The sequence below is a fragment of the Sciurus carolinensis genome, chromosome 1 (genome assembly GCF_902686445.1).
Source record: "Sciurus carolinensis chromosome 1, mSciCar1.2, whole genome shotgun sequence".
Lineage (NCBI taxonomy): Eukaryota > Metazoa > Chordata > Mammalia > Rodentia > Sciuridae > Sciurus > Sciurus carolinensis.
In genome coordinates, this window is record NC_062213.1 from 163,898,166 (window position 1) to 164,155,990 (window position 257,825).

General features: G+C 39.7%; 3 protein-coding genes and 1 long non-coding RNA gene across 12 annotated transcripts in view; 2 read left to right on the forward strand and 2 right to left on the reverse strand.

Moving 5' to 3' along the window:
• Positions 1-23,196: 23,196 nt before the first annotated feature.
• On the reverse strand, positions 23,197-29,655 carry LOC124993261 (uncharacterized). Its single transcript, XR_007110280.1, has 3 exons — positions 28,145-29,655; positions 25,549-25,716; positions 23,197-23,589 (listed from the first exon to the last, which is right to left on the reverse strand). It is a non-coding gene; the product is annotated as an uncharacterized LOC124993261 (long non-coding RNA).
• On the forward strand, positions 28,230-123,971 carry Fyb2 (FYN binding protein 2). 5 transcript variants are annotated; one of them, XM_047564961.1, is made up of 20 exons: positions 28,230-28,615; positions 56,176-56,923; positions 59,832-59,999; positions 61,903-61,936; positions 82,375-82,475; positions 88,088-88,122; positions 90,573-90,604; positions 91,861-91,948; positions 95,205-95,364; positions 103,098-103,212; positions 103,301-103,341; positions 105,114-105,174; positions 106,205-106,303; positions 107,884-107,912; positions 109,698-109,758; positions 114,748-114,846; positions 117,536-117,629; positions 120,655-120,811; positions 120,917-120,950; positions 121,265-123,971. In XM_047564961.1, the coding sequence occupies exons 1-20, from the start codon at positions 28,607-28,609 to the stop codon at positions 121,284-121,286; spliced, it is 2,187 nt and encodes a 728-aa protein (XP_047420917.1). In that variant the 5' UTR covers positions 28,230-28,606; the 3' UTR covers positions 121,287-123,971. The 5 variants fall into 5 exon arrangements, 4 of the variants coding, with proteins under 4 accessions (XP_047420917.1, XP_047420910.1, XP_047420921.1 ...); XM_047564954.1 differs by having other exon boundaries at positions 28,231-28,615; positions 105,111-105,174; XM_047564965.1 differs by having other exon boundaries at positions 28,232-28,615; positions 105,111-105,174; positions 114,748-114,834.
• Positions 123,972-126,383: 2,412 nt separating this feature from the next.
• Positions 126,384-183,069, reverse strand: Prkaa2 (protein kinase AMP-activated catalytic subunit alpha 2). 5 transcript variants are annotated; one of them, XM_047551152.1, is made up of 10 exons: positions 182,840-182,966; positions 181,641-181,796; positions 158,535-158,676; positions 146,682-146,775; positions 145,990-146,134; positions 144,760-144,847; positions 142,722-142,946; positions 136,604-137,108; positions 134,697-134,823; positions 126,384-133,978 (listed from the first exon to the last, which is right to left on the reverse strand). In XM_047551152.1, the coding sequence occupies exons 4-10, from the start codon at positions 146,739-146,741 to the stop codon at positions 133,740-133,742; spliced, it is 1,389 nt and encodes a 462-aa protein (XP_047407108.1). In that variant the 5' UTR covers positions 146,742-146,775; positions 158,535-158,676; positions 181,641-181,796; positions 182,840-182,966; the 3' UTR covers positions 126,384-133,739. The 5 variants fall into 5 exon arrangements, with proteins under 5 accessions (XP_047407108.1, XP_047407115.1, XP_047407101.1 ...); XM_047551159.1 differs by lacking the exon at positions 182,840-182,966 and adding an exon at positions 182,637-182,833; XM_047551145.1 differs by lacking the exon at positions 181,641-181,796 and having other exon boundaries at positions 182,840-183,069.
• A 50,619-nt stretch (positions 183,070-233,688) lies between these two features.
• Plpp3 (phospholipid phosphatase 3) overlaps positions 233,689-257,825 on the forward strand; it is an 80,385-nt gene continuing 56,248 nt past the window's right edge. Inside the window, exon 1 of the mRNA XM_047551854.1 lies at positions 233,689-234,327. Within this exon, the coding sequence (XP_047407810.1) occupies positions 234,189-234,327 (139 nt within the window). The 5' untranslated portion in view covers positions 233,689-234,188. The remainder of the gene's footprint in view (positions 234,328-257,825) is intronic.

Genomic DNA, 257,825 nt, shown 5'->3' on the forward strand with positions numbered 1-257,825 from the left:
TGATGCCTAACTTGTATGTCTAAGAAATGTGTATCTGATTTACACAAGGAGATTTTAGAAAGGCAACCAGGGGTCATGGCTTCCCTTTCCTCAGAGATCCAGGTAATGCTTGATAGAAGTGAATATTGTCTCCGAGTCCTGGAAGAGCCTTGAGCCTCTGCCCTGTATGTCTCCTCCTCCTACCTCTCTTGACTCATGGGTCCTCGTGATCTCAGGTCTTCTCTATTTAGAACCATTTGGGAAACTGCTTTCTCCCTTTTCCACAAGTCAGCCACCACTGGCGTTCTGTATGTTTTGGAGATAATGGTGGCTCATGATGGGTGTTATATTTGGACACCCTTGGACCAGCTTGGGGTGGCACATCTAGACCCTAGCTCTTCCTACCAATGCCCTCTTCCTGTCCCACTCAAGGTCAAAGTTCCTGACACAGAACCCCAGAGGCCCCTGGGAGTGGGACTCAGTTACCGGGTTACTTCCTTAGTAATCATGGGGCACAGAATTCCTCTACCACAGTGTTTTCAACTGAGGGTGACAGGGCCCCTCAATCAATGTCATGATTGTCACAACTTGGAGGTATGCTACTGGCATCTGGTGGGTAAAGTCCAGAGGTACTGCTAAATTTCCCAGAGCACATACGATAATCCCACCACAAAGAACTCTCTGACCCTAGGTTGGGAAAGCTGCGCCAGCAAGAGTCTGGTCTGCCTCCACCACCTCTGGATTCCTGGTGAATGGATCTTCTTTTTACATACGGGCTACTAGGGTCTTCCTTCTCAAGCCAGCTCCTTCTTGAAAATTCTCGGGTGATTTTACTCCTGACCCAGGACCTCGGTGGCATTCAGGGCTCCTACTTAACCTCCAGTCTTGTCTACTGTCCCCCAACATAGTGACTTCAATTCTCCTATTCCTCTGTGAGGGTTCCCCTGCCCCTTGGTTCTTGCTGCCTTCATCCACATCAAGGGCCCATCTCTCTGTCTGCAACTCTTCTGACTCCTTCTCCAAACCTCCCTCTCCGTCTCTGCTGGATTCGTCTTCATGAAAGCTGGTTCTGACAGCGCTCCCCTGCTCAGAGGTTTCGGGGCTGCCCACTGTATAAAAGTCAAAGTCCAAATTCCTTCACAAATAGATCCCCAGTCGACTTTGCAACCTTGTCTCTACAACTCTCAATTGTCCCAACAGTATGGTTGAGTTTCCTCTTACCTTCCTCACACTTTGTCACTGTGGTCACTTGAATCACACTGAACCTTCTACCCACATGAACCACATCCATCACCTCCTACCTTTCTGCCAAGTGGCTTCTCAAAATCAGTTCCATCACGATCCCTGGCAGAGGGCTGCAGGGGCAAAGAATCTCCTTGTTATCTAAATCTCATAAACATACTGCCAGCACTTTTAATTTTTGCTTCACATTGTTTTTCTAGGGGACTGGGGTGTATTCAGAGAATGAGCCTTTCTTGAGGGTGAGTTCTGTGTTTAATTCTTCTTTATAATCACTCAGGTCACTTAAGAAATATTAGTTGATTGAATAAATAAGCAAATGATTCAATTAAAAGAAGATTATTATTCCCTAATACTTTCAGGTATATTCTTTCATTTAATCCCCTAAATCATCTTCTGAAATAGGGATCCTTATCCTCAAGGCAATGAGAGTCTGAAATACAGTGACTGAAGAAAAAAAGGGAACAAGAGATATAGAGCTGCAGATATGTAGTACCTGTCACTTTATAGGTCTGTTGAATCCTCACACCAATCTTGCAAGACCAATAATACTAATGTAGTTTTGAAGATGAGGATATTGAGATTCAGAATGGTTCAGCAGTTTGCTTACAGTCACACAGTTGGTAAGTCTCAGAGACATGGATTGATAATATTTCCCCAAACTTGAGATGTTTTTTTAGTCTGGTTGTGCAACTATTAAGTAAGCACCATATTAGGACTAAGCTTGGGTCTTCTAGCACCATGTCCTCTTCTCTGTTATGTCTTAGTAGAGAATGAAAATAATTTCCAAGGGACAAAGAAAGCAAAATAAAGTGGAAAGATAATCACAGAATGAAATCAAAAGAAAGTTAAGTCAAATGGGATTGTTCCCTGCCTTCATGAGTGTGTATGTGTGTGTGTGTGTCTGTTTGTGTTTGTATTCGTGCACATGGGGTGTGCTGGGATGGCGATGGGGCACCCATCTGCTTTCAGCCAAAATGTAGTAAGATGAATGGGAGATGACAAAAAATTGTTAGGTTTGCATATGTGGATTTCACCTTAATTGTAGCATTCTGCTATCAAAGATAGATAGTTATGAAATACCACGCAGAAGAGACAGCAAGATGGCAATTCATTCTGAAAACGCATTGCCTGTCTCCAGGAAGCGCTTTTCACTATCTAAATCAGCCTGTGAGTTATGGTCTCAGAATAGAACATGTCCTGTGTTGGTCCAGACTGCCACCGCAAGGTGACATCCAGGTCTGTGCTCTCTGAAAAGCTCTCAGAAGCTCCACACTGTATTCCCTGTGCTGGGCCCATGGCTTGCACGACCCAGATGGAGATCTAAATTCTACAAATCTAATGCAAAAGGAGGCAATTTTCTGGGTGCAGTGTGCAAGCCTATAATCCCAGTGACTTGGGAGGCTCAGGAGGGAGGACTGAAACTTCCAGGCCAGCCTTAGAGACTTAGCAATATCCTGCCTCAGAATAAAAATTAAAAAAAAAAAAAAAAAAGATGCAGTTCCCCAGAGTGAAAAGAACACAGCTTTAGGTAAGGAAACATTACTAACCAGTCTCCTCACCTTAGCTTCTTCATCTGTAAAATGGATAAAATAACACATAGGAAACAGGTAAGATCATACACTAATTGAGGAACCCTGTTCGCAGCTGGGCACAGCCATGTCTGCTTTACTGAAACAGTTCTCCCTCTTCGCTCTATCTCCTTTTCTTCATTGGTATGCATGCAAGTACTGAGAAAGAGAAGTGGTAGGAAGGACAAAGAGTCAATCCTCCAGAGGAGGATGAAATGGGAACTCCACACCCAGGCACCTTCCACCCTGGAGGACAGATACTATCAGCAGGAGCTGAGAGAGCGATTTCAGCTTTGTGCTGGGAACAAAGTGACAGAAGGCCCCTTCTCCAATCTCTGCCCGGGTTCCAGTTACTATCATGGCACCTCCAAGGTTTAGAACTTTGGGAGCAACCCAAAGGAGAAATTTCAACTTGGACATGGAATCTCATAACGGCCATAGCAGACATAGTGTTTCTCCCAGCAGCTTACAGCTGGCAATAGCACCAGGACTGAGCATCTCATTTTGTGGGTTTGCTTGAGTGGTGTGTGTATATGTGCTTGACTGGGTGAAGACATTCTCCTCCCTCACTGAAGAAGCCTGCAAGATATCCAGTACAGTACCCAGCAAGCCTGCACACAGTAAGTGGCTATCTGTTGCCCACTGCCGTCCTCACCCTCCTCTCCCACCCTTGGTGAGATTACCTGTCTATTATGTCTGTTTTCCTCCTGATTGCCTCATCAGTCCCTGGCTGCAGCCGGCAGACATTAGTAGCGGGTTTTCCACTGGAAGTGAAGTGGGGCTGGGTTGAGTAATTGGTCTCAATCAGAGGCTTTACACGGATGGGCTGATGTGTGCCTCCTGCCCCCCACTTCACATGGAGATTTTGATTTGCATGTAAGGGGGTGGGATGAGAGGGATGCAGTGTCTAGCTCATTAGAGTAGAAATTAAAGGCCTATTCTCAAAGAAGGCATTCTGCATTGTAAGCTGCTCTGGCCAGATTTGGGTGGTCCTTTGGGAAATCCATCCTGGCATTGGGCTGCAATAAATGCAAAGTTGGTTTTGAACCAGAGCAAATTCTCCAAGTTTCCTCCCAGGGTACCCGTCTCTTCTCCAATGCTTTCACTCACAGCCTGGTTTGGGGTAGGCCCCTCCTCTGCTCCCACAGAGCCTAACCACACCTCCCTCTCTGAAGGACCACTGAAGTGGTGGTTTGCGTCACTTATCGCACTTGTGATTTCTGTGACCTCCCAGAAGGTAGGGCTGCATCTGACCCAGAGTGTCTGTATGTGGAACCAGCAAATAAACTCACCCTTCACAGCAGACCAGCTTCATTTGCTCCTCATGCAGGCGACAGGAGTATGGTACGTGCAGAAATACTAAAAGTCACACATAAAACCGACCGGAAACGGGTGGGCTTTGGGCGATCACTATGTGCAGGCAATTCTAAACAGGGTCCCCGGTCATATCACCCTCTCCCTCTGTTGCCTCCCAGCACCAAGCTGAGTTATTGGTTACTATTTCTCCCATATGCTGTGAGTATCTTGGAGGCAAGGTCATGATTTAAATGATCTTTGTATTTCCACTGCTGGTACATCATAGGTGCGCCATGTTTAACTCAGTTATAGGAAGATTTGAGCTTTTAAGTCTGACATACCTAGATTGCAATCCCAATACCTACATTATCCAGCTGTGCAACTCTGGGCAAATTATTTCTTGGATATTCCTTATTCGTTGCTTCTGTATAACAGTTTGATAGTCATTAGGTTTTAAATGTATGTAAATGAGATACACACACACAGTATACATGTACATAATCAATGTTTGTTGAATTGACCTGAATGAACATATATTTCCAGGCAAAATCATGATGGATGCTCTTTCTCTTTGTAATCTTCTCACTTCCTGCTCTTTCTGTTGCAGCCCTTTCTTCAGAAACACCTTCCTGTGGCCCTTCAGGTGGAACGCGATCTCAGCCACTGCTCAGGATGCCATCTGAGTGGTCAGTAATGGTGTGAGAGTTCCCGAGAAACTGACCTAGTAGACCACTGTGTGTCTGCCATTTTTACACGTGTTTTAGGCATCTCTGTGTTGTCATGCATATTTACAGTTTAAATAAAGTTCCTTAAAGATATGGGAGGCTTTAGGCCTCAAACCACTACTGAACCAATGTACTGGTAAGTTAGGGCATAAGTTGCGGGAGGCCTGACAGAGCCGAGTTCATTCACCATTATGTCACATTCTATGATGCAATTCACATGGCAATCAGCTACTGCGTGCATTCCGACAAGGGCCAGGGTTAGACACTGGTGGGCACTAAACACTCAGTGATGAGTGTCCTGCCCATCACAGGGCACCATGCCTGGGATAGAGTGTGCTGCAGGGAGAGCTGCAGAGGGTCAAGCTGGGAGCATCCAGGAACCACCACATACATGTGACTTGGGCTTTGAAGGAAGCAGGGGGAAGGGTACAGGAGATTGGATTATGCAGATGTGGTTTTTTTAAGACAGAGGAAGAAAGAGCAAGCATTCAAGAGGAAGCAGAATTAGCAAAGTCACAGAGAAACAAAGGAGCCAGGCCAGGGTGGGAATCGACCATCCACCTGGTGGGTAGAAACAGACCATACAATGAGGAAGCAGAGGCAGAAGGACTAGCAAAGGTCACATCAAAGGGCTTAGGACTTGGTGGGTTTGTTCTTTCATTTTTGCTCAGACTAAGATGGACTCCATTCCCCAGGACCCAGAGGTGCTGCTAAATGAGCTGAACTCGCGGAGTCCCACCATCAGACTGCTCTTTGCACTCTGGAGGCCACGAGGATTGGCCGGGGAGGGACTGTGACTGGTAGCAGAGAAACCAGCTTAGAGACTGGCTGCCAGGGACCAGAATGTCATGCACTTACCACACCAGAAGAAATCCTCAAGGACAACAGGGATTGGAGGGAACTCAGATGCTCTGAAGTCTGGATTCTTATGTCAACCTGCTCCCGAAGCACATGCTGTGATCGTGAGATAGTCACTTGACTTCTCTGGTCTTTGGTGTCCATAGCTAAGGGCTGGCTCATCTCTACTCTCTCCTCCAGTGTGAAGTCTTATACTTCTATAATCCTGATTTAGGAAATCCCTCTTAGAACTGCAAAACTGGGAAACAAATACATATACATAGTGTGTACGCGCACACACACACACACACACACACACACTTCCAAGCCATTCAAGTCTCTTTTGATACTTTTATTCAAGATTTGCCTTCCCATGAGACACTCATGCTGTCAGTCTGTAATTAGACTTTCTCCTGCTCAGAAAGCCAGACTGTGTGGCGCGAGAGACGGAGCCGGATTAGCCCACTGTAAACAAATTTGGTCAGTCCCCTTCTCGCCAGTCTCGGTTCCAGTTGAGTGGATTTCAGCAGCTCCTGGGTGAATGTTAATGCCTCCTATGCACACAGTTGCAAGACAAACAATAACCGTGCGTGCCTCCCGTTCCTGACGATGTCCTGGGTTTCACTCTTCCAGCATCTTTGAGGTACAGCGTGGGGTGCGGGGGGAGGGTGTTGTGGCAGGGAGGCTGTGCAAAGAAACTGGAAGGAGCTGAAGGCAGCAGGTAGGATACCTGGGTTTCAAGGTAAATTCATCCACTCATTTTCTTTATAACCTTGCAAAAGTCACTTCAGCTGTCTGAGCCTTGGGTGTCTGTAAAATGATACCAAGAGTACCCACCTCACAGGCATGCTGGAAGGAGTTAATTGAGGTAATGTACATAAGACCCTGTGGGAAAGCCAGTGGATAAGGGTCCTGCAAAAGGGGCCACAGGCTCAGCCCTCTATCGCAAAGGACCAGGGAGACAGGGCAGGTTCAAAAGCCCTGTCCACATGAGCGTCCTAGAAAACAGAAGCAGTACAGAGAGACGCCCATGAACCGCCCTCTGATGAAAGTTGCCCTAAAATTCGATGCAGTGTACGAAGGCAGGAAGGAAAGCACCGACGTTATTGAGCACGTGAGCTCCTCCTGCAGTTCTGTGGTGGCTTCAGGTGGGAATTCTTATCCTCAGTCCCAAAATGAGGAAACTGAGCCCAAAGGAGAGGAAAGGGAGAGAGGTTTCCAGGCCAAGTTAGTATGACTTCAAAGTCTGACAATGGCCCCTGACTTTGGATTAGAGAAGATTAATATCGGATTTAGATGGGGACAAATATGTAGTAGGTTATAAAGAAAGCAGATGATACGTTCAGGGAGCACACTAATCTTTTCAGGAAGGCATCATGGAGATCGAAGCTCTGTCACAAACCAAACAACATCATGTACTCCCCACAATGTCCCTGGCACCCAGATCACTGCCTGGGACAGAGCAGACACTCAATAAATATGTGTCAAATGAATGAATGAAATGTACCCGGCTCATAATCACCCCTGTTGCTTTCCTGGCTGATCACAAGTAGTAAGAAAAAAGAAAACCCTTCACATACCATTGTCCAAGGAATTTGCACACATTTGTTGTCGGAATTATTTCCATTTATTCTGCTGTGTAACAAAATCCTGCCAAGTTTTGTGGCTGGGAACAACATTGACTTATTATTTCTCAGGATTCTGGGGAAGGTTATTTATGGGGCTGCACTCAGCTGAGAGCTTGTCTGGAGCCAGGACGTGCAGCAGGACTCCCCCATTCCAGGGTGTCTCTCCACAAGGCCTCTCCTTGTTCAGTCATCTGGCCTTTGTTTCTTTTCAGCACAACAGTTGACTCCCCAAAGGGAATTCTTCTGTTTACATCACACTTACTAAAACCCCAACCAGTGGCCAAAGCAAGTTGCATGCCTCAGCAGGATCAGCGTAGAAAAGGACCACAGAAGGGCATGAATATCAAAAAATATGTTCACTGATGCCAGTTGGCCACATCAAACTTCATGAACAACAGGTAATAATGAATTAATATATGCAAAGCACTTAGAAAGGTGCCTAGCACTTGGTTGGTACTATTCAAGTCCCAACTTAAGAATAAGTAATAGCTAATTTTTAGTAATAACTAAATATTGCATATTAGCACAATTATCAAAATTATTATTAAGTTCCTTACTGTAACTGCTTTTATTTTATTAAATGTAAAACAAGAAGCCCAGTCTCAGGAATTTTTAAAAATTTTTAATTGTATTTGTTCTAATTAGTTGTACATGACTTAAGTTTTGGACAGCCCTTAAACCCTGTGCACGTTACCCCTTTATCTTATCAAAACTATGTCATTGTGTTTAAGTAGCTGATTTAGCAGCAAAATATGAAGGTGATTCATCTTTCTCCTTGTTTTAGTCAACTTCTGCATTGCTGTGACTAACAGACCTGACAAAAACAATGTAGAGGAGGAAAAGTTTATTTTGGCCCACAGTTTCAGAGGTCTCAGTCCATGGATGGCTAACTCCTAGCTCTGGGACCACAGTGAGGCAGCACATCATGGCAGATAGGTGTGGTAGAAGAAATTGGCTCAGGACATGGCACCAGGAAACAGAGCTCCACTCACTAGGGACAAAATAATACTCCAAAGGCACACCCCCAGAGACCTATCTCCCCCAACCACACCCCACCTGCCTACGATTAACACTTTGTTAATCCATATCAGTGGATTAAGCCATTGGTTAGATTAGACCTCTCATAATCTCATCATTTCACCTCTGAACATTCCTCCATTGTCTCACACATGAGATTCTGGTAGACACTTCACATCTAAACCATAACATTCCTCTTCCTCTACGCATTTCTTTTTACTGAGTTGCCCTGAACCTGGTATGTGTACTTTGGGCTCATTTCTGGAAATGACACTGGATCCTAAAGGAGGTTTCCCTCATTTCTGAAGAAACTTTTTGTTCAACAAGCATTTTTCTAAGCTCCTCCTGGTCATCTCTTTCCCCTTCCCAGAGGTGCATTTGGAGATGAACATAGGATCCAGTTCTAGAAGATGAAATTCAGAGGGAGATCTGCTGGGTAATTTCTGAAGAAGACTATCCATTTTGATAATAAGAAAGAATTGCTGAAGGAGAATTCTCCTCTCCCTTCATGCTTTGGGACATAATTGTGTGAGGGCATGATACTTGGAGATGCTCTTTTATGCCTCTGTTATCATCCTCAAGAGAATATGCCCAGGTAGCTCTCTATTCCCAGAGGAAGACACTTTAGAAAGAACAGACCAGCAAACCTGCACACCTTCAGCCAGAAATGGTGTTATTTGATCAAATATAGACTCATCAGCTGATTCTTCAGCTGTCATAGCTTAAAGCTGAACTACTCGACTGACCACAGATCTGTGGGGAAGAATGTGGCTTAAACCCCTGAGCTTTGGGGTAGTTAATGCAGCATCATTGTGACAATAGCTAGCCAAGACAGCATCTTATTCCGTGGTCAGCTGTCCCCAGAGCTGCAGAATGTGAGTTCTCAGCCCAAGACCACCCTGATATGAAGAGGAACATAGTAAGAACCTCTTCAAGGAGATGCCTTAGACTTTGGAAACTGATGAAAACACCAAGCCTGTGGTCTACTTCTCTTCTGGCTTCTGAAGGCAGGAGACTTGGTGGAGTACCCACATGGTGGTCCAAGCTTAGAGAAGGACCATGGAGAAGTATGGTGATATGCAAGTACTAGATGGAATCTATCCTCGCTGCTGAAAGTGAACAAAAATCTACGGATTACTTATAACATATGGGAAAGTAGATTTAGTGGAAGGCAGTACCTGGAAAATAAACAAAACTATGTCTGGTCGGTACCCTCCAGTTTGATCTGTTCAATACATGTGCGGCCCACTGTATCCTCTCTGCCTGAAAACATTCAGGGCCACCTTTGAAGAGGATATTTCCTTGTGCACTCTCACCTGGAGCATATACAAAACGTTGGGCCCCGGTCTCTAGATGGTTCCCTTTCTGCTTGTATTTTACTTCTTCACTTTGTGCCAATAAATTATTTATATATCTGGCTCTTGCCAGAGAAATCTTTCCAGTGGTATTTGTATACTAATTTAAACCTGCTTCTCTCCAAGCTTATAGAAACATTCAAGGATTGTTAGTCAAGTGTAATTAACACTATTATTGCTAAAATTAAAATTGTTCATGGCAGCAGCAGCAATGAACATTTTCTGAACACTTTCTACATGCCCATCCCTGTGGAAGTGTTCTGCATGCAATTTATCCAATCCCCCTAGCAACTGAAGAGGTAGATATTATTGTCCCATAAATAATAGAGCAACATCTGTTTGGCACTACCTCTTAATCGGGCATTGAAGCAAGCTCTTTTGGCCTTAAAACTTCTACAACAACTGCATTGGCTGGAACAATTATTTTCCCATTTATCAGGTGAGAAAACTGAGGATCCAGGAGGTATGAGGACTTTCCTATAGCACAAATGAGACAGATCTGGATTTGAACTCTGGTCTGTCCCCTTATGAGTTCATGTTCATTCTGCTTCACAGGTGACTCTCAGAAACAGAAACAACACTGTCACCCCTGCCACTATGAGCTTTTGGCTGAACACAGACTGGTCTGACCATCCTTTCTAGAAGTCGTCCTCAGAACCAAAAAGTTGGGTTTCTATCGTTGGGTACAATCCCACGTCAATGAAATCTGGTGACTTCAGGGCAAAACAAGCACAACAGGAAAAGGAAAATTTCATGATGTCTAGCTAATGTCCACCTGTGGCTCCCTTTCCCAGCTTCTGCCACAGAAACAAGCTGTCACCAGTCCCAGGGCAGAAGAGTCCCCATCCTGGGAACTTGACTGGGAAGCAGCCAGTGGGTGTTTACAAGAGAAACAAACACACATATTATTCTTTCCCTAAACTTTATAGTTTGTATACTCTGAGTTTTGCATTCACTGAAAAATGAATATCACTCTACTCAAATCATTCACATACTAGAGATGGAGTATATACCAGGTACCTGGGCAGTTTCAAATTCAATATTTCATTTAAATCTCACAAGCCCTGCAAAACAGCGATTATTATTTCATTTTAAGAAAAAGGGGTTGAGGTTCTAAGTAATGGAATGATATATTCACTGTCATCCACAAGGCCATGGATATTGTAGAGATTTTTAATGCCGATTATCTAGGTCAGAGCTCATGCTCAGTACATAGCACCGGAAGTCCCCCCAGACATCCACACAGAAACCCGACCTCTGCTGAATGCTGCTGCTCTGCTGGGTTGAGTCTCTGTGACCCACAGTGGGATGTGGAAGCAGATGACTTGTCTGTCTTTTTAGTTTGCAGGATTTCTGATCAAGAAAAGAGCTTTATCTGAGGAGCTGTACTCTAGGAGCCTCATGGACAGCTTGACCTGATTTCATGACCAGATCCTGGACCTTGAGTCTGAACCTGACACCATAATGGGCTGAGGCTTTGGGGGTTACTGGGAACCAGTGAGTATTTCTGGCATGTGGTCTAAACATTAACTTGTGGCTAGAGGGCAGACTAGCAGGGTGCTTTTAAAACATGATCCCCAAACTCAATGATGCTCCTCCCCATAACATCTCATCTCCTGGAGTCTGGGGTTCTGGCACTTCTTAGCCAATAACACATGGCAGAAGTGACACTGTGACAATTTCCAAGTTCAGGCCATACTAAACTGACCTTCTACTTTGTCTTTTGAGACACTTGGTCTTCAAACCCAGACACCAAACTATGAGGAGGCTTAAGACACACTGTGGAGAGACCATGCGAAAAGGAACTGAGAAGCAGCTTTGCCAGCCTTTGGAGGAAGCCATCTTGGAACAGGGTCCCCAAGGGAGCCCCCCGCAAGCCAATGCTGCCCAGAGCAAGGATAAGATGACACCACTGAGCCCCAACCAGACTGCAGCTTTATGAGCAAAATAAATGGTAGACTTACTTTAAAAACCACTGTGTTCTGGGAAGGTTAGTTACACCACAACATATAATCAAAAGACAGGCCAGCCTAACAGCTGCAGAGCCAAGACCAGATGACAAGGCCATCATACCGACAATCATTCTGAGGTTTTTACAGCAATCACTTAAACAGATGAAGAAACTGAGGCTCAGAAAAGATAATTGACTTACTCCAAACCCCATGCCTAGCAAATGGACCAGCGTGGATTTGAGTTCAATCTGATCCAGCTCCGCCCTCTAAACCACAGGGCAGTCACTAGACAGAATTCTAGTGAGTGCCTGCATGAACCTAAGTACAAAGCAAACACATTGGCTCATGTTGTTCTTAAACAGAATGATATGCATGTGGAAATAAACACATGCAGGTATAAATTCTAGACGCCATTCCAGGGACTAGGGCAGTACTGAATCATTGGGGTGACCTGCTGGCTGAGCCACTGGAGGCTTACCACTTGACTTCCATGAGCCTGAGTTTCCATAGATGAGGACAAAACTACCTGCTTCATAGAATTATTATAAGGAATCTGCTGAAAATTGTTATGTAAATGACTTAACAGAGGACCTAGCCCATATTAGATATTCTGTAAATTGAGAGTCCTTCTTATTCTGGGTTTAGGTTCAGAAAAGTTTTCTTTGCCCATTCCTCCTGACCTCAATAGAGAAAGTTCGACAGGGTCACAGTGGAATAGATACATCCCATCTTGGAGCATCATTTATTTTTTTCTTTCCCCCCAAAGATCTAGCCTTTTTTGCCTCGTCTCCTCCAACCCCTCTGGACAAGAATGAAGCTCAAACACAGTCGCTAAGCTTTGCTCACAAATTCCCCCTTCACGACTGACTGAGCCCTGACACCGGAAAGAAACATTCCGTTGAATCATGTAAATCCCCACTCATCTCCAAATTGGGTGCTGGAGTGCCTCGGGAAAGTGATTTTACAACCTCACTGACTTCAGCCAAGGTAGGCTCCAATTGCTCTTGCAAGATAATTCAGCCTGCGCCTGGCAGGAAAACCCAGCCGGGGCTGCCTCCCTCCTGACTAGAGAAATGGCCCCTTGGGCTGCAGGGAAACAGTCTCTTCCCCTGGAAAGAAGTCTTAAGCCATCTGCCTCCTGTAGTCCTCCCTAGACAGCGGCGCAGGTAGAGACCGGTGCAGCGTCACTGGAACAAAGGACCTCAGATATGAGAGGAAGGGCTGTCGGGAGAGGTAGTGGCTGCAATATGAGGTCAGGGTTGCCCGGCTCCCCCTCCCAGCCTCTGGATTTCAAAGGCAGGGTTATGCTATGATGGACTGGGCCATCCTCACGACTTCACGCAAGAAAACGCTCTCTCGCCTGCTGCGCCCCTGGGGAGAGCTGTTATCTGTTCTTGTACCACTGCCTTTTTAAAAAATTTATTTCCAAATCTGGGTCTTGCAATAGATTATCCAACCCACAGCCAACTGAGCTGTGTAATGCATGAAGCCTCAGCCTCTGTGTGGCCAGCACAGCCCTGTGTACCTAAGATGCTGTGGCCGCCCGGTCACGGATGGCTCAATTCCCCACGTTGCCCTGACAGATTACGCACGGTTGCTAGGTGGCAGAATTAGAACTCTAGTTCTGCCGTTAGTGACCATTGCTGAGTGGTCTGGGGAAGGCTCTCTGATGTTGGTCACACCAGAGGAGCACACTCCCATACCAGGAGAGTGATGACCTTTGCTCAGCTGAAATCCGCTCAGGGCCTCCATCCATAGCTCACCTCTGCCTTGTCCTGAGTCAATTTGTTGCTGGCCAGAGCCCCACTCTGTCCTCACCAGCAAATTACTCATGTTTATTCTGGGCCAGGTACAGTGTTACATCATTAACATAACCTTTCCTCGTTGCCCAGCATGCTTTGTGGCCCCCAGCTCACTCTTTGGTGTGCTTGGAGACCCATGGCCTCACTAAATCAAAATTCCTACCATTTAAGCCCAAGCCACATTTCCCCTGCTGTTTGAGTCCTGCTGTCAGATCAGCAGACAATTTTTAAAGAGAACTGAGCCATGCTAGAGACTCCCAGGAAAGTCCAACAGACCAGAATCAGCATATGCTCATAAATCATCTACAGTATCTTCCTGAAGAGCCAAGAATGACTTGGTTTTCCTTGTCCAGTGGTGGAGTCCAGACAGGGCAGCCTCTATGGCTTAGCCTTTCTCCTCTGAAGGAAAATGTCCTTCCCACCCTGCAGGCCCCTGAAACACCATGTTCAGCATATGACTCCACCCATCCTGATCACCCCTCAATCACACTAGGGGAACATACCCGTCAAAGGTCAGTTATGATGTGGGCAAACATAGAAAGTTCTGCCCAAAGAGGGGCAAGCTGGTCAGATTCTCACTCCAAGGAATCTGAACTAAAAAATACAAGGAGACTCCGGTTATTAGTAACAGAGTGAGACTGACTAGAGGCTCAGAGGAAGGTGGTGAGGTAGAACAGAGACCTTGAATAAATTGATGTGCACAAACACAATTATGGCCATGTGGGAACCTGAGTAACCAGAGCTCTGAGGAAGACCAGAGGCATTTTAGGAAGCAAATTGTTGGCAGAAACAGAGGCCAAGAGAAGCCAATACTGAGCTGCAGCTCTGCTGTGCTAATGGCAGGCAAGTGGAGTTCATGTTTCTGAGGTTCCCTGGAGGCAGGCGCCTTGTGGGAGGCCCAGCTGCAGATGGTTCCTGTTCCTGGTTTCTCAGGATCCCCCCTTCTCCCTTATCAGCACGGACGTCTTCACAGCCACCCCTCTGCTCCCGATGCTGTCTGTATAAGTCTCTTCACTACAACAAAGAGAATTCTGCGGACCTCCAGCCTCCAAATAGTTGTATTTATACAGGGTAATTGGTTTATTTGTATTTTATAGACTCTGAACTGAATAGATACTTTATCTGCAGGTATCTAGAAAACAAGGGGCTACATTTGTGTCCTGTCAATAATCAAGTGGAAACGTTACGGTGTGAGGCAGCTTCCTTAGTTTGATCTTCTGTACCAGTTTAGGCCATTGTGGCCATAATTTTTAAATTCTGCTTTTAGCTTTTGTGATTTCAAATTTGATATGTTATTTTAAGTTCCTTTCTAAAACAAGATAATATATAAGTACAGAGGTGACGTGAAAGTCTGGGTCCTAGTGGAAAACAAAATTCACTCCATGTAGCCCAAAAGGAGATATTTTAATGGCAGGAACTCTCAGGGAACTATGAGCAGGGTTGAGAAATTGACAAGGACAAGACACCCAGCAAGCAACAAGAGCAGGAAGCAGTTACCACCTGGGAAGTCACAGGAACCAGGTGAGGAGGGGGTATTCCTAGAGCCCAGGGGTCCTGGGCCAGGAGGAGGGTGCTGCCAGGGTACAGGCATGGCCTGAGCTCCCAAAGTAGGAAGATGCCTGGGAAGAGGAACCCTGACTTCCTTCTCACCTGACCTAGGGGCCTCCTGCTGGAGCTTCCCAGCCTGAACCAGGCAGCCCAGTCCAAATGGGTCGGCCTCCTAGGCACAGAAACCGCTGAGAAAAGTAAAGGGTGGGGTGGAGAGCAGATTGGGAATAAGCAGTAGTGATGAGCACGAGGTCTCAGGTTTGAACATGGTCACAAGGAGGGAAAGGAGACCTTATCAAAGAGGAAAGCTAATATTTATTGAACACCTGTGATAAGCTGGGCACTCAGGTATATCGTCTCCTTTCATCTTTATGTTCATTCTGTGAGAGAGGTAGTGTAGAAACTGAAGATCAGAGAGGGTGAGTCATTTGCCCACTTAACTGCCTCACGGAGGCCTGATGCAGGCTGTTTGTCTGGAGCCAACGACCACACTTATCCCATTACGCCGTGCTACTGCTTAGCCACAGAGTGCTTCATGCGAGTGAGGGGAAAGGGCAGGGGGGGTCTTTGAAGACAATTTCATTTATTAAAGTAGGGGTTCCTCTAAGCTCCATCACAGTGCATTCCTATAGAGTTGGAAATAATACAACTATACTTCCTAAAATAATCCTATAATGCTCATTATTCAATTGTTTGGACAAGATTATTCTGACTCCCTTGTGCTGTGGGAAAAATAAGGATTTATATACACTATAATCTCACACAGACCCTCCAGTCACTTTCCCAAGCCCATCAGATTCCACTGCCTTCAGGGAAAATGTCTCATGCCCACCAGAGCCAGAATTCAACTCCTCTGATTTGGATTTTAAAGACAGATTTACACAGGATAACAATTTTTTTTTTTAATTTCCCTCCAATTTTCCATTGTCTGAGTCATAGCCGTGGAATAAATTGAATCTTTTTCTAACATAGAATATATTACTCTTGAAATAGTAGGAAATGTTGATAATTGCCTTTTATTGGACTCACAAATAATTTATAAGTTGGTCCGGTTTAAAAAAAAAAAAAGTATCATAGTATTTTATTTCTTTGGTTTCTTCCTTGAGGCTAGAAGCAGCCTCTAAAAATAGCTGCCTGGGCAGAGATGGGCCTAGTGCTCCCCCTGGTGGCCATAATGCAGGGTTGCAGCTCGGTAAATGGATCTCAAACTGCAGACCCAGCATTTGAATAATTCTTTCTCCCCTAAGTACACAGAGAAATTTGATTTATTCTTCCCAGTCATGTCTGCATTACAGAGCACTTCTCCTTGTAAAGTCCATCTGCTTTGAGGGTAAGTAAATGATCAATCCCCCATATACATTATCATGCAAAGAACATTTCCGTAAGGTAGTAGAAGCTTCCATGGTTCTAACAAATGTCAGGGAGGCTGAGTTTCTTCTTTCCTTGAGGAGATACTAAAGAAAGAAACACAATTGGACTTTAGGTGATACTAAAGAAATGAATACAACTTATTGAGGGGGTCGATTAAATGTGAATGCTTGGGAGGGGTGTCTTCGGGAAAGGGAGGAAGGAGAAAGAAAGAGATGAAGCTGTGGAGTAAGGTGCTTAGCTTAGAATCCTGGATCCATGTACAACCTGCAGTAGGCAGGATCCTGGGATGACCCTCCACAGGGCACTGGAGAGATGCTGTCACTCCCTCCAGGGCACAAAGAAGACCATATTTCCCAAACTTTCTTGCAGCCGGGTTGGAGTCACGTGATTGAGTTCCAGCCAATGAGCATGAGTGATAGAGCATCTCCAGGTTTCAACCCTCCAGCACCGCTAGTGATGTTTCACACACTGTCTGACTCCGCTTCCAGACCAGTGGAGATGAAATATCCAAAGACGTCAGGATCACATGAGGAAAGTGAGTTAAATCCATTAGTCATCACTTAAAGGACACTCGTGCAGGACAGTCACCTGATTTTCATCAAACTAAACACACTTGCTTACGTGTGCTGAAGCTCTGCGATCTGAGGGTTTTTTGCTAGAGCAGTGATCAAGATCAGTGACTCTATTAAATCAAGTCATTTCATCTCTCTGAGACACGGTTTCCTCACCTAAAACTAGAGTTAATGTAGAAAAATTCAGTGATACAAAGTATGTGATAATATTCAGAACACACTCAGGGTTCCATAAGTACTGGTTATAAAGCTATTGTGCACTGGGTACAGTGGCACATGCCTGTAATCCCAGCAGTTCCTGAGGCTGAGGCAGGAGGATCGCAAGTTCAAGGCCAGCTTCAGCAAAAGTGAGACACTAAGCAACGCAGTGAGACCCTGTCTCTAAATAAAATACAAAATAGGGCTGGGGATGTGTTTCAGTGGTTGAGTGCCCCTGAGTTCAATCCCGGGTACCCTCCCCCCAAAAAAGGACTGGAGATGTAGCCCAGCTGTTAAACACCCCTGGGTTCAATCCCCAGTACCAATAAATAAATAAATAAAAATAAAGCTAGTATTCCTCACTTAAATAAAACGTTCACTCTGGGAAGTTTGTTCTGTTGTAATCACCAAGATCTAACTCAAGCTGGCAAGGCAAAGGGAATTTTACTGGCTCCCAAAGCTAGAAACTCCAAGTGTAGCTTAAGCATTAGGGCTGGTTTAATTCCTCCAGCAACTCAAGGATCATCTTTCTTCTGCCTGGTAAGCTTCATTCTAAGGTCTCCCTGATGGCCATCGACAGTTCCTGCTGCAGCTGCAAGTGTTGTTCCAAGTCAGGATTTTGGGGATGGTGAGTTTTGCATTTTTGCTTTTTGTGTTGTTTTTGTAGTACTGGGGGTAGAACCCAGGACTTCTTGCATGCAAGGCAGACACTCTACCACGGATCTATGTCCCCAGGCCCCTAAGTCAGTTTTGAGAGCAAGAGGAAACCCCCTCCCAGGATTCTAAGAAGAATCCCTGATTTCTCTGATTGGATTGGCTTAGGTCACAAAATCAACCCTGAACCAATCATTTTTTGAGAAGTTTAGTATATCCTGATGACCTGTCAATCATCTGGAGCTAGGGAGTGGGATCAGTTTTTCTTGAATCACATAGGATCGTGGAAGAAGAATAAGAGCACACATTTTAAAGAGGAAAAAGTGGGGTGGGCGGAAGGGTGTGGGGCAAAAGAAAGGGGGAATAGATAGGCTACTAAAAATGTGCAATGATTGATATGTTTATTTCCCTTAAAGCAAGAAACAAAATGTAGGGTTACATGGTAAATGTTATTTCATGATCACTGAAAATAACCTTTCAGAAATCTGTTCACTAACTAGATATTATGGTTTTCAACTTTTTAACCTTTGACCAGGAGTTTCCTAAAATATCCTCAGGTACTGACTTCTTGAAATATGCTCGGATATTTGCTTCTTGTCTCTCTTGATAGTGCACAGATTTTTAAAAAAAATCTCATAAGAATAAATTACTTTCTCGCTCTTCTGCTTTCCTTTCTTCTCTTTATTTCTCTGTACCTCCTTTGATTTTTGAGCAAGTGTTTTAGAAAGTATAAGGTGCTATACAAATAGGTGAGGTTGGTCTGTTCTTGCTAAGATAAATCAAATGATACTTAATCATAAAAGAATAAGGCTGATTTTTAAACAGACTACTTAGATGTTCGAATGAGTGCTGCTCTTCTGAGCAGTCACCTAGAGAGGTGATCTTCATATTCCAATGAATCTTTGAGTCACAGTTCAGATCATATTAATTATACCTCAATTTATACTCAGAAAGACTGTAGTTTCTTGATAGACCACACTGTGCATCTGATTTGATTTCCAGTCCCCTGTAAGGTTTTCATAAAAAATGAATCTATCCTCTAAAGCAAAGATTTGTCTTTTTAAATAACATAACTGAGGATGGGAAGGCAGTTCTCCACAGAGAATTACAAAAATATTTTGGATCCTGGCATTAGAATAAATGTTTAAGTGTGCACACAGGGGCAGATGCATATTCAATTTATTTCATAGAAGGGGAGAGAGAACAAGGAAAGAGAGGAGGACAGGAAGTGGCAGGCTGTTGGGCTTTCCCTCCACCTCCAAGATCTCTGAAGAGCCCTTTCACCACTCAGGAGTAAAATCCCCCAGCCTCCAGGCTAACCTTGAACCCCTCCTGTACCATCCAGAGCCCCTACGCAGCCTTCTCTTGCCTCCCTTGTGACTGCTTTCCTGATGCACCCGCCTCGCACTCCTGCCAGACTAAAGCTCCCTGTGTGCCTAGGAGGAGTTACCGCATTTCTCCCATCCTCTGGGAGCCTCAGGAGAAGCATATTCCAGAGCTCACTTTCTCCTCTTGCAGGCCTGGCTTCCTCTGAGTGATCCCAGCTCCTGCCCTGCCTCAACACTGCTTCCAGCTCCTGGGCCCTCAGCACTGCCTCCCCTCTGTGTCCCTCCAGCCTTAGGGGCTCCCAGCTGTTGCTAACCTCTGGGTTTCCTCACAGTTCTCCTGGAGTGACCAATTCTGTGTACTGAGTTCCCCCTGTTTCCAATATTCAGTGCACTTTCCCTAATTGGACCCTGATAGGTAGATCAGCTCATCTCTCTATTCAGCAGTACTGAGAAATGTGGTTTAATGATAAAACGAATGAATGCGTGAATGACGACCCTGTTGGCTTAGCACAAGTGATTTTTATTCCACTTTCCACGACACTTTTGTGGCTCTTCTGAAAATAGCTTTCTTGAACTCTGTCCACTTGTCCTAGATGGATGTGCCTGCCCCAACTGCCTTATTCAAGTTTACTCATGCATAGGTCCTACTTGGTATCTGCATCTCTGACAGATGGTGAAGACATTGACTATAGAGTGAGATCCAGATGGAAACCCATGCAGAATCTAACGCTCTCAGGCTATTGGCTGGGCCCTTGGGACAAAGGTGAAGAATACATTTTTCTTCCACTTTTCAGATCTGATATGTGACGTGAGCCAGAATGAGGCCATTTTACAGTTATTCTCAGAGCCCAGTACAATTTGCAGATGAAGAGAAGATTCATACTTATGGCCAAAGTGGAAGATTTGAGTATTAGGCTGGCTGCTAAAATGCTCCCATGCGTGTGAGGCCGGCACCGAGTGGCACGGCCTCCTCAGTGTTGCCCGGTACATCATTACATTCCCACGGTCTGGAGACCAGAGGAAGAGATACAAGGCCTTTGGAAAGGATCTGGGAGTGGCCAGAGGTAGACGCTCCTGCTACACTGAAGGGGATGATGGGGCCCACTTTCCCGCCCTTCCTGTCCCACACATTCTCAAATCCATTGGTCCTTCTGGAACACACTGTAAATAAGGCTGACCATGTACTGAGAAGCAGCTTAGCCCTAAAATGAGAAAAGGAAGATAATACCTCTCCTGAGAGGTAACATATAAGGTTACATATTTACAAGCACTCATTGTAGCCTTAGCACTGAACTGGGGACAGAAGACAAGAACAATTAAGAAGTGATTTCTGTTCTTGAAGGCCCTGTTTCCCAACTGGGGGAGACAGACACAAGGACAAAAGGGTAAAGGCAGATTGAAGTGTTGGTCAGGGGCCTGAACTGGAGCCCAGATACTCCATGTGTGGCCAGCATGTAGCAATTAAGAACAGGTGCCCTTGGGAGCCTGGCCAGGGCTAATCTGGGCCTGACGCTGCTCAGCTTGGTCACTGGTCTGCCTCTCACCTCCCTGAGTCTCAGCTTTCTCATCTGTAAAAGGGGATTTAGTGCCTACCTCACACTTGTTTTGAACATAAAATGAGAAAAAGAGATTATGCCCCAAAAGTTCTTCAGATGTCATCTGTTACAAGGCAAGCACGAGAACATCGGTGTGGTCACTAAGGCCACCATCAGGGGGGGAAACTCCTCCAACAGTTTTGTAAGGATGTCCAAGGTTTCTACTTGGGAACCTGGATGAGCTTGATGCCACTTAGGGCAGGGGATCAGGTCATGGGTCCTGTCATGGCCTTGTTGAGTCTGACTGTCTGTGGAACACCCAAGTGAGAAATCCAGTGGGTGGCTGGATACAAGGGTCACCGTGAGTCCACAACACCCAGAAGAATGCCCAGCTCAACAGACTGAGGTGTTCAATAAATATTTGCTGAATGAATGGGTCTGGGACTCAGGAAAGACCTGGACTTCTTGACTACCTTCTGCAAAGCGTGGGCCTTGCTATTTTATTCCCTGTTATTTCCCTCACAATAATCGAGGGTCTGAGTACTGCCACAATGGTTCATCTGTGTCTTTAATGCCTGATTCCCTTACTACATTGCAGGTTCCATGAAGGGGACACTGGGTTTTTTGTTCCCCTCTGTGTGTGTTGGCCTAACTCAGCCCACAGTGGAAATTAGGGAAATATTTGTGGAATGAATGAAGGGCTAGGGACAGGGACGTGGGTGTGAAGAGGACGTAGGCAGGAGCCAAGAGAGAGGAGGAGCGATAGTGAGCGTGTGGCCCCGCCCAGCAGGAGCCTCCAGGTTCAAAGTGACTTGTCTGTGACACTCTTCTCCAAACTTCCCAGCTGTCTCCTCCTCCACATGCTGTATCCCCAAAATCTGACCCTAGTCAGATCTTTTCTCTGAGCCGCTATTCCCTCATCTGTAAAATGGGGATTTATTATGTGCCCTGCTTCCTCTATTAGGTGGCTGTGGGCATCCAATGAGGTAATTCAATTCAACAAACATTTATATAGGTGATTAAATGCCACAGTGATAAATGCCTTTGAATAAATATGCTGACCTCCCTGCCCAGTTCCACCTGGCTCATGTGCATGCAGACCGTGCCACTGTGGCTTGAAGCAGCATCCTCTGTTCTGAGAGACACTAGGAAACAAGATCTCATTGCCACCTCCCTTCCCCAGGAACCCTTCATTTCGGTGACAAAAGACTTTCCTCTTGCAGTCTGAACCAGGACCAGACAGTCTGTCCCATCCCACCTCCATATTCAGGGTAGGAGGACTGAGATCTGACACATGGGCCATGGCGGAGGGACCTGGCCACACCCCACCTCCCCACAAGCTGTTGCACCGAGTCTTGGCAGTGTGGAGTCTGAGCTGATGGCCATGCTGATAGCATAGCTAGTGAGCAGGGAAAATGGACACGAACCCAGGAAGGCTGCTCGCCTCCTAGGGCTGCTTTCAGGATGATGAAGGGTCAGAAACAGAGACTCCTGAAAGCAGAAGCTGTGCCTTTATCACCTTTGTGGAATACAGGACGTTGTTAGGACTGAGATTAGCTCTATGAAGCCTCTCGTCCCTCTCTGGGCAGAGAGGGCTCTGCCTCTATGGAAAGAGAAGAGAGGGAAATTCTCACTATTGCCTCAAATGCCAGCTGCTCCGTATGAGTCTTTACATAACTTCTATCATTTCACAAGCGCAACCATCTGGGAGTGGAGGGTGTAAAATGGGAGCCCCATTTTACAGATCTGAGGGTCAGTCACAAGTCACTAGGTCAAAGACACAGCTAGTAAGTGGTTGACTGAGATTGGTTGAAAGTCAAATGCACAGTATGTCCATGGCACTTTTACAGTGTTGCTAGCAAAGCACAACTTGTGTGGTTTCATCTGCTCACAAACACTTCTCCAGAGCAAGGATCTTCTCCGATCCATCTCCCTGCCTGTACCAGGCAGGTCTGAAGACTGCTGAGCCCCAGTCCCCAGCACATCCTAACCAAGTAGACAGGGTGGTGGGGCCCTCACCGGCCAGAGAGATCTGGTGTTAATGTCCCACCCTGCTTCGGTGTTCACTGTACTCTGTCTTCTGTCATCAGGGTGTCACTGTGTCTTACCTGTTCCCCAGACTTCGCTGATCCTGGCTCCATCAACTAAGCACCTGCCTCTGTTCTTGATTTTCTCTGTGTTTTCTGTAGGCTTTTAACCCTAGTCTGTTTGTCTGCTGCTCTGAGACCGTTGCTGGGTACTGCAGGTTCTCTCTCTGATGTTGAAATCTATCCCTGAGATGCTGCCAATGAGTCTTCTCTAATTAGCTATCACCCTCCCTCCCTTAGAGTCACAGCGATGTCATCCCTGTGCTCTTCTGCGAAGGCAGTCACCTGCCGCTAGACCCCTCCCTATGGCTAACAGCACTTGACTAGACCTCAGTCAAACAGATCTGATGTTGAAGCTTTGTTCTGCTTCTTACATGCTGTGTGGCCTGGGGAAAAATCTTAATGCTTTACACCTCAGTTTCTTCATCTATAAAATGAGGGTAATAATATATGCCTCTAAAGAGTACTGAGTGGGATGATACATGCAATGACCAGAGAGTGCCTACTGTTATTCCCAACAGCACAGATCAGGCTGTTACAAATTGCAACCTAACCTTCAATTCATTCCCCAAGGACTTGGTTAAACCCACATCACGATAAGTTTCCTTATCTCCTAACCCAACTGTGAATATTGTCTTTGCTTTCCTACTATCCCACCATTATGTTTTACGATGTCTCAATAATACACTGTAAGAAAGTTGTATTAATCAGAATAAGATAGGATATGCCACAGTAACAAATGGCCCCCAAATTCTTGGTAACTTAATACAACAAAAATTTATTTATATCACAATCTTATGACTATTGACTAGTTTTCTTAGAAGTAGGGACTCAGCGATTGAGGTCCCTTCAATCTTGTGATTTTGCTATCTTAAGCACATGACTTCTGAGGTTGCTGCAAAAAGAGAAAAGAGAAAGTGAACAATCAACCAGTCTCACAAGTCATATTTGTTATCTCTTACCACATCCCATTGACCAGGATGTAGTTACGTGCTTAAGTATAACTGCAAGAAAGGTCAGAAATATAGCCTTTTTCCATACCCAAGAAAGGAATTCAAAATGGGATTTGGTGAACACAAATGTTTCCTCTGCCCTCTTCCCTCCCATAATTAAAAACAATGACAACAACAACAAAAAAAACCCATAGCCCCAGACTCATAGCCTGTGGAACTGATCATTCCTTGGTACTATAGCCGTGCTAACCTCAGAGGACATTGCTTCCCCTTTATTTAAGAGTCCATCCCAAATGTGAGCCAAAGCTGCCTTCTCTTTCACTATGGCAGAGTTAAGATGAATTGTCTAAGTACAGCAGATTTTACCAACACAGTTACAGGGTGACACATGGGGAATAAACAAAGTATACTACAGCTTGCTAATTAACATTTTGAAAAAATGGAGTTTATCAATCTTCAGCTTGGGTCTTCCATATCTCTGCCCTGCTGCCACAGTTCAGAAACCATCTGACCCTGCCATCCAGGAATGCCTGCACACATGTCCTATACCCACAAGACATGCACATGGCACCCAAGGGGGAGCAGCTAGAGAGAAGGGGTGTGCACATGAGTGTAGGACAGCAGATGTGCCTCCCACCTCCTCACAGCAAAAAGCCATGCTAACTAACTCCACAGAGCTTTCTAATACACAAATTAGAAATCAGCTACCTAAATTAGGTAAGTCACATGACCAATTGCTGTGAATTGAAGTTTGTGTCCCCTCCAAAATTCATATTGAAACTTAATCCCTAATGCAACAGTATTAAAAGTTGGAATGTTTTGGAGGGGAATCAGCCATGAGGGATGGGATTAGTGCCTCACAACAGAACTGGAGGGAGCTAGCGGGGCCTTTGCCCTTCTGCCCTCGACCATGTGAGGAGGGCTACAGCTTTTATCCCCTCCAGAGGATCATCTTGGAAGCACAGACTGGACCCTCATCAGATACCTGCTGGGATCTCCATCTCAGCCCCCATAATGTAAGCAATAAATATATGCTGTTCATAAGTTCCCTGGTGTAAGGCATTTTATTATAGCAGCACAAATGGACTAAGGCACCAGTTGACCTGTGTACATTGTTTAAAGACCTACCATGCCCATATCCTAGCCTTCTGAGCCTTCAAGCATTATGACCACATGATATGATTATGCCTTGAAATCTAGATTCAAGTAAATGAGTCACCCAAAGAGAGGCAGGGATTCCCTGCCTGAATTTTCTAAGGATCCACTTTTCTGGCTGATAGAACATGTGAGTAGTTGATACTGGTAATGATACTGGCTTCCAGGCAAGCCCCATCTTCTTGCCACAGGGGAATGATCTTCCTTTAATCTCAACAAGACAAGCATATCAGAAAACATCTTAATAATTCATCTGAGTAATGCATACATAATGTAACTGGCATTAGTGGAGGAAGAAGATTTCCTCACAAGAACCTAAGGGGTCACTGCATCCCTAGCTCGAAGTGGGACAGCTGGCACAAAGTAGGAGCTGAGATTCTTGTTAAAAGACCATTAAAAGAGAAGCAACTTGCAACTTGCCTTGGTCATGTTTGCTTATCATCTTTCAAAAAAAAAGCTCTTACTAAATTATTATATGCTATTATGATATTTTCTGAGATAAATGACTGATATATGAGCTTCTTTTAAGATGAAAGATAAACCAGGTGGATTATAAAGTTTTCCCAAACTGGTAAAAAGGAAATTTTGTGAACATGTAGACTTCCAAAATAATCCTAGGCATTTTATCCTTAAATATATTACCATTAAATAATCATATACCTTGAAGCAATGCACCCTGCATTTCCACACTGATCATCCATCCCTCCTCCCTGCCCACCTGCCCTGTCCCCTCTATGATTGTTAACCTCATTGTCCTCTTGCTCAAGTCCTTTGGGGAATGGAGTGGAGGGAAGAGAGATGGATTTGAGCAGGCCAGAGTTCAAATGAAGAATCACACTGTGCTCTCTACATCAGCAGGGTATTTGACTTGTCCTTCCAACTGGGGTTTGCATCTCTTATCTCACGACAATGTCCTGGGGAGTAGAAGAAAATATGTGCTAACCGTGTAGCTTGTTATACAATAGACTCCCAGTGAATTTAACTTTCTCTCCTCTTTCCTTCTCTCCTTTCTGAAGGTAACCAGGATATAAATTATACATAAATAAATTACATACTATGCTGGAAATCCTCAGACATGATTAATGTAACCAATAATAATTTTAATATTAATAGTCAGTTACTCCAGCAGCCGCACCCTAACTGTGACAATCCATCTATACGCTCCAGTTTCATCATCATACAACAGATGGTTCCCAAAGTTTGCCCTAGAAAGAGGTGAAAGCATGTGATTTCCCATTTTCAGCTTTTTTCTGACGCTTCTTTTTTTCATTACAGTATTCTGCTACAAACCATTACTTAGGGTATAAAGTGAACATAAGAATTTGCCAAGTAATGAAAGACTGAGACATGATAGGAAACACTGAAAAGCTTCACACAGTTATCTAAGATGGAAAGCGATGTTTGGAAACATCAAGAATGTGCTAGAAATACGATTTTCACTCTCAGTGCCCCAAAGGATGGATGGGACCTTTCTGGAGATTATGACGTATCATTCCCACTCCCAGAAGGAACAAATTGAAGCCAAGGGGCTTAAAAGACCAGAAATAACCAGAAAATCTGAACCCAACTTCAGCCTAAGTATCTGCTGGGCTTTCTTGCAGACTACTTTCAAAATTGAATTTGGGGGAAAAAAATTGCTTGAGAGAACCCTTCAAGATCACTGATTCTGTAAGTTTATTGGTCGGTATTTCTTGAAGATTTAAATAGAAGTAAACAGCATGGCTGGGAGTGGGGGCTCTGGAAAAGGGCTGCCTGGGTGGGAGTTCTGCTCCTCTACCCGCAGAAGAACCGGGCTGCCCCACAGGGGGGGTCAGCTTGCATGGGCCTCAGTCTTCTGGACTGGACAATGAGGGTCATGACAGGGACTAACTGAGGGATATCTGCAAGGTTTAGGGCACGGCTTCTGACAGGCAACAGACAGGTGTCCATCAGCCACTCCTTGTCCGTGATTGAGTGGAGCTCGTGGGAACAGTCACCTGCTCTGTAGCTAGCAACAGATCACCAAGGCACCTGGTACATAGTAGAACCTCCTCCTTGATTGTAATGACACTGTCATCCCTAAGGTGTAATGGGATCTGGTTAATTTCAGGTCATTTTCAAATTTCACATCCAAAATTCCCCCTGTAATGCCTGTGCCCATTCCGTATGTTGTGCTGCCACTCGCCCGTGTAAGCTTGTGGGGGTTCTCTCCCAAGCTGCTGGCAGGAACCTGCTACTCACAGGATGGGGGCTCATAAGCAAAGTGGGATCCTTGCAGGGAAATGAAACACTGCCACTTCATTTTTGCATTCGAGTGTAGCACGTGCACTTTGACACTGACACAGCCTCCAGTGACTGAGGGGACAGAGTAAAGAGGAGAGGAACTGGCCTTGTGAGTGCCCACGCAGGGCTGTGCCCCACACCAGGAGGGCTTTACACGGCCACCGGTCCTACACCAACCCTGTCGGCCTTCCTATGTAGTTTTGATGAAGATGAAGAGCACACATCTCAGAGGGGCTTTTTGGCTTTCTCAGGGTCCACAGCAAGCGGGGAAACTGAATTCAGCACACAGAAGATGATAGGAAAGCTAATGAGGGGAGGGGTGTTCCAAGTCACCGATCTTCAGCCTGCTGGTAAAGCAATCCTCACTCCTAACAGCTACCAGTGACTAGCGCCTGCTATGTCCCAGGCCTACTACTGTAACCTGCCTCAACCAAACCAAAGCGCTCACCTCCCAGCCCGCCCAGGTCCAGGGAGATGAGAGCCCCACTGTCCTCATCCCCACCGCCATGGCAGGCTGGCCTGGAGCCACTAGGGGGAGCCCTGGTATTAAGAGCAAGAGGCATGTGTCCACCCAACTCCCCCTGCGCAGGGGCCCCCAAGAGCCTCCCCCGAGCCCGCCAGACTCACAAAGGTGCAGAACAAAGACACAGGGAAAGCCAAGTGCTGAGGAGAGGTTACAGAGGGCCTGTGGCCACACTCCACCCAGCCTTGAGGAATGGTACCCACTCTGCCTGCCAGCAGTCCACAGGGCAGTGTTGGTCAAACTGAGTCCTAACACTACAGTAGAGAGGTGGGCTGTTTAATCAGATCGCTTATGGTGGCTCAAACCTCCATCCTTAACTCAGCACCTGTGTGACTGAGGCCAGGTTATAGTCTCTCAGCCTTAGAGACCTACCCAGTTAAAATGGGAATAATAGCACTTCCCAGGGCTACTCTAAGAGTTAGAGTCTATTCAAATACCTAGGTCATACCGGCCCAAACCAGGTGCTAGTACAGTATCTCCCTTTCTAGCCTCCAGTAGACACCCCTGTGGGCTGAGCCGCACTTGCCCCGAGACAGTGATTTATGAAATGTACTAACCCCCAGCAGGGGTGGAGTTGGACCAGGCCGTTCCTAATGGCAATCACAGCGTCCAGCCCCAGCATTCTGCACTAACCGGAGGGGCAGGGCATGTTCCATTCCTCACCACCTCCTGAACACAGAGCAAAATGACATCCTGGAGAGGGAGTGACACGGATCAGCCTGGGAGCAGGGAGGAGCTGCTGCTGAACCGTCTGGGGTCTCTGGGTCTGTGCACAAAGGGGGCCCTGCAGGCGCCCTGCCAAGCTCCCAGGATGGAGGCGGGCCCATGCCCAGCCCCAGGCGAGGGAGGAGCCACGACCCAGGTGGAGCAGGTGGAGAGCCTGGGCTCAGGTGTGTCCCAGGCAGAGGCGGGAAGTGATTGCTCCCTGGCCGGGGGAGGCAGAGGAGAGCCTGCGGTGGTCTCCAGATCCTGCTCCGCGAGGCGGGTTTGTCTCCCAGACTCTGCCTCGGAGGAAAGCCATGGAAGAGGTAAGATCACTGGTCTGGAGCTTGTCTTTTGTGTCCTTTCTTGCCAGGTCTAGTTCCTCCCGGTGGAGACAGCCCTGAGGACAGGCTGCCGGTGCGTCCCGCCTCCTGGACGCGAATGTCAGGCCTGGGCTGGTGCAGAGCACACTGGCCTTGCTCGGGGGCAGCTGGAATGCGGAGCACCTTGCTGTGTCCCGTGCCCTTCAGAGCAGAGGGTCTGCGAGGCGCCAAGGAGGAGAGCACCGAGGGTCCCAGCTCTAACCACACACTGGGCTCCACGCCCGCTTCCCCAGCCTCAGGTCAGGTGCCTGCACTTCTCCGTGTTTACCTGGCCTCCTGGGCTGCCTGGCCTCTGCGGTGATTAGCAGGCTTCCTGGTCCGAGGGTAGAGCCTGGAGCTGGCAAGAGGTGGCCGCGGGGCGCTCACTTGTGGTTTTAGACTGGGCTTCGCTCCTCATGAACCGTGTGGCCTGGGGCCAGAGTGCTACCTGGCTTCCTCGCTGGTCAAATAGCGTTACACTGGAGTAAGGCTTGGTGAGACCATTGGCGGTGCTGATAAAATAGAGGGTCCGTGACGTCACCGCGGGAGGCCCTTCCCTGTTGGCATACTTGGAGATTTCTCCGCTCCACTGACCACATCTTCCTCTTTTCTTCTCCCATTCTCTGCCCTCCTCTATTTCTCTCTTTAATGAGTCCGTTTCTTTTGGAGAGTGTCTTCTGTTTTCATATCTCCTTATTATGCATTTGAAAGCAAATCATTTTCTCCTGTGAGTCATGCAGCTTCCACCCAGGTGTCTGGTTTTAAGTCAGCACAGAGGACCTATCAGCTGTCGCTGGTCAGGACAAGCTCGCTATGTCCCAGGGCGTTGTGCAGTTCAGTACAGTCAGCTGAGTTTGGGAACTGGTGAGGCAGGGCGCTCTGAGACCGCTGCCATCTCCCTCTGAATTTTCTCCAGCGTCCCACCCAGACCACGCTGTGGAGCAACTCTGGGAAGATCCTCCTTGGTGGAGAAGTGCCAGCTGAATAGATTTCGTGTGGGTGTAAGGAATGAAGCTGGACTGTACTTTGCCCTCTATGATGGACAGCATCGGCACCAGCATCCGCTACCCAGTTTAGTCTAGATTACGACACAGGCAGATGTCATTTGTACTATTTTTTTTACAGGCGAGGAAACTGAAGGTCAGACCATTATCAGTCCCTCAGTGTCACCCAGCTGGTAAGAACAGAGCTGGGACCTGAGCTTCAGTTTGTCAATAAAAGCTACTGAGTGCCAGGCATTGCTCACAGAGATTACAAAAGAACAGGGAGAATACTAGGCGATTTAGAGAAAGACAGACCAAAGGGCATTTTTGTTAACTACTAACATTCTTGTGGGATAAGTAAACACGATTACACAACTTTTACTGCTCAGAAAGAAGAGAAAAAGGATTGAAAGAAAAATGGGTAGTTTTTAATCTGAAAAAGAGAATTTTTTTGTAATTTTTAGAAAAAAAATTTAAAATTTCCTTATTCAATATGTTTTCTTTTTTTTTTAACACGTTTTGTGTGGCCAGGTCTTTCTTAGGTGCTATGAATGCAAGGAACAAAACAGTCAAAAATTCTTGCCTTCATAAAACAAAGTCTAGCAGAAAAGAAATAAACTGTGATTAAATATGTGTATATGTGTGTGTATGTGTGTGTGTGTGTGTATGTATACGCATGTGTGTTCGTGTGTGAGAAATGGCCATAAGTGCAATGTGGATACACAAACCAGGGAAGTCCTTAAGAAGGCTGAAGCCACAAAAGAGGCTGTCATTTTAAGTGGGACAGTTTCAAGAACTGTAATGGTGTTATTTATGTAAGGTGGCATTTGAGCAGAAAATTGAAAGGAGGTTAGGGAGTTGGTTCTGTGATTATCTTAGGGAAGAAAATTCTTCAGAGCGATAATAGCAGATGCAAAGGCCCTGAGGCAGAAACTTAGTTGGTATGAACAAGGAACAACAAAATGGTCAGACTGGCTGGTGCAGAGGAAGCTGGGCAGAGAATGGTAAAAAGTAAGAGAGTCCAATCCTGTGGAACTTTGGAGGCCACTGTAGAAATTTCAGGTTTTCTTGAGTGAGATGGTGAACCATCTGAGCATTGTGAGCAAATCGATGACGTGATCCAACTTACAATTTGTATGAATCCTCTATCTGGCTGTGGTTCTGAAGCTAGAAGGTTCAGGGGGGCAAGAGCGGAAGCTGCTGACCAGGTAAGAGGGTGCTGCACTTGGCCAACCAAGCGGGGATGGAGCTGCCCACCAGTCTCAGCAGTGAAGGCAGCCGGGGAGGTCGCACGCGTCCTGGTCATACGGTCACTCCCTGACCTCTGATCATTGAGCTCGTGATTTTTCACTTGTCTCATGGTACAAAAGCCATATGCTTTCAGGAAAAAAAAAAAAAAAAAAAAAAAAAAAAAAAAGCTCTACTTTGAGTTTTGATCCTTTCCTGAGCTAGCCATCTGTGGTGCCCACTCTGTTAGGAGGCCGGGCACTGCAGTGAGCCGCAGCTCCCCGGCCGCCTTTTGATCACAGGGGACACACCGGTGCCCTGCAGCCTGCTGTGTTGCTGAGCGGGGAGGCTCAGCAGTTTAGACGTACCGAGTACATTTTCTGCCCACTCTGTAGTCAACCGGCCATCATAAGTTAAGGAGCAGCTGTTTATCAAAGGGGTGGACAGGATTTACGGATGGACTGGAGAGAGGGGAAGGAAGTGAGGAACTGTGGATGACTCCAAGGTGCGCAGCCTGAGCATCTGGAAGAACAGGTCCGCCGGTGTTTATTGAGATAATGTAATACCGAGCAGCTTTGGGAGGAGATCAGGGCTCCGTTCTAGACAGTCTGCTTGAGGGGCCAAGTAAGCTGCCTTTTGAGATTTAGAGTTCAAGGCGGGAGAGTGACCACGATAAGGCATCTGCATTAGGAAACTGTTGGGTGCTTAGGGAATGTCACTGTGTGACTTTAAAATGCAGCCTCATGCTCTCTGATCTTCTTGTCATCAAGAGAAGAGACCTGAGCCCCTTCCCCTTGAGTCTGTGCAAGACTGAGGCTGCTTGGACCCATAGAGTCTGGTACCCGTGGCACCTTGGTAGTTAGGGGTGTGACAGAGAGGCCGCGCTGCCTCCACCTCCTACGAGAACATGTAATCTTGTAGCCCCGGACCCGGGGGGCAGCAGTCTGTACCCCAGGGTTTCCATGCTGGAGACACCTCATGTGGACACTAGGGGACAGTTCCTGCTAAGTCACACCTTCCAGGTCTTCCCACAAGGCTGAGCACGGGCCCTCCAGCCTACTCGCCAGCAAGATACCACCAAATAACTTCCATCAAGACCCACAGGCCAGAGAGATCACCCCGCTGAGCCTTGCCCAAATTCCTAACCACACAATGGTGAGGCTCAGAAAAAAAAAAAAAAATTTTTTTAATGTTTTTGACCTTTCAATTTTCAGGTAGTTTTTTGGTTTTCTTTTTTTTGTTTGTTTGTTTTGCATAAATAGATGTCAGAACATTTAGATCACCTTTCAATCTCTTTTGTTATTAAAAAATCATCCTCACCAGGCATGCTGGCCCATGCCTGTAATCCCAGCAGCTCAGGAGGCTGAGGCAGGAGGATCATGAGTTCAAAACCAACCTCAGCCAAAGTAATGTGCTAAGCAACTCAGTGAGACCCTGTCTCTAGATAAAATACAAAATAGAGCTGGGGATGTGGCTCAGTGGTCAAGTGCCCCTGAATTCAATCCCGGGTACCCCCCACCAAAAAAGAAAAAAAGAAAAAAAAGTTATTCTCTTCCAGAAGTATGAGGCTTAAGAGAATTCTGTATGAATATGTTTAATTATATAGTTTAGACCCCCAAAGAGACTGATAGGTTTTTCTAAATTGGACATGAAGGTGCAGCCCAATGGCTGCCCTCAGCCAGGTAAGTTTTTACTTAATCACAGTCTTGGCAAGAGAGAATCATAGCCTTTTTGAGGTGGCAGAGCTGGTCAGTCAGGGAGTTTACAATGGCTCTTGGATCCTTGATCAATGAGCTTTGGAGTCATAACTGAACACATTGAAGTTTACCTCTGCCTCTTATTAGTCAAGCAGTCTAAGCAAGTCATAAGGTCGGAAGCTGCTCAGGAACCAGCCTGCTCACCACTCCCGTGGAGCGCGAGCTCCAAGCCCAGAGGCAGAGAGCAGGTACTGCACCTCCTGCCGGGGCCCCTCCAGAGACGCTCCTGGTCACCTTGAGAGTAAACTGAGTCTGAAGATCGGGTCGCGAGGCCTGCCTCGCTCACCCCGCCATAGATCTCCAGCAGGCGTCTTCTGAGGCTCAGGCCTTGCCTTGGATTTCTGAGACGCGCCTTTCTTGGATGCCATCTGGTTGTTCTGCTGTTTAATGAGGAATGTCAAGAAAACAGAAAATGTCAGCATTATCAAAAAACAGGAAGATGAAGACCGCCACGGTGCTCATGGGCACACTAAGAATGGGTGCCCGACCCAGGGTGGGGACCCCGAGAAGAACCGGCAGAATGAGCTGAATGTCATTCACTCAGGGAAACGGGGAAGACTCGGGAAGGAGGCAGGTCGGGGGAGGGGCGGCACAGACCCGGCCGCAGCTGCGCTGTCGGTGGCGTGGGTGAGGTGACGTCCTGCAGGCCGGTGTTATGGGAGCAGAGAGTTTCAGAACAGAGTAGAATCCTCAGATGCGCAGAGGGGCCAGACGTTAAAAGGCCCTCGATGCTCTCTGTGCTAGATCCTGAAAGCACTCTGCAACGGGAGGTTGAACTGAATGTCCCCTGTGGTCACGATGCTCTGACATCCTGGGACCACTCCCGGGGTCCTATATGACTTGATCTTGACAGAACCCAGGTCCGAATGCCTGTGAAATACCACTTAGGTTTCACAAGCAGTTTGAGAGATTTTTTTTTTCTTGAAGAATTCCTATTTTCCTTAATAATTCCTTATTTTTAAGGAATAAGTCCTAAGACAGGGGAACAGCTACAAAAGTAGCTCTGCCACCTGAGAAGGATCCACACGGCCAAGGAGGGTGGAGGGCAGGGCGCTGGGGAATAGGATCAGATCACCAGGTGTGAGGCTTCTCGTGTGTTCTGGAGAACCTCAGAGAAGGGAAAGAGATGATCACCCGTAAGTCACAGTCCCCAGGGCGGGCTGCACGGGAAAGGCCTCCTGGATGGTGTGCTTGTTCCCTGGCGGTGAGGCATGCAGCAGCCTGTGCCACCGCAGGGCTGAGTCCCTGCCAGCCCCGCTTGCCCCTCCCCCTGTCACCAGCTGCTGGCCCTTTACTGCTTCCACTTTGAGTCAAGTCTTCCCTTCTTCGAACTATTCACTCTGGGATAAATGATTCCAACAGGCAAATCTGGTCCCTTCAGCTACTGCTGAACCCTTCAGCTGCTCCCGTTGCCTGCGTGGTGGAGCCCAGGCCCTCCAGCCAGGCGGACCAGGCCACAGTGCCCTGGCCCCAGCTCCATAGCCTCCAACCTGGTCCCTGGGCTGTCTTCGCATGTACACCCCTCCGTCCACCAGGCTGATCATCACTTCATTGTGACTCAGCTGAGGCCCGCTGCCCTGAGCTGCCTTTGCCAACCCCGTGGCTGCAACAGATCTTTCTTCATCTCGTAAGACCCCAGGCCCTTTGAACAGACCCAAGTCTGGATGATGAGATCCCAGAAAACAAGAGGTATGTCTTGCTCAAAAAGACAGCAAAGCCTGGTGCTTAGAAGCCTGGCGCCTGAGGCACCCTGACTGGCAAACGTGTCTGGCTTTATCATAAACTAGCTGTTCAGTTTTCAGCATCTTACATCACTTCCTATGTCCCAGATGCCTCATTTGTAAAGGGGAGATAATGATACCCACCTCTTAGCACTCAGCTGAGGTTTCAACACGTTAACACGCAGAGAGCTTAGAGCAACTCATTGACCTCAAATGGCCCTTAACCCTACAGGAAAAATAACAGTAGGTAATAATAATAGGCAAACTGTTATAATTTGAATTGTATCTCTCCCATCTCCTCCCAAGCTCCTTTGTTGAAACCTGAACCCCATTATGTCAGAATGTGATCTTATTCAGAGATATTACACCTTCTTTGGAAGATCTTTGTAGAAGTCATTGATTAAATGAGCAGGTCTTTAAAGTGTTTTTTTTTTTTTTTAATGAAACAAGTGTAAGTCATATTTTATTGTAAGAAAGCAAAGTTAAAAATTCAGGAAACTTTTATTGGAGTCCCTTTTGTGGGTTAGGTGCTATTACAATTTTGTTTTGTACAGTTCAGCCAAATCTATGCACTTTATTTTTCCCATACATTTTTTATTCTTTTTTAAAAAATTTTTACAGACTGCATTTAGATTCATTGTACAAAAATGGGGTACAACTTTTCATTTCTATGGTTGTGCACGATGTAGATTCACACCATTTGTGTAATCGCATATGTACATAGGGTAATTATGTCTGTCACTACAGTAACATAGCCACATCAATGTTTACAGCAGCTCAATTCACAATAATTAGATTATGGAACCAACCTAGATGCCCTTCAACAGATGAACTCTGGTATATATATGCAATGGAATACTATTCAGCCATAAAGAAGAATAATATTATAGCATTTGCAGATAAATGGATGAATTGGAGAATATCACGCTAAGTGAAATAAGCCAATCCCAAAAAAACCAAAGGCTGAATGTTTTCCCTGATAAGTGGATGATGATACATAATGGGGGTGGGGATGAGGGTGTTGGGTAGGAGAGAACTTTGGATTATGTAGAGGGAAATGAGAGGGAGGAGGGGGCAGGGTATGAAAGATAGAGTGGGTTTTAATCCAACATGACTGATGTCCTCATGAAAAGGGAGAACTTAAACAGGGTATGCTCAGAGGCAAGTGGGTGTGGACAAGAGGACAGTACACAGCCAAGAGTCAGGCCTGCAAGAGCTCCTTCTTCCCAACCTCAGGCAGAACCCACCCTGCCCACACTTGAGTTTGCGTTTCCAGCCTCCAGAACTCTAAGATGATAAATTTCTCATTTAAGCCACAGGCTATGGTACTTTGCTATGGTAGCCCTAGCAAACTAATACACAGAGCTTATCAGCAAATTAATTAAGAAAATTCATGTAAATATATGGGGCGGCGCCCTTCCCCCTCCAGCCTGGGAGGTGCTTTTTATCATGTTGCTGTTTCAACCTCTTCAAAATCCACAGCTGTTCCTAGCTCTCCAGGCAAGTCATCTGAGCAGCCGTGGAGTCGCTAGGCATGGGATGTGCACAGAAAGGATCATGGGTGGCGGCCAGGGCTCCTCCCTGAACACACCCCCACACGTTTGTTCTTCATACCTGTAAAATCTAAAGCTGCTTCAGAGATAGCAAGCAATTTTCTGTCAATACTGGAAAGAGTTAAGGTTTTATTACTCTTCACCATAATTATTGCTGTTATCATCTTCCCCATTTTGAGGATGGGGCAGGGTTCAAACTCAAATATGCTTAACTCTAAAACCACTGGTCTGGTCCCTTTTTATCACGAGCATAGAGAATGGTATCCGGGAAAGAGGTTTGAAAAAAAATTAAGCCAAAAGATCTAAATCCCAGTCGGATCTACCACCCACTTGCTAGTTGGCCTTGAATAGTTCATTTACCTTCTCTGAACTCCAGTTTTCCTTTCTCCGTGTGCATTTGATAATGCTTACTTGTCTATGAAGATAACATAGGAAAATATATTTGAAATGATCAAATCCATCACTAATACTCATAGTTGATGATATAATCAAAATTCCCCAATCTAAAATCTGTAGCAGAGCTGACATTAAAATTCAAATCACTTTCCTAGCCCTCTACACCCTTTTGTGAATAAGCCAGTGGCGTATTGCAAAATCAGTGTGTGATCTCATGCAAGAAAAGGGAAAAAAAAAAAGTTGGGAAGGTTTTTAACAATTTGAATGCTGAAATATTTAGCACTTGAACTTTTACAGAATAAACATGGAGGTACCTACCACTTTTCACTCCCTTAACAAAAAACGTCATTCAAAAGTCTGCTGTGCTTTTATTTGTTCCAACAGTGTGTGGTCCAAGGAAAGAAGGTTGTACTGGAGGTCTTGGGACCGCCATCTAATTTAGTCTCCCCACTTATCCTGTGTGCTTTGATCTTGTCCTCCCTGCCTTGACCCCTCTCTAAACCTCCCCTTTCTTTCTCCTCCACTCAGTTCCCTTCCCTTTTCTACCCCCTCTTCTACCTCCAGGTCATCTTTTTTTTTTTTTTTTTTTTTTAACTTCTGTATATGAAAGAAAACACATGATATTTGTCTTTCTGGCTGATTTTGCCTAAAGTCCTCCAGTTCCATCCATGTTCCTATAAATGTCATGATTTTATTCTTCTTTATGGCCAAGTAATACTCCATTTTGTATGGAGTTTTATATTTTCTTTATCCATTCATCACCTAGGACAGACACCTAGGATGATATCCATCCAAGGACTTCACAGTATACTGAGATTGAAACATAGATATTCATAATATAGCAAATTCAGAAATAGAGAAACATACAGGATATTAAGGATCACAGGAAGAGGTTTATATCCCGAACAGGGAGGAGAGATAGAGTTGAGATAGTCATAGAAGACTTCAAGCTAAAATCTAAACCCAGAGCAGAAAGAGCCCAGGGATATGCAGACTTTAACTTAGACTCAGTAAAAACTTGGAATCAGGTTGAACCGGCTGGGTACGAGTCCCTCCTTTGCCACATACAATTGGAAAAATTACATCTCTCTGCTTCAATCACTTCATCTGCAAAATGGAAAATAGTAATGGAAGTTGTCTCATGGTTTGTTTGAAGGTTAAGCGAGTTTGGATACTAAGTTCTTAGCATACCACCCAGCAGGTAACTGGCAGTCAATACTTGCTGTTATGATAAAAAGTCCACATTTCCTAAATTTTCTGAACTGTGGCATGACAGAATTTGTAGACACAAAGTATCTCAAAGGGACATGTGGCCACCGCTTACTTGACTCTCTAAAAACAGGAAAGGAAAATGTGTCAGAAGAGCATAAACTGGAATCATAAAATCTGGGTCCCCATCCTACTGGCACGACCAGGAGCAATTGCTTAATACTTTTAAGGTTAAGTTTCCTCATCTATAAAATAGAGTTGGTAATATATCATCTGCTTCTTTCAGGATGGTTATAAAAATCAAATGACATATCATCTGTGGGGAAATACTTTATGAATTATAAAGGAGATTATGACCACGTGTAACTAATGTGACACTGGATAATACCTGGGGCAGGAAGGTGTGGGGATGGAGCTCGACTCACTCCCACACTTTGCTTTAAATCACAGGGTATCTGTCCAGGTTGTCATTTGGTGGAGAGCTGATTGATGCTTCGGGACTCATCAAGACGTGTTTTTAAGTTACTAAGCCCCAGTGTCTGTGAATTCCCAGGTGGAATCCTCAGGGCCTGAGGTTCCACTGAGGAAATCTACGTGCTTGAAATATTACCGTGCCATCCAACCCCAGGTCGAGAAGCAATGTAAAGGAGGAAGCCTAATATGAAAGTGTCTGCTAGTCCCCAAACCTCAGAACAGCCCTTTCAAATAAATGGAAAACTGCAATGCAGAGTCTTTTCCACCAAATGACTAGATGAGATTTTATCCAAAGCAACTATGACATGGAAAGCTGCGTGTCCATCCTCGGGGTTTGTCTTGCTTGGGCAAACAGATGCTCAGTTGACTGTGAATGGCGAGGTCGATCCTGCCTTGGGAAAAACTATCTCTCCATCTTCCTTCCTCTCCCCGGCTTCATCCCACTCAAGTTCACCCCGCTTGACCTGTTTTCAGTGTCCCTTCCACTTCTGGCTGATGTCTCCATCTGCCCGCTCCCAGCTTGGGAGCCATCCCTCTGTAGAGAGCCTCCCAAACTGCCACCTTCCAGCCAGGGCCTGGGATGGCTACGCCCCCAGACCTCCCCTTGGCTCTCCTGGCAGATCTCAGCTTCTCCTAGCATTAGACTGAGGTTGTTCAATCAGCCCTGGCCCCTGGGCTGTGGGCGGCAGCGAAGCTCCAGCAGCTGCAGGGAGGTGGGACTCTGCTCCTCCCGCCGCCCCCAGGACAGTGAGGCACGTGCTGACACGGCAACATCACAGAGGGTGAGTGAGTCCCTGAGTGGGTGTGAGAAGCAGCTCCCCTCAGACTCCTGTGGGCCACGTGGCCCATGGGGGCGAGGGAGGCTTTTGGGTTAAGCCACTGAGATTTGGGGGCTGCTGGGTGACCACGACAAAACCTGGCCCATCCTGACCACCGTGCACCCTGGAGTACTGGGGGTCGTTTGTCTGTTGGATAGTATGCTATTCGTGTCCTATTGCTGCTGTGACAAATGACCGTAAACATAGTGGCTTCCAGCACCATGAATTCACCCTCTAACTGTCCGGAGGTCAGAAATCTACAGTGGCTCTGCAGAGCTGCGTTCCTGTTGGAGGCCCTGCAGAGAGTCTGTTCCCTTATCTTTGGCACTTCACAGGCCACCTGCTCTCTCTGCTCCATGGCTCCCTCCTCCAAAGCTGTCCATGGAGCATCTTCTGTGCTCTGTGGAGTCCATCCTTACATCTTCTCAGACCAGGGCCTCCCAGCCTCTCTCTTACAAGGACCCCTGTAATTATGTTGAGCCCACCTGGATAACCATTTACCAGGTCGAGCAAACGGACAGAAGCTCTTCATGGGTTCCAAGGGGGCACATGGGCAGCACCGGGACTGGGAGAGCATTGCTCAGCCCACCACAGACCAGTGCACCCTGCACACACTGCACCCAAAAGCTGTCTTCATAGCGTGCATGACACTGTTGAAAAATGCATAAATGTCTGTTTAACTTCTCCGTATTGTTGTGCTCTGTTGTTGATTCTATTAGGAAAAAGTGGTATTTATTTCTTATTCCCTATTCTCTCCCCTGGTGGCTTAAGCGGTTAAGTAACAAGAATGATAATAGCTGCAGTAACAGCAAATAAGATTTTGGGGGCTCGCACTGTGCCCCTTCTGTGCGTGATGTAACTTCCCACTCCTGTTCTCAGCCCTGGTGATTTAAATACCTTCCAAGGCCACATGGCTGCCAAGTAATGGAGCCAGGATTGGAACCCAAAACTGTATGACCCCAGAGAGCTTTTATTTAACAGACAAGGTGCCATGAACCCATGAAATAAAACAGTTAAAAGCTTCCTTACATGGCTCAAGATTTAATAAGGAAGATTTATAACAATAATATTATAATGCAGTATGACAATTGTTATGTGAACAATGAAATTATACTCAAGTGACTCGAGAGGCAGAGCAGAAAAATATTTTAACTTGACTAGGGTAAGTTAGCACAGGCTTTCCTAGGGCAGGTAATTTCTGACTCAGGTTTTAAAAGATGAAAAGCATTTACCAGGCAGGAGGGTGGGAACAGGAGGGGATCCTAGGCATAGGAAACAGCATGTGCAAAGGGTCTGAGGCAGAAACTGCCCTGAGGAGCCATAAGCTATTCTTTATGACTGGATCACAGAACATGGGACAAAGGAACAGTGGCAAGACAGAAAGGTGGCGACTTCTCCACCTCTGCTGAGGCCCATGTTCTACACACAGCCCTGGACAAGTTACTCTGGTGAAGAGAGTGAGGGGCAGATGGAAGGGTATGGCAGACACTGAATTGGCAACACCTTTCTCCTTCTCCTCTTCCTCAAGTTGCATATGAGTCTGTGTGTATGTGGTTAAAGAACTGCTTTCAAATTTGAGATGTACCTTCACAGAATTGTTACAATGAGTCCTGCTTTAAGCCATTTCCCCTGTTTTTTCCTCCATGTTTCCACAAGGTTGATTTATCCATTCATGAATCCCTTAGGTATTCTTTGAATACCTACAAGGTGGTGGGTGCTGTGCCAGACGCTGACATTTTGAGTCAATTACATGCTCTCTTTGCTAAGCCAGTCCTAAGGGACAACTGCTCTTCCTCTCTGGGACATTCTCTTGCCTCAGACTCACATCATTGATTCATAGTTAAGGATCATGTCTTGAATCTGCTTTGCACTTTATTCTGTTCAAAGTACCTTCATATTTCACTTTATTTGATACTCACAAGAACTTTGTAAGGGAAACAGGACAAAATATAATGATTTGCATTATAAATATTATCAGAAAAAGAGAAAGAGATTTTATCTCCCCAACCTGTCAAGTGTTTTAACTACCTTCCTCAGGCCATGGGAAATTCCATGAGAAATTATTATTAAAGAGTTGCAGAAGATCATGGCTGGTCGATTTCCTGTATGCATGTTCATTTGATCAACATGAATGTATGAACTGTTTACCCTGTGACCAGTACTCAGATGGACTCTGGGGATGGGGAGCTCACTACAAACTTTGAAAATCTGAAGGCATCTCATCTTACAGATGGATACATTGAGTGAGCAACTGTGTGACTTTTCTAAGATGGCAGAGTGACATAACAGGTATCCAAGCCGTGGATGGTTTGATTCCAATATTAGTTCTATTTTTAATTTGGCCTCAGTGGGTAAAATACTTGTGCATTCTTGCTGAAGACCCAAGGTTCAAACACCTGAGAGTCAGAAACTAGATCACTCCGACTCTGGTCTTTTTTCTCTCGAAGCTAAACAACTAATAGCCTGTGACTTTTCTTTGTGCCAGCATCATCTGGCGTTCTAGTCTTATTATTTCCTTTTGTCCATTAACACCAAGAAAAACCTCAGCTAACCCTCTATGGAGCAGCCTGCCTCATTCCGCCCTCTGATTATTCCAGTTGTTCCCTCAAGCTGTTCCCCGAGCCAAGTGACAAAGCCTGACCCTGTGCCCACAGGGTGAATTCCAGGCCGACTCCATCTGGTAGCCTTTGTCAGTTATTTTCCTCGTTAGGGTCCCCCTGGTATTTCAGGTTCCAAAAGTGAAGAGGAACCTCCAAGAGGGCGTGGAAAATGGGCACGTGGATCGAGCCACAGCAGAGCAGAACGGGTCTCATTGTCGTCTTGAATGGGTGTTGTTAGCCAGCCTGGGCACAGGGCAGGACACGGAGAGCGGGCAGGGGGACACGGTAACTTCATGGGATGATCTCACAGAATGGGGAGAACAGGGGTGCAGCCCGGAGTGAACACAAGAAGAAAACCAGTGGGTTCTTCATGCCAGAAGAGAGGGGAGTCACAGCTGAAGTCTTCCTATTACCGGAAACTAAGATGCCACCAATCAGAACCAATAAGCAGTTTTCCTGTCTGAAGCCATCGGGTCAATGAACCCCACACTTATTTGCTGAGCTGGTGCCTTGGCCACAGGGGATCATTTCCTCACTGTCAGTGTCACCATGACAATCATATCAGCATTATGGCCATTGCCCTCCTCCTCATCCCTCTCCTTATCAAACCCCAACTACCTTCATGGTCATGGTGGGCCACCTATGAGCCAGGCACCAGGCCAGCGTTACTGTCCATGGCCATCATAAGCTGAGAACAGTTGCATCCCATTTCACTCATCAGGACTGAGACCTGAAACGGCTTTGTCCAGGAGACAGTGCCAGAATCCATAGAGGTAGGATGCCAACCTAGGACTGTTCAACCCCAGAGCCCGTGTTCTCAGCCCTATTTCTGCTCTTACAGTAGCTGTCAGCCTCAGAAGGGAAAACTGGAAGAAAATAACAGTAAAATAGATAACGTAATTGAAGGAGCTACGGGGGGATTTCAGGAGTGGAGGGGACTCCCCACCTCCCGCTGCAGACCTGATGGAAGGCTCCTCAGGCAGGTGCCCCTGAGCTGAGGCAAGCAGGACAAATGCTTTTCAGATAATAAACAGAACATTCTGGGCAGAGGATAAAATGTGTGTGGAGGCATGGAGGCATTGATTCCCCCAACAAATATTTATGGAATGTCTTCTCTGCTCTGGGCACTATGTTAAAAAGCCCAAGGGTGAATGAAAGAGAATAGTAAATCCAGGAGAGTGGATGGACTAGAAGAAGAAAGACTGGAGGTTTCCAGAAAAATAAGTATGTTGAGGAGAAAATGAGAGGCACATAAATCATTAAGGACATGCAGGTCAAATATCTCTACTCAGAAATCAGAAATGGGGGCTGGGGATATGGTTCAGTTGGTAGAGTGCTTGCCTAGCAAGCACAAGGCCCTGGGTTCAATTCCCAGCACCAAAAACAAAAAAAAGAAAACAGAAATGCCTTGAGATCTGAAATGTTCTTGAATCCACAACTTTTTGAGCACCAACATAATGTTCAAAATGTTTTGCATGTTAGAACATTTTAGATTTTGGATTTTCGGATTTGAGATGTTCCACTGATAAATTCTATGCAAATATTTTAAAATCTGAAGGACTCTGACATCTGATCTCAAGCATTTTGGGTAAGGGATACTCTACCTGTACTTCTGTTATGTTTTATTATTTGTGATGCATCCTTCTACAGAGCGGCACTGAACTAGTCACTGAATGAATGACTACATGGACAGTCTCTCTTAACCTTTAGAGCAAACTACTTACCTAAAAGTTCCAAGAGGACAGAAAACATTTGTTCAGCACTATCACCAAGTTTCTCCACAGGGGACACAGAGTTGCACAACCCCAAGGAACCCTGTTCACATGGCAGTCTACACAAATGATCCCTGTGATCACCGGGTGACCAGTGCTCCTGGGGGTGGACAACTTGGTATCTTGGGTGCACATTAGATGTACAGAGTCATATCTGTTGAAGGCAGGAAGGACGGTTACACAGAGAATTCTGTCTTCCACCCTCTACTTCTCCAAGGAACAATCACCAAATCACTGCTGAAAATCAGCACCGCCATTCTGTAGGTAGGGAGGAAATGTAAAGTGCCTGCTCAACCCAGGTCTGGTTGGGTAAAGAGCCAAGGTAGAGCCCAGGTCCCTCTTCAACACAGCACACACTTTCTTTTCAAAGCCATCAGTGCATGGATTTCTCCAAGGATGCTTCCTTCCCTGGAAGGTGCAGGAGTGGTGTGGGCTCCACACAGCTGGCAACCTCCCAAGGTGAGGGAAATTGGGAGCTGTTGTCTGGTGTCTTCGTCAGGATTCAGGATTGGTGCATAACTAATTGCTGCCATAAACCTCTCTTAGAAGGGCTCTGGCTTTGCTAGTTCTTTTTGTTGATGATGTTGTTGTTATTGTTAGATATATATGACAGCAGGGAGTATTTTGACATATTATACATACATGGGGTGCAATCCATTACAATTTTGACCCCATTCTTGTGATTGTACATGATGTGCAATTACCTGGTCATGTATTCATATATGAGCATAGGAAAGTTATGTCCAGTTCATTCTACTGTCTCTGGTATTCCCATCCCCCTCCCTTCCCTTCATTCTCCTTTGTCTAATCCAATGAACTTCTGCACTTTTCCTCCTTGCCCTCTCTTGTTATGGGTTAGCATCCATATGTCAGAGAGGACATTTGACCTTTGGTTTTTTGGGGTTGACTTATTTCACTTAGTATGATATTCTCCCATTATTGAGAATACAAGTAACAATAAATATTGGTGAGGATGTGGGAGAAAGTGTTCAGTAATCCATTGCTTGTGAGACTGCAACTTGGGGCAACCATTCTGGAAAGCAGTATGGAGACTCCTTAGAAAACTTGGAATGGAACCACCATTTGACCCAGTTATCCCACTCCTCAGCTTATATCCAAAGGACTTAAAATCAGCATACTACAGTGACATGACCACATCAATGTTTATAGAAGCTCAATGCACAATGGCCAAGCTATAGAACCAAACTAGGTGCCCTTCAACAGATGAATGGATAGAGAAATTGTGGTGTGATACACAAAGGAATATTACTCAGCCATAGAGAAGAATGAAATTATTATGGCATTTGCTGGTAAATGGATGGAACTGGAGAATATCATGCTAGTTCTTTGAGTAAAGAAGATCCCCAGGTTCAATGAGAGAATTAGCAGAATATATACTTAGCATAAAGACTGTTGAGCATCAATTCTTATTGCTGGAAGAAATTTTGAAAGGATCTTTCAAACACCTTCCGGTTGAATTTCTTGATTGCTTCTGCCTTGGTTGTTCGCACTGCTTGGGGGTTTCTCTACAGACTCATGACTTATGTGAGAGGATTCAGAGGTTCCAAAATATGGTCGTAGTCACCATCCCTTGGGACAGTCTGAATCATGAAAATGCACATTTGTGCTGCCGAGTTTGTTTTTGTTTCAATGTCTTACACAATTGGGGTGCAGCCCAACCCCATTGCCCACCTCCCCACCCCTCTCCTGTCAGCCCCACTGCAAGCTCTGAAATCCCCACCGGCCAGGATCTCTCAGGTATTTTAAGGTTCACCTCTTCAACCTATGACGGCCCTCGCTTTGACAGTCACTCTTCTTCACATCTTGTTTTCTCTGCAAAGGTCCCCTGGCTTCTCAAGCCCAGTGAGGTTTCCTCTGTGCTGCCCTGTCACAGCAGTGACACCGGGGTGCTTCCCTGTCTGTGTAAGTGGTCTTTTCACAAGAGCAAACCCCAGGAGGGCAAGGTGCGTGTCTGTCTTATTCATGTATGTCACCCACAGCGGGCACTCCACAAATAAGTGAGGAATGGATCTGGAAAAAGGAGAGAGAACCCCTGTCATGAAGGAAAAGGCGCGTGCGCTGGGCAGTCGCTTCAGCACATCACAGGCTTTGGCCTGCGTCCTTGCTGGGTTTGGATCTCGTCTCCAGCACTCATTTGTTTGTGACCTAAGCAAACTTCAGGAAATTCAGATCCTTGGTTTTTGTCTTCATCATTGGGGGCAAGCTGAGAAGCCAGTTGTAAGGATGACAGTAATTGACAACATACACTTGTGGCTATGCATAGTACTTGGAAATGCAATGAATAAGTGTCATGTGATAAGAATTCAGTGTACCTTTCTTTTATCAAGAACTGCTCCTAATTTCCCCTCATTTCCCACATCCATAAATACATACAAAGGCTTTTTGGTCAGTTCAGTTTAACTCAAAATGACATGCATTGTCTAGCTCTGTGTACCCAGGTACAATGACAGAAGTGAAGTTAAAAAAAAAATCCCAATCCAGTCCATATTCCTGAGGACTCACCATGTGAGCAGGGGGTGAGTAAAGCAGACACATACATATGTCACTAAAATAAAATTAGATAACTGGAAAGAGGGCTAAACAGAGGCTGCTATAAGAGCATGGTGTAATTGCACTTAGGTCTCCCAGGAGCCTTCTGGAAAAGATTGATAAGTCTCATAATACAAACAAGTTTAGCTCAGCAAATAAATATGGAAAGGGTATTCCAGGCAGAGTGAACAGCATGAGCAAATGTACAGAGGCAGGTTTGATTTTCCAGATGGGCTGAGTTAGAGGCAGGAAGTGGTAGGAAATGAAGCTGGAGATGTAGGAAGGATGAGATCAGAGAGAGCCTTACGTGTCTAGCTGAGGAATGTATCATTTATCAGGTTCACAGGGGACCACTGAAGAGTTTTAAATGAATGTAGCGTGATTGGTACTGCAATTCACATGCACCGTTGACCTGAAATTCCTAGGTAGTTTTCTGAGAACGCCATTTAAGAGTCTTCTCTAGACCATTACTCTAGAAATCTATCCGTTCATTGCATTCAGTATTGCTTTGGTAAATATATAAATATTTAGCACTTGGAATCCACCACCATACTTGAACCTGTGGACTCTTATCAAGATGAGTATGCTTTTCGACTTGCCCTGAGGAGTTCATGGGAGATGGGGAGGATGAGGCAGAAAAGTGAGTAATTGTAGTAAGATGGGAAAAGTGACAAAAGGTCTAAGACCACAAGAGATTTGCAGATGCAAAGCTGTAAGATATTTCCAGATCTATTCTGGGTCAGATGTTGAGCTGGCAACACAGTAAGCGCTCAAGGTGAGTCATGAAATGAGGACTCCGCAGAGATTCTGTTTCAATGGGGCAAGTTCAGGAGTCCCTGGGATACCCCAGCACACAAACCAAGGTTGAAAACCATCACCAAAAGAGGCCTGTGCAAGGGGTTAAATTTTGAAGGAGACCATGATAAAGGTTTTATGGAGACATTTGAACTGGGCCTAGAGGGATGAGTAAAATTTGGATAGTTGACAACTACCCAAATAGTTGGTGAGAGGATCATTTGTGTTAGTGCCAAAGTACTGCGAGGACCTTTGGATGAAAATTTTAACGGCTCTATGAAAGATGGTGGATGGATCTGCGTGAAGAGAAGAGCACAGGCAGATAGAGACAGAGACTGGTGAAGTGATATGATGTTAACTCCGCCAAGAGCATATCTGCTTTTCCTTATTGCCCTGCAAAGGCAATAAAGATTCTTGATGACTTCCTTGAGTGAAGTGTTCGAAGGCCCTAACTGCAACTGGCTTCTGGGAAGAATAAAAACTCTCTTCTTCCTATCCCTTTTGCGCTGCACTCTTGCTGTTCTGACCTGGTCCCCTGGGAACACAATGGCCCTTCCTGCCTCCAGGCCTTTGCCTGAACCATTCCTTTAGCCCCATATGTCCAATGAAACCCCACGCATCATCCAATTCTACTTCCCCTGGGAAGGATTCTCTGGAAGAGCTTTGCCAAACTAATTCTTGATTTCACAATGTATCTGTGGACTCCATATGCAGTACTATGGTTAGGTCATTGTTACATACTACCCTCACTAAATGGAGAGCAAATGTTTTGAATTGTTCTGTTTAGATTGCTCAGCTCTCAGCAGAAGACATAGTGATGGAAAGACATAGTTCCCAAATTGAATAAGATGAAATTTGATGGGAGAGACAGACCAGTGAATGGTTATGATAAGCTAGAGTGTGGTAAACACCAAGGCAGATCAGCAGCCCTAGGCCTGGATCTTGACCCACACAAGGACCTGAGGCACGGGTCCAGACCTGGAGGAGACCAGGAGGTTGGGGGAATCAGTACCTTGAATGAGATTGAATGGTATTCCAGAAAACCATTATAGGGATAATCAATGGAACCTAATCTGATTGTATAGGGGAATGTAGACAGAAAAAGTGTTGAAGCACAGGAGGCCAAAGAATTACTGGCATTGTGTCACCAAAATAGGTAATGGGTAAGATAGAGTCCAAGGGTAGGATATCTAAATTGATACGTTGAAGATGATCAATGTATTAGTAATGAAAAAGTCTTAGACATGTCTCCAGAAATCAGTGACTGAGGTGGCGTGGAAGGCAAGATCACCAGAGTGACACCAGGAGGTTAGAAGGATTAGCTACATGGATTGGAATTTGCTTATTACCTTGGGAGTTGTCAAGGAGGGCGAGGAGTGAGCCAGGTGCAAACATTCCTCAATAAATGAAGGGAATGAATGACCAGTGATATTTAAAAGACCTCAACAGGGAACTGTGGGCTTAGTTTGGCATCCTCTTCGTGGGAGATGGTATTTCTGAAGAAGAAGGAATGGTCTGGAAGCAGCAGTGAGGAGCTAGCAAAATACTACCCACCACCTGGCCCAGGAGGGGAGGAGCAAAGAAGGACAAAGACACATTCACAAGAGCATCAGAGAAGCAAGACTTCAGGGGGGCACCAGTTCAAGTTAGAGCAAGAAGGAGGAGAACACGTGCATAGAAGTGATTGAAGATGTAAGGAATTTTGCTGACCCCTGATCAAGTGGCAGAGAGCAAGTCAACAGAGACCAAGTGAGAGGCATAGATCTCAGGGAAAGGACTGGGGAGGGAAGAATGGGTAGTGGGGTTCAGTTAAGGATGTTACAGCGGTCTGAGGGGGACCAGCTGCCCTGGACTTCTGACCATGACCCAGGCTCACTGGAATGCAAGGCACGATGGCCCGATGTGTTGGGGAGGTGGGTCATGGATGCACTCTGCCTGCCATTTAGGACTGGGAGTGCAGGCAGCTTGACCAATCATGACAGGGTGTCATGGCGAGGGACAGCAGAGAACAGTTTTTACAAGTTGGAATATGATAAGCACCAAGACAGAGGAAAGCAGCCCCAGACCTTGGTCTTGTCCCAGACCAGTGCCCTGAGGCATATGACGCATGCAGAACTCGGTGAACTGCCTTCGAAGTCCTCAGTGGGTAGTGTCCTGGCTGGAGAAGGAGGGATTTTACTGGTAGCACTGGGAGCTCTGGATGCCACTTTTAGCACTTATCAGGTCCGGATTCCTGCCTGAGGGTCAGCAGGAACAAGCATTGGTCCTCATACCTTGTGATAGAAGCTTTTAACCTTCCCATCTGTGTCTCTGAGCAGGGCAGGTGAGAGGAAATCAAACAGTGCTCTGTGCTCGGCCATTCCTACCCCCGCCCCTGCCTAGGGGGCTTAAGAATTAATCACCAGCACCAGGAAGACAACTCGTAGTCCCTGGAGTGGCAAAGATTGCATTGAAGCCCTTTTGTTCGTGAAGGGTGACTCAGATGCTATTTTTAAAACGTCTGTTTCTTTCCATCCCAGGTAGGATTTGACAGGTATTACTGCCTCTCTTCCTGGGTGCATAATTTCTTGGCTTCTGCTGCCCTCTCTTTGCCTTGGATCTTGAGTTAGCATATTCCTCAGGGCAAAAGCATTTGCTCAGGGGAGAGGAGGGTTGAGACATGTGATAAAGCCACACCATCAATGTTGCTTATGTTTTTTCCCTGTAGCGGACAATTTGCAGAAATTCAAAACCTAGTTAACCTTTTTTAAAATAAAATATGCATGGAAGTCATATCCTCTCCTTTTGGAGCTTCTTATACACTTGTTTTTTGACGGCTTTCACATGCTGAGTCACTTCTGAATTATCTAGCACCTGTGGTTCTTTTCCACATCACCTTGCAGCGTGGAGTGATGTGTGCCATTGTATGTGTGAGTCCGAGAGCTGTGACACAGACAGAGGTTACCTCTTGGCACCGCGGGAGGTGCTCAGGAGAGCACGGAGCAGCAATCTGTACCATGCTTTATAAACCGCAGATAGGGACCTGTGTTTTGTAAGCAGAATTTTTCTCATTTGCAAATTTATTTTAAGAGGGCATAACACTGAATTGTGTTTTATCATTTGGTTTTGTGTTTTCATACCACCTTTTAAATTACATTGAATCAGAACTATCTTGCAAATTCAAGATGACAGTCACAGAAGCCATGTAATTTATTACACATTTTCAAACCTATGTCAATTATATCAGAAACAGTGTTTTTTCCCATGTCAGTATAAGTAACAAAAGAGTCTGAGAGAGTATTTTAAAAGCAAATGCAGATTGGTTTCCTGGGATTTTAATTTGTTTGTTTTGATCAGGTGATTATTATTTAATTTCTAAAGTAAACGTGACATTCAAAATTGGTTATGAAATTTCTAGGTGATAGCAAAAGAATTATAAATTAGTGCTAATTTTATAAGTAAGGTATATTAGCAGGACAGCTAAAAGGAGCTATGGAATCAAACAGACTTGAATTCCAGTTCCTGTACCACTTTCTATATAAACTGGGGTATGAGCTAACCTCTCTTTACCACCACGCTTACATGTAAAATGGGACAGTGATGCTGCCTGCTTTATAGGGTCGTTGCAGAGATTACCTAAGATAACATGTCAGGCAGTAGCACACGAACTATGATCCAGCAACTCAGAAGGCTGAGGCAGGAGAATGAAAGTTAGAGGCCAGCCTCAGCAACTAAGCAAGACCCTGTCTCAAAACAAAAAGGAAAAAGGGGAGATACAGCTCAGTGGTTAAGTGTCTCCAGTTCCCAATACAAAACACACACACACACACACACACACACACACACACACACACACGAGTTGATGATGAGAATAGAATAGAATAGAAAAGAATAGAAAAGAAAAAAATACAGTTATCAAGTGTCTGAAACTAGAAAGGGGGATTTCTTCTCACAAAGCTGATATTATAGGCTTCCTCTTATATGATCTAAAAAACAAAATCAGCCAAAAAAAAAAAAAAAGATGTCTAAATCTAGGAAGGCAAATTCTTGGGTTGAAGGAGTCCTGAACTCTGAAGAGCCTGAACTCTGAAGCCATATTGCACAAGCTCAAATCCCAGCCCTGACCCTTCCTAATATGACCAAGGGGAAGTCACCTGGGCTCACAGTACCTCAGTATCCTTGTGTGTGAGCTGGGAATACACTGGGTTTAAATGAGCTAATGTATATGAAGTGCTTAGAGCTGTGCCTGTTATATTATTGTCATTATTATTCCTTACAGTCCTGTAAAACAAAAACTAGCTGGGAGAAGATAGTTTTGTTGAGTTTTGTTCCCCTGGTTTGACTAAGTACATTCATCTAACTGTGACAATATTACAGCTAGAATACTGTGGGGCAAACTGGTAACCATTTCCCACTGGTCTCCTCAGGCTTCTGAAAGAGCAGTTTCTATGTTCCTCCTTCCATATCAAAGAGATAAGCCCCTTCTGTTTTGAGGACACCACTGTCTTTTATCTTAGATTGTTTCCACAATATTTCTGTATTGTTTTGGCCTGTGTTTCCAGATAAGGTATCCGAGGCTTGCGGGGTCCAGATCAGAAGTGCCCAGGCTGTTTTCCAGGGTATTTTCCAGGTCGTCTTCTGACATTGTTGTGTTCCAATACTTTACTTCAGTGGACATTCCAGGCTGCCTTCACAAAGATGATAGAAGAAAACTTAAAATTCTGAGCAGTTTTAGTTCATGTGTTCATACAAACTTGCTAACTTTTCTGAACATTTATTCACTCACCCATTTATTTACCAAAGACTCTGTGAGCCACCAGGCTAGTGCTGGTGATACCAAGGTACCATTTGTATCTTCCATGGATTCTCAAAAACTTGTAAATCAAGGATTCACTCATTCACCAGGTTTTTAGAGCACCCACTGTGGATCAAATAAACTTCCAGGTACTAGTGCAACAGCAGTGACCAAATATTGAAATACTGACAAATCTGTTGTCAGATTGAACAGAAAAGGATTTGTTACAGATTATTTTGGAAATTGCCAGGAGGCTTGGGGAAGAGCTAAGGGAAAAGTCTACTGTCCACAGGAATCGTTCCAATGGGAGCCCATGGGTGCTGCTGTCCATTGCACAATATAGCAACTTCTGCCTTGGCCACTCCCCAGGAACATACTCTTATACTCATCTCCTCACCTCCTGTGGACACCTCTGCTTGGAAGAATTCCAGCCAAGAGTGCCTGGGCAATGCAACTCTGAGATTTACAGTCTCTGCACTGGGGGAAGGTTCACTGTCCACAGCAAGGGTAAGGTAGGCAGGGTAGTTGCTGTTTTACATGGTGTGGTCATGAAAGATGTGTCAGAAATTGCTTAGCTGCTCAGGAGTAATCACACTGGTACTTTGCCTTCCTCATTGAAGATTCGAGTCATGACCTTTAGAAGAGCTGGCCTCCACTTCCTCCAGTCTCTCCCTCTGGACACTGGGACTCCACTAAAGTGGAATTGCTTTCTTCCCTTATCATTTCACAATGCTCAGCCTTGTTCACGCTGTCCTCTCTGGGTTTCTTTCCCACCATTCTTTGCTTGGCTGATTATTTTAGCTTCTCCAGGAAAACTTCTTTGCACCCCTAGGTCACATCAGATTTTGTGCCACATATTAATAATTTCCTGTGTTATATTAGAACAATCTGCTTGTGTCTGTCTCCCTCACTCCCAAGAGCTGCAAAAGGTCAGGGATGCCTTCTTCATCTCTGTACCCCCAATGCCGGGCATAAAGTAAGCCACCAATATGCATTTGGAGATGACACGAGTTGAATTTTGAAAAAGAAAGAATTGCGAGTTTAATACATTGGGAGGAAGGTGGGCATTTCAGGCTGAGAAAACAGCACATTCAAAGGTACAGAGTCATGAATTAGCAAAACAGGCTTGGAAAAATATGCACACTTTATTGAGAAAGAAAAGTCCACTGGGAAGGGACCAAAATGGCATCAGAAAATTAAGAGGGCTGGGATTAGGATGGGTCTTGGGTGTTAAGCAAAAGTGTTTGAGCTGATTTGGAAGCTTTGGGAAGCCAAAATTGAAGGATTTTAAACATATAAGGGACTTAAGTGATCAGATTTGTGTTTTTAAACAGATTTGTCTAACGGCTGAGTAAATGGAGGATTAGAAGGGCTCAGAGTAGAAGCAGAGAGATCATAAAGAAGTCATTCCAAGAAATAAGTGAGACAGACCTGAAGGCAGTGGAAATAGCATGAAGAAGGGGCAGGCTCTTGGGTTGCTTAGGGCTAAAGATCAGTAGGATTGGGCTGCCTATGCAGCTCAGTGGTAGAGCACTTGCCTAGCATGCACGAGGCCCTGAGTTTGATCCCCAGGATCTCACCCCACCACACACACATAACACATATGTGTATACATACACACATTGTGTGTATGTGTATATACATGTATATCTATATATACATACAGATAAATATTCCTACTGGTGTGTGTGTGTGTGTGTGTGTAGTGGGGGATTTGGGGACTGATTTGCTGTGGGAACAGAAAAATGGAGACTAGTTTAACAGAAGACCCCTCAACCACCTCTCAGAAACTCTCCTCATGCCTTCAACCCTGAGCTCCCACCTATGGGTGATGAATGACAAATGACAAAATGTATCACATCTCTTCCCAGCTACAAAAAGGAGAAGAAAATCTAGATGTTAGGGCTGGAAGGGGGTTTGGAGGGGACCCAGGCCAACCCCTAATGTGGTGCATGAGTGAGAAAAGGAATGATTTCTCCACTCCACCTCTAAAAATCAGTAGCCATCATCCTGTCCAGTCTCCATTGCATCTTCTATTTAATTCTCCACTTAGCACTCGTCTCTAACGTTTTCTTGTGTGTTTGCTTATTTTCTATCTCTCCCTGACATTAGGATGTCATATCTAAGGGCAGAGTCCTTGACTATATCAAACAGTGTTCTGTCTGTAGAGTGGACACTTAATGAAAATTGGTTGAAAAAGGAACGAGTCAGGTACAATCAGGTCTTCCCATCACCCAAAACTGTTATCTCTGCACAGGACCTTGGTTTGGAGGTTATCAAATCTGTAATTCTATTTCCTACTAGGACTTTGCTCAATCAGTCCCACAGAGATTAAAATCTACCAAGCAATAACATTGTCGTTCACACAGCTTCAGATAGGAAGAGCTAAACATAAGCATTATTATATGACTTTAAAAATATTAGTCACTGACCTACACACACTTGTTAGGAGGGCTGATATAAAAAATAAATGTTGTGGGGACACAGATACATTTTTGGAATAATTTTACACTGTTGGGAATGTAAAATGGCACAGTTGCTATGGAAAACAGTGTGGAGGTTTCTCAAAAAATTAAAAATAGAATCACCATGTGATGGAGCAATTCTACTCCTGGGAACATACCCAAAAGAACTGAAAACAGGATCTCAGAGAAATATCTCTTTACCTAGGTTACAGCAGGAGCATCCACAATTGCTAAAGCAGATATCTGTTTCATGGTTCTTGTTCAACAAGTTGTCCAATGATGGATGAAGGATAAATGGAATGTTTATCTATGTATGTGTGTGTACATTTATACATATAATCATTCAACCTAAGAAGCAGGGAAATTCTAATACATGCAGCAACATGGTTAAACTTTGAAGTTATAGTGCTAAGTGAAATAAACCAGACACAAAACATCAAATGCTGGATGATTACATTCATAGGAGATAACTAGAATATGCAAATCCAGTGGGAGAGAAAGTAGAGTAGGAAGGTGAAATGAAGAGCTCTTGTTTAATGGGTGTAGAGTTTTAGTTTTGCAAGATTAAAAGAATTCTGGAGATTGCTTGCACAACACTGAGAATCTACTTAACACTGCTGAACCAGATACTTCAAAAAGGTTAACACGGTGTATATTATGTCATGTGCATTTTGCCACAATTTAAAAAATATTTGCCACTGAGGTGTGTACAATCTATTTTCTTATTTATCCTTACAAGAACTCTGAACTGTTATTAGAAACAGAAGTCCCATTTTACAGTGTGGAGAATAAGGCTCAGAGACGTGAAATGATTTGCCCAAGGCACATAACAGTAAAGGGCTAGGCTGAGCTTCACTGAGGTCTCCTGACTTCATGCCCAGTAAAGGCTTCTGCCACGTCCGGGGACAGGAAGAACAGCTGGATTAACCTGTCTGCTGGTTAAGTGTAAGAAATCAACTCTTGGCAATTTGTGGAGAGAGCTGTAAAAGTGTCCAGGGGATGTGGGTATGTGGGAAAGCGGGAGGGGGAAGGGGAGGAGGCGGGGAGGGGAAGGAGGAAGTGGGGGGAGGGAGAGAGAGCGAGGACTCAGCATGCAAATGCAAGCCAGCTCCCAGACACCTGCTTTAGGCCTCTTGTTCATGTTCTCTCCCTTCCTAAATCTTCAGAGGGCAGGTGTGAGTCAACTATAAACAGCGAGAAAAGGTCACCCAACATTCCCGCAGCTGGCAAGCCGGGAAGTCCCTGCCTTGGAGATGGTCTGTGTACATGAAATTAGAAACCCTCAACGTGATCTGGAGAGAGTAGTGGCTCTTACTTTTTGAAAAGATTCCATTAGATGTCCTTCTACCTCCTGTGAAGGCAAAAGATGATGAGATGCACTTACACAAATAAACGAGATCTAGTGGAAGAAACAGGGAGCCAAGTCCAAACCTCCCTGGCTGGATACCTGCCAGTCACTGTTCCTGGCCCTTCCTCCAGCCCCAGGCTCCCGATGACATCACCACCACCACTTGCAGATGCTGAATCTGAGCCCAGTTTAGAGGGAAGAGTAGCTCTCCCAAGGGGAGCCAAAACCACTAGAGGATCATTGAGCTTTTATTTGTCATGGGCCTACTATGTGTCTGGCAGTGACGGACACTTTACATATGGGAGCCCTGGTCCTTCTACCACTTGACCACTTTTATGATATAACTGCACTTAGAGGGAAAATCAAATTTCCCAAAGCACTTGCCTGGAGTTTGAACATAGGCCTGTCATTTCACAACTTGCTCTTTTCTCCACTCCACAGTGTCAAGTGTAGCAGCCAAGACGTAAAGAGCTTTGGAAGTACCAAAGAGTCTGAGAAGCTGCTAGCTCTACCTGCTCCTCCCCTGAGGAAATCTTGATGGAGAGGTGGATGTGGAAGGGCAAGGAAGAGTTGTCCAGTAGATAGCAGACAGTGGGTTTCAGGAACACGTGAGCAAAGCCAGGGTGGGGAGAGCACATCTAGGGAAATTATCAACAGCCCCCTTTGGTGTAAGGGTAGTTGTGTTTTGCTGTGGTTGAACATCATAATTCCACTATCTTCTAAGCTGTGAAGAACATTATGCAGAACCTTACCATATGAAGCAGTTTATAACATATAGGCAGTGGGAAGCTATCAGAAGTTTGTATCAAGGGGCTTATTGGTTAGCATCTGCAAGTATTTTTTATATGCTGTGAAGAAATTAAACATAGCTGAAGTGATTCAAAGAGGAGAGAATCATTTTCATTCCATCTCAGATAGCCAGTAGCATCACTGACTGACATTAGCCAACAAGTCAGCAATTGGATTACATCTGCCATTACAGCTCCTTAACATGTACAGTGGGGTCAGCTAATCATGCTGGTTTCCTTGTCCCTGGGATAGTGAGATTTTTTTTTTTTTTTTTTTTTTTTTTTATGCTTTAGGAAGGAGTGAGAAACTTCAAGGAACTTCGAGCCAAATTTCAAAAGTTTGATGCTCCAACGCTTCCAGGACCTATTAAATTCCCAGCAGGTGTTTCTCAAAAGGGTGACTTGGTATGCACAAGGCCAATTCAGATCCTGGCCAAGGAGAAACCCCTGTCTTCTAACCATAGTCAGCTCCCACCACATTCCTGCAGTGGTGAGTTCCGGCCTCATAAAACCCAGAAAACCAACGTGGCCCAGAGGAGTGAAACTCAGAAGAGTTCAAGTTCCCCAGGACCTCCAGCAAAGTCTCATGTGTGTTCTGCAGGAAAATTCCAGAAGGCCTCTCTGCTGTTAGATGTGACTGGGTCAAACACCGAGAACACCACCAAGGAGAGAGTGATGACATCCAGCAGCTTCAGAGACAAGCTCAGGAACTGGGAGAAGGTTTCCTCTCAGAAAAATGAGACCTCATCAGCCCTTCTCCTTGCTGATTGTGAAGGGAAGGCCTTCCATTTGGAAGGGCAAAAAGGCATGGGGCTTGTCCAAGAGAAGCCCAGGAAAAAGCTGGAAACCAAGGGAGCCCAGACCCTACCTTCTCAGAGGCACTTGATGGCCCAAAGAAAATCACTCACCACCTCCAAAGATTCCTCTTCTCTACTTTCTCCAGGTGGCTGGAAGAGCCAGGAAATTCCTGGTCCTGAGAGGAACCTGGCAGGCAGTACCTGCCAGGCTGTTTATGAGTGTGAGCTTGCCAACCAGGCCCCAGGTAAGAAGTGGACTGGGGAAGGGTCATTATTTTCTAATTAAAGCCTATCAATTTGGAGTGCTCATAGATGTGACCCAGGAAATGCGGCCTGAGGATTGTGGGCCTGTCTCTGAAGTTAGAGTCTCAAATTTGGGTCAAGTGCTTATTCTCCTGGAATTCATTGTAATGTAGTTTGGGCATCCTGGATATAATTCCTAGACCTAGTTCTTACACAATCGCAGGAAATCTACAAACTTCTTAGAGTCTAGTCTGCTTGCCTACAAATCAGAGCTGTCACCAGACTTTGTTGGTAAATGTCACAACCATCTTGGGCAAAACAATAGGAGTGAAACTCTCTTCTTTTTTCCCTCTCCTTTCCATTGAATCCATCAGCCAGTGCTGGATTCTACCACAAAGGTAAGTTCAGAACCTGTCAATTTCCATATATCTCTGCTCTTGCCACACCATCATCTGTCACCTGAACCATTGTAGCAGTTCCACTGGTCTCCCTGCTTCTACATTTTTTTATTGTGTTCCCCTCCAGAATGACCCTGCAAAGCATAAATCAGATCACATCATTCTTCTGCCCAAAGACGACTCCAACCATTAACAGGAATTCATGCAACTTAGTCTTTGCCCTCTCCTCTCATGCCACACTGCCTTGCTAATCCTTATACCATGCTGCTTCCATCCCAGGTCTTTGCCCTTGTCATTCCCTCTGCCTGGAACACTTTTCTGCCAGGTCTTTGATGTCTTACTCCCTCCCCTCATCAAAGTCTCTATTCTGAGTGGTCCTTTTTGGTCACTCTGTCTAAAATGGCTACACCAGTTCTATTACCCTTTGTCTTTTTATATTTCTTTGATGTTCTTCATATCATTTATCCTTAAACCTGGTATCTTGTTATGTGCTTCCCTCAATAAGATATAAATTATAAGAGGGTAAAGACTGTCTTACCGGGCTGGGGAGATAGCTCAGTTAGTAGAGTGCTTACCTTGCAGGCATGAGGCCCTGGGTTTGATCCCCAGTACCGCAAAAAAAAAAACAAAAAAAAAAACAAAAAACTGTCTTACCACCATATCCCCAAAAGAATATGGTCAGATGAGCAAGTCTTCAAAAAGTATTGATTAGGGGCTGGGGAGATAGCTCAGTCGGTAGAGCGCTTGCCTTGTAAGGCCCTGGGTTCGATCCCCAGCACCCAAAAAAAAAAAAAAAAAAAGTATTGATTAAACGATTGATTGTATGGATGGATCAACCAACGGAGGAATCTCCTGCTTACAAACCCCACACGGTTTCTCTTTGTATTTAGAATAGATCCCAAACTGCTGGCACAGTCTCATGGCTCTGTTCTCTGGTACTTGCTGTCTGTCTGACTTTTCTCCTACCTCTCTCCCCCTAGCTCACTATCCCATAGTCAACATGCCAGAAATGCCTCTGGAATTCTCTTGCTGGTTACTTGTTTGTCATTAGTCTCCTCTTAGTAGAATGAACAATTCCTAAATATAGGACTACATTTGCTCTTGGGTTCAGTTCTATCCCCAGCTGTCAGAACAATGCCTGAAGTACAGTAAATAAACAGTTATTGAGGAAGGGATAGGGAAAAGAGGAAGATAAATAGAAATAAAGATGGATAGGAGAAAGCAAAGACTAGAACCTACTGGATGGAATGATTGAGAGAATTAAACGAGATAACTCATGCTTAGCGCAGTGACTGGTAAGAAATAGGAGACCAATTATAGTTTATTTTCACCAGGTCTTCTCCCTAATTTGATCAAGGATGAAATTTCTGACACTGTGACTTGTAGTTAAAGACTAAGAAGAATCTAGACCAGGAATTTGGCCCTGAGATTCTGGGAATAAGACCTCCTATGGTAGGGCAATAAAAAGATTTTCTGTCCCCTCTCAACTTACAGAGTATAGGGAAGTACAAGAAAAACTAGTCCACTTCTTTAGTTTTATTGTGAATGGCTATATAGTCGACTACTATATTAGGTAAACCAAAAATCAAAGCACTTGGGTTATATAAGAATGTGTGTTATTTTCACAAGGGTCAGATAGGATTTTCATATTTAATAATGGAATTTCTGTTGGAATTGGACTTATGAGTACAGAAGGACAAATATGTAAAACTGGGAAAAATCCTAGGACATAAAACTCAAAAGTGCCAAGCTCCACAAAGTCAGTTTTGAAGCCAGTCCTAAGCTATCAGTTCTGGAGATCGGAGATGAATTCTTACTCCTCTTTATAGTTCCTGCCATGTTATTTGCAGACCATATGTTTGAGGAATCCTTTCAGTGAATAGCCATGGTTTGTCCTTGCTTGGTGTCAGGAGATCAATATGACATAATTCCAGCCCGTAGGAGCCATGATTAATGGGAAGTTAGACCAGCTTCTCTGAGAAGCCATGACACTGAGGTAGAGGCATTAATAATGTGCTATAGGGTTACAAATCAGGGAGTGGTTAATTTTTTTCTTGATTTCTACAGAAGTCAAGAAAAGCCTTCTAGAAGAGCTGTAATTTGGCAACAGAACTTTAGAAGAATGGATCAAAGTTTGCAAGAGAGGGAACAGAACCCAGAACTAGAAATGGCATGAACAAGGTCTTGGAGATAGGGCAGTCTTTTAAAATCAAGCCTGCAGAACTGGGAAGACACAGTGTGAGTGAGAGACACTGGGACTGAAGGCTGGGGTAGTAGGATGACACCAGGTGAGGAGGAGAGACTAGGAGACAGAGCTGGGGCCAGGTGGTGCTGAAATGGCAGCAGATGGAATGAACAGGTCACGCTGAGGAAGTTTTCAGGGCAGCGGGTGGGTGACATGCGTGGTTTGAGTTTAGATTGGGATTCTCTGGCTGCTGCATGGAGGGTAGATTGAAGGGGAGTTTCACCTGACAAGCCATGAAATAGAAATAATAATTTATTTGTTTTCCAGTCTCAGAAAAACAGCCAGATATCAGGCATCATCAGTTTCCCAAAACAAGACCACTGCCTTCCATTGAATCCCTGGGTCCTCCTCCCCCAAAACCATCAAAGCCTCCCAGTGTGAACCTCCAGGTCTTCCAGAGGCAGCCAGCTTCTATTGCCAAGACCCCAAATGAAGGTAAGGAAAAGCACAGGGCCCCACACACAGCCAGCTGGAGGTCATGACTCTGCCTGTATTCCCAATGTCACCTCCCTCTCCAATGCCACCACTTTTCCTCCACATAGCTCCACATCCATCACTGCTTATTCCCAAGGACAGGCTGTGGCAGTTTGCCCATGAAGTGACAGACCTACAGGAATTGGTCCCTTATCGCTCCTGGGCCAGCCTGCCCCCCCTGAGAGCTTTACATTTGATCACTGGGAATCTGTCCAAGAGGAGGAAAAAAAAAAAAAGGAAAGTCGCCGAGCAGGGAGGCAGGGAGGGTTTGGGTTTGTTGCAAAACCCGTGTTGCCAACACAACCCGTGCAGGAAAAGAAAAGGAAGTGAAGACAGAGAGAGAGCAAGTGTGAACTTGACCTGAGACTCTTAAGCGGTCCCCCTACCCCGCCTGGGTGCCTGTGATCTGCCTGTACTAACTAATTACAGCCTCCCCAACCCATCCAGGAAGTGAGCCATCCTTAGAAGTCATTCGTCTGTGCCATTTTGTGTCTTGCTCTGCTTTTTAAAGGAATGCCGCCATGCCTCACCCAGAACTGATCTGTAGACATTTGAAATGCCTTTGCTTACATTCACTCTAATGAAACATAAGGGGAACATACACTTTGGGGCAATAGGTAGTGCTGTGCTAACATTTGTTTTACTGTGGCCAGCAGCAGCAGCAGATGGTACTTTGAGAGAGCTAATGCAGTCTTTGATTGCTCATTTGACTGCTTTGGGCAGCCTCGTGGTTGAATTTCTCTAATTCAGTGGTTCTCAAACTTGAGCATGCATCAGAATCACCTAGAGGATTTGTTAAACTCAGGTTGCAGGATCCCCTTCCCGTGTTTCTGATTCAGTTGGTCTGGGATGGAAGCTGAGACTTTGTCTTTTTGACAATTAAGGACAATGCTGATGTTGCTGGCCTAGGGCCCACACTTGGAGAATAAGTGCTACAAGTCACCTTAAGTCTTATCCTAAAAGAAAATGCTATAGAGAGATAGAGGTTCTTATTTTTGGTGGGGGAGGGGCAGTACTGGGGATTGAACTCAGGACGCTCTACCACTGAGCCACATCCCCAATTCTATTTTATATTTTATTTAGAAACAGTATCTCACTGAATTGCTTAGCACCCTGGTTTTGCTGAGGCTGGCTTTGAACTCATGATCCTCCTGCCTTAACCTCCCGAGTCACTAGGATTGCAGGCATGCACCACCAAGCCTGACTGAGATAGAGGTCTTACAAGTAATAAGTAATATGACCACCTCCACATCAAGAAAGGCTAAGTGTGATTCAGGTCTCAAGTCATCTCTCTGAAAGGGAAGATGGTCATCAACATGGAACAAAGCATTAAGTCCTTTGTAATAAAAGAGGGCTTGTATATCCCAGTTCCTTAACCCACTAGTACTCACCAAGTCTCATTTTGCTTATCTGTAAAATGGGGATGATTATATCTCCAATCTCAGAATTATTGTGGGACTTATATGGTGATGCCTAGAAAGAACTTAAATAGTGCTTGGCACCCCAGTAAGTAAACCTTCTGTGTTATTCCAACCATGCATTGAGCAGCAAGGCCAGGCCCTATGAGGGGAGCAAGAGATGGAGATAAATCCCACAGAGTTTCCAATCCTCAAATAGGTCAAAGTCTAACACAAGAGGCTGTACCCACAAATAAACACTGCAAAGTAAGAGTGAGTGTGGTGTGTAGAGACAGGTAGCTGCCCCAGGTACCATGGTGGGAGGGGGGTGTTTGGGAACACAGGTGAACTGACACTCCATATCTGGTCTCTGGGATTGGGTCATGTCATGAGCATCATTTACTCTAACCAGGCTGCTGCCAATACCTTTTTTTTTTTTTTTTTAACTTTGCCTCTTGTTCTTGCAGTGACCATAAAAGAGGGCTGCCCACCTCCGGAGAGGTGAGTACCTGCTCCTTAATTGTGTAGGAACGTAGCCCATCAACCAGTCTACTTAGCTTGCCTAACAGCAGGCAAGAAGCACGAATCAAGGGTCTGTCGTCCTCAGAAGAGTTGCAGGAAGAGCAGATTGATAAGCAACAACCTGCAACTTTTGTTTTAAAAGAAAGATTAAATAAACTGCATTTAACTACTGTGCTGACATTAAGTTGCAGAGATGGTCTTCTGAAGTACTTTTTTTATTGTACAGATGGGTTCAGTAAATTGAGACATCAGCTTCGATAGTCATAAATCCATTTAGAGGTTAAAGAAGACTCTGGGCATCTGTGATGTTAGGATCTGTAATGGTGTAAAGGATGTGCTATTTCTGTGTGCTGCTTCAAAGAATTTTGCTGTGGAAGTGTCAGTTCATTAATCCACCCAACCAAATCATGAGCCCTTGGAAGTGACACACATTGAGCTGGCTACTTTTTACAGATTTCCTCATTTAGTTGTCTCCAGAGTCTTTGCAAAGTTGCTGCTGCTGTCCTGGTTTTATAATTCAAGACACTAGGGTCCAGGAAGTTTGTCACTTGCTGAGGCAAGATTCCAGCTCAGATATGCCCAGATTATTTTAACTATAAACCTTGCCTCCCTCACAAAGATGTTCTTATTTGCAAGAAGTTTAGTCTTAGAAAGAGAAGCCAGCTCAAAAACAAATAATCATATTACAGTTTCATTCATCAAATGTTTATAATAAAGTGTATTATGTTTGTAATAGAGAGTACAAGATTCAGAGTTTGTACCAGTAAGGGGTCTCTACTTGGGAGTATCAGGGAGGGTCAGGGAAGTCTAAAGATGTATCAGCTATTTATTGCCACATTAATACTATTTGATAAATGCAAGCTTTGAATAGCATAGGATGTGAGTCTGTGGGGTACAGGTGATCTGGACTGGGGTTTGCTGGACTTGCTATATGCATGCAATCATCTGTGGACCACCAGGCAGCTTTGCTGATTCTGTCTGGGACTGCTCACTAGTCTGGGAATCAGCATGCAGTTGACTGATGCAGGATTGCTTCAGGTCAGGGATGACTGGGCACCTTGACTTGGCACTACCTGTCTCTTATTCTCCAGCAAACCAGCCCAGGAATACGCTCTCCTGGCAGTGGCAACAGGCAATCAAGACAATCCAATCGACTAGGTTCTCATATATTTTAAATCCTTTGCTGTGTTACATTTGTAGTGTTCTATTGCTCAAAGCAACTCAGGTGGCCAAGTTCAAGGTCAGAGTGCAAAGGCACTGAAGGATTACATGGTAAATGACAGGGATCTAGAGAGTATGAAGAATAGGGGCATGTTCCATCAATAAAGAGGAAGCACCTGACATGAGTACTGAGGATAAGCAATGGAAGGGTGCTCCAGAGGCAGAGGCAGGCAGTATGAAGTCACCTGTCTTATTTGTGGGTCTAAAAGGAGTTAAGTAGGGTTAGATTGTAGAAAGCATAGAAGAGGAATTGTGGTGTAGACAGGAGTCGCATCATGGAGAAGCCTGTACACCAAGGGATGATAAGATGCTCTCGTTCAACAAGCACTAGGCACAGTTCATGTGCTCCAGGGATTCCTCGTTGAGTTGCCCATTTGAAAGAGTTAAGTGCCCCCAGCACAGGGCAAGTCCACGGAGCTGTGTATGTAAAAGGGAGAAAGTAGTGCCCAAGGCTCAGGCAATGGAGCACACCGTTCACCCCCACACGGGCCCCACTGGGACCACTGAGGAGACAGTGCACCTCTGTGAGTCCGGGTGGGCCTGGGTTGTCTTGTGACTGTGATGCTGTGACAATGACAGCATGTGTGGGCTGCAACTGTGTTGTTTATGCATTTTCCTCACATTTTGGCACTGAGGTATGATGCCACTGGTCCTGTAACCACAGAAACAGCAACCCTATCAACTTGAGGGACAAACTTGCTGTAACGTGCCTTTTGGGAGACAGAACTCAGTCCCCAACATGGTGCTATCTTTCCTAAGGTTTTACATAGGGCAGTTTTGACCATTCTGTCCTTTGACTTTGACTTTAGAACACAACTCACATCTGACATGAGGTTGCGTTGTATATTAATCATGGTACAAGCCGTAATACTGTAATAAAGAGAGACCAGAGTTCTGAGGGGCGGCTTCATGGAAGAGGAAGTAATTCGAGCTGTATCCCATACGAGGACTAGGAACTAGATAGGTTTACTCATTTGTCCCTTTTCAAGATACAGCAAGGTGAGTCCAGGCAGGCTATTGTTCCTGAAGATAACCACATTCCTGATTCATGGGTTGGTGGATGGAAGGATGGATGGATGGATGGACAGACCAACAGACCAATACGCAGTCAGGATGAACATAGAACATGGTTGAAATTAGGGATGTAAATAAATAGAAAGTATTCTAATATGAAAAAATGAGAGAGAAAGTTGGATCATGTAATCGGTCCTCCATATCTGTGGGTTCCGAATCCATGGATTCAACCAACCTCAAATGGAAATGTTTTGAAAAATATTGTGTCTGTACTGAACATGCAAAGATTTTTTTTCCTGTCATTATTCTATAAACAATATAATATAGTAACTCTTCATATAACATTTACATTGTATTAAGAAATCTCTAGAGATGATTTAAAAATACTGGAGATCTATATAGGTTATACATAAATTCTAAGCTATTTTATTATGAGTGACTCTGCAGATTTTGGTATCCATGAGAGGTCCTGGAAGTAATTCCCCAGACTTCAAGGAGCAACTATATGTTAAGTGCTATGCTAAGGATTTTGGACTTTGTCTGGTCAATGTTAGTTTGAATACACAAATGCCATGACGCCCAATAGCCTTAGATACAATTTCCATGGAAACTGGTACTTGTTTGGGAAGAACCTCTCCAATGTTCAGGAGATGCCCATATCAAATTTAGAAAATAGATTTAAAAATAGAATACATATTATCATTACTATTAAGGAATCTGGCATTATCTCATATAGCTGGGGCACACGGTATAAAATTAATGAAAGCCTGGGTTTTGAATCTAAGCACTACCTTTAACACCTGTAGCCTTGAGCATGCTTTAACCTCTGCAGACCTCAGTTTCTACTTCTGTCAGAGAACAATGTTTATAGGACCTAATTCATATCATTGTGATGAGGGTTAAATGAAATAATAGCTGGGCATGGTGACACACCCCTATAATTCCAGGAACTCAGGAGGCTGAAGCAGGAGGATCAAGAGTTCAAAGCCAACCTAAACAAAGGCAAGGTGCTAAGCAACTCAGTGATTCCCTGTCTCTAAGTAAAATACAAAATAGAGCTGGGGATGTGGCTCAGTGATTGAGTGCCCCTGAGTTCAATCCCCAGTACCCAAAGTTAAAAAAAATGAATAATAACTCTAAGTATTTATTGCAGTGGCTGGCATCTAGAGAGTGTCTTACTTGTCTCTTATATAAATTCCCACCAAGGATAACAATCCAGGCTTAGAACCCTAGTCTACAAAAATTCATTGATGAGAAACATGGTACCTGGAAAGTTCAGCATTTCTCTTTGTCGGGGCATATTTTATTTATTCAACACATATTTTTGAACATATACTATATACCAAGTACTTTTGTCTATAAATAAAGCAGTAAACAAAGTAGACAAACTATTCTACATGTATCTGTGCACATTATTATTTTTTGTTGTTAGTTGTTAATCCAAAGTCCTTCAAGTTGAGCTGGAGAAAAAATTGACCTCTATACCCCAAACTCCTAACCATCTCCAAGATCTATCAGTAGCACAACAGACATTGCATTTACCTCTTATTTACAGCAGAGTTCTTAAAGCATCTAAGGCCTGCATTCTTCTCCAAGTTAACTCTCATTGTTTGCAATCATGGTTCATTACAGAGAAGTCTCTGTGTTCTAGCTCTATTTCTATACACGCATGTTTTAGCCACCTCATTAATAACTCAGTGACTCTCCAGTAGCCATCTTTCACTTCTGGGCTTCCTCCTCTTTTGCATTAAATCTGAGAAGCAGCATTGTATCATAGGACAAGTACAGATCTGGAGTCAGATTAAATAGGTTCATACCCATCCTCCACACCATAGATGAGTCATTGCAGCAGTTCAGAGCTTTGGTATACACATCTGTGAAATGGTCATACAGTAATAGTATTTCCTTCATAGTGCTGTCATGAAGATCAGTGAGATAAATTGTATAAAGCATGGAGTATCTGGACGACAATCAGTAAGTTTTAGTTTTTTTCAACCCTTGGCTTCTCCTTCATTTGTTGTCTCTGAAATATTAATATCTCATTAGCTCCCTACAGAAGTGGCTATTTAGAAATTATTCTTTGTCATCACTCTCACATAAACCAAGCAGTTTGGCATCCCTCTTGTGAATAAGCAGCTACAGTTCATGTAAACAAAGCAGGTTGGTCCCAGGACAGCAGTCAGCACTGGGTCTCTGTCAGGACTTAACAGAGTTGGCTGATATTTTATTCATTAGCTATAAATTTGACTTCTCTCCCATTAAGTGGAAGAAGGTAGTCCTGACTCAGGAAATCTGACTTGGGAAAGGAGAGGCTTTCGGGAGCAGAAAAGATGCAGATACACAGTATCTCAGACAAGGGTCTGCAGGTGCATTCTGGGAGTCTACCACTTTCTCACTTGAACTTCTTAATCTTGTATCTTAGTTTTGATGAAAGAGTTTTAAACCTAGTATCAGCCTATTTTGAGTCATCTGCATGGGCTAGTTCATTCCTAGTACTTTGGAACGTACTTTTGTATCTGTGTTTTTTGGCAAGTCTAACCATTCAGAGTAGAAACACAAAAGCCTTGGGGCCGGAAGGTCATGTGACTATGTCTAGGACTCGGTGACACAAAGGAAGTGACTGATCCTGTGGAAGCGGGGGACAGGTGCCTTACCTCAGGCATTCAAGTGGAATAATGATAACAGCAGTTACAACAGCACTGTGCCCAAATAAATGCATTTTCAGTGCTTTTTAAAATAGTGGTAAATGCTACAGAGAAAATTTTTGAGAGTATTAGCATAATAACTGGGGATTGGGATTAACTCAAGTACATTTAGTTTGATCAAAAAAGGCCTCTATGAGGTGGTGACATTTGGCTTGAGTGATTAGAATGATTGATCATTTGAATGATTAGAACCCAGCCCTGTCATAGGAAGTTCCAGAACATTCCAGGAGAGGGAATAGCTGATGCAGTCTCAAAGGAGAACCACCCTCAGCATGCTTAAAGAGCCAAAAGGATGAGATCATAGTCAAAGCCCAGTGAGTTAGGGGTGGAGGTGGAGAATCTTATGAGTCATGGGGCAAAACTGGGGTTTGCTCTAAATGCATTGGGAAGCCATTGGGGAATTTTAAACCAAAGAGTGATGTGAGCTGACATTCATTTTTTTAAAGATCACTCTGGATACTATATAAGTAATAAATTTAGAAGGGAAACAGGTAGAAACCAGAAGACAACCAGGAAGCCACTGCAACCACAATAACAAAACCACTCTATTGTGCTTTACATATAGAATTCCACTGATAACAATCCTAAGAATTAGATGATATCATGTTTCACAGATGAGGAAACTAAATCACAGAGAGTTTAAGTAACTTGACACATAATGGGTGGTAGAAATGAGACAAAAGAAATTAATGGATTTGAGATCTATTTTGGAGGAAAACCACTGGTTTAGTGCTGGAGTGGGAGATGTGAGAAAAGGGAGGAATCTAGACCAGCTACTAGGTTACCTGCTGTTCCCCTCATCATGGATGGCAACACGGTGAAGTGCTTGACCCACAGTCCATGCTCAGGACAGGACAGGACAGGACAGGAGTGACTCTTCTGGGAGTTGCTGAGGATTGTTCTCTTCTTTATAACAACACCCAGAGCAAACCAGTGTGCCTTTGTGCGTGTCCACCAGTGTCTGATGGCTGGTTTTTAAGTTGTTTACGGTGTTCTTTCCTGAACGGCTGCACTGCAGGTAATTGAGATGGCACAGACCTGACCCGAGTGACCAACAACAAAGGAGGCTCCTTACACTGATATTTGGGGGGCATAAGTGGCCTAGAAATCCAGTCGCTCAATTGAATAGCTCTGAGAGAATGAAAAATTTTTTTGAAAACTCTACCCTATGGAGTTTGAGACACAGAATATTCAGGTGGCTTCAGTTTAAGCCACTTCAATAACTTCTTATCTTTATTTTATTATATAATATTTTATTTATTTGTTATATTTTGTACAGTACTGGGGATCAAATTCAGGACCTCACACATGCCAGGCAAATGCTCTACCACTGAGCCACACCCCAGTCCATCTTCTCACCCCACCTTTAATTAGACTTCATGGGTCACAAAAGGGCCACCATTTGGCATGCCTTTCTAAGACAGAAGTAGCAAGCAGAGTGGGTTTACTAACAGTATTTCTTTTTCGTGTTTCCAAAATTCTTCCTTTCCAAAAATTCACCTGTAGCTTCTATTTATTGAACACTTTTCATAGACAGAGCCGTGTGTCTACTCTCATTTTAAAACTTCCAACCACGGCCACCCCATGAAGGAAGTGGTTCCTGGGTCCTCTGACCTCAGAGAATCAGGTGGAGTAATCCAGGTTGGGGCCCTGGATCTCCTGAGCTACCAGGGTTTGACCTGGTCAGCCAGCCTCTCAACCAGCCCAGGCAGCTTGCCTGAGGATTCACCTGGGCTCTTCTCCCATAAAGAGGACCAGTTAATAGACTTGGCACCCACTCTTCAGATTCACCTGGATATTCTCCAGGCAGGTGTTCTTGAATGCACCTGCCTTAGGATTTTGTTTTCTATCTGCGCAGAGATCTGAGTAAATGGGACTGACTGGGATAGAGACAAAATATGAAAGGGTTTGGAGCTAAGTCTTACCTTTTCTCTTTAGTGGCATTCAGATGACAATTGGAAAATGTCATGAGTGAGGGAAAAAATCAGATCCCAGTTGCAGACTTGGAGTCTATTTTTGCACATAGGTATATTCAGTAAGGTTGACTGAAAGTTAAGCTAATACTTAAGAATGTGCACCTGCTGGTCATTGCTCATTCCATTTATGTCTGTTATTCTGATTTTATCCCTCCGATCACCTTAGGGCAATATTGATATACCCATTTCACAGGTGAGGTATATCATCAAGTCAAGGTTCTTGACTTGCCCTAAAGTATAATATACCCGAAACTTATTCAGAATATGAACTGGGGACTTTATTAAAGATTTTCAGCAGCACTTTCCAGTCTCGGTCAGAATTTTTCACCATGCAGAGGTTTAGGAGACATGTTAGAATGCAATCTCCATGAAAGAAGGGATCATCTGTGTTCTTCATTTGTTGCTCTAGGGCCCAGCCATAGTGACTGTGCAAACAATAATTATTTAATAAGTGGGATAACAACTGTACAGAATGATGGAGAGAGGGATGGATGGATGCATGACAATATCACCTTCCAATAACTTTTATGTCAATACAGACCCTATTATCTGTTTGTTTTGTAGCTATTTGCATATCTGGTATCATACCCTTCTGATATTAAAGCTCAATGATACGATAATCCAAGCTCTTCATTTTCCCTTGTTTATCATGCAAGGGCTTCCACCATGTGAAAATAGGGACTCGTTAAACTCTCTTTGCTCAAATCCTTAGAGTCCAACTTCAAGTGACATCACCAAGAAGCTTATCATTATTTTAGCTTTCATGGAAGACACTCTCTTCTCTTCCCTCCTTTTCTGTGGACTCCTTATTCTTCAAATTAAATATGTATTTAATTAAATGATACATCAAGCACTCAGTGTCCATTTTGAAGTTTAGAACAAAATTCAAAAAATCCCAAACTCTTTACCAAGACCAAGAAGTTCCTCTCTATGTTCTGGTCACCAATTATTCTCCAAATGCCCCTCCTAGCCACCTCAATTCACTGGAATCAACCCACTGCCTAGTGTTTTTTCCTTCTGAAACAAAGAAACTAGTTCAGATCAAGCAGAAATACTTGCTTCTTAAAAAATAAAAGAAATACTTTCTCCTGTGTGTCGTGATCTCTAAGATCATCACTTGGTGACTTCTCATTCTGCAGTTATCATCTATTTAACTATAAAGCCCCAACCACAGGACAGTCACTGTTCTAGATGCTGGCAATGCAACAAGAAACAGAACAAAGGTCTGCCCTTAGGGAGTACATATTTGAGTTGGGAAGAAAGACAAATAAGTAAATAATGATATAGGTAAGGCAGTATTATATGCTTAAACATTAGCTTCCCGACTTATAGCTCATGTTCCCTCAATCAAGATACTGTCAGGGGCTGGGGATATAACTCAGTTGGTTGAGTGCTTGCCTTGCAAGCACGAGGCCCTGGGTTCAATCCCCAGCACCGCAAGAAAAAAAAAAAAAAAGATACTGTCGATTCTGTGTATAATCCAGTCTTGTTTCCCTATTACTTATTAAGACTTGAAATGACAGTATTTATTCAACCTATATGTTTTCTGTGTTATTCCAAACCATAAGAGTCCTGAGTCCAAGGATCTTGTCTGTTACTCACTTTTATATTCTAGAACAATCCTGGCAAAGAGGAGCTCCATAAAAAAACCGAGTGTTGTAGCACCATCTACCTATCACCTAGGGGTCTCCAGTTGAGCAGCTGGGATCCCAAAGGATTCCAAATCTGAGCATTGACATGATGTACAAAAAGTTTTTAATTTCAGAACATTTCTGATTTTAAATGATCAGGTTGAGGATGCTTAACCAGTAAAGTCTATGCAGATATTCTAAAATCTGAAAAATTCCAAAATCTGCAACACATCCGGTACCAAGGATTTTGAATAAGGGATGCTCAATCTGTATTTCTGTAAGCATCAGAGGAGGATCCAAACAAGAAAACCTTTTATTAATTAGAAATCTACAGAATGCCAAGTACTGTATTGGCTACGGGGACTCAGCAGTTCATGAGGCTCACAAAAATTAGCATAAGATCCCAGAACTACACAGATAAACTAGTTTTAAAAGTAGTGAAATAATTTTGACACTATGACAGTGACTGAAAGGGGCAAAAGGCAGAGTATTATGGTATATAGAAATTGCTGGGGAGGAGGGCTATTTGGAAAGGGTAGCTGCAGAGGGGTTTGCATTAACAGGGATCAAGGGGAGGCCCGATGGCTGAGAAGGAGCTGGCTGTTCGGGAAGCAGGACCAGCACTTGCCAAGTCCTCGTGAGAGGAGAGAGCACAGCATCCTTGCAAAGCAGAAAGAAGCCCTGTGTGGCTAGTGACCAGTGGGGGGGTGGGGATAATGGCAGAGCAGCGCCTGGGGAGGCACACGGGGCTGCGATCTTGAAGCTGAGGAGTCTGTTCTATTATTATTGGAAACCATAGGAGGCCTCCAGAGAGTCTTAGGCAGAATTGCAACAGGTCTAAATTACATTTTTTAGATCCTGCTAGCTGCTGTGCAGAGAATAGGTTATGGAAGGGCCAGAGAGAATGGCACTTAATCAGTATTTTTTAAAAAATAAAAGTTTTAAAGAAAAAATAGAGGAGTTTGTTAAGAGGATGCTGGTGATAAGGATATTGCAAGCAGAGTCACATGTACAAAAGCTTAGAAGCAGGAAACAGCCTGTCATTGAGGAATGACAGGTCATCTGACTGGTTGGAATTTGTAGATATGTATGGGGGACAAGGCAGCCTGTATTAGTTGGTCAACAGATGCTGGCTGAATAGTAGAGTCCCCCAGGATGGTACTCGGCTTGAGGTTCTGTCACATTCAGTCTGTTTTTGTTATTTCCCATTTTTCTGGGTGTATCTCATCTTTTTGTTTATACATTATTTATAAGCAGGGGAGGGTCTAATATGTCTTTCTCATCAGCTGCATAATTTGTTTGTTTAATTGAATTACAGCAATACTTGAAAATTACAAGATGCCAGGTGCATGTTGTAAATGGATAAGAGCATAGATTTGGGGGGTCAGTTAGCCTTGGACTCACGTTTTGAGCTCCACATAATACCTGGATGATGTTTGGAAAAATGTTTAGGATCACATGGGAAATGGTGAAATCAAACCCTACCTTTCAGGATCGTTGTGAGAATGGAGATAAATATCTGTAACCCTGCCAAATGGAATCACAACACTGTACACACTTGATGAACAGCAGCCATTTGTGGTGGATTTGGGACAACAGGGTTGGTGTCTATCAAGGTCTCCAGATGGGCGATTGGGACACAGGCTCCTGGTTAAAGCCTGCCACCAGCTCAGAGAGAGACCTTGATTCCATCTCCATAAGACAAACAGGGTGAGATGTTATGACACACCTGAAAGCAGACACTCTGAAATTTCAAAAGCAGATTTTAAAAGTTTGATCTGAGTGATCAAAATGAGGGCTGGGTCACTTTGTTTCACGCTGCTGAAGTTGCCTTTGGTTGGTTAAGAATCTGCTTCAGCATTGCCTAGAGAGAAAAAAAGGGCTTTTCAAAAGCTTTCCCCAAATTCCCAGTGGTTCTACTGGCCCAGTCTTAACCTCAAATTACAGATTAACTAACTCCCCATCACATTGTTCCCAAACAAATGATTAATATATAGAAGAATTGATCTGTGAAACAGTTGGATCAGCCTCAAAAAGTTTTGAAAAAACATCATCCAAAATCTATTTATAAATTCCTTGACCTTCAGCATCATCTGGTGCTTAGTTATTTCCATTCTCCAGCCTTCTCTTCTTCTAGAGTAGCTTGTGGGACATAGAAAAGACCAATGCACAAGGAACCAGGACATCTGTTTTCCAAAATCTCCTCTGCTACATAGCCATGCTATATTGGACAAGTTAATGAATATCTCCAAGACTGTTTCTTCATCTGTGAAATGGCGTGTAGTGCTACTGAGAGGATTAAATTAGATAACATATACGAAACTAATATGAATATAGTTTGTTCAAAAATTAAGTAAGAGGGCTGGGGATTTGGTTCAGTGGTAAAAGCACTTGCCTAGCATATGTGAGACCCTGAGTTCAATCCCCAGCACTGCCAAAAAATTAAAAAGAGTAAGAGTCAGGCATGGTGGTGCATGCCTGTAATCCCAGAGGCTTCAGAGGCTGAGACAGGAGGACCTCGAGTTCAAAGCCAGCCTCAGCAATTTGGTGAGGTCCTAAGCAACTCAGCAAGACTCTGTCTCTAAATAAAATATTAAAAAGGGCAGAGGATGTGACTCAGTGGTTCAATCCCTGTACAAAAAAAAAAAAAGCAAGTAAGATCCAGGGTGCGGTAGCATACACCTCTAGTCCCAGCTAGTCAGGAAGCTGAGAGAGGAAAATGGCTTGAATCCAGGAGTTTGAGGCCAGTCTGGGTAGCATAGTGAGACCCCATCTTAAAGAAAAGAAGTGACTGAATTGAATGAGTAACCTCAGAGCTTCTCTACTCTCACATCTGTAGACATACCATTCTCTCATTATGGTTTTGGATAATAGTTTGGTCTATCATCTGGGGTCCTCTTTGCTATGTGCCTTAATGACATTATTTTTTGATGACTTCCATTACAGTGTGAGCTACTCATGCTATGTTTGACTTCAACACCCTGTGTGAGGTGCTACACAAGCTAGATTGTGACCCCAGATTCTGGAGTCAAAGTCTTAAATCTATTCTCTGCTGTGCCATGTGCCTCTCTGTGAAATTCAGTTATGCCCCTGTCCCATCGACTGCACTTGGGAAAAATACTATCTACATCAGAGCATCAAGGAAACTGATATACAACATTGGAACAATGCCTAGCATATAGTAAGTGCTCAGCAGTTATTAGCTATTATTATTGTTTACACGTCCTCCTTATAAATGAGATCAATGGTCTGACAACATAACTTCAGAGTTAATCCCATAAATCTTGAACTATAGGCCAGAGGAGAGAGCATATTTTGTGAGGTTACCCAAGCACTTTAATAACATTTACTTGGTCATTGTAGTTTGGTGGTCCTTTGTGGAAAGAATTGGGTTGTAAATACATGAGTAAAAGAAAACAAATCCCTGGTGCCTGGGCCTAAGGGATACTAGAGATGTCAGTATTGGTTGTTTGTTACTGTAGAGGTCATAGTAGAATTAACAAGGTCATGTCACAGGCTGTGGTAAGCTATGTGTGTGTAGATGCGTGTGTGTGTGTGTGTGTGTGTGTGTGTGTGTGTGTGTGTAGTACATATATAAAGATGTACTGTTATGGGGCACAACTTAATAACGGACCCATCACCACTGAGAAGTCCAAATTCAAGAGTCTTTATTAAGCAGGCGGCTCACTGTCTCATACAATGCCCCCAAAAATGGCTATTGGGAGAACAGCCCTGACCACAGGTTTGTAGGAGTTCTTATACCAAAAATCACATTAATCAAAGTGTCCGTTGCTATGATTCAAAATTACACGTTAACATCATGAGATCATCGACAGAGGGGGAAATGGGTCAAAATGACCCTTACCTAGGTACAAACTAAAGAATAGTTACTAACATCCACACAATCACTGTTCACATGGTACATTGTTTAGGAGCAATAGGAATCAAAAGAGAGCAATTCTTTACTACATAGGAGTTGCCATTGTATATTATTAAACATGTCACACCAAGTAACTGATGATGGGCACAGAGGTGGGGTGTTCCCATGGGAGAAGCTTATTTCCTACATAACATGGAGTCTCAGAGCAAAATGGAGTCTGTTTAGTCACTTCCCTTAGAGTCTGGCCTATAACATTCTCATGGAGTCAGATCTGTCAGCCCATCACAGTACATATGTGTGTGTGCATGCACACTCCATAAAAATGGGAGGATGGAAACAGGAGGGCTGGAGGGGTAGAGGTTGAAGCACAAGCGAAAGTGTGTAGGAGCAGAAGTGGAAAGAGTGCAAATAGTGGACACTGCACTAAGCGCAGCACACCTTACCTAAGCTCAGCCTCACACGGGAGGAAGAGATTTGGGCCAAACTGCCTGTCCCAGGTCACAGCCAGGCAGAGCTGAGATCAGCCGAATCTGTGTTTCTGAATCCTGTGTCCCTCTCTGGGCTGCTCTGCTGTGTCCGTTGTTCTGATTTGCAGAAGACAGATATCCTAATAAATTATGGAAGAAAAACTTACCTTAAAAATATCTCATATCTTTGTGAACTTGGCATGGATGCATGTTGAGATCCATTTTGGATAGCACAGATGTCATTTTTTAAAATTCTAATCGCTGATCATTTAATTCAAGAGAAGGATTTCTTAAGGTGAAGGAAGGGCTTTGGGGAGAGTCGTCTTGTAGGAAGTATTTATTGGAAATAGGAATTTGTTCAGTTGTAGGCTTGGGGTAATTGAGACATCAAATGGCTCATATTCTTTGTCATCAGGACCTAGAAAATGTGCCCAAGTGCAACTGCTAGCCAAGTTATTCCTATTCTTCCAATTTCCAAAATGCATAGCCTATTTAAAGCAAAAGCGGAAGAAACTAAATTTTCAACCTAGGCTTACTCTTTTAATAAAGTAAACATAAAAGTATGCTAGAAGGTCTTGCCCTTCAAGTCTCAATCTTTCTACTACTTAACACAAGATCTTCTTTATGTTTCCCAGAACTTTCTTGCAGTGAGTTTTTTACTCTCCATCTTGCACAGTGGCACAGGAGAAAACAAGAAAGAAAATAGGCGTGTTAGGCTTTTTCCATGTGGTAACTCAGCTATTCCCACACTAAAACCTCACAGTGACCCTATAAAGAAATTAAAGTTCTAAGAACTTAAATAACTGCTTGAACCACACAGCTAGTGAATGATGCATATAGTGAATCTAAGTATAGTATCTTACATATAGCAACACCTCAAGAAAAAGTAGCTATTATGAGGATTAATAATTTCACTGAGCAAGTAAACAGATTTTTAAATGAGCTGCGTAATCCAGTTCTCCAGAGAGTACAGAGGTTGACAGATTATTCCCCAAAAGACAATAGAGATTCTACGGAGGCATCTCAGGGCTGTGGTCCAAAGGTAGATGTGGCAACTGGAACCAACCGTGAGAGGAGATCATTTGTCCATGCGGCAACCAGAGAGATTCCCACTTGTTCAAACATCTATTTTTAAAACAGGATTTCAAAAAATCTAGTCAAAATGAGGACATTTCTGATTTTGTAAATTATCTTTAACAGTTGAGGTGTTGCTGTTTCTTTTTATTTGTTCTTTTTAGTTATATATGGACAACAGGATCTATTTTGTTATATTTATGCAAATGTGAAGTACATCTTATTTTAATTAGGATCCCAGTCTCGTAGATGTTGAGATTCACTGTGGTGTATTCATACATGAATATAGGAAATTTATGTCTGATTCATTCTACTGTCTTTCCTATTCCCTTCCCCCCTCCCTTCCCTTCATTCCCGTTGTCTCACCCAGTGAATTTCTCTTCTTCCCTCCCCACCTTTGGTTATGGGTTAGCATCCACATATCAGAGAGAATATTTGACCTTTGGCTTTGGGGATTGGTTTATTTCTGTTGAGGTTCTTGTCAAAGAGAAGGTTGAAGATATCATTAAGAAACACTGCTGGGCTTGGTGGTGCATGCCTGTAATCCCAGCAGCTCAGGAGACTGAGGAAAGAGGATCGCAAGTTCAAAGCCAGTCTCAGCAAAAATGAGGTGCTAAGCAACTTTAGTGAGACCCTGTCTCTAAATAAAATACAAAACAGGGCTGGGGATGTGGCTCAGTGGTCGAGTGCCCCTGAGGTCAATCCTTGGTAACCAACCCCCACCAAAAAAAGAAACACTGCAGTTCTATTATGTCATATGTAAATTATCAGAAGCTTCCGATAAAGAAGTATTAAAAGGTAGAAAATTGATGCTATATCAGTAATGAAGGCAGCTTACAAAATATAAATCTCAAAGCTTATCTTTCAAAAATACAATAATTTCCCCAATATAATATTACTAGCGCCCTTGGGGAATGCCTAAGTGCAGAGAGCAAGTATTTCATTCAATATGTACAATATGCCTTTAAAGTAAATTTTATTATTACTATTTTGTAGATAGGAGATGGAAGATAAAGGTATTTATCCAGTACTTTATAATGAGGAAGTGGAAGTGAGCTAGGATTCAAATTCTTATCTGTCTGAATCCACACTCCAGGTCTGGCTATCACCCTGGGCCGCCTCCCAATCAGGCCTATGGTCCTGGAGACAGACATTTGTCATAAATGTGGAAATAAAGAAATTGAAGCATAGATAAATTTAAATCATAGAGTTATTTCTTCCTTGCAATTCAAGTTCTTTATATTGATCCACACTGTATAAATTCAAGGTGGATCTCAGGTCTAGCTTTAATGCACTGGAAAAAAGATAAAAGACATTCTCAGGCAGCAAAGAAGGAGGCACAATATCCTCTTTGCCTTCTAGCGTTAATCCTAGACTGCCTCTCTCCAAAGATAATTGATCTCAAAGATGCTTTTTTTTTTTTTTTAAGAAAAGCACTTGATTGAAATTCTTTATCATCCTGTGAAGTCAGATATTTATTCATTTCTGACAAAAGTACAAGAAATTGATTACACATCTTCTTTCAATTTTTCCACAAATTGTTTCTTATTAATAAAGTTAATTTACCATAGACCCGATGAGATTGTTAGGGCAGTAGAGCATGAGATATAAGGTGTAGGCTATAATTTAAGGAAGTTTCTCTCAATTACTTCATGTGGAGAGAAAGGGAGAGAAATATGAAGGGAGAAGTTGCTGAAGCGTTAGAGTTTGTAGTGTTTCTTTTTCAACAAAGTGAACTATCCCTACATCTTTAAAAATATTACAAAGAATATGCAAAAAAGAATAGGAAGCATAAAAAGATCCAAATGGTCCAAAAAAGGAGGGAAAAATCATTGAGTAGAATGTGCTTATGATGTAATACTAAAGATGGGAAACAAAGGGAAAAAGAGAACGCCAACCTTTTCTGTAATACCAACTGTTACGAATAGAAATATAAATGGGAAAAACATCAGGAAGAATACCTAGCTGCAAAGACCTCCGTCTGTGAAGGGGTAGGGTGGATGGTCATGGTTCTGCTCCAGGCTACCCAACCTGGTGTGATGCAGCTCGAGGAGTTTCCACATTTATAGGTGCCTCCTGAAGTCTCTTGGTTTCACTCATTGTGCCCTTTGTCTCCTTTCCCACAGCCGACTCCTATCATGATTTTAGGAGTGTATCCATTTTGCACATTCTTATACTTGAACTACAAACTCATATATCGGTTAAAGTGTTTTAAATTGTTATTGGCATCTGACTTCATCCTTCTGTCACTTGTTTTTTAACAAAGCTGTTTTCCCTAGTCTGTGTTGATGTATGTAAGTCTAGTTTATTCATTAGAGTTGATATGTTTCATCAAATGAGCATACCATCATTTCTTTATGGCTTCCTTTACTAAGGGACACTAAGGCTGTTTTAAATTTTCACCATTTCAAACAAAGCTGCAGTAACCATCCCCCAAGGCTTCTAGGTGAATACAAGCAACTTTCTCAAGGCTGCTTACCTAGAAGTAGAATTTTTTTTTTTTTTTTTTTTTTTTTTTTGGTGGGGGAAGAGGGGCTACTGGGGATTGAACTCAATGGCACTTGGCCCCTGAGCTACACCCTCAGCCCTATTTTGTATTTTATTTAGAGACAAGTTCTCACTGAATTGCTTAGCGCCTCACTTTTGCCGAGGCCGGCTTTGTGATCCTCCTGCCTGAGCCTCCCAAGTTGCTGGAATTACAAGTGTGCACCACCACGCCTGGCTACAGGTAGAATTTCTAACTAATAAATAAATAACTCTGGTGTTACTGGATACTGAAAAATTATCCTCCAAAATGGGTTTGCCAAGTCTCATTCTCAGAGCACAATAAAAAATTACCTGTTTTTCTATTTTCTTGCCAAAAGAGGTATTATTGTCGAACTGGGATTTTTGCTAATCTGTTGGGTATGAACTAAATTCTCATTGTCTTGCTTTCCATTTCCCTGTTTACCTCGAGACCAAGAGTCTTTTAAGACTCTTCAACTTTACTGTTCTGTAATGCCTGTCACAGACGTTTGCCCAGGGTTCCCTTTCCTACTGCTGAGGTTCCTGACAGAGTTTTTGTAGGTATTAGCTGTTCCTTTGTTACACGTCACCATTAGTATGACATTTGGAGGTTAATCTAAGTGAAGAAAGTTTAACTCTGATAAATGCTTTTTTCACACCTATTAAAATAATCTGGTTTTTCCCCTCATTAAAACAAAGTAATTATAGTGATACATCTGATGTTGAGCCACCCTTGAAATTTTACTTGTTCTTGAATTATTTTTAACACTAATTAATTCATTTTTCTAGGGTTTTATTTAATGAATTTGGGCTAAAATCTCTTCAGTGAAATTGGGCTATCTTTTTCTTTTATTAGAAGATCATCTTGTGGTTTTCACATCAAAATTATACAGTTCTCTTAAAATCAGTAGTTTTCCCTCTTTTTCTGTTCTCTGAAACTTCATTAAAACTTGCCCAAAAGACTATTTGGTAGAGATCAAGAAGAAAGGCACTGGAGGGTGTGGTGGGTAGAAAGTGGAGTGGTTTTTTGTTTCTTCCTCAGTCAGCAAGGTAATCGTATGTTTCTATACAAATTTGCCAGTTTTCTCTAAATTTTCTAATTTATTGGCAAAAAAATAACATTTTCTCAGATTTTTGAGAATGTAAAACTATTTCTAATTTTGTCTCTGTTCTTTTCTCTGTGTGTGTGTGTGTGTGTTTACACTCATGTTTACTGGTTTCTTTTTTCTTGATAAGTTCTGTCAAAGTATCATTTAATATTAATAAACCTATTTCAGTGGGGATTTTTTGGTGGTATTTAGTTTCAATCTTCATTTCTTTATCTGGAATCTCTGGGGTTTAGGCCAATGCTTTTTAGCAGCATTAACTGGATTGTTAAAATATACACTTTATTTTATGGGAGTAAATTAACCTCGGTGCTTTAATTATAATTCTTGATCTCTTTTGGACTTTTGCTATTATAATTTATACAGTTCCTCTACTTGTATTTTGCCTTCTTTCTCCTCCTCCTTTTTTTATATGTTTTTTCATTGATAGTCCCCTTCTACTAGTTCAGAGTTAAATATTATATTTCTTTTCTTTTCTTTTTAGTACATATGGTTAAATTTTGACATCTACAATTAACTAAGTCTAATGTTATTCAAAATTTCTAGCCTGCTCCTCAATAATACAAAGACCTGAGAACAATTCCTAATATCACTCTCCCACTACCTTCCATATTATGTAATATTGTAATTCTCTAAAACTTCTCCAAATTAGTAATTCTCAGTGAATATTTATTCAGATTTCCTGATAGCCTTATTAATTTCTTAGTTCACCCTGTTCCTTATATCACACTTCATTACTAGTCCAATTTCTTCATAGCAAAGTGTGCTGTTTTGGTGTATTTCAGCAAGGTCTGTGAACACTAAATGCATGTACTTGCATTCTAAGGACATCTTTATTTCTCCCTCACCCTTGAGTGATAATTTAGCTGGAATGGAAGTTTATATCAACAGCTTTCTTCCTCAGCGTTTCAAGGTACTCTCCACCTTCCCCACCAACTACTACACTAATGAGATACACATTGCCAGTCTGATTTCTGTCCTTAGTTGACTGTCTTTTCTCTCATGTAGCTTTTACACTTTTATTTGACTTATGCTTACTTATTACAAACTGTGTGTGTGAATTTACTGTTATTTCTCATTATTGAGACTGATGGGACAAAAAGATTCATGTCTCTTTCAATTTTTGAAAAGTCTTGACTATTGTCATTTGAATAGTGGCTCCTTTTTATTAGTTCTTTTTCTTCTTCCCTTCCAGAATACCCAGTCTACTTATGCAGCACCTTCTCAGTTCATCCTGTCTCTTAATTTTTCCCTTATTACTTTCTATATTTTAATCTCTCTACTATACTTGGGGGATTTTCTCAGATCTAACTGATTTGCCAGTTTCCTTTTCTGCTGTACCTAATAGGTTTTTCAGCTTCTACATTAAATTTTTTTCTATTAAGAATTATAATTATGGGCTGGGTTTGTGGCTCAGTGGTAGAGCACTTGCCTAGCATGTGTGAGGCACTGGGTTCAATTCTCAGCACCACATATAAATAAATAAATAAAATAAAGGTCTATCAACATCTAAAATTTTTTTTAAAAAGAACGGTAATTATGATTTCTATAACTCCTTTCTCCTATTCCTCAATCGACCTAATAGCTTTTATTAATTTCTTTGAACACTTAAAACACACTTATTCTAAATTCCTTTTCATATTGTTTGATCCCCCCACTAGCTGCATCTCCTGTGCATGCTATGGTAGCCCATCTCCTTGTGGGGTTTTGTTCTGAGCTATAAGTTCTTTTTTTTTTTAATTTGTTGTTTTTAGATATACATGAGAGTAAGGTTATTTTGACATATTATACATACATGGGGTGCAACCCATTACAATTTTGATCCCATTCAACCCATTAAAATTTTGATCCCTTTCTTGTGGTCGAATGATATAAAGTTACACTGGTCATGTATTCATGTATGAACATAGGAAAGGTACGTCTGAATCATTAACTGTCTCTCCTATTCCCATCCCCCATTCCTTCCCTCCCTTCCCCTTTGTCTAATCCAATGAACTACACTTCCCCTCCCTACCCTCCTTGTTATGGGTTAGCATCCACTTATCAGACAGAACATTTGACCTTTGGTTTTTGGGGACCGGCTTAAGTCGGGACTGTTTCCTTTGCAGTCGTATGTTCCAGAGGTTCTGGACACATCTTTACAGGAATAGTTCAGATTTTCCTGTATGAGGAAGTTCACAATTTGGGCTTTGTGTCTCTGAAATGTACAGGTTGGATGAGTTTAGATCCCACATTGATGCTGGGTTTTGAGTTTTCGATTTCTCATGACTGGGAAATCAAACTCTTTCAACTCCTCTGACCATAGACAACAAAATTTCCTGCTCATTGTCTGGGAGAGGGTACGGTTTCTTTCTAGAACTTGCTTTACAGATAGGGCAGCATTTTGTGACTCTGGACTTTATGCTGATCGCTCAATGACAGCTTCCTATTCAGATGAAGCCTGAAGCTCAGACTTGCCTCTGACTCAAACATTAAATCCCCAACTGCCTAATCATTAAGTCCTCTCTTTATCTGGTCTCAATTTCTCTTGGAACCCCTTGACTACCATACTCCCTTGCATCTTTTACTGTGGATTTTCTCGCCATGTCTGGCCCTGGGAATTTTACTTTATTGATTTCTACGTGAGCTGTGTAATCTCTGTGCAGTACCTTGCACTGTTATATTTCATCTAGAACTCCTGTGCATTTAAAGGAGGGATGTGTGCCTTCCATGTCTGCTTAGGTCACCATATTGGCCAGACACACATTACTTTCTAATGAGGAAAAAATACAATGAGTTTTAAACTGTGTTTAAAGAAATGTTTTGTTTTAAGCAACCTTTTTTCTCTGTGCTTCTCAGTGCTGAATTTGAAGAACCACATAATTATGAGGCAACAATTTCATATCGGAGACACTCTGGCAACTCCATTAACCTGTGCACTGCAAAAGAAATTGCTGATTGTAAGTCCGCTAAGCCAATTAATATTGTAGCCCTGCGCGGAATAAAAATGTGTCAAAAATGGTATTTTTCCCTCTGGCAAACTGTAAGTTAAAAAATTCACAACCATTCTGCTCTACCATCTCATTTCTTTTTATTTTTTGCCATGTCTGATCTCTTAAAAATACAAATAAGTCCAGTTGGGCATCAGTGCTATTTATGACTCCTATTATTGCCTCTTTCTACTGCTTTTCCTTTCTTTTATTTTCTTTTCCAATCAAATTAGCTGCTTTGCTTTTTGTAGATATGTGGGAGGAAAACAGTCAAAATATATTAATTCATTTTTCTTCCTTCTCCTTCTATAGAAACCTCATCTTTCTTCTTGTGGTATCTTCCTTGAAGTCCCCTGGGTACTCAAGTATATGGAGACAGAGATAACAGACCATGAGAATTAGGCTCCTATGTTAAGTCCAAATAGGAGAAGGAAATTCATATAATGGATCTGACCACTGCTTCAAAGCTAAGTCTTCCTACCTCTGCTATTGACAACAATACTCAGACTTTTACCCTCTTAGGTAAAAACGAAAGAAACAGAAACTCATATAACATTTCTACAAATCTTAATGTCTCTGATATGCCTGAACAATCTACTAGTTGTCTGCAAAATCATAAATATTAGTGCCAGAATAAACACGAGTGATTGCCAAACCTGTACTATGGAGCATAGTTCTGTATCAGGTCCTATGTATATGTCTGAGTGTAGAGTGGTTTTATCACCCAAACAGAGACAGAAGATCAGAGGTTGAGCTGTACAAGATCAGACAAGTTAAATTTTGTAGAGCAACAGTGGGAAAATCCCTCAAAATCCCACAATCTTTCCACAGTCTTTTGCTGTTTCTCATTCACAGAAGTGTGGCTTCCCTGGAAGGAAGGTTAAAGAGAGATCATCTGGTCTCATCCATTTATCATACAGAGCAAGATGCTACAGGGAAGAAAGTCATTTTCTTGGGAATACATACTTCGGAAGTTCATGAGGAAGAATCCTCATTCTTGAAAATTTTCCTTCCTTCACCAAACTATCACAACTCACTCAACATAAATCATTTGAATAGCTCTGTAACTCTTGAAAATGGATTGTGTAATTTTAAAAGTCCCCCACCCCCCCGCATTGTTCTTAAGTCCAGGTGATTTCACCAGAAAATGCTAACAAATGTTTAAAGAATTAATATTAATTCTATACCATCTCTTCCAGAAAAATGGAAGAGCAAACATTTCATTTATTTTATAAAACTAGTATTATCCTGATACCAAAATCAGACAAAAACTATAAAAATAAGAAAATTTCATTTTAATATTCTTTATGAGTTGCATAAAAATCCTTAACAAAATATTAGTAAATAGAATTTAGCAAAATTTAGAAGGAATTGCATACCATGATCAAAAGCACTTTATTTCAAAATTGCAAAATGGATTCAATATTGAGAAGTCAATTAAGAAAATCTACCATATTGAAAGACTGAAGGATAAAAAAACATATAATCTATGCAATAAAAAGGATGAAATAATTCTACAAAAATTCTTGAAAAATTGAAAGGGGAATTTCTTCACCTTGATGGAGGGGAATTTCTTCAACTTGATAAAGGACATTTACAAAAAAAAAAAAAAAAACAAAACAAAAAACAAAAAACAAAACCCTATAGCTAAGCAGGATGCTTAACCACAAATACTAAAGGCTTTACTCCAAAATTGGGAGCAAGGCAAAAATGTCCTCTCTCACCACTCCTATTTAACACAGTGCTGAGAGTTCCAGCCAGTAAAATAAGGCAAAGTAAGGAAATAAAATGCACCCAGATCAAAAGTGAAGAAATAAAAATTGCCTTTCTTTGGAGTGAACTGATTGTCTAGGTAGAAATTCCTAAGGAATTTACAACCTCCCTCTCCTAAAAATCCCTCCTAGAACTAATAATTGAGTTCAGCAAGGTTGTAGGATACAATTTTATTTTATATCTTAGCAGTAAACACGTGGACACTAAAATTGAAAAATGCAATACCTTTTACAATCACTCAGAAAAAGATACCTAGACTGAAATCTAACACAGCATGTATAAGACTTAAATGCTGAAAACTATAAAATTTGGATTAAATAAATCAAAGAAAGTGTAAATGAATGAAGAGATATACCATGCTTTTGGATTAGAAGACTCAATACAGTAAAAGTGACAGTGAAATTCTCAACTCTTCCCTAGAGATATACAGATTTAAGGCAATTGCAATAAAAATCCCAGCAAGATGTTTTGTAGATGTAGACAAGATTATTCTCGAATGCATATGGGAAAGCAAAGGAACTAAAACAGTTAAAAACAGTTTTAAAAAAGAAAGATTAGGAAATATCAGTCTACCCAGTTTTAAGACTTATAGCAACAGTAATCAAGACTGTGGCCCTGGCAGAGAGACACATAGAAACCAATGGACCAGAAGTAAAAACTCAGAAATACAACTATACAAATATGCCAAAATTGATTGTTTTCTTTATAAAGATGTTAAAACAATTTAATAGAGGAAAGATAGCCTTTGAACAAATAGTGTTGGATTCATATTCATGGATTAAAAGAAAACAAAATAAACCCAAACTCTTGAGCTAATTTCACATCTTATTAAAAAAGTTAAATTAAAATGGGTCTTTCTTGCTTGCCTTGTCCATCAAAGGTAGGAAGCTAAATGATGTCTGTAAGCTCGGACGGCTCGGCGAGCTCAATGGCGGGACCAAATGTAAGCTGGGGGGGGGTGGGGGAGATCTCGGCAGGCACAGTTAGCAGCCAAATAAAATGGGACAGAAAGTGGCCAAAGCAAGCTTTATTGGAATTTGGCTCTCGGGTGTAATTCCCAAACCCCCGGGGGGTATAGGGACCCAGAGAAAATTGCACGTGGCCCTGGCTGCCCAGGGTTTTTATAGACTAGGATGGGAGGGGGTCCTGTTGAGTGACAGGTGGTTGTGAAGGGTCAGTGGAACTTTCCATCCATCTTGCTGCGAACTTTCTGGTCACCTTTGGTGGGCTGGTCTTTGTTCCAGCCGCTCAGCTTTGCCCCCTACAGTCGCCTAATTTCTGACCTAACAATATCCTTACATAGGAGGGAGAGGATGCAGCGGTTGATTTTTGTTGTCACCTCTGAGCTCAGCTCTGCATGAGGCCTTTGTGAGGTCTTGGTCATTCTTTCGGAACTCAGCCTTGGGTATACAGGAGTCAGGTTGTTCTGGAAGCTCTGCAGAATTGTCCTCAGAACTGTCTGCAGAATTGTTACCTGGGCCAGTGCTTTCTGGACTGTGCTTCTGGGACCCCAGGGACTCCTTCAAATGGTGAAGTTCTGTTTATGTTCCTGAGTAATATTCCATTTAAATAAGCAAATCCATGACTAGAAGAAAGTTTGAAAGTCATTTCCCAATTGAGTGACATGGGACAAGTTATTTTACTTCCCTGTATGTTACCTCATCAGTCAAGGAGTATTAGCAGTGATTAGCATGAGAGTTAAATGAAATAGTGCATTTAAATACTTAGCCTGCTAGCTATATACATACAAATGTTAACTGCTTTTTATTATTGTTTTTGTAATATTAGCAAGAGTCATCTCATCTCCTGGTCTAACAGGTGAAGGGACCTTCCAAGGTCACACAGGGAGTACATAGAGAATTAGTGGAGGATCTCCCAGACTTGACCATGTCATGACACTAGCAGATGAAGGGTAGCTGAGGACCCTCTTTGGGTCTTTGTCCTTCCTTTGCCAGTCAAGGCAAAGCTATTCCATGGAGAGGAAGTTCTATAACTCAGTGTAAAAAATAAGCCCAGACCAGGCTGCAGGTCACATCCTCTTATTCCTTCCTGACCCCTTGGGATGCAGCCTTTCCCTACCTTGGAGTAGGTTTGGATTGCAAAGCTACCATCAGAGAATCCACACTTTCTTAAAATATTACCATGATGAGTACATTTTTAAGGGAATGTGTATTATCTCTGTTTACTAGACACAGCAATTAAGGTGTCTCTGAGCCTTGATTTCACATTTTCTAAAGCAAAATAAATAATAAATATTATCTACCCCTCCAGGTGGTTAGGGAAAGCAAATGAAATAATAATTTGATATTTGAAAAGAAGAGACAGGTAAATAAATTGAAGGCGATTATCAATTTTTTAAATTGGAAAACAAATCCATACTAGGAATGGGGCAATGTACCATAAGAAGATTTTTTTTTTCTTTTTTTTCCTTTATTTTATGTATGTATGTATGTATGTATTTATTTATTTATTTATTTGGTACTAGGAATTGAACCAGGAGCATTTTACCACTGAGCCACATCCCAGTCTATTTGTTTGTTTGTTTGTTTATTTATTTATTTTTGAGACAGGTCCTTGCTAAGTTGCTGAGGCTGGCTTTGAACTTGCAATCTTCCTGCCTCAGTCTCCCAAGCTGCTGGGATTACAGTCATGCACCCCTACGCCCATCAAGGAGATATTTTTTAAAGTATTAATAGTTTATAATTTTAAATCAAGGAGCAGCAGAATAGAATGTTTTCATTTTAAAATCAGTGAAAATTAAAGTATACCCAAGGCAAAGTACCTATTACTCATCATCCTTGCAGAATTTTAGGTCTGTATGTCAACAATCATGTGCTGATGATCCCTAAGAAAAACTTGGGATTCCATTAATTTTATTATGCATTGTGTATTTGCAATAATAAAAGCTTAGGAATTCAGCTTGATTGGTTAGTGTTCTATACAAAAGCTTCAGGATTCTAGAAGCAAGAAAGAAACAAAACAGGAGTCCTACTCATTACATACATATATTCATTAACAGCAGAGAGAGAACTTTCATAAATAATTTCTGAGCAAAGCAAAACTAAAAGAAACCTCAAATAAGCAATTTTATGAAAAAACATGTCACTTTTTATAGAACCCCTGGTGTTCTGCTAAGTATATGACATATCTAATATCGTCTTTAATTTCTCCATGAATTTAGTACCAGTTGCTCATTTTCACAAATGAACAAGGTGAGGCTCAAAGAAATGAAGTAATTTGTCTAAAATCCCCCAGGTAGGAAGTGGCAGGACTGGATCTGAACACAAATTCTTGCTATTACTTATATTTGTTAATTATTAATTGTCATTTAAAGAAATCCACAGAAGTATCAGAAAAAACAAAATAATATTTAAGCCTTAGTTGGCGGGCTCCTCTTCAAGCTGTGTTTCAGGAAACACCACACTTTGGGGCATGACATGAGTTCATTTTGTCCAAGTGGGATTTTGGGCCCTTTTTTCTTTCAAGTTTGCCTTCTAAGTACTACCACTGAACTTCAGTGCTTTCTCTTAGGCTTGGAGGGTATATCTATTCAGTAAACCAGGAAACTTAAAATGGTATTGTATGCGTTCATCGACTATACATTCCATCTTGGAAATTCCCACCGATATTAAAACCTTGAACAGTGACCCTAGAATTTCCCAAACTGCCTAGACAGAGCCTCACGCAGATGGATGCTCTGAGGGTTGACAAAACTGAACTTTGCAGCCTTGCGTCGTTGCTTTGATCCTGAGTACTGTAAGAAATGGGCGGGCAAATTGACCTGAAATAACTTTTTATGTTTATTTTAGCAACTTATGAAGTTGGCATTGAAGAACTCCAAAAGGTATTGTTTCTCCTCTCTTTACCACTATGACAACTAAGAGAAACTAGTCTACAGGGTCAATCCAGAACACTTTCTTTGGTGAGAGGGGGAAAGTCTCAGTTTTTTACTTTCCCCTCTTCGCCCGGCTTTTCCAGAATCCAGTGGCGAAGGGAAGAGTCCCTTGGCATGGTACCTTTCTTTATCTTGTACTTTTGAGAAACTGACCAGACCTCAGGGCATGCTCTAGGGCTCCTGCTAGGCGTGGCAACAGGTGCCACCTTGGAAGTGATACAGCATTTGATTAAGGCCCAAGCAGGAGCAGAGTTCCTGGCTTTGTGATCTTGAATCTCCATGGCCTCACCCATAAAAAGGGGATGATCAAGCAAGCACCCACATCTGGGATCCTTGTGAGGATGAACATAAACACAGGGAAAGAGTTTGTTAGTAAGTCCCTGGAACAGAGCATTCACCTCTGTGAGCCTCAGTTGTGTCCTCTGTAAAATGGAGTCATCTCCCTGGGGACAGGAAGCATATGCCTTCTTACTGTATCTGTAGTATTAGATGCTCCATAAAGAAGGAGAACTATACTTATCTCACTGAATGGGTGAGTGAACCAAGTCAAAATGTGTAAGCACTTAGCACAGTGCCTGGCTCACGGTAGGTGCTTACATAGTCTTTTCATGGTGTTAACCTAGTCTTTTCATGGCGCTAGTTAATGCCCTACCCTTTTCTCACTGTGTTCATTTAGTCTACATCCTTTATCTCTCTGCCTTGGTTCTCTCATGCTTTCAGATGAGAATTGTTCATTTGAGGGCACACTTTGTAACTAGAAAAATCCAAATGACTAACATTCTTATGAGTAAGAATAAAAACAGTCTATAAAAGTGCTTTCCCTGAGTTGGGCACAGTAGTGCATGCCTGTATTCCTGGTGACCCAGGAGGCTGAGGCAGGAGGATCGCAGGTTCAAGGTCAGCCTAGGCCCTGTGTCAAAATAAAAAGGGCTGGGATGTAGCTCAGTGATAGAACACCCCTGGGTTCAGTACCCAGTACTGGGAAAATTAATAAATAAAAGCTTCAACTACCTGGTAACATCAACATATGATAAACCACCCTGCATAAGAGAACCTGCAAATGACCGAGTCTCATACCTTTCAAATAAAAAGCCATGAAAGCATATTCAGTTTTAAAATCTTTTAACCCTCAGATATGTTTTATATTCATCTCTATTTTTAAGCTTGATGAATGGATTCTGATTTCACCCTTTTTTGTTTATTTTGTTTTTTCATTTTTTGATCCCAGTGCTGGGAATGGAACCCAGAGCTTCACACAGGCCAGGCAAGCTCTCTGCCATTGAGCCATGTCCCCAGCACCTGGTTTACTCCATTCTGAGTGCCTTGGAGTAGTCTTGACTGTAGGGCCAGTGGACACAGCCCATGCTCTTGGGACAAGCTCTGAGGCCCTTGTAGAAAAGCTCGTTGCCTTAGCACCAAACCACTGCAACTCTGCTTTTTAGAATTGCTTTCTTTCTGACAATTACCATTTCCATCTGCTGTCAATGCCTTTGTGTCTTTCATCTGGCCAGCATGTACCAAGGCCCTGTAGTGAGCCAGGCACTCCTGCATACATGGTAGCACTTAAGCCTCAGCTACCCTGTGAGCTGGGATTAGTGCTTTCATGCTATAGATGGGAACACAGAGGCTTGAGAAGTTAAGGGACCTGTAAACAATGTAGCAGAGGTAGAAAACAATTTCCATCTAACTGGTCCTTCTGCCAGTGCTAGAATCATATGTAAAATCAGAACCAGCAGACTCTGCACAAATGCCTGCCGGGCTCTCCTCAGAGGAACACATGTGAGCTAGTACACAGGATTTCCTGGTGGACATTTCAGATACTTTTTTTCAGGTTTCTTCCAGGTTCTTGGATAGATTTCAAGTAATTTATAATATCAGCTATGTGATCACTGAATAAATGAGGGACTGCATTGTTATTAGTGGTACATAATTTTAATGGAGGCAAATCTAGATCATGGGAGAGCTGAGTTTGGAGCAGAGAGTCAGGGAGCAGTCCCAGCCTTACTTGCATATCTGCCTATACCAGCTGTGCCCAGCGAAACACGCACTGCTCAAATACCACAAATGCCTATTTCCTCTCATGATTCAGAAGTTCTTTATTCCACAACTGCATCCCTAAAAAGGTATACAGAGAACATTTTAATTTTCCAAGTCAAACCCTGCATCCCCAGGCATGCTCTGTAACTTCAGAATGCCTTCTGATTGATCACCAGCCCCGCAGGCAGTATTTCATGGAACTTTCCATGATAAACTTTGTGGCGATTGACTTCCTTGGCTCTGTACTGAGCTCTGTGTCTCCCCCACCCTTGGATCCAACCTCCTAATGATCTTTAGCTGTACAACAGAGCCTGATTTGGGTGGATTTATGGAAAATGATTATTTTTCCTCTTTACTTTCAGCCTTGGAAGAGTTTTCTCCATCAAGAACTTAGGTGAGTTTTATCTTCAAAAGGAAAGCATTAGCCACTGACCCTCTCATGACTAAACTAGTTTTCCTCTCTGGGCAGCTGTGTCCAGGGCCTGACCCACCTCAGTTTCCCCTTGAAGGTGCCTGGTTACAGCACCTTCTCTCTCCTTCCAGCCCTTGTTGTGCTCACTCAGCAAACTCTAGTTGACAGGGCCAAGAGGAGGACTTGTAGGCAGCGCATAGACAGGCACGTGGCCATGCAGCACAGAAGGACAGGTGTCAGGGCAGTAGAACTGTGACTGCCTGGGAGATTCAGGAAAGGCTTCTCAGGTAAGATGTTGTAGACAAATCAAGGAGGGTCTTTTTCTCATTTTGTTATTGGTGCCTTATAGCTGTACATGTTGATGGGATTCGTCATCATATATTTGTACATGCATACAATATGAGAACACAGTTGGGCCAACATCACTCCCTTTCCTCCTCCCCCTGGACCTCCCACTCCTTGGTCCATTTCCTCTATTGATTTTTAGGAGATCCACCCCCCACCTTTCTTTTCTTTTTCCTCTCTAGCTCCCACATATAAGAGAAAACATATGACCCTTGACCTCCTGAATTTGACTTATTTTGTCAAATATGATGGTCTCTAGTTCCATCCATTTTCCTGCAAATGCTATAATTTCATTTTTATTTATGGCTGATAAAACTCCATTGTGTATATATACCGCATTATCTTTAGCCATTCATCCACTGATGGACACCTAGGCTGGTTCCAGAGTTTGGCTCTTGTGGATAGTGCTGCTGCAAACATGGGCATGCCTGTATCACTGACGTAAGATGCCTTTACTCGAGAAGGGCCTTGTGTGTGTCAGCAGTATGAGATGCAAATGGCATGTCTGAAAAAATAACTGGCTAATGCAAAAGGCGAACTGCTCAAATGGGGTGGTGGGTCTGAGCAGTTACAAGCATCTAAACTTAAGCACAGATGGGGGAAGGAGCAGAGAGGTGGGGTTGGAAAGAAATGTCAGAGCCAGGCCTGGTTTTTATCCAATATGCCATGGGGAGTTCAAAGAATTTAAGCAGGAATTGACATTCCAGTATTGATTGCAGCAGGTAGGAACTTAGGGGAGCTAGCTCTAGAGTTGATCTGATCCTGGTCCCTCATTAAAAAAATAATGATAATAATAATCTGTTTAAGTTCATTTTTCTCATTGAGTTTAGGATCAAGCTGTCATCTGACTCTCCAATCTTCAATTTTCCTTGTTGTCTGTCTTCACATTTCAGCCCTAAACATGAAGATCCAGATAGAAGAACGAAGGAATCAGAGCCTCATATGATGGAAAAGGATCCACATGCAAACAATCCTTCTAAGGTATCTGCATCCTAGGGTTCTTGGCCCAATGGCATAGTTCAGACGTTTAGCAGGATCTGTTCAAGGGTGTGTCAATTTAGAGACAAAGACAAGCAGCTCTTCAGGGTTACAGAATCAGAAGATTCAGTGGGTTTGGGGAATCTTGGCAATGAAGGAATGTGTGAAGACAGAGCTTAGCCCTCAACTTCCCACTTCCGATTCAGGAAGGAGGTCTTAGGAGCAGGGCTGGAACAAGAGTGGGACCAGCAAGGCACCCAAGGCACAAAATGTATGCTCAGTCTCAGGAGTCATCTCTCTCAGTCCATTTTCTGATGCTATAACAAAATATCAGAGACCAAGTAATTTATAAAGAGTAGAAGTTTACTTGGCTCATGGTTCTGGTACCAGAAGTACAAAAGTAAGATGCTGGCATCCAGTGAGGACCTTGTACTGAAGCCTCACATGGCAGAGGGCATCGCATGGGAGACAGAGCAAGCAAACCAGAGAGCTGCTTTGGTGATAAAAACCACTCCTTTTAGCCCATGAATGGACCCAGTTCCTTCCCAAGGCCCCCCTTCCAAATACCATTAACACACAAAGGTGGGGATAAGTTTCTAGTACATGAAATTTGGAAGAAACATTCCAACCCTGCTCTTCTACCATCCTGGAATAAGGACTTCCTTAAATTCTGTGCCCTACGTACCCCCCCCTACTTAGAGGGGTGTCTTTGTTTCTGAGTTCAGTCATCTCACCTGTAAAAGGCAGGTTTGGAGTCCTTACCCAACTCCCATCTTGACTTCCATCCTGATTCTACCTTGATTTGTGATGAAAAAAAAAAAAAAAAAAAAGAAAAGAAAAGAAAAGAAATAATGTGCTTGTAAGCACTTTGTAAGACAGAAAATAGCATAGAAACGAAATGTGTTGTTTCTTTTATTAATATCAAAATCTGTAGCTGTGCACATCTACCTCTGGTTGACATTTACCCCTTCAAAGTAACTGATGTGGAGGGGAGGCCTACACAACAGAGACCACGAGGGCGACTACCCAGGCTCGCAATGTTCAGACGCCCATCTTTTAATATCAGATGCCCCAGCACCACCTGCAGGGCTGGGAGAAATCAAACAGCATGCTGGCCCTGTGAGTCCAAACTTATGTAGGTGCAGAAGCCACGCTGGGCCAGGCTGAGTGTTTAGAGAATAGCGCCAAGAGGCATAATTCATAGAAGGGAGCCAGGTGGATTCCAGGGACTCAGGAGATTGAGACAGGGAGGTGGCAAGTTTGAGGTCAGCCTTAGCAACTTAGATCCTCAGCAACTTAGCGAGTCACTGTCTCAAAATAAAAAATGAAAAGGACTGGGGATGTAGCTTAGGGTTAAAGTGCCCCTGGGTTCAGTCCCCTGTCCCCAAATAATAATAATAAAATAATTCAAAGGATGGAATAAATCACCGATTAGAAAAATACTGGGTCCAGAGTCAGGGGAGCAGCATTGGGTGTCAAGGCCAGAGGGAAGGGTCAAGGCCATACGTGAGTGTTGAGGTTGGAGATCAGGAAAGGGTTGATCAGGAGCATATGAGAAAAGCAGTTAGAAACTTAAGGATATTTTCTATGAAAAAGCAGGAGTGTGTGCTTTTTCAGTGCCAGCTATATGAAAAGATTCAGGCTAGGGTCAGGCTACCACTTAAGGATCACTTCCCTCTTTTTTTTGGGGGGGGGAAGGGGTTAAGTTTTTAAATTGTTAAAAGTTATTGTTTTGTTAGACATGTGTTAGGTGAACAAAGTGGGTGATCTAGCTGGGCAGTGCCCTTTGGGGTCAAATATAAATGATCAGACTGTAGATACATAACCCACTGTGATTTAAAGTGCCTCCTGGGAACATTCCCACAGAAAGCCCTAAGAAACTGGTGCACTGCTCTTCAAGGGACTGGGTGGAAGGACCGCGGTCACTGTGTCTGTGTAAAAGATGGACCCCATAACTTTCCTATTAGAATGACAAAAAGAAAAAGAATGCCCTTCCTTTTTTTCTCTTCACCATTTGCCCATGATCCCAACAAAATTCAGGATAATTCATGCTTCCTATTTAATGATTTAGCTTTCTTCCAGAACTTTCAAATGTGTAGTCATAGCCAACCCCCCTACCCACTTTCCTGCCGTGGGAAGGATACCAGCTCCTCTTCAACCTCCACCTCGCAACAGAGAACACTGACATGGGTGGTGTTCTCGCTGCGGTGTTCCTTCCAGCCAGTCTATCTGGATCTTTCTGAAATAGAATCTGATCGGGTTTCCTCCCATAGCTAAGAAAGCAAGCCCCAGCTTTTGTCTTCCACGGAGGCCCCTCAACTCTCGCAGGCGGGCCTTCTGGCTCAGCCCCATTCTCCCACCTTTCCGCCTGTCTCTGGCCTCCTCCTGTCTCCTCCCCTCTCTTTCAGCCCTTCCCCTCTGCAGCTTCCGGACTACCTTAAAGATACTAGCCCTTGTCCACGCACCCCACCTTTACCTCCTCCACCATCTCCCACCTACGTTTTAAAAATGCAGTGTAATAAATCCTGCTCTTGGACATCTTCCCCGGCCCCATCTCCCAGCCTCGAGAACCAGCCTCCCTGTCCTGTTTCCCAGTCAAGAGCAGTTCTGTCAACGCTCCTCACGTCACGCCCGAGTTGGTGGGGTTGTGTCCACACTCGCATGCAGGCCCGACTGCGCCCTGCATCCTTTGCTTCCAGAGCCTCACGTGTGGTCTCACCTTCAGGAAGTGCCTGTCAAACTCTGCAGGAAAGAAGTGCAGAGAGGTTGAGAAAGATGAAGGGTGGGTGGAGAGACAAAATGTCAGGCACAAGGAAGGAAAGGGGAAGGAATCCCTGTCACCCTCCGTGCTCTGTGGTCCAGAGCACAGGTCCTGGGGTCAACCCTGCCACAGCAGACTACCAACTGGGGGACCAGAGACCTGTTACTTAACCTCTCTAAACTCTTTACCAAGGAGACTGATAATATTTCTCTCCTAAGATATCAAGATGTCACATGAGCTGAATATACAAAGAGCCTGCCTGTGGTTGGTGCCTGCCTCCCAGGGCCTGCCTCTGTGCCAGGGGTTCACTGGCCATTCAGAGGCAGAAGAGGACAGTGTGTGACATCATAAGACTTAGTTCTAAGTCATGAATAATAAGTCATTGTTATTCCACAAGAAATTTCCACAAGAAATGAGTGAATGAAAACAGCATTTAGGAGCAGAGAACTGATCAGAAAGGCAGAACCCTGCAGAACGTTCCCTGTTCCATTTGTGCAGGTGGATGTCTGCGAAGGGGCACCTGCAAAAATCCAGATGACCAGAATCCATGGAGGCCGAGGGAGCATGCCAGATGGGAAACAGGAAACCGTCACCGACATCCTTCAGACGAAGATTTGCCCGGAGGACATGAAGCTAGCCAGTCACTCTGAAGGCCAGAGTAAGTTTCACTCTTCCTGACCCTCTTTACATATGATACAAATATTAACTGAACATCTATTATGTGCTTGGCACTTTCCCTAGCTAGGTGTTTGTAGTAGTGGAAAGAGCACTAAATTTAGAAGCAGAGAACAAGTTCAAACCTACGCTCTAATATGTAACAACTATGTGGTGACTTCACATTCCTGCAGTTCAGTCTCTTCATTTATAAAGCGGATCATCATATGAACCTCACAGTTTTATGAGGACTGGATCTGACAGTATGTCATATGATAGGTATTCAGCCAATGTTTATTCTTTTCTTCTTTATCTATTGTCTTTGTAGACTCATGGAGTCTTACTCTAATGACACATCGATGTTGTAATATAGTGTCATTTGGTGGCTATTTAGGCTACATGTTACCTACATGTTATCAAGACTTCTGATTGCAAATGTGATAAAAGTATACTCTGTTTAAACAAAATATTAAAGGCGGGTCACTTAGTGGATAACCTAGGCATGGCTGGATCCAGGGAGGGACACAAGCAATATCATGAGGACTCAGCATCACCTCTCTGCAGTTTTGCTTCCCTCTGTGGTGACGGTTCTCAGGCAGATGACTTCCAGCTTACAACCTATGATCTTATAAACCCAAGAGAAAAACTAGAAACTTTTATCTCCCCAACAGCTGTAAGCCCAAGAATGTGAGTCGAGACCCACAGTGTGGTCCCTGAGCCCATCATTAAGTGTGTGATGCTCTGCTTGGCCCAGGCCAGGTCGTACTCCCTGGAGCTGGGGGTATTAGTTCTACCAAAATGACAAACCATCAGATTGGAGGCTTCCCCAGAGAAACAGGACAGTTACTGGGGGAGGAAAAAGTAGATTCAAATAGATAAAGAACACAGACATCCACTCCAACCCAGTAAGCCATGGGCTAGTCACTGACTTCCATGTGCTACAGTCACAATGGGAAGAGGGATTTTTCAGTGACCACAGGTGGACTCAAGGCCCCTTAAAGTCTGCCACCAGCCTCCTGGCCTGTCTGTGCCATGCACCTGCTTCCCTGCATACCTCTGCCCTGGCTGCAGCTCACTGACCATGTCCTATACTCTAGATCCTCTATCTGGAATGCTTTATGCCCTTTCTCCACATGCTGGCTTCCTATTCATCCTTCAAGCTTTGTCCCCAAAGTCACTTCTGAGACTTTCTTTACCTTCAGTCCATCTTCCCCATTTCCCGTTCTCCAAGGACCATAATTCCTCATTTCTGTTTTCATGACACTTAAACAGCAGCAGAATGACCACATTTCCATATTAAGACTTGGAGTCAAGCATTTCTGAGACCCAGGACCATTATCTTAACCCTGTAACCTTGGGAAATTTACTTACCTTCATGTGGAAATGGGGATGAGACTAATTTCCTAGGGCTATTTGTTAACTGATACAAAGTACTGCTTCAGATATTAAATAACTATTAGTTCTCTTCATTTATTTTCTTTTTGGAAAAACTGTAGCACATCTTACATTACAATTCATGGTTTATGTGTTGCCTCCCAAGATACACTGTGAGTACCTTGAGATTAGAGACAATGTGTTGTTTTTTTCCACTTTTCTGTGGACCTGGTAGTGTCTGGCATAAGGGAGCCACCAAATAAAACTTTGTTGAGTAAAGGAATGAAAGAATAAGTCAAAATTTGGTTTCTGAGAATATGGTAGATTCAATAATCTAATGATTCTCTTGATTGAAGCAAGTAAAGTGAAGAATAAATTTTTTAACCATTCATAAAAGTGTCACAGAACAAATATAAAAAGAAAACATCCACAGACCAGGAACCCTGGGAACTGAATGCCAAAGTTAGTGCTGAAGTTTTTGCTAAGGTTGGAATTCCTCGAGGTCCTCTTTACTGTGTGGTGTGCAGAGGATGGGAGGTGTATCCTGGGACCTGTCTAAGGTGGACTTCATAACAGGAGACTCCTGTATAAAGTTGGGACCGTGTTTGATTGCCATTAGTAGAGCAAATATCTGAGACAATCAACTTATAAGAAGAAGGGTTTATTTTGACTCATGGCTGTTGAGAAGCAAAGAGGGAGGAAGAAAGGGGGCTTGAGTCCTAATATCCCCCTCAAGGGCCATCCTCCAATGGCCAGAAGTCCTCTCACTTGTCCTGACCTTATAAAGCTTCCACTGTTTCTGCATTAGACATCCTTTCATCACTGTGATCTAAATATCTGACAAGAACATCTTTAAAGAGGAAAGATTTATTTTGGCTCATGGTTTCAGAGGATTCAGTCCTTGGTCAACAGGCTCCAAGGCAGAAACATCATGGTGGAAGGGCCTGAGAGAGGAAAGCTATCAGCTCATGGCAGCCAGGAAGCAGAGAGAGACAGGAAGAGGCCAGGGACAGATAGAGTCTCCAAGGCCATGCCCCTAGCAACCTATGGTTTTCACCACTTCCCTGTAAGATCATTCAAATTATTCATCCATCAAATGGATTAATCCACTGATGAGGCCAGAGCCCTTATGATCTAATCCTTTCACTTCTGAACATTGCTACATTTCTAACACATACGTTTTTGGGGGACATTACTGAGCCAGATAATAACAACCTCCCAATAGCATCAGGGGCTAGGGACCAAGCCTATTACACAGGTTTTACAGGACCCTTATCCAAACTGTAGCAGAACCCAAATACTTATATCCACACTTTAAGAATGAACAAGATCCCGCTGAACAGAAGGAGATCTATCCATTTTGACCTCTGTACCAGGTAAAGGAAAGATTTTAAAAATCTGTTACCACAAGATGATTCTCAGGCACGTTGGCAGTTTAAAATCACACTATTAATATGATTCTCCCAAAAAAACTGATTTAATCTAAATTAAATTCTGGGAGGGGGGCAAGAATGGAGGAAGAAAGGACTGTATAGAGGGAAAAGAGGGGTGGGAGGTGTGGGGGGGAAGGGGAAAAATAACAGAATGACTCAAACAACATTACCCTATGTAAATTTATGATTACACAAATGGTATGCCTTTACGCCATGTACAAACAGAGAAACAACATGTATCCCATTTGTTTACAATAATAAAAAAAAAATGTATCAGGAAAAAAAAAATTCTAATCACCAATGTTAGGAAATGAGGCCTTGGGAAGGTAATTAGGTCAGGAGGTAAAGTTCTCATAAATGACATTAGTGACCCCATAAAAGAGGCCCCACAGGGCTGGGGATATAGTAGAGCTTTGCCTGACCTGTAAGAGGCCCTGTGGGATCCTTAGCACCACCAAACAAACAAAAAGGCCCCACAGTTACCTTCCCCCTTATACCATGTGAGTATACAGTGAAAAGGTACCATCTATGAACCAGGAAACAGGCTCTCACCACACAATAAATCTGCTGGTGCCTTGAGCTTGGACTTCATGTAGGTTCCAAAACTGTGAGAAAGAAATCTCCATTATTTATAAGCTACCCAGTTTATACTAAGTATTTCTCTTATAGTGCAAATAGACTAAGACAATAACTTTTAAAACCATCTAAATTTTTAATTTTTTTGAAAAATCCAATATTTCTAAATAAATGAGAAATAACTTGGAAAAAATTAATTAATTAATTGATTAATTAAATTCTGCTTGGTAAATCTCCCAGACAACTGGTAGAAGTAAGCATAAATTCTCCTTGATGAACTCTACTTTTATCTCAGGTTTCAAATAATTCTTATAATGCTTTTAAAAATTAACAGTTCATCGTCAAAGATAGCTAAACACCCAAGGAAACAACTCACAGTGAGTGAGAACTAGCACAATAGATAGTAGAACCAACTTGCAAGATATTACAGACATAAGAATTATGAGACCCATATATCATATGAGAATATGAATGGGGAATAAACATATTTGAAAATTGGTAAATTGATATAAAATACAGTGAATAATATACATATGATGAGATACAACTGAAAAAGATATTAGTGAAGTAAAAAAGATCAACCCAGGGAAATTTCACAGAAGAAAATGATTTAGAAATAATGAAAGAGAAGATAAGAATCATGGAAAATAGAATGAGAGTCTTAAAATAACATCATATCAGAGTTCTGTAAAATAATACTAAAAGGAAGAATAATAAAAAGGAAAGAAAATCATAGGTAAAAGAGATAATTCATTTTCCAAAATTATTCAGAAATATAAATTTGCAGATCCAGGAATCCTAAAGCTTTCAAAAATGATAAATAAAATAAATTGACACCCACCTAGCCATAACTTAGAGAAACTAAAGACCATTGAAGAATAAAGTAATTTAAGTGAGAGATGATGATAGCTCAGGGGAGGAGATCACTACAATAGAATTGTTGAGAAGTGTCTGTTCAGGATATAATTTAAAAGTACAGGTGACAGATGACTTTTGTTTGGAGATGAACTATGAGAGAGAAAAGAATCAAGGTTGTCCAAGGCTAACAACATTCTAACAGAGAAAAATTGTAAGCATTCCCTCTGAAAACTGGAATAAGACAAGGAAGCCCTCTCTTCACCACTTCTTTTCAACACAGTCCTTGAAACACTAGCCAAAGCAATTAAGCAAAAGAAAGAAATTAAAGGGATATAAAGAGGAAAAGGAGAACTCAGACTATCCCTATTTGCTGATGACATGATTCTAGATTTAGAAGACCCAAAAAAACCCCACCAGAAAGCTTCTAGAACTCATAAACAAATTCAGCAAAGTAGCAGGATATAAAATTAGCACCCATAAATCAATTGTGTTCCTAAACGCCAAGGATGAATCAGCTGGACTAGAAATTAGAAAAACTATCCTATTCACCATAGCTTCAAAAAAGTAAAATACTTGGGAATCAACTGAACAAAAGATGTGAAAACCTCTACAATAAAAACTACACAAGACTAAAGAAAGAAATTGAAGAAGATCTTAGAAGATGGAAAGATCTCCCATGTTCTTGGATAGGCAGAATTAATATTGTCAAAATGGCCATACTACCAAAAGCACTATACAGATGTAATGCAATTCCTATTAAAATTCCAATGGTATTCTTCACAGAAATAGAAAAAGTAGTCATGAAATTCATTTGAAAAAAATAAGAGGCCCAGAATAGCCAATCCTTTAGCAAGAATAGTGAAGCAGGAGGCATCACAATACAAGGACCTTACATTATACTACAGAGCTATAGTAACAAAAACAGCATGGTATTGGCTCCAAAACAGACATGAAGGCCAATGGAAAAGAATAGAAGACACAGAGACAAACCCACATACACACAGTTACCTCATACTGGACGAAGGTGCCATAACAAATGGTGCTGGGAAAACTGGAAATCCATATGTTGCAGAATTAAATTTAACCCTATCTCTCATTCTGCACAAAGCTCAACTCAGAGTGGATCAAGGATCTAGGCATTAGACCAAAGACCCCACGCCTACTAGAAGAAAATGTAGACAGGCCATCTTGTCAGCTTAGGAACCGAACTCCTTAACAAGACTCCTAACGCGCAAAAAGTAAAATCAAGAATCAGTAAGTGTGATGCTATCAAACTAAAAAGCTTCTTTATTTCAAAAGAAACAAGAACATGAAGAGAGAGCCTACAGAATGGGAGAAAATCTTTGGCACCTTGCACCTCAGATAGAACATTAATCTCCAGGATATATAAAGAACTCAAAAAATTTAACACCAAAAATCCAAATAACCCATCAATAAATGTGCAAAGGAATTGAACAGGTACTTCACAGAAGAAGAAATATGAATGGTCAACGAATATATTTTTAAAAATGTTCAACATCTCTAGTGATTCCAGAAATACAAAGTAAAACTACAAAGATTCCATCTCACTCCAGTCAGAATGGCAATTATCAAGAATCCAAGCAACAATAAATGTTGGCAAGGATGTGGGGGAAAAAGTACACTCAAACATTGCTGGTGGGACTGCAAATTGGTACAACCACTCTGGAAAGCAATATGGAGATTCCTCAGAAAAGTCGAAATGGAACCACCATGTGACCCAGTTATCCCACTCTTCTGTCAATACCCAGGACTTAAAATCAGCATACTACAAAGACACAGCTCCGTCAATGTTTATAGCAGCTCAATTCACAGTAGCTAGGCTACGGAATCAACCTAGCTACCTGTGTAGGCGCCCTACAACAGATGAATAGATAAAGAAAATGTGGCATATACACCCACTGGTATATTACCCAGTCATAAAAAACATGACTATGACTTTTGCCTTTAAATAGATGGATCTGGAGACTGTCCTGCTAAGTGAAATAAGTCAGCCCCCCCGCCAAAAAAGGTCAAATGTCCTGTCTGATATGTATATGCTAACACACAACAAGGGGGGGGGGGAGGAAAAACAGAAGTTCATTGGATTAGACCAAGGGCAATGAAGGGAAGGGAGGAGAGAAGAGAAGAGGAAAGACAGACAGTACAACGAACTGGACATAACTTTCCTATGCTCATATATGAATACACCACAGTAAATCTCCACTCATTTACAACCACAAGAATGGGATCCTAATTAGAATAAGTGATATTCCATGTGTGTACAACTGTCAAAATATACCCTACTGTTATGTATGTCTATAAAAACAAACAAAAAAAAACTTAAAAAAAAAAGAATCAAGGTTGTCTCTAAGGTTTGGGGTCTGAGGAACAGAAGGGATGGAATTGGGGTAGGATTCAGGAACAGCCAACTTTTAAAGAGAAATCATGAGTTGGATTGGGAATGAGAGAGGCTTGAACAACCAGGTGGAAATGATGTGAAGGCTGATAGTGTCTGGAACTCATGAGAGGTGTTTAAGTTGAAGACATAAATTTGCAAGTGTCTGTTTTTAACATGATGCCATAAACAATTTCCTCAACCAAAAGGAAAGATTAAGAAAGAAAATTATCTCTTCTATGTGTTTAGCATTTTTATTTGTGCTAGAGAAATTTTCTGATCACTTCTTGAGGAAAAGCGGGGTCTTTTGCCTCTGGGAGCTGGAATTCTTTCAGGTGGTTTGTGGCCTACATGCTAAATTACTTCTTGCCAGAGGATAAAATCTTGTTTGGTTCATTTAATTAATACATACAAGTCGCTTTGCTTATTGCTTATTTTTCAGAAAGATTACTTCTTATTTTTGATTAATAGTTCATGTTTGAAAGTGGTTCTGAATCACCCTAAATATTAACCTATGCCAACTCAGAGAGGTGTCAGTTTTATGGTTATAATAAGTTTATAGCTCTAAGAAACAAACATTTAGCAGGCTAGCTACCTGGGCAAACAATCCCTATGCACTTTTGAGCATGACATGTTATCTTCTGGCTAACTCCATAGTTAACAGATAATACACATTGACATGTACTCAACCAACTTGTCTGAGAAATTTTACTTTGAGAAAAAAATGCAAGACTGGATAAGTCATCTAGATGCAGAGTTACACCCTGGAGGACTTCGACCGAGCTCAGAGATCAACACAAGAACTTTCAAGGAGGAAGGAGGTACTGGCTTACTAGGGGCCAGCACTCATTATACATATGACTTAATCCTGGTAGCAGTCACAGAGAGGAGGTGCCGTTATCATCATCCCCCACCTCAGAGCATCGTAACAAGGCTCTGCAAGGTAGACGTGCTGTCCAAGGGTCCTACGTGTTAAGATGACATTCCCGTTTTAGCACTGGGTTTCCCTTCTCTTGCCTCCACTGCCAGTGATGTACATGATCCTTTCCTGATAGCAGCCAATATGATGTTCCTCAGGGGGGTTCTCTGTTTTACTAACAGGTGGGTACGTGGAGGCTTTGGAGGTGACAGGAGAAACCCCAGGCCCAGGTGCCTTTAAGTCAAGCCCCCTCCCGGAGGAGACCTATGACGATGTGGAGTATCCTAGGACAGATGTGTAAGTACGTTCCTGACATTCAGCAAGAAGCGCGAGATGAGGCTTTGAAGGCATGACAGGTTATTGCCCTTTGTTCTCTTTTTCACAGACCAAAGTTGGACTTCTCCAGTTCTTTCACCTCAGATAGCGGTAAGTGTGGGAAGACCGCTGTGAACCCGCCAGCCACCAGGTGTCTTCTATTTTACCTGTTCATATCTTTAATGATGCCAGTTGGGAGGGGTGAGGGTAAGCTAAGAGAAGTGGTCCCAAGACGTGTGCTTGGAAGTGCCTTTCGGGCCGGTGAGGATTCTGGAAAGGACATTCCTGTGGTAATAAGCGGCTTCACTGAAATGGCTTTCCTCCTGATCCCTTCACAGTGTGAGTCTAACTAGAGGACATTTTTTTACTTAAAATGCTTCATGACTTCCCAGCACTTTTAGGATCCACCTGAACATAGACCATGTGGCTTCAGCTCATGCTCTCTCCAGCCTCCCCTTGATATCAGGCGTGAAAGCCTTCCTTCAGCTTTCCATGACTGCCCAACGCCCACTGCAGGATGTTTGCAGATGCCACCCCTTCCTGAGGGTGATGTGACTCTATGTGACTGTCGCAAGGATTAATGCATATTTATGATGAGTGCTGGCCCCTAGTAAACCAGTGACCCCTCTTCTTTGCCCAGATCCTTTGCCTTAGTAACTCTGATCTTTCTTCTGGTCTCGGCTCAGTCGTTCCTCCAGGAATATTCTTGGTGTGTAGTCTTAGAGTACCAGGGACATCTTTTTCATAGCACTTGCCACACTTTTAAGTTTATATTTATGTGGCTCTTTGACAACTGTCTTCCCTCCTAGATTATTACTTTCTGTTTACTCAATGTTTCCTCTGCCCCTAGAATAATGTTATATTTAAAAATATATATATCTGCTGAAAAGTGAATGGATAGAAAAAAAATGGGGAGGTATTAGTCACAGGATACAAATTTTTAATTAGAATAAGTTCAGGAGATCTACTGTATAAAAATCAAAACATTACCGTTTCACTTAATAACAAGTATACCTAGAAATTGCTGAGAATAGATTTTAAGGTTCTCATCACAAAAATAAGTAGGTGAAGTGAAAGATATACTAATTAGCTTGATTTAGTTACTGTGCAATGTATATGGTTTCCAAACCATTGTGTTTTGGTATACACTGTAAATATCTACAATTTTTGCCAATTAAAAATAAAAATTAAAAAAACTAAAAGTAATAAGGGTAGAGATAATCAAATATTACCCTGGTTGAGTTTCTTCTTGGAATCTTAGAACTTTAGATGGATTAACCACCTTAGAAAAAAGTATATCCAATACTCTCATTTTAAAAAGGAAACTGAGGCACAGAGAGAGTTAAGTGACTCCTTATGCTCATTTGTGTTACAGTCAAGTGTGGAACCTCAAAATCAGACCCTTAATTCAATGTTCTTTCAATTAGATTGTTTTGCCAGGGCAGAATCAACAGATATCTGTGTGTATTAAGCTTATGTATTGTGGGATACTAAGGCCATGCTTAGACCAAAGAGATTATTCAAGAAGTATCTGGTTTCCCATTATTTCCCCAGCATTCGGCACAATGTCTCATGATTAAAAGGCTATAGTTGTCATGTGCTAAATACGGTAAGAAGGGAGGGTAAAAGAAAGCAATTTTGATAAACTAACTTTTGCTAAATCAGATCAGACATGAAATCAGGGTTGGAAGTGAGTCCTAATTTTCATTTGTACATAATTTTAAAGAAGTTTAAATATTTTTACTATATGCTTATAAAAACATGGTTACGTTACACTACAAATTACTTAAAGAAGAATCAAAATGCCTGACACCTAATAGAGACCCAATGTTTTGTTAAATATTAATCTGAACTATTATAATGATTTTTTTTAATTTCAGAAGAAAATTGTGAAGAAATATATGAAGACATCTATAAAACAAAAAGCAATTACCCCAAAATAGAGTGAGTTTCTCTTTGTTGGCTTTGTAATCCAATGGTATTTCCTGTTGGTTCAGTAAATAAGAGAAATGACCCCTGACTCCAGCACCACTCTTTACTAAAGGGAGGATTCACATAGAAAGTGGTGGTGAGTGATTAGAATACAACATTGTGATGAATAGGATAGTTGGAATTATACAGAATCACTTACCACAAATTTTAACTACAGTGCTTTCTCTTTTGAGAAAATGTCTACTTCCCTGAATAAAGAACAATGATACTGTGTTAAAAAAAAAATAAGTAAGAAAGGAGAAGTAAATATCAACAAAATTGCTTCAATTCTGTAGTTGCTTTTCCAGGAAAAAAAAAATCAATGATTACAATCTACCTTTGCCTTTGTGCATTACAAAGTAGTCTCGGGGACTTGGGATTAATTTAATATCTAGTAATTCATTGTTACCAAGAACAATATTTGTTCCAGTGGACATTATTTTTCATCTAGTTATAAAGGACACATTGTAGAAAGTGAAATGTCAATAGCAAGAAGTTTGAAAGTTGAAGGAAAGGGAATCCTCAGCTAGCATGTCCCTCCCTTCCCTCTCACAAACCCCAAAAGGATATTGGGAGAATTTTAATCATTGACTGGACGTCAGTGTATCACCACTGTTGCAATATTAAGTAAGTTGAAAGTCAGCACTGTGAACTTCAGGACCCAGAAATTCCTATATTTCTAGTACAGCTTATAGTCTAGGCTTCCATTATCTTCTCCTCTAAAAAAGATTTTGCTCCATAAACTCTGCAAAAATAGACACTATTGGGGGTGGATGAAAGTTTGTGCTGCAATGTAATTACTCCCTTCATGGTTGACTGGTGTGTGCTACTTCATGTTAGAATCTAAGCAAAGAAAAGCAGAGTAGTTGATAAGGACATTTTCTTCCCCTTCCTTGAGTGGGGTGTTCTGGAAATGGGACCAAAGCCTCTGGTTCTCCTTACAGCAGCCTTCATCTCAGGACTCTCTCAAATGCCATGTTGTTTATCTTCTGATTCCTCTTAGTTTAGATGGAAAAGAAGCACTTAAAAGACTGCAACAATTCTTCAGAAAGGAAAAGGGTAGATTTAAAATGAAGAAAACCAAGTCTAAAGAAAATGTAAGGTAAAGAGTCCCTTTTCACTCTCTTCAGGAGGGATTAAGTGCTGGCCTGGTGGACACACAGGCTGAGGTCCTCCACCCAGTTCTCAGAAACAGGAATGAGTGTCAGAAACTAAAACCAAAGGCCAGGCCAACTGCCCTCGTGATGCTAATGAGAAAGTGGCATGCCCCTTTGGAAAAAAATTGATGATAAAAGATTGTAAACAAGGATAGAGGGAAAGTCTTAGACAAGCAAGACCCAGAACAGAAACTTCCATCATCATCCTAGGTATCTACACACATTGTTATTGCTAAGCATTACGTTATTAATTATGTCCTTTTATGCTGTCTTGACCCTACAAGTTCCAACAGTTTTGTCTACACTTCCAAGTGTAATTTGTTTTCCTTGAGAGTGGAGTGGGGAGATGAACTATTCAAATGAACAGTTCATGTATCTCGAAGGATGACTTAGGCTAACTGCCGGTCTTTGAGGAGGTTCTAATTCACTGGTAGTGAAAGAGACTAGGGTTCTGGATTCTGGTTTCAGTTCTGCCATTTGTTCAGTGTGCAACCAGGGGCAAATCACTTCCATTCGTATCACCGGGGTGCAGTTCCCTCCTGCGTCAATGGAAGAGGGAATTGTGTAGTCTCCAGACATGACTCTCAGATGTAGGTACTGATCTGCATTTTGTGAGGGCTGGTAAAATAATTAACTAGGACCATTACCTATGTTAGGAATTATGCTCTTCTATTCTGAAGCTCTTTTAAATGGTAAAGTATCAAACTTGTGTGGTTTCAGTCCAATTGTTAGTTGGAGCTAGACTTACCAAGAGATCCTTCAGAACACGAGTTTCATATATTGTAGTCCTGATTATGACAGAAGAGCTATGCTCTATTAATTTATTTTTAGTCTCCCTTATAAAACTCCAAGCCACTTCAGGACAGAAACTGTGGATCCAATAATTTCATATACTTACCACAAAGGCCTAGTGCATAAAGCATGTTCCAAACATACCCATAGGGCTGAATTTAAGTTGAAGGCTTAAAATACATAGGTACTTCTTTCCATGTTATCTCCTTAATGGTGAGATGCGAAGTGCACCGAACAATCTAGCTGGGTCATGTGCCTTTTCCCACTTAGCCATTCACCCTCTTACATTTCTACCTGGCCTGGATTTCTCCCTAAAAGTCCCCTTTTGGCTTAAATAACATAGGCAGGATGCAGTGTCTGTAGAAGGTCCCATTAATTCATTTGTAGGTTGTTCTCCCTTGCCAATACTTACCCACACATAATGTGTCCAGGTGGCCTCTTAGAAGGTTAGTAGACAGAAATAGAATTCTGTGGATGGAGATGCTCAGGGCTGTGGGGCAGTCTGGGGCTATCTAGGTAGGAAATGGAGGACTGGCCTTCAGTGGGGATTGCTCATTTTGAATAGGTTTGGGGGTGTCTGTGATCAGAACAAAGCTGCAGGAGGTTGGCTTTACATCTTTGGCTAGAGGCATCATCTGGATTGGGACCCCTAGTAATCAATGTTAGTTGAGCTCACCTTTATGAACATGGCTTTCTTCCACTTGACCTTTCTGTGTCTTTTGTCAACCAACAGTGCATTTTCCATTTCACTGCCTGATTTAGGTAAGTGACATTTATTTACTTGTTACTGACCAAAAGTACTCAGTATTGGAATATTCAGGGACAAGGGAAGAGAAGTGGTAATCCTTCCTTCCTGCATAGTCACATTCAAAGAAAAATGGGCCCATCAAAATCAAAGATATCATATGATAGTATTTCTTTCTTTGGGAAAGAAGAAACACTTCTTGGGTAATAATACCACATACCATACTGGGAATAGATGGTTTCCTCTTAAAATCCCAAAGAAATAAGATGTTTTTGTCCCTTTTTAGGGACAAAAATTGGATTTGTACCCAGGTCTTTCTTACTATTAACTATGAAACTCATGCATTTTGCATTATACCACGTACCTCTTGGTGCATTTGATAGCCAAATTGATTCATTAAGACATAATGAATTGAATATGATCACACTGCAGCCTGAACACTAACTAAATCATGAATGGGTCCTTGGACTATTGTCTGCTTTGCCATTAAAACACTGCAGAAATTACCAGTGTTAATTCCTGCCTGACAGTGCTCCAACACATGTTCAAACACTGAATTTGCCAACAGGAAGGCCATGTGTTTAGTTGTTCACTGGTTTTTGTTCATGGGCTCTTGTTATATGGCAAGTTTGATTTCACTCCTAGTAATTTGAATGTATGTTATAATTCACAAATATGAGTTTGCCAATCTAAATAACCCATATACCTGTAAAATCACAGGTTTCCCAACATATAATCTGTGTGTGTGTGTGTTTTTAAAGTCAACTTAGAATTCTGTTTCCTAGTCAGAAAGACTTGGGTTTAGCACTCCTAATCCAAAATTCAAAAATCTGAAATGCTCCAAAATCTGAAACTTTTTGAATGCTGACATGATGTCACAGTGGAAAATTCCACACTCACCTCATGTGACAGGTTGTAGTCAAAAAGCAGGCATACTAAAAAAATTGTATAAAATTACCTTTGGGAAGGTGTATACGGTGCATATGAAATACAAAATAACCTTTGAGTTTAGATTTGGGTCCCATCACTAATATATCTCATTTTATATATGCAAAATATTCCAAAATCCAAAAAAATATGAAATCCAAAACTCTGTTCCTAAGCATTTCAAATAAGGGATAGTCAACCTGTACCTCTACCCATATTTAAAGGTATTGAAGAAATTAAGTAATGAATAATTTAAAATAATTGAATATAAATTATGAATAATTACGTCAAAAGGGCTCAAACTTGTTCAAATGGAAATCACCGGAAAATCATGGAATCCTATGTAGGGTGCCAAAAACTATAAATATTATAAGCTGAAAATGTCTAATTATGATTATATACTAAGAATCAATGTAATGCATGATTATTATTAAAAAGAAAAAGTTCCCATTAGTGTGACTTAAAAGATTTCATGAAAGAAAAAAATCAACATTAATATTCTACTAAATTTGGTTTTTCCCTGTTTTGGGAATTAAGAAAAGCAGCCCTCTACTAGTAGAAATCTTTTTCCAGGTCCAGAAAGATGGAAACTCATCTAAAATTGATTCTTCCAGCAAGTTCATATTTTTATGAACTGAGAATAAAATCATATTGATATTAATAAATAATAGGACATCTCACTATTTTGTCAATACCTCAGTTGAATTTCTTTGCAAAAGAGAACCTTTTTGTTCCAGACTATCTATAATCAGATTTTGATAAAATAGGCTTGTGGATGCACTCAGGTAATTGGGTAGTTTTATGTAATTTGGAAAGCCAAAGGTTGTATAAAACATATCTGATAATGGACAATTTTGATCCTATCTTGACCCTAGAACTTAGGTCTCAGGACGTTATCATCTATGATGATGTGGACATAAGTGAAAAAGAGTCAAAGTAAGTTAATTCACCACACTGGTCATCCCTGCTGCCACCTGACCTGTTTCCTGATGCTTTCTTAAATATGTTCAGAGAACTACCTTTCCTGATCCATGGGGACCAGAGGAAGAGTAACATGTCCTGCATGACTAAGGAAAAATGATAAAAAGCAGGCCATCCAACAGTGGTAGGGACCCAAGAGGCAGTGGACCTCTGGAATTTGTCTTTGTTTCTTATCTTTGGATCTGGAGGCTTGACATAGTTATTTAATAACCTATGTAGATGGTAGCATGCAGACTAGAAAAAAAAATTGACACAACCTCTGTTTTCAAGAATTAAATAACTATAAAGAAAAAAGAAAGAAGAGAAAGAAATCATCCTAACTCAGTGTCCCCTCTCCAGCAATTTGTTACTAGTCTTCTTCCTCTCAACCCATGGTTGGAAATGGAGGTCACCTCTGATTATCTTCAATTCATCTTCCCCTGTTCACTGAAATTACATTTCTGTCTCTATCTTACCAGTGAGCTTACTTTGGTAAGGTTACTAATAACTCCTTTGTTAAATCTATGGGATACTTTTCTTACTTGGCTTCTCAATACTCTTAAACTGTTTATAATGTCGTCTACCAAAGTGGGGGTGGGAATACTGACTTTTTCTTGGCTTCCATGTTATTGTTATTTCTTTCTTCTTTGCCTGCTTCTAATAAGTATGTATTGTGTGTGTGTGTTTGTGTGTGTGTGTGTGTGTGAAAGAGAAAGAGAGCACTCTAATTCTACCAACCATGTCTTACATAGTGTGTGCTCCTTAGATTTTCTATAACAGTTCTATTCTTCCTTTATGTCCTTGAATGTTCTCAAGGGTTCCAATTATAATCATTATGTCAACAACCTCAAAATATACATTTTGAGGTCAGATTTCTCTCCTGAACTTCAACAATTCTCCAGGAAAATTCTCATTGAAGCTCAGAATGGACATCATAATGCAGGATGTCAATCCTTCCCATCTAGACCTTGTCTTTTTCTTCTACTCTGTTAATGATTGTTTCAGTAAACACAGTTGTTCCACGCGAAACCCTAGGCATTATCCTTGACTCCTCCTCCTCTTGTGTCCGGTCTTCCTCACCCCTCTCTTTTAGTATATCTCAAGTCATTCCTGTTTCTCCTTCCCCACTGCACAGACACAATTCAGACCCTTGCTGCTTCTCAAATGGATTATTCCAACAAGAAATTCCCTGTGTGATCATTTAACCTTCATTATTTCAGTTCCTTCTCCAAACTTGATGATGATGATGATGATATACCAGGGATTGAACCCAGGGGTAATTAGCCTCTAAGCCACATTCCCAGCCTTTTTTATATATATATTTTTTTGTTTTTGAGACAGGGTCTACTAAGTTGCTTAGGGCCTCACTAAGCTGATGAGGCTGGCTTTGAACCTAAGGTCCTCCTGCCTTAACCTCCCAGGTACTAGGATTACAGGCATGCACCACTGGGCCTGGCCATTCTTCAAATTATATAAGGTGCAAATTTTCTAAGGTGTGTCACAAAACCCACACTTGCCAGCTTAAAACTGTTTGGGGTTATCCTCGGAAGGAAGTTCACACTGCTTAGGAAGACATAGACTCATACATGACCCAGCCCCTGGGACCCCTCACCTGCACTTCACACTCACCCATCATTCCAGTGTTCCATCCAAACTAAACTACTGGGAGTTTCTTGAAGTCAAAAGTTGTCCAGCATTTCTAAACCTTCACATTTGTTCCAACTTCATTAATTCATTCAACCAATATTTAGTAAGCATGCAATATGTACTGGGCACTGTGCTAGGTGTTGGGTATATGATTCCTATTCTGGTCTGATTAGATAAGTAAATGAATAAAAATAGATCTATAATTATGCATTAGAATTTGGCTGATTTGAAACAGGATATTTTAAAGTGGATATAAGGTACGTGTTAGGAGATGGTTAATACTCATTTAGATTAGATACCTCTTCTCCAAAGAGGTGAGAATGTAAAAGGACAGAAGAATAGTTCTACCTGAAATATACTTTGTGATAATTTTTGTGTGGTTAGCTATTTTTCCTTCACTGTTTAAAACTGTTTCTAGACTTTGCTTTCCCCCCAAACCCCTCTCTGACTTTATCTATTTGGGTTAGTTACCCCTTTTTTTAAATCAGAGCATATTTCTCATAATTGTAGTGGTGTGTTCCTGACTGTCTTCTCTAGACTAGGAACTCCCTGACCTGGTGACTGTCTGTGGCTTTCAGATCTGTATCATGTGGCCTGATGCCAAAACATAGTTCACTAAATTAACTACCAAACAAGGGTTTGCTATAAAAATGAGCAAAATAATCTGGAAGCACATAATAGGTAGCCATTTCTGTCTGTGAGATCAAAAGTCTCTGTGCCAAGTTGATGCAGGAGAGAGCGGTACCATTCACATAGGTGGAGCCTGGGAGCAAGAGGAGAGGTTAGGATGGGAGTTGCGGGCAGGGCAGTGGCTCAGGCACTGTGTCAATGGAAAACTGGTTGGGAAGGTGTCCTGGGTCATAAAGGTCAGGAAAGAGGGTGTTCTAAGCAGGGAATGTCATTTGGTATGAGGTGGAGGAAGACCCTAGAATATTAAGTTAGAGAAAGAATGAAATTTTTTCTTTTTTTGGAAAAATAAATTTGTAAAAATCATAAGAGAACTTGAAACATATGTAAGTTGTAAAGCATAAAAGCAAATTGCCCTGAACCTATTACTGTACTTAGGAAGTAAATTTTTTACCATATGCACAGTCCCTAACCTATCTCATTGATTCCCACCCTCCAGAAAAACACTCTCCTAACTTTTGTGTCTTTCATTCCCTTATAATAAAAACAAAAATAGTTTTATCAAACTATGATAAAAAGTTTTATTTTAGATTGGGGAACACTATAAAAATGGTGTTGTGCTGTATATAGAACACTGTAACTATTATTACTCAAATCCATCTTATTGCCAGTGTAATTCGTTCATTTTTGCTGTTTGTAAGATTCAATTTATATATATTCCAAAATTAACTTATGTATTCTCTTATTGGTAGGCACTGAGGTAGTTCCTAAGTTGGGGAACTCATGGTCAATATTCCCATAGCTATTGTTTCATATGAATGTTTGCAACATTTTTTCCTAGGAGATGCATGCAGAAGAGGGAAGAAATGCAAATTATATGGGGAACACAAATTCCTTAGAAAATTGCCAATTCCTTTCCCAAATGGTAGTACCAATTTATGACCTCTACTCAGCATATAAGGGTTCCCATTGTTTTACATACTCATGAACACTTAGAACAGAGAGCATTCTCAATTTTTGCCAATTTAGTGTGTGCAAAATAGTGTCACATTGTAGTATTAATTTGCATTACCCTCATTACTAACAAGACATACTACTACCAAAGTTCTAATCCCTTTATTCACACTAATGTCTTTCCTTCTGCACATGATTGCTTTTCTATTGGGCTGCTGGTCTTTTTTTTGTTCATCTATAGACTTAATTTATTCTGAATACAACTCCTTCGTCAATTTTATGCCAGTTATATCAAATATCTTCCCACTTTGTGGCATGCCTTTTCAATTTCCAGTCTTCAAATGAATATAGAATTTCTTAATTTTAATGTATTCAAATTTATCAGCTTACACTTTATGATTGTTGCTTTACATATCTCTTAAAAAATGTTTCTCTACTCTCAGATCGCATGATAGTCTTTCATATTTTCTTTCAAAAATTTCAGAGTTTTGCCTTTTACACTTAATCCTTAGATCTGAATTGAGTTTCATATGTATAGGGAAGCAGAGCCCAGGCAGGCTGAGGTGCACCTATAATCCCAGCAATCTGGGAGGCTGAGGCAGGAGGACTGCAAGTTTGAGGCCCACCTAGGCAACTGAATGATACCCTGTCTCAAAATAAAAAGAGTTCAAAAGTTGGGAATGTAGCTCAGTCAATAAGTACCCCTCAATTCTATTCCCACTGTGGAAAATAAAATATAATAAACAAATAAAGAAATCATTCCCTTCACTTAACCCAGTAACTCCCTTCAAGCAATTAGCTGTAATGAAAGAAAAAATCATGCATGAAAATATCTATTCTGGTGCAATTTATAAGAAGATGATATTTGGAACAACCAAAATGCCCAAATATACAGTAATTTGCTAAGTGCATTATAATATTCAACATGGCTATTTAAATATATGCTGAATATATAGTGAATAGTTTCCAGTGATACAGATAAACACACCATAATGACAAAAACAATGCAAAACTGTATGCACACAGTTATGATCTCAATTCTTGTTTTAAAAGTGGCAAAATGTTGAGAAAAAAATGGGTGCTTTAAGGTTAGATTATGCTTATTTCTATGACTGTGATAAGTTACCTAATTCTCTGATCATTCATTTTCTTCTTTGTAAACCTTATGCATGACTAAAGGACTCATGTAGTACCTACCATTAAAAAACTAATGAGTTAACATATAAAACGCCCAGAAGACCACCTTCCACTGAAGTGCTCAAATGGATATCTTCTAATACCCTTTCTTTTCCTGCATCCTTTTTGCCCTGACCCCAAATGCTAAACACTAGTTGGTTTTGACTTGTGTCATGGCAAAGTTTAGTATTATTCACATTTTAAAGGCAAAGAAACAGGCTCAGAAAGGAGACTGTGATTATAATCAGGTTGATCTCTTGCTTCTGGTTTCGAATTTGGAGCACTATAGAACAGGGGTCAGCACACAATGGCCTGTGGGCCAAATGTGGCCTGCCACTTGTTTTTCATAAATAAAACTACAAGAGTTGAATAGTTGCCATGGAGATGATATGATCTGCAAAGCCTAACATATTTACCACATGGCTTTGCATAGGTTATCAAAATGTATTTCTAAATGGCTTATCTTTCTTTAATAAACAATTGCCCAGAAAGTATTGATAATTCCATAAATGTTTAATAGTTTAGTCTTAATTTACTTGTTCAAAATATTTTTCTCCTCAGAGATGAAGATAAAATGAAAACTTGGAAGCCCAAGTTTTTGATACCAAAGGGGAAAAAAGAGAAGAAAGGTGCTGATGGATCAGAAAGGTGTGAACACAGGTGCACTTACGTGACAGCTTCTCTGCAGCACCTCTTACTGGGCTGGGTGACCTTAGACAAGTCATTAAATTGGATTCTCAGATTCCTCATCTGAGTGCAATTGAAAGCACTTAAAAGAAAAAGATTTTAAAAAATGTCAAGTCCCATACACATTTATCCTTTTCTCCCTTACTTTTGGTGAATGGGAAGTGAAGAAAGATTTCAAGTTAGCCCTTATCAAAGAATGAAAAATTTCAGTCTCCTTTTAAGCTATAGGAACTTTCTTCCCATAAGGTAGAACTTAAAGAAAACACCAATTAGATTATATGTGAAATTTGGAGAAAATCAGAAACTAGGTATTATACAGTAAGACAATTTTCCTAAAATACAATTCTATAATTATTTTAAAAATTGTAAAAAAAAAAAAAATGCCTTATCAAGTCAAGATCTAATCTTGATTCAGATGATGCAAGTTCTCCATTGCCCACTGAAAGAGGTGTGGTTTTACCAGACTCTGGTTTACCTAGAGCTCTGTGCTCCCTTCTTCTCAGTTGTTAAGACATGGGGCAGGATCTGAGGGACTTTAACAAATTTCTTGGAGAAATCCTTGGTAAATAGTCAGCGAGCTGTGAACACTGTGTGGTCTATCTGCTCTGGGAAACCTGTCTGGAAAGTCTCACTGGGGCACCCCAAAGAGTCAGACATTGGTCGGTACCAAATCTAAGCTCAGAGGATAGCAAAGCGTGGCCCTTAAATTTATTTTCCTTGGACTTAGACTTGATGTAATTTATTTGTCCCCAGTTGGAAAGATGTATTCATAGACTAGAAAAGCAACCTTTTCCCCTTAAACTTCATACTTTTAAAATGTTTGTATAGTATAGCACAACAGAATTCCAAGAAGGGAAATATTAGCATAATATTTGACTCCTCTCCCAAGAAAGTTTTTTAGTATGTTGGTAATTACAAATAAGTCCTAAGGAAATAATTTTCTAGTGCTTTTTTATATTTTATAACTGACATAATAGTGTGTTTTTACTTTCAGCTGAATAAATTTGAAAATGTGATAGGCTCTCACTAATCCTAGAGAGGTGCCAATTTCTATGTGCTCTTTGATCCTTTTAAAATGGTCTCTACTGTAACTTATTCTATCAATAAATAGGAAAAGCTTTCTGAGTTCAACCCTTTTATCATGCTTTGATTAATCAAAGATGATGGCAAGTTCTAGGAGAAGTTGGCAAGGGTATCCAGGTATAAAGTAGGGAAAGTGCAGTCCACTTTCTAAGGTGAACCAGTAGACAATGAATATGTAGGGTAAAGGGCAGCTCGCAAAGCTGAGAAGGTAGACTGGAGCAGATCTGGACTTTTCTGGTTGGCAGCAGAGAGACATTCAAAGGTTTTAAGCAAAAGAGCAGCATGATTAATTACATTTCTGAAAGATGGCCACGGAAGCAGGTATACAGATGGACTTTGTAAAACAGGAATAAGAAAATGGTGTTTCTGGTCAAAAGTGCTGATAATCTGAAATGTGGCAGTGACTGTAATCTTGTAAAGAAACAGATGTCAGAGACACTGCAGAACAGCACTGACAAGACCTTGGTGACTTTTCATTCTGTCAATATATTAATCTCCCAAGAAGCAAAACCAAATCCCATGTGCAAAGCAGAAAAGAGAGAAAGGAAGGAGTCAGACCGTGACCAGCTTCTGCTATATTAAATTCACCCACATTTATGTGCTATCATTCTTGATCGTTTGATGGAATTTTGCTTTATTAATTCTATCTGTCTCCCCATTCAGCAAACAGGATAGTTCTTTGAGCCATGTAGATTTGTGGTTCCCCAATTATGTTTGAAAAGTTGGAACCATAACCTGTAAGCCCTTTACTCACTGTTTCTGTTTCTATTAAATAATCTGAAGTTGAGTGGGAAAGCTTAAAATTTTTTCTTTTAAAAAAAAAAAGTTAATTATGCTTCCAAGTCTGATTCAGAGAAGTTCACCTTAAATTGTCTGATCAATCTGATTTTTCGATTTTTTATTTTTGACACAATAATTATATTTATGGGGTATAGTGTGACATTTCAGTATATTGTAAAATGCATAATTATCAGATCAGCATAAGTGGCATATCCATTTATCATTTGTGTTGATTACATTAAAAATCCTCTCCTAGCTGTTTTGAAATATATGCTTAATTGTCAACCAGCCATACTGTGCTCCTCCTATCCAACTGTGCTCCTATACCCATTAACCATCCTCTACCAACTTGATTTTATTCCATTTTATTTTGTGATCAAAAACATTTTTTAGGTTTGGGGATGTAGCTCAATGGTAGAGTGAGCACTAAGTATATTCAAGGCCTTACGTTCAATCCCCAGTACTGAAAAAAAAGGAAAAAAAAATTATGGAGCTGGAGGTGTAGCTCAGTGGTAGAGTGCTTTCCTAGCATGCACGAGGCCCTGGGTTTGATTCCCAACATCACACACACACACACACACAAAGTGTATATAATTTTCTTTTCAATGGCAGGGAAAAGTAATTAGTCTTACTTAACCCTTTTCGGTTGTTTTGACAATCTGCTCTAGTGGAGGTATGTGCATAAATATATAAACACACACATATATGATTTCATATGAAATTATACACAAAGTTAGTTATGACTGAATTTGTCCTGAAATAGAATGACTTTGTAGACTACCTGCATGTTTCTTGCCAGTTTTTCTCCTAGAAAGTTCTTCAGAACCAAGAAGCAAAACTTAGAAAAGAACAGAATGGGAAGAGAAGAAAAACTTTTTAGAGAAAGATTTCAGGTATGTTTTCCTTTGAAGGTAAAAATTAGCAATAGTTAATTTTACCTTTTTTAAAATTAATTAATTAATTAATTTATTTATTTATTTATTTTTGGTACCAAGAATTGAACCCAGGAGCACTCAACCACTAAGCCACATCCCCAGTCCTTTTTATTTATTCATTTAATTTCAAGACAGGGTCTCGTTAAGTTGCTTAGGGGCCTCACCAAGTGGGCTGAGGCTGACTTTGAACTTGCAATACTCCTGCCTCAGCCTCCTCAGCCACTGGGATTACAGGTGTGCCTGACCACGCCAGGCTAGAAATGTGCATTTTTAAAGATCCTAGAAATTTGCTCCACCAATACTTTATTTTTATTTTCCTAACATATTTCTATATTGACTGCCTTTGTACATACTAGTTCCTCTACCTGGAAAAAAGTTGTTCTTTATGAACTGTTCAGATGTCATCCACTCTTCCCTAGCTCCAAGTCAAGTCACTCCTTGGCACATTTTGTATCTCTACTATCTACAAATCTGTTGTAATAGTGATCCATTGTTTATAGCCAGGGTCTGTCCTGAACTAAACTCCCAAGTCCCTCTGGACAGAGATTGTTTTATCAAGTTCGTTCCCAGTCCCCAATGAAAAACTAAACTCCCAGTGCTCAGTAAGTGAATGACTGCACAAACGAGTGAGTGATAACTGAAGGGAGAGAGGAAGGAGGGAGGCAAGAATGTGTTTGATATCTTATTCTGTCACCAAGAGTCCTGGAAATTATTGCATCATTCTAAAATTCAAACAATTCTGCTTCACGTATTTTAAAGTAAAATTTTATTAAGAAAAATATTTTAACACCATCTAAGTGCTAGACAGTGGGCTGAGAGATAATATGTGCATTCTGCTCATAAAATCTGTCTAGGTCACTGCTCTACCTAAAATCTTTCTAAAGTTTCCCATTATCAAATGGATGCAGTTTAGACTTCTTGAGGGGTGACGTATAAGGCTCTTGGCGTCATGACCTTTGCTTGTTTTTCTGGTTTCAACTTCCTGCCAGTCTGTCCTTGCATTTCAGTGGACTTCCACCTGGAGTCCATTCCTCCAGGCACTTACATGGTCTACTCCTGTCACCAGGCACACCCTTGCTACTTCTCCATGCAACTTGTTCATTTATCAAGGTACAGCTGAGGCATCATCTTTTTCCAGGAAGCCCTGCCTGCACCTCCCGGTTAATCATTCTATTGACCTGTGGCCCTGAACAACCTCCAGTTTACTATAATTACAAGTTCATCATATAAACTGTGAACTCCTAGAGGGCAAGGATTATCTTATTTTTCTTCATGTGCAGAGCAAAAGACTACCTAAACATCCAAACTGTTTTTTGAACTGAACTAAAATAGGTATATACACAAATCTTTCAATCACTCCTAAATTCCACTTGAACCAAAGCTGATTACGGTTACTATATCTAGAAGTTGTGATCTGAAATTATCTGAAATTATCTACTGCAAACTGTGATGTTCTTTGATCAGGTGAAAAACAATAGTGTAGTAATTACGTGTTGAGAAGATTCCTAAATACCATCTAAGGCTTTTTTCCCTCATATTTTTGACTGTCTCACATGGAACAGAAATTCCATTTCCTATATATGTGTACAATTCTGTTCTTCCATTTTTTCTGTAGTGGGTTTTCGTAGTTGCCATTAGAAAGACGATAGTACTTCAATAATTTTTATCTAGCTCAAATTACAAAATACAGGGTACCTCATTGCTGCCAGGCATTTATGGTATAAAGATAAATAAGGCTTTTATTTTCATTTCTTAAAATAGTTTACTAAATGTTATAATAGGAGTAAATACGTAGCAAACAGTAAATTATACATGGTAGTCATAAAATTAGGTGAGGTGGTCAAAACACAAATATTTTAATAAGAAAAAAACAGCATGAGCAAAGCAATGGAAATATGAAAAGTATACAGAATATTCAAGGATTATCATATAGTTGCATGCAGCTTCAATAAAGGGGATATGGAGCAATGGGGAATGACAGCATGCCAAGAGCCTTGAATGTCTAGCTAGGAAATGTGGATCTGGGCTGGGGATATAGCTCAGTTGGTAGAGTGCTTGACTCACATGCACAAGGCCCTGGGTTCAATCCCCAGCGCCACCAAAATAATGGAGAGTTTTCAGAGCTTTGTAAGTGGGAAGGTGGCCTAGGCAGATTTGTATTCTAAGAAATCACTATGTGGGGCTGGGTTTGTGGCTCAGTGGTAGAGCGCTTGCCTAGCATGTGAGGCATTGGGTTTGATTCTTAGCACCACATATAAGTAAATTAAATAAAGGTCTATCAACACGTAAAAAAAAAAATTATATATATTAAAGATCATTGTGGACTCACAGTAAACAGTGGCCCTGAGATAACAAGAACAGTTATCAAGATGCTATTACTTTGTTAGCAAAAGAAAAATCTCATCTTCTAGCTTATACCTCTTGGTATAGGGTATCATCATACGATTTATTACCCAAATTCAGAATACTCATGAGAATGGAAGGAGGCACTCAATAACATTAATAAGAATTTGTATGTGGAGACATAAGAGTGCCCTTTATAAATGAACAGTATGTGAGAATGTTATAAACTCTAAGGTACTACACAGAGAACTTGGGTGTTTTAAAATATGTTCGTTCCTGAGTTGGAGGTAACTTTATTACCTAATAGTTAGCATGCTGTCCCTGATACTTCATTTATACTCAGGTTTCAGCTTTCTCTTCCACCAGGATCCCACTCTAGTAAAATTAGACAATGGGTGCGTGAACATTTTAAAAATATAACCATGCCAAATGTCATATTTATCATCTTGCTATGGTTTTCTTAAAATGACTTTCCTTTCACCATCTACTTTCCTGTTATTTTCTTTCCCTTGGGGGTTTTTTAATCAATATCTAGAATCTTAATTTTGAGGTAACTATATCATATCCTTCATTAATTCTGTTATTGTGAAAAAGAACAATGACTGTGTAAGTCTGGTCTGATGAGTGATTTTCATTTCAGTATGACAAAGAAATTATCGTCATCAACAGAGCGGTGGCATGTTCCAGTAATTCAAGAAATGGAATATTTGATTTGCCAATAACTCCTGGAGAAGAACTGGAAGTCATTGACACCACTGAACAAAACCTAGTGATATGTCGCAATTCTAAAGGGAAATGTAAGCTTTCTGGGTAATTGCCCATAAATGTCAATCACTGTTCAAAAAAAATTTTTTTTTCTCTAAAAACTTCAGATCAGTAACAGTGTTTTTTTTTTTCTATAGATGGATATGTACTCATTGAACATCTAGATTTCAAGTAAGGGGTTTAATTTTATACTTCAAATTGTAAGTTATAAATAATATGGCATTGTGTGCATTAGTCTCAAGGAAAGACTACTGAATTTACTGAAACTCAGAAAAATTAAATACACAGCTCCTTTATCCTGCAAGGAAACATTAGGAGAGACTTTATTACTGTCTCCTGAGTATATTATCAAAGTGCTATATAGATTGTATTTATAAATATTTTAAAGGAACATGAAAATATGAAACTAGGTAAGAAAATTCTGCAGAAATTTCCTCCTCACTATTCTATTAGCCTCTACTTCAAAATGTGTTTCTTTTTCCTAGGCATCAAGATTGGTCCAGATAGAAAGGTCAAGATCAGAAGGGAAAGGCTGCACAACTGAGAGGGGATCCTAGCGTCTTAGTCCTGCCTCGCAGCAGTTTCAGTTCACATGTCAATCGCTGGGTACGGTGGCACAAACCTGTAATCCCAGCGGCTTGGGAGGCTAAGGCAGGAGGATCATGAGTTCAAAGCCAGCCTCAGCAAAAGTGAGGTGCTAAGCAACTCGGCGAGACCCTGTCTCTAAATAAAATACAAAATAGGGTTGGGGATGTGGCTCAGTGGTTGAGTGCCCTTGAGTTCAGTCCCTGGTACCCACACCCCAAAATGAGATGGAATCTATGGAAACTTTTGTTGGGCTCTTGGAAGAAAAAACAAGAAAACCTCAACACTTAGTTGTTGATTTTACGCCTAAGAGTTTTCTCTTTCAATGTTTTTTTCACTGCTGGTTTGAGAAAATGTGGAACTGTGTATGCGAGAACTTGTTTAATGAGTCATATCCAAACTTGGAAATCAAGACTATTCAGTTGTGCAGAAGGCTGGTTTGCTTCTAATATTAGTATACAAAAGTTTGTAATTTCTAGATATTATAGTTTAAATTTGGTACAATTAAATTCTGGTAATGAAGATCCTCCATATACTCAAATTTAAGATACATTAAACAATTCTGACTTAATCTTTTTAAAAAAACCAAGGTGTAAGTGTCCTTTCACTTTATCACAAAAACAATCTGATCAATGCTATTCAACAGTGGTTTCCTTTGGGAATAGGCTGCTGAAAAACAACTTTAAGTTAAACTAGTATCATTTAAAGGTGTTTCTAAATATATTTAACAAAATCTAAAAAATATGTGCTATCTCACTTTAAAATATTATTGCCTAAAATAAGGACAATTTTGTCTATGCTCCAAAACTTAATTCAAATAGAATTCAGTATTTTTACTTAGATGAAATGGAAATTAAAAAGCAGAGCTGTAAACAATGATTCTATTTTTTTTTTTACTGATGTGCACTGCATGTCAGTGAGATTTGAAAACAGTTGAATGCATATATAGCATTTATATAAGTGGCTTTATATGTACTGAAATACTGGAGAATTTCCTTAGTTCTTTAAGCAGGGCAATTCTGGCCTTCAAGGATACAAGGGTTACAAGGCCTCTTGCTTTATACATTGAGACTATTTTTTAAGCTCCTACACTCTTTTCGTATTTTTTTGCATGTTCTAAATGGCACTTGCTTTAATAAAGACCAAGTTTATTCTAAAAGAAAGAAATCAAAGGTATTTGTATTGTTCAGAGTTTTGACAATAGCATAATTAAAATTATGAATGAAATGGCTGGAGGATTAAGAAAGGCATTATAAAGGTGATACTGAAGCTCGCTCTTTTGAAATAAAGCACAAGATGGAGAATGCCATGCTCTGGCGACTATGAAGACATCTAAGGCAAATGGAGTGGGAAGACTGCTGGGAAGCAGGGTGTTTGGGCTAGGATGCAACCCAGCATGCTTAAGCCTTTTGCTCTAGAAAGTGGTGTGCCACTTAAGGGTTAAGCAGGAAGAAAATGCCACATGTTTGGGGAAAGGGAAGTGTTTTAGCTTTTTTTACCACTTGACCTAAAGACCTGACAAGAACAATGTTAGAGAAGGAAAGTCTATTTGATGGTCAAGATTTCAGGTCTCAGACCACAGATGGTCAACTCCATTGCTTCAAGTCTAAGGTGATGCAGAACATCATGGTGGAAGAACATCACGTGGGGAACAAAAGTGGCTCAGGACATGGCAATCAGGAGGTAGAAAGGGAGAACTCCCTCACACAGACAAAATATATGCCCCAAAGGCATGCACCCAGTGACCCTTCTCCTCTTGCCACACCCTACCTGCCTAAAGTCACCAGTTAATCCATCAGTCAAGCAGATTGATGCGTTGATTAGGTCAAGGTGCTCTAACCCAATTGTTTACTCTCTTGTGCTGTCTCGTACATGAGTCTGGGGGTCGGAGGGACACCTCATATCCAAACCATAACAGGAGGCAATTGCATAGATGATAGATAACAGGGGGAAAAGACTATTTTTGCAATATTCTAAGGAAAAGGCCATCAAGTCTTAATTGAGGGTAGCAAGGATTGAAGTACATAGTACAAGAGCCCCATCAGAGATAAAGGAGACATGTTGTCTTGGTGACTTCTCAGTCAGTTGAGAATAATAATAAGGGAATGACTCCAAGACTTTTTTTCAGGAGATGAAATTAAGGCTCATACAAAGGGATAGTAATTTATTTCTGCTTGCACTAGGGTCCATGAACTCCTGAATTAAATTTACTATCCAGTAATGGGCACTTGTGGCCTCTCCTACCTTCTAGTCCAAGACTTTCTGCAGTTGATACTGCAGCAGAGGACGATTATGGCATGTGGGCAAGGAAGTGAGTGTGAGTATACAGCTAGGCTCCTTTCGAGCAGTAGTCCTGTTCAAAGAGAAGTCACTTCACTGAACAATGAAGTATTTAAATCTTGGAGCGGCAGTGGGATTAAATCTGAACTGAGATACAGATGGCCCTTGCATTTTTACCTTACCACAGAGCCTCTTCTAATTCAGTGATTCATCTCCTCTGGGTCTCAATTCCCTCATTAGTAAAATGGAGCTAAAAACACTCATCTACCTTACAGTGATGTTATGCTGTAACATAATTTAAGTAGAAGTGTTCTACAATCCTTAATAAACAATACTGTATAAGTGTTACCATACTAAGTTATTTCCATCTGAAGTTGGAAGATGCTAAAAACAAAAACTACATTTTTAAAATTCAGATCTTAAAAGACTCGAAAGAATGGATGGGGTTCGAGAATTTCTTTTACATAGGCATAAAAATTATTCAGTTTTAAAAACCCATTAAATGTTCTTATAGTAGAAACCACTTGATCTAATATACATTTATGTCCCAATTATTACCGACATGTTTTTAGAATAATTGCTTGTATTCTATCAACACTTAATGTGGTTGTTTCTATTTCAAAAACAGCCACATTTCTTTCCTTCTCTAAATCAAACTAATTTTCTCATATTATTGATCTACAAAGTTTTTAAACCTAAACACCATAATTAACACTTCAGTGATGCCCAGTCAATGCTCTCAGTCTCCCAGAAACTACCATAAAGCTTCAAAGTAAAGACCAAAGACTGAGTTTCTATTTTAATTTTGTATTAAAAGATAGTAAAGACAACACCATTCTGTCAGGTAAGATAGAACAGATTCTTAATCCTAACAGAGGATAACACTGGTCCATTAAAAAAATGTTGTCAGCTTCCCATTAACTGTGAAAAAAATACCTGAGATAATCAACTTTTAAGAAAGAATAGTTTACCTTGGCTCATGGTTTTAGAGGTTTCAACATCCATTGTCACTTGGCCCCACTACTCTTGAGCCTGTGGTGATACAGTACATTATGGTGGGAGCACATAGCAGAAGCAGCTACCCACCTCATGGAGCCGGGAAGCAGAGAGGGAGGAAAAGGGTTCAGGGTCCCAATACTCACTTCGAGAGTACACCCTATGACCTAACTTCCTTTCACTAGGCCCCACCTACTAAATGTTCTAAGGCCTCCCAATAGCACGTCTGACTGGGGACTAAGTCTTTGACACCTGGGCCTTTGGATCATTCAAGATCCAAACCTCTAGCAATCTTAATATATACCAGCAAAATCTTTCCTTCCCCCATCTTAGCACCACCATGAAAATCCTGGTCTTCTGAGATGACAATAACATCTTTGTTAACCAGGCCCTTCCCTGCACATCTTCAGAATGACTTTTAATATATGTGCAGAAAAATAGGGAAGAGAAAAATGAGTATAAACTTCTACTGATGTTTCTTTTGGTTTCTTTAAATTTCCTATACTTTTCAAATTTCCTACAATAAGCATCCATTAACTTATGCAATTTAGGAAATAAGGGAAAAAAATCTTTAGTAAAAAAATATTTTTTCTTTAAAATCTAGAAAAAGAAAACTAAAATCTTTATTTATCCATACTTCAATGTTTACTTTTTTTTTTTAGTGAGGACCAGTGTTTTTCAAAAAGCTTCTCTTAGGGCTGGGGATATAGCTCAGTTGGTAGACTGCTTGCCTTATAAGCACAAGGCCCTGGGTTCAAATCCCCAGCACCACAAAAAAAAAAAAAAAAAAGACAAGCTTCTCTTTGATAATGTCAATATAAAATGTGACAACAGTGCATAAGATCACATCTACGTTGTTCACTTTCTATTCTCAGTGGGATTTCATATAAAATTCTATTGTTAGCCCTATTCTATGGCTGAACTGAGTAGAATTTTGCCCTCTGTGATATTGATCCTCTTATGTTATGCATGTGAATATTTGATATGACTTTGTAAAAAAAGTTTTATATATGAATTAAACTTGCTAACCAGTGGACCTTAAAATAGGAAGATACCTTACATTATCCAAGTTGACCCAACTTCATCACGTGGGACCTTAAAACTGGAAGAGGAAGACAGAAGAATCTGCCAACTAATCAGAAAAGTGTATGAGAGAAGAGATCCCAAGCATGAGTCACATTGCTGCCATTAAAGATGAAGGGAAGTCATCCAGGGATCAGGGAATGCCAGTGGCCTCTAGAAGCTGTGAAGGACCCCTAGCCAACAGCCAGAAAGGGAGCAGAGACCTCGGTCCTATAATAGTAACATGGCATTAAATTTTGCCATCGACCTGAATGAATCTGGAAGCAGATTTTCTCCCAGAACCCAACCCTTGTTAATATTTTGGTTCTCAGTCTGTGCACAAAAACTCAGCTAGGCCCACTGGACTGATAATAAATTTGTGTTGTTTAAGTGGTTAAGAAATTCATGCTAAGTCCTTTGAAAAAAAGTTAAGTTCACTGGACTTTGGAATTCTAAGATAATAAATCTGTGTTAAGTCCTTAAATCTGTAGTAACTTGTTACAGCAAAAATAGAAAACTATACAAATAGCTACAGTTAAAAAACAGTACAACAAAGACAAAAATGAATAAAGATGGTGTGAAATCTCCAGTGAGTCATAATTTTTCTCTAAAACAGTTTTCTCAATAACTATTAGTTGACATGCAGAATATTAGCTGAATGACTGAACAGAAACAGAAACATTTTCAAATTAACCAGTGACTTTAATTTGATTTTGTGGAAAAAGCTTACAAGCAACCAGGCTGGTTTTCTCTTGTTTGTTGCCTATAGTTGGTTCCACCGAGAGAACCTATAGCTATGAAATGCAGTGTAATTCAAGACATCTTTCACATGGTTACTGGAAGACAAATCCTTCCCACAGATCATTTAAATCTCACAAAAAAATATTTAACAAACAAAACTGAAATTTGAATACATCATTATTAAAACACAGAAGCACTGGAATTCTGGTGTTGGTTCTTTCCCTGAAACCAGTGGTCCCAATTTCAAAAGTGTAAAAATATTTTTAAATAGAGATGTAGTCCAGCGCTCCAGTGGGTTACGGTATCAGCCTGTGGGTATAGTTTTCTAAGATGGGCTGAGAAAGAATGAACACATGATGTTCTTGAAAAAACAACTGAACAACAACTAGCCAATTGTACATAATGTTATGATTGTCATGGACATAACCTGTCAACTTTCAGTTTTATTTGTTGTACTCAAAATTCACTGTATAACATTTTAGCATACATGATAAAGAACACAACCATTCTTCCTAAAACAGTATCAAGGTACTATTCTTTGAGTTTACAGTTCTATAACAAACTTCACATTAAATACTTGAAACAGTGTACAACCAAAGATGTTCATGAATGATCTTGACAGAAAGCTGTATTTTGATACATTAAGGCAGCTTCAGCTGAAATTTTAAGAAGTTCCAAATATTATTTGTTGAAACAATAAACAAGTTTGATATATGAGTATCTGATGTTTCCAAAATACTTTAAATGTCTCAAAATAAGAACACCGTAATTTGTGAAACTGTGGTCTGAAACATTCTTAGCACTATGTTCTTACCACATAAAACTTACCTAAAAATCAAGATACTCATCAGTACCAAAGATATCTATAAAAAGAAGGGATTTACATTAAATACAGGGATATAAACCTTGCATTTAAACAAGGACCTTCAAACAATTTCTCACACACATCTGTGAGGTAGGTTTTCGTCCACATTTTGTACAAGAGGAGAGTAAATGAGGTCATGTGACTTGTGCTGCTAGAGCAGCCAAAAGGAGAATCAGATTCCAATTAGATTTTGTCTTTAGCTCTGTATTCTTTCTTTCCTTTACAAACTTGTAAAATACCAAGACTACTAAACTTTGCATTCATTTTAAAAACATGAGAAGGCAGCCAAATATTTACCAAAGTGACTTTAAAAAGTGAAACTGAAAAAAATAAACAAAATACAGGTAGTGAATAACATCTGATAACAATAGTGTGAGGTTTGGCCAAAGGAACTTGAAAACAGGAAGAGGTAAACAACGAGATCATGTGCAGAGGGCAGTTCTAAGGGGAAATGAGAAGGATCAGAGAAAAAGAAATTACAGTTCAAACAACTTTAGTATTATTGTTCCTATAACTTGAGAGAAGGCACAATTTAGTGTTTGTTTTTATAACAGGATGTTTCTCTTTCCCATTTTAGGAAAATGTCATCTATTTAGAAAAACGGCCTTTTTGGGGTAACAAAACATACTTAAAAGGGAATTTTAACTGTGAAAATTAGATTAGCAGAAAAAAATTAACCATGCAATTCTTGCCTAGAATATTTGTTCCTCCTTGAAATTTTAAATTAACTCAAAGTAGCAAACCTTGAATTAAAAAAGAAAACACTGTACAAAGCTTGTCAAAACTCTATGTACAAGTTCAAAAAATTTTCATGCCAGGATATTCTAAATACTTTACTGTTTTTTTTTTCCTGGAAGGAGTGCTCTATTCTAGGATTTCCTTAATTGCACTTTAAACATAATTGAAATTTACCTACCCTGCTTGTCCAAATAATCATGAGTAACTTGCATAAAATCTAAACTGCTTTAGATATAAACTATAGTTACCAAAAGTTCCATACACAGTCAAGGCTGCAGACTGGCATTGCTATGCAAGGCTGGCAATAAACATTAACACTGGCTTGCAAAATGAACCCAGGGCCACAGTCTGATAACTTCTAGAACTGGTCTGATTCTTATCAAGTTATGGCTGAAGAAGTTTAATTAAAACTTACTCCAGTCTAGACTGTGGGTCCTGATCTTTGTTCTGTTACTATTCAGGGGCATCAAATGTATCACATATACATGTGGAAAAGGCTAGTAAGGATGCCAGCAATTTGTCTAGTTAGGTTTACATACATTTTAAAGCTCATCAAACTCAAGTTTTAAAAGGTTTGGGAAAATATCAAGTCAATCACAATTAGGTAGTTCATGAACAGAAATATACTCTATGAAAATAGGGTTGTATCACTTACTATGCATACAACATGAAAAATTACTATCCTCTACATGAAATTTAGAGAAGCCTAATTCAGGGAATAGTTAAAAATGTTAATAGGGACTAAAGTTAGTTTTTCTGTTCTTCTGTTTTTCTTTTTTTGGGGGGATTGTGCTATAGGAATCACATAAATAAAATTATATGAAGTGTGTCCTAAAGTTTCCTCAGTACTTTTGAAGCACCCTCAATAACTTAGAAGTACCTATAAAAATCGATATGCTAATCATAAATACTTCAAATAATTATACCTGGTTACACCTGGTTGGTACAATCAATATAATTAAGACACATTTAGCTAAGTCTACATTATGTCACTCTAAGACTGAAAGCAATGCATTTGTTTATTTTTATTTTTTGACTACTCAGATATCTCATTAATTCAGACTGTTCTGCCCAGAGGAAAAGTGGTATAGTCTGATCACTACTGAATACTCATATGACCTTAAAGCCTTGGGATGCGCTCTCTAGCCCTGCTTCCTCATCCAGAGAGTGGTAACATATTTTTCTGGTTACCTCACAAGGTTACTGTAATAGTTAACAGATATGGAGGGTCCCTCAATCTAAAAATTCACTATAAAAATGTATGAAACTCTTCCATCATCATAAATTAGTAATCTTAAGCTTTATGCCAAGTAGACATGATATTTAACCTGTCTGGTTTTCTGGGTGATTTTTGCTATTTGTATATGACAGAGCAGCTGTATTTAGAAAAATATTCAAGTATATACCATCAAATGCCTCACCAAACTAAAATTGAACTTTCAAATTAGTATAAAACTCTAAATATATAAAAAAGTGAACACTAATGCAAACCATATGAAAAGTATAAAAGGCAGAATTTTAAAGCTCAAAAGTACCCTAGTGGTCTTTCCTCTATCCCTATTTTAGGGTCACAAAAAAGAGGCCCAATGCAGGACGTGACTTCCCAACAGATTGCACATATCCCTCATGCAGAGTTTTTAACAGTCTCTGAGAACTGCCATTAAATAACATTCCTTTTTTTATTTTAAAGTCACTGGATGACAGGAGGACCAGATAAAAATGTCAAATGATTGAAATGGTATCTTTAAAAACAAAAACGACAAAGCTGTGAACATATCTAGCATTTAAATATTGGGATTTTATAGGTATTAAGGGATTTAAATTATTAACCAGTGAACAGACAAAAACAAAGTGTCTGTGGTAGGAATCTTCCAGGTTTCTACATCTTACAAACAGGTGGTGTGCCTACATTAACGCAGTGTACTACACATTAGCTGATGCCACAAAGTAGTCCAAAAATTTGTAATGGTTATGATTATTTTCTAAATTATGACTCATTTAATTCTAAATGTGCATTCCCTGAGAACAAATTGGCTAGGGAATAAGAGAAAGCAAACCCAAATTATGTAATCATCCTTGAAAACCTATTTGCAGAAAATGGAGAATTGTCTGTGCTAATTCCCTGACAAAGAAAAACTATTAATTCTGATTTAACTTGGGCTCCTGGATTCTCTTTATAGATGACTAGTACCAAAGAATGCAAACGCTACACGTTACAAAAGTGTCTCTTAAAAAGATTAAAACGAACACTGAACATGTCAATGTTTTGCCTCCCTCCACACATATTCACTTTGAGACAGTATTTTTACACTGAAGACAACAGGAATTAACTTTAAATACAGCATCCTAAATAAAGTATTCAGAAAATATTCACTGACTAAACATTTGAAAAAATTGACTGACTCATTTCCCACAGTCATAAACATGAGTCAGTGGCCTTAAGTCTTATACATGAATAATCTTATTTAAGATTTTTCAGTCATCCATTATTAAAAAACCTAATTAAGAAAATCAATATGCTACAAAACAAGTTGTAGATGTAAAAACTCTTAATCCACGACTCACTCAAGATGAACATGTCTGCAAGGTAAAATGAAATGATTCTCAATTTGAATGAGGTTCTCCCAGATAACTAATGAGACAAGAAGTGCTATGAGTTTCATCCTTAGCTACCCTAATTATGGCACCCTGGGACAATAATTTTCCTGAAGTGTTTTCCAAATTTTCCTTTTCTCATGGAATAAATTTTTTTAAAGTAGTAAGTTAATTTGGGTTTAAAAAACTATATATTTTTTTTCCTTTATTCCCAAAAGGACCTGTCGAAGGCTTCAATACTCATACCCACTGACATCCTAAGGGGGAGGGGTGCATGCAGTATTCACTCCAAACTTACCCCACAGAATCTCTTATTCCTTGGGAAACGTTCTAGAACCACATGGAGTCCATTTCTATGGCACAACCTAAACTTACCTATAATCTAAAAATAGAAGCTCTCCCCGGGATGTCAATTAGAGGAAACTGCTCTTAGCCCAGGCCTACATACACATCCACAGTTAACCAGTTTACAAGACAAAAAGGAAATGGAGATTAACAAGATTCTTTCCCTCTCTGTGTCCATGAACAACAAAAAGCCTATGACAACATTCTAGTCCCTTTTATGCTACAATGAGTGTCCTGAAATCTCTCTGCAAACCAATTTATTATACCACCTAGAGTCACAGAATATTTATTTTTAAAAGTTATGCAGAAAAGAATCAAAACTATGATCCTCAGAGTCCCTAAAATTCAACAGGTAACTATCCAACTGTGGAAGTTCATACATTTGGCAAGAATAAGAAAAGAGTAAATAAATTGTAACTCTTAAAAAACATTATAATCATCCATAAAAGGTAATTTTGATATGAAAAAGTGTCTCAAGTCTGATTTATTAGACTAAAGAAGCGACAATGCCACTAGATTCCTTCCAACAGCTTATTTGCTCATAAAATTGTTGTGTAATTAAGCAAATATTATGAAGTGGCCTTGCTTTTCACAAAAGAGGCATATGCACATTGGGAGAAGTCAACTTATGCCATACTGATAATGCACATCACACTTAAACAGCAGGACTACTTATCCTCATAAAATAACTACTGAAAATATTATCCTTTGGTGCCACAAGATGGCAGTATTTCAAAGGTTAAACCTTAAGCTATCTCAAACTGCAACCCTATGGTCTTTCCCAAATTGGTGAATAAGGATTCTATATATATATATATATTCTATACATGTATAGAATATATATATTTATATATATAGAAAGAAATTGGACTTGCAAGTTATATAACACCATTTTTTTAAAAAAATCTACAAAACAATTTGATGTGACACCATTGAAATTCTTGACTCAAAAGATTAAAGACACAGATGTATTTGAGAAACTTGGTCTAGCATTCTCATTTGCTTCTTGGTAGAAAACACATTATTTTTGGCAAAGAGGAACTTGTCAAAGCAATGTCATTTTTGTTTTCAAGAGCTTAATATTTTTAGGGCGAGTCAGGCAAAATGAGATGGTTAATTATAACATAAATACAATAAATGAATAAATACAAAATCAGATAAGTTACACATAATTTAAAAATTAAATACTTTTACTAAAACAAAATATAATCGATGTCTTATTATCTATCCTGCTATATATAGTTTTTCCTTTAATCTTAAAAAATTTTGCAAAGCTAAACAAAAACTCTGGTTTTCAATGAAAAGAACTGTTATGTGAATACATATATGTAATATATGTAAACAACACATATATTTATTTAGGAAAGACTATTTAAGGCTTCCCTGCCCCATCAGGTTCAGCAGTGAAGGTCATAGCCTACTAAACTTTGGAACTACACAAAAGCCCTTAGGGCCAGAACAGTGTTTTTGAACTGAATGGCTAGCAACCAAGAAAGGGAACCAAAAAAGATTCAATAGCTGACTGAACCAATCAGCCACTGAAGATGAAAAAATAAACAAAGACAATGGTTACTGGAGAAGGTGGGGGAAGGGAGTGTCATCAATAACAAACTTAAACTCCAAGTGAAGAATCAGTACCATGAGATGTAACAGGATCCTAACCTTTTAACTCTCCCTTACCCCACCCTCTCCCCATACACACGAAATTAGAGATCAGAGTTCTTTCAAGGGATTGCTGATATTTTGTTTTGCTTCATTTAACTGTCTACTGTTTTACATTCTAGATGAAAATGCAAAAATAAACAGACAAAAAATTTTTGAGAAAGGTTTTGAAGACATATTTTAAAATTATATAAGTTTATGGAAAAGGCAAATTATTTCAAATCCAGATATTCCAATGCTAAGCTGAACTTTGAAGTTTCTTAAGATAAACATTATTATTCAGGGAAATCTCAAGATAAAGCCCTGAGATATTCAAAACTTTTTAAGGAACCTAGAAATTATGAGTGCCTTTTAGAGACCACAGCCCTTCTGGGTAAGTACTAAGTAGTGTCTGCAAAAACTGTATGAAGAACTCGGTTTCTGAAATGTTCAGAGCAAACTTTAAAGATTCCAACATTTAAATTTTTTTTGGTACTGGGATTGAACCCAAGGGCACTTAACCACTGAGCCACAACCCCAGTCCTTTTTAACATAGGTTCTCACTATGTATTAGGGCTGGCTTTGAACCTGTGATCCTCCTGCCTCGTATCCCAAGTTGATGGGAATATAGGTGTGCACCACTGCACCCAGCTAATATCTTACTAATGGCTCTATAATTTTTTAAATAATTTTGTGCAAGAAAATGGAGACACACAGCTCAAAGTCTGTGAGATTTAGGAAGAAAATGGATTTATCTATGCTAGTGAAGCCAGGTGCTATTGCAAACCACTCTTAGATTAGACAATTCATCAGTGAGGTGTGTTCATCTTATGTAGTGAATTCACAACTACAAATAAACAATCTTCATCAACATTCACCCATTAACAATACTGCCTATGTGAATTTAACATAGGCACAATAGAATTATAAAGTTCTAAAAGTAAATGTCAGACTTGTTTTCAGTCATTTCTATGGCATTGCAAGTCCCCTGTTAAATATTCATGTCTCTCAATTAATATTGCAAAGTGTGATATCTGGAAGATAATAATTTAAAGAATGTATCTGATTTTCACAGTGGCAGTAACAGAAAGATAGAAACCAGGGACAGATCATCAACGGGCTAAAGTAGTGATCAGACTGGCACACATTTCAAAAAAATCCATGGTGTGACTGCCCAGGCGAGGGGAAACTGAAGACAATGTGCTTCCAGTCAAAGAGCCAGTGAGAGAGCCAGAAAGTGAGTGGCTCTCTGCAGTTGTAGAATCAAAGCTGGATCTTGGTCTGTGTAAGCCAGCAGCAGAACAGGAACGCTGAGGTGTTGAGGAACCAGATCTCTGCTCTACCACCTCATCTGAAATGGACCAAAGAAAAGCAATTGATTTGAGAGGTCTATTTGCCCGAGTCCTTCCTATGAAGTTGTTATATTCAGAATAGTAAGCAAGCACCTCTGAGCAAGGGCAACTCAGAAATGAATGTCATAAATCAGGCAAGTTGGTACAGGCCTATAGTCCCAGCAACTCGGGAGACTGGGGTAGTAGGATGGCAAATTTGATGCCAGCCTCAGCAACTTAGTGAGACTGTCTCAAAATAAAAAATAAAAACAGCTGAGGATACAGCTCAGTGGTAAAGCACCACTGGGTTCAATCCCCAGGACCAAAAAAAGAAAAAAAGAAAAAGAAATTAATGTCATATTTCAGTGTTTTAGGAGCAAAGAAGGCAATACCTTTTTCCTCCCACAATCACAACAGACATCACTAATCATAACACTTCACCAAACATAGCCCTTTATCCTTCTCAAAAGAGTGCCCAGCATTAACAGTGAAATGAAACTGACGTCTGCCCATGAAGAAACACATCATTGGCAACTGTTTTCTTCTAGCACATTAACAACAACAACAACAAAAAATTATATGCATATGTGTATATCCTTTCACTTACATTTTGGTTAAATCTAGATTACTTAAAATCTAGTAAATAGACTACTCACCATGTCTTTGAGGTGATTTTTAACACCTGGCCAACTAGTGCCAAGTCTGATTTCAGAGCTCACAGCTACATAGTTCCCTTACCATCAATGCTTTTAAAATCCAAAAGATAGCTCCTATTATCAACCAGGTAAAGTTGTAAGCTCATTTTCACATAATTGCCAGTCACTGGATTTTTTCTTCTTACACGAAGATGGTATGCATTCACTACCTAAAGCAGGAAATCAATAAAAATAACAAAAGAACTTTCTTATTGAAAATAACAATAATGAAATTCTTATTGAAAAGAATGACAAAAACAATTGATGGGGTGGGGTAGGAAAGAAATTACTGAATTTTTTTGATATTACAGGTAGTTGACTTTAGTATTTAATTCTCACAATTATGTATAGCAATTACAACATAAAGAGAACTCAGATTATATAGTCCAGTCTTCACTCCAGATACACATCCATTCTAAAGCATCAATCATTATCTTGGTTACCCAACCTCTGTCTGAATACTTTTACTGATGAATATTGTTATGGTTTGGATGTGTCCCCCAAAAGCTCATATGTGAGACAGTGCAGAAAGTTTCAGAGGAGAAATGATTGGGTTGTAAGCGTTTTAACCCAATCAGTGAATTAATCCCTGATGGGTTCTGGGATTTTAAAATCTCTAGCAAATGAGTTTCAAAAATTTTTCAACAAGAAATTTTAAAGACATTATGCTGGGCGCGGTGGCACATGTCTGTAATTCCAGCAGCATGGGAGGCTTAGGCAGCAGGAAGGCAAGTTCAAAGTCAGCCTCAGCAAATGAGAGAAACCCTGTCTCTAAATAAAAAATAAAAGGGCTGGGAATGTGGCTAAACATTCTAACTAAAATGTAGTTAAACACCCCTTGATTCAATCCCTGATACCAAAAGAAAAAAAAGAAGTTTTAAAAACATTAACATCTTTTTTTAACTAAATAAAACTGCTTCAGAAAAGGAGATTTGTGTTTAGTCCTAAGAAAATATTATTTCATTCAGTCATGTATAAATAATGAAAGTAACTGATTTATTTGAGCATTTTAAATGAGTACTTACATCCTAAGTTTGAATACTTTTCTTCTTCCTTTTTAAAAAAGTTCACAGTCCTCAAGAAAACAACAAGAGTGAAAGGGATTTCTAAAATGAAAAGTCTGTTTTTTTTTTGGGGGGGGTGGTACTGGGGACTGAACCTTGGGGTACTTAACCACTGAACCACATCTCCAGCCCTTTTTATATTTTATTTAGAGACAGGGTCTCACTGAGTTACTCAGTCTGGCTTTGAATTCTCAATCCTCCTGCCTCAAACTACTGCTCTGCTGGGATTACAGGTTCCCCTCACATTATTCCAATAGATTTGAAATGAAGCACTAATTTTAAAACAAAGTAAAACTGGCTGGCAGTTATAAAAAAAAAAAAAAAATGCCCTAACAAAGGATTAAAAGAATCAAATAAAAGAATTTCTCAAATTGGAGAAAAGTAATTGTTGACTGAATAAATATGTCCTGATGGTATAATTAACACTGACTTAGTGTTTCACTGCCACTCACCTCCGCCACCCTTAAAAAAAGAAAAAGAAAAAAGAAAAAAAAAATCTTCCTAAAAAGAAAGTGAAAATATATCATCTTTGAAGACTCAGAGGTTTTTGTTGCTATAAAGCATCTGAAACAGGTGGGCCATTTTTTCAGATAATTTCAAATTGATTAATTTTTGTTCATTAGTCAAAAATGCTATCCTATAATTCAAAATATATAAGCTCCAATATCAAAAGCTCTTCATCCATACAGATGTTTGTTTTGTTTTGAATACATATGTTATGATACTGAGAAGAATGGGATTTATTAGCCCAAAGTATCAAGCATACTGAATTTATATCTAAATCAAAAATAACTTTATATTGACCTTAGTACTCAGCTGCTCAGACAGCTTGGTATACAGCAAAATGGTTTCTACAAATGACCGTAAATGCACCACAATTTCCTACCTTCCATTCAAAATCCAGCTGCTTCATAGCCCGGTAAACTTCAGCCATAATGTCATATGGTTTGCTCTGGCTTCGGATTCCAAGATGCCACTTAGCTTTTTTCACAGCTAAAGACTTGGGCTTAGTCGTATTCAGTGCGTCCAATGGACATCGTGCTTTGGGGCTGTCTGCTATAAGAGGTGGCATTCTTTCTGGATGAGGTTTCAGGCCTGGGGGAATATGCATGGCACTATCATCCATAAAAGAACCAGTCGGAGGACTAGAGGCGAGGTAGAACTCACTGGCTTGGTTCATTATTCTCCGATTGTCAATGATAAGATGATAAGCCACTGCAAGCTGGTCTTGAGGGTCACCACTATATAAACTGTTCATTACTTCTGATTCTGTACACTCAAATTTTTCACATACTTCTTTCACAGCCTCATCATCAATAACATTAGCATCATAAGAGGGGTCTTCAGGAAATAAGTAATTGGGCAAATCTTGTTTAAACCATTCATGTTCTCTAGAAAAAAACACCACAACACACTATTGTAAGAACATGCTTTGCCAAGTCCCAAATAATTTAGACACAGGGCAATACAATATGGTAGACTCAGAAAGAGCCAGTCACCAGTTCCAGCTCTGACACTAGCTATGTGATCCTGGGCAAGTTAATTAATTCTTATCCTTGAATAGCTACAGTTACTCAGACCTGGGAAATTAAGCTGTCATTTTCTTGAAAATGATCAAAGTGACCATGTTATTTCAAGAAAACAATTAGCACTATTTGGTGCAACTGATATAATACAAGTTTTCAAGCAAAAATTTAGAATTTTGTATAGTAATTTATCTTTTTCCATGCGTTTGAAAGTTTTTCAATACCTAAAGACATTCTAATGAAATTGGTATCAACAATAATAACTTTTGGTAGCAAAGAAATATGTCACCATTTGGAAAACCTACATAAATCAATAATACAAAATATTCTAATGACCAATGCATGGTGTGACAGAATCATATACACAAAGGAGAGTAACTCGAAATGGAAGACAGTTCAGTTGATTAAAATATAATAAAGTACAAAAGTTCAAGTTTTCTTATCTGATGTTGCAAATACGTTAAAGAAGAAGATCATATTTATTTGAAAGGACATTAAAATACTCCTTTCCAGTCACTTACCTAAGACTGGTCATATTTTCTTCATATACTTCAACTAATATAAAATATTTTAAGATTGAATGAAGAAGCAAATATCAGAACCTAGCTGCTTTAATTAACACAAATATTAAGAAGACTTACAAAAATGTAAAATAATACCACTCTTTTCCAAGTTGTTTTGGAAAATATTATTTTTCATAAAAGATTATTGTTTACATTAACATAATAGAGTCATTATTTTAGATGAATTAGAATATTTTTTTAACTTCTCAGTTTTAATTCTAATAGGCTAAATATTGATAGATATACCCTATATTTAAAAAAAAAAACAACTTCTTTGAGACCTTTAATAATTTTTAGGAATGGAAAGAGATGTTAAATAGTTTGAGAACCACTCTCCTAAATTTTATTTTCTCACACTTCTGGACATTTTCACTTCACGTTAGTATTGCTACTCTCGATTATCACATACCTTTTCAACTAACACCTACTACTCCTTCAAGACTGTTTAAGCACTGCTATGTAAAACTGGGTACCCCCTAGGCTACAATCAGATCAATATACATTTTGACTGAATGTTTTCTATTTCACTGATTATTTATGAACATTTACTGAGGACACACTATAAACAAGACACACTCCTCCTGGCCAATGGTATGCTACCTGATACAGATTAAACAAGTATTCATAAGAATAAATATAGGGTTACAAATATACAAATATGTAAATCCTGTGGTGAAGACTGAGGGTGGAAAAGCAGGGAACAAAATGAGAGCATATAATTCAGAATGGGAGGCAAAGATTAAGGAAGCTGCTCTGAGTAACGTTTAAGCAAATACCAGAATGGTCCAAAGTCAACTAAGCAAAGAATTGGGAATTTGCAGTGAAGAAACAGTCTATACAAAAACCTTGAGAGAAGAAAGAGGTTTGCCATGCTCTAGGAACTGAACTAGACCAATATCATGAAAGCATAATGAGTGATAGGATAGAGCAGTAAAAGAAAACAGGTATTTATGAGAGTTATAGCAAAAACTGTCAAAAATTAACTTTTTCATAATTCTGGAAAATGCAGAATTTCATAATTCTGCATCAATCTGAAAAGTCTTTATTCAAGAAAAATGGCTGAATCTCAGCAAGAAAAGTGAGACATATGTTTTTTTAAGATGCCCTAAATTCAGCTCCTTTTCTCCAGCTACACAGATTTAAAAACCAAGAGTCTCACAATCACATAGCTGAGAAAACCAACAGTGTAAGAATCACAGGAGTAGGATAGGCAGAAGAGCGAAGAAGGTTCAGAACTCTCCAAAAGTCCTACCCCAAGAGAAATGCCATTATTTTACACATCTACCAATTCCCTGGAAACCTCCACTGATAGGCCTTGCTTTATTTGACATAAATCAGAGCTCACTCACTGCAAATAGCCTTCTCTCAGGGCATTCATCAAAAACAATCATTGACAACTGTTTAACATCCCATCTGTCTGAAGCAGCAGTAACAGATGTATAACCAAGAAGCTGACCAAAAAACTTACAAGGAAATAAGAGTTCCAAAGGAGTCTTTGAAAAACTTATATATGTTCCTGGGATTTTTTGCCAGGAACATACATGCAAGGCTGTATGTATGCCCAAGAAAGAACTGAGAAGGCTCTAATTTCTCATCACTGGCCAACTCTGAGGCTCTGCAAAGTAGTTGATGGCTAAGGTAAAGTTATAAACAACTGCCTGTCAGTGCACTGAACATAAACCCAATACACAGACAACCTCTCTTCAAGGCAAGGGGAATTATGAGAACACCACTTCCTCTTTTAAAGATGGGGTCTCACCATGTTGCCAGGTTGGTCTTAAACTCATGAGCACAAGTGATCCTCACACATCAGCCTCCCAAGTAGCTTGGGTGTGCCACCAAACCCAGCTCAGATCACAGCATTTTAAGAAATCTGTCTAATCACTAGCTGACCACTGAGCTAATGAGGACAGACTCCAGTAACCATATATGACAAAGAATACAAACTTTAAGAAATTACTTCAGGAAAATCACTAAACAAATAAGAGCAGTGACAATGACAGCATAGAATAATTGTAAATTCCAGACATAAATCCATAATAAAACATGACATACGAAATATGAACGTTCAAAGCTATGTTATACATAAAAAGCAAAAGGTAGACACAACTCAACTGTCCATCAAATGATGAATTAAAAAAATGCAATATATGCACACAATTGAATATTGATCAAGCAAAAAAGTACTGATACATGCTACATAATGAAAATACCTTGAAAATATCATGCTAAATAAAAGAAGTCAGACACAAAGGCCATACTGTCTATGAATTCATTTATATGAAAGGACAAGAACAGATATAAAGACAGAGAGTAAACTAGTAGTTGACCCAGGCTGCGAAGAATGGGAAATGGGAAGTAACTACAGTTTCTTTTGAGGTTGATAAAAAGCTCTGGAATTAGAGAATGGTAACAAAATACAACTTTGTGAACATACTAAAAACCAGAGAATTGTGCAATTTAAAGGGATGGGTTTATAATAAGTGAATTATACCAATAAATTAATTCTTCAAAGTCAGTAAACAGAGAAAATCTAAATTTTTTATTTCAAATTAAGTTAGTCAAATGACCATATTTCTTTGCATAAAAAGGTAAACTGCCAATTTTCAAAGCCATACTTGGAGCTTTGTATTTTTAGGAGTCAATTTCTGAATTAACCCTACCAAGGTGAGTTCTAAAGCCTGAAATTTTTTGAGCTAAAACTTTTGGATGCTGAAGCAGTTCAGATTGTGGGTTTTTGGGTAAGAGACACTTAAATGGCAAAGTCTATGCAAATATTCCAAAATTCTGAAATCTGAAACATTTCTGGTCCCAAGCATTTTAGATAAGGGATACTGGACTTATATAAAAATAAGATAGCATTGTCACAAAATTAAGAGATACATAAAGTATTATGATACAGTGGAGGAAGGATAAATTGTCAAGGTATTGATGTTAACAATATGGAATAGTAGAAATAGTGTATATTTTTAATTTAGGCAAGTTCTCAGTTGAGCCCTTTTTGGCCTTTATTAGCTGTGTAATTGTCAAGAGTTTTATTCAACATTTAATATGTGCCATTGTGCCTTTTGACAGGAATTAATACTCGATCCCTAATTTAGAGGAACATGTCATAAATTAAGTTTCATAGTTTCTAAAATGAGAACAGCAGCAACTACCTATCAATAGGTCAAAAACATTAAAACAGATCAAGTGCCTAATAAAATGTTGGTCTATAGCAACTATTTCAATAACTGTAATTCTTTTGCCTGTTGAATCATATTTTATCAAATCAAGAATTCTCAAACATTAAATATTGAATATTAAATTTTAAAATGATGAAAACTACAAACTCAAGTTATTATATTAAATAGAGATGAATGACACTTTTTTTTTTTTTTTTGCAGTACTGGGGATCAAACCCAGGGTCTTGTGCTTCCAAGGCAAGCACTCTACCAACTGAGCTATCTCCCCAGCCCAAATGAAACCCTTTTATACCACCTGACTATGAGGTAAATTAATTTAATAGAATCATTTACATTTTTTCCTTCTAAACCTGTAAATATACAAGCATCTGTTTTAAAACAACAAAATCAGTGCTTTTACTATTCTAAATTTACATGCTTATATAAGTAAGTGTGAGCATATTGGCATATCTAATTTTCTTTCTAAGGAAAACCCAATTAGGCGAACTATTTATTCTTAAGAAACTGTGAACACAAAGAGGTTTTTTTTTTCCCCCTGCTAAGTTCATTTCCATAACTAAATCTGGTGACTATTTTACACTTTTATGCATGAGGTCTTGAATACTTAAGAAAGACTGGGGAAAGAAAACAATACATAAATGCAAAAAAGGAATTACCTGTCCTTTCTTACAAAAGAGACCTACAACCATCACATAAAGTGTAACTTCAGCCATCCTTTAAATATTCCAGGGTCATGGGTCCAAAAATACTGAGTTCAGTATAGAAAGAAAGGGGAAGGGTTTTAGAAAGATGTAAAAAAAAAAAAATGTGTTTGTAAACAAACACTGATGAAATCTTTTATAATAAGAAAAAACCTCCAAAAAAGACAGGATAAGTAATCTGCAGAATGCACTTGCTTACCCTAGCGCCTGTACTAGGTAAAGGTCATATTCACAGGCAGCACCAGCAACTGCACCGTCCAAACTTTCTCATGTATCCTTCACAGTAAAGCCACTAATGGCTACTGGATTCAAAAACTTAGCAAAAAATTTATGCTCAATTATATGTAAAATACATAAACCTCTCTCTGTTTTTTCCTTTTGAAATTTCCTCAGGTATTTTCTGAACATATATTTCCAGGCCAGGCACCAATGTATATAGAAAGATGAGTAAGACACCCTCTACCCTAATGTAGTCATAATTTAAGAGAGGAGAAAGACATTAACCAGATATGGTATGAGAATGAAATAATAAAGCTCCAAACAAAGACTGCCATCACAGAGATGGGAACTCCTAACACTGCCTGGAAGAATCAGGAGTGATTTGATTTCACAAGGGAGGTGGCATGTACACAGAACCCGAGAGAGTGAACAGAAGGCTATCAAAAGCCATCAAGACAAAAAGCATAACATAAACAGGGACACAAAGGCCGAGAATCAGTGCTATCTGAGGAACAAGGACAAGTTCAACAAGTTCAAGCAGTGGTATCAGGGCTGTGGTCATGAAAACAGGCAATGAGACTTCAGGAGAAGTAGAGCCTCATGAAGGGTCTTGTATGCTTTGCTACTTGAACTAAGAAGTTTTGGCAGCAATATGAAATGTTTGAAAGATAAGTGACATGATCACGCTTGTGTAATAAGGCCAGTAAAATACTTATCAAGTGGTAAAAGTCTAATTTTATAAAGCAAGCATTCAATTAGCTTCACTATTACTATAAAACATGTGCAGACAGGAGCAAAAAGAATACTTACCTTATGTCTTTGATAGTTGCTCGTTTTAGGGGGTCAACCTGCAGCATATGCATCAGGAGAGTGGCAACAGAACGGTTGAGATATTCTGGAATATAAAACACACCCCCTCGGATCTTCTTAAACAATGTAGGTACGTGCTCATCATCAAATGGGAGGGTGCCACAAAGAAGAGCATACAAGATAACACCACAGCTCCAGATATCAACTTCCGGACCTGCATACAATCTAAAATAAGATAATACACACCTGAAATGCAAGTGTCATTTTCTCTTTTATTTGAACCTCACACATTCTAGATAAGTGCTTTACCACTTCAACTACATTCCCAATCCTTTCAATTTTTATATATTTAACTTATATATTTATGTAATACCAACAGAGTATATATTGATTTTCAAGACCTATAATGAAGTGCGCAACTACTCTGAACGCTTAATGTTGTTCTCCATAAAGAAAGAATAATTGGTTTGACCAATTACTAAGAAAATTTGCCAAGGGAATATGGTACTTTTCTTTTTTATTTTTATTTTTGCAGTGCTGGGGACTGAACTCAGGACTCACACATGCCAGACAAGTGTTACCACTGAGCCTGGTACTTTTCTGTATTTGACACGAATTCATTTATTGCAATTTACCAATTAAAAACTAACATTTTCTACTTAATGTTTGAAGGAAACATCAAAGTACATAACAACAAACTTGAAAAGGCAATACTTTGGTGGATAAGCTAAGCTCTTCCCCATAGAACTATTAAAAAAGAAAATGTATATATAATCAAATTTTTATCTCTTGTACACCTATTTTGAACAATATTTGATATATTAAAGTACCTAACCAGTACGATGTAAATTAACTGGCAAATTACCTTGAGTACCTACTACCTTTCATTCTAATTACTTGCTACATCACGAAATGAAGATTACCTGTGCTCCAGATAACTTATGTCTATAACAGACATCATCTTCATTTTTATGCTTTCTGCTGCATAAAAATTCCCCTGATAATATCTTACCAATTCAAACTTGGGTCTGAAGTAACAAAATAGATCTCTACAATTCTAATGAAAAGAATATAATGTTTCTATAAAAAATGCTGTCCCTCAATTACAATATTTACTATATTGCCCAAACTCCTTCAAATGTCTTTGAATGTTTGTGTCCCCCCAAAATTCATAGTTGAAATTCTAACCCCCAAAGTGATAGTATTAGGAAGGGGAGACTTTGGAAGGAGATTAGGTCATGAGAATGAAGCACTCATGAACTGGATTACTGCCCTTAAAAAAGAAACCACCCAGAGAGATCCCTTTTCCCTCTACCATGTGAGCTTACAGTGAAAAGACACTACACTATGAGGAACAGGCCCCATCAGGTGCACAATCTTTCAGCTCCTTGTTCTTGGACTACACAGTCTCCAGAAGAAATACATTTCTGTTGTTTATGAGCCACTCTGTCCATGGTAGTACTCTGTTAGAGTAGTCTAAATGGACAATGTCATTGCTGCTAGCAATGATACCTTTTCAGTATTTTCTCTCAAAGAATTCTGTTAATTTTTAAAATCAGATACTGACCACTATAGGAAGATTTGACTTCACCACTGCAATCTGTATAAACATTTTTTTTGAATAAACATTTTTATAATGCACCAATGAATAAATTACCTGCATTATTGGTCTCTACTTGTGTAATTTCATTAAACAATAATATCCCTCAAAATTTCATTATTCCAAAGACAAAATACAAAACAATATTCTACAGATTTTATTAAATATATAAACTATTAAAGGATAAAGAATGACACTAGGTTGAATTTAGCAAATTTTTACTCTTACTGTCCTTTTCTGAAGACAGATGTTACACTGACATCTGTTTCAATGAAAAAAAATTTAGAAATACATTTACAACATCTACTTGAAACAAAATTTTTAATAAAACCATCCCTCTCAATAATCAAAATGAATAATTTTTCTACTGTGTTAAAAATCTTATCTTCTGAAGAGAATCTATTATAATTAAATGCTATCAGAATGATATATTATTACCTGCCTGAGATGACTTCCGGTGCTGCATAATTTGGAGATCCACAACTGGTTCGTAGAAATTCACCATCTGACATCATATTGGATAATCCTGAAAATGAAAGCAATGTTTACTTGTTGCTAGTTTTTTAGATATAGATAAAAATATAAAAATTTAAGTGTTTAATGTTCTATAAATTATAATTTTAATTAAAAAGAAGTAATGAAAAGCATTTGTTAAGAGTGGAGAGAGACATTTCAGAGTGCTTAGTTATGACAAAAAAAAAGTTGATATCACATGTATGACAGAAGTTAAAACCCTTCCTAAATAAAAATGCTGATTTACTTCATAAATGAGGTTATTCTAAAGTACATTAGCATTTCCAAAATAAAAGCATCAAAATATTATTTATCTACTTCTATAGCTGAAGGAACAAAATAAAGGCTACTACTTTTTTAAACTATGCTTTCAAAAGCTTTGGGGAAAAAAAAAATCTGTAATTTGAAACTAGTCTTCAATTCATTGAGAAGATTATTTTCCTAAAGCTTTTAGTATATAAAACTTTAATTCAATACAGAAAAAATAAGCTATTGAACCAAATATCTAGCTGAACTGAAAAAGCTTCATAATTTACAGAAGAAAGAGAAACAGTACAACTAGTTTCCTTGTTTATATTAAAGACAAGGTATAAAATAAAAATAAAAATAAAAATAAAAACATACGTTTCCAAGTACGTTTGCAAAAAGTGTTTGGAACATTAAAAAAATTTTTAAAAATTAAAAAAAAAAAAAAAATCACATTTTACCTTGCCAATTACCCTGTAAAATTTCCATTATCTCATTAAGTTGTTAGATATTACTGTAAGATCCATGCACCTCTCCATGGATTAATTCAGAGGACGCTAAAACTTTTTTCTAAATTGTATGCAAATTTTCATGTGCCTGTTTATGGGAATTCATTATATTTTCAAAGGAATTTGGGACTCCCCTAACAGAGTTATCATGTTCTTAGAAAATGTAGATTGAATGGATTTACCATAACATATTCCATTAACTAGTTTTCTGGAGGTTATCTGTAATTTTTTTAGGTATATTTAAATGAATAGAAAAATTTAGTGTGCAACTAATCGCTTTCCCTGATACAGGATTTACAAGGCTGGAAGTGATCTTAGTAAATAAGAGTTGTTACTGACACATGATGCTGTGCTGACACAAGGTGGCTATGCTTCTCTGAGCAAGCCTGGAGTTACATACCAAAATCAGCTATCTTGGCGTTCATATGTGCATCCAATAGCACATTCTCTGGTTTCAGGTCTCGATGAACAACCATATGCCTGTGACAATAATCCACAGCAGACAGAATCTGCTGAAACAGTCGCCTGGCTTCCATCTCTTCAACCTATCAAGTATAAAAGAAACTGGATTAAAAATATCTGGGACATCTACACAGCATGAGTTTTAGTTTCATAATCAGTCTAAATCAAACTAAGCAGGCTAATTAGATAATCTGAATTCTCAACAAAATAAGTCAATTGAAAACATGTCAAAGCTCAACGTATTATTCAATAAGTTTTGCTTTGCTCTAGGGCAGTAGGTTTAAAATTCAATTAATACTATTAGATGTGCACAACGTTTTGGGGAATCATCAGTAAAACAATTTATGTGAAAGTGCTAAGAAAAGAAAATAACTAAAGCAACAATTTTACATGACAGATTTGGGAAAGCACAGCAATTATTTTGGCAAGTAAGTGGAATATATTTCCCCAAATGAGTATTTTTGAAAGATATACTTAAGTAAGAAAATTTGTCTAACACTCTGTATGTGTAGTTGTACATATTTACAAAAGCAACTCAAATTTTGAAGCTATCTTTGTGGTTGGTTATTTCCCAATATTTTCCTCTTCTTTAATTTGAAGGCTTAATGTACTAGATACAACATTACTCACCCGACCATGTTTACAGATGTAATCAAATAATTCACCTCCAGACACATATTCCATTACCATAAAAAAATCTGTTGGAGTGCTGATCACCTGGTATCTATTTTTTAAATAAAAAAAGTTAATAAAAAAATGTTACTTCTACCAAAATTGACTTAATATATGTTTTTAGTACAATTTCATATTCTAGTATTTTATAATATGTTTAAATGGCAGCAAATTAAATAATGTTATCAAAATAATAGGTATCATAAACAAAGAGCTCTACAAAAGCTATCTACTTCTTGAAGCTCACAGACTTCTCTTCGGAGCCTCCTTTCATGTTTACATAAAATATGAAATCCTTCATTCTTCAACAACTGTGAGTTTAGCATTAATTTTTCCAGGTAAGCAAAAATCTGTTTATAGTCAATAGAGATGATGTATAATATATTTAAACATAAACAAGAAAAAATGTTGTCATAAAAAAGGATACTGAAAAGATATAACGGAAAAATTCAGAAAGGAATAAATCATGCTTTTCTCAACAAATAAAATGACCAGGCAAGAAACAGAAAAAGGGGAACTTATTAAAAGTAATCAAAGAAAGATACTGACCAATTATATTGTTTATAGACTCAAAAGAACTTTTTAAAAGTACTTATGAAACTATCAAGAAAGCCTGAATACTGATGGTTAAGATTGTTGACTGCTTTTTCAGATGTGATAATAGTATTATGTTAATGTAATTAAAAATTTGATACCGAACAGTTTAAAGATTAAATATAATACTTAGAACCTGCCTCAAAATATTGTATGGAGGAAGCAGATAAAGGATACACTACTGCGGAAGCCAAATGACAAGATACACAAGCTCATCACGTTACTTTTGTAAATGCTTTAAAAATGTCCATAATAAAAAACTCAATATACATATGAATGGGTGCACACATGCATGCATGTGTGTGTGTACTTCTAGGGTCTCAAAGTAGAACAGATATTAACAATAAAGAAACAGATATTAACAATATTTGCAAAAGAACTAAACAGACTTTTCTCAAAAGAACTACAACTAGTCAACAAATATATCAAAAAATGTTCACCATCTCTAGCAATCAGAGAAATGCAAATCAAAAACTACATTGGTATTTCATCTCACTCCAGTCAGAATTTCAATTATCAAGAATACAAATAAGTACTGGTGAGGGTATAGGGGGAAAGGTACACTCATTCACTGTTGGTGGGACTGCAAATTAGTGCAACCACTCTGGGAAAGCAGCATGGCGATTCCTCAAAACACTAGGAATGGAATCACCATATGACCCAGCTCACTCACTCTTCGGTATATATTCAAAAGATCTAAGATCAGCATACTATAGGGATGCAGCCAGATTGATGTTTATAGCAACACAATTCACAACAGCCAAGCTTTGGCAACAACCTAGGTGCCCTTAAACAGATGAATGGCTAAAGAAAATGTGGTATATACACGCAATGGAATATTACTTAGTCATAAAGAAGAATGTAATTATGGCATTTGCTGGTAAATGGATGGAACCAGAGACTATCATGCTAAATGAAATAAGTCAGACTCAGGGGTGCGGGTGTTTCCACCAAAACAGAAGAAACATAACACTGGTGAACTAGATGAAGAGGACTAAGGGGAAGAGAAGGGTCAAGATAAGGGAAGAAGAATGGAATGAATCTGACCTAACTCTCCTATGTAAATATAGGAATATACTATAGTGTATCTCACCATTATGTATACCCTATGACACTAAATACAAAGAAAAAGAACTAAAAGTAAAGAACAGAAAGAACGAAGGTGAGGGATGAGGGAAGGGAAAGGGAAGTACCAGGCACTGAATTAGAGCAAATTATATTTCATGCTCTTATAATTATGTCAAAATGAATCCTTATGTTATACATAACTAAAACAAATTGAAAAAATACACGGAAGGATATAAGAAACTAGATAAGGTAGAAAACCAAATCTGAGCATACTGCAAAATATTCAAAATGAACTAGTGAGTAGGCATGGGGAAGAAGACTATATGAATTTACCTATGGAGACTAAGTCTAATGTAACACAGGCAAGTTTTTGTAAATAAATTTTAAAATTTTATCTCCCCACAAAACATACCAATTCTCTTTTGAAAATAGTTGTCTTTCAATACCTGGTTTATAAGAATAAACATGCACTATTGTCTAAAAAAAATAAGAAGATTCATGATATATAATAAAACATACACAGACTCATCACCCAGACTAAAAGGCAGAACCCTGACAATATCTGCCATCCAATCACATAGAGTTGCCCTCTGCAAGGTGATTTCTCCTGACCCAAGGAAGCCATCATCCTGAAATCCCCATCATTCTTACCTTGATTTCTCTTTTTTTTTTTTTTTTTTTTTTGTGACGGGAATTGAGCTCAAGGAAGCTTTACCATTGAGCAACATCCCCAGCCCCCGTCCTTTGTTTTTATTTTGAGACAGGGTCTCACTAAATTGCTGACATTCTCAGCTAAGTTGCCTGGCTGGCCTCAAACTTGCAATCCTCCTGCTTCAGTCTCCCAGATTACTGGGATTACAGATGTGTTCCACTGCACCCAGCTTGCTTGTGCTATCAAAGAATTTTATTTACATATGTACAAATATTATATCCCCTTTCTCTCTACATAAATATATTCCATATGCTTATGAACAATTCAGATTCATGTTTTTAACTGATCTTATCTTTAAAAAAAAGGGGAGCCCGCTATATGTAGTATTTGGCAACTTACTTTACTGAGATCATCTATATTATTTGCTATAGTTATCAGATTTGACCACCATACTATATTGTATTTATTCACCTACTTTTCTGTTAAAAGCCTACTTATTCATCTTCTGCCAACAAATAGCATTTACATTATTTCTACAATTCTATTATTTGCTTTTTGTACAGAGCAGGATTTTCTCTTTGATATATACTGATAAGTAGAACTAAATCACAGTATATATAAATATTAGGACACAATGCCAACTGTTTTCCATTGAGAATCTGGCAATGCTAAAGTCTTTAGAAAAGATTTATATAGTCTCCAACACTTACAAAATACCATAAGCATTTCTTTTTATGCAATGCTTTCTTCTGTCATTTGTCCATTTTTATTGGATTGATGGTACTTTACATATTTATGTATGACCATAAAGAATAAATTAGTATTTCTCTAAGAGTCTAGAGTATAAGCTGCCTGGGTTACTAACTGTGTGTTTTTTCATGAATTTGGCTTTTGTTTTCTCTGTAAATAGATACTGCAAGTATCTCTGAAGGACAGCTTTTTGAAATGTCTGCATGTATGCACACATGTATGCACAATATGCAATATATTGTTACCAGGCATAAATTTAGAAAATCATGAATGTCATTAAATATCCAGCCAGAAGTCTTGATTAGCTTATAATGCTTTCATGTTTTTTTTTTTAATAATTAATACCCAAATATAATCCATACATTTCAATGGGTTAAAAAGTCTCTTATGTCTCTCTTAATTTGTAGTTTGCTCCTCCATCCGGGTTTGTTTATTTATTTTTTCCCTTGCAGAAGAAATCAGTTGATTTGTCCTACAGAGAAATGCACAGCCTCAATTTTTCATCCTTTATAGCTACATAATACACAATTTCTAACCACTTCCTCCATCAAGAGACCTGATCACAGTTGATTCATTTGCTTTAATTTGAAAGACTAGATGGTGGCAAACACTTCCAAAGACATGTCTCTCTGAGATATAAGCACTCACTGCTGATCAGAGCCTTCTTTCATTAATTCACATAAATTTGATAAAATTTTATAAAATGTTAAATTTAGAGTCTAGTAATAAACTATGATCTAAAGGAAATTCTCACTCAAACCTTCCTCCCTCAAAAACTCCACTGTCTCTGAAGTGCAGGCCATCCTACAGTGCCACAAGATGCCAGTCCACGTTACAGTCATCAACCAATCTTCTAGCTAACTCATTCTGACCTACTGCCTTTCGCCTACTGCTACTGTTATCAACATTTTGGATGTAAATAATATTCATATAGAAGATCTATCTCACAGATGGCCTCTATGTTCCTTGACTTCTATTGTTAGATATGAGATGTCCCCCAAAATCTCATGTGTGAGACAATAACTAAGTTCATGTCTCAGTGAAATGACTTGAGTTATGAGGGCCTTAACCTATCAGTGCATTAATACACTTCAATTAATTACCTGCTGATAACTGTAGGCAGGTAGGGTGTGGCTGGAGGAGGTAGGTCACCTTGGGAGTTTACACTTTGTCCCTGCTCCTGGTTGCCATGTCTTGAGCTGCCTTCCTCTCTCACACCCTTCAGCCCTGGTACTCTGCCTCACCTCAAGGTCCAGAGCAACAAAGTAACCTTTCTATGGACTGAGACTTTGAAACTGTGAGCCAAATAAACTTTCCCTTCTCTAAAATTGTTGTCAGGTCTTCTGTTCACAACAATAAAAAAGCTGACTAAAACAACCTCCTCATTTCTAGAATCTTTCATTCCAGCACACACAGCCATTATCTCCATGGTCATACTAAGTCTTAAGTCCTCCAATTTTATAAAAATTACAGCCCACCTTCTAAAGAACTTGATTCCTACAATTAGTCCTCTTTCTCTTGCATCAATTTCTTCCTCTTAATAATTCCCCTTGCCAAAATAAACATTCCATAATATCTCCCATTTTAAAAAGCAAACTCTTTTTAGATTCCACATTCTTCTCAAGATACCACTCTTATTTTTTCCTATCCTGTCTCTAGTAAACTATTTCCCCTTCTTCATCTCATATTCTCTCTTAAACCATTCATGCCAGGCTTTTGCCCTTACCATTCCAATAAACTGGTTCTTTTCAAAAATACCAGCAACCTCTACCTTGCCAGATCAAATAAATCAATACTCAGTTCTCCCCTTACTAAATATTCAGCAGTAAAGGAACAGCTACAATCTCTTTGTTGAAATACTTTTCTTGTTTGGCTTTAAGATTCTCCTGGTTTTCCTCCAATATCATTATTCATTTTCATTTTCCTTTGCTGTTTTTTCCTCATATCCCAGACATGCGTACCATGAATAAGTGGGTTTCATTCCAGGGATACAAGATTGGTTTAACATATAGAAATCAGTAAATATAATTCATCATATAAACATAAAGATAAGAATGACATGATCATCTCAATAGATGCATAAAAAGCATCTGTCAAAGTTCAGTACCCATTCATGTTTAAAATACTAGAGAAACTAAGGATAGAAGGAATGTACATTGACATTGTAAAGTTTATATGTGACAAACCCAAGGTCAACATCACACTGAATAGAGAAAAACTGAAGGCATTTTCTGTAAAAACAAACAAGACAAGGTTGCCTGCTCTCACCACTCTTATTCAATATAGTCCTTGAAACCCTAGCCAGATCAATCAGGCAAGAGAAGGAAATTAAAGGGATACAAATAGGAAAAGAAGAGGTCAAATTATTGGTTGGCTGTTGACATGATTCTGCAATCATAAGACCCAGAAGATGATAAACAAATTTAGTAAAGTAGCAGGATAAATGGTCAACCTACATAAATTAATAACCTTCCTATACTCCAAACAATAAATCCGCTGAAAAGAAATTAAGAAAACTATCCCATCATAATAACTTAAGAAAAAAAAAAATTGGGGAACTAATCTAATGAAGGAGGTGAAGGACCTCTACAATGAAAACCACAGAACACTAAAGAAAGTAACTGAAGAAGACCTTAGAAGATGGAAAAACCTCCCATGTTCTTAAATAGGCAGAAGTAACACTGTCAAAATGGCCATACTACTCAAAGCAATATCCAGATTCAATACAATCCCCATCAAAATACCAACAACATTCTTCAAAGAAGGAAAAACAGTCCTAAAATTCATGTGGAACAATAAGAGACCCAGAACAGCCAAAGCAATCCCGAGCAAAAAGAGTGCTGCTGGAGGCCTCATAAACCAGACCTCAAATTATACCACAGAGCTACAGTCACAAAAACAGCATGAAATGGCACCAAAACAGACAGGAGAACCAATGGAAGAGAAGACACAGACAGACACACATAAATACAGTTATCTAATACTAGACAAAGGAGGCAAAAGCATGTCAAAGAAAAGATAGCCTTTTAAACAAATGGTACTGGGAAACCTGGATAGCCACATGTTGAAGAATGAAATTGACCATTATCTCTCATCCTGCACAAAAAAGTCAACTAGAAGTGAATCAAAAACCTAGGAATCAGACCAAAAACTCTGCAACTGCTAGAAAGAAATGTAGGCTAACACCAACATATCAATTTAAGAACCAAATTCCTTAACGAGACCCCTAAAGCACAATAAATAAAACCAAAAATCAGTAAATGGGATGCCATTAAATTAAAAAGCTTCTGTACAACAGAGAAAAGAATTAAGTATGTAAAGAGAACCTACAGAATGGGAGATCTTTGTCACCTGCTCTTCAGGGCATTAATACCCAGGATATATAAAGAACTCAAAAAACTTACCATCAAAAATACCCAAATTAACCCAATCAATAAATGAACAAAAGAACTAAACAGAAACTTATCAAAAGAAGAACTACAACTGGTCAACCAATATATGAAAAAAAAAAAAAGTTCAACATCTCTAGCAATCAGGGAAATACAAATCAAAACTACATTAAGATTTCATCTCACTCTAGTCAGAATTGCAATTATCAAGAATACAAATAATACTAAGTACTGGCTAGGAAGTGGGGAGAAAAGGTATATTCATATACACTGTTGGTAGGAATGCAAATCAGTGACTGCAATCACTCTGGAAATAGAATAAAGACCAGAGGACCAGATGAAGGGGGCTGAAGGGGAGGCAAAAGGGATAGGATAAGAGAAAAACAGCAGAATGATTCTGACCTAACTTCCCTATGTACATATAAGAATATATCACAGTGAATCTCACCATCATGTACATTCACAAGACAGTAATTAAAAAAAAAAAAAGAAAGAAAGAAAGAAATAGCAGAGAGAGCAATTGAGCAGATGGAAGGAAATGGGGAAAGAGGGGAGGGAAAGGGAAAGTACTGGGGAATGAATTTGAGCAAATAATATTCCATGCCTTTCTAGTTATGTAAAAATGAATCCTAATGTTAACACAAAAAAATAAAAGAAATCAATAAGATGAATACAATTTTTTTTTTGTTTGTTTGTTTGTTTTGCGGTGCTGGGGATCGAAACCAGGGCTTTGTGTTTGCAAGGCAAGCACTCTACCAACTGAGCTATCTTCCCAGCCCAAGATGAATACAATTATTAAAAAAGGGAAAATGTACTGCTTTGTTACCAATATGCATTTGGATAGATAGCTAACCAAAACAAATAAAATGAATTCATAAACAAAACAAAAAGGTTGAAGGTTCAAACTCCAAAAAAAAAAGAAAAGAAGCAATTACATTACACTGCAATTTGGAAAAGGTGAATGTTGGGAGCTCTGGAAGATATGAGAATGAAGCCTAACTCTGTATTAGGGTGTAAGGTAGGTTTTCTGGAGGTAATTATATTTAAGAGCCAAGATCTGACACAACAGAGAAAAATGAAAAGATTCAGGAGACACTTAGGAAGTAATTAATTATGTGCAGGGAATGAGGGAAAAGGAGTAAAGATCATGTCTAAGTTTTGGTCCTTAGAAAAACTGCAAGAATAATTTTTATTTTCTCTCTCTCAGATGCAAGTGTGTGCACACGGAGAAAGAAGGAATAGTAAATTTGGGAGAGAAAGAAAAGTTCAATTTCAAGTTTCAGATGACGACAATTTCAGAATGGAAACATCCAACAAATAGTTCAATTCCACTGTTCAAAATTCAGTAGAAATAAATAGGCCAGAGATATAGATTTGGGAATCTTTAGCAGAGATGGCAAATGATGCCCCCGTAGTAATGTCATAGTCTGAAGAAGGTTCAATAGGACAACTATACCAGCACATTAGCTGCAGTATTTAATGCCAGAATGATAGAGTGGCCCCGAGGAGAAAAGTTTTAAGAATGGGAAAAGAAAACCAGAAATCTGGCATACTGGAAACCCAGTGAGTACAGTATTCAAGGTGGTGGTAGCGAACTCTGCTAAAAAGCTGTCTATAGGTTTAGTGAGATAGAGACTAAAATGAGTAGGCTGTCAGAATTATCTCTTCCAAATTAGAAAGTACTCATCAATTAAAATCAAATTTCCTTAAGAACTATGGAAGAAAGAAAAACAAGACAAAAATCAATTCAACAAATCTAATTCATGTAAAAGTCTACATTTTCATTTAAATCCCATCTTTTCATTTTAATTTTTACCAGCTGGTTTTTGGCTAATGTTTTATTGAGTCAATAAAGAAATTATTCAGTAAATATCCATCTCTCTTGGTATTTAGTGTTCAAATTTTCTGGCTAATTCTAGAGGTCCATTTTGAAACAAGAAAACTACTCTTGGCAGTTAGTCAAGACTGCACAAAACAAGCAAAACCACTTTAAGGATCAGGTCTCTCTCCTTGTTTAAATCAGTAACACTATTAGAGGCTATGTCAATAACCTTGTTCAGTAGCAAGAATACATGAGTGTCTTTTTTATTTTAAATTCAGAACCACAGCTAAAGAGGTAATGTGGCTGAATGAATTAAGCTCAAGGCTGAAAGCCAGAAGCTTTAAACACAAAATTTACCTCTGCCTAATATTATCTGACCAATTCTGAGAATGTTTTATAACTCCTTCAGAAAAACAAAACAGTAAATTATTAAATAATGCTAAATCAGAATGAGAATAGTAAAACAAAAATTGGAAATAATTATAGAAACAGAAACAATCATTGATAAGTATTACACTAAAAACAAGAATTTATATCCCCATGACAATTGCAACTGCTTATTGACAAATGTGATCTGTATTTTCAGGAACAGAGCAAGAACTAGATAGGACACATACCCCAAATGGGCTCTTTCAAGATCAGCATTCCAAAAGTGATGAAGTCAAGTCATAAGGCACATAGGGAGATAGCTTTACCCACTCTACTCTCTGGCACATGATACTCCAGCCATTTCAGCTTTCTTTTCTCATAGGAAGTGGTCATTCAGTTGCAAAGAGATTTAGCTTAGAAGTCACTTAGTAACTAGAATAAAGTCATTACTAAATGGAGTGAAGTCAGATATGAACTGGGTCAGTTTACTAAACACCACTTGGAATCCTGAAAGAAAACTGGAGAACTGAATTCAGTTCACAGTTTGCCAATTTCTATTTTGGGGCCAATACTCATGAAATACTAAGCATTTTACCAACACATTTAATCCCCAAATAACACTATGTGGCATCCCATTTTAAAGTTAAAAAAAAAAAAAAAAAAGGACAAGAAACATAAATCACCAAGCTCATAAGTTGTATTTTATGATATTTTTTTCTTTCCAGTACTAGGGATTGAGCCCAGGGGCACACTACCACTGAGCTACATCCCCAATCCTTTTTATTTTTAGACAGGGTCTTGCTAATTTGCTGAGGCTGCCCTCAAACTTGCAATCCTCCTGCATCAGCCTCCTAAGTAGCTGGAATTACATGTGCATGCCACAACATCTGGTTTTATGATAATCTTTAAAAACCTTTATATATACACTTCGGGATCATCTAGCATTTGGGCCTAGATTATAACCTTATAATCAAATACTGTCATGCAACTTCAGTGGTCTCATTTTTTGTCTTTACAAGGGAGTAAATTTTAAGTGATGATCACATGACATGAAAGCTTACTTGAAGAAGGAAAGTTTCATGGCAGCAGTATGAGAACTGAGTTGATGGCATGCTTAACCAAACAAAGCCAGCTCTGAAGACGTATCGCACAGTCATGCTATTTGTAAGAAGGCACAGCCTTGGCCCCATCACAGAGCATACAAATCTGCAAATAGTTTACTAACAAGAAGTATAGCAGTAAAGACCAAACGAATGTTCCCAAATGCCAGTAATAACTGCACCAGTCACTCATTTAATAATTTCAACAATACTGCTGCATTAGTTTTCACTGCTACCATACTTTAAATTTCATGGCTTATAACATCATCAATCGTACAGTTCTGTAGATGAGAAGCCTGATACATGCTTTGGTGCATTAAAATTAAGGTGTTGGCAAGGATGGGTTGTTCATTTCTTTGCATTTCCCATCTTTTAGAGACCACCTGCATTCATTCCTCGGCTGCCTTCATCCATTATCAAAGCCAGCAATAGTCATCTGAATCCTTCTCAAGTTTAGTCACTCTGACCTGCAGTTAAGTTCAAATCTTTTTCTTTTTCTTTGACTCACTCCTCCTACCCCTTATTTTACTTTTAAGGCTTCTGTTAGTTTGCATGGGCCCACATAGATAATCCAGGATTATCTCCTATTTTAAGGTCAGCTGATAAGCAACCTTAATTCCATTCTGCCATATATTCTAACATATTCACAGTCCTTAGCATGAGAACATAAAGACATTTTGGAGGACCATTAATCTAACACAGCTATTTGCTAACACTATCATTAGATAAACAATGGAACTTCATAGGTTATCAATGACATTCCCATTAACAGTGACATTCAAAGGTTGTTCACTTACAATCTTTAGGCAAAATACAATGTCTGATTTTAGTGAACTAGCAAACAAAGTTTTAAAGATGTATTAACACTGCTTTCTTTATATATACTTATATCAATAGCTTTTCAATGCAACATTATTTAAATCAAAATATAAATACAGTATTGGAAATCTTCCTACTATTTCAACTATTAAACTTATTAACAATGATTTATATTTTATAAAACACCATTATTTGGAACATCATACTATTGATACTTTGAATTTTGTTGTTTTATATGAATTTAAATTATGATTTTATTTTGGTTTCATAATTATTTCAAAACTATACCTGTATGGGTCTATACCTAGGTTCTTTGACACTACATTCTTAAGAGTATATTAAAAATGGTTAAGTCAAAACCAGAGATCCACAAATTTATTTTTCCTTTAGAAAGGATTTATGTAACTCTCAGTTTTGAGAGAGACTAGGGTAGAAATCGATTGCATAGTGTTCAGTGTCAGATCTGAACTCACTGCTACCTCTGCAAAATACTCGCAATATGACTTTGGACAAGTAGCTGATCCTCATTAGATACTCAATCTCTTTGTCTATAAAAATAATCCTACTTTATAGGTTTACCATGAGCATAACATAAAATTATATATGCAAAATGCTCAGTATGATCCCTGGCTATTATCATGTATTCAATAAGATTAATATTTACTTTATTTCTAAACTGTAACCAAGCTTTAAAATAAAAATTGAAGACAAATTTCAATGTCTAGAATGTTACATCATGTCAGTAAATATTAAACTGCAACTTCAAACAATGTAAAAGAATATTGAATAATTTTATGAGTATAATCAATTTTAAATGAATTATCTTATGATCTTTCATTTAATTAATTAGCTTATTTCTCTTAAAAGTCACTTATCTTTTAAGTTTATAATTTATTTCCCCAAAATCCATTTGTATTCCTGAAGTCTTTACTTTGTAGTAATTATAGTACTATTTACAGCTTTACAAATAATATACTATGATGAAAAAACTAACAATTACTCTACCTGTCCCAAAAAAAAAAAAACAAAAAAACACAGACAACATAAAATGACTAAGAAAAAAATTAGAAAAATGAACCTACCTAGGAGTATGGAATGCCAGAATAATCTTTAAAGTAAATACTGAAGATTCAACTTCCAAGGCTAATATTTTTCTAAGTTTAACTCAAGATTAACTGTAAAATTTAGTTAAAACTATTCCAAGACAGTTCTTTCATATCATCATGTATCATGTACAAAAATACTTACAGTTTGATAATATGAGGATGACGGAAGAGTTTTAGATTTTGAATTTCTCGTTTTATTTTTCCAACAACATCTAAACTGCGAATCTTCTGTCTATTTAAGATTTTAACTGCCACTTTATGGCCTGTCAATTGATGTTCTCCAACTAAAGAAAAAGGAAAAAAACAAAACCTGTCATATCAGCATAATCATTTCTATTAATGCTTCCTCTTCCAGTATTGCCCTAAATTTCTTTACTCACATATACCACTTTCATATCATTTAACTGCAAATAACTGAAGTTCTCTACTTTCGCTTGTCTCTCCTACTTCAGTATGGACTCCTTGTGGGCAGAAAATGTACCTTAGTCATCCCTGTAATCCTTAGTACCATAAAGAGGTATTAATTAAACATTTGTGGAAAGGACTGAATTCTGTATTCCTATATAAAAAACATAATCAACTTTGGACCAGTTTTTATTCATATTAGAATTCACTACAACTTATTTCTCCTGCTTAATGTCATTATAGTATAGAAAAATAAATAACTATTGTAATAAGTTTCAAAAGAAAAGTTTCTCTGTGGAACATTGGAAAAGAAATGGTATTTTCCCTTGAAATGGTTAAAACACTGATAAGCTACTTTAGACACAAGGTTAAAAGAGTCAAATGAGTTAAGAATTTCCCCACTTTACACTGAATTTTATTAGCCTCTTTTGCCTAATAATTCCTTAAATGAATTAGTACTTAACCATATTAAATCAAAATAATATCATAACCACTTTCTACCTGAAAGCCAAATGAATATGCCTGAAAAGAACTGTGGATTGAAACTGACCAAACGATGCTATGTACATTTATGAATAAACCACAGTGAATTTTACCTTTATGTATATCCATAAAGCACCAATTTTAAAACAAATAAACAAAGGAAGATCAGTAGAGCAGAGAAAGGGAAAGAGGAAGTACTGGGGACTGAAATGGAGCAAATTATATTCCATGCAGGTGTGATTATGACAAAATGAACCCCACTATTATAAATAACTATAATGTACTAATAAAAACATTCTAAAAAACTAGAAACAACAACAAAAAACAGATATAAGACCAAAAATGTCTTCCATGTATATTCCTTTATGTAAATCAAAAGAAACTGAAAATAAAAATGTTATAGTTTGGATGTGAAGTGTCCCTCAAAAGCTCATAAGACAATGCAAGAAGGTTCAGAGAAGAAATGATTGGGGTTAACCCAATCAGTGGATTAATCACCTGATGGGATTAAATGAGTGGTAACTGAAAGGAGGGCTGGAGAAGGCTGGGCATTGGGGGTGTAGCTTTGGGGCACATATTTTTATCTGGTAAGTGGAGTCTATCTGCTGCCTGATCATCATGTGAGCTGCTTCCCTCTGCCACACTTTTCCGCCATGATGTTCTGTCTACCCTCAAGCCCCAAGGAATGGAGCTTTAGTTATAGACTAAAACCTCTGAAACCATGAGCCTTTGAATAAACTTTTTCCTCTAAAACTGTTCTGGTCAGATCTCTCAGTCACAACAGCGAAAAAGCTGACTACAACAAGTTTGCATTCATCAAAGATTTATTTCCATTCATTTATTCAATCAAAAGACATCTGCTAACTGCCTTCTACGTGCAAGAACTGTGTTGATCATAGCCACATGAAAAGAGATTTTAATAGGTTTCCAAGTTTTAGCTGGAAAAAAATAGTAATAAAAGCACTGAAATAAATTTTGCATGGTATTTAATCTGTCTGAAGACTGTCAGATATAACTTACTTGTAATGGGTAAACAATAAAGAACATTATAAAAAGATCAAGGATGGACGAACTTGCCAGAATCGATCATCTATGTAAGTAAATATCCTGATCAACATCTCTTTTGTCAGGCACACTAAGGGACATTCATGCAGTGTACAATTCTCTAATGAATGCCTACTATGGTAAAGGCTGCACTATTTACACTTACATTATACTTAGGATGTAAGTGGTAAAAAAAATTGTTCTGTCACACTGCTAGCTGTCACCCAGGATCTATTGCACCTTTTGTTCCCTGACACGTTTCCCAAGTTACACCTGAGCACCTGGCTACTCAGATAATAGACCGAAACCCAAGACCTCTTGTAACTAGATGTGGCCATGGGTACACTTTGCCCAGTAACATGTAACCAGAAATGTCCCTGGGAGCTTCTTCTTCAGCCCTTCCTCTATCCCAATACCTCAATGCTCAAGGCCACCAGTCTGCACCCTGAGGTCAGAGCAGGCAGCAGGAAGCAACAAGCAAGAGAAGCTCCCACTTTGGGCTCCATCAGGCAGGACAACATGAACTGCCTGCTTCAGACTTTTAAAAGGAGATCAAAATACTCTTGGATCTTGTTTAAGGCCCTCTTAATCTGACAATTTCTGTCACTCATAGCTGAATCTAATACACTATTCAGAATACTTTAAAACTCATTTCAAATCTCCAATTCTGCTGAGCGATCATACATAAATTGATGGAAATTATCATATACAACTCATACAATTTCTTGAATTAGAGAGTTAAAAGAACTCTAAAAAAATTATCTTCCATTAGGAGTTCATTTGGGGGGTGGGCTGGGGAGATAGCTCAGTCGGTAGAGTGCTTGCCTTGCAAGCCCAAGGCCCTGGGTTCGATCCCCAGCACCACAAAAAAAAAAAAAAAAAAAAAAAAAAAAAAAAAAAAGGAGTCCATTTTGGTTTTCCTAAATTGTTGCCAAAATATGCTCTAACACTATGAGATTATGAGAGGGAAAAAAAATCCACAGTCACCAGAACTATGCCTTTTATAATTTTACATTTGATAAGGTGAAGAGCTGCCACACAGAAGGAATAGAACTGTTTTATATGGTTTTAGGAGGCAAAAGTGTAAATAATCAATAGAAATGTTTTCAAATGACAGTCATCCTTTCTATGAAGTTTCTCCCTAACTCCGTTTTCATATTTGCCTATACTGAAAATTTCCCTTTTTGGGGGAGCTACTATTCCTTGAACATATTTTTTTCCCACCAGGATATATAATACTATTGAAATTTACTTGATTCTCTGCTGATCTCTTGATTATTTGTTGAGAGGGGGGTCAAAAGCCAGGTCCCTTGGGTCTTTGTTTACTGTCAGGGACACAGCAGCTGGTAATAGTAAACCAGGAAAACGGAGCATGAAATGGCTATAAACTTGATTAGGAAAACACAGTATTGGTAGAGCAGGGATCTAAACCCAGGCAGCATATTTCCAGAATCAGTTCTCTAACTACATCAGCCAGGATTCAAATGGAAGCTCAGTCATTTGTCAGGATTACCATAAGATAAATTCTTATACTACATAATAGGTTGGACTAGATCAAGCCTAATTCCCCTTCCAACTCTAAGATCTCTCTAAGCATATCTGCAAGGATCATTCCATTTTGAAGAATATAAATCTTTCAAACCACTCTTGCCTCTTGATGTTTTTTGGTGGTCATTTTTTAGATGTTTTACAGTTCTGACACATTTTTCTTAATGTATAGCAGGCAGAACTTCACACAGCTATTAATGCAGGTGTAAATACACAATTTTCTGTGAAAAGATTCTAACTTTTCAAATTTCCAATATCGTTCCCAGATGAAATTAAGCATCTTTTATCACAAGCACATAACCTATAATTTCATGAAGCATGATTCAGAATTTTATGAAGCACAATTTAGACTACTTCTCTGTATATTATTCCATATTAATTCATATTAAATATTTCCTCAATTCCAATGTACCACGTAATTTACTCATTTATTTATTTATTTATTTTGGGACTGAAGATCAAACCCAGGGGCACTTAACCACTAAGCTACATCCCAGCCCATTTTATTTTTTATTTTGAGACAGTCTTTTACTAAGTTGCTTAGGGCCTTATTAAGTTGTTGAGTCTGGCTTTGAACTTAAAATCCTCCTGTATCAGTCTCCCAAGTCACTAGGATTATAGGCATGTACCACTGCACCTGGCTAAAATACCATATCATTTAAAATATCATTATACTTTACAAAAAAAAAGAGAAATGATTTAAAATAAGTTATTAATTCACAACTCATTTACAACCCATTTATCTGTTAGACTCAAACTGATAAAATGTCCTTCTGCCGTAAAGGCTACAAAAATACTATATAATAGTTTGAACTATGTCAGGCAGGGAAAGGTTAAGACCACAAAAAAATTTCACATCCAACATTGGATCAGTAACTGCATGGAGTATTTCCTATACATCTACAGAGTCTATGCCCTATGTCCAAAGGAAAAATTCTTAACCTACATTTTTGGACTTCAAGTTTTTTTCTCACTGAAATCATGATACTCATAGGCTGTGCTCCCAGGAAATTATTAGTGTATCTAAGGAAAATCAAGTCTATTATTGTATTTTTCTTGTATAATAAAAGAGATCCCTCACTATATTATAGAACATGGCTGAAAAATACTTCTTAAAATCTTCAAGGTGTTTGTGGGATGTTCTGACAAAATTTGAACTACAAAAATGTACACTAAATGCTTCAGGAGGGTCTTCAAATAAAAGCAGGAAGAGACTGAAGAGAGGAAGAGTCAGGTACCATCCTTCAAAGGACACAGGAGTTACTTTGAAATCTAGATCTTTCCCTTGTGGACAACATTCATGTTGTATGATCTGTAGTGGGGATATTTAATGATAATGTCTAATTCTTTCCCACAGATCTGGGAACAACTACCTGGTGTTATGTCTGTATATATACACATGATAAACGTTTCACATACATTTATTTTAACCTTATAAAACAATCCTGTTAGGAAATCTTTCAGATAAGGAAAATAAAGTTTAGAGAACAGACGAAAACCATCATCTAAATTCAGATCTGATTCTAAAGTCTAGATTCTGAATGATTACATACAACACTCTATGGTATGCCAACCCAACAAAAGATGTAACTTATAATGTCTAAAATAACTCATATACTATATTAAAAGCATTACCACAAATAATAATTTGTGGTTGGGAGAAAAGATACTCAGAATTCTAATTTTAGAAACCAGGAACATAGTCTTCTAGATAGAGTGAAATTTTGGGCTGCCCTGGCTCCAAGATTCTAATAGTTTTAGGGAAAGACCTTGAAATTAGCCCTAGGTTTAAGGAATAGGAGAAAAAAGCTGGGAACTAAAAGAAAGAAGTGAGTGGAGAACATGGATAAGTTCTGGGATCTGATAGAAAGCACAATCATCTGTCTTCATAATCTCCTTTGCTGTAGACCCAAGGATTAAAAACAGTTGTCTTCCCACTGTTAATTGCTTTTGACCAAAGTGCCCGTACATTATGAAATTATTCAGAAGAAAGAAAGGTAAGTTTTCTGTACATCTTCCAGTGCAAGTAAGGAAGGTTGACTGAAACTAAAACTAGAAGACTCAAGAATATTCTATGGGGGGCTGGGGAGATAGCTCAGTCGGTAGAGTGCTTGCCTTGTAAGCACAAGGCCGATCCCTAGCACCAAAAAAAAAAAAAAAAAAAAAGAATATTCTATGGTGACACTGACCAGAAGTTCTGGGATTCAAGTCAAATCACTGTAGCACATAGAATGGAGGGTCCACTGATACTGGGAAGCTGGATCCCATCTAATAGTATGTTGTGTACTTAGTTGGAAAACTGGGAGCAAGAGGACATTAGAATGATTTATGTAAAACCAGAAGACTTAATAAAGTTAGAGATGTAAATATCATTACAGGATCATTTTTCACCTCAAATGTTATATATACTTCAGTCACTTAGAACCACTAAATTCCTTCTAAGGACTGCACTTCTTCTCAATGCCCAGTTCTTGATAAGTAGTTAGTAAGTTTCAGTGGAATTTTACTCAGTAAAATAAATGAATGCTACTAACACATGACCCATTTGCATCCCTGATCTCCAGTGCTTTGCCTGTCTCACTTATTTTTCAAAATCGAGCTTGAGAACCATTTTTCCCTAACCACCACCCCTACCAACACCCCCATTCCAATAACTCAAGTCTGTATGCCCCTCCAATGTGCCTTCCTATTCCCTCTCCCTGGTGGTGCTTCAAGTGCTGTAATCATTTTGTTGTTGATCTTCATACCAACCAGCTCCTTCAGAGGAGGGTCCATGTCTCATTTATCTTCCATCCTCAGCATCTGGCACAGTGCCTGATACATAACTGATGCTCAGTAACTATTTACCTGCTATATGAATAAAATACATGACGAATACTAACATTTGGGATAGAAAAACATATGACCTAGGCATCATATTCTACTAGCATTGCTGCTTTAGAATTTGAGAAGGATATGCAAATTAGATGAACTAATCAGACTCATATTTGAGGCAAACCAACAAATATCAAAGGAGAGATATTATCTATACATTCCAAGACACACACCCCAATCCAACATGGTAGTGCATTCCAGGAACTTCTAAATATAGAAAAGTATTAATAAAAGAAAGATTAACCATCAGCAACAGGACCTCAATTTTCTTGAAGTCTAGTCATTATAGAAGAAACTACATGTCTTCCAGGAAAACAAATTTAAAAAAGAGGAGATCCAGATGGTCAATAAACATATGAAAAGGTTATTGTAAGTTATCAGGAAATGTAAATTGAAAGCACAATGCAATATAAAACCACAATGAAATACAATACCACAGACATCACCGTGTACTGGTGAGAACACAGAGTACCCGGAACTTTTAAATGTGTATACTCTATGACTCACTGATTTTAATCCTAAGTATATAACCCAACAGCAATGACAATAAGTAGAACATGCTTAGAATGCCTTGAGATGGTTAAAAGAAATTCTCAATGCTGCTACTCCACGGGCTTAACCTTCAGGTAGCAAAAATCTAAGAAACAGAAAAGCGCAATACACTGTAGAAAGGAACTGGCCAGAGTGGGTATCCAAAGCAGGATGAAAGCACCAAAAATTCTGAGGCCTAGGAGGTAAAGCCTTGGGGAAAAGCACTTATGATATTAATAGGGAAAAAATGCAGTTCTGAATCAATACTACATATCAGGCACTTTGTGTGTATGTGTATGAACACATATATGTATATGACTATATTCATATACATATATATATAAATACATAGTTTCTGTGTATGTGTATACATTATTAAGCACTCTACATTTTTTAAATTTAAACCCTCCAAAAGTTCTTACAGGAGAAAACTGAGGCTCACAGAATTTAAGAAACTTACCAAATATTCATATAGAAATTAACATTAGAACTGTGAATGAAAGCAGTTCCTTGTGATTCAAAATGGTATCTTGTTAGTCCCTAAGCAATTCTTAGGGGAAAATTAAGTTTTCTATTTTCCTACTTCCTAAGAGTTCTATTGCCGCTGTTAGGTAGACTAAAAACAACACTTGGACTAAAAAGAAAAATACAACAAAACCCATTTCTCAGAGGTATGCTATATATTCCCAAACATAACCTGATGTTGTTTAAATCAAGTTATATATCATAAAAAAGGAATTCTTAAACTTAAGTTCTAACAAAGTTTTCATGTTAACAAGGCATGTTCTAAATTATTTTGAACAAATGACTATGTATGTAAGACACACTTGGCAAGAAGCATATCATTACTAGCTGAAAGAATTTTTTAAAAAATTAATTTATCAAGGATACAGTTACTGCTGAAGAGTGATTCCATACTTACAAATAGAGAATACCATCCTAAATAAGCCTTGTAAACATCATTTTAAAAATTATAATTTTATATGGTCACAACATTATGAAGCTCATAAGTCTAACTCTCTTAAGATGAGAAAACATGTAGCTGCTATGTTATTGAATGGTAGGTACATAACAGTATCAAAAATGTATTCAGAAATACTGGAATGCAAACAATTTAAATGAAAATAAATATGGTACTCTGAAAAACCATGACAGATGATCAAAAATATAGTCTTAGTAACCATAAGTGTTAACAAATCTTTTAAAAATCAAATATTTCTGACTACAATGGAAAATAAAACCTAGAAATCAACAACAAAAGAAACTTTGGAAATTATACAAATAGACTGAACAACACATTTATGAATGAACAGTAGGTCCTAGAAGATAATCAAAAGGGAAATTTAAAAATGTCTCAAAACAAATGAAAACGGAAACAACGTACTAAAACTTACAGGACAGAACAAAAACAGTGTCAAGGGAATTCTATAGCAATAAGAAAAATATTTCTCATTTGCATCTATGTTCATTAAGGCTGTTGGTCTACATCAAAAAATATATAAAGATTTCAAAGAAACACTCTAACAATACATCTCAAGGACCTAGAAAAGAATAAACCAAATCCGAAAATGTAGAAGGAAAGAAATAACAAAGTTCAAAGAAGAATAAAAAATACAAAAGACTAATGAAGCCAAGAGTTGGTTTTTTGAAAAGATAATACTGATATACCTTTGGTAGACTAAACAAAAAAAGAGAAAGATGAAAAAAATAAAATTAGTGATGCAGAGGGAACATTGCAACCAATATCACAGAAATACAAAGGATGATTAGGGACAACTAATAACAACCATATACTAATATATTCCTATAAGAAAGAGTTAAATTTCTAGACACATGTGACCTACCCAAAACTGAACCATGAAGATGTAAGAGGGGAAAAAAAAAAAAAAAAAAACTTGAATAAACCAACAAGTAATGAAACAATCAGTAGTAAAATGTCTCCAACAAAGAAAGGCCCAGGACTGAACAGCTTCTCTGTTGAATTTCAGCAAACCTTTAAAAAGAAACCGCAATTTTTCTCAAACTATTCCAAAGAATTGAAAGGGAGGGAATCCTTCCAAACTCAAGTAGGCCAGTATCACCCTGACATTAAAACCTGACCAAAATACAACAAAAAACAAAACAAACAAAAAAATAAAAAATAGACCAATGCCCCTAATGAAAATAGATGCAAAAACTCCCAACAAAATATTAACAAATCAAATCCAACACCACATCTAAAAGATCATTCACCATGATCACGATGGATTTATCCCAGAGATATAAGGATGGTTTGACATATACCAATCAAGAAATCCACAGTATATAAACAGAGAATAATGATCATCTCATAGAGGTGAATAATAAAAATAATGATCATCTCATAGAGGCATAAAAAACATTTGATAAAATTCAACATACTTCATGATAAAAATCCTGAACAAATTAGGCATTGAAGGTTTGTATTTCAACAGAATAATGACTACAGCCAACATCAATAATAATGGGGAAAAACTGAGTTCTCACCATTCTTATTCTCACCATTCTTATTCAATATAGTAAAAGTTGTAGTTATAACAATTAGGCAAGAGAAAAAAAAAGCCTTCAAATAGACAGAAAATCAAATCATCCCAATCCACAGATGATATGATTCTATATAGACAGAAACCTAAAGACTATTAGAATTGATAAACAGATTCAGTAAAATTGCTTATTACTAAATCAATATACTAAAATCAATAGCATTTTATATTCAAATAATGAACTTGCTGAGAAAGAAATCATGAAAGCAAACACATTAATAATAGCTACCAAAAACAAAAACAAAAACCCTAGGAATAAATTCACCTAAAAAAGCAAAAGACCTCTGTAATGAAAATTAGAAAACCCTGCATATGAATATCCAGTTTTCCTAGCACCATATATTGAAGAGGACTCTCTCCATTATGTTTTTGGTGTCTTTTTTGAGAGTCAATTAGTTACCTATAGATGTTTGGGTTTACTGCTGCAATCTCTGTTCTGTCCCATTTCATTGGTTATGTCTCTCTCTTTCAAAATTCCAACACGATGCCCTTTTTGTTAAGGTGGCTCCGTTGTACCTCTCTCACCAGAAACAAAAGTCAACTCAAAATGGATCAAAGCCCTAACTAACTATAAGACCTGAACCTATGAAAAGACTAGAAGAAAACACAGGGAGCACCACCGTGGGAAAACGCAACCTGGTAATCAATGCTGACTTTTATACTGCTCCTATGGCGGTGCTGGGAATGGAACCCAGCGTCTGGGGCATGCTAGACAAGTGCTCTACTACTGAGTTACATTCCCAGCCTTTTTTTTTATTTTGACACAAGGTCTCCCTAAACTGACCAGGCTGGCTAGACTTGAACCTGCAATCATCCTGCCTCCGCTGTAACAAATAGTTGGGATTATGGGTGTGTGCCACTGTTCTCACTGAAAGCACAGCCAACACCAAAATGCATCTGTTATCAACAGCCCTTAATGATGTACTCCCCATCTTCTGTTAATTCACTTATATTTCCATACTTCCCACTCAACTCTGTTTAAAAGGAAAAATTATAAAAAAAAAAAAATTAAAGGTCTAGTTGACTTTTTCTAGAATGATTTCAAAGTTTTCTTACACGGTTAATACACAGGACAATTCTATACTGGCTCTGGTAGAAAGGCCCCTTCTATAATTACATGCTATGAATCTCTATTTTTTAGGAAACTGGCACATTTCAAAGTTTGATTACATGGAACCTAGCTTCAGTAACTCCAGTCTGCTTTAGTCAGTCCAAACAATAGCCTCCCATAAACTGGTGACCAAGCCCAAGCCCTCTTCTTTATTTCCTGAGTCTAATCTATTTCCTAGAAACTTCAATACATGAAAATATTACTAAAAGTTATGGTGCTTCTTAGAAAGCAAAGGGGAAAGGAAAGGAGAGGAGAGGAGAAACACTTTTAAGACACTGGTATAGGCAATGACCCCAAAACTGCAGGAAACAAAAGCAAAAACAGACAAATGAAATTATATCAAACTAAAAACTTCTGCATGACAAAGGAAGCAATTAACAGAGTGAAGTGAAAACTTACAAAATGAGAGAAAATATTTGCCAACTATTCATCTGATAAAAGATTAATATCCAGAATATATGAAGAACTCTAAAAGCCTAACGAAAACAAGTAATCCAATTAAAAATGGGCAGATCATCTGAATTGATGTTTCTCAAAAGAAATACAAATAGTCAACAAATACATAAAAAATGTTCAATATCATTAATCTCAGGGAAATGCAAATCAAAACTACCATGAGGTATCTCAGTCAGTTAGAATGACTATTATCAAAAAGTAAGGAGGCGCAGAAAAAGAACTCTCATATAATGACTGGTGGTCATGTAAGTCAGCCACTAGGGAGAACAGTATGGAAGTTCTTCAGAAAAAAAGTAAAGTAGGTCTACCATGTGATCCAGTTATTCCACACCAGGGTATATATCCAAAGGAAATGAAACCAGCATACCAAAAATGTACTACTGACAATAACTAAGATATGGAATCAACCTAGGTGCCTATCAATGAAAGAATAGTTAAAGAAAATGTGGTGTTTATATACAAAAGAATATTATTCAACCATACAGAATGGAATTCTGTCATTTGTAGTGAAACAGATGGAACTGGGCAACATTATGTCAAGAGACATAAGTCAGACACAGAAAGACAATAACTACAAGTTCTTATTTGTGGAAGATTTTTTTAAAATGCACTCTGAATGGAAGTGTGAGCACTAGAAAACAGGTAAGTTGGAGCAGCATGTAAATTAAGAGATTAAATTTGATAGGTACATGCTATATGTACCATATTTCACTGCATAATCATTGCAGATTTTATGCCTTTTTTTTTTTTTACAGAAATGTGGGGCACAACCATTATGTAAAGCTTTTTTTTTTTTACTTTTCACTCACTGAAAACTTTGCACATCTGTTTCCACACTGTATAAATATCCTATTTTAGTTTAAAACCCACAAAATAGTTTTTTATATTACTCATAATCAGAAAATGCTTTGAACATTAATGTATCGCTGGCAGATAACTGTACAGTTTAACTATAACAGGAAGATGCAAGTCTTACCATATCACATAACTTACTCATGACAGCTTCACTTGCCTGCCTGCTCCCCTTCCACCTATGGCTATTCATGGGGTTGAATGCCCTCAGTAGTACAGCACTCTAAACACACAGTCTTCAGAAATACACAATCAAAGCATGCACACTGAGAAATACAGGCCCAGAGTGTGCAAGAAGATAAATATACATCCGTATGCCTCTGGTGAACACACTGCTGCTCTATTTATCTTTGAAGTGGTGTGAAGAGGTACCACACAATGATTGTGATAAAAGGTTATAAACCATTTTTTGGACTGAAAAAACAGGGTACAACGATTATGTGGTGAAACACAGTATGTGTTGAAATATCACACTGAACTCCACTGATATGTACAATTAATACATATTAAAAGTAAAATAAAAAGTAGTTCTTGTCATGACAAAATCTAAAATATGAGGAAAAAACTATTTCTAAAATACTATTTATACACATAATTTTAAACATTATGTTTTTCTAAAATAGTGAAATATAAATAGAAGACATGTATGAGATTATTTAAAGTAGCCTTATTCAGAATACATGAAATGTAAAAACTATTCAAATGTTTCATTAGTGATAGAATGGACAAATAATGTTACCGTCAGAATATAATGCCATACAGCAACGAGAATGAACAAATCACAACCACATGCAACACCAGGGTATATTTCACAAATATAATCTCCGATAAAAGAAGCAGAATACAAATAAATGATTCTATTTCTATAAAGTTCAAAATCAGCTGAAACTATCCATGGATAGTAGTTACCTTGGTGGGGGTGGAGGAAGAAAAGAGGAACTGATACCGGACTTACGGAGGTTTCTGGGATACTGGTCATTTTTTGTCTTTATATGTTCGTTTTTGTGAATATTTTGACCAAGGATTTACATAAGATCGCTTAGAATGCATGTAACCTTTTTTTATATAGGGTATAATAAGAGTTAACAAAGAACATTAGGAGGGCACCATATCAACACCTAAGCTATGACAAGCCAAGGAATACCATACATATCAGTAAGCCAGGCCGTGTAGGAAGGCAGTGACCTTCATTCATTCATATTGAGGGCTTTAAACTCTGGGAGTCAGGAGTGATCTGACACACATACATACGTTCTGACTCCTACCATCACCAGTCTTCTGCCAAAACAACACAAAGTTCCTTTCTTTGCTCAAAGTGAAACAAAACAGTCTCACTGTTTTTCTCTTAAGAGACTTTCCTTGAAATCCTTTAAAATTCTGAGTTCTAACAAGGAAGCAAAAGACTTTTCTTTCCTTTTGATCTACCACTGATTAAATAAATACAACATTAAACATTTTGTATAAATATCTTATTAACTCCAAGAACCCTTTAAGGTAAATATTATGTTCAGTTTAGAGGAGGATACTAGGAATCAGAGAACAATTAGTGAGTGTCCTGATGGTGTGTCTGCCTCCAAAGCCCAAGCCCAACATTCATAGTACTTTACCTCTCGATTACCAGTTTCTCTTGAAAATAACATATCAAAAGTGTTCACCTGCATGACTATTCTCTTACCCTTAGAATTAGATTTGATACAAGAAATGAGGCCACAGGAAGGGATGGAGTAGTGACAGACTAAGGAGGGAGGGACAATGGCTGAGAACAACTAAGTAAGGAAAACTGTGTGTTCAGTTACATAGCAAAGCTGGGACAGAGCTGTAGCCTTTGCTATGGATCAGATACACTAAAGTTATCCATCAAGAACTGCTTAAAGCCAGGTAAGATGGCACATGCCTGTAATCCCAGGGACAGGATTTCAAGTCCAAAGTAAGCCTTAGCAAGTTAGATAGGCCCTTAGTGAGGTCTTAGCAAGACCCTGTCTCAAAGCAAAATATAAAAAGGGCTGGAGATGTGGGTCAGTGGTTAAGCATCCCTGGGTTCTATCCCTAGAACAAAAACGAAATCTGCTAAATATCAAGAAAATAAAACATGGACTAAAAAATTTGGGTAACCCCTAAATCATATATCATCATACACGGCATGTATTCAAGGTTTATTGAAAGAATGAGTTTATATATCCCTGAAGACCTTTCTCTCCTAGTTGTTTTTAACATGTTAGTCTGTGCATTCATTCAATAACTAACATGTTAGTCTATTCATTCTTTCATTCACCAAGTATTTTGAGTGTCTGATACACATGAAGAATTGCCTCAAATGCTGAAAATAAGTGAATTTCCATTCTGATAAAGAATATAAATAATGAATAATTACATAATGGTCATAAAGAAAAAACAGAGGGACTGGGGTTGTGACTCAGCAGTAGAGCACTTGCCTAATATGTGTGAGGCACTGGGTTTGATTCTCAGCACAGCATATAAATAAAAGAATAAAAATAAAGGTCTATCAACATCAACATCTAAAAAATATTTTTTAAAATACAGCAAAGCGAGATTGACAGGGTAGAAGCAGGAAGATGGACTATTTTAAACAGATCAGGAAAGGTCTGAGGATGTGATTTTTTTTTTATTAGTAAAAACTTGCTCTATCCCTAATTTCTTTGACCATGATATGTTATATTTAGCTTCAGATTGTACCTTTAAAATATTTTTTAAACTTAATCTAGGATTCTACAGGAAAACCAACTTAATTTTTACTTTCTCATTTAGTATGAAAAATAGAGAAAGAAAAAGTTTACCAGTATAGAAGAGATTATTTTAAACTGCTGGAGAATATGTAGGCATTCAGGTGAAGGATAAAAGATCTGAAAAAATGTTCTCAGATGCCCTCACTCCAGATGAACAGACTACCAGAAACACAGATCACAAAGCTTTGTAAAGTTTTAAGCAGCGTGCCCTCTCCCATGTCTTTCCAACTCCTGTCCTTACGTGTCTATTTCTATGTGCCTCATTCCACATCTTGTACTTGTTCATTCCTCTTTTCCTGTCTTCAAATATGTCTCCCCTGTATTCCCAATAATTACTCCTGACTCATGGGAATCTTATTAAATATATTTAACAAATATAAAGTTCTAGAAAATTATTTCTGAAGTAGAATTATGAAATGATTGGGACTTCTTTTCAAACAAAACAAATAACATCAACTGTTTTGTTTTGTTTGATTATCTCTAGGGCCTTTAGGTTTGATTTTAATGGTTACCTCAGAGATTACAACATGAATCCTTGACTTCCTACAGTCAAGGATATAAATTTGCATTTTTATGTGTCACAGAGACAAACGTCAAAAAAAAAAGATCATCTCAATAGGATTTTAATCTTTATAGAGTATTGTAATCAAAAACCCAAGTCTTTACCAAGTACCATCCCAGGTAAACTACTGACTTTAACTACTGTCTCCCAGGACTCAAACACCGCTTCTTTTATCTTTTAGCTACTACTGTCTGTACATCCTCTTGCATTTACTACCCTTACAAATTAACAGACAACTCAAACAGAAAGATCAAGCAAAATGTCAGATTCATTCCAATGCATTTTTCCTTTCACTAGAAAAATGACCACTGCCTTCAAAAATATTTGGCTGCCTTCAAACAGATTTTATTTTTTCCAGCTTTTCTACTTATTCTTGACTACAAAGTTGTTTTCATACAAGTTAGAAATCAAAGTTGAGAAAGAAATAAACATCACTAGGAAAAATGTATACTGAATAACAATATTAGAGTTAAAAAGGACTTTATAGATCACCTATGCCAAGCTGCCATGCAAACTAGAAATTCTGAAGTAAAAATCTTTTTAGACAGTTATCCAATATCTGAGCAAATCTGTCAACAAGAGAAATCTCACTGATGTGTGGAATTAGCTGGACCACTCCTAGACAAATCTCCTTCATACAAAGAATTTCATAATTCTGGAATATAATCTGCCTGATTGTGTGCCAACAATCACAGTTCTCCCCTTCAAAGCACCATTATGCTGACTCCTTTTTCCTGATAATGATACTTTAACTACTTAAAAACAGCTATCACACCTAAAATGTTTTCTCATATGGAGAAAAATTCATTTCCTTTACCCTATTTCACATGGCATACTTTTGGGGCCATATCTTAATTATAAAGGTCATTCTCTGAATTAATTACAACTGGCTAAGTTTTATTTTCCCTAATTTCAGTGCCAAGAACTATACTTAATATTCATTTCAGAGTATAACAGAAATATACTACCTCTACAACCCAAACTAATTTGCCTTTCTACACCTACTTTACATATAACAAATTTTACATGTAAGCATTCATAATATATCATTCCTAAGGTGGTTGTCACCTAAAACTTAAGCATCTCAGAAACTAATATCAACTGTTCCATTCTTTCATGCACCTGTGATTTGGTTTGGTTTTTAATCTGACTGCTAGATTAATACTTGTCCCTACTGAATTTCACTTTCTCCGCTTTCACTTGGCAATCCCAAAAGTCAATGTAATTTTAAATTCTGATTCTGATTTATCAATTATTTCATCAAGTTTTCTACCATCCAAAATAGGAACCCTTACTATAATTATTAGTTCTGAGTCCACATCAAAATCATTTATAAATGTATTTAAACACAGTCTATGGCAGACAGTTCCCCTTACAATGAGACCTCACATCTCTGGGAACAGCTGTTCATCAGCAATCAACCATTCGGAGCACATTCCTTTACCATATCTACTGTAAGAAACAAGTCAAATTTCTTGCTGAAATAAATTTATAGTATGCACCAATATATAACCTAATAATGAATTCATAGAGCACTGAATTAGGTTAATAAGGGGTCCTAGTATAAATCTGTGAAAAGGGAAACTAACATCAAATTTTACTTAAGACATCAAATGTGACACAAGAATCATTTAGGCAACTTTTTTTTTACAAATATTTCCCACTTTATTGTAAATTAGTAAATAAGGTGTTGTAGCATGTATTGCCACATTCTACAAATCCAATAAACACAGCTTCAAATTTGTTCTTCAAATCCAATAAATATGGTCAATGTTTAAAATCTATTGGTTTTATTATTCCACTAAGACTGGAAGAACTGAGTTCTGGAATGCCATATAGTATCAAATCAAATATATTTTTTAAATAAAATAGAAACATTAAATACTTATGGTATTGGCCAAGGAAAGTAAATTTAGAAAAAAAAAAAGGAAAAATGTTTGCTGTTTATAAAATTTTAATTATATTATTTTCAGGTATGACAGTCAAATTCAACTGCCTTATAACAAATTTATAATTTAAAACCTCAACGATGTTGAATATTGTTCATCATGTTTTTAATAGTATGTAAACTCATGTAAAGAAAAACAGTTCTGAGAAAACAAAATACTTAAATTAGTACATTAACATTCAGAATATGAAATATACCAAGATTTGCTGAATTGTCTTTAATCGGATAAAAGGCTGTTTTTAAAAATCTAAGAATAGATTTAAAGTTATTAATACTTTAAAAACAAAGGCACTGCCACAAGAAATATAGTGAAAATTTATCAGAGGCAAACACTGTTAAACATAAGATACCACTTAAGAAAGAATACTGTTCCCTTGAAGGGGTGAAGGAGGTTTCTATTATTAGAAGAGATTAAAAACTGCCTGAAATTCTTTCCTTAACAACACCACACTAAAAATAAAATGGTTCACCACATTTCAAAACAAACACATTACTTTGCATGTACATTTCAGTCACTAAAAGAATAGATAAAAATAAAACCTGATTCCCAAAATTTCTTTTACTTTTGTATCTAATAAATATACTAAATAGATTCGTTGTCATTTCTGTAACACATTCAACATTTTAGGGGTCTTATATGACTGAATCTTGCCACTAGGTGAAATTAAATTATATGCTTGGCTTCAAAATTTAATTTCTCTACAAAGCATTTTCCCTATTGAGGAAACCACAGGAATCTTAGAAGGGTAAAGGAGAAAGTATTATCATTACAAAGCAGTACCAAATGCATTCAGAAAAACTGGCATGAACTACAAGATTAGTGAACACTTTGGCATGTTGCTACAAAAAGAAAAAAAGCAGGCAACCAAGTGAGAGAGTGGTGCTGAGAAGGGACCAAGTCCAGGGAACTGAAGTAATTACCTCAAATACAGGAACAAACTACAAACTTTTTCTAATGCATATACCTGTATTAAGGGAAAGTTTGGCTGAAAGGCTTTTTCTTAGATCAGAGTACATTCTCTGTGCTTTAAAAAAAAAAAAATAGTTTATTTATTCTAATTTTAGTACAAGTAAACTGAGCCTTTAAAATGACTTAGACATAGAAACTGCCAGGGGCTACTCAAACTTCCCTCCCTTTCCTGCTTTTGCCTCCTTCCTCCAACAGTTTCTGTGATCACTGCCACTGGATTTGGAATATATGCATGCTATGTTTATGTACGTTATGTGTTTAGATTTATTATGTGTTTGCACACCTGCCTTAGGAGTGATGTGTAGAAGAGGGGGAACAGTGAGCAGGGTCTGCAGAATTAGAGATTCCAAACATATTCATTCATTCATTCACACACACACGGAGATGACTTGGGAAAACAAAACAGTAAATTCTTCTTCCTCCTCATAAGATAAATTTCTGGTCTCAGAACTAGATCACAGATTATTCTCACAGTTCAGCTAATTATGGATTTAAGTACATAATGGGCCCAAAGTACTTCTGAGAGTCTTTTCACCTACATTCATTTTCGCCTGCACTTCTCACAGCTATGTAAGAGAATGCGTGGTACTATATCCTTTCTCACAGATCAAGTTTGGTAAGTTCATCTAACCAAACTCTACAGCTGGTTCATGACACTCCTACTGTTCCACACTTGGTCTTCCAAGTCAAACAGTCTCTGTGCTAGACAGACTATCTACATATAGCATTGCATTGCTTCTGTGAACTTACTCTGAATCTATATACATTGTTCCCACTGGAAAATACCTTTTGAAAGTCAATCAACTGATTACATAAAATTCATTCTGAAAATGAAGACAAAATTGCTTAAGTAAAAATTATATAAATCCAGAAAAAAATCTAAATAACATCACTCAATTACCTAACTGTTTGAAAGATCTAAATGAACTGATTATTACTCAGCTACTACATGGTACAGTTGGCCCTTGGAATCCATGAATTCAACTAACCATGGATCAAAAATATTTGGAAAAATAAAGTTCACATTGTACTAAAAATGTATACTCTTTTTTCTTTATCATTATTCCCTAAACAATATAGTAAGTACTTAGACGGCATTAACATGGTATTAGGTATTACTAGTAATCTAGAGGTGATTAAAGTACATAGGAGGATGTGCATGGGTTACATAACAAACACTGTGCCATTTCACGTAAGGGAACCAATCTCTACAGATTCCAAAGGATGACTACAAGACTTAATCAAAAAAGACATTGTTTTAATACAAACATTAATTAAGTACGGTAATCATTAAGAACTTTTTCAGTCCAGGCAACCAAAAAAATAGGGGCAGATTATTACAGCTGTCTCAATGTTGGTGTAAGAATTGATGGTATTTTTCAAAACATCCTGAATTTGATTACTAGTCTGCTACTTACTAGCACAGCGAACTTGGGCAAGTTACTTAAAGTATTTGATTCTTAATTTCTTCAAGTTAAATGGAAATAACACTAAACCCAGAGGAATACCCCAGGAAATAATATAAAATCATGTGAATATAATGCTGTGATTAGAAAAGAAAAATTAAAAGTAAAATTAGTTTAAGTAAAAACTTTAACTGTAGCTTTTACCACTAAAGGGTTACAAATGTGTCTTCCATTCTACCTTACATCTCCATCTCAGTTCTGGTCTTCAATACTTCAAATTTCCATTAAATCAAGAAGAACAATTAAATACATCCATTTTTTGGAATTCAATCTAAAAAAATTTTTTTAAAGATAAAAGTGTGAAGAAGCTTACACATTGTGTGTCTTAGTGTTATCCTTTAGAAGTTCAGCCTATGATGGCCAGGAAGCAGAGAGAGGGGAAAGGGCATCCGGGAAGATGCACCCTACCAGTGCACTCCACCAGTGACCCACCTCCTGTCACGCTCCATCTGCTTACAGTTAACACCAGCCAGCAAGTCCATTCAAACTAAGATGGACCAATTAGGTTACAGCTCTCATAAGCTAATCATTTCACCTCTGAATATTTACTGCATTAGCAGGAACTTTTGGAGGACCCCTCATATCCAGACCATGACAGATAAGAACCAAACAAGTCTAACTGTAAGAGTTCTAAAGAACAATTCTACTCTACCCAGATAAAATGAAAACCTAAATTTAGGGAACAAGTTTTAAATAAGAAGCATTTTTTTCAAATTCTGTCAACCCATATAACGTTTTCATTGTATGAAACCTAACAAAACAATAGACCAATGAAAAGAAAATTCAACTTAAAACATTTGAGATAAGGTTTTACCAATCTTTCAATCACATACTTCTTAAAAATAAGTAAAACCTAGTAAATAAGAACTATGCCATTTTCAATCTTTAGTTATTGTACCTAACTTTGGTCCATAAGTTGGTACATTAACAACTGAAGTTAAATTCTCAATTAGCATATCAGTTAAGAAAGCATGGGGCTGGGAATATAGCTCAGTTGGTAGAGTGCTTGCCTAGCATGCACAAGGCCCTGAGTTCAATTCCCAGGACCACAAAAAAAAAAAAAAAAAAAAAAAAAAAAAAAAAAAAAAAAAAGCATGTAAAATGCTTCTCTCTCCTCCATTTCCATGTTTTCAAAGCCACATAGAATTAAATCATCTACTGTTAAGGTTTTTAGTAGAAATTGATTTTACAAAATCTAAATCTATAACGGTTAAAAATGCATGTGCTTTCAACAAAAGGTGCTAGAACAACTGAATATACACGTGGAAAAAAGTTGGCATTTAACTTCATCTCATGTCAGACAAAACTGGATCTTAAACACAAGAGCTAAAACAATAAAATATTTACAAGAAAGCATAACTAACCATAAATCTTTGAGATCTTGGGCTAAGCAAAGATTTCTTAACTATGACACTAAAAGCATGTTTCATAAAACAAATTAATAAACTGAACCTCATGAAAATTCATAACTTTTATACTTCAAAAGATATCATTAAAGAAGTGAAAAGGCCTTTAAACAAAAGACTGGGAGGAATTATATACAACACATGTCCAATAAAAGTTTCTATCTAGAATTTTTTTTAATTATTTCAATTCAACTTACAATATGACAAACAGCCTGTCTCAGTTCATTTTCTTTGCTATTACAGAATACCTGAGACTGGATAATTTATAAAGAAAAGTTTATTTTGGCTAGAGGGTGGGAAATCCAAAGATTTGGTGCCAGGACCTGCCAGTTTCTGGGGAGGATCTCATACTGCTTCATCTCAAAACAGAAAAACAGAAGGGCAAACAAGCAAATGGGAAAGAGACAAAACACAAGGGCAGGTTCACTTTATACCAACTAACCCATGCCTAAGAGAAAGGTATTAATCCCTCTTAATGAACTAAATTATCTAGTGAAGACTACCTCTCAATTCTGTTACACTGAGAATCAGATTCCAACATGAGTTTCAGAGAAGACAAACAATATTCAAACCACAGCACAACCCAATCAAAAAACAAATGAGCAAAGATACAGACACTTCACCAAAGAAGATATACAAATAATGAGTACATGAAAATATGTTCAATGATATCAGTCATTCAGAAAATGCAAAATTAAAGCCTTGATGAGCTACCATTTCATACTCACTAGGTACCATTCAAACACAAAGATATGAAGAAAAGGGAACTCTAATACATTGTTGGTAGGACTATAAAACAGTGCAACCATTCTGAAAAAGTCTGACAGAGTCTCAAAAAATTAAACATAAAATTATGATATAACCCAGCAATCCTACACAGATATAAGAAAACATGTCCACACAAAGACTCCCATGTGAATATTCATGGTAGCATTATTTGTAATTGCCAGCAACTTAAAACAAGGTCCATCAACTGGTATTATGTATGGACAAAATATGGCATATCCATTAAACACAATACTATTCAACAATAAAAAGGAACAAACAAATAACATGACACTCAAGAACTTCAAAGCACTGATAAAGAAGCTACAGATGAGACTCCATATTGAATGACTCCAATTATAAGTATCCAGAAAAAGCCAATTTACACAGAAAATAGTAAAAGTTTCCTGTGGCCAAGGGTAGGAACAGGATTAACTGTAAATGTGTGAAGGATCTTATTGTGGTTTTCTAACATGTTCTACAACTGATCTATAATGATGGTTGCAGAATCTGTAAAATTACCAAAAAATGTTGAGCTGTATACTTAGAATGGGTGAATTTTATACATGTTTTAAAAAAATGCATGTGCTTTCATTTCAACTGCCCTTGAATTAGTAACGAGGTTGTAGCAATTTCTACAATTTAAAAATTTTTAAATTTTAAAAACTACTATATTGATTAGTCTTGGATAAGAAGTCACAATATTTTTTTCAAAATATTTTTAAATGTTGATAGACCTTTATTTTATTCATTTATTTATACGTGGTGCTAAGACTCGAACCCAGTGCTTCACACATGCTAGGCAAGTTCTCTACCACTGAGCCATAATGCCAGCCCGCCACAATATCTTTTTAAAGAAGAGCTAATACAATGTTAGGAAAACTCCTTACAGCTAACCAGGGGTTCTCCAGGAAAAAGATTCCTCATAAATTCAAGTTCCTTCAGGTTTACCCTTTAAGAAGCCAGTACCTGGAAGCAGCTCAACAATGTCCTTTACAATGGCTGACTGTTCTGATGGGTATTCTACTCTGCATGCAGATTACAGTAGTAGAGGAATTTGAAAAGACAAAAGTGTTTAACACCATTTGAAAGGAGGTAGGATTAAGTTATGCAACTTCAAGAGTATACATGTCCAAATGACAAAGACACTTTTAGCTTGAGTAATTAAATGTCATAACACAACAGTCCTCAGCAATGATATTAAATGACAAGTAAGGTAACAGGCACTAATCCAATCCCTAACCCAAACCCTGGCTCTTCCTAGATTCATTCTAAATACATGCTAACTACCCATTCTGTTTATAAGATCTTTCAAAAGCAATCAAAGCCTTCTAGAACTTCAAAGAATTTTACAAACTTTTTAGGTCTTTACACAAATACCAAGGTCTGTGGGGCCTGGCCTGACCACTTATTGAAAACTACCAACCTCACAAAACTCCCTATCCTCCCTTCCCTGATTCACTTTTCTCAATAGTGTGAAACATAAAATTTACATATATATTCTTATTATTGTTTGTCTTACCCAGCAGAAAATAAGCTCCATTAGGATCTGATTTTGTTCCTTGTTGGATTGCCACTGGCTGGACCCGTGCCTATCATCTAATCGCTCAGTAAGTGTTTTTGGATCAAAGGAGTAGGTATTACACATGTGAAAGACAACAGGCGCTGATCCTTGCCACTGGAATGAACAAGAGTCTTCAAGTGAGGTTAAAATGGAAATTTTATAAGAACTCAGAATAGAATCTGTAGCTAGCCTATCCAGCACTTATTCAGAAAAAAAAAATAAAAAAAACAATGCTTCACTTTATAATTCTGGATTTGCAACAGTATTTTTAATAAGCAAACTCTAGCTATGGAGAGAAGGCAGGTTAATTAAATCCCATGTGACTCTTATTAACAAATAACAGGAAAGTTTAATACTTAACTAGTTAGAAGTGTTGTACAAAATTTCAAAAGCAGTCTGCTTTTCTACACCCAAAATGGGATCCCAGTTCCAAGAAAACAAGTCCTCAGCAGCATATGCCTTAGCAGTTCTGCCTTCCTCGGCCCCAAATCCTCCACCACCGAGGAACGTGTGTCTCTCCCTGTCATCCCACCAGCCTCCCTAAACCGTTTTACACACACCAATCCACCCTCCAGTTGCATTTCAGCATTTCACGCATCCAGCAGAAGGACCACTTCTACCTCCTGGCCCCTGAAGCGGACCCCAAAACGGTCAGCTCCACCAACCAAGCGTCAAGAACACGAAGGAATCGGAGAAGGCAGGGGCCTCCCTGCAAGGCCAGAAATTGGAGGACATCTTAGACCTCATCCTGGATCTGCCAACCGCTCTGTGACCTTGGGCGTGTCACTGAACCTCGAGGGGTGCCGGTTCTCTCGCCTTTAAGGTGAGGCTCATCGGGACCGAGCCGCTGTGGGGACGACACCGGACCACACGTAAAGCCAGCAGAGCCCCCGGCAAAAGCAGCGACTCGCCCACCCCTCCGCAGCGTGCACGATTCCCTAACCCCTTCCCTACCCGCTTCCCTCCGGCCTCACGCCAGAGGCACGGCGCCGACCTGGTCCAGCCTCCCAGGTCTGCCCCCGAGGCGCGAGGTGCCCGGCCCCAGCCCCGGCGGAGGCGGTGGGCGCAGCACCTGGAGCCCCGGACGCCCGCGCCCCGCCCGGGGCTCCGCACCGCGGCTCCACCTGCCGCCCGCCCGGCCTCGGCGCGCACTCAACTCTTCACTTTGCCGAAGGTGCCGACGCCCAGCGTGTCCCCCAGCACGTAGTGCCCGATCTTCACCCGCCCGTCGTGCTTTTGCTTCTCAGCCATCTTCGGCGCGCGGCCTCGCTCCGCCGCCCGCCCTCCGCGCGGACGCCGCCGCCGCCGCCTACCCACAGTGCAGCGGGCCGGGGGCGGGCCGCGGGCGCGGGGCTGGCGGGGCGGCGGGGCGCGGGCGGCGGCCGGGGGCGAAGCCGCGGGCGGCGGGCGGGGCGGGGGACCAGCAGCGCCTCCGCGTGAGGCGCGTCCGCGGCGACTCGGCGGCTGCGCGTGCCGGGAGCGCGTGCGCGCGGGCGGGGCCGAGCCAGGTGCGCCGAGGCGCGAGGGGCGGGGCCGCGGGCCCTTTCTGGTGGGAACCCCCGGGAGCCCAGCGCGGGCCGGGTCGGGCGGGTCTCCGGGACTATAAGGAGATGGAAGTAGAACGGAGAGGAGACGCGCCTGACTTCGGGGAGCGAGGGGACGTAAAACTAAAACGTGCGCCCGCGGGAAGTCGGGGATGGAGGCGCGGGAACGGCTTGATGCGAGCGCGGTTGGAGCACGGCCACCGGACCAGCTCCGGCCGCGCTCGAGGGTGCTCGGTGCAGCTCGTGGCGCGCCGAACCCGGGACCACGCTCGTCACCTGTCCTCTGCTTATTCATCCATTCGCACTTTGCCCCTTTCGTGGAAGAGACCCTCGCCTCCAGCGCTCTCAATTTCAACTCCAGCAAAGTTTCCCAGTAAATCACAGTTGCAGGACTTGCTTGAGCGTATTTTAACCCACGTTGGTTTAAGTAGGTAGTATGGAAAGTCTGTGATGGAGCTGCACAAGAGGGAAAGGGAAACTAAATGCAGTGCAGATAAAAGCGAAATGCGTACCGGACAAAGGAGTTGAGGAGCAAGTGCAATACAAAGGCACAGGTTAAAGAAAAAATGAGTGTAATCAAGGAAGAAGTGAAAAAATGATGAGAGAAAGTTAGAAACATGATGCCCAGTCAGGCAAGGTGGTGAACGCCTGTCGTCCCAGGGGCTCCGGAGGCTGAGGCAGGAGGAGCTCCAGTTCAAAGCCAGCCTCAGCAGCTTAGCGATAGCCCCACGCAACTCTGTGAGACCCTGTCTGTAGATACTATAGTTTTTTTAAAAATTGGCTGGGGATGTGGCTCAGTGGTTAAGTGTCCCTGGGTTCAATCCCCGGTACAAAAACAAACAAACAAACATGATACCCAAAACAGTATTAAAGACTGACAGAATTCGATGATGAGGTAATCTTTTCCTCCCTTCCTGTCTCTTTCCTTTCCTCCCTTCTTCCTCTTTCAGTGCCTGAAAATTGCCTTCCTCTACAAAGTAAAAAAAAAAAAAAAAAAAAAAAAAAAAAAAGTATCTGAGCTAATGCATGTTCATTAGCTCCATTTAGCCATTCCCCAACATACATATATTTCAAGAAAGTATATAAAATTTTTGTCCATGAAAAAAGCGAACTCTTAAAACAGTGAAAAAACGAATATTTGCTGGGGAATTAAATTTTTGTTGTTTGGGATATTAATTATTAAGGATTAGTCAAACATTTATAAGACTAGGCATGCCAATAGTTTCAAGGTCACATTCCTCAAACATGAAGTCTCACATCACACTGTTTATATGCAAAGAAAAATATATTAACCAAAAAGACAGGATGCAAAAAACTTTGTTTTCTGAGTACTAAATACAAATGACGCTCATTCCCAGTGTCACCTCAAGACGATCTGATGAGACATGATCACAGATTATAAATTATAGATATCACAGCTGTTGAACAGAGGCTATTTTTGTTCATTCTTGGGATCATCTTTCTTGCTGACAAGAGGTATCATTTAAGAATCATTTGATCTAGCTGGTGATTCAGAGAAAACAGTTATTTTTAATGCTGAACTTTTATATAGTTAAGGGACACTCCTTCAGTGTTCATTTGAGTAAGGAAAACAAAATCTGTATTCTGCTTTTGAGATACAGGTGGATGTCTCTCTTGTTCTAACATCCCAATGAAAGATGTTCAAAAGTCTTTGAATTAGAATGCTTTTTTTGGCACATATGATTTCATTAAAGTGAACCCAAGTACTATGCATGATTATAATGCTCTAATAAAAAATTAACAGATGAAAATGCTTTCTTTTCTTTAGAATTTAACCTTTATTTGTTTGTTGTGCATGTGTGTGTGTGTGTGTGTGTGTGTGTGTGTGTGTGTTTTAATGTGGTGCTGAGGTTCAAACCCAGGACCTCACCTAGGCTAGACCAGTGCTCTACCACTGAGTGACAACCCCAGCCACAGAATGGGTTCTTAAAGCTATAGATTGAGATTTTAACATGAACAGTTGCCCAGTAAATAGCGGTGGCAGTACTTGCTTGAATGTATTTTAGCACAAGCTTATATAAATTAGTATAGAAATGGTATGCAATTGAGCTGCACAGGAGGAAAATGGTGGAAAGAAGCTAAATGCAATGCAGATACAAGACAAAGGAACTGTGAGTAACAAGTGATTACACAAAGGCACAAGTTAAAGAATAAACTGTTAATTTAGATTTTTAAAGCATGTTGCACTGTCTGAACTATTGGTAATCAAGAGTAAAATTTTTATACACTTCATAACTATTCTTACTTGTTTACTATGGACTACATTGTAGCTTTACTTTTATGCCAAACATGTAAGATTCTTTGTAAATTAAGAATTTACTTTAACCACAATGATCATAAAAGAAACTTCTTATCCCCATTATATAGATGATTAAGTTTACTTTTTTACCTTTGATTTGCCCAAGGCCAAAAAGCTAAGTGACTGAGCCAGACACATGCCTAGTTCTGACTCCTCCTGCTCTTTCTACTTACACCACAGCTGCCCATATGAAAGAGCATGCAGTGCTCTGGGAAGGTTTAACATATTCACTGTTCTCATTTTTTTATTTAATTCATAAAGCAAACCAATGATACAGCCTTTTGATTTATTTTTGTGGTCATTGTTTGTTCTACATGCTGCCATTCATGGTGGCATATGCCTGTGATTCCAGCAACTGGGGAGGTTGAGGCAGGAGGATCTCAAGTTCAAAGCCAGCCTCAGCAACTTAGCAAGGCCCTGAGCAACTTAGCCAGACCCTTTCTCAAAATAAACAAAAAAAGGGCTGTGGATGTGGCTCAGGGGCTAAATGCCCCTGATTCAATCCCTAGTTAAAAAAAAAAAAAAAAAAATTAAATGGTACAGTGAGAAGGATAAAAAAGAACAACTCTTGTGACATTATTCACCTTTCTGTTGCCCCGAACACTTCCTGTACATTTCCATATTTGCCTCACCCTGCTCAGGAATGCAAAACTCAACAGTTGAACAGACTAGATCTCCTCTAGAACCATGACCCTTAGGGATCTCACCCAGAATGTTGGTAAATGTGATATTCCCCATGTTATTCATTTCCAATGATGCTTTAGTGTCCCTGTGTTGTTTAGCTCCAATATCTAAGATTGGCGCCCCCAAAAGCTGTTCAACTGTTTCTGCTTTACCTCCTACTGCTGCACCCCTGGTATTATATTACTTCAAATATTCTAAAGCAGGACTTGAAGCCCCACTGTACTAACAGGCTACTAGATCACTGGTGTTACCAACAACCAATTTTTTCAAGTCTCTGCTCAGAATGGCCTTCTCTTTGAGGTCTACCCCACCAACCCACTTAAAATTGCAGTCTCGCCCTGGCTCCCTGCCCTCACCTCTTCATCCACTGACCCTCCTCACTGTTTTCCATTGCACTCACCTCCTAACATATGGTTTAACTTGTTTACTGTTTTGTTCTCTCTTCCAACTAGCGTGTAAGCTTCACACAAGAGAGAGTTGTTCTCTCTTCTGTTCCCTGATGTACCCTCAGCACCCAGAGCAGTGCCTAGCAAATTGTAGGCACTCAAGCGGGCTCGGGTTGTGTGGCACTGAAGAGTGCCCAACGTGGAGGATGACTTCAAAGAAAAAAAATACAAAATTGGGCATAAAAGTGAATGTTTACTTGAAATGAAAAACCCAACTGCCTGCAAATTTTTGAACTCTGACAAATACCATGGATATCCTCAAATCCAGAAAAATAACAACATTATTATAAATTAACTATATGCATACCTCAGTAGTACTTCATTTTTTACATTTTGGGGCTGTACACTCAGTAATTATCTCTTCATATTTTGATATTTAGTAATATTTTTATAGAGAGAATGGAAAGATAATTTCATGCTTTCTTTAACATGATTGATCACATTTTTGATTGATTACATTTTTGATAACGTGTTTCTCTTCAGGGGTACCACTGCACAGTTTTCATATTGTTAACATGGCACTTATCACATTTATTATCATATATGTAAAAATGTATATATATTTTTGTATATGACAATGACATGTTTTTATCCCACCTGCTATTCGTGGGGTCTAATGGAAACTAGTACGTCATTCCAGAAATATTTGCTTTATTGAAAATTTAAAAAGAGTTATTAATCTAGAAAATCATGAAGCAAAAATACACAGAAGAGTTCAGTCTCATTTTATGCATGTACATATTAAATACAAAGTATAATCTTATATTTTTGATGCAGCGGTCTTTAGAGAGGTTGGAGATTAGCATGAACAAGAACCTGTAGAACCTATGGATTGGTGATGAGGTGTTTCTGTTACTCTTCTTCAACTTAAAATATAAAGAAGGTCGGATACTCAAAGATTAATGATACTGATAGAGTACCTTTTCTAAAGTATAAGCTTAACAATTATCTTTAAAATACTTTCTATGATAAACTTCAAACATGAACAAAAGTAGATTAGAATAGGTAAACTTAGCCTCTGTGATTATCAGCATTATTTACCTATCTCTGAAACTTTTAATTTTTTTGTTTCTGGCAGGTTGTTTTACTTTGTTTTTTGTTGTTGTGGTTTGGTTTGGTTTGGTTTGGTTCTGGGGATTGAACCCAGGGGTGCTTTACCTCTGAACTACATTCCTAGCCCTTTTTATTTTTTATTTGGAGACAAGATTTTACTAAGTTGCTTAGGGCCTCGCTGAGTTGCTTAGGCTGGCCTCAAACTTGTGATCCTCCTGCCTCAGCCTCCCAAGTTGCTGGGAGGCATGCGCCATAATGCCTAGCTCCTGGAGTCTTTTAAAGTAAATAACCAGATAGACTATTTCATTAGTACATACTTCAGAATATACCTCTAACAGATAAGGACTTCTTTTTAGCATACCAATAATATAGTATCTAACAAAATTAACAATTCCTAACTGTTATGGAATACCCAGATTATATTCAATTTCCCTTGATTGTCTTAAGAATATAATTTTACATTTGATATATCTAAACAAGCTAAAAAAAATCACAATACATTTTGTTGTCATGTCTCCTACATTTCTTTTAATCTACAATGGTTTCTCCTCCCCCCCCCTTTTTTTTAAAGTCATTTATTCTTTGAAAAAATGGGTTGTTTTACCTGTTGAATATGCCAGACCATATTGGATTTAGCTCAATAATTGTGATCATAAGAGGTAGTAGAAAAAACATGGCATTTACAACAAAAGAATTCTGAGTTCCCATCTCAGCTTAGCCACTTGGCAGTGTGTTCCTGAACAGATCACTTCTCACTGGTGTTGCACTAGATTCTATTCAGTGTGCTTTTCAGTTGTTAGGACATTCCTACTTTCGAAAATCCCACTCCCTACTTTCAAATGAAATTTTCCTCCCTACTAGAGGAAAAGGAGAAAATTCTATAAAGTATCATAAATCACAGTCCAAGATATCTAGACAAACTGATCTTGGCACATTATTCTCCTTATACACAGTTATCTCTTGACATTTACTATCATTAGGTGGGAAGGATGAGAGAATAATACTGCCTGGTCCAGCCTCCTTCAAAAAGATCAGTAGATACAAGTGACAATACCTAAAACCCTTTGAAGCTAATGTAATGTATAACTTCAAGATGTAATTTTTAGCAGGTACCCTAGTAACAAATGTCATACTTAACATATTCCATTTTAATTTTGTGGCTGAGTACCTTTCTAAATTGCTTCAATATGAGTCAACATTATAATTTTCAGTGTAGCTAAGGAAAAAAATAGAACATTTGGATCAGATTTCCTTTATGAGCAGATGCATTAATTGGAATAACAAAGGTTGTTTGCTTTGCCTTATAAACATTATGGATCTGACAGCATTTTTAGAATCTTGCTTTCATGTGCGTGTTGACAGCTTCCCTTAGAAAAAGTTCAAACACACTTTTAGATCAGTTAAATCAATTATTTCCCCCCTGGCATAGATTCAGTGACTATCTATGCTAAGTACTTTTAAACTGGTGAGGTTAGGTAAGGATACCAATGTCACCTTGAATTGATTATCATCTTTGTTATGAATGTCCTTTAGAATTAAAACAACCCTTGATAAAACTAACAGTGTACATACTATTTGAAGCCTTTTAAAATACACTTTTAATGACCCCAAGTGGGTGTTAATGCTTTGGCAGTTGACTCAATCCTGTTAATATTAACTGCAAAGCTATGACATGACTAATTAATGCCAAAAAGATAAATTAGGTAATTTCAAAAGTTTCAAATGCTCTATAAATAATAAAATAAATCTCCTTCCAAGATGAAAGACCTAAAAAGTAGAAAATTTAACTTAGTTTTTAAATTGGAATTTGGGATTAGACTAGCTGCCCTTTGAGGGCTCTTAATTCAGAGATTCTGATTCTATGAAATGAAATTGTGTTAATAGTTTTACAAACTATTTGTGAATAAATTTTACACCCTTAGTTTTGGAAATATTGTAGGGTTTTCAAAGTGTTATGAAGTAGCTATTTCACCAATTAAGGCTCCCAGATTCTCTGAGTACCTTGTTCCTTTGTTCTAAATACATTGATTCATAGAACAAAGATACACTTATTGAATGCAAACTGACCACATAAGTACTACTCTAGGCATTGAGGGTATAGTATAGAGCAATTCAAATATTACAATCTGTCTTGTTTACAACTCAGAATATTAACATTTAGTAAAGAGTTTTTTTAATTTAAAAAAGGGGAATCTCCTGGAAATAGAAGAGAGAACAATGATGTAGAGGAAGGGGATTGAGGGTGAGGGAGGAGGGATGGGAAAGGGGAGAAACTACAGAATGAAATTCACCAAATTATGCTATGTGCATGTATGAATAAATCACAATGAATTCCACTCTATGTATAATTATAATGCACCAATTTAAAAAAACAATTAAAAAATTGAAGAAAGACCAATAGAATAGAGTAAGGGCATCAGAGGGAGGGAGAAGAGAGGGCAAGGGGAAAGACTGAGGGTTGAATGGACTAAATTATGTTATATGCATTTATGCATATATCAGAGTGAACCACACTATTATAAATAACTATGATGCACTAATTGAAATGTTCATTTTTTATTTATTTATTTATTTTTTTGCCTAGCACATGCAATGCCCTGGTTTTGATTCCTACCACTGAAAACAAAAGCAATATTCATGACACTTACCAAAGACAATAAGGCAGATTTGATTCAGAACAGTTGTAATAGGTATGGAGCATACTGCAATATGGTTTTGCAGTAGGAGAGAGAGGTTGGACCCTACTCTGACTATAGCAAAGAAAAGTAGGGATTTATAGCCAAGAATGTGGGTAGGGTATATTGATACATGGAAAACTACTAAGAGGGTAGGGACATTCTTTACTAAACTAATCCAACAAGATTTTTGCTGAAGACAAGCCATGGTGATCAGATATTACCTGAAGGTGAGGATGGGTAGTTAAGGAATCAGGGGTGGAGAACTTTGGCTAAACTGACAGCAGAATTCTTGCTAAAACTGGGCTTTTGAAGATGTGCCCCAAAAAGGGAACCTAGATGGACTTGGAGGGGCCTGACCAGTGTCCATATTCTAATGCAAGAGCCAGATAATAAACAGCAAACATATATATAACATAAGGAAATGTTAGTGATGAGTGTTACAAGAAAACACAGAGTAAATGAATATGGAGATGAAAGGTGGAGGAGAGGAGGTTAGACAGGCCTTTTAGGTAGGTTGTCAAAGAAAGTTTCTCTGAGAATGGAGCATGTGAGGATCAGGTGAAGGAAGATTTATATGAAGGAAGAAGCCATTGAACAATCCAGGAAAAGGACATTCCAGACAGAAGGAATATCATGTGCAAAGAACCTGAGACAGTACAAATGGCATATTGAAGGAAGAGCAAAAAAATCCCATGTTTCCAGAGTAGTAGGCACAAGAAGAATGGAGGGATTTGCAATTAGAATACCAATAGCCAGATCATGCTGAGTGGGCTACGCTAGTTAAAAGCTTTGAATTTTTTTAAAGGTATGACCAAATATTTGGGGGGATTTTTAAGCAGGAGAGTGACCTGATGGGAATCAGAAATTTAAAGGTTGTCTCTAGACAACTGTATGGAAAGGAATCCGAGAGAGCAAGGGTGGAAGCAAAGAACCTAAGAGACAACTGTAGCAGACCAAATGAGCACGGAGAGAGGTAGCAGTGCAAATGGCGAGAGGCAGTAAGACCCAACAGAAAGAGTCTGATGTTAGCACCAGGAGGTGCTGGTGGTTGGATAAAAGGTGTGAGAGGTATCAGAAAAGAGGAATCAGATAGATCAGCTCACACAACTAGATGATTTTTATAAGAGAACCATAGACCAAAATGTAAAAGACTTTTTGAGAAATAAGTTAGGAAATGAGAGTTGGATAAAGGACAAAATTCTGTTTGAACTATGGTAGATTTAAGATGCTTAATAGAAATCCAAAAAGAGCCTGGTATGGGGGCCCACATCTGTAATCCCAGCAACTCAGGAGGCTGAGGCAGGAGGATTGCAAGTTCAAAACCAGCCTCAACAAATTAGTGAAGCCCTACACAGCTTAGCAAGACCCTGTGGCAAAAAATAAAAAAGGCTGGGGATGTGGCTCAGTGGTGGAGTACCTCTGAGTTCAGTCCCTGGTATAAAGGAAAGAAAAGGAAAAGAAAGGAAAGGAAAAACTGACAGTGTGAGAGAAACATTTAGCAGTGAACCTCAGTCCATCGGGATCTTGTATAACTGTGTTCTAGGAGGAATTTTTGTTCTAGTGAAGAACTTACACTTAACTAATGAATTTCAGAATGACATTATATGTCTCCTTGCTTTATGTTCACTATCCCCTATGATAACGTAGACTCCAAGTGGGTCAGAAATGATCTATTTTGATCCTTTTTGTATTCCCAATATTGGGGAAATGCCCAATAACTTGTAAATAGTCAATAGGTGTTTGTTCAGTGTATGGAAAAAATTTAAAAACAACAAAGTCCAAGATTAAGAACAAAAATGAGATGTGTCTGATGTGTATGCCTTATTTCTTTTCATCTATAGAAATCTTTACTCGAAATAAATATAATGTGAAACCAAAAAAAAAAAAAAAAAAAAAAAAAAACAAACAAACAATGACATTATACCTGAAATGGTAGAGATAGGGGTCTTTATTTTCTGCAGAGTACGCAAAAGTTGGAGTCTGAACCCAAACCACTGGTAGTCCCAGAAGGGGAAGAGGGGAAAAGATGGATTTGAGAGTTACTTAGAGGAATGAATAGGATTAAATGACTTTTTAGTTATGAATTAAGAGAGAAATGGAACAATCTGAGGTCGCATCCAGAAATCTGGCATGGTATTATGGATAGACTGACCATACAAAAACACAATTATTAGCCTGTTACTTTTGCCTTGAAATGTGTTCAAAGACTTCACATTGACTGAGGACTAATGTTTAAAGCACAATAGCCTGGCATTCATGGACTTCCAAAGTCTGCCATTTGAGTGGCTCCTTACCTTCTTGAGGTATTTCCTTGGAACACAAAAACATAGTGGCATCCAACTCAAAAGTTACTCTCTACAGAGTAAAATTCAGTCTCTCAGTCTGGGTTCAAGGCCTTCTGTGACCTGGTTCCTGCAACCTAATTTCTTGCCTGTCTTCTTATAAAGCTCCAGTCATGTCAAACTTCCTTCCATTTCGTGCATGCACCGAGCTGTGGTGGACCCTGGAGCCTTTACTCCCATCTTAATCTCCCTCTGTCCTTGGTACTTCCCATGGCAATCTGCCTGGCAATACCTCACATCTTTCAAAACTCACTTCTTCCATAAAGCCTTTCCCCAGCCTCCGTCCTATGCCTGACCACCTGTCTTGAATAACACCGTCTACCTTGTATTGAATTAAGTCCACCATTGAACCTACCTATTACATCCTGGTTCACCATTGCGTGCTCTCAAGCCTTGAGGGCAAGCGCAGTGAACATGGTAGGCACTTAACACATGCTGGTGAAAGAATGAGGAACAAATTAATGAAATCTCCGCTGGGGCATAACTTGAACTTAATTCACCTATCGCCTCCCAGGCAGCACTGAAAGCTTCCTTTTATTCCCCCAGGGTTTTGTATCCCCTCTGTTCTAACATGGCAAAGTGCTATGACATTGTATTCGTTCTATGGAATTGTTTTTTCTTCCGTTTTAGTGTGTGTCCCCTGATGGAAATATTCAAGGGCATGGATTTCATCCTGTTTTATCTTTATGTCCCCAGCACCTAGGTACTCAATAAATGTTTTAAGAATGTATTGTTTAATAATTAAAGAGCAACCTTATGTTTTAAAGTCATGCATCATGTAATCATGTCCATCTCTTTCCACCCTCATGAGGAATTTCCTGATTAGACCTGGTTGGAATTAATCTTTCACTCTGAAATTCTATCAAGCTGTAGCTGTATCTCTCTTGTGTCATTATCCCTTTCCAGGAAAGTTCTTGATTTACAGCGATTATAAAAGCCTAAGGACGGGGAAACTTTTATTCTTCATTATATTCCCATATATTTGGCATGATTCCACTCTTTCCCACTGAAAAGGCTGTAAAGCGATACCCTTAAATCTAATACACTTTGTTAAAATAATAAGATATTGTATTTACACTATTGTTAGTACTAACTCTTGCCCCACTGAGAATGACTACATCGTAGTTGTTCTTTAAAGGCTTGAATGAATAAAGGAAGGAAAGAATATTATTTTCACTGTCAAGTTCAGAGGATAGTCAGATTATGCCTTTTATGCAAAATTAGTACACTCAATTAATCTATCACTGTTTATATCCAGACATAATTTGTTTATATGGGCTAAAGCAAGACAAAGTTGTCCTTCATAAACTAAATTTTACATACAAAAAAAAAAAAAAATAGCTTTATTTTTTTAATGTTGCCTCTTTCCTGAGTCCATGCTGGCTTCAGAAACACATAGCAGTGTTGTAGGAACTGAAGATCCCCTGAGGCTTTAGGAAGCTGTGGCCTCCCTGTTCTGCAGGAACCCAAGTGACCAGACTCCTTTGTGCTTTGCTCCTCAGTACCACTTGTTCCCCTAGCGCCCTCTGCTGTCCTCATGAGTCTCAAAATCTAGGAGGAGGGATTTGATTTTGGTTTTCTCTTCCGTGCCTACAACTCTACCGAGATGATTTTGTTCTTTTTCATTTCAATCAAGGGTGCTTTTGTTCTTTTTTTTTTTTTTTTTCCCAGCCCCTTAAAATGTGGATCCTGAAAATAAATTTCCAAGGAAATGTGCAAGGCAAAGGACCACTAAGCTACATCCCCGACCTTTATTTTCTTTATTTTGAGACAGGGTCTCACTAAATTGTCAGGCTAGCCTGGAACTTGTAGTCCTCCTGCCTCAGCCTCCAGGGTCTCGAGGATTACTGGCAGGTCACTGTGCCTGACTTCCTTCTCTTACTACTTGGGTAATTTTTACCTTCTCGGGGAATACCTTCCACTTGCTGAAAGATTGAAGGCCCTCTTACTTCCCCTACTCTGTTTTTCCTTTCTACATCCTCATCCTAGCACCTCAGAAATGTTCTCCTATTATGGGGAAAGCAAGGCTGGGAAGGAGGTCCTCATGCAAATTTGACCCTCTTGCAAATTTCAGTACCTCACCAGAGTTCTGAAATTGAGATGTGGAAGACATTCCTACTACAATCCTGCTCTATTATACTTTTCATTATTTGATCCATCTGATAACTTACATAAATTATGTAATAAATTGTGTAGAATTTCAGGCACACGTGGCTACAGACATAGATTAGGAAAATGCTAAAGATTATTATATGTAATGAAACATCACCTCATGAGTTTTTCCAAGAAATATAAATAGAGGTCAAAGTTTTCTTCAACTATAGTCTCAAAAATGGAACTTCAAAATTTCCTTATAAAGAGTACAAAGAAATCACTTTAATTATCTTCTTCTATTTTTGCAGGCATATGTAAAGCCTTATAAGTCTTCCACAAGTTTTTTGGGGAAATAATGAAATAAAATTGATTTGGAGTTTTTTTGGGTTTTGGTTTGTTTTTACTGTTTCTAATTCACTTTATGAAACTTACATCTACTTTTGATACAACTTTATTCAGTTACTATTTTCTGGTTTACTGTGAATTTGAATTAGTAGAGAGAATAGATTTTGGTAAGTTACATTCTAATTCTTCAGAATGTAATTCTAGCCTCAAGAATTTTTCATGCCTAACACTGCCGAATACAAAAGAATTAACCAAGAACAATGGTCTCAATCTTTCATCTTCTTGAGAAAACTTATACCCATGAAGCTATTTTAAACAAACTACTTATTTTTTTTAACTTGTGGATTAAAATGTCACCTCATTGTATTCCTTTACCAAACTCTCTTTAGTTATATAGGATGGAAATTTCTTAATTTTTGCTGCCAATTTCCATTGGATGCCATACAAACTCTTTCAGAAATACAGACTTGTAAAAAAGAATGATTAGACACCATTTTTGCTCTTTACTCCTCCATTCCAAAATCTAATGGTAACTTAAAATGTTCACAGTGTGAAAGCTAAATCATGTAGTCTTTGCTCAAGGTAAATAACCTGGAAGACAGGAAGATAATTTTGAGATAAAATTAATTAAACCTGTCCTTTTTATAAAGAAGAGGAAGGCATGATTCCTTTTTAATGTTGATGAATGCTACACAGTGACCACGTGAGGAGTTACTTTGGTGTGATAAGAAACTTGCCTGGAATCCAAACTCAGCTTGGACCTTGGACTGTTGCCTAAGGGCTGTTTACACTGTTTGTATAGACGCCTGTGCTCAATTCCGCTACTTGCCCTTTGCTTTGCCTGTGAGGTGACTGTTCTGCATTCTTGATCCTTAACTGTTTTGTACTGCTGCTCTATCCAAAGTCCAAAGAACTCAACCTCTTGCTCATTGCCGCCAGTCTAAAATTCATTCTGTAAAATTTGGACTCACCCTCATAAACTTGGGGCTTTCCCCTGAAAAAGGCTGTCCTGGTGTCAAAAAAATCAGGACCCTGCCTGTCAGGCAGGTTTCTGATCACCTGAACCTAGTTCCCAACCAGGTCATTGCATGGCATTTATTGACAATGAAAAGAGATCTCACCTTCCTCTGTGATGGAAAGGGTGCTATTATGGTTTAGATCTAGAATGTTCCCCAAAGGCTCTCACGTATTAAAGACTTGGTCCTTAATGCAGCAATATTCAGAGGTGGGGCGTTTAGGATATGGTTGGAGCATGAGGGCTGTAACCTTGTCAGTGAATTAAGCCACTGATGGAGGCAGCAGAATGGACTCTGGGAACTGGCGGAAACTGTAGGCAGTGGGGCCTAGATGGAGGGGGTAGGTCACCGCGCCCTGGAAGAGTTAATCTTGACTCAGCCCCTTCTCTCTCTCTACTTCCTGACTGTCATGAGCCAAGCATTCTTCCTCCTCCTGTGCTTCTGCCGTGATGCTCGGTCTCCCATCAGACCCCAGGCAATGGAACCGGCTGGCCATGGACTAAAACCTCTCAAACTGTGAGGCAAAATAAATCTTTCCTCCTGGTTAGTAGTTTATGTCAGGTATTTTGGTCACAGGAACAACAATAACAAAATGACTAACACAGGTGCCACAAACATTTTCTCCTGGGCTTTCATTAGAGTCAGGCCTATGGAGAGATATCACACAAGGAGCTGTTGGCATTGGTAGTAGGGGGAATGAATAGCTGTTAAGAATTGGAGAAACGAATTCCTAGTTGGTTAAAAGCACATTCTACACCTTATTTCCTGTTCAATAAATGGAGCATTTTCGTGGAAATAAGCCAAAAGTTTTATGAATAGTCCCTTACTTTTTCCCATCTGTTAGGAACATTTTTGAAATATAAATTAAAAATAAATCCCTACAAAAAGTTGTATGTTCTCACTCTGCTGTTGAGAGCTCAGTTTTAAAGCCTTTTGTCATGAGTCTTAACTGAGTTTGCTTTTGATGGAATCCTTTCAATAGAGTCAATCCTAAGACAAAAGCAACTTAATTGTATTGTACTGCAACTATTTCTCACGAGTTAAGAATTTTGAGATTTCAAATGCTATTTTTAATCACTTTACTGTTTCTCTCATGGTAGTGTAAAATTCTAAATTAACATATTTGGAATGTTCATCACAAATCTGATATTTTCTGAGACAAACTGGTGTGACTATGCGGTTTTTGATAATTCATTTAGTCTCTAGACTGTTAGCACATTTTAACCTAAGGGAAAAAGCCAAGGTCACTTGAGTAAATGCTTGACTAAGAAGTTATATCCACTTGAGTCCTCAAAAATTTCATCACAAGTAATTAAGTAAGATGACATGCACACGTAAAAGTCAGGCAAAAGCTGGGCACAGTGACTTGTCAGGTCTGTGATCCCAGCCACTCCAGAGGCTGAGGCAGGAGGATTGCAAGTTCAAGGACAGTCTGGGCAACTTAGCTGAGAGCCTTAGCAATTTAGGGAAACCCTGTCTCCAAAACATAAAAATAAAAAAGACTGGTGAAGTAGTTCATTGGTAGGACATTCCTTAGTTCAATTGCCAGTAGTGGAAAAAAAAGAAAATCATGAATACATTCTGTTTTTCTTTTGTGTCACTACATTAAAATAATATTTTTTATGTAGTCTATCTAAAACCAGTTACAGAATTGGAAAGCTGTTGGAGCAAGGGGAATTGTAGAGATGGTATCTCTGTATTATTTCTGGATGACTTGCAAAGATGCAATTTTGTATAAACTTCATTTTACAATATTCCATTACTTCAGTGTGAAGTTTAGATCATGAAAAATACACAACTGAGTCAAGTGAGTTGAGCAATAATTTCATAGAAATTTTGATGTTTATTATATATCTCAAATGACAATGGAAACCAGTTTACCTTCTATTCTATTCTATTCCTTTTCATTTTTTTTTTTTGAATTATCAGCTTTCTCATTCCTTTATATTGTTGTCAGCTCTTTACTATGAAATCACTGCATTATACAACTTATTTGAAATCTTTTTAACAGCACCAGGGGGTAGCAGTTCTCCTGGACAGGGTCATAAATACATAATGCCAATCTCTGAAGATTTCCCAGTAAGCAAAGCACAAAACAAATAAATAAACGAACAAACTAAAAAATGCAGGAAACACCTGATTCAAGAATTGATTTTTATTAGTAAAACAGTAAGTGAATAGTGAATACCCCAAGGATATTTTCTAAATGTATAAAAACTGCATAAATTCCTTTTCATCTTTCTCTGTCTCACACATAAACACACACACACACACACACACACACACACACACAGCTTATCTATTGGAAAATACTTTAGTATATATCGAATCAGAAGATTTTTAAAAAGCAAGAGCTTTTTAATTTGATGTTGCCCCGTTTCTCAATTCTTGCTCTTATTTCTTGAGCTATAGAAGTCCTTTTCAGGAAATTGTTGCCTGTGCCTATAAGTTGAAGAGTTTCACCTATTTTCCTTTCTCAGTTGTAAAGTTTCTGGTTTTTACAAATGACCATTTGTAGGTCATTTATCGATTTTGAATTGACTTTTACAGGGAGAGAGGGCACTAGTTTCAATCTTCTACAAGTGGATATCTAGTTTTCCCAGCATCATTTGTTAAAGAGGCTGTCTTTTCTCCAATGTATGTATGTTTTTGGCACCTTCCTCAAGAATCAGATGACAATAGCTCTGTTGGGTTGTCTCTGTGTCTTCTATTCTATTCCATTAGCCTGTATGTCTGTTGTTATATCAGTACAAGTCTGTATGAAATAAATCTTTATTAGTGTGAGCCACTGAAATTTGAAGTTATTTGTTACTGCATCAAAAGTTGACTAATACAATTGTCAACTTTAAAGTACACTTTATGAAATGTCATATGCAACATAAACAAAAGGGCAGGATATTTGAATTGACTTTTGAAACAAAAAGAAGCTAATATTATACATAGATTGTAATGCTTCATTTTTACCATCCTTTACATAACTGCCAAAATGCATATGAGGTGTAGATGATGAGGAGCCTACAGGTATGACTCACATATCTGTACGTTTGTATAAATAATAGCTATGTGTCTGTCATGAGTTCCCTTATGTTATAAAATGTAAAAAGATAGTGAGCCAACAGAATCTTTTGCCATTATTCTAACTCAATGCAGAAAATGTCACAAGAAAAAGGAATTCCATCCTAATAAAATAGAATTTAAGACTTTAGACAGATTTCTCTATATCCCAATGACCACCCTAAACAAAATAAAGGAAAGAAACTGTATTCCATGATACATACCTACACACCACAGGTATGTGCCGTAATAGAAGGAAAAATAATATCAGACATTGGTGATTTCCTCATTAGTAACAAGTCTCTAGTTCAAACACTAAGAAAATTTTCTTGTTCTATGTTGTGCTTTAGAGAAGCACAAAATTTTAGCATTTTGACTACCACTACTTAGTTCTTACTACTTAATACAATATTGTAGATATTTGGCTATCTCAAAGCAACATTCCTCTTTCAGAATTAATTATAATGTTGAAGATATGCATGTGTGAGTAGAGCGAATATAACGATATAAGACCAAATGATGTTATGCCATTTCCAGTGTGGGTATTTTTATATATTGTAAAATCATGCAAGAAAGCATATTTTTATAAATTGAGAAATGTTTTATAAGCACCGGTGGGATATGAACTTAACTCTCTGCTATTTGTCATCTAGATGAAAATTATTTTTACAGCTGATTTTTGCAATAGTTTTTCACCATACCCTGCAGATGTATTAATGTGTTTTTATCATGTTGACATCTTATTATAAACAAATCCATTTTATGCTCAACGTATGGTGTTTCTCCCAGGCTTATCTTAAGAAGGAATTGGGGACCAATTTCAATCAAAGGCAGCGTCGGTAATAGTCCCTCCAGGAATCCCTGTTGCCCTTTACCAACTTGAATCTGAATATTTGCTGGGGAGGGATAGGACCATCTAAAGTATAAACAAAAATATTTTCCTAAATTTCCCTGAATCAAAGAAAAGCATATATATATATATATATATATATATATATATATATAAATATATATATATATATAAAGCAAATATATATATATATATATATATATATATATATATATATTTGGGAAACACTGCACAGATTTGTTTGGATTCCTTTGCCTATTCCAAAAGAACCTGGTAACCAGACAAAGGAAGACGATGGTGGCACAGCTGGAGACCAAATGCTTCTTCGTTTTATGAAAATACAACCCCAGGTGATTGTGAACCAGTTGGTCTGAATTTGCACTTACAGCAAATAGGTAATGAATGACTTCCTCCACTCTCTCTAGGTACTGAATAGAAGCATTTATCATGAATCTGTCAGATACTGAGCATATGAGACTGAGTAGTAAGGTGGAAAATGCCTTTTTCAGAGGTCTTTTTGCCCATTCATCCCTTGATTTGCTCCTTTGCCCTTTTCTCTCTGTATTTATTCACTCACTTAACAATAAATATTTATTGAGCTCTTCCTGTGAAGGAGGCACTGCCTAAGTTCTGGGAAAACAGTGGTAAATAAATAAACACAGGAAGAACTGCAAAGACAGATCCAGATCCTCGGTTTCACTCATCCATTCATTCATGCTCATTTCCAACACAAAACACAATGAAAAGAGTCAAACAGACATGGATTTAATTTGTATCTACGAGGTGGGTGATCTTATACCAGTTGTAGGAAGTCTCAGAGCCTTTCTTATCTCCTATCTATCTCAAAGAATGACAGAGTGGATTACAAAGGGAACACAGAAAACTGCCTGACATTTTGTTATTCTCCATCTCTACCTCAAATCTCATGGGTCCCTGCATGTGAATGGTTCTACAAAATCAGTAAGATATGTTTTCTAGCACTGCACTTACTTGTAGCTAAGAATATGGAAAAATAGAAAATGTGGTCCCTGCCTTTTAGGAAATTAAATTTGGAATAATAATTACTAAGCCAGGCACAGTGGTTAATGCTTGGCTGAGACAGGAGGATTGCAAGATTGAGGACAGCCTCAGCAACTTAGTGAGGCCCTAAACAACTTAGTGAGATTCTGTCTCAAAATAAAAAAATAAATAAAAAGGACTGGGAGTGTAGCTCAGTGATAGTGTTCCTGGTTCGATCCCAAGTAACACACACACACACACACACACACACACACACACACACGGAGAATAATGATGATTCACATTTAATATACATGAAGCACTGTTCTGATCACTATAAAAACATAAACTCATCCTCACAATAATCTATGAAATAGTTATTATACCGGTCCTCTTAACTGGGTACAGAAAGATTAGGTCAATTAATCAAAGTCACAACAAATAGTGAGGTGCGAGGTAGAATTGAAACCTAGGCAGCTGTCCCTGGAACCTGTATTTTTAGAAATTATATCACACTGCCTTTCAAGGTGAGGCTTCCAAAAATGAACAAAAAATATATAGATAATACCTGTTCATGAGGAGTTTAAACAGTAAGTGAATAGGTAAGAGAAGAGGGAAGAGAAATCAGAGGGATCCAGAACTTTAACTATGAAAAAAAAAAAAAAAATGTAATGCTAAAGAGAATATTTGGGGGCTTTTCATAAAGGTTTTACTTTCTCTTTCTAGAAAATGATTTTTCATACATTGAACCCAAATATATCATGTTGGAGCATGAACCACTGCATTTGTGGAGATGGAGAATATGTATGGGCACACCTTGTTTCGCTGGGTGCCACTCTATCAAACTTGGCAGATACTGCATGGTTCACAAGTTGGAGGCTGTGACAACCCCATGTCCAGGAAGGCTTGTGGTGCCATTTTCCCAACAGCTCAGATGATTATCAGCATTTTTCAGCAATAAGGTATTTTTAAATTAAGATATGCACATTTTAAGATATAGCGCTATTGCACTCTTAACAATCATGAATTTATCACATGGTTTGCTTTATTGCCATGATTGAGAATCAAATCCACAAGGTCTCTGAAATATGTCTGTACTTGGAAAAATGACTTAAAACTTTTGTTGTTTCTGACTTATAAAAGTAACACATGCTAGTTATAGAAAAACTAATAAAAATAAGAAAGTATACACAAGAACATTTTTATTTATTTGTTTATTTTTTGGTACTGGGGATGGAACCCCGAGTGTGCTTAACCACTGAGCCACATGCCCAACCTTTTTATTTTTAAATTTTGAAACGGGATCTTGCTAAGGTGCTTAGGACCTCACTAAGTTGCTGAGACTGGCTTTGAACTTGTGATCCTCCAGTCTTAGCTTCCTGATTTGCTGGGATTACAGGGGTACACCACTGTACCTGACCAAAGAATGTTTTTTAAAAATCACTACTAATTTTATTTTAAAAAGATAATCAGTATAATATTTAGATATGCTTCCTTTGATTCTCTTCTGTGCATGCTGTTTTAAATATATTTTTACATATACAGTGACAACATACTTATGTGGAATTTCAGTTCTGCTTCCTTTTTCTTCATATTTTGTTTTAGTTCTAGGTGGACAAAATATCTTTATTTATTTATTTTTTTATGTGATGCTGAGGATCAAACCCAGGGCCTCATGCATGCTAGGCAAATGCTCTACCATTGAGCCACAACCCCAGCCCCTCAGTTCTGCTTCTTTAACCTAATTTTAACCTGAGAAACAAATGTTATTTCTTTATTTAATGCTCCAGCAGGCCCTGTCTCTTCCCTGCCATAGTATCTGCTATCTGCTATCTAGTATTCAGTCTTTAATAACACTTATTACCATTTAAACACTGCAAGTTTTTACTTCTTTGTTTACCTGTCTTCCTATTCCATTCCTACAACATGCATGCAAGATAACAATCTTCCTGAAGGCAAGAATATTTTTGTTTTGTGTCTACTGTCTCCCAGTGTCTAAGATAGTCCCTGGCACATACTGGGTACACTCTTTGTTGAAAAAATAATCTCAAAGAGGAAAGTATACCAGCACCATCACAGGAGATGATACCTTACTTTAAAAGTTGGATATTACATGTACAAAAGTACATATTCACGCACATTACATGGTCACTCTTAACTTTTATATCAAGTTCCCTTTCTAGTTACATAGGCTAAGGTAGAGGCGATGATGTACTTGTCCTCATGGGTACGTGTCCTCATGAGTGATGAATTAGAGGGTGGAAGCTAATGGATCGTTTTGTTCCCATAGGAGTTCTCAAAAATCTTGTTTCTCCGTGCTTTTCTTTTATATCACCTTCTTTGCTCTGTTATTTTTCCTTGTGACTTGTCCATACCATGTAATCTTGTGTCCCTAACTTCACTGTTTTCTAAGAATTTGTGTTCATTATCATTATAGCCTTCAGTTTTCTCTCCATATAGTCTTTCTTCCTTATTTTGTTGGTTTGTTCAGCTGTCTTATAATATTTACTTGTATCTATTTGAAACTTCAGTATAACTAGGCAATTCCCTATATTACCTAGATGTTAACTGGTGGGACATGGACCATATAAACTCTCACTAATTAAAACCTGCATCAATGGAAATGTTTTCTTTTTCAGTAATTCTTTCATTTTTATCAATAATACCTGTGTTTTTCCTGATCTTTTTTTTTTTTTTTTTTTTTTTTTTTTTGCAGCTAGGGATTGAACCCAGGGCCTTGTGCTTAAGAGGCAAGCACTCACACATAATGGGGGGTGGGAGGGGTTAGTGTTAGGGTTAGAGTTAGGGTTAGGGAGGGGGGCAAGAATGGAGGAAGGAAGGACTGTATAGAGGGAAAAGAGGGGTTGGAGGGGTTGGGGGGAAGGGAAAAAATAACAGAATGGATCAAACAACATTACCCTGTGTAAATTTATGATTACACAAATGGTATGCCTTTACGCCATGGACAAACAGAGAAACAACATGTATCCCATTTGTTTACAATAAAAAAAAAGAAAAAAAAAACCAAAGGACGAATGATATCGCTAATAAATGGATGATGACACATAATGGGGGGTGGGAGGGGTTAGTGTTAGGGTTAGAGTTAGGGTTAGGGAGGGGGGCAAGAATGGAGGAAGGAAGGACTGTATAGAGGGAAAAGAGGGGTGGGAGGGGTGGGGGGAAGGGAAAAAATAACAGAATGAATCAAACTACATTACCCTATGTAAATTTATGATTACACAAATGGTATGCCTTTACGCCATGTACAAACAGAGAAATGACATGTATCCCATTTGTTTACAATAAAAAAAAATGAGGCAAGCACTCTACCAACTGAGCTATATCCCCAGCTTTTTCCTAATCATATACATGTACCAGAATGTGTATAACATTTGCACTTTTAAATCAACTCAATGTTATAAAAATTACTTAAATAAGATAATGTATATAAAAGTTCTTGGCAAACTTTTAAGCACTATATATACATTATTCTGATGTGATAATCTCAGACTGGCACATCACATGCCTTATACAGAGTATTCTCCATGTGGAAACCCTTCCTAGTTTAGAAGACCATCATCAAATCTTCATTCTACTTTCTGGGCTGAATAAACCTATTTTGTTTAAAATTTCTCCTATGGTCTCTTTCTCAGTCTCTTAATGATCCTTGTATTATGTGACTTTAATCTAGAGCCTATTTTGATGAAAGATCCCCATATGAGAATAGAATCTGTACAGACTTGTCTTTTTATCAATGCACTAAGATTGCCAAACACTCTGGAGAGAGAAAGGGGACTTTAGAAAAGAACCTGATTGTGGTGTACCTGCTCCACTGCCTGTCTGCAATGTGACCCTGTTCCCTCTTCTAGATCTAAGGCCTTGTTCCTCCTCAGTGAACCAGGGGCTGTTCATTACCCTTCTTGGGCAGGTGCTCCATGGTCATGAACAGGGCATCGGGAGACATGTGGGATGTTCTCAGTACTCACAATTGCTGAGCATAGTTAATGCTGTTTTGTGAGGGGACTGGCTGGGGTGGGGGAATGCGGAGGAGGAACATAAATATCCTGCGGTGCCAGGGGCAGTCCTGTGTTACCAGAAATTGGTCTGACACAATATATCCCTGGTGCTGCCATCAAGGAACAGGTAAAGCAGCTCCCGGTGAATCCCCCTCGGATAAACTAGGGGATACTAGATGGCGGGATAGAGATGTTTTGTGATATATATTTTTTAATTCAGCATCCAGAATCCATGAGACTCTTCTGTACTGTTATGATAACAATTTCTAAAATAGTTTCTTGCATAATTCTTCCCAAATAAAATCCAAAATTTTCCTGCTAAGCGGGAATCATCTTAAATTTTCTGACCAGCTCACCATCTCGTTTAGGAGACTTCCATTAATGACTTTAAACAAGAATTGATGGTTTCATTTTTGTCACATTTTTAAAGTATTATATGACTTTAGTCAAATCAAGTAAGCCATATTCCCAATTGTAAATCAGATACTTTTTTGAATGTATCTTTGTCAGTCAACTTTCTATTACTGTAACAAATACCTGAGACAAGTCAACTTAGGAAGAGAAAGAGCTTAATTTGGCTCATAGTTTTGGAGGTCTCAGACCATGGACTATTGGCCCCATTGCTTTGGAGCACATGACTGAGGATGCCTGTTAACCTCATGGAGGAAGGGAAGTGAGGAGAGAGGGAGCAAGAGACCTCCATCCCCCAATCCACTGTGGGGATACACATCCAGTAACGTGAAACCTTCCACTGGACATCACCTCTTAAAGGTTTCCACCACTTCCAATAACGCCAAGTGGAAGACCAAGCCTTTAACACAATGGACTTCTGGGGGACATTTTAGATCCAAACTACAGCACTATCTGTTTCTTATTCCAGCTGCAGCTGGGGCAGCCAGCCCTGCATGAGCTCTGGCAAAGTTCACATAGGCCCAAATGGAAATCACTTTGCCTTCTGACCCTCCCTTTCACCTGTTTCCTCCTTTGTGTTGCAGCTTTCTGGAACCTTCTAAGGGCCAACACAAAGACATGCAACCTGGGGACACAGAGGTGAACTTATGATCTTGTAGAGCACAGCCAATGGACAAAGTCTTCATCTTTCCTGCCCGCTTCTCCCCTTGCCCAAGAAGTCCAGAGGTACAGCATATTCTGGTTCTCAGAAGCATGGTCTTTTGACTCCAATAGTCAATTGCGCTTTGAGGCAACTAACTATGCCGTGTTCACTTTGGCTCTCCCTCCTCCCTTGCTTCATTGTCCTCGCCCTTCGCTCTCCTTCCTTGGGATAGTAAAATAAAAATGAAGCACACAAGCTCCCTGCTTCAGGCTCTGCTCTTAGGAGATCCAGGCTAAGATAAGAGTCAAGTGGAGAACTGAAACCATCATCTGGTTTCATCTCTTGCAGAGATCAATTTGGATTCATTTACAACACGGGAGGTTAAGTATAGAAAAGCAATACCGTACAGCCTGCCCATGGAGCTGTCAATACCGTCCCACCCTCATGCTATGTTTCTCTCGTAAACTTGCTCTCCCTTTCTCTGAGATATCGATTTCATAGACTCTCTATCCTCACACTTCCTGTCTTCATCCCTATCACGTTCAAATGACAACCTCTCTTCCAATTTAATTGAGAAAGTAGAAACCACCAGATGGGCACTCCCTCCTAATCTTATCACCACGTCAGCAGCCTATCTAACCTGGCCTCTTCTTCTCTCCTATTTCATCCGGCCAAGTGTGCTTTCTCTTCTTGCAGCCAACTCTTCCAGATAGATCCAATTCCCTTTGGCCTCGTGGAGGCTTGATTTCTTGTTAATTCCCACCCCCTGCCACTTCTTTCAGCTACAATCTCTCACTCTTCTAGATCATTCCCGTATGCATTAAATTTTTCTCCCACCTTTAAAAGATCTTACATGATCCTGCAGCAATTTCTACACCTCTGTACAGCCTTAAACTTCACTACTGTTCACTCCTCAACTCATTAGACCTCTGCCTCCACTGCTTCACTAAAACTGCCCTGACTGAAGTTACCCACCACTCTGTTGCTTCATCTAATGATCATTTTTTTGTGGCTTTATTTTAACTCAACCTCAATCAGCAATGGACATGACTCAGCGTTCTTTCCTTTCTGTGCCCCCTTTCCCTGGCTTCTTTGTAACTCCACTCACTTGCTGCTAGCTTCCCTGTCTCCATGTGCTCCTCCTCCTCTTTCTGTCTGTTCAGGTTGTCAGTCCTCAAGGTCTTGTCTCTCCTCTCCTGGGCACATGCTTAGGCATTCTTACATACACCCACAAATTCAAATTACCCCACTTGCAGGTGACTCACAAATATATACCATCAACTAAGACCTCTCCTCTGACCTCCACCAGATGGATCTGGTGCTTACTAAGTTATCATAGAATCTCAAATGCAGCTCAGTCTCAGCATGCCCAAAAAAGCAAGTCACTATTCTCACCCCACCCGCTAACTCTGCCCCAACCTGTTTATTTCAGTGTTTTCTATTCCCGTGATTGAAATCAATGTCCATCAATCACGTAAGCAGAATACCCCCTTAACGAATCCTGCACTAAGTACTCTTTTATTTTTTTTATTATTATTATTTTTTTTTGTGGTACTGGGGAATTGAACCCAGGGCCTTGTGCTTGCAAGGCAAGCACTCTACCGACTGAGCTATCTCCCCAGTCCCTAAGTACTCTTTTAGATATTTTAAGAATATTTTCATTTGATTTGATACTAAATCTATTTAAAAATATTTTTTCCATCTGTCTACTCCCCAGGTCAGACAAAGTCTTAACCAACCTAATAAGCAGCTCTGAAGATTAAGAGTCCTGCCGAGCACCATGGCACACGCCTGTAATTCCAGCAGCTCAGGAAGCTGAGGCAGGAGGATCCCAAGTTCAAAGCCAGCCTCAGCAACTTAGACTGTAAGCAATCTAGTGAGATTCTCTTTCCAAATTAAAAAAATAAAAAACAGCTGGGAACGTGGCTCAGTGGTTGAGGGCCCTTGGGTTCAACCCCTGGTACCAAAAAACAAAAAAACAAAAATAAAAACAAAACAAAACAAAAAAACCCAGTCCTGATTGGGCAAACATGGCCAGGCTGTTTTCATCTGTGTATGCTGCTATAACAAAATACCACAGACTGGATAGCTTCAACAACAGAACTTCACTGTTAATTTTCACAGTTCTGAAGGTTGGAGAGTTCAAGTTCAAAGTTCAGCAGGGTCCCTACCTAGGGTGGGGACACCTGATTAAGCAAGTTTTTTCTTGAAAGGAGGGCTAAGGTGTACATCTATGATTGTTACAGTCTATCCCTTGTGCCACACAGTTCATTTCTGGCCAGAGTATCTCTCTCCTCCAGGGTTTTTTAAAGGGGGTTGGGGGTTGGGACACCTGATTATGCAGCTTACTTTTTTTTTTTTTCTTTTTGGGCAGCACTGCAATTTAAACCCAGGGTCACTTTTTTATCACTGAGCTACATCCTCAGCCCTTTTTGAGTTGGGTCTTGTTCAGTTACTGACACTGGCCTTGAATTTGCAGTCCTCCTGCCTCAGCCTCCCAAGTCACTGGGATTACAGGTGGGCACCACCATGCCTGGCTTTGTGCAGATTACTTTTGCTCTCTGGTGCAGGTGTGCTCGCTCCCGGGTGTAACACTTCCATCTTATGACAGATTGCTAACTGGATTGTCCACCTTTATGACTTGGTGGATCTATCAGAGTCTTGGTCTTGATGGATAGTTCTTAACATCTGGTCATCTAGTATCCTGTAGTTACTCATTCCGTGTCTACTAGGACCCAGCAGCTTGTCAGGAACTGTTTTTCAAAAAGCATGCCGTTCTCTGTTGCAGATTCCTGTGCAGAAGCCCAAAGGCCTGCATCGGGATTCTCCCATCAGAACTTGCCACAACTACACTATACTTTTTCCACCACTGATACTTCTCACAACATAAGTTCTGCCAAACTGGTCTGAGTGGCAGAGCTTCTTGCACCCCACCCCAGATCTGTTGCAGGGCCCTTTCCTATCCCAGGTCCCACTCAAAGCTGACAGACTTCCATGACACTTTCGTGTATATCAACATTATTTCTAGGTGTGGAATATGTTGCCTTCAGCACCCAAAGAAGTCTACCATGTATCGAGCTTCCATCTTTATGAAAATATGAGTAGCACTGGTTTGTCTTTCTTTACCTTTGGAGAAATGTTCTTTGGAAAAATGTGCCTGATCACTGGAGCTCTAAGAATTTTAGTGAAATTGTCAGATCCTGAATTATAGGGTATATCCTGTACCCACTGGAGAACGGCATGCCTTATCAACGCTTCCAGCGGGAGAACAATTTCTACTCATCTTGCCAAATCAGTATAAGGTCATCACCATAATGGATTGGTGTGATGTTTTGCAGAAAATCCAGGAAGTCCAAATCTCTTTGGTCTGTAAAGTTCAGACAAGAGAAATTAACATAACTCTGGGGGCAAAACTGTGAAGGTGTGTAGTTGTACATTTCATACAAATAGATTCGGATGCTCTCTCTCGATTAGGGTAGAAGAGAATACATTCTTCAAGTTAATGGCCACATGCCATGCACCGAGGCCATATTAATCTGCTGTAATTCAGACACCATGTCCAACACATTACCTACAAATGGGGCTACTATCTGGCTGAGTTTGTAGTGGTCTACCATTATTATCCAGGATCCATCATCTGATTTCTACAGAGACCAGACTGGCTGGACACACAGAGATATGACAGGGACCACCTTAAGGATCCTTAGGATCCTTAATGGCTTCAGTCCATTCCATTCTTCTTGGGATATAATGTTGTTACTATTTTTATCTAGGATGGGGGTGGGGCACTTTCAGAGGCTTCCTTTTGGCCTTTCCTGCTATCATATTTCTTAGCTCATTGGCCAGGGTTACTACAAATGCCAAGTATGTCAATCTTGAGATAATACATTCAAGGATTGGGGAAATAATCACAGGGTGGGGGCACAGACTTAGTACACTGATTTTAAGCCACACTGGCCAAGGATTCACTTATTGCCTGGTCCACTATTTTTCCCCCTTGTAGTACTGGGAATTGAACCCAGGGATGCTTTGACACTGAGCTACATCTCCAGCCTCCTATTTTTTTTTTCACATTTTATTTTGAGACAGTGTCTCATTAAGTTGGCCAGGTTGACCATGAACTTGGGATCTTCTTCCCTCAACCTCCTGAGTAGCTGGGGTTACAGGTGTGCTACCTGGACCACTTTTACATCTAGTGTACAGAGCGTGATGATAGCACTGGATTTCTAGGTGTTTGTATTGGGTTCTCCAAAGAAACAATACCAATATAGTATGTGTGTGTGTGTGTGCCCAGCCCAGTAATCCTCACCCCAAAGCCCTTTCAGGACTTGTGCCCTGCAAACCTCTTGTCCACACCAGCACCCCACCTCCTTCACGGGTTCCTACCCCATCAGAGGTCTGTCTCCTACATTTCTGCCAATGCCATGACCTTTCTGATTCAGACACTGTGCTCTACAGGCATCCAGCCTGCACTGGGACATACACCCGCTCTGCAGGCCACTTGCTTCTTCAGAGATTAGTCTCCCTCCTTTCCCCCAAAACGTGGACCAGTTCTAGCCTGGTGTGTTAATCCGCTTATCATCACTGTGACTAGAATACCCAGCAAGAACAACTTAGAAGAGAAAAGTTCATTTTGGTATCATAGTTTCAGAGGTTCAGTCTATAGTCAGCCAACTCCATTGCTCTGGGCCTGAGGTGAGGCAGAACAGCATGGCAGAAGAATGCGGCAGAGGCAGGTTGTTCAGCTCATGGCGGCCAGCGAGCAGAGGGAGAGAGAGAAGAGATAGGGATAAGATATAGTCCAAGGCCACTCTCCCAGTGACCTACTTTCTCTAGCCATACCTCACGTGTCTACAGTTAACACCCACTAGTCCATTCAAATTATTAATCGTTCAAAGGATTAATACACTGAGATTTCAGCCCCCAGGATCTAGTCATTGCCTAAAACGCCACCTTTTAGGTGTTTTGTGGATCATGCTTTCAAAACATCACCTTTGGGGGGTACATTAAAAATCCAAACCTTAACAACTGACAACACCAGCAATTATCTCTGCCATCAGTAGGTGTGACTATATCTTCCCCAACAAGATCTGAGCCCCAGCCTCCAGGAAAGAATGTCCTTTTACAAGTCTGTCTTTACTCAGGTACTTTCCCTCATCCCTATGGTACCCTCATATCTCATACTTATTATTTTATGATAGCTTAATTATTATTTATATTGAACTTCCCCTTTTAAAATCACTGTGAGGTTTCTGTCTCCTGATTAGACCCCAACTGATTGAGAACGAGAATGGTCCCAGAATACATGCCCAGGCACATGGGGGTTGGTTTGACCATGCACTTGTGTGTGGTGCTAAGTACATTGCCTGTGGGAAGTGGGTGCTAGTTAATCTGTGTTGTGCAACAGCATCACCATGAATCAAGTTGTGGTTGGTTGTGATGAAGCACCAGATGAAGCATATGCATTGGAAACTCAAGCGGCTGCTGGGCTTGACCAGCATGACAGAACAATAAGTATAAGGACCGTGGTAAGGGTTGTCTTTTGTTTTGTTTGTTTTTTTTTGTTTTTTGTTATTTGGTACTGGTTTTTTTGGTTTTTGTTATTTGGTTAACCACTGAGCCACATCCCTGGGTCTTTTTTATATTCTATTTAGAGACAGACTCTCCCTGAGATGCTCAGTACTTTCCTAAGTTGCTGAGGCTGGCTTTGAAAGCGATCCTCCTGCCTCAGCCTCCCCAGCTGCTGGGATTACAGGCATGTGCCCCTGCACCTGGCGCGTTGGCTTCTGAGAGTATTTTGCCACTTTCAGAAAGAAAATGACAACAAAACAAAACAGCAAACAAAAAACAGAAAACAGAAGATGACAAACTTGGCTCTATTAGCTTTCACCTCTCTAATCTGTAAAAGAAGCTTTCTTCTACATCGTATGCTCTGCAAAGGAGCCTCTGCTCATGGCCTGCCTGGGCCCTGAAGCTTGCTTCCTGGTTGGCCAGTGACTATGGACCCTCTCTGGCCTGTGGAATCAGAGAACTTTCCCTCACCCTTCACCTTCACTATCTTTCAACTGTTCCTTCACAGATGAGGTGGAAAGCCCTCTACTTGTCCTTCCTTGAGTACCCTCCTTAGCCCTAAGAATATTTATATCTTATACTACTCTCTCATCACAGCTTGCTAATACTTTATATTGAATTCCCCTGTTTAAATCATGGAGTGATTTCTGAGTTCTAATTGTGTATACACTGAAACGAAAAAAGCCCAGGCCTGATGTTAGGCACAGAGCCAGAAACTGATCAAGGAATCACAAATTTGTATTGAGATGACTGTTCTCAGCCCTCTATTTATCCACCCTGCCTTCTTTTAGTTCCAGATACAAGGCAACACTTTCTTGGTTGTCCATCTCTTTTGCTCCTAGGGACACTATGTTCTTTTTTAAATTTTTTTGTCTTATTTTTTTCTAATTAGTTGTACATGACAGTAGAATGCATCTTGATAGATCATACATAAATAGAGTATAATCTCTAATTTTTCTGATTATACATATTGCAGAAGGTGCTGTGTTCTATTGACCACATCTAAACCTCGATGGGTCAAACCCTTTTGGATAACACACATTTTGCCCACCATTATGGTTAACTGCGGACCCCTGGCTTCTGGTGGTTAAGCACTACATTTTGGCCCCATTCCCCATCCTACCCATGAGACATGTTGTTCTACTGCTCTCAGCCCTGGCCTTTGAGGACAGCCACAGCTCAACTTCCTAGCAAGGCTGGTGGCTCACTCACTGGCATATTCCTGATAAATAACTGGTAAATTGTGTGATCTTTGAAACTTGCATGGAACAAAATCTTCTGGTGGGTTTTAACCCCACATAATATGTCTACTCTTTTATTCTCTCCCTTTACTATCTGCCACAAATAATCAAGCATTTCAGCTTAACTCAGCATAAGTCGTTACTTTCCTTGAATTCGCTACCAGTGCACTTGTTCTGTCCTCTATGCAGTTTCTTGGAAGGGCACTGAACCTAGTCTCATGAGAGTCTTTCTCCTGCCCCCTGCCCAAATCAATAGATTCTCTCTTATTCAGTCTTATGTACTAGGCCCTTTTGATAAGATGCTCTCAAAATCCAGTTCCACAAGCCCACCCCTGGCTCCATCTAAAACATGCTAATTTTTATAGCTCATGAGGAGTACAGACCCTATCTTTTCTTCTCAGGTTCAGCATGAATCCAGCTAGGTTATGCTGTGTGTTAGCTGTCTGTTACTGTAACAAATGACTGAGATAATCAACTTATAAAGAGGAAAAGTTTATTTTGGCTCCCATTTTGGAGGTTTCAGTCCATGGTTGGTTGGCTCCATTGCTTTTGGGCCTGCTGTGAGGCAGCACATGATGGCAGGAGATCTTGGAGGAGTAAAGCTTTTATATCTCATGACTGGGAATCAAAAGAGAAAGAAAGCTGGGGATATAGCTCAGTTGGTAGAGTGCTTGCCTCACATGTACAAGACTGGGTTCAATCCCCAGCACCCTCCCCCCCCAAAAAAAAAAAAAGAGAAAGAAAGAAAAAAGAAAGAGGCTAGGGCCCACAATCCCCTTCAAGGGCTTGCACAATGATGTAAAGCCTCCTTCTGGGTCCTTCTTCCAAAAGTTTCCACTACCTACCCCTACAGTCATGAGTTGGGGACCAAACCTTTAATCCTCTCGCAGGGGTATTTAAAACCCAAACTATAGCATTTTGTCATTCGACACAGCTACTGATCTGGCACCTCAGGCCAGTTGCACTGTGAAGTCTCCACATGAAGAGAATGCCAGAGGGAGCTGGGGAAGGCCAGTTCTGCAGGCTTTATAAGTTGAGATAATCAACTTACAAAGAGGAAAGGTTTATTTTGGCTCACATTTTGGAGGTTTCAGTCCATGGTTGGTTGGCTCCATTGCTTTTGGGCCTGCTGTGAGGCAGCACATGATGGCAGGAGATCTTGGAGGAGTAAAGATTTTATATCTCAGGGCACAAACTCAGACATCCCTAGTCCAGGTGTCAGGACCCAGGTGTTTCCCAATCAGGGCCCTGACATTGACTTAATAGTCTTTTTTGTTTTGCTTTTGTTTTTTGGGTTGGTGTTGTTTTGTTAAGTGTTCCCTTGTCTCTGAGCTGTAAGAGGCTCTTCAATTCTGAGTTTCTTTTTTAGCTTTTTCTGCTACTCACTACAAGAGATATGGCCTTCTTCCTAAGGTACTGAAGAGGCTCTCAGACCTTCAAAATGAATTTTGCATTAACTGCCTCAGCTTTTCCTTAATCCTAGGTAGAGTGTAAGTAGGAGCCAAATTGGAAGAAGGTGCACAGGATACTTCAAATTTCAGGTCAGGGAATAGCATGAAGAGAGGAGGTAAGGCACCTTACTTCTCTCCAAAGAATGATGGAAGCCCAGAGTGTTGCCTACAGAAATGGGAAAGAAGAATGGATTGAGATTATTTAGAAGAGAATAGATCATAAATATTCTCCTCACATATTTAATGTAGCAAAAAGGACTGAGGAATGGATGCTTAATGAAATTGGGGTATAGCCAATTTGATAGTCATAAAGACTCTATTGCACTGAGGGGGTGCTTTTGGTATGTTAAATGAAAAATCAGGATATACACTTATATCTGTGCATATTATTATAATTGTTTTTAAAAAAAATCAGACAGGAAATAATATCATAAAGAAATATAATAAAATGCCAGAGGTACTAATGTTATAGGAAGTGGACAATGTCTTCTCCGATTTTTTCAAACTTTTATTTGGAGGGGTGCCAGGGATTGAATTCAGAACCTTGTGCATGCTGTAAGCATATACTCTGCTATTAAGTTACACCCCTAACCCCTTCTTCTCTTTTATTTTTCAGATATTTTGTAGGTTAATAGTTAAATAAAAAAAGTTTTAAGAAAAATGCCAATGCATATATCTTATGTACATACAGGTCTTTCCCTCAGTGCCTTGGTTTCCTGCTCTGTAAGATGGAGATTTTGACAGTACTGTTTTATTTATTGTAAGAATTACTGGAATTTAATGTGTTTAAGCCTGTAGCAGTGTAATGCCTAGACCACAGACATGGTCAGCACAACATCATTCCTTTCCAATAGGACAATGACTGCATTTGCACAGGAGAATTTATTATACTGTATTATGCAACATTCGTGGGGCCTAATCACTCTGTCTTTGGCAAATGCCAGTTATAGTAAATGGTATCACATATTTCCAAATGTTTTTGGTTGAAAACCACATGTGAAAAGAGTTATAGATCACAAAGGATAGGAATAGATCTATGAAAACAAAAGTTCTTTCTCGCTTTTAACTCTTTAGTGAAACAGAATCTGTCACATGCAAAACAAAACCAAAACAGAAACAATATAGTGTAGTTAGGACTGGGAATGAGATTCCGGATCTTGGTTTTTCTCTATTTGAAACTAATCCCTTGGTGTCTCTGGGTTCATTTCCTGCTTATAAAAGGAGGCAGTGGTCCATCAGGAGTCTTTGCAGCTCTAGGAGTTGATGAATTTTATGCATTAAAGGAGTCTTTGTGCTGAGGTATCTTCTCTCTGTGGCAAAGGTGGATACTCCAGACTAGTTTTGCAGCTTGTGAGTTAGGGAGGGGAAGAGTTCTGATTCTATCACCCTCCTCCCCTTAGATGTAATCAAGAGATCCAGAGGTCAGGATGACAGAGCCTAGGAGGAATTTCAATAGCCTCCTGAGCTTTATCAAATCGAGATTTTTACTGGCTTACTGTAATGTATAAAGCTGCTCCTCCGCCCATCAGGTACAGTCATTTTGCCCGCCTCCCAACCACTTGTCAATCTGTGAACATCCTAGTTAGCTATTGGTTCATCAGTCAGCTTGCAAGTATCCTTCTCTGATATTGGTCCCCTGTTAGCCCTGCGGAATTCAACTGTTTTACTGTAGCTTCCCCACCATCTTTTTTCCCTTCCTTCTGTCTGACCTACTCACTTTTCTCTATCCTCCTGGCTTTCCACTCTCTCTAGCACGCGCCCTTTCTATTTTCCTCTCATTTTCTCTCTTACCCTGCAGGGAGACACTCTGTTTGCTTAATAAATTCCCTTATGTGATTTCCCGTGTCCGGTGTGGTTTCGTGGGATTTCCTTTCACCTACAAGAGCTCTCAGTCTTGTGTTTTCAGCCCTTTCTGTTTGAATGGTCTGCTTGATCTTGAATACTGCTACATTTCTTCCCTCATTTGTCTATATTTTAGAAATTTCAGCATTTCAAAGAGTTAATCCTCCATTAGGGAATGTCATTTTTCAGGAGTAGTTCCAATATGTTGCTGAAATGTAAAATGCATACCCTGGATGGGGCATTTTATTTAACACTTTGTATATCTTCTTTATAGTAACATTGCAAAGCAACTCCAGCTCTCCTTTAAGATATCAGGAAGCTCAGGAGCAGGGAACTGAAACAGCTCACCAGGGGTCACACAGCTAGTAAGTAGTAAAGTCTGACCCCAACTCTTAACAGGAACAACATCAAAATTAATCAAATGAGTCATTTAGGCAATTAAGGAGGACGACCACTCACTCTCTTCCAAAAGAGAATTCAGACACATATCTATTAAAAGTTAAGAAATGGGCTGGGGGTGTGGCTTAGCACATGTAAGGCACTGGGTTCAACCCCCCACCCCTGCCATACCACCCGAATGATAAACAAACAAACAAACACATTTTAAAATGTCCTCAAATATTAACCCTAATATATTCCTCCATGTTTCCTCTCCCAAGTGAGAGTGTGTGCACTGAAACCTAGAACTTGAATAACTACTGATTATCCTTGGAAGATGACCTTGAATAAATGCTTAAGGGTAGAAATAAACGTGTGATTATCTTGAAAAATTCACCTTAAAATATCACCTCATCTCCTCTTTAATCTATACAGGTTTGGGGAATTAGACAAGATATCTCTCCAGAATTCAACTAAAAATTATGTCTTGTTCAATCACTGTAAACTTAGTAAATGAAAAGAGAAATCAAGTTTAAAGGATACTGTAAAAAAGTAGAGCTTTTCTTTATCTTTTAAAGATAAGGAGGCTTATCAGTCTCATAAAGGGTTGAAGGACAACCACATCCTCTGGGTAAACCCTTGTCATTGCAGTCCTTCAGTATGATGAATTTTTCCCAAGGTCTTAAGGACCCAAGCCTTTGCCATTTTCCCTGAGGAGCTGGGTGGAGTCCACCCTGCCTCTCCACCCCCATTCTGCTGCTGTTCCTACTACCTTGCTGGGATCCTGCTGATTCCTTCCTTACGGTATCTCTGGTCACACCTGGGAATGGAAACTATCTTCTCTTCCTGCATTCATGGCTTTGTAGTTGACTCACAAAGACCTTCAAACTGTCTTCCCCAAGGCTGGAATGAAACACACGTGACACAGACTCAGTGTTCTACTTGGAACAATTCCTTCCACCAAAAGATCTACTGGTGCTGTAAGCAGTCATGTGTCTTAGAAGTTTCCCACCTTGCAATGATTTCCACCCACAGAAATTAGGGATGATAATGACTTTTTCCCTTCTTTCTTCTTTAGGCTAAAACACACCCACGCTATATTCCATATTATTAGATGCAGAGTGCACTTCCTGCTTTCTCTGAAGCAGTAGGACCCACCACAATGAAGATCTGTGAGCATTCTTATATATATATATATTTATATATCTTTTAGTTGTAGATGGACATAATACATTTATTTTATTCATTCCTGAGGATTGAACCCAGTGCCTCACAAATGCCAGGCAAGTGCTCTAGCACTGAGCCACAACCCCAGCCCAATCTGTGAGCATTCTTGAGGACAATTTTTTGTTTCTAGGATTCAACCCAGAGTATATGTCCAACTGATATGTATTTGAATGAATGGACCAATGAGACATAGCTGTTAAGTAAACCTAATAGTTACTTCACCTAAGTAAAAGTCGTGTAGTACAGGAGTCACATATTTAAATATACCTGTGCATTATATTGCATGTAATTTTTAGACAATATGGTTTACTTATTGGAATATGTAATTTTTAACACATTATAACTTGACCTTTATTTTGGAACACTTCTTATTGAAAAATGAGATCCAGACCTACTTTTAAAAAATGATTTGAAGCACCAAAGGGTACGAAAGAATGAATCTGTATATACATCTTTTTCTCTGTGGTTGTTATCCACTTCATCTCTTTATATATTTTAATTCAATCTTTTTTGTTTTTCATATTAGCAATGATAAAGAGGGATACATACAGTTTAAGAATTCATTATAAATATAAATCCCCAAACAGATTTTTAGGTATTATACATTTTGTCTCTCAGTTCTTGTAACTACTTCATGGGTGCACCAGAGGGCTTGCAGTATAAGAATGCAAATCTCACCTGTGGTGGCCCCAGATCTGTAATCCTAGTGACTCAGGAGATTGAGACAGGAGGATTACAAGTTTGAGGCCAGCCTCGGCAAATAGGTAAGGTTCTAAGCAACTTAATGAGAACCTATCTCAAAATAAAAACTAAAAAGGGCTAGGGTTGTAGCTCATTGATAAAGTGCCTGTGAGTTAAATCCCCAGTATAAAAAAAAAATCCTTAGAAAAGTAAGAATGCAGATCTAAGAGTCATATATGCAGCAGCCCTAAAGTTACATAAATTGCCACCATTTTATGGGCATATTTTTCTGCCCCCTCATTTAAAAATTGCAGAACATGACTCTCAGATCAAAACCCTATCAATCTTGTTATTAAAGTAAGAATCTGCTAAATTATTCCATTAATAATTTTGATCATTGTAACAGTAAAAATAATGTAATATTAGTTTATCTTATCAGAAATTTCTTTTAAAAGTTTTTCTTAATAGAGTCGTCTTGGTCTATGAGTTCCACATTCATTATCTTGTTGAATTCCCAATTCAACCCAGTGTATCACGTTTGTAATTTTCATTTTACCAATTTGGGAGCTGAGCTTTAGGCAAAGTTTGCAAGTTACAAAACTCACACAACTACTCAGTCAGTGACAGACGTGGGATTCAAACTGCTGATAGTAATGGCAACAACCTTAACACTATGCTACTTTAAAAAAAAAAAAATAGAATTACTTTATATGTGCCAGAGAGAATTCCAATGACTTCACAGTGTGTATAAAATCAAAGAAAGTTTAATGATTATGACATACGAGCTCAAAGAGCAGAAAAAGTATCCAGCTCTTAGAATGTGTATTTTCTTATAGATGGTTTACTGGCCCACTGATTCATTCTGCATACATTTTTAGGGTGTCCGTTATTGACAAAGCACCAAATGGAACGTTTATAGAACTGTAAAAATGAGTATGACATAGTCACTGCCCTTGTGAAGTACAAATCTCAGAGCACACAAATAGAGTTGATAGCAGACAGAATGTTGCAAATGCCATACCAGAAGTATGGGCAGTGTTATGAGAAATTAGCAGAGGAAAGGAGAAGTAATGTAATTTGAAATTTTGTTTACATTGAATATCACTTATGTAATAATAATAATAATAATAATAAATATAAGATTTATTTGTTGCTTATAGAAGTCAGACTGTAAATTCATGGTAAAGAAACAGTGGATGGAAGTGGCCATGGAGATTCAGGAGTATATGGACTTTTTCCCTTGCCCAGTGAATTAATAGGAGAAGGGAACTCCCTAAACCCAGCAAAGTTCCAAAGATGATGTCATCTAGGAAGACCAGTTTTCAATTAAGATAATTCAGATCGAAGGATTGTTAGGGCTATGGGGATCTTGGCTACCACCTTGCACCACCCCCATCTTAACTTGAAAAAACCGTGGCATAGATGAGTGAAGATAATTGCCCGAGATCATACAAGCATACACTGCTTTCACTGATTGCTGGTAACATGTATGATATGGTCTGAAGCAAAAACGATTGGATTACCCTTATGGGATATATATACAGTGGTGCCTTATACAGACCAGGCCTTATACAAAACCCCAAGTTAGTAATTTTGGTTATTTGATGTCTTAGGACAAATTATATATATTTACATTAAAAAATACATATTTGACATCTGGTCACCTGGCAGTCTATTAGATATTTCAAATTTAACACATTTAAAACTGATGATGTCCCCTCCTGTTATGATTTAGATGTGAGGTGTCCCCCAAAATCTCACGTGTGAGACAGTGCAAGACAGTTCAGAGGAGAAATGATTGGGTTGTAAGAGTCTTAACCCAATCAGTGAATTAATCCCCTGCTAGGGATTAACTGAGTGGTAACTGAAGTGGTAGGGCATGGTTGGAGGAAGCAGTTCATTGGGGGTGTGACTATGGGGTACATATTTTGAATCTGGTGTGTGGAGTCTCTCTCTCTGCTTCTTGACCATCACTGAGCTGCTTCCCTCTGCCACACTCTTCCACCATAATGTTCTGCCTCACCTCAAGCCTGGAGAAGTGATGGAATCTGCTGTGGGCTGAGACCTCTAACACCGTAAGCCCCAAATAAATTTTCCTCCTCTAAAGTAGATCTGGTGGTCTTTCGGTCACAGCAGTGAGAAAGCTGACTAAAACACCTCCCCAGAGTTGCTTTACTCTAAGTCTTTCTCCTCCTTATTAATGAGAATTCTCCCATCTTTCTAATTACTCAGGCTACCATGCCTAGAGTCACTTTTTTGTTTTTGGTACCGGCGATTGAACTTAGGGGCACTCAACCACTAAGCCACATCCCCAGCTCTATTTTGTATTTTATTTAGAGACAGGGTCTTGCTGAGTTACTTAACACCTCGCTTTTGCTGAGGCTGGCTTTGAACTCACGATCCTCCTGCCTCAGCCTCCTGAACCGCTGAGATTACAGGCATGAGCCCCCATGTTTGGCTACCTAGGGTCACTTTTGATGTCTCTCTTCTTCTACCACCTAGCAATCTTGTCAACAAATCCTATTGGCTCTACTTTCAAAATATACCCAGAAACTGACCACCCTCCTCATTTTTTGTACCATCTACCATTACCACCTTAATTCATAACTGTCTCTCTCTTTCATTACTAGAGCACTCTCTCAACTAGACTCCTGGCTTCAACCTTTGCACTCAGTCTATTTTCTGTTTCTTTTCTTTTCTTTTTTTTTTTTTTTTTGTGGTGGTGGTGGTCAGAGGTAACCAAGGATTGAATTCAGGGGCACTCAACCGCTGAGCCATATCCCCAGTCCTATTTTGTATATATTCTTTAAAATTTAGAGACAGCATCTCACTGAGTTGCTTAGTGCCTCTCTGTGACTGAGGCTGGATTTGAACTCTCCATCCTCCTGTCTCAGCCTCCTGAGCCACTGGGATTACAGGCCTGAGCCACCGTACCCAGCTTGCACCCACTATTTTTGAAACAACTAGAAAATTAGAAGGAGTCTTTTAAAACATAAGCAGATCAACACTCCTCTGACCCCTGGTCTAAAATACACTCTCATTTCACTTAGAGTAAAGGTTAAAGTCCTTTCATTGGTAGAGGTGTTTATAGCATCATCATCCACAATAGCCAAGAAATGGAAACAACCTAGATGCCATTGCATGAATGCATAAACAAATACACATTGCATCCATTCAGTGGAAGCCATAAAAGAGTGAAGTACTCATATGTGCTACAACCCGGAAGAACCTTGAAAACATCGTCCTAATTGAAAGAAGACAATCACGAAGGGCCACACACTATAGGACTCCATTTATATGAAATGCCAGAATAGGCAAATCCATAGGGACAGAAAGATATTAGCAACTACCTAAGGTGGCCAGGTTGGAAGAACTCAGAAATAGGGAGCGATTGCTAATGGGTACAAGGTCCAGGTAGGAATGATAAAAATGTTCTGAAACTGGTTGTAGTGATGTTACACATTTGGGTGAATATACTAAAACCACTAAATTGTACATTGTAAATGGGCATATTTTATGGTATGTGAATTACATTTCTATAAATGTTTTTAAAAAATAGAGAGTTGGGTAATAGAAGAGAGAGAAGGAACATAACAAGAGTGTGTATAAAGGCTTCAAACTGGGAAGGAACTTCTTACCTATGAGGGACAGAAAGAAGGCCAATATTCCTAGGTATATGAGCAAGGTGGAAAACAAGTTGAAAAGTTAGATAAGGGCCCTGGTAAGAAGGGTTTTAAATTTTATCAGATGCCCTAAAGGAAAATTTGAAGGAATTTAAGCAAATAAGTGACTTAATCAAATTTCCACTGTGGAGAATTAGTAGTGGGCAAGCGTAGAAACCAGAAGAACAATTTAAAGTACTGCAAGCCAAGCGCTGTGGTGCACATTGGTAATCCCAGGAACTGAGGTGGAAGGATTCCAAGTTCAAGGCCAGCCTCAGCAACTTAGTGAGGCCCAGTCTCAAAATAAAACAACAAAAAGGGCGGGGATGTCCGTCCCTCAGTGGGGTAAAGCACCCCTGGGTCCAATATCCAGTACCAAAAGAAAGTTTTGAAAAAAGTTATTGTTGTAGACTAGACAGTCGACGTTAGGACAGGAGAGAGGGAATCCATGAAAGCTGGTGATGGCTGGATGTAGGACCTCAGGAATATGGTAGTTATGGATTCCACAAACTGATGGAGACCGCAGGGGTGCAGTGGTGTGGAGGTGTGGTACTGAATGCGTTTGAAAACAACAAAATAGACACGTAGACAGCTTGATACATGGTTTAGATTGGGTTCAGATACCGGCTCTACTAAATGCTAGGTATGGGTCTTCCGAAAAAGTTATTTTTCTTCATGACTCTTTCAACTGTAAAAGGAGATAACCTGACCTAAAATAGACCCATAGTCTATTAGGTTATTATAGCCTGTTGGTTGATATCACAGACTTTGAACACCCAGTTGTCTGCATTTGGAGCTGGCTATAGTTGTAGCACCTCGAGAAAGTTACTTACCCTTTGAGACTCATTTTCTTAATCTCCAAATGGGCATAATAATAGCAGCTATCTCATAGAGCTGTTAAGTAATGTATGCAAAATGCTTAGGGCCGGCAGAGTAAGCAGATGCCTAGTGGTAGCTAGTACTATTAGCTCATGGGGTTGACACAAAGAGATGAGATAATACATATGAGAGCAACCAGCATGTATTACACGTTTCAAGAATGTTACCAAACTTTCCACCCTTCTTGTTCCACCTGAATTTTTTCTTAATTGAACTTTTTATTTTTATTTAGATTAGGTTACCTGGACACTTTCCAAGAATAAGAAAACCCACTAAATTGCCCAACTGTTAGAGATAGGAGATAAAGGTCAGTGACCACTGCCTGCTGAGGGGAAGAGGGAGAAAGGAATATCCAGGAGGGAGGACAATCCAGGTTGGGGAGACAGACTGCAATCAGCCAGTGCGAGTGTGGAGTAGGGAGTGGAGCAGACAGCAGAACTTCTGGGAGAAGCCGGAGGATGCCACGAGATGAAACCCCCGGGGCTGGTTTTTACCCAGTGGGAAACCCTAGCAGCAGGCCTCTTCAAGGGAGGACACTAATTTGACAGTATCGAAAGGTTCGATGAACTCCCCCGAGGCTCTGTGTGGTCCCTGCTGGTCCTTCGTTCATGTCATCAGTCATTAGTTTATTTTCTAATTCACTCAACAAATTATCTACTGAGCGCCAGGCACTTGGAGACAGAAGGGAAAAAGACCAAGTTCTTATCCTGATAGAGTTTAGTGTGCTCTGGGGGCAGGCAGGAAAGAGACAAACAAAATACAGTTGCTCTGATAAATTCTGTGGAGTCAAATAAAGCCAGGACCTCGGAGAGGTGGAGTCGTGATGAATAAGGGGATGATGAGGAGGGAAGTGTCCCCAGAGGCCCCTCTCCAGGTATCCCTGTCATTCTGTATCCTGCTTTCAAAATTTGAGGATATATAGAGAGAAAATTTCTACTTGGCCCGAGGAAGATAATGAATGCACTGAGTTATTCAATGTGTTCATTTCTAGGGTTATAAAAAATTGGGTGTTAGACTGGGGCTGTAGCTCAGTGGCAGAGCGCTTGCCTGGTATGTGTGAGGCACTGGGTTCAATCCTTAGCACTGCATAAAAATAAAAACAAATAAAATAAAGGCATCCTGTCCATCTACAACTATTTTTTTTTTAATTGGGTGTTTTAGAGCAACAACAATGTATCCTCTCACAGTTCTGGAGGTAAAAAGTCCAGTATCCAGCAGGGCCACATTTTGTTGGGAACCTTTTGGGGAGACCCCATTCCTTGCCTCTCCCAGCTTCTGGTGGCTTCTTCTGTATTTCTGGCCACATCACCCCAATTTCTGCTTCTGTCTTCACATGACTGCCTCTGCATGCTATGTCTGCTGTCTCTTATAATGCCACTTGTCATTGGATCTAGATGATCTCCCCTAAAGATCCTTAAATGAATTGCATTGACAAAGACCCTTTTCCCAAGTAAGATCACATTCACAGATTCTGACCATTAGGACAGTAATACATCTTTTGCTGGGCTACTGTTCAATCCATTATACCCAATAAAGGGATTTTAGTTCTCCTTTACCTTCATTGTGGACTTTCTTACATCCCTCATTTTTTTCTCCAAGTTGAAAAGTCGTTTATTAAAACTGTGTGTGTTGCTGCTGTTGTTTTTGTTTTGTTTTGTTTTGGACTCACTGTCGATTCAGAATTGAGGCAGATAACTGAGAATTGCCTGAGGTACAGATGTTCACATGGCCCTAACCATTAATGTGATCTGAGGGCAAGGTGAGGTTGTCATCTGTTTTGGAGTTGCAAGGAGTAAGTAAGCTAAATTTCCAGATTAGCTATTAATTCTCTGCTGGTCTATCTTCCTATAGACAAATGTGATCAATGCTAATACTCTGGAAAATTGAAGACATTCTTCTACCCATCCACATCATACATAGCTGAGTTGCCACTATGACTCAGATCTTCATTCACACTTTTTTGACTTTTTTAAATAGTTTAAGTCTTCCGTGCAGTATAACATACATATAATAGGTGCAATACCTTTAAGTTAATCTTACACTCCTGGTTTTTACATGTGATACCCACGTGATCATTATCTACAACAAGCACCTGGAAGCCTTCCTCAGGCATCTCCCCAGTTAATAACCTCTCCCCAAAAGCAGCCAGTATTCTGAGATCTCACTATGGACTAATTACTCATTTTCAAACTTCTTGTAAAGCAATGTGGTATGCTGTTACAGCTTGGATCTTCTTTTGTTTGTTTGCTTTTGTGGTTCTGTGGCTCAGGGCCTTTTGCATGCTTGACTGGTTTGGATCTTGAATGTTTCCCACAGACCATGACTGAAGGCTTGGTCATCAGCCTGTGGTGCTACTGGGAGGTGGTGGGACATTTGGGAAGTGAAGCCTAATGGAAGGAAGTTAGGTCACTGGGGACATACCCTTGAAGATGATTTTGGGACCGTGGTCCCTTCCTCTCTCTTTTTGCTTCCCAGCTACCATGAGGTGAACAGACCTCACCACAGGCCCAAAGGCAATAGAGCCAAGCAACAATAGACCCCAAACTCTCAGACTATGAGCCTAAATGATCCTTTTTTCCTTTAAATTTGTTTATTTCCTATATTTTTTCATGAAGATGGAAAACTGAGTATCACATGTACTTTTTAAAATTGTGTGTGTGTGTGTATGTGTGTGTGTGTGTAAGTCAGCTTTCCTTTGCTGAAACAAAATACCTGAGAAAATCTACCTCAAAAGAGGAACCATTTATTTTAGCTCATGGTTTCAGTAATTTGCTTCTGTCATTTCTGGGATTGTGGGGAGGCAGTACCTCATGGTAGAAAATCACAGTGAAGTAAAGCTGCTCATCTCATGGAAACTGAGGTTGTAGGGGTGGGGGTGGACGGGAGGCTGGGGACAAGATAAACCCTTCAAAGTCTGCACGTGACTTACTTCTTCCTAAAGATTCTGCCAGCTCCCAATAGTCCATTACACTATGAATTCCTAAAGGAATTAACCCGTTTAGGAGGTCAGAGCCCTCATGATCCAATTACCACCTGAAGACCCTCTTCAACACTGCCGCAGTGGGGACCACACCTTCATTGTACAAGCTTTCGGGGGATAGTTCAGATCCAAACCTTACTGCTTTTTATTTATTTATTTATTTATTTATTTATTTATTTTTAATACATGTCTGAGAGATTCATCCAAACTCTTCTGGGTAGACGTTATTTTCACCACCATATATACTGTTCTACTGCAGGATACTTAATAATTCATGGAGTCATTCTTATCCATGTTTTTTTCCATTTGCAAGCTATCATGAATAAAGCTGTTATGAACCTTCTCCTACTAGCTTTTCAGTGGACATATGCCTTCACTTTTGTTGAGCGTATCCCTGGGGTGGAAGTGTTGGGCCCTAGGGTAGGTGGGTTGGAAGCTGTACTGCATACGGTCCAGGGGTTTCCAAAGTGACTTCACTAGTCTCACTCCAGTTGGTCCATATCCTCACCACCCCATGTTGTGAGGCTTCTCAGGGTCATTGTGATGTGCAGAGGCAGGTATTTCACTGTGGTTCTAGTAGCACTTCCCTAGCAACTCATGAGGAGCACATCATAGACCTGGTGGCCATTGGGCACCCTCTTTTGTGAAAGACCTGTTCAAGGCTTATCCTAACTCCCTTAAAAAAAAAAAAAAAAATCAAGACTGAGTGTATAACTCAGTTGGTAGAGTGCTTGCCTCATATATACAAGGCCCTGGGTTTGATCCCCAGCACCACTTAAAAGGAAAAAAGAAATGAGGCAATTTTTTTCTTATTGATTTGTAAGAGTTTTAAAAATACACTCTAGATATAAATTTTCCTCTGGAAAATGTCAGTCTTTTTATTTCCTTAATTATATATTTCAGAGGCTGGAAAATTTTTCTTTAAAGGCCCAAATAGTAAATATTTTAGGCTTTGCAGGCCACGTGGTCTCTGTGGCAACTGCTCAATTCTGCCATTGTAGTACAAAGGCAGTTAGAGAAAATATGTTAAGTGAATAAGCTTGGCTGTGTTCCAATAAAATTTATTTACAGACACTGAAATTTGAATTTCATACACTTTATATATATCACAAAATAGTATTCTTTTGATTTTTTTCAACCATATAAAAATATAAAGCTATTCTTAGTTCACAAGCTGTATCAGGACACATGGCAGGCTGGATGTGGCTCACAGCCCATAACGTAGCCAGTTCTGGTGTATTTTACAAATACAAGTCCTAAGTTTAAAGAATTCCAATTTATCAATCTCTTCTTTTGTCATTAATGCTTTGGTTCCTATATAAGAAATCTGGTCCTATTTCAAGGTTGTGAATATATTCCTGTCAGTTTTATTCTACTAGTTTTATCATTCACATTTGTGTCTATGGGTTCACATGGGCTGAAGTTTTGGATATGGCATGGAGTAGGGGATTTTATACTTTTATACTTGAGTCAGCACACACCTGTTTTCAACTTTATTTTGTAACTATGACTTCTCTGTGAAGCGCTTCCTGATGCCTCCAGTTAAACTCATAAATCTCTTCTAGTCATTTATTCAACAACTGCTTTTCAGAGCATTATTATGTACTGTGCTAGGCACATGGTTTGGTTTGTCTGAAGGAGATTATAGTCTTTTGAAGAGAATAATTAAACCATTATAACAAAATGTGATAAGTACCATGACAGCATTGCTAGTATTTGTTGATATGTTTTTCTCTTACTAAAAATGAGTTCTGTGTAGAAAGAGACCATAAGGTTTCATTTGATTATCTCTAATGCCTAGTGTAAATCCTAGCATAGAAAAAATACTCATGAAAACTTGGTGAGTGAATAAGTACACATATGCATACAATGAATAAATATACACAGGAATGAAGTGAATGTTATATAGAGTAAGTGTACACATGGATTCACTGAATAGATACACATACATGTGTATGTACGTATATAAACACAAACACACACATATGCAAAATCTTCCTTCTTTCCTCCCAGACACACACAGCTAGAGAACCAATTCAGAAACCACTAATCTTTCTCCTTTGTACCCTAGACAGAGAACAAAGTTTATTCAGTACAGATTAATGATTAAAGTCTTGAAGTCTTCTGAACCACACTGCCTGGGTTCAAATCCAGCCCTATCACTTAGCTGCTGGATAATCTTCAACCAGTTACTTAACCTCCCTGTGTTCCAGGAACCTCAATCTAAAATGGGAAAACCTTCTTCATAGAGTTCTCTAGAATATTAAATGAGTTAAAATATATAAAATAATCAAAAGCCTAAAGGCTCCAGAAGACAGGAGTTTTTAATCTGTTTCCATAGCTGCTAGAGAATGTTTGGCACATAGGAGGTGCTTGGTAAGTACCTATTGAATGAATGATCAATATCTGGGTCATCGAAATCTAGCAACGGTTAGCTGTTATATTATGCATGACAGAAAAGTTCTGAATTCCCATCCCAACCTTTCCCAGTCCTCCAGTTACAAGTTTCACTCTGGGAGCTGTAGCATTTTCCCATAGTGACACAAGATGGCAGCATCAGCCTCCTTTTGAGTTAGCCTGGTTCTCATTTCTGTAGTTCTAGAGACAAATGCTCTCCAACATCTTTGCAAGTTTCTTCAGCCATTCTAGATTCTGGTTTGTTGGTGTCGTTTTTTAACGAGCAATATTAACTTTTCAATTATCGTATGTTCTTAACTGCCTTAATTTTTAGCTAAGGAAAAGATTACTCATTGAAAAAAGGTAAAAAAAAAAAGTTGACGTGATTTCAAGGTTGAGTTATAGTAACACTACTGTGTGGGGAGGTGGTTCTTAAACTCTCTTTTTGCAACAAAACAAATGCTTGACAAATTATGAACCAGAATCTCTTGTTTCAGAGACACAAGGTGCAACAATGTTCTTTGCTTCCAATTCTGGAAGAAAGGACAAAACAAAAGAAAACTTTTCCTCTGCCTGATAGAACATGAGGCTAATTCTGCAGTCCCTCTGAGTTACCTTGTGAAACCACTGCTGAGAAGCAGAAATTCCTCAGCAGTTTTGAGGGTGAGACTCATGGTATAATCTTTACTTAGAAATGAAGAGACCTGGGACCTGGATTCTAGTGGTGCTTCAGGACTCTCCTCACTTCCAACCCAAGCAAATGCCTTATCTTTCCCAGATTCAGTTTCCGTATTTCTAGAATGAATGCTTTACCCACTGGGAAATGAGATCAGTGAATGTAAATGGCATAACAAATTGGAACGGGTATAAACTGTATATAAACGAAAGCATTACTAACTTTACACCACATGAGCTCATGTTAGAATCATTTCCAGTTTATCCATGGGGGAAGACCAGCTCCATCCATTTAAATGGGCTTGCCTCAGTATTCTCATCTATAAAGTGGGGCTAATGATAGCAACTCCACCTACTTCAGTGAACTGTAAGGGAAAAAATAATAGTTGTGAAAGTACTTTTAAAATGACAGCAGAATAAGATGTTTAAGCAAATGACTTTTCTTGGATTTCACAAACAATATTCCAAGAAAACAACGTGTGACTAAATTGATTTTAAAAAATCAGCATCTTTGGGCTGGGGTTGTGGCTCAGTATAGAGTGCTTGCCTAGCATGTGCGACGCACTGGGTTAAATTCTCAGCACCACATATAAATAAGTAAAATAAAGGTCCATCAACAACTAAAAGATATTTTTTAAAAAATCAGCATCTTTGATTTGGTATCTGCAAAAACCTCAAACAACTGAGTGTTTGAAAAAGAGGAATAAAGACAATGAAGTTACTAAAGTACTTAAGGAAGGATGAAAAAAATCACATGGTATATTCAGAGTTGGTTCTTGATAAACGTTTCTTGAATTCGGTGTACTATAGAAAGAGTGTTTGCTTAATGTACAGGTGTGTGCACGTGTGTTGCACATTGAATCCAGGGCCTCGTGCATGCTAGGCAAGTGCTCTACAGCTGAGCTATATCCCTAGATCTATATTGTTCAATTAAAATATTGACATTCAACCAACATTTATTGAATGCCTTTGTGTACCAAGTACATTCAAATGTATTATTTCATTTTATGATTTTTTAAAGTCTTCCCCAGACTAGAGAAAAATGTCAACCCCATTTCAAAGTTGAGGAAACTGAGGCTCAGAGTGGTTGCTCAGCTTGTCTCAGGTCAAACAGCAGATCCAAGACTCTTTGACCTCATATCCTATGTCCTTCCTTCCTTTTCTCAGGAGTGTTCTTGGGGCTCTTCCATTCAGTTCTATGAAATAACTCATGATATCAAATCCAACACCTGCAGCAGTAAGCCAGCAAACTTTGTTTAGTAGATACCAGAGGTGGAATGTAGCAGTTTTAAAGAACCAAATAAATGGGTACCTCTTAGCCAAAACTTATGTGTCTTCTGAAGTTAATTTCCATGGCTTAAGAAGTTTGAGTTCTGACTTTTCGAGTATACAGTTTTGTGTAAAGGGACTCAGCTACTTTCCCTTAAATATTTCCAGAGACAATTTATACCTTTTCAAAAAGTAAAAATGATTAATTATTAGATGTTAAGGGTTAAAAAGAGAGTAAGAAAATTACGAGGTAACAGGAGATCTTAGAAACGAAGGCCATTTAAATCTCTTGGGAGGGATCAGTTATTTAAGAATGATGTGCTGTGGTTGCCCACACATAATAAGTTAATCTTAAAGAGGCATTTATCCCTGCTGATGTGATAGTTTTTATACAGACTCGTTTAGTGAACTGGATGTCATTTTAATGTGTGAATTTTGGTAAGCTAATGTTTACCAGGAATTTTAATTACCTAATTACTTTGAAATGACACCATCCTAAACTCTCACGTCTGTTTCACTGCATTTAATTTGCTGTTAAGATTGTTCAGCTTTAATGTTTAAAAGGAGGAGAAGAAAAATAATAATAAAAATAAAAAGAAAATAGGTAAAGCCAAGAGGGCCTCAAATTTGTGTATCTGGCTAGGCTGTTTTATATCTGATTCTTTAAAGAATCATACTGACACTATATTTTATAAGTTGTTCAAGTTAATTTTAATGAGTATTTTTAGTATTCTGCTTCATTGAAGAGTTATATTTGGTTGCATAGAACTACATGCGTTAATTAACAACATGATCTCTCAGTTATGAAAAAAAATTAGCCCAGAGTCTTGTAAATGGAAATACAAAACTCTTATTTCAACTTCCACTTATTTTCCCTTTTATTTACTTTTGGAATATCAGATTTTTATCTTTATTAATAAGTACTTGAGTTTAATCTGTAGAACCGTAGGGTGAGTAGGTTCTTAGTAGCTTATCTAGTGCAGACTGGAGTTAATAGTCTTACCCCGTAATGTTTAAAGAGACCAATAACCATGCCTGAGTTCCGAAACTGTTTAACAATGGTGAAATCTGGATTTAAAAGTACTTTTATTCTTCAATTAAAAAATAAAAGTTATCTCACAGATAATGAAAAGCAGATATATAGAGCTCAAAAGAAGATAACCGAAATTCACTTGCTCCCGTTTCTTTCTTGGGCTCTGGACTTCGCTCCTTCAGGAGGTCTCAGAGTCAAGCCTCTCCCCATGTACCTGGAGCTAGCAATCTTTGAGAGGCAAATTATGGCCACTTGTGTCAAGTGTATTAAGACAGGGTGGGATACAGAAGTGTGAATATAGGTGGCTCTCTGGGAGGAACGTTGCTCAAGGATGTTTGTAACCCAAGGAGAGAAAAGATGAGAGAGGGCTGCAGTTTTGAGAAAGCTTTCAGGTACTTTTAGATTGGAATTCAGAAGATGAGGTTTGACAACTTAGAATTTCTAGGATGATCATAATTTACAAAGAGGGTAGGGTGGGTAAGGCAAAGACACTGGAACCCTGAATTCCTTTTAGAATTTCATTCATCAGGAGATTGGCCTTGTATTGTTTCTGCTAAACTTTGTAAGAGACTGCATTTATCCCTGAAAAATTGTCTGAAGGGCAGCTAGATGCTTCAGTTCCAAAACTGCCTTGGAGATTCACTCTTGCTTCCAGAAGACAGCAATTTTGTCTTTCCATGTTCTTATCCAGTCCCAATTTGAGCTTATTTCAGCAGGCATCAAGCCTTGAGCACCAGGGAGATACCATGGGGCTGGTGATTTACAGCTGACTAGTTTTGCTAATGATAACAACAAATCAGACTGAGATAAGTGTTAAAAGAGTGTTATAAACAAAGTGTTGAGGGTGACGTTAATTCTGTGCAGGGGTCAGGAAAGGGTACAGAGATGAGGAGATGTTTCAGAGGACACTAAGGAGGAGCATTTTGCAGTCATGGGAAGGCAAGGATGTACATGAGCAGAGGTATAGGAAAGGAGGCATATGGAATGTGAAAGGACTGTTTCCAAGAAAGAGAAGTAGTTGATGGATGGTTGGATATAGGATGATTGAACCACTTAACAAGTCAGTGTAAGGAACCTTGCACTGATCCTGATCATGTATCAAAGAGCCACAGCTATTTCTATTTCTGGATCACAAAAAGAGACACTTGGAAGAAATGTCCAGTTACTGGCTTCCATGTGCTCAGTTTGGTTCTAGGCCCTATAGAAGATGTAATGGAGAACCCTTGCCCTGGAAGTGTTCATTATCTAGAAGGAGAAGGAGGAGAAGAGACTGAGAAGAAGAACTCATGTAAAATAAGTAAAAACAATATGGTAGCCTCCAGAGAAACTCATTAGATTGCTTGAAACTCAAGCCCCACAGCATTCCTGCTGCCCTGGAATTCCCCATGGTGGCACAGAGAGCTGGAAGCCAGCTCATCTGGCAGCTACTGGGAAGGCTTGGGAATCCTCTGCCCTAGAATCAGGAATAAAAGTAATGGCTAACCCTCACAGAGCACTTTCTGCAAACCAGGCACTATTCCAGGAGCATATATGGATTATATGCTAATTATGTTTCTAGTGTTGCTGTGTTTGGGAAAAACAGTTACCATCTGTAGTTTACGTGGGGGGAAACAGGCAGAGGACACAGCCAGCGTTCAGGTCCAGGTATGTGACTAACGCCAGAGTCCGGAAGTCATTTTCACCATAGTATCCTTCTAATCAAGGCACTCAGTACTTGGCATCCAACGTGAAGATCTTAAAAACAAACAAACAAATAAATAAACAAACCCAACCAGTTTCCTTTAAATTTGTGTTTTCAGGATAATCTAATTCAAGTCAAAATAAAGCCTTGAAAATCCCAAATTTGTAAATAAGGAGCAATGCATTTTGGTCGTACAATCCTTAACTTTTGCATGACCCAAGGCCAGCAAGAAAATGTTTCTTTTTTATTTATATATTTTTTCCTTTTGTGACAACTTGGTGTTTCTGAACGCTAGGGGCTCCCGGATTCTCTGGTTTGAGAGTAACTTTTCCTTTTAGCATTTTTTTTTTTTTTTTTGAAGGGGGTGGGGGAAAATGTGGCCTTAATTATCCTACGTTTTAGGCAGCTTAGGAAGGGGTTGTGCTTTCGGAATCCCATCAGAGCCAAGTAAGGAGGGCCCTCTCCCCCCACCCCCCGCCTTTTTAAAGGAGCTCGTGAAATAAAAGTGCAGAAAACAAACCGAGCGATCACAGCGGCAGCCGCGGCGGCAGCAGCAGCAGGAGGAGGAGGAGGAGAAGGAGGAGGAGGAGGAGGAGGCAAAGTTAGAGTTGGGCAGGCGCTGCGGAGTTGCAGGGCTCCGCGCAGCTCCCATTCATTAAGTAGCCAGCTGCGGAGGAAGGTGGCTGAGCGCCCGCGCTGCCCACTCTGTAGCTCGCGCGCGCACACACACGCCGGCCCCGCGCTCGCCAAGCAGCGCTGCTCTGCAAAAGTTCCTGCTCGGGATTTGGCTCCCTTCCCCTTGGACTTTCGAACGACTTGAGAGTTGAGAGAGGAAAGCAGAGGCGCCCAGGGGGAGCAGAGAACACCACCGTGTGCAGCTGGAAACAGGCGGCCGGGCTGCGCTCTTCGCCGCCGCGCCGCGAACCGGGCCGACCCGCCACTCTCGGGAGCAGCGCGGCCAGGAGGCGATCCGGGCGTCTGTGTGTGTGGCTGCAGTCGTGGGGCGTCTTCACCGGGCGGGAGGCTCGCGCCGCAGCCAGCGCCATGCAAAACTACAAGTACGACAAGGCGATCGTCCCGGAGAGCAAGAACGGCGGCAGCCCGGCGCTCAACAACAGCCCGCGGAAGAGCGGCAGCAAGCGGGTGCTGCTCATCTGCCTTGACCTCTTCTGCCTCTTCATGGGTGAGCCCAGCCCCGCTGCCCCTCGCCCTTCGGCGCGCGTCCGAGTCCCGCCCGCGGCGGCGTCCGAGTCCCGCCCGCGGCGGCGTCCCAGGGCCGCGCCGCGCTGTCAGCAGTGGGGCCCCGCAGCCCTCCTGGGCGCTCTGGCTGCTCTGACTGCCCTGGCCCCATGGTCCCGCCCTCCGCGATCCCACCAAGCTCCCGGCCTGTGAACTGGTGTGTTTGGGAGTGCTTGTGCTCTCGCGGGCAACTGTAAACCGGCCCCTTAAGAGCAGTCTCCTTCTGCAGCCTGGGCACATCCCCACCGGAGGGGTGGGCTCCATCTCTAGCAGAGGGGAAGGTGGTTGAACCATGATCCAGAGCCAGCATATAGCTTGTCGCCCTTCATCCGAGTCGAATGGATCTCCGGGAGAGCCGGGCTCCTGCCTGGAGCCGCTCTGCCTGGCCCCAGCTGTATGTAAACATCCAGCCCTTCCGCCGCCGCTGCCTCGCCAGGCCAGATTTGCAAGCTGGCCTTTTCACTTGCTGTTCTCCTGAATGCCCCAGGGTTGGGACAGTGCTCTCCCCTGGCTTGTTGCTGGAATCCGTTCAGTAACCACATCTCGAGTGCCTACTGTGTGCCAGGCGGTGGGCGGGTTCACGGGTATGCGTTTTAACTCGCTCTTTCCCTGACTTAGTGCAGTAGGGGCCAGGAACCCCATTTCACCGATGGGGACACTGAGGAAAAGCAAACCACGATCTTGTTTGGGGACTACAATTTAATTGTACTCCCGGAAAGTAGAGGAGATGGTCCACTTATGTTGGGAGTAGTTGGAAGCTACAGCTTGAAGTGCGGCGGGAGTTAAAGGAGTTGGAGTGGGAGGGGGTGGAGGATTTATGGACTCGGTGGGGGGAGGAAAAAGCTATTGACGCGAATCTACAGGAGTTCCAAGGTTGAAGTCAGCGTAGGATTTTTTTTTTTTTAAGCGAATCATAGTGTAATGGAAAGCACATAGGACTTGTCATCAGACCACTGCCACTCTGCCACTTTCTGGGTGTGCCACCTAACTGCCTCGTTGGCCTCAGTTTCCTCCTCAGTTGAATGAGTGGGTTGAAGTAGATGCTCTCCAAGGCCCCCTTCCTGCATTAAGAACTCGGATTTGGTCCAGGAGCTGTTCTGCCAACTCTGCTAACTGAAGAAACATCTGTGTTCCCAGTTCAGTTCCCTTAAAATAGAACTCCTGCATGAAGACTTAAGTCCCCTTTGAAATGGATTTGTCCATGCAGACTGTGCAGATTCGAGCCTTCTTAGGCAGGAGTTATGCTCCCCTGGTGTTCATGACTCTTCTGTAGCAGTGTCCTGAGTGTACAGTGTCCTCTTTTCCTTGGCTTGGCTGCGCATGTAAAATTTGAGATCCGAAGAAAGATGGGCTTTTTAAAGTTTAAAAATAAGAATAGCCTGCTTCAGATAGGAGAGACCTTTGTAGAAAGCAGAACTGTGCTCTGCAGACAAGGAGAAAGGTCATTACAGTTCAGGTGGCACATCTCATTCCCAGCTCTATAATATTAATCCAACATTAGAATGCTATGTAAAGGAACTGTCACTGGGGGGCCGACCTTCCTGGTGGCAGTTGGCTTATTATCATGCACAGTGGGACAGATTAGTAGTTACCATCTTGTAACCAAGCTATTGAATTTTTAAAAGACCCTCCCAGGTCCTGGGGGAGTACACATACGCTAAACAAGTTGAAGCTGTTTGCTGTAAACTTGCCTGGGGCTTCCCAGTGTTCACTTAGAGTTTGGTTGGTGGTAGGGTAAAGTCTAGGCTGCCTGTGCAGGGTCCCCTCCTGCCTCCCACTTGCTGATAAGGAAAGCCCAGCTAGAACTTGCTTGACAGCCTTCATTCAACTGCATTGCTCTCCTCCCTAACACTCTTCGCATTTCAGAAGGCTTTTCCAAGAGATGGTATATTCTTGTTAAAGGAAAAAGAAAAGAAATGTGGAAGAATTTGCAAAAAGACATACCTGCCAGCTATAGTTTAGCCAGGAGCATAGAAACCGGGAGTTATTCTGTTAAAGCATTCTAGGTGCAGGTAAGGGGTGTGTGGGTGTTTTAAGATCTTCATTGGCTGTAACTCTCCCCACCCCTGCCCAAGCTAATATTGTAGACCTGTTTATTGTGTTTATTCACTGTTGGTTTTATGATTGAACAAATCATTTTGTTTACTTCAAAAGTACAGCCAGATATCAGGACCCCGTATTTTATTTTCAGAGGCACATACCTACCCTTTTAAGGGCTATGTGTCTTGCATTAAAACCATGGCAACAAAGTCATTATTGTTATCTCACCTAAGCAGGAGCCAAATTACATATTTCACTAATTTGTTGTCTCTCTAATACCTTTAATAGAAAAAAACTGTTAGATAAACAGATATCTTGAGATACTTATGCAAGAGAAATCTATTTGGTTTCCAAAAGAAAAATGAATAACACAACATGTGATTTTAATATTCCACACACTACAGTCCTAAAAAAAAATTGTTTCTACTTAGTTGCCTTTCTGCTTAAGACTGTCAATATGATTTAATTTTTATATAGTTTACTGATCATATGGTCCGGATTACAGGGCACTAATATATTAAGAATAGAGACAGTTTTCTGTTTATTTTCCCACAGGATTATATACCAAGCTTCATCTCCTAGTATCTGGAAAAAATAAAAGCTGATGTGCTATGTAAATGTTATGTAAGTAAAATTATGCAAGTAGTTTAACGTCTTTCACATATCTTTTGGAATATTAAATTCTGGGTGATAAAACAAAAATCCCCTCTTATTTGAAGGCTGAAAGGATTTGGTGTCAGAGAACCCCAATGGGAGCTTACCTCCCATTGAACAGCTATCTGCCAACTGAGTACTTTTAAATATGATTATGATTCTTTGCATGGTGGTTTTTCTGAAATTCACTTTGTTTTTGTTTTCGTTAAGTAACCTTTATCACCTCCTGCTTTTTGTGTGTTGGTTCTTGTGTATGAGGTTCCATGAGAGTGGAAAGAAGATTCCCAGGCATAAATGGAGGACCACCTACTGTCTTTCTAGGCTCCATTATTAACCTCTTTTAAACATATACTTAATTTATTTACTCTTCTGTGTAATACCTATGACAACATTATCTCCATCTTATAGACCAGAAATCCAAGTCTCAAGGATGGGAAAGACAGAGTCACACTGAAGTTAATTTGAATTCATCCCTAATTCTCAGTTTAGCACAAGTGAAGTCTTTTCCTCATCCGGGCAGTCCTGAAGCTCAGTTTGCAGGAAGTTCCATCTGTTTGTCCACTTCCCATTTATACCAAAACAGATGGATAAAAGAGATTGACTCTTTTGGCCAATGGATACAAAATTTAGGTGGTCAGCAACCATGATACTTAATTTGTTTGGAATGCTTTTGGACATTTTAAAATTTGCAATGGAACGGTTGAGATAAACTTTCAGAGCTGGTTCCATAAGAGGGGTACACAGAATCATCTTGAATAATACTACACTATTTAATAATGAGAGGGGGGCAGTGTGGTATAGAGGAAAGAACGGGTGACTTGGAATCAGGAGTTAGGGTCCAGGCTGGCCAGTGGCCAGGAACTAGTTGTGTGGTTGTGGACAAGTTGTTTTTCTGCAGGTTTTAATTTTTTCTATCAGCTAATTGGCTGGTTGAGTGGGATTATGTCTAATGTCTCAGGCCACCATGAAGCATGCTCAGAGAAATGATGCAGTTCCTGAATGTCTACCTTATATATGCATGCTGCTGTGTTGGTCACTTACATTAGCTCTGGAAACTATCACAAAAATGAGGAGCCCAGGGGCCTAGGTTCCAGTCTTGTCCTGACATTACATTGCTATGTGATTTTGGGAAAATTCATTTGAGCTTTCTGGGCTTTGATTTCTTTATTATTGCAACGAAGGGTATGGCCTAGATCATCTCTCAGTCTTCTAATCCTTTAACAACTTCTCACCAGTCTATGTTAATAGATATGTAGGAACTCAGTCATTGCTTCTTGGGGATCATTTATCATTAATCAAACTGTTATGTGTTTGACTAAAGAATTAATGTTGAAAATTAGCCTAAATTGGTGTTAATTCCAGAGGGAAGGTTAAGTATCGCTTTTACTAGAGTTAATCCAGTAAGCTAGGAACTGGCTAGATTTTTCTTTGGCCCAATGAATCCTTTCACCTGCCCCCTGAAATTTATAATAATCACAAGCTAGCAAGTAAGCAAGCACAAGAGGCGCCTTTCCCGCCTCTTTGCTCAGTTATTACATTTACTCAGTATGTTTTTAATAACTCAGTAGGTTTTGATAATCTATCATTGAATCACAGAATATAGAAAGGGATTTTCATTAATCAGCTGCTGAGCTGCCTAGCCAAATACCTTGCATGGATTGCAATAAATATGAAGGGAACTTGCACTTAGTTTGTAAGCTTTGCTGGATTTTCTAGGATGGTGGAAAACTCTATTTTCTTATTGTCCAAAATTGCTAGTTTTTTTTTTTTTTTTTTTCTTTCTTCCTCTTATATGTTTCCTTTTTCTTTCTTAATATTTTGTTATCTTAAGAGATACACCATACACCTTTGTGGGAGACTGCAACAACTCTGCTATAGCCAGAGTTGGTGGCCTTTTCTACTCTTAGCCCTTTTGATTGTCAATTTTAGATTCTTGCTTGACCCCTTCCTGTGCGGTTGTTTGGGCTGGCAGACCCAGTTGGTCACAGCATGATGCTAATGAGATTGTAGTCAAAGGCTTCTTCCCTGTGCAGGCAGTTATATTTATGGAGAGGCTGACCTTGTGTGTCAGCTCAACTGAATATACGTTATTTGAGGAGTAATCATTAATTTTTTCTGGGGGGGGGTACCTATTATGTCAAGATTTCACAAATTCACCTGATAAGAGAACCATATGGTAAAATGCGAATTCTTAGACTCCTTCCCAGGAAATCCAGATTCAGTAAGCTTTGGGCCAGGGCCGAGGATTCTATTCTGTATTTTATAAAATCTTTGGCTGATTTTTATCAGGCCAATTTTAGAATCACTATATTGTGTAATAGCTGATGTCTTAAGGGTGATTGAATTATGTAGTAGGTTTTTTGTCCCTGCACTGAATGTTCTAGCACTTTTTGCATTGTTAGATTGTCTGTACCTTTTTTTTTTTTTTTTTTTTTTTTTTTAGCCAATGCAACTGTCTTTTTCAGTAAAGAATATTGAATTTGCTAGAATTCTTTCCAAAGGAAATAATACCTCTGTTGCAGTGCTGAAAGCGTCCTTTGATTTTTCAGTGCAAGGACTTGGTGTGTTGTCTCTGAAGTCTATAGTCTTTCTTTTCTGGTTCTAAACTTAGTTCTGTGTAGTCAAAGATGCAGGCCAGGTGACTACTTTGGGTAAATGAGATGTTAACTCTGATTTTATGTACATATATAAAATCCATCATACACACACACACAAACACACACACACGCACACACACACACACACAATTCATCATTGCGCCTGAGCAAAGGGTGAAACAGGAATAAGTAGAGTCTTTAATAGATCAAAGTTAGCTTGTCAAAGTATTGTCGGAACAACATAGGCTTTAGACTTACCCAATTCTAGGTTCGAATCCTGAAATGAAGTTATATTCTACAAGGCCCAACATAGGACACATAGAGATCAATCAAGGATTGCACGGGGCAGTGAAGAAGACAGACTTAACATGAATGATTGTGAAATAGTTTAAAATGTGATGAATGATCCTCTTTGTGGACATAAGAAAGGTGTGACTTGGGCAAAAATTGTTTAGCCTCTCCAGGCTTGCCTCCGCATCTGTCAATCTAGCAAACCTGGAAACACCCTTGTGTTCTGCAGTTGAGCAGAAACAGTGAGTCTGAAAGTGAAGGGCACTTTATCATTAGCGGGCATTAAGTTGCTATTACGCTTATTGCCAGTCATAGTATTTTCAGTTCCTTCCCAGTTTTCTTAGTGTTCAAGATGATATGAAATCTTTTTTCATTTTTTGGCAGCAAAGTTTCCTGAAATATATCAAGGGGTAAAAAAAAATCGGAGGAGAATCGAGTGGACACAAGTGTTTTCCATTAACTGGAGAAAGGCGGAGGCAGGTTCCTGACCCTGTCTGGGAAGGTCGGAGTGCAGGAACCCAGTTGTCTTCAGTGGCTGCATTCTTCCTCTTTGAAAGGGGACCGCCAGACCAGGCCATCTTGAGGGAAGGCACACACACCTCAGGCAAGGGTGGGGAAAATTGGAGTCATCATTGTCTATGTCATACCACTGCCCAGAGGGGAAGACCTAAACTAAAAAGAACAGCAGCAATTGGAAATGACCAAAATGCTCCTTATCCAGGATATTCTCCTAATTTGTTAAGGAAAGGTACAACTGTGCTCCATGTATTTATTATTCTTGCCAATCATGAAGTTTATTTGTTTTGTGTGTGGTACTGGGATACCACTTAAAGTCCCAAGTGTGCTGCACAAACCCTCTACCACTGAGCTAGACCCCCATCTCTTTTTCATATTTTATTTTGAGATAGGGTCTCACTAAATTACCCAGGTTGGCCTCAAACTTGGGATCCTCCTGCCTCAGCCTTCCAAGTAGGTGGAATTACAGGTGTTTGCCACTGTGCCTGGCCAATCATGTGGTTTAGATGAGGAAACGGCAGTTCACAGAAGTTAAAATAACTTATACAAGTGTACTCAGCTACAAGTAGTCACTAAGTTATCCACAACTCTTGTGGGTTTATCTTGCTGTCTACTTTTCGATGCGAACAATACATTGAAGACTTATGCTTTTCTATTTCATTCCCTTTCACATATTTCAATTTTACTGAGTCCACATATATACACTGTTCTATAAGGCCCAATATAGGACTCAGACTTATCATAAATACTTGTGAAATCTTTTAAAATGTGATGAATTAAACTTATTTGTGGACACACAAAAGAAAATACCGGGCTGGGGCTATAGCTTAGTGGTAGAGTGCTTGCCTTGCACATGTAAGGCACTGGGTTCGATCCTCAGCACCACATAAAAATAAATAAGTAAAATAGAGGTATTGTTTCCATCTATAACTAAAAAAAAATATTTAAAAAAATGAAAGAAAATACCATTGGAGTAGTTCTTCATTGCCTAGATTCATGGAATCTTTAGAATTTCAATGTCAGCAATACCAAATACCGAGTTTTTTGTGTCCTTGTTTTTTTTTTTTTTTTTTTTACCATCTTTGAGTGAGTGGAGGAAGGCTGGGAGGTGTGAGAGGAGAGGCACAGGCTTCGAAGTCTGAGCTTGCTTAGTATTATTAACGATAAGAGCTTAGTCATGCTAACTAATCCCACTGAGGGCACAGTTTTCTCATTTGTAAAGCGGGAAAATATGCACACGGTGAGGTTTTGAGAATTTCCCTGGTGTGGTGCATGGACATACACACCCAGCAGGTGGTTGCTGCTGCCATCATTGATGTGATGCTGGCCAATGCCCTTGGTGCCCAGGTAGGGCCTAGATTGGTTAGTAATTGTCATGTGAGTGTGAGAGAGCAGTACATGCCATTTTGCTTTTCTGATGTTCACCTGGCAGTTTGGAATTGAATATCACTCACGTGGTACAGAGAGTGTCCTCTTTTCTTTCCTTTGGCCGTGTCAATGAACAGAGAAACAAGACAAACAGGTTTCACTTTTAATGCAAATCAGTGGATATTAGTTGTGAGACCAGGGATGCATGGGGAAATAGGAAGGACTAGGCAGTCTTTGATATGTTCCTTTTCTTCAAACTGGTCTTGTTCTAGAAAGTGCTTATTACCTAGGGTCACTGCTGACTGATTTCAGTTTGAACAGGCGCCACCTTTTTTGATATATCTATCCCAGGAGAGAAGAAAGAAAAATCTGTGTTTTCAAGGGTTTTGCTTTATAAAAGCCTCTCAACAACTTTTTTTTTTTTTTTCTCAACAACTCTTGAGGTAGAAATTATTCTAGTCTGCTGAGAACAAAACTGAGTCTCAGATTAAGTAATTTCTCAAAGTCATGCATTTCTTGGTGGTTCTTACACTCCAAAGAAGGCTAGCCAGATTCTTGAATATCCTTGTGAAACTATTCTTCCCATAGGTTCAGGTTAAACTGAACCTGATCTGCACTAAAATCTCCAAATTTAGACCCTAACCAAACCAAACAACACATGTAAGACTCAGTGGGGAACCTTTGCAAGGAACTTGCTGATTTCTCTGTGCTTTGAAAGTATACATTGCAATCAGGGTATTGGTGGTAAGTGTGTTTTTGAGGTTTGTCACAAATTAACGAAATTATATGCCCTGAGAATTTTGCAGAGAAATGCAAATCAATGTAAGCGCCTTGTCATAATAAGCAGCATGTTTTGGATCCTGTTTATGTATCCTTAAAACACATGAGCACATTGACACGAAGGAAGCATTCTCATTGATGTTTTCTTTATATCTGCCCCCAAATTACTCAAGGTATCAATCAGTGTAATTTCTAGAGAGTATATTTAATTAAGTCTGTGTTTGTATCTGTCTTTCAAGTATAAGTCTTGCCTTCCTCAGATGTTCCCTGAGTACCTACTGTGTACTAGAACCCCAGGTTTGCCCTGGAGGAATTCCCAGGCTGGTGGAGGGGAGACAGATTTTTGCTGCTGACCTCTGCTCTAGGGAATGATTGGGGAACCTGAAGGGGGTCTGTAGTAGCACAGGGAAGAGTGATGGAGGGACAATAGGCATGGAACTGGGTCTTGTAAGATGAATAACAGCTCAGGAAAGAAAGGGGTGTTGGAGGCTGAAGCTGAACCTGGGCCCTAAGGATGGAGAGGAGAAGGAGGAGGGTGGGAAAGACATCACAGGTCCTTGGAAGGAAGCCTGGGTTCTGTGATGAGGCCTTTCCTCCCCAAACACTTGAAATGTGATATTTATGGAAGAGTTAGGAAAACCCATGTGATAAGATTAGTAGATGCTTCTTTATGTGCAGAGCCTGATTACAGAGATGAAGTTGAAGTTGTCTCTTTAAAAATTTTTTTAAATTTAAATTCCTCAAATGACCCCTAAAATAAGTGAACTGGAAACCTTGATTTAGAGAAAGGATTTTTCTTGGGTGGTAATTATGTTTTTTCAACAGCTTTATTAAGATGTAATTCACATACCATACAATTCACCCATTTAAAGTGTGCTATTCACTGGTTTTGAGTCTATTCACAAGGTTGTAAAGATATTGCCACAACCAATTTTAGAACATTTTTATCACTTTGAAAAGAAACTGTGCCTTTCAGTACTCACTCCCCATTCCTGTCCACCTCCCCCATCCCATGACAAGCACTAATCAACCTTCTTTCTCTGAAGATTTGCCTATGCCGAACATTTCAGATAAATGGAATAATTAAATATGTTGTCTTCTGTGACTAGTTTCTTCCACTTAGTTTGATTTTTAAAGGTTCATTTACATTGTCAGATGTATCGTACTTAATTTCTTTTTATTGCCAAGTAATATTCCATTGTATGGATATACTACATTTAATTTATACGTTTCATACTCAGTGGGTCTTTGGGTTATTTGGGGGCTATTATAAATAGTGCTGGTGGAAACATTGAGGTACATATGTTTTCAATTCTCTTAGGTCTGTGTATTTCAGACTGGAATTGCTAGGTCTTATGGTATCTATGTTTAACTTTTTGAGGAGTCTGCAAATTGTTTTCTAGGGTGACTGCACCATTTTAGAACTATTTTAAGATTAATTAAAGTATGTAAGAAAAAAATACAAAAGTTTTACTGAAGATCTTTGGGATTAACATATTTGTGAAACCACTATGGTGTTACTTTGTTCTTAGAGGCATTTTGCACAAAGAAACAAAGTTTTTAATCATTTGGTAGTGTCACCTCATTTAAAAATAGTGTACATAGAACAATAAACTGATGGAGAAACAGGTGCTGGGTGGTCAGCTAGTTCCACAGAGTCACACTGCCATAGTGAGGCGTGACATACAGGCTCCTATCTCAGTAAAATGAAAAAAAATAAAAATAAAAAAAATAAAAAAGGGTCTTACAGCACCTTGAAAACTGTTAAAGTGCCAATATTAAAACATATATGTGTCTATACATATATATTCATATAAAACCTTTATTGTTTATTCCTAGGATATACTTTAAAATAATTTTAATGCCATGCAATAGAAATCCTTCTATTTAGTTCCTGCTAAGGTTGATAATTCACTCTTTCCCCTCCCCCAGAACATATGGCTGTATACATAATTGTTATCTCAGAAGTTAAAATTATTTTAAAATTATGTATCCTTATAAAACTATGTATCTTTTAGACTTTTGTGCTGAATGTCAGGACATACAATAGGGTGTAAGTCAAGCACACATAGTTTGATCACCTAGCTACATTGCACTAAAAATCAAGTCATAAGTGTGTACAAAATTAAATGGGAGAGTGAAGAAAAGGCACTCACCTTTATTATTAAGATGTTTTGCATGATATCACACTTAATTTCTCCAATGGCAGAATAAGCTAAATGTTAATGGTTTTACAGCTCAGAGAGGATGAATGATCTGGCCAAGTTCACAGATATGTATGGGCCTGGGATTTGGCCTGAAGCCTGCATAAGTAATGGTGATGGCTTATGTTTATAAGCTACCTCTCATCAGGTTAAGTACTGTGCATGCATTCTCTTATTTAATCCTCTAAGAAGCCAATGAAGTGCTGATCACTGTTATCTCCCTTTTACAGAGCTAAGATTCAGAGATAGAGGTTAAAAATAACAAAGGTTGTTCAGCAAGTGACTTTGAGAGCTGGGGTCCCCAGTCTGTCTTGCGAGGCCATTCTTAACCCCTAGGCTCCTACTTGTGTTATTTGAGTGTTTCTGAGACTGCTTTACCAAGCTGGTTTTCACATTGACAGCAAGTGAAGAGTTGTCCGAAGTGAGTTAGCCTTGTCATTCCCACCTGGGTTCTCTGGATCTAAAAAGGTCTATTCGAGTAATCCTGGAGCATCCTATCCTATTTTCAGTACTTCAAAAATATCTAATGTTTACTTTTATTAGTGATTATCTTGCCAAGACTAACTCAGAGCATCACCATCTGCCTAGTCAGAGCTTGGGCATTCTGTATTTGTGATTTGAATGACATCAGTCTTCAACAGATTCTGTTGGTCTTGCTCATTATTTCTGCTCATCAGGAGATGTGCTTGGCACTTTCTACACTTTGATTAACAAAAGTGGAGAACTGATTTAAAATAAAGCTGACTTTGCAAGTGAAGATATTTTTTTCATGTCACAGAGGGTGCAAGAAGGAACATTGAGGGGTCTACCTTGGTGAAAAGGTTGGACACCCTCCAATGGACCAGACGCTCTGGGAACTTATGAATGAGGAACATCCCTGGGTCCTGGAGTCCTACAGGAAGGCTTCCTAAGGGGAGTTTGGCCCTGAACTAGACCGACCTTTCGCCACTCACATCAGGCAGCAGTAATGGGTCACCCTCTGAGGGACCCTTTTTGTGTCATGGACTCCAGCTGCCATCCTGTGGTTTGGTGTAACCTTTGAGAAATTTGGAGCTTCTCTGGTTAGTGGTTGTGGATGCAGCTCATTCATCAAATGCAGTCAACAGAACTTCCACCAGTAGCCTCTTCCCCACAAATGGCTCACGTTGTTATAGAGTTAGCAACCACTGACAGGAAGTGGTAGAAATGCTTTTCAGCCACACAGTGGATTTCATAGACACTTGCTCAAAGTAAACTCTTTTGGTCAGTTGGGCCTCTGTAGACTTTTAGGGAAAAGCCTCCTAATACTTTATTTCTTCTCACAGCATTTGCTGTCATCCTGGCTATTTGAATTAAATGCATACTCTTTCTTTTTTAAAAAAAAAATTTTTTTTAGTTGTTGATGAACCTTTATTTAATTTATTTATTTATACATAGTGCTGAGAATCAAACCCAGTGCCTCACACATGTTAGGCAAGCGCTCCACCACTGAGCCACAACCCCAGCATGCGTAGTCCTTCTTTTGAAGCAACTATACATCATGTGCTCCAGAAAACTGGAATTTTAAAAATATTTCTAAAGGTGTTACTGACTTACTGGAGACTCTTGTTTGGTAGACTTTGGACTGAAATCTGCTAAGAGAGGATAGCTCCAATCAATGACCATGGAGGAATGGTGGGTCCCTCTCACCTTCTGAAGGATTGCTTTGAGAGGTCTGTACTGTGATCATTGTTTGAATGGGAATTCTCAGGGACTTCTTGGGTCAAAGTATTAAAAATACAGGCTTTATCTTGAGGCCAAGGCAGGAGGATTGCGAGTTCAAAGCCTACCTCAGTAACTCAGCGAGAACTTAAGCAACTCAGCGAGACCCTGTTTTTAAATAAAATATTTTAATAAAAAGCAGGGGAGTAAGGATGTGTCTCAGTGGTTAAGTGTCCTTGGGTTCAATCCCTAGTACCAAAAACAAACCCCCAAACAAACAAACAAACAAAATACAGAGCTTTCAATCCAGGGGAAAATAAATTGTCTTGGTTTTAGGTTTAATTTTCCTAAGACAGTGAGGAACCTTTAATTATGATTTTTGCCTTAAATTGTTTACACTGTGCTTGTCCCAACTGTGAAATCCAAGGATTTATTATTATCCCTTCCATTGAACAGTTCTACCAAGTGATGCAGGGCATCTGAGAGTTTGAATTTAAAATTTCTTTCTTGCCTCAATTAATTTTTCTCATTGTAGATCTTCCTAACCTTAAAAAGCAAACAAAACTTCAAACCCACCACACCCAGAATCAGCACTTTGCAGGCGACTGGGAAAAGGCTGGGAAGTGAACATTTTTGAACACAAACACTGTAGTCAGGCACATACATGAATCTCATTGACTCTTACAACCTTGAAGGGGTGGTACCCCTCTAACTGATGTCATAGATGAGGCTGTCCCCTTCAGAGAGATTGGGGGACTGGCAACTGGCCTTGGGACAGAAACTGAGGAGCTCCTGGACACGACCAACCAACACTGGTGCTCTTTCCTCCAAGAATGAAGACTGCCATTTAAATTTGCACTGATTACATTTTTAATAATGAGCTTATAGAGCAAGCAAGTGAGTCAGAATGTTTTAAAATGAAATGATCACGTATTGTAAAGTTTGTAAGGTTGATTTGGGGTTTAAAGCCTTTTGACCATATCACTATTTCCTGTTTCTTTGTAAATTCTTAGGGGACTCAAGATCTTCAGGCTGGAAGGAAAGGGCGTGAACTTTGCTGGATGCTTCCTATGTGGCAGGCAGTGAGCTGAGGCATTTCATGCATTATTAACTTACTTGAATTTCACAACAACCCTATGAAGGAGGAGGTTGGAGTTCATTTCAGTTTTCTCAGAAGCTGGTCAGCAGTGCCTGTTTCAGTTCTTACAGGTGGGTGGTGACCCATTGCATTAATAATTCAACGAGTTAATCTCCAGCAGAGATCATTTACTACGCTTCCAGGGAAAGTGCTTTTCTAGAATCTGCTTTGAGCAGGTCACTGGACCTTATATCTACTTTTATTGCAAGTATCTTGGCTCCAATTTGTAGCGCCTTTGAAGAAAAGTACAGAAGCTATGATAGAAGAACACTTTGCCAGTGTCCTACAGAAATGAAGTGGCTGTCCTGCAGAGGGATAGCAATTTCAGATGGCATTGTTAATTTTTATCAGTCTTCTCCAAAGGAGTTAAAAAGCCAGGGGAATGAAATGGCCTGAGCGAGGAGCCTGCACTTTGGAAAAGACTCCATGTGTTTCCCAGGCTATTGTCGGGCTCCTATTCAGCTGAGATTTCAATGGTGGTGTGATTAGCATGAGACCATGTGTATAAAGTAGGTCTCTTTCCCTTTTCCTAAAAGAAGTTTTGTGGCATTTCTTTTTCTGACAGAGTTGGCATGAAGCTTTGACAAACACAGACTCATGGAAAAGTTAAATAGGACTAGAGCAGGCCCATTTTGTACGGACCCTTCACACTTAGAATGCAGAGCAGCAAAGCCGCTGGCAGGAGGTGTCTCAGGCCATAGGACTTGTAGCAAGGCTTTTCCTGCACCCAGGTCCCTGGATGAATAGAAAATACCCACAAGGCCCCCCGGGAAAGTGGATCTCAGGCTGTTGACCATTGCTGTTGTCAGAAAGCCACAGGGAACACTCCTGAGAGTCGGCTGTCTATCTTCTCTCAGTGTTTACTGAGATAAATAGAGTGCGGAGGAAGATATAAAGAAATATTCAAGGGGCCGGGGATATAGCCCAGTTGGTAGAGTGCTTGCCTTGCAAGCACAAGGCCCTGGGTTCGATCCCTAGCACTGCAAAAAAAAAAAAAAAAAAAAAAAGAAATATTCAAAAGGTGGATCCTGCTCTCGAGGAGCAAGTGAGAAGATGGGCACTTGAACATTTGTTGGAAAAAAACAAAGCCAGATGTCTTGAGCTGATAATTAAATAAAATCATGAAAATGTAGAGTCTAAGAGGTAGCTCACTGCTGATCTGGGCTCTGGTCCCAGCTTTGCTGTGTAAGCTGGGTGACCTTGGGCAAATTGCTGCCACTTCACACATTATAAAATGGGAACAATTAGTTCCCTGCCTATCTCATAGAGTGGTGTGGTATCCAGTATGTAGAGGAAAATACTTTGTAACTGTAAACTCTTGTTTGCATAATTGAATAGCAGTGTGCTCTCTTGTCTTCACTCTCCCCAGACACTTGCTGTCACTCACTCAGAGCTGAGAATTTTCTTGGCAGATTTTCTTTTTTCTAGAGTGATAATCTCTCTCTCCTATATACAATCTGTGCAATTAGTATATAGGAGTCACTTCTCAAAACTGCAACTCTGAGCACATTGGCCCTTCTCTTCAGAACAGGATTTCTATGAACACTGGTTCACTACACAGTATGTTGGCAGCATATTTGAGAACCTTCAGAATTTGGCCCCAGTCAGCACTTCTGTCTTCCACCCCTCTTGCCCCTATGTCCTTCCTTCCTGTTTGTCCTCCCTCAAGCCACACCTTTGCTCTAGACATCTCCATTGCGGCTCTTCCACGTTCTTTCCCTTTGCTCCGTTTGTGCTGCTCAGCTCTTGTTGGCCCCTTCCAGCGCTACATGAGTGAGCCTCTCCTCTCTGAAGCCTTTCCTGGTTTCCTCTGTGAGGAATTAACCCTTCTTTGGACTCCATACCACTTTGTGTTGACCTTTCTAATGTAAAAATTTTCAGTGGGTTTTATAGTTTTATACAGTTCTATTTTATTAGATTTTGAGTTCCTAGAATACTAGAGGAGTTCAAAAATTTTTTTTGTTGAAAAAAATAGTAAAAAGTCTTTTAGAAAGTACAGAGAGAAAGCAAAAAGAAAAATAAATTTTTGTTGCCTGTAATCCCATAATCTTGAGGTAGCCACTGGTAGAATCTCTCTTCTTTCTATACACAGCTGGATTATTACTAGGCATAGTTATGAAGCTAAAAACTATGTACTTAATATCTCTATCATGTAAGTCAGTGTGTTGAAAATGGAAAAACCCTTCACTTGCTAGAGTCTGTGATTGCCCATAATAAAGTATTAATGAACTTGAGAGAATTGGGAATATGCAGCTAACTTAAGGGCAGCTAATTATTTTAAATTTAGTTTTGTATTCATATGATGTTTTGAACTTGGTCAACAAATTGAATTTATGCCAACCATGATGGATTCTATTAAAAAATTTTTTTAAACTACCTTCCAGGTTAGGGCTGTATTTAGGAATGATTTTTCTCATCTGAGTGTCCAGGAAAACCTCTAATAGAGGATAGATACTCAAACTGGGAGGCAAGAAATCTGGTTTATGTCCTAACTGTGGCTAATTGCTGGGCCACTGTGGCTAATTGCTGGGCCTCCTTGGCCAAGTAACATTCCCTGTTGAATCAGCTGTGAAATGTGACAGTTAAATCTTCCAGTGTGAAGAATTCTCTAGTTCTCTTGCCCAGGAGGCAGTGCTTCCTCCACAATCCTGTTCCTTAAAATGATGTGAAGGTCACACTAGCAGGGAGCAGGAAGGGGGAGAATTTTCTCCTTAACTGCCCTCTGTTGGACTGTATTGTCATTCTTGATCTTACTTTTGTCACTTTGAAAGGGTTTATTGCTTTTCAACTATTAGAAATCCCTTTAAAAATGATTGCTATAGTATGGACCTTTGTTATATTTGCCTTTACTTTCCTGGATCAGTCTTGCCTCTTGAGAGGACTGAGACTAAAACTCTAGAGTGTCTGACTCCAAAAAGAACTAAGACCACAGAGTCTCTACCGTGTTCCCTACGTTTTATTCAATCCCTGCCATAGCCTGGTGGAATGGGCATGTTCCTCTGGTTTTCCAGATGACAAAACTGAGGCATAGGAGACTCTTAGGAATTACCTTGGTGCTGTGTTTATATTTCAAAACTCAGATTTCATTACCATTTAATCAATTACACACCCCACCCCAGTCCCTAACATAGCTCCACTCAGCCATCTTCGTTAATATCAAACCTCTGCTTAATACTTCTGTGAGGCGTGTTCATTCCTTGCAGGCAGTTCTAATTGTTCAAAAGAGGTCATGGTGACAGAAAATCAGCCTTTTATAATTTTAACCCAGCCTCTGTGGTTTGGTAGGGTATTGGTAAAGTAATTATTAACATTAATAATATTATCAAACAATTTATCATTACAAGTGCCTGGGTAGTGGTGGTGATGCACTGAGATTTCAGTAGAGATGCACTGAGAACCTTGGGTCTTCCGGAGTAGATGCTGGGCAACTGTGGTCTTAGGAAAACAATGAGTACTCTGTGCAGAAGCAGCAGAGTGGAGGGAGCAGTTAGCTCCGTCTCGGAGGTGGCTGTTGGAGGAGGGCTTCAGAACGCGGCAGTGTCACAGTGGCAGTTAGGCACTGTTGTCAAGGAGGGCTGCAGTGATGGACCGTTTCAGCAGCGTGGTCTTTCTGCCTCTGATCTGCCCTGTACCCGTGACCATTCTTTAGAATAATCTTACTATGCAGGAGGTGGAGGGCCCAAGCATCTAGAAATTCTCCTCTCTCCAACTCTTATTTAATAGACAGGAAAACTAGGAGTAATTGTCTTAGCAAACGGGTAGAATCTGGAGGAAATACACTCTTGTCTTGTACAGGACTGATTTCAATTCAAGAAAAACATAGCATCCCTTTACACTATGGAGATGTTATTCTTTAAATTAGATATTGGCTTATGTGTCAAGACCTTTTAAACCCTAATAGAGCATCCTAAAGCACAGTAATATATTATTGTAAAAAATATTCCAAAAATATGATTATTTTAGAAGGGAATAATCCTCGCTCACCATCCTTTCACATCCCACTCCCCAGATGCATCTATTTGAAGAGTTTGTGGTTCTGAGCGGCCTCATTTTGAGTAACAGGTATTCTCATTAACATCTACCTTCATCCGCACTAGGCTCATTACTTCCTGGAGACAGCAAGCTGGAGGCTGTGTTCTGGCCTTTGTTCATATTCTCTCCCCTTCTAACCTATGGGAAGAGAACCCGTTCTTAAAGTTGGTTTCTGTTCACCCTGCCTCTCACTACTTCAATGCAGGTTTCTTTTTTTTTTTTTTTTTGTGGTGCTGGGGATTGAACCCAGGGCCTTGTGCTTGCGAGGCAAGTACTCTACCAACTGAGCTATATCCTCAGCCCTCAATGCAGGTTTCTTTCACCTACTGGTCTCAAGCCATTCCACTCTGGTGCTAGTTAGTGATCCTAAACAAGTCACTTGCACTCTGTTGATCTAAATTTCCTTCCCTAAACAAGAGGCAGTTGAGTTACATGGTCTTTGATATCTGCAGAGATTGTCAGGGAGTCATGGCAGGATACCAGGGGCACTGCCTGTTTCTTGGAGGTCTTGACATGTCGAATGCTGAATGCTGTCACTGGGTGCTGCCCAGAACAGAGGACAAGATTGACCATGGTACCCTCACACAATATTAACCACACGCATAGAGTTCTAAACAATGTGCCCCAACAGAAAGATGTGCCTTAGAGTCAGTTGAGTCAATCAGTTCTGGGTTCCTGTGATAGCTTATCAGTTGAGGCAAGTGTTGTGACCTCTCTCAACTTCAGTTTCCTCATCTGTAAAGTGGGGACAGCAATTCCTATTTTACAGGTTGTCTGGAGTTTAGGAGGTGCCTGGCAGATAGCAGGCTCTTTGACATTATTACACCCTGACCCCTAAGTGTTTGGAAACTGTTATCTGTCATAGATAATTGGCAAGCTTTGGGACAAATGAGTGCATTAGAGAGTTGCTACCTGGATTTACAGCACGTGTGGTGTACAAAGTATGGATTAGACACAGTTTATCTGATCTTTGAAAAGTGACTTTGGAGTCCTTCCAGAGAACCATGTGGCGGCTGCCCAGATGTCCTACCTTTCCATCTGCGTTTGCTGAAGGTGTTTTCCAATTGGGAGGGAACATGTTGGAAATTTGTCTTTAATGCATTCCAGTGTTCTGAGGCAAAACCTGCCTGAGAGATTGAGCAGAGCATATTAACCAATATCATTTAAAGTTGATTAAAACTATCATCTTAATTAAATACAAGAGAACAAGAAGTTCTCAGTCTTCTGGTAGCAATTAAAGACTAAAGAGTCAATTTGAAGTTGTTTTTGCAACTCTTAAAATAATACTCCCTCCCCTCCCTCCCATGAAAAGAGTTTCTTAGCCATAGACGTGCCCTCACATTGAGGCTTGCGAAAGCTGTTAAGGACCACAAACCTGCTGGCAAAGTCCTTGCTGCCAAGGCATCTGAATGCTCAAAAGCTAGGGGTTCAAGCTCAGGATACGCTGGTTGGGAAAGAGAGCTCAAACAAAGGGCCTTTTGAGGCAGGAAACTGGGCTTTGGCTTCAACACAGAGCAATGTGGGATTGGAAAAGCGCCCTGGGACTTGCTGAGGAGAAGAGAGACTATGAGATCGATGGAGGAAGTATAAAGTTTCTCCCTATAGTGAAGGGTTATATTTCAAAACCTTCGAAAGTTGGTTTCCGAAGGAGTTATCTCTCTCTCCTGTCAGCCTAATCAGCATGCCTATAAAACGTGGACTCGACAATGTAGGTCTTCCAGCAGTGAAGGGGAATGATCCACGAAGATACAGAGACATTACCTTTCTAGAATGGACGTCTGACCTGAAGAGCAGTGGTTTTGTTACAAAGCCCAAAGCAACTCCAGTAATCAGTGCGTTGATCCGCCCACTTCATCTGCAGCGGGTATTGATCACCTGCTATCTGCTAGTTTGACGCTGCTGTGGGATTAAAAAGATACAGTTCCTACTCAAGGAGCTCAACATCTAGGTGACCAGAAGGTGCAGGAGATGGCCCTTTGGGATGAGCTCTTCCCTCTGCAGTCACATACACACATTCCTCCTCCCTCCACCTCCCTAACTTAACTGGTTATTAGAAGTCAAACTTCTAGTACTCATATTCTAAATAGGAACAAACTTACCGTCTAAAGGAGGCCAAAAGGGACAGCTCAGGGAGATGAGGGTTAGCGACAGGGGAGAAGACCCCATTACACAACTCCAGGAGAAAATAAATCCTGGTGGATTCTACTTTTCATTTTTTAAATATTTTAATATAAAAAATGCTCTTTCTTTTAATATATCTAAATTTCCCTTATCAAGTGAAGACTTCCTGTCAACTGCTTGGTAAGTTGGGGGTTGGGGAACAAAAAGAATGGCAAGGAGGAGGGTGGCTTTGGCAGAACCATCAACAGTAGGACTGTGCTGAGAGGGCATGGGTCCACTGAGCACTGTCCCTAAAGAAGGGCAGTGGTGCTGGGTCACACATTTGAAAATTGATTCCTCTGAACAGATGGGACCCAGAGATGTGAGGCAGGAAGGGATGTCTTTTCATAAATTAGTGATGTTACATGTTTGCTCTATGCCTCAAGTGTATTTCAGCCAATGAAAACACCTGCATCCTGAGGTTCCAGGGCTTTCTTGCATCTGCAAATGGATGGCCTGACTTGAGTTTGATTTGTCGTGAGCTGTAGGGATGGCTTTTCCCTTAGCTTGGGCTCATAAAATGCAGGTAGCATTTTTGAAAACTATACCTAATCAGAGAAGCTACAATGGTTGATTAGTTTATTGGCTAATATTTGGAAGAAAGGTTTCTAATGTTTTTATATAGACTCAACACAACTTTTTTTGCGGTGGTAAGGATTGAACTCAGGGCTCACCCATGCTAGGCAAGTGCTGTACCACTGAACTATATCCCTGGCCTCCACACAGTTGAATTAGAGTATTTGTATGATTAAAATTTGGAGAAAATGTTATGTTTTTTTATGGATACTTGGAGGGGCATAGATGATAAGCATGGGTTTATGTAGAACAGTGTAATCTGAGGCAGGGAACTCATCTTTTCATTATATTCCTAGTGCCTAACATGAGGCCTAGCACATATAAATTGTTCAATGAAATTGAACAAAATTTAGAAACTCAAGTCATTTTTTTAAAAAAGAAAATATTTTTTTTTCTGATTGTACATGCATTTATACATTTTGATAGATCATACATGAATGGAGTGTAATCTCACATTTTTCTGATTGTACATATTGCAGGATCACTTTGGTCAGGCAGTCATATATGTACATGAGGTAATGTCTATTTCACTCTACTATCATTCCTACCCCATACTCTCCCTCCCTTCCCTTCACTCCCTTCTACCTAACATGAAGTAACTCTGTTCTTCCCTATTCCTCCCTCTCTTATTGTGAATTAGCATCCGCATATCAGAGAAAACATTCGGCCTTTGGTTCTTTGAGTTTGGCTTATTTCACTTAGCGTGATATTCTCTAACTCCATCCATTTACTAGAAAATGCCAGAATTTCATTCTTCTTTTAAAAACTCAAGTCATTTTTGATCCTAGCATGTGTGTGTATATACACACACACACACACACACACACATATATATATAAAATGTGGTATATATATATATGGTGTATATATGTAATGTGGTGTATACATATATCTCTCTCTATATATATACACATATATGTTTATATTCCTTTTTTTTCTAAAAGGTAAATTCATTTTCCATTATTGATGAACTTACATCACCCAACATCTGGAAAAGATGGGGAAAAAAAATCACATTGATCATACTTGATTTACTCTGTAATACAAACATATTGCTATTTTATTGTATTTCTTTTTTATTATTTTTATTTAATTTCCTTTAAATTATTTAGTGTATATGATTTTCTTTTCTTTTTTTTTGGTGCTGGGGATCGAACCCACAGCCTTGTGCTTGCAAGGCAAGCACTCTACCAACTGAGCTATCTCCCCAGCCCCAGTGTATATGATTTTCTAATTGCTACTAGTCTTCATAATTAAAATTATCTTTACTTGACCAAATAACTCTTTTTTCCCCCCCTTTCTTTGGGACCAGGGATTGAATTCAGGGATGCTTCACCACTGAGCCACATCCTCAGTGCTTTTTATTTTAAGACACCGTCTTCCTAAGTTGCTTAGGGCCTTGCCTAAATTGCTGAGACTGACTTTGAACTTGGAATTCTTCTACTTCAGCCTCCCAAGTTGCTGGGATTACAGGTGTGTACCACCATACCTGCTATCTAAATAACTCTTTAACATCATTTGGAATTAAGCATCACCCTTAATCACACATAGGATTCCCCCCCCTACTCTATTTTACTTCCCTTACTGTATGTTCCCCAGTCAAGAGTCTAGGTGGGTACCCTTGCCTCTTGTATTAGTTTGCTAGGGTTGCCACAATAAAACAGCATGGCTTAACAGAAACCTGTGTCTCCCAGTTCTAGAGGGTTAGAAGTTCTAAATCAAGGGAATGCAAAAAGATTCCTTCTGGGGTCTGTGAGGGAATCCTGTGTTCCAGGCTTCTCACCTTGATTTGCACATGCTGTCTTTGTGCCCACATGGTGTTCTCCCTATTTGCCCTGTGTACATGCCCTGTGTTCAGTTCATGAAGACGCCAGTCACTTTGGATTAGGGCCCACCCTAATGACATTGTTTTAACTCTGTAAAGACCCTGTCTCGAAATAAGTTCATACTCTGAGGTAGTGAGAGTTAGGACTTGGGCATATGAATTTGATGAGGGGACAACACTATTCAACCCATTAACCCCCACCCCCCGCCATTTGTATGTGAGGAAATTGAGGACCAAGCCAAGTAGCTTCAGACTTGCATTTAGACCTAGCATGAAATGATACATTTTCATCACATCCTGTTTCCTACTCATCATTGAAAACACCATGAGCAGGAGAAACAGAGGTCTCCCTTGACCTGAGTTTACTTAGTATGAAATAATGTTTGGAGGTTATTAGCTGCTAAATTTAATTGAGTTTGACCAGTTGAGACTTACATTTTGAGGTTATTTAAAAACCAAATTAGGTACAGGATACTAAACTTATATAACTAAGCTTTATCGCTGTGAAGCATTTTTTAAGCCTGTTGGATCAATTGTCCCATTCTTATTCAGATCCACAGGTTAATTGGCATCCCAGTAATTCCCTGGATATAAGGTCATATTTCACAGCAAAACTAGTCAATATTAGATATTGGGCATTGATTTTCTTTTCTTTCTTCCCTCCTCTCTCTCTCTGGTAAATTGCTTATTTTAGCTTTAGTTTCCTTCTCCTGCTAAGTGACTATGGGGAACTTACAGGCACACACACATATATGGACCCCCGTAACCCCAGAGAAGTCTAGAACCAGTATGGCAATAATCAGCAAAGGTAGCCAGCCAGTCCCTGGTCCTTAGACTGTCCTTGTTTCCAAGGAAGACAAAGACCCTGCCAAAGGTGGGAGAGTGGGAGTGGAAGTAGCCTTCATTTTAGCCCCAGCCAGAATTGAACCCTGTGAGTAGCACCCTCCAAACTGTGCAGTGCGAGATCACTGGTGTCCCTTTTCCACTGGATACCCTGAGGCAAACCACCACTCCTCACATGAATATAAAATGAAGGGTTTGAACTATGACTGCCCCATGTCCCTCACTGAGTCTATGCTTTATTCAATGTAGATACTTACTGGGGAAAAAAAATGAATGAAAAGAGAATGAACCAATGTATCATGGGACAGAGATGGAGACTGATGATATGAAGCCGACCAGGGAAGTTCCAGAGGACATTCCATTCAAACCAGCATAAAGTGCTAAGAAAAGCCCCGGTTATTTCCCTTTGGCTGGAAATAATCAAACATTAAAGAGACTTTTTTTTTTAGTTCTATATATACTCTTGCTTTTGCCTGCTTTAAAGGTTCTGTGTCGATATCCTGAAGGCACAAAGCTATCCTAATCATTTTTCTTCATTCTAGTGTGTTCTGTAGAGAAGACATGAGCAGTCACAGTAGTGCCCATGAACTAAGAGCACTCTATATATGGTACTGAATCTTTAAGCTTCATAGTTAACCTTCAAGATTAATTGTAATAACTTCGTTTTCCCTGAGTCATGGAGAGGTGAGCAACTTGCTCCATGAAACAGAACTAAAGAGAAACAGATCCAGGCTTCAA

What these genes read in the sequence shown, in the direction of transcription:
- Fyb2 (XM_047564954.1), top strand. An exon ending in CAGTCACTCTGAAGGCCAGA is followed by an intron (nt 95,365 to 103,097) that starts GTAAGTTTCACT and finishes TTTTACTAACAG; the next exon opens with GTGGGTACGTGGAGGCTTTG. An exon ending in TCGCAATTCTAAAGGGAAAT is followed by an intron (nt 120,812 to 120,916) that starts GTAAGCTTTCTG and finishes TTTTTTCTATAG; the next exon opens with ATGGATATGTACTCATTGAA.
- Prkaa2 (XM_047551145.1), bottom strand. Translation starts at nt 182,933, where the DNA reads ATGGCTGAGAAGCAAAAGCACGACGGGCGGGTGAAGATCGGGCACTAC. An exon ending in CCGGAAGTCATCTCAGGCAG is followed by an intron (nt 142,947 to 144,759) that starts GTAATAATATAT and finishes ATCTTATTTTAG; the next exon opens with ATTGTATGCAGGTCCGGAAG. An exon ending in GGATTTTAAAAGCATTGATG is followed by an intron (nt 133,979 to 134,696) that starts GTAAGGGAACTA and finishes GGTCCATTTCAG; the next exon opens with ATGAGGTGGTAGAGCAGAGA.